The sequence below is a fragment of the Falco cherrug genome, chromosome 10 (genome assembly GCF_023634085.1).
Source record: "Falco cherrug isolate bFalChe1 chromosome 10, bFalChe1.pri, whole genome shotgun sequence".
Classification (NCBI taxonomy): domain Eukaryota; kingdom Metazoa; phylum Chordata; class Aves; order Falconiformes; family Falconidae; genus Falco; species Falco cherrug.
The window spans coordinates 4,377,747-4,666,104 of NC_073706.1; the positions used below are offsets into that span (position 1 = coordinate 4,377,747).

Consider the following 288,358-nt stretch of genomic DNA (forward strand, 5'->3'; position numbering starts at 1 on the left):
ACCCCTTGCATCTGGTACATCACCATTAACAAAGCAGGCGCTTCTGGGGCTAGGCTAATGCTCACAGCGAGGCAAAGCAAACACACAAAGGAAGCCTTGTTAATTCTGAAAGTGAAGAAGAAAAAAAAGGCAAGCCCATTTTTCTAAATAGGGAAAACGATGTATATGAGGTGCAAGGGGAGGATGTATTTTCTTCTTAGATTTTTGAATTGCATACTTCAACAAACCCATGTAGATATCAAAATTCCCAGAACCAGGGCTAGGTGACCCATTTTGGCTAAATCAGGAACTGATTCTGATTCTGAAACTAAAGTGTACTCTGACCTTAACTGTACCCTGACTTTTCATGCTACTATTCCATTACACCATCGTTTCTAAGTTTTCTGTTTTGTTTTGTTTTGTGGGTATTTTTGTGTGTTTGTTGTTTTATTATATAGTTCTATCCTTTATTGTATTTAATTGTACCTAACTACACTGTAATTTTGTTCTCCCTGGGTTCAGAAATGCTCTTGGATAATTTCTTTTTAGAACATACATTACAAAAAATCTAGCCAGGAGAATTTGCTTTGAGCATTTGAATGATGTTGTGTGTTGTTATAAGTCACAAAGAATTTTGCAAATAATTTCAGACTGTTATAATTTTGGTGGAGGCAGCCTGGCTGCATGCAGGAGAGACTTAGTGCAGGTCGTACCTTGACAGCTTGGTGCTATGGACCTCAGACCAAAATCTGCAGGAATAAAATTTGTATTTCATTGGTGATTTGTCCTGGAGCTCCCATGGAACGGGAAAATTGGGATACTATCACAGGCAGGACATGACCATGATAAATGTAGTACTATCAGGATATATCTTAGCTATGCGGAAAGCACCAGTTTGACTCCACGTTAGAAATTCCTCATTCTGTGGCTCTGAGCCAAGTGCTTATTGGATTTTTGATTAAAACACTTTCCTAGCTGGTCCTGCTTTAAATTCTTTTTCTTGGAAGTCTCCTGGATCATGTGAAGTTTTGGTTTTTTTCACCTTGGTGTGCTTTTTTCTCAGGAAGGTAACAGAAGCTGCACCAAATGACTGACGTGGGTTTGCTGGTTAGGGACAGGCGGGATTCCTCTCCCAGAGTGCTCTTATGTTGTCTCTGTCCACTAAACTTGCTACAAAAACTATTGTCACAACTCTGCAGTCTCTCCTGTTAAAGTTATTCTACTCTTTTTGGAAGTAAATGCTTGTTGGGCCACAAAACGTGACGCGATCATGTAGTGGTTAGGATTCTCATCAGATGCTTGGACCCCTACTTCAAATCACTTGCAGAGAGGTCTTGTCTCAGGCAGTTGCTGTGCTGAACTCATGGTGACTTGCAGATCTCTTACAACATTTTTCTGAAAAGTTTCTGGTTTTGCCATCATGTAAAGTGAGAAAAACCCCAGGTTTGTTATTTTTTACATTTGTTTGAAGGTTGTTTTCTTGTCCAGTTCAAATTAGCAATGCAGAAGAAGGATTTTGGACTCTTCTTTGGAAGCCACTAATATAATGTGAAGTTTTGCCTTTCATGGAAGAAGATTTTGGAGAGGACTTGTGAATCAAAGCTTGAATCAGTCTCTAGATCTGAGTCTGGTCCGTAGCAGTGGAAGGGGCATGGTACACCAGGTTTGCCTGCTGCAGGCCTTGTTCCTCCTCCAGAGCACCCTGCAGCAGCTGCTGTCATAGGCAGAACAGTAGAGTCAATGGAGCCAGGTCTGCTCCTTGCAAGCTGCGGCTTTGGTGGTTTTCAGTATGACATGTCATCCTTAATATATTTTTTTCCCCTTTTCTCTTCCTCTAGAACCCGCTTGTTTTGGCTGGGTTTCTCTAACAGAGGTGCCAACATGCTTTTTTGACAGAACTGCGTGAAACACCCGAGTTCATAGGGGCTGAAGGACAACCGTCACAGACAGGGATGTGACTGCTCTGGCTTTGCTGACTGTATGCCAGATTTGAAATCTGTGGTGAGTTACTCTTCCTTGGATTTTTCACTTTTTGTTCACCTTGTTTAGGAATCACCAAATCGTTTATGTTTTCTCCTCTGTGTTTTCTTTTGTGGTTTTTTTTTTTTTTTCTCCTATGGGGGAAAAATACACAATGGAGATGAAAGCATCTCCACTCCAGATTCTGACAGTCCCTGCCCTGCCCTGCCCAAAACCAAAGCACAGCCTGTGCCCCTTAATTGCTGTTCTCACACTGCATCGCTCTGTAGGATAATGCAGTTATGGAGACACCTGAGAAAGTATTAGAAAGGGAATTCAGCACATCCACAATTTTACCAATACGAATGGAAAGTCAGAGCCCTGCCTGTGAGCAGACCTGAATTTACTGAAAGATGGACAGAAGCAACTTTCCAATCCTGCTGCTGTGCTGCTCCTTCTCAAACCAAAATCAGTCCAGTTTTATCAGCCTTTTAGTCCCATCTCAGCTAGGCTTCTATTTGATCTGAAATGTGTAGTACAGGATATCCAAAGCAGGATAGCACAGTATATGGTAGAAATGATGCTTTTAAAAAGCCGTAGCTTGCTCTCATTGCCCTGCAGATTACCCTGCATGTTCTCCCTCTGCTTGTACCACCCAGTTTCATGAGCAGGACTCAAAGTTTGGGATTTATCCTCTTTGTCAAAGTTTTTGGCCACATGAGCAGATGCATTAAGGTGCTTTCCTGCAGATTCTCCTCTAATTGCTCCAAGTGCTGTGACCATCAAGCAGAATTCCAGTTGGTAAACTCTGCAGCTCGTGGACAACTTTTCTTGCCAACCATGCATTACAAAGGGCTAATTGTAAAAGTGGTGCACCTGCTGGCTCCCTTGGTGGCTGGAGCCAACAGGAAAAAAAATAGTAATTTATTAATGATCGAGTCACAAATAGTAATGAAAACAATAGGAGCATCTGAAGGAAGCGCTGCCGGGGGCAGAGGTGCAGGTGCTCTGTGCCCTGAACAGGCTTGTCGGCATTTTTATAAAGCTACTTTACAGCCCTTATCAATTTCCTACTGCTTTCTGTGTACCCCCTGCCCCTTTGCAAATGTTTTGCCTGCACAACAGGCTCAGCATTTCTTGTTGTAGGTGATAAAATAGCTGTCACCCTGTGGAGGGAGGAAAAAGGCAAAAAATAAAAATGTTAGGTCCAAAGAAACAAAGCAGAAGAACACATTTCAGAGCAAACAAACGAGAGCTAATGGAGCCGCTGAGTCGGCACAGGGAGAGCGATGATGTGATTGTAGCTGAGGAATGCTACAAGTTTTGGGGTGACAAATACTGGACGGCAAGAGAGGCTCATTCCTTAAACTGAGGCAGTACCTTGTGTTTCTTGGATTTCAAAGGTGACTGGCACATGCACACACCTCAGCCAACACCACCCACAAGGAATTTTGGATCTAGCGAATCTCTCTGAGAATCTCAGCCGTAATTTAAAAAACTACATTACACTGGCGACTCCAAGACCTTTTTTTCTTAAGTAGGCAGAGCAGAAAGCACTGCCAATTTTAGCAACCTCCTTGTACCGTTTGGGTGCTTAAGTCATCATAACACGTGGTCATGTGTCTCAAAATACAGTGGTTCTTGGAACACTGTGATAATACAACTGATATGCATAAATGAATGTAGAATCTTTGAGAAAAGGTATGTCGAGCTAAGGAGCTCATTTCCTTGCAGCTGGCTTTCACCGCCAGGGCAGCGCAGCACCCGCGAAACGTGGCAGCTGATGACAAGTTGCAGAAGGATCACAAAGACAGTCAGTGGGACTTGATGATCTCAAAGGTCTTTTTCAACCTGAAAGATTCTATCATTCTATGATCAGGTCATGGCAGTTTCTCCTCATGCCCAGGAATGAGGTCAGAGATAACATGCTGTGTGTAATCTTAATGTTTGCCTTTCCTCTGTTTTGACCATCACACATGGCTTTAACGTGTTACTTTCCCTGATAGAAAGCATTACCACAGACATCTGCTTGATGTGCTTCATCCTGTGCGTGGTGGCAAGTGCCTGCAGCGCTCTCCAGGGCTGCATCTGGTAATATTACAATCCAATTCATCTTGCAATGAAGGAAAGCTGCACTAAGTGGAAAATTCTTGCACTGTCATGGTTTAAGTGGGATTTGGAGACTTTTTAGGCTGGTGGGAACTTGCTTGTGTGCCTGAGCCCGTGAGCTGTTAACCAGAGTCTGTGGGTCTAGAAATTATAATTTCTCAAGATGTTGCGGGTGTAGATGTCTCAGCAGAAAGGAGTCAAACTGAGAAGGCAGCCTGGGTCTAGCCCAGTTGTGTACGGGCCCCATGTCCTGCATTTACTAATGTTACACAGTTTATAGTTTATAGTTTAGTTACAGTTTATAGTTTAGTGAGCACACCACAGCCATCATGGAGCAGCTGCCACTGCCTAACCAGTCAGCACGACAGACCAATGCTCCCCAACTTTTCACTGCCTATCCTGCATTTAAGGGAGCAAAAGAGATGCTCTGCCTTTGACTTGATTGTAGTGGAGACAGAGAAAAGACCCCAAATATCTGTAAGAAAGAAAACAATGTGTCTCCCCTCCAGTGGCCCAGATCAGTTCTTCCTATAGTTGAGTCACTCTGCCTAAGGGCTGTTAAGTCAAAGAACCAAAAGCACCATCGTGCTCTGCATCAGATGCGGAGTTGCTTTGTCTTTTTTTGTATTTATTATTGTTGCTGTTCCTTTGTCTCCTTTTATTTTTCCCTTTTTTCTTTTCTTTTCCCATTCCTTCCTTCTCCCCTCACACCCCCAAAATCCCAAACCCTCAGACAAATGCCAGCAATGTATGAGAATGACTTAAAGCGCATAGTTATTTGCCTTAGAGACAGAGCTTCACCTTTTAAAGTTGGTTTTTTGGTTTGTTTGTTGTTTTTTTTTCCTTCGGAACTAGGAATCTTTTCCTGTAAAGTTAGCTGAAATCCTTGTGAATTAACATGAATTCAGGAGGTGTATATTTTGAGAACCGTGTCTAATCCTGTGAAAGCAGCACTAAGAAGGAAGAGTTGGCAATGCTAATTATTGCCCAGCGATTTGAGGGAGGACCTGCATGAAGCGTGGCAGTGTTAACACGACTATGATGGCATGCAGCATGATACATGAGGAAAGGTGAAGGCAAGGCTCATATATCGCCATAACACTGAATCACTAATAACTTACAAACAGTCACCATTTGCTCTCTGCAAAATTAACCTCTTGTCTCCTCCAGCCTGCAAATCCGGTATATAGTATAGGATTTTAAGCTTGACTATTGAAAAATGTCCCTGCAAAGCTGTCCATCAGAACTCTTGCTGCTTTCTGGAGAGTATTATTAATAAAGTTCTCCATAGCAGAAATGGGACTCTTTTAGAGCTCAGATAAGGTATTTTCCCTGTTAAGCAGCTGGGCTGTTTGGCTGTGGACAAATGCAGTGATGAATGACGGGTCAAGGATGGAGCAGGCTGATTTCTTTCCAAGCTTGACCTTGTCTCTGGTCTGACAACTGAAATGACAGATGCATTAAAAAGTTATTTATTTAGGGGAGCTGCAGTGCATCGCACCGTTTGCAAGGTAGCACCTAGTTTTCTAAGAATGTTAGAATAAAGGCTGCCTGAGCCATCCCCTCTGTGCCTGCCGATTGGTGTACCGCTCTCTTTCTGCAAGCAGCTGCTGTGAAAGCAGGCAGGCTATCCCGTACATTTGTCAGTGATATTCTGTGAACTGAAAGGCAAAAATGGAGCAGGGTCCATGCACAGTGGCACGCTGCTGCCAAGCAAATCACCTGCATATCTGCAAATCACCCTCCTGTGGAACAGCATTAACTAACTATGAAAATGCACCTGAAGGTTTCTGGGCTGTTAAAGGCCCAATGTTCTGGATAAAATGGAACACTGAAGATTAAACAACTTCTGCTGTTCAGCTTCTTACAGCCTCAGTGCACTTAGGAGGCTTTATTTTTTGTGACTTCGGGATTGTTTCTAACTTGTGGAACTGTAGCGTGCTTCAATATTCACTATAGCTGGAACTAAAGGAACAGTTTTGCTTTTTACCTTCATATTGTGGGACATGTGGATGGAGGGGTAGCCAAGCTACATGCCACAAGCAGTCACACTTCATTTTTGGGAAACTGATTATTGCTGAAAGGCAAAAGACCTCAGCCTAAATCTACAGAAAAATGCATGCATAACCCTTCATATTCTACATGTGCCTGCCTAACCTTCTGCTGCAAGTATGAAAGCTGTTTGTGTTTTTTTGAACTAGACCATTATTTAGAAAAATAACCTTGTCTATACATGAAACTGCTGGGCATCATGTTATATCCTCCTGATGAGAGCTATTGTATGGATTAATTTGTAAAGCAAGGTTCAGGAAGGAGGCCATGTGCCGTGACTCTGCATCCTTTTGGAGTATCGGTTGAGTTTAGATTAAGGAGCACCATAGGAAAACCAAGGAATTGTCACTGAGAAATTCAGTAAGTCTGTTGACCTCAACAGAATTACAGCAGTTGATGCCAGCTCTGAATATAGCCCTTCTTCCATTGCCATGTCCCCTCTCCCAGATAAAACCCCTTTGAAACAACTGCAGCAGAAATTGTGAAATGTATGCAAAAGCCCATTTTGCTTGACAGGACTGTTGGAAGAGCTGGATATTGGTGGGCATCCAACTCACATTAACTTCAGTGGCAGACTGCAGCCATATTCGAGTGACTTTGCAAGTCCTTTCTATGACTTTCCAATTCAAATTGATATGTGCAGTAAATCTGCAGTATCTTTACAGTATTTCATATGTCTGTTACTTTCAGAGGTCTAGTGGCTGGGTCTAGTACGTGGATGAAGCTTGCCTGGAGGCAGCACCTGCAAGGTTTTTCCAGCAGAAAAATCAATGATCTGGTATAAGGAATGATTTTGTGTAATACCAAAGAAAAAGAGTATCAGCTGTGCACTCCAGATACAGTATTGACTGCAAGTACACTTGTTCATTTGTGAGATACAGAGAATTCCAGCCAAGGCTAGGAAGGCTCGGCTACGCTGCTCCATAACGTAGCTGTGACTCCTATTGCCTTCAGAGGGGTTTGGATTGGGTTGTAAATAGGCAAAATGCAAACCCGAATTACCTAGCTACGGAGGTGTGTTGTCCAAGACCCTTCTTCTTCTCCTGGTGTAATATAAGCATGGCAAACATCAGAAAAGTTGCTCAGAACTAGCAGCATCAGTATTTCTTGACTTAATGTGAGTGGCCTCAGGTGGTGAGGGCTCGCTTGCGGTTCAGCAAGGAAAAAAACTGATGTCCTGTTCCTGTTTAAAGGTTGGATCTTTACAGTTTTGGGTGTTTTGGGGGAATGCAGGGTGTACAACAGGCCTAGGCTAGCTCTTAACCTAGCACAACAAAGGCTGGGGGAGGGGCGGGAGAAGGTATGCTTTCCACAATGGCCTGTTTAAAACATTACAAGCAACCTCTCTTCCATCATGAGTCCTGGTTTAAAACTACTGCCCTGGGGCATAAAAATCAACTCCTAACAACTTCCAATGGGACCACTATTCCATCAATGTTCCCATCAAATGTTGACTCCATGATTAATATTCACCCTCTTTCTTCGTTAATCATCAGTCTTCATTCATTTTTTTGTAACTTCCCGCTGACAGGGGTAGTGTTCGTAGAGCAGCTGGTAGGGAAAACAGAAAGAGCTGAACTGCTGTACACAAGCTGCGAAGGGAAAAAGCCATCTCGGTGCAGTGTGTCAGCTCAAAATGATTCCTAAAGATGCAATTTTTTTCCTAGTCCTAGAAGCAGTGGGGCTGAATTTTTTATAGTCTTTGTTAGATGGGACCTTACGATGACCCATGATTACTATTGTAACTGGGTTTGTACTGTTTTCCTCGAGTGTCATAGCCCCCAGTAATTTAGAGCAGGAACTACAGTGATGCAGAACAAACAGTCAGGATTTGGCTCATAAAATTAAATCTGTCCATGATCCTAAAATAGAGTTTTGCAATTAACACTTGCACTGTAATTTGTGAATTGGAAATGTTACACATGAGACTGAATCTCTTCCTCACTGCCCAGCCTATGAATTGAGACCAGTTATTGCTTTTTCCCTTGTCCTGTCTCTCTGGGCAGTTGAAATTGTCCATCCCGCAGAGGGAAGGCTCCCTGACTGTTGTCCAAGACACTGTTTAAACACGTAAATTCAGTAGTAGGTATGTTTGGGGTAGATATGCACTCCTAGACTAGATGCTGGACATTAATTTACTTTCGAGAAAGCAGTATGGCACTTTCTGTTTGCTCTCAACTCTGATAACTTCATACAGAGATCTGGAGGTTGCATTCCCCAGACTTAGACTTTATCCCTTGAGAAGCTTTGTAATATGTGCTTTGATTTGTTTGATAGAAATGCTGAATAAGGTGTCCTTACCATTGTGATTGTGGTAATATAAGCAAAAAAGAAGCAAAAAAAAAAAAAGACAAATACTTGAGTTATAAAATCTAGAGCTTGGTTTGGTCCTCTCAGACATATCAGAAATTCTGTATGAATCAATATTTAGGTCAATGAGTTGGACATTAAGTCAACGAAGTCAAAACTCACAGGACAATCTTGCAAGTAAGAGGAAGATTAGTTTGTTATGGCTTTTTTTCCTAATCAGTTGATGGTACATGTGTAACCAGGTCCCTCAGTGTAGATTTGCAGCTTGCACAACTAATGGCAGTCACACATCAGTGACGGAATGGCTGACAGGACTTTGCTAGGGGTCTGTCTTCCACTTCTCCAAGAGAGAAGGACCACCTTCAATCTCAGCTTTTCTTTATCATTTCCTTTCTGGGATGATTTTATTGCACTGGCGTTTTCTGCCTCTTTCCCATATAGAGCACGCTTCTCACAAGTGTGTCGTGCTCAGGAGACGTGCTGGAGCATCCTGCCTTATTAGAGCATGTTTCCCTTCTGCTTCAGACAAGCACAGAGAGTCATTGGTTTGGGTAATATATTTATTCATCATCCACACGAAAAAAAAATCTTGCCCTGTGTAGCTGTAGCATTCATTGACTGGCATTAACAGTGAATGCATGTGTACTTCCATACATAGCAAATTTTAATGCAACTTTTCTGGGGAAAAAAGAAAAAAAGCCACACAAATGGGTTTTGTTTCCTTGTACAGAACAATATTGCCTCGAGTGCAGGGCTTGTACTTGTTTGCTTATTTTCTGTTAACTTTTTTAGGATGAATCTTTATCATTAAAGATAAAGCTAATGAGAAATAAAAAGTTGCTCAGTATAAATTGCATCTTTTGCAACACAGGTGAAGAAATAATTGAACATGGTAGAGTTCTGGTATCATTTGTGAAAGCATGATAGATTCAAGGAAGGTCAATAAATAGGTAACAAAATGACACTGTTGTAGTGCTGGGCTGGATAAGCACCCACTGTAACTTTTGCTGTTTCAGTCAATCAGAAATGAACTTTGCTGCAGAAATAATTTAAAAATGCAGATCTCAACTGATTTTGGATTTTACACATCTTAAATTAGAAAACTTTTAAGTTGCACTAAAAGTGTTTACATTTTATAAACCGAAATTATGCTAAATCTTCATTATTTTTTCCCCTTCTCTTCTAGGCAGAATTAAGTCACTGCTGTAAGTGTTTAAAAGCTTTCTCTATGTTCCTAATATTTTTTTTTTCAACAACTTAAATAATGATGCGCAGGTGTTACTTAATTTTTCTCTCTGCCTTTATTTTCCAAGTTGTTTACCAATATCTTTTCCAAACTTCCTCTACATTTTGAAACCTCATTTGCCATTAAGAGAAATGAAGCATTAAAAAGAACAGTGAAACATTTGGATATGATTCTGTATGGGGGAAAAAAGGGCAATAGCCAGGACGTAATTATAGCTTTCACTTCATAGCATTTGATGAAGTGAAAGAAAGGATACAAACTATATTCAGCTTTCACTAATAGTATTTAAAATTGGTGGCAGAAACTTTACATTATCAATTGAAAGCATTGCACAGGAAGAATTTTGGGTTTGACTTTTGTTTATGAAAATGGGGGTGGTGGTGTATCTTGTATAGTTTTTATTCTTTCTTCACCAATTCCAGCTTAAATGTCAGTATTGGAAGATTTTTCTCTCACAGCCTTTGCTTTTCTGTCAGTTTTGTGCCTTGATAGTTCCTGTTTTCAAATCTAAGGCGATTTGTCTGGTATCAGAGAGAGACGAGTCTTTTACTGGTTTTTATTTACTGATGCAGAAGCAAAAGGATATACTGTTGCTGTAAACGCATGCACAGACTGATTACACACCATCTCGACATCTAATTTATATACTCCTTCCTTACTAAATTAATGTGAACAACTGCAGAAGCCTGCTAGGAATGTGCAAGTGGCTACATTTAAATGTTCTCATTTTTGTACACAAACTGTGACCCATATTTGAAAGTGCTTTTCAAACCGTAGATTGCTAAGGGTGTGGAGGTTGAATAGCTCCACTACTCAGCATGCCCCTAACGTTTGTGTAAGAGATAAGCGAAGTTCGTCCCATTGTTTTAGAAGAAGGCGAAAATCACCGGTAAATTTGGACAATCCAGCATCAGTGTTCTCATTACCGCCTGAGTGTGGCTATTTATTCTTTAAGCGATGTTTTGGGTTAGAACGATCTTCTTTTCTCTCATTTGTATCCCGACAATTGTCAGCTGCCTGGGCACTGGCTTCCTAAATCTGCATCCATCTGCAACTTTCTTCAGGGAAGTCGCTTCTGTCCTAGCATGTCGCTATGGATCAGTGCAGGGTCCTGACAAAACCCTTTTTCTTTCTCTCATCTTTGCCTCAGCTTCCCCACTTAGAAAACCAATAGGGCTCCATCTCTGCTATGCAAAGTGATTAGGGCTTAAATGAAGAAAACCATGAAGGTGTTGATGCACCCTCATTTCAGCAATGATACACCTTTGTCCTATGGGAATAGTGTCGTTTTAAACGGCTTAAGCTCTTTTGTCTTTCAGAGCTATTAATCACGTTTTTGCATTCAGAAAGCAGTTGGAACAGCAGTAGGTAGATAACTCCACTTACTTGTGTGAGGGGTCCAATAACAGATAAAATAGCATATTATGCCTTTAATTACTACAATTGTAGATCACATTTCATGTTACTTTTTAGACAGGAAATAATAGTGGGGGCCTACAGGGAAATGTTATATGCTTGCCCTCCTCCATTACCCCAAAGATTGCTTGCTGTAGCATCAATAGCGTGAGTAGGAAAGGTCTCCAAAGGACAGTTTACCGGCTCACTCAATCCCCGGCTGCAGCAGCCGCTGCTAAAATAAAACAAACATCAGCCACGATTAGCCATGCAATGGGAAGGGTTGCCATTAGCTGAAGAGGACAGTTGTTATACCCAAGTGTCTGGACCTTGGAGACTACCCTTGGCTGGGCCTGTTCGCTGCTCTTGTCTTGGAAGAGAGCTGGGAGCGTGGCACCGGCTGCCAGGCAGGGTGGTACAGCTCTGGCGGGGCTGCTTGGCTCGCAGGGGCCGGTGAGCCCCAGCACCCTGGGTGCTTCTGAGAAGGTAAGGCACCAACTGCAGCCTTACCAGGGAGGGAACATGTTCAAGGGAATAAAGATAAGAGAATTAGTAATAATAATTTTTGTTGGGTGTTTACTTTTGAAGCGCAGGGCTAGACTCCTTAAGGAGGAGAACAAAACTACCCTGTGAATACTTCCCTATCACCAAGAACTGTGAGTACAGAAAAAAAACACATCAATGCTCATCAGCAAGGGCAAGACCTTTACGTCAATGTTCATTTGCAGAACAAATGTGCTGCGGTATCCTCCCTGGGGTTGTAAATATCCCCTTTGTGCTCGTGCAGGAAAGGCTGTTGCCCGAGGTGGATGGGTCGCCCTAATGGGCAACCTGGCTTAGTGTAAAGGGAGCCCACCAGTCCCTTCCTCCTTGCCCATCACCCTTTTTCAGAAAACTCAAATACTGTCTAAGCACCATCGTAGTAAAGGCTGATCACCGGGCTCTCTTTATGGTCCTCCTTTCCTCACGTGGGGCAGCAGGGGGAGAGGTCTCACCACCCTGGCCCGCAGATGTGTATTACTGGAGGGGAGCCGGGATGCTCAGCAATCCCCTCCCCCCGCCCCCCAGCTCACCTCTGCAATTGCAGGGCCGGAGCACAGCGGCAGTTACCCTGCAGCAAACTGGGATAGGAACCCAGAGCACACCAGCGATTGTGCTGCTGCTCGGCGGAGCTGCCTTACCCAAGGAGTGACCCACCTCTTAGTAAACGCCACCCGACCTGGAGCAAGCGTATGCAGCTTGCACTCACCGTGGCAAACTTGTGGTTCCTCTTCATCTCTCTGTGGGAGGATCGGAAGGTACCGGTTTTATTTTCCTGCTAAGCTGCTTTAACCCAGGTTGCTGTGGGAGTGCGAAGCTCTTGCATTTATCACCATTAAATAAGAAGCAGTAAGCTCTTGGCTATGCTGTGAAGAGCTTGCCTTTCCTGGGTAGTAAATCTGCAGTAACTCTCTCTTACAGTTTTATTGAGGGTTGTCAAGTGTTTATTCAAAAGGCATTTCCGTGCATTCAACAGTCTTCTAATCGGGCAGTGAGTGGTAATGTTCTCTCCGGACAAACTGTTACTGCTGTGGTAAAATTTGCTCTGTTTAGTCAATAGACTGTCCACGTTGGGAATTTGCTGGGTGGAGAGAGGAAGCAGCACTGTATTGGCATACGGTTTCTACAAAATGGAGTTTGAACTATGTCACTTAGAGAATCAGCTTTCCCAGAACGTCTGGAACGTGTCCTGTGCTGTCTCAAAAAGCACTGTAAGACAAGAAAACCTGTAGAGAGACAAACCTTCATTCAAGAATGCTTGTGTCACGCTGGTGTCCACCTTGTGTGGCATGGCTGAGCTGAGCCCAGGCAGCCACCCAGTCCTCATGACAAGCACTACGGAGGTGCCCATTGCTGAAAGTGGCTGCTGCTGCTTGCTGGCCCCATGCAGCGTGAGCATCCTCCACTGCTGTGTGCAAGGAACGTTTAAAGGTGGTCTCCACCTTTAAACATAACAGAACCTGTTAATTAGCAGCGTGGTTTAGAATGAAATCCTTTTCTAGGGCCATCTGGAAACCTGGAATGGGCACTGGGAGGAAATGTGTGTGTGGGGGGGGGGGGGGGAGGGTGAGGTTGGAGGTTGGCTTGATTTATTCAGAGAAAATAAGTAAATTTTGCATTTGCTCTGTCTCTTCTTTTAGCTACTGGTTGTTGGGATGAAGGCGTCGGAAAGGAAGTTGTCAGATGAAGGGGATTGGAAAGGATTCGGCCAAACTTGCCAGGTAACAGTGAGTTATTTCGGACACAATAAAAGCAGGCTCACATCTGGATAAGGTGTGACCTACGTGTGGCTGTGTCCCTGCCCGCATCTGCTGGGCTCTTGTGTCTCTCCTGCTGCCAAAGCCTTCTGCCTGCACGGGATGAGCTCCTGCTCCTTCCTCAGAGGGAGTCAGAGGAGGAGGAGGGGTGGTTCAGCCATGCTAATCCAATGTGCACCTGGACAGCTGGTACTTCTCGCAGTGCCTTCATTTTAAAGCTATCCATCATGCTCAGGGGATCACATCCAGGCCCTGAATTGCAGAACTGGCACCTTGGGAAGTGCTCAGCTGTGAAAACTGACTTGGCAGGACAGCTTTGCCATATGAAAAAAAAATGCTTTGACTTTCTTATTTTTAAATGGTAAGGTAAATGAAAGAGGCTGAACCAACTCGTAGGCATTTTCAGTGGCTATATGGCCCTCCTGTGTCCTGCTGTTGGATGGATACAGGCAAGTCTGACCCAGGTGAATAGATTCAGTACAGATGGGAATGGGCAGACTTGCATCTGCAGACTGTCACATCTTTAGAGTTGGCCTCAAGTGTCATGTTGAACTTCAGCCTTCTATTCACGTGTGCGTCTCCGTGGCAGAATGGATCAGTGAAAAAAAATTCAGGCTCTTAGGTCAGAGGTGCAGACTTTGGGGCTGAGGTTTGATCATCACAGGATGCTATGGTGCTCGCAGATGAGAAGTTTGGGCCGATGTGATATCAGGTGCAATGGGTCTTAACTTCTAAGTTATTTGAACGCTGTGCTTTAGGATCTGTACTGCCATTCAGGTGAGGACAGCTTTTTGAGGGACCAGCTGACCTCAACCTGATGATCTGGAAGTGAAATGAAGTTATACCAAAGAACAGCTGATGAATTTTCCCTGGTTTTATTCCTGGTACTTTAGATTGCATTGGTTTAGCAATTTGCAGGAGTGGATTGCATAAAGATAATAGGAGGCTTAATTAGTGTGCAAAGTGCTTTGAGATCTTCAATGAAAGGTGAAATAGATGCAGAAAGTTATCTTCCCTCCTCCTCAGAGGCTGTGTTTCAGTAATGCATGAAGTGACCCCTAAAATATAATATTAATTCTGCAAAGCACTTGGGAGTTCTGAATCAAAGGTGCTATGCAAATACATTCTCACTTTCCTTTACCAGTCCGTTTAAGCCAGCCAGTCCACCATTACCGGTGATTCTCATTTAATCAGAATTCAGCCTTCAAATTTTCTGCAAGTCCATAGATAAATAAAGCAGCAGCCGTAGTTGATCATTTATTTATAAATCTATTTATAATCTATGTTTTGCATATTAATCAAAACTACTCCATGTGGCAATTCCTGATTAAGAACCATTTTTTTTGTCTCGTCTCTCTTGCCCCTAGATAATATGCAAAGAATTAGATTAGAAATAGTTTTTATAAATAAATTATGATAAACTCCTGCTTTATTTATATACTCAGACAATGGTGCCACTGTTCCAAACACTGGATTTCTCTTTCCTTCTCCTCCTCTTCCCATCTCCCTGCCATGTTGTAAGCTACATTGGTTGTGGCACTCAGAGTGGTCCTTTAAATGGGAAATGTTTGATTTTTACATGGAAAAATGCCGCTTCCTGACTCAGGTGAGACAGCCCCGGGCCTGACCTAAGGCGGCATTGTCAGAAGGAGTTGAGGAGTTCAAGGTACTTCTTATGCACACAAAAACTAAAGGGGGGGGAGAGTGTATAAATTGAGAAAACATCTTGCAAATTTTGGGGCTGGAGAGTGTGACTTGACGGGCGGTCAGGAGGCAGAAGTGTTAGAAACAAGGGAACAGAGAAAAGCAGCTCTGAAAAAAGCAGGAGCTCTTTGAACCTGTCCTTGTAGATAAGGACTAAATACAAACTGTTTTTCTAAAGGTTGATTGGATGAAGATGATAACTGCAGAAAGCAGGTAGCTAAGATCTTGATGACGGGAAGCTCTGCAACTGGGCAGCATCTCCCATGTTGCACACTGAGCTCTTGGGCACCCCTGGAAAATGCTAATAGCACATACTCCCTTTAGCTTTAGCGGTAAAAGGGCTATGTCAGGACCTATGCATTTGTGAGTTGCCGTACTGCATGAAGCTTCTGATTTACTGTGAGACCTGACTGTTGAGTGCCAGCAGTACACAGGGTCTGGGGGGCTGTGCTTTGCACCCCCATTGCCCAGGCATGATGGGTCTCATCCAGGTCCAGCCCCAGCACCTGCGGGCTCCTCCTCTCCCTGATTTTCCCTGAAGCAGGCTGCAAATAGAATGTAAACCAAGCTGCCTGGATTTTGTCAGCGTGCCCAGCTCCCCGGTCCCGGTGCCATTGCCATTTTGCAGGGATGCGGCTGTTGGCAGGGTTACACCGGGCTTCAGCTGTGCGGTGTAGGGCCAGGCTGGATCTGTTTGGGCAAACTGGGATGCAACCGGTGCGCGGGGCTGCTTCCATGGGAGGGTTTTGGAAGCTGCCTTGCACCCTTCAGGAGCAAGTATCCATTGAGATCAGTGTCTAGCTATACTTCTTGTGTCTAGCTAAATGAAGCTTTGATACTGTGCAGTTAATTCTATCAGCAAAATAGTCCTCATCTATAAAGGTGTGTCTAGCAGCTCCTATGTACAGTCAGTTGAAGTGTATATATTTGAAAAACAGTGAACTAGAGTATGTTATCGTATATATTTTTATATATACAATTTAATATATATTTTATATATGAATATAATTAAACACTGATAGTATCATATGTGCTGCATGTTTGATTTGGCCATGGTGGGACTAGTCAAATGTTTAAATAGTTTTAATTTAATCTAGGGGTTTTGGTTATGTGCATATTACCTGTTGTGTAAGCATTTTAGATCATTATGGAATACAAATGTGGCATTGCAACCAGTTGGCAAGAATTGAGGGAAGTTACCAGATAGCGTTAAGTCCCGGAGTCATGTGTATTTGTGGTACAAATCATGTTTCTAGCCTTAAGGGCTGAACGGAAAAGGTTTATAATAAAACCTAAATACATTCTGAGGACAGGAAGAAAAAGAAACAAAGGGAAAAAAATCCCTGAATTTCTTAGGTCATGATGAAGGAGATCAGGAATTAGGGTATGACCAGGGCTGGGATACTTGGCTTCACTTCCTACTCCTGCCACCTACTTTCTGTGTGACTTTGAACAAGACAATTTTCTTTGTCTGTGTAAACTGGGAATTATAACAACTTCCTATGTTGTGGCAATCTAAGAAGACTAAATACTGCAGCTACAACCATATTATTTAAGAGAGAGTTTTGGATACAAACAGATAACTTTGAAGGACTCTGCCATGCACCTGAGATCTCTTCAATCAGCTATGAAATGCAGCAGCTTCTGGGGTGGGACATGGCATGCCCTGGAATAAGAGCTGTCACGTTACAGAGTAAATGTTTCTGGAGAGTTGGTGTTACTGCAGCTTGCCTGAAGACACCAACTAAAGGATTTCTATGTGCACACTTGAAGAAACTGAACTTGTAAACACAAGAGTTTGGAGTTGAGTATTTATTCCTGTTTTGTTGCTCTGTTTTGCAGAGGTAGCTGCTCAGAAGTGGAGGCAATACGGTATCAGCTAGTCAGAATTTAACAGATCTCTAACACAGAGCAACAAATGTCTGCTGAGGGCCATTCTTCCACCAATCTAGAATTCATAGGTGAAAAATACTGAGCTAGAATAATGTTGAGGAGCAACTTTAGGCTAAGAATGTTGTCTGAAATTATTTGTTCAGCTGACTGCTGAACTTTCATTTAAACAAGGGCTGATTTAGAAGAGCAGTGAGATACTGTGGTTTGGGCTTTCCACTCATTAGTGCTCTGTTCCTCTGGCTCCCGGCTTGCAGCCTTACACGTCTTACGTGTAGCACTATGGCATTAGCCCTTGAGTACCTGATGGTGTGTAGGGCACAGCGTATAGGGCCAGGAATGCATGCCCTGCTGTGCTTTATCTTGCTTAATGAATGCTGTTCCTTCAGTGACTTTATTGCCTTCTGTGTGTTCCAGGTTCCTTAATTACTTTCTGCTTGGCAGACAAGATTCTTTCATTTTTTATTTTTGTTAAGTATTACCAGATTCCCCCAACATCACTATCCGCAGGGAGAATGTCATAATAATTGAACCACAAACAAGCTATATGAAAAAGAAGACAAAAGGGACAAATTTAAGTCATCTCTTCTTTTACCATCAAAAAAGAAAAAAAAGTAGAACTGGAGGCTCAACTATGTTCTTCTACCTTTAGAAGAAGGGCATGAGGCATCTCCACACATGCCAACTGTGTACACAAAGCCTGTGGGCAGAGCCAAAAGGTCAGACCTGGAGGCTAAATCAAGGCGTGGTGCATGATTAAACTGCCTGGTTGTAATTACGGCCTTTGGCAGTGAGGTTTCTGTTGAATTATCCTCTCTTTGTGAGGATGTAGACTCTCCATTGCTTTGCCTCTGCTGTTATAAATGACTTGATGAACTCTCCTTCTGTCCTTCTGTGTTCTAAGTTCTTCCATATTTGCAGCTGCACATTAACTCAGTGACTGTGATCCCAATATCACCAACCTGTGCTTTTTTGTTTTCCTTTTAAGTAACATTAAGGCAAAGTGAATCTTGGTATTTGTTAGGCTATTTTTTTCTCCCTTTGTTTCCACTTGCACGAAAAACTTTGTGTTTAAAAAAAATAATCACTAAGCTTTCCCCCCTTTCTTAGTTACTAAGACAAGGCTGAAAACACAACTCACTCTATCCCAATAGGGTCAAAATACAAAGGCAAATTCAAGCTGTGAAATGGAGTTTGATTGTTCATTTGTAGACTTTGTCTCTCATGATCTCAGAATACTGCGTATTTGTACCGATTTTCTCCTCCTCTTCTATTGACTATCCAAAAATGCCTTTTGTATTCTCTCCTCTGAAACTCAAAATACAGTAAAAAACCAACTTTGTACTGGTTATTCAAAAGTTGGGTTTAGGTAAGTGTCAGGGCTTAAGAGATTTTACTCTAAGGGTTTCTCTTTACAAACTTTGTAGAAAAAATGAGGAGAGCAAGCTTTCCTTGAAAACTAGTTTTATTTCTTGAATTTTTATCAAACTGAGAGGTGTCATTGTCCTGGCATTTTGGACTGACTATATAGCTAATGCTTTTTCCCTCTCAAGAGAAAACATAGGTTGCCTTTACTATGTGTGTGATTGTTTGAGATGATTCTAACTTCCACAAAATAAGAATTGTATTTTTCTCAGCTGAAGACCTGTCTCTTTGTACATTGACCTAACATCCAGCCAGGATCAGTGAACTGAGGTGGGTTTTGTGGGCAGAAGGTTAAGACCTTGGGGACCAAATCAGTTTCAATACTTGCATCGTGCTAGTTAACAACCCTGGTGCTGTAGCTCCACCACTCCTGGGATTTTATCCACTGACTTGTCTGCCTTGCTAAACTATCTTTTCTATTTTTAACTTCTGTGGAGGAAGAAGAGAGTCTTGGAATTGGCATGTGGGAATTAATCTAGAAATCCTGTTTAGGTACTTCCTCAAGGGTTTTAAGGAGTGTAAAAAAAAACCCAAACAAGCAAAAACCCCCACTAGTAACTGCCTCAGATGTCATCTGAAGATACGGCAGAACAGGCAAGAACATCAAAAGTGTTGGGAAACAAAGAGAACAATATGTGCCCTCTTGTGAGCATGCAGTGATTTAACTTCGGAACATGTGCGTCTTCTATTGAATTAGGATGTTGTGTTTGCAGGGAGACTTGCCTCTGAGATGATGATGATTTATTGCTATGCTTCATTTGAAAATTGGCAAATGGAGAAAACCAGGTGCAAGGCCAGGGAGGGATGAAAATTCTTGTTCATCAGGACACTTATGACCTTCACAGTAAAACAGAAGAGACCTTATCCTGTGCAGCCTTCTGCAGAAATCATGTTCTGGCTTCAAGCAGAGGCTGTGGAGATACATGGAGAGGCAACCTTCCTTCAGTCTATCTGGGATCCCATGGTCCCTGACTTGTCCACCGGTGGAGTGACCCGTCCTGCGTGGAGGCTGTTCTCCTGGCATATAGGTCCTATACTGGGTCTGCACGGGAGCGAAATGCTGGAAACAGCTGTAGTCCTTTTGAAAGGTCTTACCTGAAATATTACAGGGTCGAAAATCTTGCCTTGGTGAAGCAACCCAACTGTCTGGGTATTCAGACAGGACTTCTCATTGTACCATGTGGGTAGAGCTTCAACGGGCAGGCAGGTTTGTGTGCTTTCTGGCAGCAACCATTTGCCTACTGGAAGCAATGCGCTCCTTGGAACACAGGAGCAGAAAGGATGCATTTCCTTTTGTATCATCTTTTGTATCATCCTTGTAGCTAAGCACACCCTTGGGTTGAATTGTAAGCGATTCTAGGCAAACGTAAGATTTGCAAATGATGACTGAAATTTCAGCTGCTTGTAGTGATCTCCAACAGTTTTTGTCATTTTGTTGTTGTGCAGTTGCACAGGACTGAGCAGCACAGAGGAAATGTCTCCAAATGCTTTTTTTGGGTGTAAAGGCATAAACGGAAAATTGGTGCCCAGTAACTTGGCTGTAGGAAATAGATGAGATGACCCCAAGTACTGAAAACTTCAGGGACCCTTGCAGAGGTGCCTGCTTTTCTGGCATATCATAACCAATTAGGATCTCAGAGCTGTCACCCAAATCAGGTCAGAATAAACCCATTTCAGATAGAAATGACGTGCCTAATTTCTAATCTACCCATAGCGCAACAGAGATCTGAGAAAATGGAAGACAGCAAGATATGTTTTGGGGAAAAAAACCTTTTTCAATTTTAAGTGTTTTCTTACAGTGTTAAAATTTCTGTATTTCTGATGGGAACACAAAAAGGAAGGACCTCTGTTTTGCCTGGAAAAACAAACGGCCTTGGCCAAATTCATGGCCACTTCTCTCTGAAGCTGAGATGGTGCTGGGGAAGTGTTGCAGAAAGCCCAAGGACCTGGATCTTTACATTGTTTATGGGAGGCTGCCCCTTGGACCCAGACAGAGGGAAACTCAGTAGAATGCTCTTACAGGTATGGGGGTTTTTAAGCTATGACCAGGGGCTCTTGCAGTGAAAAAGAAAGGCAATCCAGCAAGCTGCCTGCTGCTTACTGCCAACAGCTCCTGATTACTTCAGCTAATTTCAGGGCCTGGAAACATTGTTGACAATGTGATTTCTGAAACATAGGAAGTGTTACTTGGTGGTGCAATCTGTACCATATCTGTGTCAGGAGTTTCACTGCTGTCACTTGCAGCAACTTTCACCGCTCTATCATCATCTCCCAGAACTAATTACCTTAAACTGATGAAAACAGATTTTTAAAAGTAAAATGCTTTCAGTTATTTGCTTTTCACGTTGTTTATGCAGTTGTTTTAGCATGCTCTGTTGAGCTATATGCTTGCTTACATCAGAGAGAGGACCAGAGCTGTAGCAAGGCGCTTTGGAGGCTGGTGCAAAATGTGTGGCCCACATTGCCTTTGCCTTGCTCTGTTTCACACAGCTCTCTGCTGTCTTTGCATCTCCCTTCCATCTGCTCCCCGTGACCTGCTGACAGCCACATCCCTTCTGCTCTCTGCTCTTCCCAGCTGGCCACAACACCCCTTGCTGATCCCATTTGCCATATATATATATATATATATATATATATTGGGTTTTTTTTTCCCTCTGCCTGGAAATAATGCTGATCTGCATTTACACTTGCCTTTCATATCCAAACAGAATAATGCTACAGAGCATCTCTGTTCTTAAGGCAAAATTCATAAAATACACTCTGGTCTTACTTTAGCATCTCCTAATGCTGCATTTCCATGACTCTAAAGAGTGCTGTAGTTTATAAGCCCTGATGCAGGACTGAGAACTTAGAGTTTGCCTGTATTACTAGTGGGTGAACAAACTCCTTGAAGTTTAGAGGATCCAACATGATGAACTGCATTTTTTTGTGGAAAAATTCTATAATCTAATTTCAGAAAAAATAAATTGTAAGATAGTAATTTTGATAAAAGGCTTATTAGCAAGTATGTATGCCATTTTGCATGAGCACTTGGCATATGCTTCTTGCTGGGACAGTTTTAGGTAGATCTGACAGTTGCTCACTAAAGCAAGTCCTGTACCACTGGAGCTTCTTTGCTGCACAACTTGCATGTTTGGGTTTCTTGTGTCTCAGCTTCTGAAGGAAAGTTATGGAATATAAAGTGAAGAAGCTTGTGCCCCATGATCAAATTTGTTCCAGTGATTTATTTCTTGTTAAAATTATTCACAAGGCTTAGTATTCTTCGCTTACACTTGAATTTAAATACCAGGAAAGAAAGTGTCCTTTCTTCCTCCTCACCTAGTTGAAATTATTACATTTTAACAACCTTAAAATATTTTGATTCAATACTGAGGCATTTCAAATTTCTAATGACACTTTTATGAAAGATGAAACTAAAACATAGAGAGACTTACTGTGTTTATTACTATCTCAGTTGCCCAGTGATAATAGAACTTAAAATAAAAACTAGTTTAACTCATAAGACCTTTTCCTAAGCAGTCACTGACAAACTACTACTGTTTACTACCCATTCAGAACTGCTAGTTTAACAGTGGCCATATCACCTCTGTCTGTTTGGCATCAGGCAATATTGTCCTGCTGTCCTGGGCTTGCCTCTTGCCCCTGTGTCTTCAGTACAAATTTTCACCCTCTCCTCCCCTTTTTCACATCAGCTTCTTGCACTCTGACACCTGTGATATGCATCCATTCAGCCAGTGCTTTAAGAGCCACTCTTGGTATCAAAACAAAATTTACATGTGGAGAACAGATCTCTGAGTTATCTTATGAAAGGAATCTGCTTGCTGGCTTTTGTAATTTTTATTTTTGTGTGTGTGTGTGTGTGTTAATGGATCACTTAGAAAATAAGTGAAACTTTTGGTGTCCATTAACTCATTTAACTAATGCTAAATTGCACTTGAGCACCTGTGGACACACTTGTGAGGCATGTTAATACCAGAGGAATTCATTAGAATTGGGACTATTACTTCCAGTGTAAGATGAATTCGTAATCATGGGAAATCTGAAATAAGAGCTTACCAAAATATACTCGTTAGCATGTTAAGTATCCATTAATGCAGTGGAATGACACACAAACTTTTATAAATACAAATGAAATCCCCACAAAAGGGGGTGGCACAGAGAAGTTCTGAACAGGAGAGTATTCATAATATAAAACATGGAAATTCATCTCCTACCTATGACCCTTAGTGTGTATAGGGGGGAAGAAATTAATACAACACTTCCCTGATAACAGAGCTTTTATATATATTATAAATCACACCAGAAGTTTCCTTTGAATTTCAGGATTTCCCTTTCTCCTTTAAGAGAAAAAGGCTTATTTTTGTTTCTCCATTTTTCAAACAGTGCAATTGCAAAGAACCAAGATCTGAGCGGAACAGGGCTCAGGAATGACCGTTTGAGGCTTTGGGAGTTCCTGTCCCCTGGTGTCATCACTACCTCCCCGGGTCCTCCACTCAGTGCCGGTGCTCTGTGCTCAGCATCACTGCAGTTTTGGGTCTGGTGCTTCATGCAGCTTTGGTGCTTTGGTTTGCCAGCTCTGCTTTTCGAGAGCCACGGCCCTTGCTGCAGCTGAACTTCTCGCTGTCCTTTACAGGGCACTTGTTCCCATTATCCCAGCCTGCCACTTCCCTAAGTAAAATGTTAAAAAAACCCAGTATGGTAAAACACAACAAATGGTGTTAAAAAAGTTTTGCAGACATGGTAACTCCTGCTGGTTGCAATAGGCAGATGATTATTTTATTCTTGTTTCTATAGTGCTATTGGGTCCAGCTGAGACCTTATATGTAAATACAGAGAGTGTCCCTGCTCTGCAGGGCTTGCAAACTATCAGAAACTGGTAAAACAGATGTTGCGAGAGATGGAGAACTTGTTCCACGGTACAGGGCGCAATCAGAGCTCTCCTCATCTCCTCATGTCCTAAACGTACGGAGGCAAACCCATCCTGTGCTCTGCATTGCATCTTTTTGCTATCAGACCTTCTGCTGACCCTGAACAGCTTCTGTTCTTTGAGGGCTCTTTTTTTTTCTTTTTTCTTTTTCTGTTGTTGCTCATATTTTCCCCTCACATTAATTATACAGATGTACTGGGGGCCATGTGCTTTGCCACATCACAAAGGAAACCACAGGACTTCAGATCAGAAGAGCTGCCAGATGTACTTGCCTGGCAGAATACCACACAAGGGTCACAGCTCAGGCTGCCAGACTGGGCTGGCTCCCTCTGCAAAACAGGATGGGGACATCACCTGTTTCCAGAAAAAGGGACCACAGAAGAAATAAGCTCAGTGCAAACACACAGCAGCATTTAGGGATTGATTTTGTGTTTGGATTTTTTTTTTATTACTTTTTCTTTTTTCCTTCAGTAGATGTACTAACTACCATGATTCTTTAAGGTCAGAGCTGCCTGTCTATACTTAGGCTGAACAGTATCTTATTTCCTGAGAAGCCCTTTGCCTCTTGGTGCCTTTTTTCAAGTCCAGGACACTTCCAGGACTGTGCCTGTTTGGGAAAAAGTGTGTTGTTTGTATACAGTGCACATTGTTCTTAGGTATGTATTTCATTTTTGGTAAGTGAGTAGAAGTAATTAAAGATAAGGGTTTTGAAGTGATTGTTTTCTTTAAGTAGCAACTTAGGAACAGGTTGTACTTTGTCTCCTTTAGCAAACTTGCAGCTGCTTCTCTCCCAGCAGTCTGCCAGGGATGCTTTTTCTTTTGAGCTTGTAGACATGGCTGGTTTCATCTCTGAAACTCTGCTTATTTCTCTTTTCCTCCCTTGGAAAGGTGACTTAAAATTTACCTTTTTTTTTTTTTTCCTGGAGGTAACGGTTCCCACTGACTTCTCTCAGTGTGGAGGATACCGTGTTAATATATATTTCTTCGACTATGCCTCTAACCTATTCCATTTCTCATACATGGAAGGACAGGGAGAAGGAAGAAAGCTACTATAGTATTTCTATCCCTTAAGAGAAATTCAAAGAGGAAAGCCAGCCATTACAGATATCCTGCTGTCATCTCTGAATCCTGCTCCTAATTCTTTTATCTATTGCCTTTCATAAAATTGGGGGTTGTGATTGGGAAACACATGACATTAATACAGAGGCAAAGAGAAGTTCCCCTTCTACCACTGGCCTATGAATCAGGTTTTCTACTCTGGTAAAAAGAAAAACAATCTTCACTGAAATAACCCCTGGGGTAAAATCTTCAGCACCACATAAGTGACTCCAGAACATAAGCCCGGTGGGCTATGTTTGTTTGTTGCAAAAGTGAGCTATACATTTTTGATACCTGCACGTATTCATTGCAGAGCCTGTTCAGACCCCTGGGCTATTGCCCAGCGAGCTGGAACAGCCACACAAAATATATCAGTGGAGCACAGAGGTGTTGGCTCCCAGGAGCAGTAGAGGTGCATGGGTGTAAGGCTGTACCCCAATAGCACAGCTGTAGCTCAGTGCTGGTTTGCCTCTGGCTCCAGACCCAGCTTGTCCAGCCTTAGCTGGGCAACCCTGTATTTAAATGGCACTGTCAGATGCTGAGTGTGTAGGAAGCCTTAGACACAGAATGAAAGGCTCCATGGCACTCCTGGCATCCTTGAAAATTGTATTGTTTGTCCTCTTCAAGCTGGTGACTTCGTCTTGAACTAGTCTTGTCCGAGGTTTCCATTAAATAGGTCAGAATTCCAAATTCTCCAGTCTGAAAGTAAATGGGAGCTGCTGATGGCAAATCCATTTGCCAGTCTGATGCCTGTAAATACAGGATATCAATTTCAAATATCTGATAAATTCAATCCATCCAAAAAACTCTACAATCAAGGTAATATTTCACTAGTCAAAAAAGTGAAGAGCAAAATACATGGCTTATTTTAAAATAGTTTACAAGTCTTCCATATTTTTCAGGTAAGTGAAATATTGGCACCTGGGGACTGGGTTTGTATCTTGATTGTTCTTGGGAAAGCTCCCTGGTTTCTTTTGCTACTGGACACAGGAAAAATGAAGATCAATTCTCTATCACCTCTCACAGTCATGTAAATTGTGATCTACAGAGTTTTCCTCCCTTGAAAGAAAATAAAGGTAAGAGAGAGAATCCTCTGCAAGACAAATATAGAGAAAATTATTTCTTTTTCTTGCTGAATCTTAAAGGTCTTTTCCAACCTAAACAATTCTATGAAAATGTTGCCTTTGGGAATTCTACAGCTTGTATTACATCTTCGTGTAATTTCAATTGAGCCTTTGTATGAATCAACCATGAGGCATTTTCTCTTTCATTCAGAGCCTGTAACTTTGTGTAGTCTTAAAGAATAAACTTCTCTTCATTCTCACCTCCGTGTGTAAGTCTTAAAGGGTGCTGCAATCTCGTTGTGGACGAGCACACCTGGGAAAAGGCAGCTAGCTACCCGACAGGGCGCACAGGAACGCTGCAGACCACAGGAGCAACTCCCAGGCTGGTCCCACGTTTAAAGCAGGGGGAGTGCACGTTGAACAGCACCGTATCCCCATGCAAATCACCCAGCAAAGCAGTGAAACATGCTGCAAGGTGCAGCTGATTCTGAACCTCTCCCAGACTCAAGAGCACCAAAAGCTGCAGGGGGATGCCCCCCAGCACCCCCTTTCTCATCCCTTCCTGCCTCATTTCTGCCAGGTTTAGCTCTTGGTTCAAGGTCTTCTCCTGACAGGCTGCTTTGCAGCTTCCTCTCAGAACAAGGTAACAAGAAGCAGCTGAATCCATTTTGTAAATGACTGTTTCCTCTCCCAGCTGCCTCTTCTGGCTTGTGAGTAGGGTGCTGTGGGGCTGTTAAGGCTTTCCCTCAAATGTTGTGTTCTGGGGTAAGTGATATCTTCTTTATTGCTAGTAAAAGGAAAGAGTTCTTTACAGGCTGGTCAAGCAAAATGTTGCTGTAAATCTGCTTTGGTTTTGCTTTCTTGTTTGGGCTCTCGGGCTCCCTCCTGCCAGGGCAGATGTCTCTGTGTGCCAGCCCTGGTGAGCTTGAGAGGGGAATCTCAGTTGCTTTTCAGGACTTTGTCCTTTGATGCTGCTGGTGTGAAAGAACTGAACTAAATAACTATGACAGTGGTGTCAAAATGCTAAGTCAGCATATTTCGCTAGGGCTAAACATTGAAAACCAAGAAAGAATCCACCTTCTTGTGGATTTTTTTTTCTGTCAGTGTGCAACTAGTAGGAAGCTGTATTGTAATTCTGTCTTAATCAGTGGGATATGGGCTTGGTCCTGATTACAAGAGATGATTGTGAGCTGAATGCAACTTTTTTCAGCTATTTCTGCTTTGAAGGTTCCTGGGTGAATTTTGGTTATTTGTCAGCATAATTTGTCTGCTAAAGAGGCATTCATTTGGGAACTTAGCCTCTCCCATGGTGGGAGAAAATGCTGGGGTTATCACTCTTTTGGGGTTTCCCTTGGGAGCTTTGGTATTTAACAGATTTAATTACTTAGTTAAGAGAGTTTCTTGAGTTCACCAATGCAGGCTAGAAACTGTAAATGATAGAGAAAGTGAGACAAGGGGTGTGAGAGAGTGCATAAAGAGGAATGAAACTGTGATCTCTCCCAGATGTTGAAGAAATTTCTGTGCAGCTGAACAAAGGTGCTGTCTGTCCAATATCATTTTTATTCCAAACCTTCAATATTGCAGCTGACGGCAGAAAATGTGCAGTAAAACATGGGGAGGCCACTGGGTAATATCCACTGTAAAGTGTTAATTGCCTATTGAGGCTGTAAACTATGTCAATATGCCTGGATCTGAGTTATTGACAGACTCCCATTTATTCCAGCCTCACAAAGCTGGGCTCTTTAGAACTGGGCTCTAATCAGTCATGCTTTACTGAACCCACCAAGAAGCACCAGTCAATAAATGTGCTTGCTGTCTTAACCCTTTGAAGTTTGTAAAATTACAAGTGGGATTGATAACATTGATTTGGGGAGAACTCCTGACAGTGGAAACCCTTTGGAAATGAAAGCTGCCTGTGGTAAATGACACCTACTTTAGCCTGATGGTAGTTCTGGGTTTGTGGGGCTGAGCCTTAACCTTAGTTGTTATGTCAGCATCTCAGGTCTGAGTTGGAGGAAGGGGTTACTTCTTGGTGTTAAAGTGTTTGCAGCGATAGAGCATAGTGACAGCTAATGCTGTCTGCATTGCATTTATCACTATTAAAAATTCTGACATCAGTGGGATAACGTTTCTGATCACATAGCTGGCAAACGGCATAGGACTAAAGCCATTAAGCATCCCATAGGGTTATTTGTAAGAGACTGGGTGTTGCCCCTTATGCACCAACTAAAAACCCCCAAACCATTCTGCCTTTCCAGTGTTAAAGAGATTCTGTATTTGAACATCCTTGCCTTAAACTGTTACTAAGTGTTGATGTACAACAGCTGTGGTGGCATTTCAGGTGTGAACAAAGCACTAAATAAGGGGCCAAATCCCGCTCTCTGAGAGTTGTGGGGGAGGAGTGCTTTTGACTGCAAAGTGCAGGTTTTTAAAGTTTCTGAGACTCGGTCTGGCTTGTAGAATGCTTTGAGATGAAAGACTCACTGATGTGAGGATAAATGTTTATTGGAGGACTTGGTGGAATTCACCTTACTTGGTTACTCATGAGTATTGGCGCCAATACAGTCATATTGATTTACTGCATGTGGGTTGTTTTGGTTCTTTGTTTTTTAAACAAAGTAACTAAAGTCTGGGGATAGCTGCTTTTTGTTTGCAAGGAACAAAATCATCATAAATACAGATGAGTGTTATCTATGAAAACTGGAAGAGAAACAGCACAAAGGTGCTGCTACTGCTTGATGTAATCTGTTACCAATAAAGGTCTCAGAAACTGCAAAGAATTAGAACTGGGGCAGAAATATATTACATTATAATTATAAAAATACCTGTTTGTCCTGTAAATGTATTCTGCTGAAGTGGTTCTTCCTCAATCTTTTTCTAACCATGTATAAAGTCTCCTTTGATTCTGCCTTTTTCCAAACTGCTGAGGTTTTGTACTAAAGTATGGGATCAAAATCTGTATGTGTTTAGACTCCAGGCCTATCTGGGAAAGGAGGTGGTGTTTGCAAACTCACAACATGTAGTTCCTGGCATAGGCAAAAATAGTGTTAGCTGGTCCAGGCCTTGTGAAACATGGGGGGTTATGATGACCAGCTAACATGTTTTTTAAATACTAGCAGTCTGCCTGTACTTGGTGCAAAGTGCTATTTTAATAATAGTCATTAATATGTACTTGCTAAATTAAGTGCATCTAGGTTTCAAGCAGAGAGGTTAGATTCAGGTTAGCTATTTATTCTGTTATTTTTCATGTAGTAGTACAAGTCTTCTGCCTGTCAGAACAAAGCCAAACATCTTGCCATTTACCAAGGGAAGGGATACATGCAATTAAAATCCATACTTTGAGCCTGAAAACATACCCTCATGGGTAACTTTCGTATCTGAACTCTAAACTAGACTAACTGGCTGTTTCTTACAGCACCAGCAGCTTTATATTCTACATTCTCTCTGTGGTAAATAGGTGCACTTGCAGATGCTGATATTCATATAATCCCAAAGAATTTGTGATTTTAAGCAAATCAGAGTTGGGTACAGTTCAATGTTTGTGTGGAATGAGCAGCTGTCTTGCATACATTGCTTTTGCAGTGTACAGACTAAAACTTAAAATAACCACTCCCAAGCTGCAAAAGGAAGTAAGGAATTGCTTCATCCTCAGTTCCTTCCAGCCTCCCCCCAGCCCCGAATAAATCTATAGAGATTTCAATATTATTTAAACTTTTTCAGACTGGATGAAAATCAGGTGGATTTTGGAGGAGTTTGGCTAGATAATCCTGTTGGCACGAAGCTAATCAAGCTTGAGACTGGAAGTGCCCCAGTCCCTGGATTTGGAAGGCAGCAGGTTATTGCCATACAGCAGCTTCTGCCGATAGACCTGTTACTGGTTCTGTGGGGAAAACCAGTCTGCTCTTGCACACCCCTGGTGTAACGTACATCTGCTTTTTTGGGAATGGGTACAGGTTTTCAGGAAGTTGTGAAACAGCCGTGCTGCTCAATTGAAAGACCGCTGACTGATACAAGGCTTAACATTTCAGTGTTGCTTTGGTATATCTTGTTTACATTAAGAAGGTGGGAGCCATATTGCTGGAATACTAGGTTTCTTTATTCTGCTTGTATTGCAATTCAAAATTATGTGACTGTACTCATTGCCAAAGAGAAGGATGCAGGTTAAACTCAGTTAAATGAAAAACTTTCTATGAAACGAGCAAAATGCATAGAACCTGTCAGGCTTGCCAGCTGCAGGTCGGAGTGCTCTTGGACGGTGCCTCAGACAGAAGGTGGCCACTTGTGGCTCATGGTTATGGACAGCAGAGCGTACAGTCTGGGTGTTCGCCATCATTCAAACCTGTTCGTGCTGATTGGAGCAAAGTGTGTTTGATTTTTAAATGGCTGCAGCTCATTGCACTATCCTCTCGTGCCAAAACTGAGAGCACTGGTAAAAGTGTACAAGATTCTGGAGTGAGGGGAAGAAAGCAAGACTCTTTACAGGGAAAGAAATGCAGGAAGTTGCAGCAGCAGTGATGGAGAGGAATTCGGCTATGGTTGGTTGAAGATACCGTTTTCTGCAGGGTTTTTGTATGCTGTTTGCTGTGACCACTAGAGAGCAGACTTAACCTAGTAACAAGAGCTAATTAGTTCTTGGCCTCCTCATTTCCTCCTCTTCCCCAACCCCCTTCCACCTTTCTATCTAGGCAGAAGGGACTTGGATGGTTCTTAGCTTTGCCTCCAATGCTGTACAATCTTAGGGCTAATTAAAACACCACAGACGGCCTGAACCCCACATTAAAATTTGATGAGGAATTGATCAGCCAAGCAAACAGGAAATTTAGCTGTGTGAGTGAAGGTAATGTTTGCTCAAATGTGTAATGAGGTCCATGGGGAATATTTATGGGGACCTTAGTGACGGTTTCAGCAGTTCCTTCTCCTTGAAGTCATCTGACCTACCTGCCCTCTCCTTCATAACAGTGTAGGCATAAGGATATCCAAAGCTGCGTCAGTCAAAAGTGAGTGTGTTTTGGAAAATAGGTTATGTTTGGTTAAGATGGTGCCATGTGAAGTTTTGCATGAGGAGTTGTGGACTACACACTAACTTTTTTGCAGCTTTGCCTTTGCACTAAAAAAATAAAAATAAAATTCCTATAATCCATGGAACTGTGTAGTAGAATTGCTGGTGGTACTCCTTGTGGTATGTTAGCACACCAAATAGCTTGCTTAAAAAGGATTGGGCACTGTGTTACAGCAGTTGTTAGCCTTATCTGTATAGACTTTAAGATAAGCTATAAAAACTGTCAACACACAGGTATTTGGAGGAAAGGCAGCATGTTGTCAGAGGGCCTTCCTCAGCAGATTTTATCTATTTCTAATAATTGCTCAATATAAAGTATACACGCTTTCCATGTGCACCAAACAGATGAATTTACCTGCTTCTTATCTATCGCTACTTTGTCCAAGTTAAATCAGTACATGCAAGTCTGAAATCTTAGACCGGGCTTTTCTTGATAGATATCGCCTTCAAACCTGTATCTGCAAGCCACTTCTATTGAAAACTCCCCTCAGCCTCTGGCAGCAGTTCCCTTTGCAGAGCATGCCCACCCACACACAGGCCTCAAGCACAGCACATCTGCTGGTCCCAGCTCCCAAACATCCCATAGCTCCCTTCCAGTGCCCCTAAAGGCTGCTTCCAGTTTTGACTGCCTATAACTAGCGATAAGGCTGATACCCAGAAGGACTTTACTTTTGAGCAAAAGGAAGCAGGCTGGATGGCTGGCTCAAGCCCTGTGATATAAAACAATGAGAGATAGTCCACTTGGTGTAAATGGGGTAAGAGCAGCTCCCAGTGTGAGCTCTATGGTGAGACTGGGCATGCTGGTAACTTGTAACAGCAGTCCCTGACAGTGTGCATACCGTGGTTTTCTTCTGCTATGGGAATACAAGACCAAACCCCGCTGTTTACAGCAATGCTGTGGAGGGCTGTGACTGAATACAGCATGAGAGATTAGCAGAGCAGTAATGTTCCTTACTCGAAATAAAATCCAGGGAAGTTTAATCAGTTTAAAGTATGTATGGAACAGTGGTGATGCTAAACAATTTTATGTATTTCAAGTGTTATAGAAACAGTGGTAAAGAGATATGTGTAAAAGGAAAGCAATTAATCTTGCTTTCTAGAGGGAAATATTGAGGGGAGAAATCTGGAAATACCAAGTTATATTCTTAAATGATCACAAAAAGCCGTGGTGGCATAACTTCTGAATGGTTTTTTGTTTGGTTTTTTAATAGGCCAAAGAAACTAGATTCCTGGTCTTGTGTTCAGTGCATTGGAATAAAAAGGTGATCTTGTACATCTAGGCTACAGTTTACAAGAGTATCTCAGACCATTTTCTAGGAGGAGGAGCAGTATAAAAGCAGTGTCAGCACACTCCTAACTGAGCCGGCTGTCTTGCTGCCAGGGGCTACTGTCTGCGTGCTGCTACACAAAGCCATGGGGACATTTAACCTGGTATATCTTAAATATGGTACTCCATTAGACCATTTAAACATTCATTTATGTGTCTAAGACTCACCAGAAGAGCAGCTGTATTTAATTCCTGTCTGCATTGGATCTGGAAATGTTTAAATGAAGGACCTGGCAGGACATACCAGGCAGGACTACAACCTGCCTCCTGTGGATACTCGGTTTAGTTGCATAGGAAGTGTTGTGCAAAAAGCTAAAATGTGAACTTGAAGTGAAATCTAATTACCCATATTACAGTTGCAAGTCACTTGTTTACATCTGGCTTTATGTCTGTTACTGAACGTGCAGCTTTTAACCTTGCTGACATTTCATTCAACTTGTGAGATGTGGATTTGAACCAAATATCAGAACTTCCGGGACTGTCAATAAATCTTATTTTGCATTACTTCAATCTTGCTAATTAACAATACTAGTCAGAGACTATGGGAGGGGACACGGGATTGTAACAGCATACATTAAATAAGCCAGCAATGAATACATTAATTCCTAAAAGCAGGATAATTCATAGTTTAGGTTAGTCTGCTGGGATCCTTCCCTCAGGTTTTAACTCATTTTGCCCTTGTTTACTGGGAGCATTGCTGGAAAGTGCCAGGCAGCCCCATAAAGTGCCAACAGTTCTGCTCTGGCTGGAGGGAGACTCACAACCCAGAACCAAAAGGGATAAGATTTAATTGCAAGAATATCTGGATGCAGGAGCCTATATGAGGAGTAATAGTCTTTAGAAGTGTTTTGCCCTTAATAACTCGTACTTTGAATGATAACTGTCTTGTCACTACTGGTGCCAGCCTTCAAAGAAACAGAACTTTCTACTACTCCAGTCATTGTTGTCTTTTAACTTTTATTGACAGTAAGTTTCATTACAACTTTGATCTTTCAGAGAGCACTGAACAGGGCTGGACCAAAACCCAATCTCAGTACAATTGCTCTACTCCCTAGTAGCTCTACATTAACAGTTACAGTTTGAGGTCAGTCAGTGAACCATTTATTTAATCCATTTGGTGACTAGAATATGGGGCTTTAAGTAAGAATTTAGGTACAGTTGAGTCAGAAGTCTTGGAGAAGTCCAAGTCCACTTTATTATCACAGCTGCCTCTATCAATCAGACTTGCAATCCTGCCAAAAAAGGGTAAGTGTGGTTTGTTTAAACTGATTTTCCATGAAACATCACAACTCTAGTTCTAGTCTGCAATTCTTTGTTGATAGTTCATGAATAAATCTTTTATTATTTTGCCAATTATTAAGACTAGGCTAGCTAGTCCACAGTTCTCTGGAGTCATCCTTAACTCTTTTCAAATTGAAATTTTGTTGGCAATCCTGCAACTTTTGGCATTTACGAGGTTGTTTGCCATGATGCATTGAAAAGTTAACAGTCTGCTAGTTCCTTTAAAACTCTTTGGTCTCTGTTATCTTGACCCATTGATTTATTTTTTTTTTTTTACCTGTGGCAGACGGATGGAAATAATGCAGGCCTCTGATCAACCATAAGTCTGTTGAATTATCTAATCTAGCTATAGCTTCTAGGGGATGTCTACTTATGTTGGTGTCTTTTGTTTCAACTATTGACAAAAAATATCTGAAATATTCATGCCTTGTCAGCCTCTTCATGTATAATTTTACTGTTTGTATTTAGCATCAAATGTCTAGTTGCTTATATGGGTTTTGGTGTTGATTTTTTTTTTAATACATTGCTTTGTTATTGTTTGGTTTATTCCATTAGCCTCATCTTATCAGTTTTTTTCAACTTTTAAAATAATTTTTTAAAAGCTTTTAAACAGGAATATTTTTTGGCCAGCATATTGTCATTTAAACTACTGTTTGAGTAATTATGGGTTTTTTTTCAGCATTCCCTGAAAGTCCCTGGAACAATTTACGATTTGTAAGGATGCTTTCATTATTAAACTTTGATGCCCCTGGTCAGTTACCAGTCTGAGTCTTTTAGGAATAGAGAAGAGGTCTTTCTAAAGACTGTAGTGTGAAAGGTGTGAAAAAAATACAAACCATACTTGCATATTAACGAATGTTTGAATTCTCCTGGCTTTAATCTTGCAGTCCTCTCTGAGTTGCAGACCTCTTAACAACATGAGTAATTTCCTCTACTTGTAAAGCTCCTGTTGGTTTTAAGATACCTTTGTCTGTGCAAGTATATGTGAAAGATCTGCCTCTAACAAAGAACCTGTGTGGAAGGAAGGGTTTAACGGGAAAGTAATGTGATCAAGCACTAAGTTGTCTTCACCAACAATTAAGTGTAACAGCACCTAATGGCGGGCTGGGAAGGATCAGCCTGAGGGCAATTTCTACTACTGCTTCTCTGTGGTGTTGCTGTCTAACTTAATAAACTTTTCATGCACAAAGTTTCAATTAAATGGAATGCACTTTGTATTTAAAATCAAATCAGGCATATGTTCTCGCTAGTCATGTGGTAGCGGAGATGGCATGGTAAGAGCACTCTGCCTCTGTTACGAGGCCAATTAGGAAGGACCGCTGACATGTCGCTCTCCCCAGCAGACCCAGCGCCGCTGCCAAGGATCCTGGTGAAAACCATGGCTAATGCAGCACAAGGGCCAGGGTGGGTTTGCAGCACGCTGAGCAAGGTTGAGTGACACCTGCCTCACAGTGCTTTCCTTCAGTGCCTTAGACAGAATGTTTCTGCCTGAAACCCCAGTGTTTCTTTCAGAGTGAAGGGGAGGAGAGAGCGTGTTAATTATGTGAACGTTTTGGAAAATAAGAAAATGACAGCCCTTGGTTTCACTGGCATTCCCAGGGCTAATAGCGAGTCACATACTGTTTTTGTAAAGGTGAGGGGATTTTCGTTCCCTTGAACAGCAGAGAGCTAACTTGCTTTCTGATTGTTTTTGGTGTGTGTGTTTGCATTTTTTAAGCAGCATTCACTGCCTCCCCGACCACCCCACTGCTCCTCTGAATCCCCTGTGGCTGTTGCTCTGCTTCAACTGCTCTGAGGCACAGCAGAAATATATCCACTTGAGATGTCTCTTTGTTTTCTTATTGTAGTCTCTCACCCAAACTCTAATTGCTGTAGGAACACTAATGAGTGTGTCATCAGACCTCCCTGTGTTAGTGGCAAATGTTATATTCTTTTTATAGGCAGGGAATACATCTGAGCAGGATCACACAAATTTCATCAGTGGAACCAAGAACAACTTTAATTTTCTCTGTTTTTTAAAACAGGGCCTTTCTTACAGGGTCATCCTTTGCTTATTTTTATAATAAACTCATTTTCAAGGAAATGTGATGCTATGCAGCTTCCAACATGTTCAGCTATAGACAAATCTGGAAACGGGGATGCTGTCATGCTGACTGTGGCTAGTCACCATTTGGCTTCATGCTCAAAGTAGCTCAAGAGTGCAGCAGCTGAACCCTGCAGGGAGGTGGACCCACAGGATCTTTCCTTGTCATAATTTTAGTAATAAATAAATAAATATATATCTTTGTTGAGCATAAAAAGCCTCAAGCGCTTTTTGGAGATAGCAGGCTGAGAGATGGACAACAATTGATGGGACCAGGTAGGTTGGAGTTCCATAATCTGAGCTGAAGTGGCTCATGCTGAAGCCTCTGCAGGATAAATTCCCTGTTTTGGGGAAGGTTCTGTTGCCAAGTGCTCTGCTCCAACACCCAGACCAAAGGCAAAGAGAATGCTTTTCATACATTTTCATGCTTTTGGTTTTTTTGACTTGGTGATGTTTCTACCCATGACCATATTTCTGGTAAATTGGAATGCAGGCTCTTTTTGTGTCCTAAATTCCTAGCAGAATTCTTCTGCTGACAAGTTACAGATGCTTACTGGCTTTTTGGGGCAGTGTGGACCACCAAATACTGCCATATGGACTCCTCCTTAATTGTTTTAAAACTCCAAAATAAAAAATATACAAATGTATCAATACCTTTGTCTAAGCCAAGGCATTAGTATTGTACTCATCAGTTGCATCCCTGAATGTGTGTGAACACTAGCTTTTTAGTATTAGTATCTCTCAAGCCATAGCAGCTGCCTCCCCAGGCAGGGAGTAAAGGACTAGGCAGAAGGTTGTTGTGTAACCACAGCTGAAGACTTACAGATGACTTTGCTGTATCGAACTTTCTTTGTGTATATGTGTGTGAACAAGATCGGAGCAGATGTAGACTACACCTTGCAGACTTGTCCGTTCTCAGCAATGTTGAATGGGCAGAAGTGCCCCTCGGTAGGTAGCGGCCTCAGTTTCTCTCTATTTGCAAGTTCGCAAAAGGCTGCAAGGAGAAACTATGCCAACTGCTAACGTACTTGGTGAGTCAACCGAATCCCTCAGCAGACAAAGTATGTTTTTGACAGAGATATCATTATTAGCAAACAGTATGAAGGTGTGGGCTTTCTTGTTTTTCCTTTTCAGTGTTTCTCCCCTAACCCCAACCTGCAGACTAGCCAGTCACCTGCCCTGTGTGCTTCTCTCCTGTAACTCTGGCATATGCAAAGAGTTCAAACCCAGCAGTTCAGCTCCTTCAGTGTTTGAAGGTGCCTATCTGTGTTGCTCCCTACCAAAAACCTTCAACGTTTTTTGGAAGGACTCCTCTTGACTGAAGGTCTCAAGAGCCCAATCTTCGAGATGATTCCTTATGGAAGTCCTTCAGCATCCCAGGAAAGACTTCTTACAAATGTCCTGTCATCACTTCAGATTCAGTTCTGACAAGAAGCCACAGGGGTCTCATTCATAAAAGCCTTGCACATCATATTATATGCCCACAGTTACTGTAGACATTTCTGGGCTGTAATAAACTTGTGTGACAGAAACCATTCTTTCTTTTTACAGGTGACATCCTCAAATTGCTGGGTCCTATTCTCCATTGCTTTGCACCTTAGCTGGTCTTATTCAGTTATGCAAACTCCTACCAGATTGGAACAGTAGCATTTCATCCTCCTGCCCAGGAGAGTTAATGTCGGCAGAAGTGAAAGGCAGTGGAGAATTGAGTTATATAGCTTTCCTCTTCTCCCAAAGTGAGCATTTCAAAGTTGGTCGTTCCAGATATAAATGAAGGTGTGGGATTTGAAGATGGCTTGGATAAATGCTTTACATTGTGTGTGACCTCTAAAAATGAAGGGACAAACTTGATGCAATGTTGCAAGTTGCAGAACAGTAATTAGCAGGGGAAGGGTCAACCTGTTTGTCAAAAGTACAAAATTAGATTTGAGAAGGCATTTTGGCCATGGGGCCTTCCTTAGGCTAAAGAACAACAGGATGTTGTTTAGTTTTGCTGTGTCCTAGTTTCACCGCGCCCTGAGGAAGACCCCCAAGGCTGAAACCTTATTTCTAATTGTTTTATAAATGACTTTTTCTTCCCTTTTTGGCATTCAAGATGACACCAATTTTGAACAGGAGAGTTTCCGTTGGGCAGACACTTCCTGAGCAAAGGAAGAACTTTATTCAATATTTAAATAGCCACTGATTTGTTGACACTTTCCTAGTTGTCTTCCATATTCTCTTTCCTTGCTAGGTTGAATGTATAGCTTACCACACATCTTAAGTGGTCTGTATGGATATCTTGCCCCAAAAGAGTGAAAGTTTCAAAGAAATATAAGAAATACTAAATGTCTCTCAGAATGTGTTTTGTTCAGATATCTGCCCCCACAAACTTCCAGGGAACTGCTGAAGTCTAAATCAATGCTGTGCAGGAGGTGACTACTTCCATCCTTATTTACAGAAATAAGATGGTCAGGGAGGGCCTAATTAAGGCCAGAGTCTCAGCTTTGGATGGTCTGTCTAATACTCTAGTGGCTGGTTTGTGAGCAGTCTTTCAGTCAGAGGATACAGCACCCTTTGTGCCTGCTGGGTAAATTAGTTATTTGGAAAACTATACCTCTTACTAGCATCTATGTGACTTCTAATGCTCTTTTAAAAGATGCTTAGACAATAGGCATATGGGCCTGACTATAATAATGGGTAAGGTGAGATTTACTTTTTCTATTTATATTGAACCATGAAAAGTGTTCTTGTGTAATAAATTGTGTAGGCTGTTTTGTTAGCAGAGTCTTAGTCTCATGAGAAGCTGAATAGCTTGAGAAGCTGAAACATCCAGGATTTCTGAATCTGTGTGGCAACTTTTGAAATAACACCCACTATCTTCAAAATCTGGTGGCAGGCAAAAGATCTAGAAATTTTGAATATGGGGGACAATTCTGTCATTTCTTGTGAAGAAGTTGAGAATAAATACGGACTTGTGAATGGGGAGAGACCTAGACACAGCTGCATGGACAACTTGCTTATCAAAAACAAACTCCATTCACATTTTGAGTGACATAATAGCTATGTGTAACTTAAATTAACACTCCTAACATGCTTTGACATTTATGATTTTTTTTTTTCTTGCATAGTATTATAGGAGCACACTAACATAGACAGGAAAACTGATATTGCCTTAACATCTTTCTAAAGTAAGAGAAATAATTAATTTAGAAACATCAATGTTAATGACGAAAACAGTTGGCCTGCAGCTGTAGGGTTTTTAAGTTGTACCTAGATCTGGTTTTGCTATAATTATATAATATGTGCATAGTTGCAACTTGTATAATAAAACTATTCATCTAAAACGTGGTAAATTAATTTCTAACAAACTGTGCGATTGTAGCTTAATACTTTAGACTATTTAAAATAGGATATGCCTACAGAAGATCTAGAACTTCTGTGTGTTATTTTATTTTTTCTTTTTTTTTCCCTGAAAGGTCTTTTTCCAAATAATTAAGACCTTGGTAACTGTCATGATTTGAATTGCTAGAATGTCACCTGATTAATGGTTATTAAAATGTCTTGCTTTTTTCACCCTGCCTTTACAAACTGCTTTGTGAGTATTTGACAAGTTTATTCTTTTATTCTTAAATTTATTTCCTAAATCCTCTGTGTTGATGCTTGACCTACAGCTAGTCTTAGGTTAGGTTTTTGTGACATTGGTCACACAAGCTGTGTGAGGTAGCCCACCTATGCGACAACACCCAGGAAAGTGAAATTTTTGGGGAAAACACTTGACTACTAACTGCTTTTTTCTTCTTCAGCTATAACTGGCCATACAAAAATCTAAGAAACTCCTTTTCTTAGATTGGAACTTGTAGCATTGGAGATCTCGTGATCATAGTATCATACTGAGTCTAGAAATACACCTGGATTTTACATTTTAGTTGAAATCTTTTTAGGCAGCTACTGGCTTTAGGTGACTATTTCTGACTATCAGCTGATAAACCTTTTAAAGATTAAGGTAAGCATCTTTCCAAAAGCACAGATCACCAGTTTTTGTGTAGGCACAGCTTCAGTGGGACGTTGCCCTGATAAAAGGCAGCATGACTCCTTTTTAAGATTTATTAAGCAACATGCAAAAATTGCAGCCACAATTACAAGCTGAAATACAAAGTAAGGTGAAGTAAAAGGCAAAACCAACATGAACTGATGACACATCAAATAAAAATGTCTTGTGCATTGCCTAGAATGTCAGGCTGTCCTTTGGGAAGAATGATTTCCACAGGGGGCAAGAGACCTATGGGTGAAAGCTGGCCTGCCAGCCCTCTGTATACTTATAGCAGATATTTCTAGAATGTTTAGAACTGTGAATAGAGGGCATATGAAAATGCTGACTATAAAACATCATCAAAGATGACATGAATTCTGGTGCTTAAGAAATCTAAGCAACCAGCTTTACAACTTCTTTTAAAAGTGTATTTTATCATACGCATAGATCTCTAATAAATGGGAAGAAACTCCAAATGTTGCCTGAAGCTATTGTGGCAGGTCTGGACTCATGCAGCCGAGTAAGCACAAGAGGGTTTGGAGGTGAGGGGTTGGATTTTTCATGGGTTTTGAGTTTTATTTAGAAACATACTCAAAGGCATCACTGACTTCAAGGCTCAGAGGGGTCATTAGACTGTGTTATCTGATTCCTGTATAACTGGGACCATAAAAAACCATCCATTTCCTTCATTTTGAAGAGATGGGGAGGTCTGAAACGTAGATGTCAGGATCACCCTGGCCTTCCCCATGTTGCTCAAGGGATGGGAGTCTGACTTTGTCCCAGCATAGAAAATGTCAAGTACTATTACACAGTTTATTATTAGGTTTCTTTTCTGGCTGTAACTGGTTTGGGATGACTTTGAGAGATTTTATTCAGAGTGATAGCAGAAGGGTGATAATATAAATAATAGATTTAAATCAAAAGGGAAACCTGAACATCAGGGAAAAGCTGTTGGCACTGAGCTTTACTAGCTGGCCAAAGAGTCTCCATGAGGAAGCTATGGAGTCCCTGTTTCTTGAGATATCAATAAGTGGATGGGAGAGCGTGTGCTCAGGAACAATACTGTAGCTGTTGAACATGCCCTGAACAAGCTTGTCTGAGGCCAGAAGCCTCAAGGGCCACATGGAGGGAAGCAATCCAGGCTTATGAACTGCCAAGCTGGCTCGATGCCTGCAGAATCAGTGGGCCGACCTTAAGCAAGATGGCGCCTGCAGGTCACGGTGACTCTCTTGACTGGACTGTGGTGTCAGGGAGAAGGTATGTTTGCTTTGTAACCCTAAAGCAAGTTAGGTGACATAAATGATGCGTTGAGCATGAGTGGTGTTAAGAAAGACAAGGTGCTGCTCTCACATTGGAGTAAGGGAGCGACATGACTAATCCAGATCCTGTGGCACAGACGTTTCTTTTCCTAATGAGCTCTGGGTTGTTACGACCACCTAATGGCATAACAGGTCTGTGCTGTATGGAGTTGGCCCTTTCTTTCTCGTGCTGTGGTACAGTAGAAAGTAGATTTACCTGTTCCCTTCCTGTGTGTAAGGCATGTCCATGGGTCCTGGTTATGAAGTTGGAACCCTTCACTGGGATAAGGGGATTGTGGACACTGAGGGACGCAATGACCAAGACACTGGGGTGGGCCTGATTGCCAGGAAGCAAAGTCAGATACTGTGTGTACCGATAAAGCATAGAACACATTTTTCTGACTGCTTTCTTCTTTTCAATCTGTTATGTTTCTGGTGGCTGGAATTACAGAGCTCGAACTGCTGAAAGAACCAACTTCTTGGTGAACTGACTCAATCGTCTCAAAACTCCTAATCCTCTCCAGGTTAGAGCACAAGCTAAGGATTTATCAGCCTTAGGGGGGAAATGTTTGATCTAACAGCCTTGTTTGATGCGGGCAGCTGTTGAGTGTAGATGACATCCATCAGGGCTGAGGATGGTCCCCAGGGCCTCCAGCCATGTGCCCTCAACCTGGGGCGCAGGTGTCATTTTGGCCCTGGCACTGGGCCTGGGTGGGCTGTGGTGGTCCCTCTGCCTGCCTGGTTCCCTGCCATGCTCGAATATCCCGGGTTTCCTAGGTGGGCATCAGGGTGGATTTGCCACCTTGCTGCCGACAGGGCCGTCAGTGGGCCTGATGTCTGAACTCCCAAATTACCAAACTCTGATGTAGTGTTTAGCTATATGTAACAAATCTGTGCACAGTTTAGGCCCAGCTGACTCTCTAAAGTTGTTAAAAGTGATGAACAAAGGGACTTCTCATCCAGGGAGTCAGCCTTCGGAAGGATGGGGAGCAAAGAATGGGCGGGGAAAAGAATACTGTTATCTTCAGCTGCACAGAAAGAAGCCTCCAAGTGAGGAAGTTCAGTCATGCAAGTGTTGCAATCCACAGAAAGTTGATTGAAATTAGGACAAAGGTAATTGTGGCAGTGGGAAATTGCAACCTCTGACTCAAATAGCCCCCCGAGAGAGGGCAAACCCCACTGTGTTTGTGTGTGAGTTGGTAAAAACGTCAGCAGTGCTGTCTGAGGGTGCGCTCTGCTGTGCCATAGAAGCAAGAACCTTGCAACCAGTCCCGTAGGTGAAAGAAAATGAATATGTATTACACTATGAATGTGCAAGTGCTCTGCTGTATAGAAAGGTGTCCTCAAGTAGCTCAGTGTGCAGGCTGGGCAGAGTGATCCCCCACGCATCCAGCACTGTAAATAAAGATAATGCCTGCTGTGTAATTCTACGCTGGTGTTAAGGGATTTACTCCTGATTACAGTGACAGGCTGGCTGTTCCACCCTGCCGCCGAGGGCCCAGCCTGGCTGAGAGCCTTTGTCTGCTGCTCCTTCCTCAGGGAGCAGCCCCACTGCCCTGGGACTTGGAGCTCAGGCCTGGGGCCAGCGCCGGTGTGGAGCCCCAGGCTCAGAGAGGTGCCTGGATGGAGGCTGGGGGGGTACCCTCAGGCCTGTCGGTGCTAACCTGCCCCTGGGAGCAGGGGGGAGCTGGGGATGTGCAGACTGGGTGTACTGGGGACTTGTTTAAAAGAAAGGAGCCATCAAATTGCTGTGGCCTGGGGAACTGGCAGCTTCCTGAGAGGAAGGGTCCATCCACCTTCCAGTGCGCTTGCCTTGACTGCAGCAAGTACCACTTGCTCCCATATGCATCCCAAAATCTTTTATACATTTGAAAGTATGGTACTTGATGATTAATCTGAGCAATGTCAGCTCAGCTCTGAGGTATCCGCTGCTGCGACTGAATAGGTAGTTACTAGCACACACTGACACTGGAGTCCAGCCCTTGCTCATATGAACGGTGAAAAGTTGAGACTAAGCTCTGCCTCAAACCATCCTTTTTTTTTTTTTTTTTTTTTTTTTCTTTTTTCTGTTTGTTCACCACTTGGCCTAATACAGCCATAGCCCATGACAGGGTCTGTGTGTGCTAAAGGTGTGCAGAGGGAAATAATAACATTAACTTCTGTGATAAGATTCAGGATGGGGAAAAAATCAGTTTAGTAATAGCAGAGAGAGGGGAACAGCAGTGCACGGTGGGAAAAGTGGTTTCATCAAGGAATGCAGCCTGTAGGAAAAAGAAATGGGGATTTGGGCACCTGAACTACTGTTCTTGAGAGTGTTGTAACATTGCAGGAGGTGTAATTCAATATTGAACCGACTCCTTAGCAAGTAGCTCTGCTTCACTAGAACATACTGAAATGTTTAAACCTGCATCAAACTGACGAGGAAACAAAATGTTTCCTTCCCCCTGCCCTCTGTGCACATGGAAATCTTCAATTTGGCTGAAATTGCTATGGAGGGAGGAGGAGGACATAGAAAAATTGTTTTTTTTTAATGCAAGATATCCAAGTTGTCAAATTGTTATAGCCAAATGCCTAAACTATGGCAAAGGAAATAGAGGATAGATCTCTGTATGTGTTTGGATAAATCTCAGTAAGAAGAGTGGGGTTTGTTTTGAAGGTTGAAGGGAAGATGTTTGGGCTGCTGGCCAAAAATAATAGAAAAGTTCATATTTTTCCAGATTTGTGAAAAATGAAAAAATTTTATGCTTCTGCCTCAATTTATTTTTGTTGCTATTCATCACTAAAGGAAAATGTGCTATTTATTGCCTAAGAGTGTTTTTCCTACCAACATGGCATAATGTCTTTACCAAAAAGTTTAGCATCTGTGCATTAAAAATGCATATGAGGATTTACTTTTTGTTCCTTCCATGAATGCTGCTGCTGTTCTTATCTGAAAAACTGCTTTTTGCATTGACAGAAATGGTGAAAAATGACCCAATTTCAGATTATGTACACAAACTAGCTTTAGTTCCACACTTCACTTGCAAACATAGATCACAGTACCACAGTATTTAAGCTCAGGCTTAACTTTACACTTGTGAATAGCTTTATTGACTTCAGTGGAGCTACCCATGTAGAAAGCTTGGTATTTCGTTACATGTTTAGCAGACTGGGTTATGGAAAGGTAGAGTGGTCTTGCGTGGAAAGCCCTGGACTGGCTGTGAACTCACAGCTTGGATCTGCAACAGGCTTCCTTTATAATCTGAAATTAATTACTGTGTGATTTGGTTCCATTTCCACTTCAGTTCCCGGTTTCTTCTTGCTTGTTTCTGATCCTCTCGTTATTCTGATCGTAAATTCTTTTAAGACAGGAATTTTCTTGGTGACTAATGTCTGACACTTGAGGTGCTGAGTGTATGTAGATGCACCAGTATGAAAGGTGGTCTGTCTCTGTATGTCCCTGTTCTATACCATTTCTTTTCCATGTGGAGCATATGTGTCTCCACTTTGAAGAGCTTTGCTAGTACACATGGGCTCGTTCCCTCATTCAGGTATAAATATGATCCAGTGCCTGGTGCAATGGAACCCTGTTCCCCTCCGGAACACAGATACATTTTTAATTTCCCCTCTGTGAATGTCGTTAACGGAGCTCTGGTTTTATTTTTATTAATTACCAAATCTAGAAAACAAAAGATTTAGTAAAATCATAAATCTAGGTCAAATTGAGCTTGAAATATTGAAGTGCCTCTGTAACGCATTCATCCACGTGATCTTTTCTATTAATCCAACAAATGTCTTCCTTCGGTAAGCAATTCTGTTTCCTGTTTTTCACCCTCATCCACAATAAGCACCTACATTTGTTTCTTCTTTTTTTTCTAGCCTAAAGATAATTCATTAAAGTAGCTCTCCCTCCCTCTTTTTTTGATCCAACTCTCCACCTTCGAACACCCCCCTAAAAAACACCATCAATATTTCATAAACTTACAGTGACAAATGTATTTTAATGTGGTCCACAGAGAACCTGAGATTGATTGGCCTCTCAGAAATATGACACGTTTCAAAGCAGGATATTCATGGAGTGTTTTAGTGCCTACATTAGTCAGAGAGAAGCAGCGCCTAAATTTATCATAGTTATGGCTTTCTCGGTATCCATTTTCTTTTAGCCGCTGACAGCAAGTATCTGAATGGTCCCTATTGATTGGCTTTGTGGTTCTGTCTTTAAAATGCATTGGCTGTGGGGGGTTTCAGATCAAATTAAGTCTTGGCTTCCTGGAGTTTGTGCATATCTACAGCGCAAGTGCGGACAAAGCTGGCTTCATTCATGCTGATTTTCATTCACAAGGGCATACATGTACGGGAAGGGAAAACTGAAATCTCCACTGATATTGTGAGTGAACCAAGCCCTCTGCTTTGAAAGGAAACGTTTCATAATCCCAGAAGGAAGCAACAAGGAAGGATGGGGGACAGGAAGCACCTACTGCTGCTGCTTGGGTGCAAATGGGCTGGACACATGTTCCTGCACTGATGGTGCATGGGCTGGGGCCTGGGAGAAAGCTGAGACATCTTCCCATCTTCAGCATGGCTGGGAATCCCTAGTCACAGGGAGCATTATCTGATGGGCTATGTAAATTGTCTGTGGTGTTCTTGTCTTGCTCTAAACAGGAGACTTGTGCGTCATTTGATATCCTGTCTGCAGTGTTACAGCCCTCGTACAGACAAGGCCAGCACCATACAGAGGTGCGAGTGAACTTCCAGTTTGGTGAACAAATCTTAAAAGAATACAAAGATGGTTTTCATGTCAAAATAGGTTATTGCATTATTTTAAATGTTGAACCAAAGAAAATACTTTGCTTTTGCAGTTCTAATTCAACTGTAAATTTCAGTTTAACTCAGGTGAATTGCTTTTGTTGTGTAATGTATCTAGAAAGTTTTAAAAGTTATGGCCTACTACCACCACCTTTTCCTCCCCTCAAAAAAAAAAAAAAAGAAAAAAAGTGTTGATTGTATTTATGAAAAGCTTTGAGCAACTCAAGGATGAGTCCTATGAATCTACTTTGGTAAATACACAAATGCTTACTAATGTCCTTTTTCTTGATATGAATTGCAAGGCTGAGGCAGAACAAAAGTGCATGATGAACTGCACTTTTTAATTTACAGAATAGTCCTTCAGGCATCTTGTTGGATGAGGTACTTTGTGTGCTTTAACCATTTTAAATTCCTACTTTCTCCACTCCTATCCCTCCCTCCCTTATAGTTTTTCAGTGTCATCAATCTAATACTCCTCATGAGTGCAAACCCCATTTTTAAAAAGCAAGCAAAATAAATTAGCTTTTGTGTTGTGCCTCAGCACATGGTTCAACTTGACTTCAGCTTTTACTCTAGTCTTTTCTACATTCCTGTTGTAAAGCACAGGAGTTTCAGCAGCGACTGTGGAAAATCAGAATTATTTGATTTATTAGGAGGACAGAGAGGATTTTTTCAGAGTTCATAGATTCATAGAGTCTGGTGCCAAGAGGGACCACTAGATTGTCTCTCTGACACTGTATATCATAGACCACTGCATTTCACCTAGTTATCACAGTATTGATTCTAATAACTTTTATGCTTAACCACAGTGTAACTTGTGTCTGTCTAGAACAGGTATTTCAGACAGCAACCATTTCTTGATTTGGATATAAAAAAAGCTGGAGAATACCCATAATGTGTAAGGAAAAGAGACAGGGTGGGTGGGAAGAAAAAAACAGTTGTGCCTGGTTTTTAATTTAAATCAGTCTGGCTTAAGTTTCCAGCCATTAGTTTTTGTTATGCTTCTCTCTGATAGATTAATGAGCAGTTTAATATCCTTTGTTTTCTCCCCATGAAGGTACTTATACACTAATCAAGTTACCTCTCAATCTTTGTTGGTAGGCTAAATAGCTTGAGCTATTTCAGCTCTCATTGAGGTCTTAGTTATTCCCCCGCCTCCCCTGGCAGTTGCTCAGATCTTAGGGTGGTTTTTTTTTTAACACTCTTTTAGAAGTTGCAACACTGCAACTGAGCTTTGTATGCTTGCTTTTGGTCTCACCAACGTCATAAATAAAAGTATAATCACTTCATCAATCCTGCTTACTACTCTTCTTGTTTATACTTCTAAAACCAACATTAGCCATTTCTGTCACAACATTGTGCTGGAAGCTTATGTTGAGTTGCTTGTTCAGTAAATCTTTTCCAAAGTAATTTATTTGTGGGGTAGAGGTGCTCTGTTAGCACAGAAGGTTGGCATTTATTTCTTTTTCATTTTACGGAGTTTTCACTTCTGGGTCACATTGGGAATGTATCAGGCTCTTGCTTTCCATGAACTACAAAAGCTTCTTCATATCCATATGCAAAGTCTGCACCATCCTAGCTTGCATACCACCACCTTGGACTCTGCATAGGAGAAAGCAAAAGCATCTGGACAGGTATACAGATGTGCTCTTCCTGAACTTGACAGATATCAACACAATCCCTAGAGTTCTGAAAATTACTGCCAGCTGGTAGAGGGTGGTACTTTCACCTATTTTGTGCTGTGATGCAGCCTCTTTTGTGTAAAAACCAACCAACAAAAAACCCCCAAACCAACCAACCAAACCTCAAACCCACAACCTCCCTAACAAAACAACAAACCAAACCAGAACCAAAACAAACACCAACCAGACCCAAAAGTCAGGGGTCTGTTAGCACATAGATGGGACATGAGGGTAGAGGAGCTGTAACCAGCACCCTGTGATGGCACCATACTGACTGTCCTTTGTCCAGCTGACTTTGACTTAATGACAATGCAATGGGGAGAGCTGCGTTTTGTGCAGTCAAATTATTTATATACACTTTACTTAGTATTTAAAGAGAGAAAATGAAAGAGTAGATCTGAGTTACAGTAAAGCGGAATGTGATAATTATGCTTCCCTCCTAAAGGAATCCACGCTGAGACTAACATATGCTTTCATCCTCCAGGACAGACTATTCTGTTAGTCTCTTTTTAAATAAATGATTAGAGCTGGCTGAAAGGATCTGCAAGAAGGATTCTGCAGACAGTCTCACAGGCTCCAAGAGGCTGTGCAGTCAGACTGTGATTTGTTCCTTTGTATTTACTCTTTACAAATTAATTTTATTTGTATTGGGGATTCACCCAGAAGTCTTAACTAGGATGACAATTATTGTGTAAAGACAGATCCAACTACAGAAACCAAACTGAGACCAAACAGTCAGTTCACAAGTCATTTTTTAGCATCTAATTTCTTAGGCTTTGAGGATGGCTGAGGGTGGGGGTTTTGATGGACAGTAGGTGTGTGGTGATGTCTGACAGCTGTACTCTTGAGGAAATCTCAGGTTAGACACCCCCCAGGAAGAGAAGCACCCAAAATTGCTTACTTCAATGCTGCGGTATCTCTTCTGGAAAAGATTAAAATAGATTTTTTTTTTGATGCCAGTTCTTTGGTGTCTTCTGTATGTCTTTGAGGCATGTTTTTTGGGTGCCAGCAATGGCTATTCATGAGCAAACATGGGTGTTTTCTACCCGTCGGACACTGGCTGTAATTCTCCTTCTGACAGGGTTCCAGCTGAAGCAGGGAGGATGGAATCTGCGTGTTACGTGTAGCACTAGATAATGAAAACTGTTCCCAAACATGAAGTGACCTGCCAGCAGTTAGTCCAAATCACCTCTGAATTGTTGTAAAATAAGAGCTGAGGAACAGGGGTAGATGTCCACAGGTTACTTGTCAACAGTAGGTAGGGCCACATTTGGATTTCCCCCCCGCCCCAGCTGTTCAAGTTGGTCTACAGATTACTACAAATAATTCCCTTTCATGGAAATTACATGAAACTAATACTTTCAGATAATGCAGTGCTTGCTGCAGAATTAAAAACAGTTAAATTTCATAGGACACTGAAAAAAAACAACCCAAAAAGCCCAGGACCTCTCAGTAGCTATATAAGCAGGACAGTAATGCATAACATCTCATACAGATGGTTTTATGCAAATAACGGGAGGGGGAGAAGTCTGTGGAGGCAGCAGGCACGCTGCATTGTTGTGGTGTTTTGTTTCCTTTTTTTTTTTTTTTTTTGGCTATTGTGCTACTGTGAATGAAACTTTGGTGTATTCTGTTTCAGGGATGGTTTATTTTTTTTCCCTCTCCATTGAAAGCAATAGCCCTGGGAAGCTTTTGCTCTGTTTCGGAAGAGAAACTGTGGCAAAGAATTGGTCTGTAAAGCAAACACTTTACTTGAGCTGGCTGGGAAAAATAACACGCTCTGTCTGGTGAAGCATTCTGCATTTGTGAGCTGTGTCTAGCATTTATGAGAGGTGATATAAGATGCTTGGAGGAGAGACAGGCATCAGACCCCACTGTTTTGGTGGTGAATTCTTTTCCAAGTATTGTGTGGCATGTCTGATTGAAATCTCTTGTGTCCTTACAGGTAGAATGATGATAGTTTTCTTTTCACCCTGTATTGTAAGGTAACAAAGTAGCCTGTGCATTTTCATGTGTGAGTCATCTTCAACAGAATAGAAGAAAATGCAGTAAATGAGCTAACACAGCGCGGGTGAGGATCTAGCCTGTCACCAAACTGTTCCGTGCTGGTCCTTTGCACAAGATGGCCAGGGTACAGTTGCACAAGTAACAAATTTTAACACATACTTGACTGGCTAAAATTTGCACCAGGATGTTTACTTTTTTGTTAAATGTTTCAAGTGCATGAGTTGGTGATGTGCCTAGTTTATTCTTGGTGAGATTCATTTCTTTGCAGAAAGCCTGTACGTGACCCAATTCTCCATTTTTAAACTTCACATCACTTCTTGGTTATTGATTCAATTTACTCATAACTACTTTTTGCTTTCCAAGCTATAGAATTTGAGGTAAACAGAAAACAGTTTGTTTACACTGAGAATTTAGAATACTTTGGGTTTTCTTTCCCTTTCTGCATCCAAATGAACTGTCAGGCTGGAAACGATGTTTTTGTTTTATTTTTTTGAAAGCAGAAATTCAATCAACTGATCAGGTCAGTTTGCATTGATAAACTTGAAAGATGAAACTTTAGGTACACTTAGTTCAGAATTAAACCCCTGCTTTCATAAAGCAATATCCACTTTAAACCGTAATACAGTCTTTTGTAGTTTTGTTTGTTTTGTTTTCAGCTTTTTCTGTTATTTTTCAAGGACTCTTTAGGGGTTTGTTTACGTTTAGTTGCAACACAGTAGCTACTCTAAAATAATTGTTTTTGTAAACATGGTTGATTCTCCCAGGTGGTTTTTTTGTGATGGAAAAATTTTGAGTGAAAAATCTTGATACTTAAAAATAGATTGTTAGCTAAGAAAAACATTGATCTCTTTTGCATCTCTCTGCATTAACTGTCAAAACTTTATCTGTTAAATTTTGGGTTTAATGCTGGTCCCATAAGTATTTTTTGCATAGATTGCAAAGTGTTAAGGAGGATTAAATAGTTTTTGCTTTTTACTGGCCAGGCCAAGCTTTACTTATGCATTTGGCAGCTGCTTTGTCTCTCATTTCTATGCTCTTTACAATTTGTAGAGAACAGCAGAGTAGATTTAAAGAGATAGCTTATTAATAAACATAGGAAAACAAAAGCTTTCTGGCAGCAGTTTAAACTTGCATAAGAATGGTGGTGGATTTTTTTTTTGAAAAATAACATTTTTAACAGGGGAAAATGAACTAAGTTAAAAGAACACTTAAATGTAGTATCTTTTGGGGAGACTGGAAAGAGTTCACATAGGAATACCCAGTAATCAGACATCAAGCCCATCTTTTAAGTACAAACATGTTCTCTGTTAAACCTCTCTTGTGAACAATTAAATAGTTGCACTTATGCAATGAAAACATCACACACATACAATTCTGTTAAAATGATGGCAGACTTTTTTTCCATTTCACATTTGCAAGGCGGATGTGTTTTATTTTAGTGCCGTTTGCCATAGATAATACGGTGATAAAGTGTGTTCATGTTCAGAGATGGATTTGTTGATGATTAGGGAGAAGAAATAAGAAAGGGAAAAGGAAAATTTCTGGATGTAGAAAAAGAACAAAAACTGTTAGTATCAGTTACATTAGGGAGCTTGATTTCACAGAGTGGTGAAGCTCTTGGGAAACTGCAGTACACTAACAGTTGTGCTTGGCAAGAAAAGATTTTGGAGTGTTAGCCTTTTGATGAACTAATAGTTTTAAGACTATTAATAGTTTTACTTCTAAAAATAGCAGTCAAGGAAGCCGATATCTCCTTAAATATGTTAGCTTTACATAATATTCTGTAACCTGATTAAAAATTATTCTTGATTTGGTATATTAAGACAGTGTGTGCCATGCTGCAGAACACAAGAAGGTTTGAGCTGTAGTTCTTGCATCTTCCTTCAGGATTCTTGTGTTCTGCTTTAAATAGCTAGCGTGAAGCTCAGCCCAGTCTGTAGGAACCCCAACAGTCCCATCAGTCTCACTTAGCATGTGAGCTATATCAGTGTCAGAACTGTAAACCTGAGTTACAGGTACAAGTTGTACTTAAATAGGTCAGCATATGGGGAGCTTTCTTAGAGAAAGATAAAGGACAAGTTTTTGGTTCCTGTCTTCTTTTAATGAAAGATTCACTTTCTCTTCATTGCCTATGGGTGTGGTCTGTCTGTCCGTCATCCACCACCCCCCCCCGCCCTGGTATTTTGTGTATTTTGTACTTTGATGTTTGGTTTGGTTTTGTTTTTTGAAAGTAAGGTACAAACCCCCCTCTGCCACTAGTGAAAAGCAGGATGTTTGTTCTCTGAGGCAGAAGCACACTGCCTGACTGTTGGAGTATAAAAGTTGCAGTGGTTTGCAAGCACGTCATCTTTTCTCTTATGTCATCTTTGTTCTTAATTCTGATTCTTCTATTTCTTTGTTTCCCAGTGCAAACTTTCAAGTTTCTTTTTACAGTCTGATTAAAAGCACACATACATTAATATGTGGTTTTCCACTGTCTTTAACAGGCTCTGGGACATAATTCGTGCACTAGGATTGAAGCAGGTAGCCTGTGTGTGCACACTGGGTGTGTGGGCAAAACGTTTGACGTGAAGCTTTTTTAAGAAACTTTGTACCACTGACATGTTAGCTAGGGAGGGACTAATGTAGCGAGTAGTCTAATGTGGCCTAACTTCTTGCAAATTATTTTTTGCTGCTTGTAGCTCCTCAATATCTCAAATACTCTGAATTAGTCTCAAACTCCTGAACCTGTTAAATCACTTGCTGGAAAATATCACAGCTTGAAGTGCTGCTGTGGTGGGTTTCTTCTTCCTCTGCTCTGTGTGGTTTAGAGCAAGGCAGACTTTAACAGGGAAGGCTTTATCTTCTTACTAAAGTGTCTGATTCGGTGGGTGCTGGGGCTAAACAGCCACAGATTTGAACAGAAGGTCCCGAACTGGATTGTTTTCCCTTTTTGCTTATTTCAATTGCTCCACCTGGAAACTTGTCTAGTGTTTATGCTCAGATCACCATTGCTGTAACACCGCTGCTGGTAATGAATTAACTATCAGTTCAAAATTCTCCATATGAGAGAGTGTGATTAATTCCTGCCTAGATTTTTGTTGTTGTTGTTCCCTAGGAAAACATGAAATAGGTTCTAAATTGCAGCTGATGTAAATGTCCAGGGAATAATGGAGCAGCTAACACTGCCAGCCTGCACTCTGTGGGGATCACTTTGTGTTTGAGCTAAAGACTGCTATGTGATAGGATGCTAAAATATTTCTAGGTTGCATATCCATAAAGCTCCATTCCTAAATATAGCCCCTTACACTATCTTTTTTCTCCAGAAAAAACAGCACCATTACACCAAAACACATCCACTCACCACAGAAATGTAGATTTTTTTTCAAAAAAAAACCAAACCCCAAACAACCCTTTAATTCCTAATATGCTACTTACAAGGTGTGAAAAGGTTCTTATTCACGTAACAGATGAAGTGATGATATTGGGACACTCTTCCAGATGGCAATGTTTCTCTCTTCTCTTTGCAAGAAACTTGGTTCAAGGAACGTGGGGAGTGAGGAGAAATGAAATAGGTTGGAGCATTTGTGATCTGCATATGCTTGTGTGTATGTGTGGTTGTTCTCTCTCTTCCCATGTCAGGCATTCAGTGGGTAAGGAAGCATGACAGAGATGTGTTAAATGTCAGTCATCCCCAGAGCCTCCAACAATGAACAAGGATTAAACAAGAATCTGTGGAAGAGGAAAAGAAATCCTTGTGCAGGTTTTAATAATTCATAAACGTTGCATCTATTTTACTATTCTCTGCATTTAAAAACAAGGCCCAAACTATGCCTGCAAGCATAACTTTCCTTTTACAGTAGAAAGGATTGAATTAATTATGGCTAAATTCTGGTTTTATCATTCATTTATTTATTTCTTTTTGGACAATGGCTACCTTGCATTTATGGATGGACCAAACAGAGAATCTTATGTCCAAACCATTCTAAATGTAAAGGCTTTCATAAAATTAAAATACAGGTAGACTCTACCTTGAACCCCAAATGATGACGATTTGTGAACCTTCAGTATTCTGTAACTTTGCAAATCTTCATTTTAATATATGGAACAAACTACAATTACTTATCAGTAAACTCAGCAGTGTCCAATGTACTTCTAAGACAATGTCCAGGATGAAAATTTAGGATAAATTTTTTGAGGTAAATGGGATTACAGTGACATTGGAAGAGTATGAAAGGAGGATTTCTTCTCTCTCTTATCATACGATATAGCACAAATGTCTCTTACTTTTGGATCTGGAACACAGAGGTCTCGGTCTTGGCAGTATTTTCAGTCTTAATGGCAAACACCTTTCCAATGTTGTTGATGTTCCCCATAAGAACTTCAGGTAACTGCTGACTTGAGTAATTGGACTGAATTGAATCCTATTCATGTACTGATTCAGCAGCTGAGAGTGCAAGAAGTGTCAGTAAAGGTAATTGAGTAAAGGCAAGCCTAATAATTGTGTAGAACAGTGCCGCCTTCTCTGAGTTCCAGAGACACGACTGTATCACCTGAGTTCTGACTTTGCAGATCCACGGCAAAGCCTGTCCTTTTGCCCATTTACATCCTTTTGTCTGGTGCCCTCCTTCCCTGCAATGCAGGTAACAGCGAGGGCCAAGCCTTTTAAAGTTATGTCTGTAATTTCAATAATGTAGTAACAGAAGTGGGCCACCATCCAACCTAACAAATGGGAGTGTGTTCAGGTTACAGTGCTGGGTGCACAGCTTTGTGTTGGAGCTGCTCATTCAGGCTTGCACCATTTTCTTGGTTTTTTTAGGCTATGGATCTAGACCCTGGCTGTCTCCTTTCTGGGCATAGTGTCCTGAAATGGAAGGATGCCAGTGCTAGTTGTCTATCTAGTTGTCTATCAGGACTTTTTTATCTTGTCAGTCTTTTAAACTTAGCTCTTAATCGAGACTTTTAAAATAATGCTATTGCTCTTTGACATTTAACTGCTGCTATCGTGTGGATCATGAACTCACTTTTAACTGCTCAGCAGTGGAAACTCCTTGCAAAGTAAACCAGCTTTGATGAGCTGGGATTCATGACCAGGAATGTTCCAGTCTGTCTGTGTAGCTGACCCCTTATCAAAAGATTTCTCTGAAACCTTAAGGTAAATGTCACAGTTTGGGGTAGTGTAGCACTTTTGTATTTTAAATGTGATTGAATAAATTGCTTTAAGATGAACAATTATTTGTAGTTCCATTACTATAGGTAAGTGGGACAAACGTCTTTGGTTGTCAAGCTCATTCAGGGCCTTGAAAAACAGATCTTGCTTCAGTGTGTAAGAAGGGATTGTTACGCACAACACATCTCAAAACCTGCAGTAAAACTTTTAATTTCCACTTAGGCAAGTCTCTGACACAAGCCAAGAGGAGTCACTTGAATTACTTGCTCTGAGGATGTCTCTGCCTTGCTACTTGACTGACCTAACTGAGATCTAAAATCTGATTGTATGAAAAGTATGAAAGTAGTATTTTGTTTTCCATCTCTGTTGTAGACACTGGCTTAAAAAGCTCATTACCTGTAGTGGAATGAAGCTGGGTTAATTAGCATTAACAATATACAACTGTGGGTTGGCTTCAGGGGTGGCTGGTTGGCCGATGTAGATAAGGTGCAGCTGTGGCTGGTTAAGGGGTTGAGAACCAATGAAACAAGAGCAGCCAAGGAAGAAGCAAGAGGAGAGAGCACATGCCCTGGATAAGATGAGGAGAAGGCAGCAGAGGGACTGTATGAAGACTATGCTGGTAAGAGGTTGTAAAAGACCTTGTTGCAGCTTGATAGTTTGGAGAGTGCTGCAGCAGTTACCCAGAATAAGTACAATGAATTTTGGTGATATTCTTAAGAAAAAAGCAGACAGCTTTTCCTGGGCAGAGTTGGAAAAGTAGTAAGGAGGTGCTCTTTGGTCCTTCTTCCTTCCCCCATCTTCTGAATACCAAATAAACAAATGTTGAACAACTGAGTAGAAATGAAGATAACTCTGTATTGATACTACTGTTTCTGACAATTGACCAGCAATAGGTTAAAAAACTATGGGGGACTGTATTGTTTCAGTCTTCATGACCTCTCCCTGGAAAGTTGTCCCTTCTGCTCTGCAGCAAAAAACACTTCAATGGCTGTCAACACGCTGGGAGCTCTCATCTGACCTGTGTTGACGGTAGTGCTGGATGGTCCCTGTTCCTCCTCTGACAGGTCATTCAGCTCTTGCTCCCTTGCTTACGCTAAGTAGACACAAGGATTTAGAACTTTGTTTTTCTGTGCTTGTGTTGTGAGTAATGTTGTTTGAACCATCTTTTTTGTGACTGAATTCTGTTTTGGCCAAAGCAGCTCCCTGCAAGGTCTAGCAAATGCTTGTGTTGGCAGAACAGGCAGGGTGCTGTATGCAGAGATGACAAAGAGCTGGTGTTTTTTTGCTGGGGGAGCAAACAGATCATACTAAACCACCAAGAATTAATGCTGTGTTTTAAAATTGGTAATTAATCTGCAACAAAGATACAAGGCTACATCTGAACACCTTAATACATAATATTATATTTCAAAAAATGTTCTTCTTTTTCCAAAATGTTACACCTTTTGTTAAGGTCTGGTGGAACAAAAATCTGCTTGAGAGTTTCTACAAGATAAATTGTGCTACTACTCCTTTACATTTATATTCCCCTTAGGCAAGCAGGATGGTCTCCTCATAATGTAGCCTCGGTACTACCAGGTGAAGTTTTACAATCTCATGTCTTCAATTTATTTTCATTGCACTTGCTCATGGTAGACCTCCATGCACTGAGATCTTGTTGTTCAAGGTGCTGTACAAATAAAAATAAAGCTCAGAAACTGTCTCAAAAAAGATTCCCTGAAGGAGGATTAAGAATCCCAAAGTTTACATTTCATGCTTGAGCTCGCTTCCTCATGGTACGTAATGGTCAGGGAACAAGAAAATACAGTGCTAAAATAGCAGCTGTGGTCATAGTGAAAAAGTTGATTTTTCATTTTGTTTCCATTTGGATCCGAATTCACTTTCTGTTTTTGATTGTGTTTTGGAAATGTGAAGAAAATCTTGAAAGGAGATACTGAGGAAATGGTAACTGTTTTCCATTCTTCTAATGTTTTTTCTTTGTCTTGTGTCCACCCTGCACTCCCTGGCAAGATCCCCACTTTGTTAGCGCATTTGCAAAAATGATTCATTTTTTTTTTTTCTTCCCCATGCCCATAAAATCAAAGATTTTGGAAAGAGTACGGAATTGTATTTAGAGATGGATAATGATTCATTGATAAGTAATTGTTGTCAGGACTGTGGGGTCTGATTCAAGTCACTGTTAGTTTAATATAGTTCAAAAGGGAATGAGTATTTTTTATTCACATATATTTAATCAAACGGTCCCTGGGGAGAAACAGAGGGGAATTGAGAAGTGAGGATCATCTAAGAAGATGCAAGGTTTTGAAGTGACAGTGTTATTTTGTTACTGAGAATATTAGTCTTTTTCATAGTTTTGTTTTCCTACAAATAAAACACATCTCAGAAAGGTTGATCAAAGGCTGCTTATCCAATTAAGCTTTTTAAAGCTCATTTAGGTCCTGTTGGTGAGATATTTCCGAACATCATTGATAACTCATGATGACTTTTCAGTTGAAAACAGTTGTAGATCCTAATTTCCTGCTTTGACTTTTTTTCCGTGGCTTTTCACTCTTACTCCTTATTGTGATATTTATTCCCAGTTTGTCTTCTGCCCCTCACTGCCTGAAAGGTCTTTGGAAGAACACAAACCCCAGAATGCAAGGTGATAGATACATACTGCTAACTGCTGTCTCGTTTAGGTAAGGGCAGCTTTCCACATATTGAAGAAGTTCAACACTAGTAAGTGATGCTGTTTGGATCTCTTATGATTCTAGATGTATCACAGTACCTCCAAATATTCCAGTACCGGGAAACCATTTGCAAAAAAAGAAAAAGTGGAGAACTCTCTCTAGGAGTTTTCAATTGGCAAGAACTTCTTGATTGCTTTCCCCTGCTCTCTCTTCCCGCAGTGTATGGATCCTTTACCCCCCAGCACTGTTCACCCCCCACCCCATCAGACCCCACAAGCAGTACAGCTCTAAGCTGCTGTGACCCTTTTTGGGGAAAGGAGAGAAGAAACAATGTTGGAAGGTGGGTGTGAAGGTTCAGCAAGTTTTCAGCTCATCCTTCTCCTTCGACTGCAAGAGTAGGAGAGTTATGCAGATCAAACTGCTCAAGCTCTGGGAAGATGAACAGGACTGGGACTGGGAGGAGGAGTGGAGTGAGGCTGGGTTGGACCACCCAGGCCAGCACAGAGCAGGGCACAATAACACTATTCTGGCTGGCCGGTAGCAGGAGTGTCATTCAGAATCACGATGCTGCTGTGGTACTGGTAAGTCACCCCATTAATAATGTTTAGCACCTCATCAGATCAGCCTTATGAAATGTAACATTTCTGGTTGCACACTCATACAGGTGGTGTTCTTGTGCTGGAGAGTACATTATGGGAATTTCATAGCTCCCCAGTATGCTTCGCTGTAGAAATAGGTGTTTGGCAGGGATCACAGCATTGGGATTTATGTATATATCAAAAGGATTTAATATATTACTTTGTGAATCTGATCCTGAGAGTGAGGGATCGATCACATTGGTTACAACTAGGCCTGGTAAAAGGTTTGCTCCTCCTGTACTTCTGTAAGTCTACTTAATATCTTGCTGTAGTAGCTCCACTGCTATACCTCTGATAGAAGGGGTTTGACAGTTGTGCTGAATTGCATGACTGCCAAGTGAATGTGGCTTTGGCCAAATGTCCACTAAGCACTAGGACAAAATTGTCAAACTTGGTCTTGCTTTTATGGTCTACTCTAATTTGTGGGTCCAACTCAGAACTCAGCAGTACAAAATTGTGTAGCAGGTCACGAAGCCACTCATTTTTCTGTTTAGGAAGTGATTACTGGCAAAGAATTGTCCATGTTGAATGGCCAGCTTGAGACAGTCCCTGCACTGTCTGATACTTGGGTAAACTTCCACTGACTTGTGCTATCTGCGTGTCGATCTTGTGCTAAATTATTGCTTTTCCTTGGAACCTGTCAAATTGATTTTGCTATCTAGTATCACATACCGATCTTTATATAAAGGGAAACTATTCTCCTCCTCCTGAAATGGCAGAAGGAAATTAGGAATCAGTTTATTAGCTTAAATCTAAGAATTTTAATGGGTGTGAAACTGCAGGCAAAAAGATTTGACAAGATTACCTCCTCAATGAAGAAAGAAGATTAAGAGAGCTGTGGGTGCCTTTCTTCTGTGGATATCCAGTCTTGTGCTTTCAGATAAATTTTTCCTGGGATCTTAATGTTTAGTTCAGGGTTCAATTTTGTAACTTGCAGCATGTCTTATTAAAATATCTATTGTGCCTTTATGAATATTTAAAAACAAGCACTTAGTAAAGATTTCATAATAGCCTTTAGTAAGCTTTTATGAACCATTAACAATGGTATGATGAACTAATATGTGTGGCTTCTATGCGGAGCCAAAGAATGGAAGATGGGACGGTGCAGAATTCTTGTAGGATAAGAAAACAATTAATCGATTATTAATTGCCAACAGAATTGTAATGTCTGCTTCAGCTCAACTTGATTTAGATTACCATGTAAACTGGGAAGGGAGGACCCACCCAGTAAACTCTTGCTGCTTAGCCCATGGGAAGAAAATTGGACCTTTGGGTATTTTTAGGACAAACCTTAGCATTAGCATTATTAGTTGGCTGTGAACACAGTCCCATGAAGGTGTACTGACTCCCGTGTGGACAGACAGATCCTCCTTGCCTGGCTGAAGCCCTGCTTTTGTATAGTAAGGTGTAGAATTAGAAGGAAGGTGATAGAAAGTGGTTTCTTACACCTCCTGCAGAGGAACATGGGAATAGGAAGAAAGATTTTTAGGGTAATCTAGGACCAAAACTGGATGATGTTATTTTATTGCTTAACAAATAGATTCTCACAGATTGGGGTCAGGAAGAAATATAAATGATCTGAACCATATATCCACATTTTACAGTCTGGGTGTAATGTGTAGTCTATTTTCTGTATTAAAAGGGAAGAGTGTTTTGGCAATTACTTTAAAGCAATCTATATAGAAGTATTTGTGTTTGTACAAAGGAGCAGATCTGTTTCTAAAATTGCTGGGTCCATGGATGACAAAGGTGACACATCTTACCTGTAGAATATTTAGCAATGTGATTTGTATCTTTAAACAAGTCATTGGCCCTGATTATTGTTTCATTTGTTAACAATTCCTAAGAATGTTTCAAAAAAAATCTCTAATGCTTTTCTTTCTTCCAAAGAATTTTCTGGTAAGGCTTTTTTGGGTTAGTTTGTTTTTTCTTCCTTGAAGCAATCCAGTTAAGTTTGTATTTAGGGATCATTCTTTGTGAATATATTGTGGAAGGTGAAACTCTCCTCTGAAAAACAAATCAACTGGGATAGACTTGTAAGTCTTCCAGAAAGTCCATCTGCATCATTATTACAATGTAAGGAAAAAACCCAAGATCTGCAACACTGGATTCTTACATTAGATCATGCTTTCACAGCCAACAGGAATTTCAGACTATTTAATATATGTTCTTATACAAGCTAATGTAAGCACTTTTTTTTTTCCTTCCATCTTTGCTTTTTTTCTGACTTCTGGAACAAGATGTCTAGTATCAAAGCTGTGAAGAAGACAAGTGTGGGCAGGATTGTTCCTTGTTCTGAAAAAAATTTGCTGTGTGTGTTTATTGTCCGTTTCCATCATATTAGCCACTTCACATGGTCACAAACCAGTGACTGACAGTTGAACATAGAAAAGGTTATAGGCAACCGGCATCAGACAGTTTTTCTTCAGGTGGTTGTAACGGGGAGTTCTTAGCTCCTCACTGGCATGCAGCTGGTGGGTAGTAATGTGGAGGGAGGGAGAGTGGAAAGAGGTAATGGAGGGAAAAGAAATCTTACCTTGGCTTCACCAGTGGTAACATGAGCATATGCAATTATAAGATAGCTGGCAGATGACAGAGTTAGTTAATGTAACAAGCCCTGTAAAGCATTTAGCCACATTCTAGTGTTTAATCAGCTGTGTAAAGTGCAATATCTATCTTTCAATTTTATGCCATTAAGGGAGACAAGATTTTGATTAGGTACTTAATCTGGGCAAGAGGAAAACAGGCCCAGAGCAAGCCCACAACAGGCAGCAGAAGGGACATTCGACGAAGGATTCGATAAAGGAGAAAGACAGAAATTTAACATAAAAGAGAATTAGTGCAGCTCCTTTCAATTTAGTGCACAGATTTTTATGGACTAATCAATTAGAGGCTGTGGCTGTGCTGCTGGGAAGTGGTGCCGTGTTAGAGGCTTTGCCATATTAATTCTGTTCATTACACTGAGGTCAGATGGAGTGCTTTGGAGAAGCCCCTGCTGCTGAGCAGGTCATGTCGGGGGTGGTGTTGCTTTGTTCAAAGGGGTAAATGGGTAAAGCGAGCGTTGGAGTTGTGGGGCAGTTGTTCATATAGCAGCTTGATCTGTGTGAGCGCATGCACGTTCTTTTGCTTTCTCGTCCTCGCTTGCTTTCTCCCAGTCTTTCCTTTGAAAGCTGGTTTCTTGATATTTTCTTCTACTGAGGAAACAGTCTTCCTGGAAACAAAATGAGATCCAGTGGTAGGATGCTAGATGGAGCATTGAAAGGTATGGATGCAGTCTGGCGCTCTACTTACGACTTCTTGTTGACCTTCAATGAATTTTCCTAGCTGCTAACTTGAACGTTACCTCATGTAAAAGCAATGACATTAACTACCTTACCCTGTGGAGATAAGAAATGAAAGCACTTCTGAGTTACAGGTCACTCAGAGCTGTCTACCCATTCTTCCATCCAAATAAGATGCCTTCAGGTGTGTTAGAGGCATTGCTATATATTGCAGACTATATCTCATGCGATGTCTAGGGCTGGGCATCTGTGGAAGTTACAATATATGAGAGAGTTTGAAGTATTTGAGGCATCTGCCATGCTTGTACTTAGGTCAGGATAGTAACAGCATGGGCTGCTGTGGAAGGGGGCCTACTGTCAGAGTGGGATCTTGCATGGGAGAAGACTTGACTCCTCTCTGAGGAGGGTGCTGAACCTGTTTGGGGTAAGGATGGCAGAGATTCATTGTTCCAGGAGAGCAGCGCACAGAACTTCAGGAGTGCTGGGTCCTAAACCCTTAGTATGAAAGAGGTGAAGAGGAGCCTTCAGGAGATGAACTGAAGAGAACGGAGATCTGGCCAGGAGAGAAGACAGCTTTCAGATTCTCTGAAGTGTCAAAAGGTCTGACTGCTCTAACTGCAGTGAGGGACATCTCCAGGCACTTCAGTTGGGAAGGGTGCTTGGGCAAGCACCATAAGATGGTACAGATTCTGGGGAGATCTCTTTGGGGTCTGGAATATCTGTAGTGATTTTTGAACTGTGATAGCTTTAAACAAATCCCAAAAAAGAGTATTTATCTCCTAGAAGCATGGGAAAAGCAAAATGAGTCAATTAAAGCAATGAGGAAATCTGGCGCTGGGTCAGCTATAACTTTCTTCTAGGGGTTTCCCAGTAAAGACCTAGGGAGAACTTTACATAACGTAATATAGTGGAGAAATTGAGGAAGAGTGGTTTTGGACTGAGAATGTGTAACATTACTACTCCCACCATTTGGTAGTGCTTAAATGTTTTCTTCTCAGCCTGCCCTTTACCAGGTAAGAGTGATCAATCCATAATCCAGCCTGTATTGCTCACAGATTTTATATTTTGGTTGTGACCCATGAGCAGTTCAGCGAACAAGAAGTTCTCTTTTTTTTTTTTCTCAGCTTTATTGGATTGCAGTATTTAGGATTTTATGTACTCCACAGTATATATATGGTCCTGATGAAGCTGGAGGACAGAGAATATCTTGGGAAAAACACTTTTTTTTTTTCCCAGCTGTGTCTTGTTTGTGGAGTAGCCTCTAGGACTTGCACTACAGTGTGCTTTGTGCATTGATTTCAGACCTGGGTAAGCCTGAAAAGATGAAGCGAGAAGAGACTGCAGATGTGAAGGTTAGAAGAGAATCTTGCCTGTTCGGTTCAATGCAGATTTTAAAAGTAGTTCATTTCTTCCTCGAGTGTTTTTCTTCTTAGCGCTGTTACTTTACCTTTCAGAAAGTAATGCATGGTCTGGGGGCACTCCCTTCTCCTACAGCAGCCTCTGAGTCTGACCTACCGCATTGTGAGACTCAGTATAATGCTCCCTGTTTCAAGTGGAAATTTGTCAATCATTCTGGGTATACGTATGTAAAACAGTGGAAGTCTTGTATATATGAACTGATACATCCATGGTCTCTAAAAGCACTTAAAATAGAATTACCTCTCTAACTCACCCATCTTTGGTGTGATATGTGAGTTGGGACTGTTTTTGTCACCTTCCATCTAGTCTCTGTCTGCACTAGGTTGTGTTGGGCTTCTGATAGTTCCCTCTAATTCTATTAAACCACAGAATTACTTTTGTTGTTCTAAATACAGTGGCTCCTTCAAATCCTTGTCTCCTGAGGATGATGTGACGGAGCATATTAGTTTATGGTAAGCTGCAGAAAACTTGAACTCCCTGACTGTTCAATTCATGCAGAGTTATGACAGGTTATGCCTGCAGGCTACAAGTTAGGGAAATTATTTTCTGTTCAAACATTTCATTTCTCTGCAACTCTATAATTCTGTTTCTCTTCTTTTCTTTTTTTGTCTCCTTGCAAGGGAAGTACTATGATATAAAACACTTTGGCTCTAGCTGTTCCTTCCCCCCATCTACATATGGGACTAGGAAAATGAGATGCATTTTTTTCTTTAATCATATAGCCATCTTGTTTGCTAACCAAAATCATTTTATGGAAGTCACAGCTGAAAGCATAAAATGCAAAGGGAAAAGAGCATGTTTTTAAAATCTCATTAAGTCTGTAAAAACGTGACATTTGGAAAATACTGCTGAAGGCCAATGTGAAATGGGATAAATGAGGGTGAATTCCAGATTATCAAGAGCCCTCAGCTAAGATTTGGTCTTGTACAACTGGAGCTGATAGTTGTTTTTTCATGGAGTATGGTAGGAGTAAGGTCACGGTTTATTTATTAAAAAAAAAAAAAAAAAAGGGGGGGGGGGGGTTCCAAGGAAAAAGGCAAAAAAAGAAGAGAGCCTTTCTAGATTGTCCCTTTAAAATAAAACTGAACAGATAAGGCATATCTACCTGTTTGCACTTGTTCTTCTGTTGACAGATATTTAGCTCTTACAAAACTTTGTGCAAGGAATTTCAGTTGCATGTAAAACTCTGCTTTTGGACCAGCAGCCCAAATATTGTGCCCATGCACTGGGGTTGGTTCCCTGACAGGTGAGCTATAAGTTGGAAGGTAATGCTGTCCTGGGAATAAGGGAGAACTTGAAACAAAGGCACAATTACCTGGTATAAGGCTCTAAGCATCCCATCATGGTCATAACTTTTTTTGTCCTTGAGGAGCTGCAGGTTTCCTGGTTTATCCTCTTTGTGTCCATGAACTAAGCCAGGATCTGATTTGAACTGGGATATAAATGTACTTCAGGCAGAAAAATCCCTGTTGGCAGTTCCCATAAAACAATAAAATCATGTCAAATTTGACTAATTCTTGGGATGCATTGCCAGCAGAAAGCTGACAGTCTGAATTTGTCATCACTGGAGGGAAAAGTGTGTTTCTCTGTGTCTACGCACAGGAGTGGGGAATGGACTGGGGGAGAATAAGGCAACTATTAACAAAATGGAGATGGCATGGTGCTCCATTAATGTTATTAATAGCCCTATCAGATTTTATTGAAAAGATGCTCTCGGTATCTGAATTTGCCCCTATTTCAACCCATTTATTAAAGCTGAAATAGCTGGAGTCACTTCAGACCATATTTATTATTATTATTTGCTGAATGAATGCTGTGATTATGGGTCCCATGGGAATTAGAAGAGATAAAGTGTCATCTTTCAGTCTCTTCTCACCTTCCCCAGGGAGCAGTGGAGAGAATGTCTTCCTCTCTGTCTTTTTCTATTAGAATTCTCTCTAATTTCTATTAATAAGGTTCTGAGACCTGCTGTAACACTTGAAAATTTATCTCTTACATTTGGAATGGTGATATTTAACAATAATGTTATGCTCAGAGGAGTATTTTTCTTTTATGCTTCCTCCTGTGCCTTCATGAGTTGGCCATTGATTCCTAGAATTTTACTGACAGTCCAGGGGTCTTTCTAGACATCTCCAAATTTTCCTGTGGGTTCATTCTTGCTTAATTTTAATTGAAGATGAAAAGCTATTTCTGTTTTTAGATGTAAAACTGTGGTAGATATGGGGAAAATAAGAGTGGAGGGAAGGTCCCTGGCCAGTGTAGGTTACCCGTGAAGTCATCGGGTTGTGTGGGTCCCCTTCTGCAGTTTTAAGCTTGAGGTTATTCATGCTCAAACCTGGCTCTGACCATATGGTGTTAGGTATGGAAATTATATCACTGTGGGAAACAGTTGGATTTGGTCTGGGATGAGGTCACCCTTTGTAAGAGCAAAGGATATGTATGATGCCGAGTGAAATGACAACTCGTTGGGGTCTGTACTGTGCTGGTCCTGTAAGAACCCCAGGTGTAGCACTAATGCAACTGGGGCAGCAAGCAGTGCTGTGAAAGGAGCAAGAGAGATGATGGATGATGCCAGCTCACTTCTTGAGGGGAAACTGGGATAGGAAGGGCCTGTTGTTCTTTTCCATGAGAAAATAAGTGAGTTTCCTTGAAGGATGAGGCTTCAATCCTTTCACTGAAATTGTGGCAACCATTTGTGAGTATTAAGACCCTTCAGATCTATTTATTTTAGTCCTGTTTTCATGGACATTTAAACTTCTTTGTTCTCTTGAAAGAAAGAAAGAAGGGAGAGACTTCCCAAGCTATCAAGAAAAGACAGTATGTTCATTGACTAGCTGGCTGGAAGCCATTCTGGCCCTTTTTTGAGAAGCTGCAAATTTCCTTTATTTGTTTATATACATCACCCAAACTTGTTAGTTAGCATGCCCCTCTCCTGAGACTTTTATACCTTGGCTTATGCAAATATCTCCCAGCTTTTGCATATACAAATTATTGTGTCAACAGGTAAATAATGGAAATGCAGAAAAAAGACAGCTGAGTATATACAGATATACAAACAGCTACTTTCATGCACAGATAAGTCTACCCCTTGCAAACAGCTGCTTTCACTAATGTGCAGCTTTTTTTTTTTTTTTTAAGGGACTCCACCAGTAGTTTTGGCTCTGAGACAGTGTGTGGTAAATTACTAATTCTCTGATTCTTCTCAGAGTATCCATATGTTTGAGGTGCACATTAGAGCTAGGCTCAAGCAGCAATCACACAAAACCAACTGAAGGACTCATGAACAAAGCTGTTCTGATGGTGATTTAATGACACTGGAGTGATTGCTGTGTTCTGGGGTGGACTGACTCCTCTGAACCACATCTGTTCCCTCATTCACTAATGCAAAAATAGTATAAAAACAAGAGGCATTTGGTCTTAATCCAAAAGTGCATTTGTTACGCTTGCAACTTGTTTGGGCATCTTGAGGTCAAGGCTGACTGCAAGAAAACAGCACTGAAAATGAAGTCTGTGTTTTGCTTCATTACTCTATCTGCCTTTGTATTTTCCACTCACTGAAATCTCTCTCCTTCTATTAGAAGACAGTTTAAATTTCACCATCAAAGATGAAGAAAAACAACCACTGTGTAAACAGTGTGAACAACAATAAGGGAAAACAAACATATATTAGGAGCCTGGAAACATATTTTCCTGCCTTCCTGTGCAGGAACAATACCAAAAAGAATAAGAACCGCAACCTTATGCCAAAGCAGGGTTGAAAAACAAGTGTATAGTCAACTGGATGTCCTGAGAACATGTCAACTACTTAACCTAGCAGAGAAAACTGCGCTGAAACAAGGGACAGCATAGAGAAAACCCTAGAGCAACACCTTGTTTTCTCCTACCAAAAGAAAAAGATTGTCTTCTCCTCAATCTGAAGTTTCTTATCCTCAGCAGTTTTGCTGTTTACAGAAATGTTTCATGCCTAGAAAGCAGAGATTTTTTTTTAGAAATTCTTTTCTGAAGGTGCTAGTGATGTTGGATACTTAGCTGGTACATCTTTTTGAGGCCTGCTGTTCCCAAAGTCATTTGGTGTGATAGGGTGAGGAAAAGCTCTTTAAATGTACTGCCTTCCCCCCTGCTCCCCCCTCCCCCCCAACCTTGGTTTGATTAAGTTTTGGCATTACATTTGTTGCATGAAAGACAGGAACTCCTCTGATTATTTGGATCGTAGAGTCAGGTAAATCAAAGGAACAGATCAAAAGAAGAGGAAATATTAATGAAAATCTATATTCTTTGGTCAGCATTTTTAATAGCTCTTGTAGAAAATCAAAAAGAAGAATCAGCTGTACCTAGGAAACTTGTCTGATAAGGATGATATAATGCAGTGCATTAATGCAAACTTCAGTACTACATACAGCTGGAAACAAAACCGAAAAATGATGTTCTAAATAATAAAGCAATATTTGACTGTTTAAAAGCCTCACAGTATGAAATTTGTCAAAATTTGACTCTTATGATTGGCCTGGGGAGGCAAAGCATAGTAATAAAGCCCAAATCTGAGAGGCCGGTGCTCTTGCATCAGAAATGTAAGTGGAAGAATTAATCACTCCACTTGCATTTCCACTATGACAGCTGCTGAGTGGAATATGGGGAAAGTGGGTTTTAATTTTTGGATTCTTTTGGCTTCTTTGCTTTAAACTATGTCTGATATTGCACAGCTAAATAGAGAGCTGGGCTCAACAGTGCTGGGTAGATTAGACTGCAAAAGTTTATCTGGAAAAGGCTGTTTTGCATAAACTAAGATCCTCTATGTGATTTGACTTGGAGCTTTTTGCACCAGGTGGAGTTCCTCATCTTGAGGACTGTCACAAGCGGAGTGCACTATGCAGACAGAATCTGTAGGTGAAAACCGAGTTATTGGCAAGCTTCACATCTTGGGAGAAGTCAGCATCAGCTCTGCATCCCTCTTCCAAAAACTGTAAGTGGAACAGGTACTGTTTGTCCGTGCCAGGCTAAAGGAATCTGTTGTGTGGAAATGTAAAGCGAATATTGTGACACTGACTTAAGCGTAATATAATCTGAGCATCACTCATTTGCTTTCAGTTTGGAGGTGTCCTCTGTCTGTATGTTCATCTTCTGTGCGTAGCTGGGAACGTCTAGGACCCTTTAAAATGAACACAGTTTCTCATGCCACTGAGTTTAGATGGGGTGTGTTTTAGCCATCAATTGGAAGCATTCAGGAAAATACCCTACAGGAAAAGTTGCTGCAGTCTAAGTATTCTGATGCTAAGTACTATCCCTGCCTGTGTTACTGTGAGGAGTCAGGTGGGAATGAGAGGCTGTGAGCCCTTCTTCATGGCCTCTGAGAAGTCCTATCCTTAAACAGTTTGTAACCAAAGGTGAAGAGGCAGCAAAAACCCTGCAGAAGAGAACTGAAATGTCAGTACATGTGCTTAAACACTGCTTTGGAAAGATTCATAAGAGATATTTGGACCTGGAAGATAACCTTCAATCTTGAAGAAGAATCTCAGTTTCTTCCCATCATTTGCCTTTCTTTTTTGAGCTCTGTTTTAATGGAAGTTTTCATAGGGTAGTTTTTGGATGGTATTTCAGTTAGAGACCAAACTGTAAAATATTTTCAGCAATAATATGTGGAATCTGGATAATCTAGGACCTTGGAGCATAGGATTGTGAAAGCATGTTTCCAAAACAGTGGTTTTTGAGTGAATGGTTTAATGGAACATACTTAAAAAGAAAAAAAAAAAGCCCACCAGCTATCTTCTGGGGTCATCGTCCCATTCCAGTCTTCAAGCCTTTTTTTCTTATTTTTGTGGTTTTTTTTTTTTTCTTTCTACAACTGCAAGAACTGGAAAACTTAAAAGAAAGCTGGAGCGATGAGCTCATGTGACTGTCAGCACTGTGGTCCCAAGCACAGACCTATTTTACTTTTATGAGGACTGAAGCAACAACAACAAAAATGAAACAGAAAAATGCTTGATTTCCCCCCCAAGGCCCTGGACTGCATAGGCTGGGTTAGATGGTGGTGTTACTTGTTAACTTCTACAACAGCACTGAACTCATTGTTGAGAGCAGCTTCCAACCTGCTGGAACTGACTTATTTCTTGCAGACAAATTTGGTTGTCCACCCAAACTCCAGCTAAATCTAACTGCCCTCTAGCAGCAATGGATGGATGGGATCTAACTCCGCTCCTCAGCTGCCACTGTCTACAACGTTGCTTGTGATGCAAACAAAAGATGGCTGCGGTTCATATCAAACGCTCCATGCTGTGAAACTGTATGGGATAAGGGGCAGATAAAATCCTTGTGTTTTCCTACAAATTTGGTAACTTCTGGCTGGAGGGCAAGGTGTTTGACTGGTGGTTGCAAAAACTGCATGTGCCCCTGCTAGTGCTCTGGTTTGGGATAACAACCAGGATTACATGTGCTTTTATCCTCATAGTTGCACTTGGTTAAAAACTGCTAGTGTAGTTTTTAATGCAGCAAGGGAAAAAGATATTTGTAGCAATAGTATTTCTACTGGATCTATGCAGAGTGCTGCAGGAATAGAAAATGAGTGTGTTAAAAGATTGAACTCACTGTGGGGCTGTAGGATCCACCCTTCTGCAAGAGCCAATTTAAACACTTTTATGGGGCAGAGAGTCTTTCTCCAATTTTGGTTTAAAACAGTGATCAGACGTGGAGGTGCCAGAAATCTCAGAGTATTTCCGTGCCAGCTCTGCAGCTGTTAAAGGACACAGACTTGGGATAGGGCTCGAACAAACATCCAAGGTTTTTTTTCTCTTGAATGTTTAAATGAATGAAAGCTGAGCTCCTAACCTTCTGAGATTTTCAACTTACTTATTAAACTGAGGAAATGCAATAGAGTGCGCCACTCAATGTTTTTCAGTGTTTTGCCTCCCAAACTTCCCTGAATTATCATGTCTCCTTCCAAGCTCTGCTGTGTGATCCTGCCTTCCTATTACCATTGGAGACAAACTGGAGAAAGAAACTTACTTCATAAGCAAGCCCAATATTAAACATATAAATAATGCATCCTTCAGCATTATTTATAATGCAGTAGCATCACTGTGCTATATATCACATGCAATTTCACATTGCCTCTTTTTAACTGCTTTCCTGCCAGGCACAGCCTTCAGTAAGTTCTAAAGCAACATCAGCTGCTTGTTTGATTATTTTTTTCTGTTTTTTTCTTCTTCCCTTTCTTGTATAACTTCTAGCTATACTGAGAACTTTTCATACACAAAGCATAGCCAAGGTTTAAATTATAATGCCAGTGAGTACAATACTATTAATAATACAATATATATTACAATATCAATTAGATCTGAAAGTGAAACATTTTCTATCTAGGAAAAATGACCAGTATGGCTATAGCAGGAGGAGATAACTGGTTTAGGCTTTCTTTTCAGTGTTAATGCTGTGCTCGGAGAGTGACTTTTACGTTATTTCAGAATGATAGTAGCAGAATATACTATTTTGCTGGTCAATTGCCCCATGTAGACCAGTCTGGGATTTTTTTTTTGAGAATGCTTTTGTGTCGTTTACCACCCCCGGGGCCCCCCCCTCCCCCCAATCTGGAATAACAATACTGAGGCTTATCTTTGTAAGATCAAATGAAAGCTGTATTTGAATGTTCCATTTGTTTTTTAACGAGTAGTGTCAGGCTGTGCCCTATGCTTAACAAAAGCATATGTGCAGATATTGTTCTGTTATGATTACAGTACAATTATATCATGTCTGTAATAGATTACTGCATCTGGCCTTTTCTTGGTTTAGGAAATAGAGGAGATTAGTTGATAACTTCTGAGAATGCAAGTAAATAATTAAAAAAAAAATTAAAAAATATACTTTCTGTGTTAGTCAAATTCCCCTACAGTCAGGTTTGGGAGAACAGTTCTTTTTGGTTCTGGATGGATTTTTTTTTTGTGTGTGTGTGAAGACAACACTTTTAATTATTCTGCCGTTCATAACCCTGTTTTTATTTTAAAACAAAACAAAGAAACAAAAAGACAGTGAAATAGGAAGTTAAAAAGTTTCAGCTGGGAAGTGAAGTACTTTAATTTATATGTGCCAATGTGCTATTTGCAGTCATTTCATGTTTCACTATTACCTCTGTGTGTGGCACCTTCTTGCTCCATTTTACCCTTTCTTATTGACAGCAGTGGATGGTGTGAGATGTAATTTAATGCAGGAGCCTTCTCTTGGGAGTAAAATGGGGCATGTGAAGTAAAACAGTGGCTTTTCAGATTTAAATTTGCTTGTATTTAACACACCAAAACCTCAAAAGCTTGTGTGGGTAGGAGGAATCAGCTTTATTTGCTGATCAGCTCACTTCACAACATCATCTGTTTTATATAATTGCTGCCTGTTACATTAGGACACATCCCATTTTTCCAAGTGATGGGGTAGTAAGTGTCAAAATTATGATAAGAGTGAAGGGCTGCTCCAAGTCTGTTTTGGCGTCTGCTGGAAGAACCGAGGTTCAATGCCTGGGATTTTGGGGGACTGGCTGGTATATGAGCTGAAAATGTAGAAAGAATTTATCTGATATATTAGTTACTGATCTCCATCCAGACAGAGTCTGGGCTTTAATTTTCTGCTTCAGGTTCATTTTAATATCAGAAGCTGGTATTTGTTTATTACTGGTGTTTAACTTTGGCAGGAGATAATGATCTTGAGAGCATGCTGGGGCTGTGATTTACTGCCTTGGTGATTGTCATTGGTGAAGGTTCAGTTCTCGACACATTTGTGCCTTGGTTTCTCAGAGCAAAGGAATAGTGTTAGTATTAACTTTTAATAAAACATTTAAAGCTTGGGCCAGTTTAAGAAACATGACTAAAGAACTTTTCTAGCTATTTTTAAATTATTTTTGAATATCATAAAATCAAAGGAATGGATCTGGAAAGGATTTTCCAAGAGTCATAACTTGACTCAAACTGTACCTGACTGCTCAGTTTTGTCTCCATGGGCTCTTCTCTACAGCAGCCCTTCCTTGGGTTTGGTTTCCAATATGCTGATCACTTATTATTGACTGTCAGGGGGTGGTACCATTCCTCATTGAACCTCTCTTACAAGAATTTTCTCACCTAGGATGTGTACAGGGAATCTGATGGTAGGGGACGTGCTCTGCTGCCTCTCCTGCTGACTAAAGCTATTGCCTGGTGCTTCCCAAGCTGTGTGTATTCTTTTATTTCTATGCAGTTTTCTTGCTTTTCTTTGACCTGAATTTTGATTTTGGGCAGACTGTGTTCTGGCAGTGTTTGCTGAACGATGCCTTCATGTGTGATTAATGCCTTTAGGTGCTATGGTAATACAAATAATTAATGAAGGGCTCTTTAATTCTTCTTCATAATAAATGTTATGTGGCATGTTTGAAATACAGCTAAGATGGAGCCATGTGCACCAAAATAGGCATATCTGCTTACAGTAACTCTGGTGTATTAAAATGCACAGTTTTATTATCAGGGCACCTTCTGTGCCCTGCAGGTATTTAAAATCCTACTATCCTGAGCAGGAATGAGAAGAGAGTTGCCAAACAGGAGCTTCTTTCATGTCAAAAGGCTGAGTTGTAATATCGTGAGGGCTTCACAGTGCCTCTCTGTTCTTCTGGTCACTGGCCTTAATACGCTTGTCCTCTCAACTTCTTTGAAAGTTAAGTATGTCCTTACTATATGTTCATTTGCTGTGCTGAAACCAGCATGTGGGGATTTTGTTAATTGCTCTTGGCTTCAAGTTGTATTCAGCAGCTTTGTTACTGAAGCAGTAAAGCACCTGAGGTCATAACAATACACGGAGCAAGTAAGTTAGGGTGATATTTTCTGTGTGCTTTCAAGCTCTTATGATAAAAGCAGATGTAGGTACAGTTCCAAGACAAGACTTAGAGGGAACATTGTGGAGTGCCAAACCTAGTAAGGATACTTATTTATTTTTGTGTGTAAGACTGGGGAAGGCTTTTATAGTTACAGGTTTCCTGAGTCTCCCTCCTCCTCAGCATGTGAGCAGGTGATGTCAAATTGTTATGGTTTGCATAGATAGGAGAGATGATTTCTCTCCTCCCATTAAATAATGTTTCAATTACAGCAGTGCCAGTATGGTGTGGTGCTCTCCATTTTTCACTTTAGCTTATATGTTCAACATCAACCTCTGGCTATTTCAGTGTGTGTTAGAGCAGGGTATGTGCTGGGGTATAATCTGTGGCAATGGAGTGGGCAAGAGGAAGTAGGAAAAATCACATTGCAAGAAGCTTACTACCTTTGTGAGGAAGGTTAGACTAGGAGCGTTGACTGAAGGGTAACATCGGAGACAGGGAGAAAAAGCAGAGTTGCCCTTCACTTGTGGGGTATCTAAGGGCTCCACTTTTCATTGAATGTCCGTCCACCCTATTTTTGTTGGTTTTGACTGTTGTCTGCTCTTTTTGAGAAGTTATCTGACATGTCAGACTGTAGCTCTTGGCTTGTGACCTAAAGGATCCCACAACTGCCCTGTGCCATACTGGGGAATGGGTCTGACACATGGTTCACCTTGCTCCTGAGGAGCACAAAGGCATCGTCTTGGGTAAGGCACCTTGCCAAGAAGCAACAAGAGTTGCAGCAGGTTGTCTCTGGGCACTTAATACTGTTCTTTTCCCTTGTCCTTCGGCTCAGGTATACAGCATGCATTTATTTTTCTTTAACTCCTGGAGAAAGCAAATAGCAGACTCAAAAAAAAAAAAAACCAAAAAAACCAAAAAAAACCCCAAAAAAACAAAGAACCCCAACCAAAAAACAGGATTTTCTAATCTCCCACAAAAAGGCTATGGAAATTTTAAAGGAAAGGAAGACTATAGTATCGCCTGCACTGAGATGGCAATTATGCGTCCTGGGAGGAAGTGTATAAAGCCTTATTGAGTGGAGATAGCCGATGTGGCTGCAGGGGCCTGCATGGTGTGAGGAAAAGGCTGGAGGAAACCCTTATCAGACCTGTTATCCTGTCTCTGTCATTCCCATACAGATTAATGAGCTCCAGGATGCCCTCAGCCATGTTCAGACCGGGGTCTGTTTATCCCAAAATAGAAGGTGCTGTCTTGTGCCAGAGTGTCATATTCCCAGGCCAGCAGCACCATTGTGTTTTATTACCCCATTGTATTCAGGGGTTACATCCAAACTTTTCCTCTTAGCTTCTTAATCACTGTTTTGATGGATGAGCTCCATGAGAAAAGCTGCTGCAGCTGCTGTCGCTGTCACTGCCGAGGACTCAGCAAGGACCAAAATGGTTGCTCGGCACTTGCTGAGTCTTGGCTTCCTAATTGATCTTGCACCAGCTCTAGGCAAAGCGGGGGGGGGGGGGGGCTTTACCCTTCCCCCCACAGAGTGGGAGGAAGGAGTGGGATGGAGAGAAGGGGAGCAGCTGCGTTTGTTCTGTTCTTGCCAGCAGTGTGAGGCTGCTCTGCCCCATCAAACTGTTGCGAAGGACATATGCGAGATGGCACTGGAGAGGGTCAACGCCAAATTCATGTGTCCGGGAACATCCCCTGCCCTCTTGAACCCCTGTGTAACTGGCTCTCCTTTCCACCCTAGTGCAACGCTGCTTGGAGCCTGACAGAAGCACCATGAATCTGCAGTCATTAATGCTGCAGAACGTGCGGTTCCCTCTGAAGGCTCCTGACTGCTCTGCCATTTCCCTGGTGCAATCCTGGGGAATTATCCATATCTCTGACAAGAGAATAGGTTACTAATGCACCAACACAGCTGTTTTGACACTTTTGATGAATAACATTCAATACTATTAATTGGAACAATTGCTTTTCATTTAACTAAATCACTAGAATTGCTAAACTAAATTGAAACGGAATGTAATTTTGCCTCGCTCTCCTTTAATATGGGCCTCTAAATGTCTTCTCCCTGAAGAATTAGTAACTTAATCACCTAACAGTGATAACTGTTTCATAGCCCTCAGCTGGAAGGCTTTCCTGCTAAGCTGTATTGCATGGGAGTAGAGTGTTATAACAGGGAACAAATCCCATCTCTTTCCTTTCTCCCCCTCTCTGCTGCAGTATTAATCATATTAAAAATGATTCCCTTCCTCTTTCTCTGTTCCAGCAAGGTCTTTATAGATCATCATAATTTCACCCCCCTCCTTTTTGCATTGTATCAATCACTTGGCATGTCTAACAGGGTGCACAACAATTATATCTGTCCATTATGTTAAAGATGGATTTTTGCTGTCAGTGACTGGGAGATGGGCTCTTGTTCATTTTCCAATGAACTCATCATCCAGTGCATGCAATGCAAACACCGTAGCATAATGTGGTCACCACATTGACCAATAAACTCAAAAGGTATGACTATATGGTAAATGTTTAGCTGCCTTCATTCATTTAAAAATAAAAGAAAAAATCGTAACATAAATAAAAATAACCTAGAATGTATTTGCTTTGTTTTAAATTCATGTGGCTTTGTAACTTAGCTAAAGAGCGTTATCCTCTGGCTGGGAGTTTCTGCAATTTCAAGACAAAACTTGTTCGACAGAAAAGGGTGGGAGTTCAGAGGAGAAACCTTCTGCTGACAGGTAGCAGTTCTGTGGTTCTTATTTTATTGCATTAATAGATTGAGCCTTTTGTCCACATGAGTCCATCTTACAGCTGGGAAAATGGAAATCCAGAAATTAAATGCTTTGCCCAAGTTATGCAGAAAATTACTGGCAAAGCTTGGTTTGCTAATGAATTGCTTTGTGCTCTTACCTCTAAATTAGCATTTGCTGTTTTTTCCAGTCAGTGAATATTTTGAGTTTTGCAGACCAGCTTCTTGAGTTTATTTGGAGACAGAGAAACAGGAAAAGATATAAAACCAGATGACGTTTTTACTCAAATTTACTGAGATCTGGTTAGTAATAATGTTCCATTGGAATAGTTCTTAGTAGGTTTGTAATTGCTAAGAAAACGCCCAGAGCCTGAAGCTTCTATTATGATATGGTAGGTAGATGCCAAGATTCCTCATGCTGCCTGATGCTGGTTTCAGAAGACACCCTGTGCTTCATTTAGAGCTGAGATACTGTCCACTAGTTGCTGAGATGTGTCCACTAGAGCCAGACTATCTGTTCTCTCAACATGAGCAAGTTGATGCTGACTTTGGTTACTGCCATCTTGGGCAGCACTGCCAGTGCGAGTCCTCTGAGCCTTTTGTCACAGAGCCGCCTTCCTGGCCAGATGAGTTTGGCCTGACGCTGCATCCTTTGTAGATCCATCATTTTGCAACCCTTTTGGTTAGCTTACTATATACAGGATTCATTTGTTTTAAGCTTGCTGACCTCCTCAGGAAAACTAAGGCAAATTAAATAAAAGTCAAATAGATATAATTTGGAGCATGCTAGATCCTCAATTAGAGTTTGCTTTTTTTGGATGGGGTGGAACAAAGTGATCTTTGTTGCAGAGTAATATGCCCACCTGTTTTTTGGGTTACAGTTAATTCATTCAGATCTGCTCCTGGGGCTTTGCCAACATTTCCCTTCCACACTTCTAAACTTTTAATGACAAAAGGCCTTTCCTAAAAGGCAGAGCTGTGCAGATTCCTGCAGCATTTAAGGCTGTTGATATATAAGGATGAGATTCTCTATGTGCAATCAAACCTATACCTATATACATCCCAGTCACATTCCACTGAATCCACCAGCTGATTTTAGTTAATAAGTCTGACAAATTTATCTCTTTTTTGAATGATGCATGGAATTGTAGTGTTTCTGAAGTACTTGAATGCTTTGTTTCTCTCTCAAAAGTTCAAGGTTTTATAATCAAATGGCTTAGTATAAACAGTTGCTATTAAATCTTATTTTTCCATGTACTTATCTGGAAATCATCTGAATTTGTGGTGTTTCAGTTGTATGTTATGTAAATGGTTAATTTACTTCAGTAGGTATTGGTTCTGTTTCCAGTCTGAATGACTTTTTTAAAAATTGAGACTAACATGGATTCTGTTCACAAATTGCTGTATTATCTGTGAATAATTAAAAGAGGTGTTTCAAAGTGGATTTGGTGTAAATATTCATTGGTATTAAAGAATGAATGTTAGATTAAGTAACAGAACTGAGAAAAACATGGAGAAACAGCTACAATATCAGGTGCTTACATTAATTAAACTGCTGGAACTTCTGTTGCTGATGTTGTTTTCCTTTTAGTGGAGTTGCATGAATAGATTATCGTTGCTGTGGCATAGAGACTGTTATGCTGCTTTACTGTCTGTAGGACAGAACTGCATGTTAGTTATGCAACTGGGCATCCAATTCATCTAAAATAGTATTTCTGTCCTGGTTTTAACATTGTTTCTGATGCCTCACTCTTGTAGTCTGTTTGTACATGTGCTGAACTTTCCTACCATGCTATATAATATGCCATAGTCCTAAGCATTATTTTAGAGAGGGAATCATAGCCAGAGATGGCGTAAAGAGAAAGCTCGCTGAAGCCTGAAATTCTTCTGCATATGGCAGTGATTTACAGAGATTCATTGACTCACAGTCTGGCCACTCACAAGGTATTTCTAAACATAACTTAGTTTAGACCAGTATCTGGGAGGGGAAAGGGAAGTGTGATAAAGCAAATGATGGAAATTTGCAGCTAGAAGTGTTTTGGCAGCTGAGGCCTGGAGTGGTGCTGCTTGAAAGATGAGCACTCTGTGAATTGAGGGCATCTCAGGAGAAGTAAATCTGCCTCCTCCAACACAGACTGAGCACTGGCCCAAAGACCCCGGGTAAATAAGAATCAAACTTCACTACAGGACATTTATGTGGCCATGATTTATTGGTGCTCTCAAAGCCTTTGAACCTTTGCAGCCCTTTGGGGGAAATGGTGTGTTACAGGGGCTTAAATAAATAAATAAAAAATAAGAAGAAATACATGCCTATAGCTACAGGAAAAACCTATTGTGCCATTTGTTCCAAAAGCCTTGACATGTTCAGGGCTTTTTCCTGAATTTGATTTTTTTTTTTTTTTTATAGGATTTTGGTCAGTCAGCCAGTGCTGTAGGAAATAAAACAACTCTTTGACAGATTCTTGTTTCTCAGTCCCTTTCCCAGCAACTTCCCCCTCTGGTAAAGTGAACAGAGCTGCAGGATTCTGATGGAAAAATCAAACAAACCTGCCGAGCGTGGCTGAGAAGTAATAGAAAACTACTTGGATCTCAAGGCCCTGCCAGTATAAGTTTAACACAGTGTTGTTCCTTTACCAGATGTCAAATATCCTTTTCCATTTTCTGCGGTGTATCGTGTCCTTGGTTCATCCTCCTGTGAACAGCCTTTGGTGCTGACTGCTTGCGATGTAGCAGTTCCCTCTCTGAGGAGGCTTTCTAAGCCTTTGTACAATCCTCTTTGCTGTCCTGCATACATTTCTATAGCATAACTTATACAAATGAAACAAACATAGCCCATCCTCAAACTGTACGATTTCTCCGTTCTGATGATGGAAAATGGTAACAAAAGGCAAAGAATTATCATAGTGTCTTATGGAAACCTTGACTTTACGCTAGTTGGTTGGGAGTTGACGTTAGCTTGTTTTATTGGAAGGCAGTTGCATCTCCTTCGGAACATATTGCAGTAGTTGTACCACACAAACTGCGAGGTACCCCTGTAGCTGGGGTTTTCCCTGTGGAAAGCTATAATGCAGGGAAGAAATAAAGTAAGTTAGATGTGCCTCCAGCACGTTATTTGCTTTGTGGCTTGTTGGTGACTGGAATGGGGAACACGCACATTCTGGTGTGTGTGATTAATGTCTGGTTTGAAATGTTCACTTGTGCATCATTATTAAAGTAAAATTAACTTTTATTTTAAGAAGTGTTGGGATTCTTGATAGTGTTTTTTGGTAATGATTTCTGTACCATATAATAATGAGAAGAAGTATTGTTTTCCCTCATTCTATCCATCTCGCTTTTTACACTGAGAAACTATGGGAGCATAAGATCTGAATTTGATGGAAAGAAATTAAATGGAAAACAACGAGACCGATCCTTTGACAGTTGTTACCTGTTCCTTGGCTGTCTTCCTTTGACCCAATGGAGAGAACTTAAACTGCACCAGAACAAATCTGTAATTTCAGGAAACCACATGGGTGTAAAGCTGGTTGTATAAGGATGACTGCATGAATGGGTCTGTGTCCGCTGGGAAGCTGTGGGCAAGGTCAACTGTTCTGCATAGAAAGTTGCCCATTGCAGCTCCATCTCGCCTCTGGTACTGTTAGTCTGAGTTCTCTGAAAGCATAAACATACTTGAGAGTAGTTTTCTTCTTGAAGTCTAGAGGAAATTAAGGATGAGCCAAGGCTTGTAATATTTTATAATAGTAACTATAATTTAATTTGTCGAGGTTGTTTCCAACATCTGCAGTCCAGAAGCGGAGTGCGACAGGGTTCGGCAGGTGTGATAAGTCATTCTGATCGTCCTGTAACTCTAGAACATACTTCATCTTTCACAAGTACATCCCGTAGGACAATATACGCAGGAGATGGGGCTGGGACAGAAATGTGTCACTGCCACTTATGCCAGCATAGCTCTTTCCAGCCTTACATTTGTCAGACTTTTTGAGCAAGCAGTAACTATGGAAGATGGCTGGCTAAGGCATGGAAATGTTCATCTTAGCTTTTAGTCTGTCCACTGCTTTGCTTCATTTTCATTGCCAGCTTTGTGGGGGTTATTTCCAACTTTAATCCCTGTTAACCTTGAGAGACTCCTTTGTTTACTGTGCCCTCAACACTGCAGAGAATTCTGCTTGCTTGTGCTCCTTCAGGGTGGCACAAAGGCACTTTGCATAGAATGAAGAGCTTTAGTGTTACTCTGGATAAAATTTTAGATATATTTTTTGAGAACAGTTTAAGTTTGCAAACTTCGAAGAAAAATGGTAGAACAATTGAGGTTATGGGAGGTGACGGGGAGATGCTCCTCATGTGTAAGTGGCTCAGCATGGCTCCCATATCCACTGTGTTCTATGCTTTTGCCAGGTGTCTTCCTCACTGTGGTTTCTCAACTCTTGCTGTGTTCTGCCTTCTCTGATTCTTTAAAAAAGTTGATAGTAGATGAGAGTGGGGCTGGCTGCCTCTCCCAAGGGATGTGGAGGTGGCTGTGTGCATTATGGATGGGACATAGTTGACATGGAGGAGTGTATGTGGTGGTGAGGCTGGCTAGGCATGGTTGTAAGCTCTGTTATTAATCTTTAATTTCTGAACCTAAGAGACCCTCCCCAGTGCACTGTACTGGAGCACATCCCTCTGTCCTCAGAACAAGAGTGTGTGCCGGCAGTTAATGAGAAATGCTGGAAACTGGGTCCCAAGAGATGATTAAACCCCACGAGCCAATTAAAAGGAGTGTAATTACACAGCAGAGACAAGTTGTTAAACCAGCTAGAGGTTATTGTCCTTCAAGTCAACGTACTGGAACAGCCAAGAAAAGCCAACTGGGGAATCACTGACGGGGCAGTTTTGCTTGGCCTAAGGCTTCTTTCAGGGAAGCTCAGGAGCTGAGTGGGGAGGAGTGGTGGGCTAAAGTGGCATTTTGCCTTTTGCCTGTTTCTAGGTGTGAAGTGCTTAGAGCAGAGATCTGGAAAGCAACTGCTGCTGGACTGGTGTATGGGAAATGTAAGCTGTAGTGCTTCCCGAGGCATTCCTACCTTGTGTTGGGAGAGGGGCGTTGCAGATCATCTGGTCCGGGAAAGCCAGCGTGCGGCTTGCAGGAGCAGGGATTTGTCTGAGGGTATGGCGTTTCTCTCAGGTCTCGGCTGAGCATAACTTCATGCACAAAGCAGGTACAGGGATAATTTATAGTGAACTGATGAATTCTGTGCTCTTATCTGCTCATGGGTGTCTGAGGATTTGCAGCATGATGGTATCACTTGTTGAAAAGGCTTGATTTAACTGTGTTGGCTTGGCTTTATTATTCTGGCTTGGCTTGAGCACAGGGAGTAAGGAGTTTGGTATTACCAGTATCGGTTACTGGTCTTGGAGGAAATGAGTCCCATCCCACTTTCTGTGTGTTCCCTGTCACAGGTGTGTGCAAACCTAAATCTATCTCATTCTTAATTATTTGTTATGAATCCTGGGAAACTTCAGCACGTACCTTCAGCTAGTGGAGGAATCAGATGAAAATGTTAATGGACTGTCAGTCCCGTGTGTCCTGACCACTAGGTGACATCACACACTCAGCATATTTTGTCAGCACTTCCGATGGGAATGTTCACACCAGACCTGCAAACCTGGTTTGCTCATGCAATGCACAAGTCCAATTTTCAGCCATGTTTGTACTTGAACTCCATGTGGTAATAAAAGAGCTAAAGAATGTGGATTTTATCACAGAGCAAATGAATTTTCTGAAAATGAGGTTTGCTCTGGTAGAAATTGTTCTGTTCCATTATCAGTCAGACTGTTCATTTGGTGGAAAACCTCAGAAATGCTGCATGGATTTGGCTACGTCCTGTTCTCAGATGCTCGCCTGTGTAACCCGTGACCACCAAAATACTCTTTTTGTCAAGATGACTGTAAGCAACAGCATTTAAAATGCCCACTGGAGGGAAAGGGTGAGGCCAAGCCCTATAGCTACTCCTATGAAGTCAGAGTAGCTACAGGATTTTGAAATTCTTTTTTACTGGGCACATTTGTTTGCCTGTGTATTCAGGCTTCAGCCTGTGGATAGGGAAATGAATGCAAACTTATTTTTAAAGTAAGTGTCTCCAGAGGGCAGAAGGGTCACTCAGCTGTGAAAAGTGACAACCTGGGAACCAAATTCAGCCTGGGGAGAGCCCGTGTAACCTTACTAACATCTAGAGATGGACCTGGTCCACTGTATTATTTTTCTTTTTCTAGCATCCTGGCTGGAAAAAAATAACTCCCCTGTTGGTGTTGGAAAATCCCCATGGATCAGCTTCTCAGTCAAGGTCAAATCCCCATCTTTGGTACTTTTCTTGCCCATTATTTCAGGTGATAGATGCGCTATTGACTGGCAGCAATGACAGAGCTTGGAATGATGGGGGAACTGAGGCATATTCAACACACTGGCACACAGCTAACTCATGCTAATGTTCAATAATCCTATCCTGCTGCTACACTCTAATGGCTGTGGGCTTGATAGAGCCCCCTCATTGAACTGGTGTATTTCTTATGGGCCTGCCCGCCCATCCTTCATGAATTTTTATTAAACAAAACTGTAAGCGGATTGATTTTGTACTCCTTTATTGCATTTTTATTTAATTCCTTTCAATGGTGGAGGCTCCATCATGTTATCTCGACGTAAATCATGTGGGGGCAGCATGCCAAAAAAATAAAAAGACTACAGGATCATACTTGCATCCAGCGTAAATTTTACTCCTATAACCTTTATTAGCGTAGATTCATTGATTTTTCTCAACTCTCCCCTTCCCCTCCCCATCCCTCCTTTTGGTTAGACTTAGGTCAGAACCTGACAGCTCTCCTTTTAAATAGGGGATGACAGACTCCTATATTTTCTGTTTAATAATAATAATAAAGAAAAGTATTTTAGTGTGATTAAACAAGACTCACCACCCACCACCACCCCCCTTCCCCATAACGCACACCCAAGAAAATACTCATAATGCCAATAGCACCATGGGCGGTCATAACTGCGTTGGCAGTGGGATTGCAGTAGAAGCAGCTTTCTAGAGAGCAGCGAGCAGTGGTTTGCTCTCATGCTATCTCTTGCTGTGTGTGTGGTTGTTTGATTTTCCTTCCCTTCTCGTGGGAAATCTGCATCAGTACTGAGCAGCTTTTTCTGTCCTGAATCCCTTTCTGTTGCTTCTTGCCATCTCTGTGGGGTCTTGGTTAATGACTGAAGTCGTCTGTGATAATAATTAATCATCTTTTAAAGTTCCTGAACATGGACCTCCTGTCTTCTGAACTGACCCTTGTGCCTTCTTACTTGAGTCTATTAAAAATTAGTTTGAACACTATTCATAAATACGCCACGTATATGTTGCTTTCTATAAAATACAGTTGGTAGGTAAGCAAGGCACCAGTAGGTGGCATGCAAGAATATATAGCGTAGTTCCAGTTGTACTTTGGGTGGACTATAAATTGTTAACTTTAATTTTTTAAACTGACAACGTCTCCCATAATACCTTTTTGATTCACTGGCACTCCAGTACACCGCAGGATGGGGCTTCACTAGCCATTGATTTCATTGCGTAGTTTGGCTATGGATAACAAAGCACAGGGTTTAAAGCTGGTCCCAAAGTAGCTTGTGCTGCAAGGTGACATGTCTTGCTACCCCTCATTTCTGGTTGGTTGTTGTCATGCAACTTCCTAATCAAACACAACACCTGCTTAGTATTGGTTCTTCTTCTTTAAGCTATAGGTGCTTGACACAGTAGCACAACATAAAACATGGTAAAAACAAGAGTAAAAGGCAGTTAAAATATTTTTCTCCTGACTGATGTGTGTCCTGACCTTGCTCAGGATATGCTGTTGATATGCTAAAAGTGAAGTCTTGTCCTCTTTCAAATTGCCATTTCTGTTGATGGAAACGTGGCAGTTAGTATTGTCTTGCAGAACTGGAGTTCTTGATTTCCACAGTGGCTGCTTTGCGTGGTGAAAGGCCAGTTTCTCCGCTGAACCATGACGCTCTAATATGACTCCTGAATTTCTGGGTTTGTGTAGAGAACAAGATTATGCTTTGCTCTGGCAAACGGTAGTCTGCAAGGCAGTTACAGCCGAGCTGCAGCAATCCCTGGTGAGGGATCCTGGGCTGAGCAGACGGGTGCCAATATACTGTGGGGAGAGGGAAGGATGCTGAGGTGGTCCCTCCTCTGTGCACAACACAAGGGACAGGACAAGTGCTTTCTTGCTCAGCCCCGTTCTCCCCTGTAGTGGCTGCAGCCCCACTGACCCTGGCAATAAGCAGCCAGGGTAAGGGATGCTTCTCAGTGCTCGTGTTTTCCTTGCACCAACTCAATGTGACAGTTGGCCAAAAGTGGTCTTGTCTACCTAAGTATCAAACCTGGGTGAACTAAGCCAATAAGGAACTTTTAATTAAAGGTAGAGCGTGGCAGAGTTATGACAAAATGGAAATAACTGGATTTTTTGACTGTTTGCAGATAATATGATACACAAATTTTCTGTGCTTTCATGGAACTGGTTTTCTCCCTCTTCCCCAAGAAACTTCTTGTGCAAAAATTAATAGTGAGCTTTGTTATCAAACTACTGTAGTAACGCCATGGTAGTGAAGGTAAGACAGTGAAGAGGTGCTGCTGTGGGCTTACAGCAAGAAACGTTTTGACATGCATTTTTGATGGATAACTTCTGATGATCTCCCAAAGGGAAAACAATCAAAATGGAAGCAGAAGGTCCTTGGCTTACCTGAGCTGACATCACTTGGCTGTTTTGAGTTAAGGTTCCCTAACCTAGAGGCTTCTGGCTGAAACTATATTGTAGCAAAGAGGGTTTGTCTGTGAAAACAAGGCACAATCAGCAGAGAAGCATTTTATTGCTTAATTTCTTCCCCCTTTAGATTAAACCAAATAAGTAAAATATTTCAAAACTAGTAATTTATGTGTCTTAGTTCTTAATTAATATTTATTTTATCACTGTGCTAGTAATTGCTAGTCATGGTTCCTGTGGCTGAGCTTGTTCAGAAACAAAACAAGAAGTCTACTCCTGCCCCAAGAGCACAAAAAGTTTAGGCATAGGGTAAGAACAAGGAGGTGATTCACTGGGGAAGAAGCACTGAATAAGAACAATTTGGTCATGTTATGGCTAGACACCTGATTTTTCAGAAATCATTGAACATTCACAGGCAGCTCCTTTCAATATAGCTAAAGTAGGGTCTAAGAGTGTTTAGCCACTTTCTTAATTCAGTTATATATTAGCATCTTGTTGTTGTTTAGCTCTCGGTGCTACCAGTTTACTTCCCCATACAAACTTGATATGAGCATTCAGGTTAAAGGGGGACTTTTTAAATGGATAAGTAAGGCAGCTTACGCTGTGTTAGGGGATGCCTAAAAGAAAAATATTTAGAAGCAAGCAAGGAGCTCTTCAGTTCCTGTGAATTTGCCTTGTCCTCTTTAGTCCTTGCAACAGATACATTTCAGATCCTTGTGCAAACAGATCAATTTGTGGCAAAATTCTACAGGGAAGAGGCTATTCATTTTAAAATATAAAATGACCAATAGTTTGCAAATATTTCTGGGTCAATTTATTGATAGGGAGAAACAGAGGTAAAATGGGTGGGGTTTTTTTTCCGTTTGTGTGGTGGGGGTTTTTTGTTTGTTGGTGTGTTGGTGTTTTTTTTTGTGGTTTTTGGTGATGCGGAGAAATGGTGAAACGTATCTTTTGGCTAATAATAGGACCAGGGGCAAAACCAATCTGTCTGAGTGGGATTGATGTACTAGTTGTTTATGGGGGCTAAGAAAAGAGTGTTTCTTACAGGAACCACAGTATTAACCAGAAAACAAAAATGGCAATCTAGAAAGCTAATGACATTCCAGTTGATTTGATTATAACATAATGATTGTTTAAAACTGTCATTTCTAATTTTGTTATAAGAAATAACACGAGTTAGATCCATAGCTTAGTGATCTAGGAAGAATATTTGAAATGTCAAGGAGAAAACTCTCAGGCCATTAGAGATGCTCTGCATTTAGTGGATGTTTGGGAAAGGGAAATGGATTGCCTCCTTCATGCTAGATTAGCATAGAGGGACTCAGAGTGTCTTGACCTTTTTTTAACCTTGTATACTCAAGTTTTAGAATGAATTTGCTGTTTTTACCCTGTGAGGGGGAATAATAGCTTGCTGGCTTGTAAGGGAAAAGAGAGTATTTATAAAAATCAAAGTGGTGTCTGGAAAGAGAAGTGTGATGTGGCTGTTTGCTACTGCAGACTTGGTTCGCCTTTGGTAAGTCATGTCATGTCTTCAAGAACTTTTTTTCATTAAAAAGCTCACAAGTGAAACTGTTTTGTCTCTCAGTCTTGTGAGATTTGGGAATTTTGTAGTACTTTGTGATGTTGAAGACAATATATCATATGAAAACAAAGCTAAAGCTATCCAAAATGTTAAGGTTTAAAATGAGCTCTTTTGGTTTGAATGGCTTTTAAAATTAAATTAGGTTTTTGCTTTCCTTCTTCTGTATGCCAAGTCAGAAGTACCTACAGGGACTGCTGTTTGTCTAAGCTGAAACATCTAATTGGGATTGAAGTCTGTGATTATTTCTGGGATGCAGACCAATGTGGGCACACTGATAGAAGTCTAGAGCTTTGGAAAAGTTTATGGGCATATAAGATCCTTCCATGGGGGAACTGTCACCTTGGTGGCAGGCTCAAAAGAAGTGGAAATGTAAAGGTAGAGCTGTTTGTTGTTGCTGTAGAGGAAAAGCAGCATTTTGCAATACTCAAGGATGCACACAGCTCCCAACGTTTGTGAGTGTTTTTTCTGTGTGTGAGTTGTAGACCTCCCGGAACCCCGTCTCTCCTGTTAATGAGGAAATCTCAGTCGATTGACTTGAATTTTGAAGCTCTTTGCCTGCATCTTATCTCTCTCTGTCCTAGAGTCTTTCTTGCCATGCAATCCCAGTCTGGCAAGCTCCATAATAAGTGCAGATAGATGAGTGTGTGTACATCTCCATTAACATGACTGTGCAGGCTAATGATGGGGACCTCCTGCTGCTCTCCGCTTGTTTTCTGTTGATTGTTATGTAATGTTCGGCAGCAGGAGGTAAATTCCTCTCCAATTTTGAGACCTTGCAGCATGCAAACCCCACTGTGAGAAGTCACGGTGATTGAGATTTCGAATCAAGTCCCATGCTGATAACTATAAATCAGGCCTATTATACACTCTGACCGACAGCCGGAAACCTTCCGTACTGCATGTGGCACAGCAGAGTCTTGGAGCTGCACCGGAGTTTGTTTTGTAACTGTGAACACTTGTGTCTTTGAAAGGCTGTGATTTAAATCTGTGGGATGTTTGTGTTCATTCAGATAAAGGCCTGAGGTTGCTCTGGATGCTGAAGGTCAAGTTGATGCCCAGGGTGTGCCTTTGAAGACTTGCTCCTGCTCTGCATGCTGTGCTGAGGGATCACAGGGGTTGAAGTGAAGGAGCTGTTTTAGTGATGGAGTTTGTTCCAGCCGCTCTTCAGTCATCTTTGCCAGGCAAGATGCTCTGAATAAGATGTGTTCTGCATTTTTGTGGGACTAAAGTGACACGTAAGCGGTAATGGGGTAATTACAATAGGGTAATGTGCTCCAAGGTTGTAGGTATGGAAAAGCAGGAAGGAATGCCAGGAACCATCCCAGGCCCTTTCAGCACAGCCTGTAGAAACCCTTTGCAAGTACAGCAAATCCAGGTTTAATGTTACTGGTCCTTCCTCCAGTGCAATGAGTTGGGTTATAGCTGAGTGGATATAGGGTAATAAGACACCATTTGAAACAGCTAAGCTGGGTTGTTGCAAGAATTATTGGGTGAATTTCTGTGTGGTTTTGGTTATGCAGGGAGAGAACTTAGTTTTTTGTAGGGCTATTTTCATAGATTTCAAAACTTCCATCTTAGGCTCGTTTTCACTTGTTCCTTGTCTCGTTTTTTCATCAGTGTTTACTGAATAAGAACACACAAACCATTTCAGCACAGTGTGTGGAAAAGAGGCATTTCTGTGAGTTTCAAAACTTCTCTGTCAAGCTGCCTCCTGTAAGCACAGAAGGTAAGGGAAGCAGGAGGATTTCTGTTGACTGTGCACTGCTGTTTTAAACTCTAGGGAAAAAAACCCGACCTAAACTTAAGCATTTTATTTCTACTGTTGCAGTTATTAGCCTTAGTGGTAGACAGGATAACTCTTTGACTGTTGTCATGAATGCAAGGCAACTCAACATCTTATTTTCTTTCTGTGGCCAGATGTAAGCAGATGGATGAACTCTGTACAACTTCAGCTGCCCAGCTTGGTCTCTTAGTTCCTGTCGTAATCTCATGCATGTAGGTACAGTTTGCTAGTTCAATTCTTAATGCTACAGCCTGATGCTACAACTATTTTTAGCTTTTTGGAATTTAGAAAGGAGTTTTGTCTGAGGAAGGACAGAACGTACGTTTAAAAGGAAAAGCAGTCAGGATATTTGCCCTTCGGGAAGTAGCATTTCCTAGTGTGCTATTGGCTTGGAGTTCTTGTACTTTTCCTACTTCACTGTTGTACTGCTGAACCTTGCAAGGTTGTTATAAACCTTAATTAATTTATGGAGTACCTTGAAAATGTATGGCCAGATCCTCAGCTGGTATAATCTGGCATGACTCCATTGAACTGAGCAGACCCATGCTGATGTATATAACCTGGGAACTTGGCTTGTGAATGCTCTTGCTAAGGAGTATTGTGTGCACAGGACGAGTCCTAGATCAAGGTTATATCCAGCTCTTGCAAAAGGAGCTGGCCACAAAGTAGATCCAAATAGTTGAGTGTTGGGCCCCTAGTATAAGATCTGTGCTTTATCCCTGTTTAATAGTCAAAGATTAGCAAGCATCCAGGTAGAGATATATGGTTTAGACAGCATCTGATGGGCTAATGATGAATGGGAGCTTGAGAGAAGCTTCAGATTAGCCTCACGTGCATAAATATCACATGTGGGTGACAAGGACACTGGAGGTCACTGAATTTTATTTGTGCTCATTCATGGCCTTTATAAACTCTGTACCACTTGAGCATGTTCCCTTTGGGATAAAAAGAAGCATGGTCAGATGTTGCTGTAGTTGGAAACCTTTCCCTCATGACATTAGTTTTGCAAACCTGTGGTAATATGTGTTCATTCTGTGCAGTGCATGTTATATGTATAGGTATTTAAAATATTTATGTGCTCCCTTTTCGTGTTTCTTCCAACTCTTTCCCTACCTCACACTATTTTTAGTAAATTCTCACTTCTTGCAGTTACGTGGGAAAAAAACCCTCTCAGTTCCTTCTGACTTCCTCTTTATAAATGATAATAAACTCACTTATAGTGCATTTTCTAGTCTAATTGCAGGTTATACACCCAGGCCTTACTTGTGAAGATGTGTAAAATGAATGTTGTAGGCTTGAGTGTATATTAAGTCCCAACAGTATCAGCTAATTAAAACAACAGGCAAACAATGACAAAAACTTCAGGTATTAGAAAGCCCAAAGCTATGAAGTTAAGGCTGTCTCATTCAAGTAAGGCAGACTATCTATATATCTATCTAAAATGATTTTTTTTTTTTTAGTTTCTAACATTACAGTGTTAACTGTAAAGGCTGGGAAGATGTTAATAATTATTAATGATAATTATCATGTCATCTTTGGGGAGCTGGGAGAGAAGCTATGGGATTAGCAGATAAGCTCAGGGTGTACTTACTCCTGGCCTTGTCCTTAGATTTGGAAGTGTTGATAATTAAAACCTTTCCACTCTGACTGATCTTGAGCTTTGTTTATTTGGCTGTCATATTTTAAGCTGTTGTCAATTAGCATTGTTTTTTTCCATGCTGTTTATTTCGGAAGCATAAGAATAACAATAAAAGCAAGTGCTGGCCTGTGAAGCATTTGAAAGTGTTGGAAAGAGCCCCAGCTGTCATATTCTGTTCTTCTTTGATGTTAAAAGACATAGAGAGCATGCACATTTACTGTTGTCCCAGATAGAAAGCATACTGAGTTTGTGTTGCTTCTTCCATAGTCCCCAGAAACTGGGCATCACGTGTTTTATCTCAGGAGGTTGGGAGAATTGGCACTGAAGGTTTGCCTGATGGAGCCCATAAACCTCCATGTGAACTAAGAAAAGAGTCCAAAAGCTTCTGGAAAATTTGTCAGCCCTGTCCTCGACACCTGAGGCAATGTCAAGCCTTGGGGAAGAGCTACAGCAGGAAACCTCAGTTGAGTTGAGGGCTGGCTGCAATGGGAAGGAGACCTTCAGTTCCCTCTGTGGGAACGTGGCCTGGGAGGAGGCCAGTAAAGGAGTAAGCTGCTGCTTGTTTCCCTCTGAGCAGGAAGGCAGGGTTGGCAAAATGCAGCTGCCAAATTTGGCTGACCTCAACCAACCTAGGCTTGCCTGAGGCCATCTGTGACCAAAATATTTGCTTTCTCAGCATTTTTATGGAGCTGCAGAAGGGCGAAGGATTAGGTAAGGAGACATTGAAAACGTCGAACTTATGAAATGGTGAATTGTGTTTCTACCCAGCGGTTATTTTAAACTTCAAATAATTTGAAAGTGGCAGCAATATTGCTCAAGCTCTGGTCTAGTAAGTAAAGGGGAACTGGAGGCTGAAAGGAACCGATTCAGCACCAGGAGAGCGAGGAGGCTCTGATGTACCGCCTGCATTCCAGTGAGGGAGAGATGCTGCCATCTGCCACCCGCTCTTGCATGGCGAGCAAGGCTCGGTGCTAGTGTAGCCTGTCGCAGTTCTTGGATGGCATCATCCCTCCTCCACTCCATCTCAGGTCTGGGCTGTGCAAAAATTTCCCAGTGTAGCTGCTGTGTTTTGGTCCCTCAGGCTTGAGCAAGTCTGTCTAAATCTAATAGATTACTATAGTACAAATTATATTGTCATTGCTCCTAGTTAGCGTTGGGTGCGATGTGTGTGCTGAAAAGGCTTGTACACATTGAAATGCTCTAATAAGCCCATTGGATATTTCTATGGATATAGGAATACACTGTTGTTCTGTAAGGGGAAAAATATATGAATATTTTACTGCAATGACATCTTGTAAATATTTTTTGTTTTTTGAGCAAATTTTGCAGCAGTAGGAAGAACAATATTTGAATGAAAATACACTTTTGGAAATGGTTTAAAACATCACTGTGTATTAATATCCAGGCTTTTCTGATTTCTTGCAGGAGGTGTGGTTTTCCCTGCCTCAGTTTCTACTTTGCTATCTCTTTTGCAGCATTATCTGCAGTGTAGTGGCCCACAAGGAAGCAACACTTATTAAGTGAACAGGATTACAACATCAATGCGAAGTTTTCATGCAATAATCTTCTATTGATCTGTTTATCATCAGTAATGAAACAATCAAACATATTGCTTATTAAATGTTGATTAGTGTAAGGGGAAATAAGACCCAACTTTTTCAAGGACAGAGTGGTCTTTTCAATAGCACCTGGAAATTTTTTGTCTGTCTTTTTCCTGGCTTAGACAACTGAAGCCCTTTATGCTAAAGCATAGGAGAGCTGAAATGGAGCTGCTCTGAATAGTCACAGTTTAAATTCTGGCCATATCGGCATGGTTTTATTTCCTGACTTGGAGATTTGTATGAATCACAGACTGATTCATGTTATTAAGGAATTTATGCTTGAACCTGCCAATTCAGATTTGGGTGCCAGAGCAACCCAAAAAAAGATGAAGGGCAAATAGATTTTATTGGAGAATAATGTTAGAGATGGTACTAGGTAGTGGGCAAGGGCTTTCAGTAATAGCAGAGATACTGTTTGCTGCTTTTTATCCAAGTCATTTCCCAGTAAAACATAGGTGATCATTTTGTGTTTTCTATGTGATTATATTGTCCAGTTCTGAGATACTGTAAACATGAGATGTCCAGGCAAGATTTTTGACAGCACTGGCTTTTCCGTGCCCAGAAATGATTTTACACAGACTGCATTGCAGGACGTAACAAAATTGTTATTCTGAAAATGGGACCACTTCAAAGATATTCCTAATTCTGCCTCATAGACAGCAGCAATCAAAAAGACAAATCTTTCATCAAATGTATTAATTATTATCAAATCATATAATCCTTTAGTTTGGAAAAGACTTTTAAGATCATTGAGTCCGACCCTTAACCCAGCACTGCCAAGTCCTGATGTTCAGTTATCACAGCAGGTTGGAGGAACCTTAACCATGAGCCTTCCTTAGTTTGGAGAGGTACCTTCATGTTACGCAGATAAGCACCTTAGAAGGAGCTTAGTAGATATTTTACTTTAATTCCGTGGAGCTTAATACAGACAAGATGCTAGATTTCTGTATTTTGTGCAGAGTTCTGTATCTCCTTAACGCTGTTAATGTATTGTGAGTATATGAACAGTGCCTGTGTTTCAAATACGCACTTGAGTAAACAGCACTTGATGTAGCATCAGACCATTTTGAAGACTGGAATACTTTTTCACAACAATATACTATAAGCACTTAAAAGTTAAAAACCCCCAAGACTGGTAGCAGTTACCTAACACATGCATGCAGATTATCAGACTATCAGTATCTATAGAAATGAATATATCTGTATATAGATATCTCTGTACAAGATCAAAGTAATGGCACTTTATGGCTTTATTGCGACTTCACAGGCAAGGCAAAGGAATTATTGAGAAGATAATACAGCAAACTGGCAAGCTTTTAAAATCAGAGGCATTTTGATTGAACAGAATATGGAGATTCATGGCTTGATTCCTATCTTAACTGTAACTGAGAATAACTCCTGTGGTTTTTAGTGGTTTAAAGATGCAGAAGATGCTGTAAAGATGAAGATAAAATACAAGCTTGTTGCAAGCCTTGGTAGAGCTCTATTTGAATTCAGTTCTGTCAAATCAGAATAAATTGCTAAATTATCTTTATTCTGCTGGTATCTCAGTTTGAAAGAAAAGCACAAGGATATTTTTTGTGATTTTTTTTTTTTTGAGTGAAACATTTTTGATTTTTCTTTTGAAACTACGTTCTGATTTTACCTTCACTTTTTTCATTAAATATTAAAGTAGAATGCATTAAAATCACAATCAGTTAAGGGTGGGTGTTTTTTTTAATTTTTAAATACACAGAGAATAAATAGTAATTTTATTTATTTTTTTTTTTCTGTGCTTTAACTGGATCAAAGCCAAGACTGGGCATTTCAAAATTGATCTTCCTTTTCTTTGGCACAATTCTTGTTGGGTTGGTCAGTTCCATGATAGTTTAAATATTGGTGTAATGCATTTTATACACTATCCAAGTTAAAGAATAATGCTATTATATGATGAGCTCAAGGCTATTAAGGCTGCTGAACTTGAGGTATAGGAGTTTCCTTCAGCAGCTGAAATGAACTTGGCATCACATCAGTTCCTGCGGAAATTATAAGAATGTGCAGGACCATTCTGCTTCAGACCTGTGGAACAGAACAGAAGGTCATCACTCATTTACACTGCAGGTGAAAAGGCATTTCAGGAAGCATGAAAACTCTCAAAAGTAGCCATCTCCACCCTTATAGCTGGAAAAAACCCACGGTCTCCATGCAGAATGTTCTCTGGCCATATTTCAAATGCAGGAAAACAGTCCCATTTCTAAAGGAAAACCCTAAATAATAAAGATTTTGTCAGCAGAGTGATATAGGCCAGAGAGAAACTAAAGGTGGATCAAAAGTGAAAAATATAATGATTCATACAGGAAAAAAATGTTTTTAAAGCCATAAAATATATTATGTTTGGTATCTTAAACTATAATTAACACAGAATATAGCTTACGCTGCTAGTTGCTAGAATTAGTATCTGTGCAGAATGATTGCTAAAAACTTCTTGAATACAGAAGTTTTTGTCAGCACAAATTCTTTTCAAACACTGCACGTGTACATTGCAGGATCAGTTCCTAATTATCCACAATGGACCTCTCAGCCTAGATAAATAACAAAATTCCACATATAGTAGCAAAAATAAATAGCAGGAAGGTGCAAGTTCCATTGCCCCAGAAGGACAATGCAGTTAATATTGTGTGTGTGTGTGTACTGTCGGTTGCTGTCTGAGATGGCCGGTCCGAACCCAGTATTATCTCGAAACCTATTCAGGTATGTTAGTGGGGGTGTACCCAAGCAAAATCCTCCCTGTGGCAGCTTCAGAGCAGGACTGGTTTGCATCTAGTCTGCTTGGACAGCGTGCAGCTTGCAGCTGGCTGTGTCTGATCATTATACATATCCGAGACTAAGCCCAAGTTTGGCACTCACAACTGGACCTGTGTCTAAATCTCTGGCCCACACGCATGTACTGAATAGCTGTAGAAATGCGACCGCTCAGTTCAAAGCTGGATTTATCTTTATTGTTTTGGCAACATCGGTTTTCCCTTGCTCTAAAAAGTGATTTCCTTTTTTTCGAGTGAAACAGGCATATATAATGTTCTCATTTATCTGAATTCAAACTATGCATTATACAAGTGAAAATATGTTGCATTTCCCAAAGTTCCTCCAAACAGGAATAAAAATTATATAAAACTTCCTCTTAGCGCTAAGACGTAACACTTAAAATGCCTAAGTGGGTTGTCTTAATATCTGAAGAGGTAAGGGTTAACTGTAGTATTAAATTCTAGAAAAGCAAAACTTAACAGATTCTATATTCTTCAGAAGTATTGAAGTGATATTGGAGCTAAAACATTTTAAAAGCCAATCTGGCGCAGAGCTTCCCAAGCCTGGAGCACTGAACTGGACTCCTGACTGAAATGCTTTTTGATGCTGGCTGGAGAAATCATGAAACTGCTAAAAGAAGTTTAAAAACTAAACCAAAGAACCCCCAAACCCCCCAAACAACAAAACCAAACCACTCCCCCCCCACAAACAACACCCCCCCCCCCCCCCAAGCCCCAGAGTTTCCAGGTACGTTAGATACCTGTTTCGGTGCCTAAGGAGATGAATGGGATTTTTCTACTTGCTCTCTTGAGTCTGCAGGGGTGGGATTCATCTAAACGGACAGACTGTGCTTTGGAGCTCTTGTCTGACCCCCACAAACAGTCAGTGTGAAGCACTGTGAAACAGGCATTTCTGGAATGGGATTTACTATTACCTGTTCCCATTAGAAGAAAATAACTGTTCTCGAAACACCATTTTTCCCTACTGATCATGAAGGGAATCTCGATGATGCACCTGCAGGTACATGTCCCTATTTTGTCTAAATTAGATGAGACAAATCCTATGCTAAGCAACTGGCTAAAGACTTCAACAGCAAATGGGAATGGGACATCACAAAGAGACTAGAGATTCCTGTGGCTTGGGCACCGTGTTGTACATGTGTCTCCTGGCTTTTCACGTGTTTTATGGGTGTACTGTTTATAAGGAGTAATATGGAATAAAACCTAGTGGGATGTGCTATTGTGAGCTACTTCAGAGAGTGCCCAAATGCATCTGACTTATGACTTGTACCTAAGATGGGTCCTGTTGGCTCATTTTGAGCTGTATGCTGTATGTGCATAAATTGTGGTTTACAACTTGCTCCCAGTGCAGAAAGAGGCAGGGATCAGTATTTCAGGTGCTGAACTCTTTTGAAATCCCTACAAGAAGGATGCATACAATTAAGGGCAAGAACAACCAAGCTGAGACAGATAACAAACCTGTGCACTATCTTTGAATTACCTTTGTTTTATTCAACTCCCCTAGGCAGTGTAACCAAAGCCTTTTAAAATATCATCAGACAATTCTTTAAATAGTCTGATTTTGCCACCGCTCAACAAAAGGGAAAAAGATAACTTTGAAATGCAGAATTTCTAAATGCATGTCTCCCTATCTTATTTCAAAGGAAAGAAAAAGGAGGAGCGGTCAGGCTTTTTCTAAATTACCCCTTATTGTTCAGTCATTGCCATTTTTATAAGACCCACAAAAGTACAGTCCAACTGATTTTGCAGGTAGAGACACTGTGCTAAAAGGATTAACAGTTTAAATACAAGGGTTAATTTCTTCCTCTCTCTGGGTATGAACTAGAGATGGTGCTCAGTTACTTGGTAAGAGGGAAAAACTGCCTGAAAGGAAATAGTTATCTGACTCAAATTATCAAGCAAATATATTTCTGAGCTTCATTCTAAAACCGTTCATAGGTCTTTCATTTCTCTCATTTCACTGAGGACTGTACAAACACTCTTGTGAGCCGGTGTTGCAGGATCAAGCTGTAACAAAGCTGAAAGATGGACACCTTCTCTTGCGTGTATCACTGGCAGCGTGATTGTGGATGTAGGCACGGTTCTGGGAGTAATGCCTGCACTAGAGGAAGCTTTATTTATTGCCATTGCTGGAATTAGAACCAAGACTTTCTAAAGATGACTTATTTTTTTTTTCTTTAATACGTGATACTTCAGTTGAGCAGTTGTAATGTTAAGTGTGTGCTTTGCTGAATTGGAACCTTGGTTCTGGAGAGGGAACTATTCTTAAACTTTTGGTACATGAAGAGCATTTCCCATTAGATCATAAATTATTTACACTCAGGTTTAGTGAAATCCCTCCTGATTTAGACTGATGTATGAGAAAGTCAGACCTATAAACTTAGTTTGAATAATTCTTCTGGTAGATCTGGAAATATTTAAACTCATTCATTTTTTATAGTAGCGTAAATTTAAATAATTTCATTTTTAAAAAATTTGTTTCTTCTGCTCTGTCATAAAACTTGACTGTCACGGAATGGACCCATAAGCACCCATTGTAACATTTGTAATATATGTAGCCTTTGCACAGCATTTGTCATCATCTGAGATATATCAGTTTGGTATGGATCCTATGCCTGCATCAAGTCGTAAAGAAATCACAGGAGGATAGAGCCAAGCGATGGCTTTGAACATGGCTGAAGCGCAGCCTGGATGTGTGGCTGTGAGGACAGGACCATTTTCCATTCATTCCAGTTTTCGTCTTTGGTTGTATGCTGTTAAATGTTCTCGCTATTATGCCTTTGTCATGCCTTTGCCACCGTTTGCTGTGCAACCTGGAACAAAAACTGAGGCTCAGAGATGAAACTTTATCTCCAAGGAGAATGGGTAAGTGTACCCTTGCTCTGACCGTTACGGAGCTATGAAATGGCTAGATGGAAAATGTTATACTATAATGCATGGCATATTGCCAACGTGCCAGACCCATCAGTGTACAGATCGCTACCAGGAGGCACGTAGGGCGTTATCCAACTTTGGCATTCATTGCGAGTTCAGTTCAGTCCCTAGCAGCTGGATGTCATGCCTTTGAGAGGAAGCAGCAATGTCTCTCCCACTCTGTTGGACCCTGTGTGCCAGCAGCAGCGATGCAGTGCATCTGTTATCTGCCATCCAGCTGTGCCTGGGGCCCCGGGGCAGGCAGCAGCTCGGTGCTGCACATGGTGGAGACCCGTGCTCTGCACTCACAGATGCCTGGCTAGCAGGGACATTTGCCTCGTGGCAGCACACAGCTGTGCTTGCTCTTCTCTTGTATGAACCATCTAACAGACATACAGGATGGGAGGTGTTAGGTTGGAAGAACTTGAGAAGAAGTGGAAATGAAAGGTATTGTGGTTTCGTCTAGCATGTATATATGGATCAGTTTGGGAATCTGAGCCAGCAGTGTGCCTGAGTGGCCAAGGCGGCCAACAGCATCCTGGCTTGTATCAGAAACAGTGTGGCCAGCAGGGCCAGGGCAGTGATTGTCACCCTGTACTTGGCAACGATGAGGTTGCACCTTCAATACTGTGTGCGATTTTGGGCCACTCACTACAAGAAAGACACCGAAGGGCTGGAGTGTGTCCAGAGACAGTCAGCAAAGCCAGTGAAGGGTCTGGAGCACAAGTCTTATGCAGAGCGGCTGAGGGAACTGGGGTTGTTCAGCCTGGAGAGGATGAGGCTCAAGGGGGGACCTTATTGCTCTCCACAGCTGCCTGAAAGGGGCTGTGGGCAGGGGGTCAGTCTCTGCTGCCAGGTAACAAGTGATAGGACAAGAGGAAAGAGCCTGAGGTTGTGCCAGGGGAGATTTAGACTGGGTATTGTCAATCATTGGAACAGGCTGCCCAGGCAGGTGGTGGAGTCACCGTTTCTGGAGGTATTTAAAAGATGTGTAGCTGTGGCACTTAGGGATGTGGGTCAGCGGTGGGCTTGGCAGTGCTGAGTTAACGCTTGGACTCAATGATCTTAAAGGTCTTTCCCAACCTAAACAATTCTATGATTCTATGACCTGTAAGTGCTCTGTAGCTTTCAGTTACTAGTGGTGTAAGGGCTATGCCAAGAGTCAAAATATGCTTTACTGCTTGTAACGCATCCCAGCATAGCAATACCAACATAAGGATACAAACAATACAGTAATTCTTTACCTTGAAGGCTAAAAGGGAATTGTAAATAAAGACAGAGATAGGAATTCATATAAAGATACCAAATCCAACCCACTGGATTGTTGGTACCTCAGTTATAGAATTAGGTGATGAAGCAAAGACGTTTTTCACCCAAGATGCTTCATTATCAATGATTATTTTAACAGAAGTTAACAAATTAAAGTTAAAAAAGACCCAAAACTTTTATGAAATTTGCGCATTTATCTATTCAATTCAAAAGCATGTAGAGGAGCTAACTTGATTGTGGATCAAGGATTTTAAATGCTGGCAAGTGACCTTCTATGTGATTTAAAGTTTTGGGAAAGTGATTTAGGCTTCTAGATCTAGGTTTGAAAAAAAAACCAGGTTTGAAATCTGTTCTTTCTTTGTAGAGCTAAATGAGGCATGACTTTTTTTCTAGAGGACTTCTAAAGTTTTTAAATCTTGCATCATTTACTGTGGCATCATGAAGAAACAGAGAAGTCTCCAGGAGCCTCAAAAGAACCAGAAAATTTGCAGCCTATTTCTAAGCAGTTTTGCTATGAACTACCATCAGGTTTTGTATGGCTGATCAATAAATGGAGTTCCCCTCTTCACCTAAGGGGAAAAGAGTTGCCTTACCTAGTCGCTGGCAAACTGTTCTGTTTTGGCCCTTGTTCTTAGGGTAACAGGAAGACAAGGCAGGTGTGCTGAAATTCTTCAGTGAAGAAGCAGAGGATGCTGCAGCAGCATAAAATTTCCCCTTGACCCACCTTTCAGATGCCCAAGTTCGGACTTGTGCTACTTCATATCCTCCAAATGACACAGATGGCAGGATAGAGCCAATCGGAAGCACTTGATAACAAAATGGCAATTCATTTTGCAATTCCTTCAGCATTCATGCTAACAATACTGGTCCTGATGGGCTCCTTGGGTATGAATGTAGCTTTCAATATGCAATTCCACAGGAATTACACCACTGCTCAGCTCTCATTAAGTCTGCTTTATTGTAAAGTGTTGCTGAGAAATCCTCCTATTACTGATACAGGACAACTGCTTTGCTTCAAAGAACTGCCTGATTTCCAAAAGCTCCTGTGTGTGTATCTGCAGGGTTTTTTTAATACTCTCTTTACAGTGCATTATCTCACTTTGTTTATATTTTGGACACTAATGTGATGTGTTTAAGTATGTAAATTGCCATAATGTGAGGAAATGAGATGTTAAAAATAGCTATGGAGCGCTGAAAGAGAGCGGGGTGGGCGTAAGGTGGCCAGTGTGAGAGGAGGTGCTTTTGGATCCAGAATTTCTCTCTCCATTTTTTTAGAGAAGGTAAACCCTTCCTGAAGGCAAACCCCCCAAAAGAAATCTAGTTATAAGGCACTGCCTTCTACAGGTAAAACAGGTATTACCTACGTACTGCAGGTAAAAACCTCACATTTTTAGAAAACACCCAGTGTCTGCTGTTCTGCGACATAGGCATTCCAGGCTGAGCCCCTGCTCCCAGCAGCACGGTAATTCACTTTCTAGGGAAGCAACTGGGGAAAATTAACTCCATCTCAGCCAGACCCAGTACAGCAACCTGTCCTTACTGCTGAACGAAGTGACAGGACTCGTCATGCCTGTCCAGCTCTCATTTCCATGACCTAAAATCCTAAGTCTGTTAACTTGAATCTGTCTCATTAATCACTTTGCCTGCAGTTGCCTGCGGACGTTTGAGGAGATTTACTGTCTTTTAGTCACACGCTGAAACTCATTTTCACTCAGATGATCTCAAACACCAATGCGTGAAGCAGCCATCACCTGCACCTCCCTGGCTCCTTTTCTGGGTCATGTTAAGCCGTGGCAGTGTAACAAGAACATCGTTAAGCTGAGTCCCCCACGAGGGACTCTGTACGAGACCCCAGTTCGAACATCACCTTTGCCAGCAGGCCCAGAGACATGCTGGTGGTGGCTGTGGGGCTGGATGTCCCTTAACGCTTCTCAGCTGTGGGCCGTTGGTTGTGCTCTCTGCTGTAACCTGCCATGATTTCACAGATGAGGAGCAAAGCTGTTCCCATAAGAAAGAGCCTCCCAGTTACAGCACTCACGGGGTGACGTTGCGGTGATCGGCAGGTATTCAAGCTGCGAGGCTGCGATCGGACTGTGTGCTTGTTTGTATAGTGCTGGGAAGCATCTATACCTGGCCTCCAGCCCCAGAGGATCTGTGTGAAAGCCCTGATAATCAAAACATGTTGCTTACTGGCAGTACAGCATTAACATCAGTTCTAATGAAGGGTTCTCAGTTGTATCTTGGGGTTTGCCTGTCACACTGAACCCTCCTCCATCCAGCTGGGAGGAAGCCTGGGGATGAATGTGGCAGAGACAATGAGACCCCCATGGCCTGCTGCTGGGTTGCTGATTACCATATTAATGTGCAGCGTCCCAACTGAATGCTGGGCAAAGGACAGTACATCTTTAATTGGAAATATAAAGGGCTGCTCATGGCCCGGCTTGAACTGGGAGGATTTATGTCTCTCCCTCTAGATGGGATTGAAGGGAATGGTATGATTCACTGAGCGGCGTGCGTGTCGCCTGATTTACTGCCCATCATTTACATTCCACTAAAGTCAATCAGTGCAGAAGGTCATTCCCAACCTGAATTTTTTCACGTTAAATCTTTTCTGTCCCAGACTTACAGTCAGGCCAGGCGAGACACTTGGCAACCCAAGCTGGTTTTGATGTTGTTAATCTTAATTCTCTGATTAGAAGAAAGGAGACCATAAAAATAAAAAAAAACAACCCAGAAGATGTTTGTGCGTCCATCGATGGAGTCTGTACACATGATAAACTCAGCAGACTCAACAAATGGCTGGTTCCTTTCTATTAAATCTGTACTTGCATATTTGTCATGAGGCTGATGAATTCCTTATGCTCTGGGTCAACAAGGCTAGTTCTGCCCACCCTGCCTGAATCATGTATTTGGTAGTTTGCCTAACATTCGGGCCTGTCCCTGTCCAGATGAGCTGTGTGAAGACTTGAAAGATGAAATAGTTTAGATACTTCCTTCCCCCTGAATGGTGCTTTGAACACAGGTAACTTTAGCATACTAGTTAACACATTGAAACTATCCTAATGTTTTTATAATGAATTGTCTTCCAATAAGCCATGAATCTACTTGCAGTATACTGGCAATTTGTAATAAAAAATTAGGACCAGACTTCTCTATTAGATGTGTGATCTGATTCCCAAATCACATGTGCAGCTCAACCTGCAAGCTTGGAAACAGCTTTTAAATAGTTTGACACAGACACAACTAAACATGAAGCCTATCGATTTGCTTGTGGAATCTCGTGACGTTATGTATGACTGTGTGTTTGACAAGCTTACACTTGGCCCTGAATTCTTACTCAAATGACTTATTACAAAATTATGATAATAGAGGGTGTTTGCTTTTGCAAGGTTTTTGAGTAAATAGGAGCTGAATTCATAGAATCATTTAGGCTGGAAAAGACCTTTAAGATCATCAAGTCCAACTGTTAAGTGAGCACTGCCAAGCCCACTATTAAACCATGTTCCCAAACACCATATCGACATATCTTTAAAATACCTCCAGGGATGGTGGCTCAACCACTTCCCTGGGCAGCCTGTTCTGGTGCTTGGATTATGATCTATTGGCTCGATTTCTCTTGTAATCTGGCTCTGAACAAATGACACAAAATAGATATGAACATCAGTCTGAATAGGAAAGTGAAATTTCAATTACGTTTGAACAATATATGCTTAATAGGACTTTTGTGTCAGTAATAACTAGAGACTACTGTTTATCATAGTAGAAGAGCAAGTAATTTGAAATGTATTCTTTATAAGGTATTTTTTGATATGTAAAGAAAAAAGCTTTAGAAATTTTTTGGCTCAACTCTTTCAGCTGTTCTTTTCTGTATTCTTTTCTTCCTCTGAGTTTTGAAATTTTGAGAAATTATTGGAAAAATATTTTGTGGGTGATTTCTTTTTAAATGAAAATCAGGCTGGGCATTCCTCAGTGGTTAAACTGTCTAGTGTGGTGGTGTACAGAATGTGCTATGTTCTGCCAAATATGACTGATTCAGTCACGTAAGTAACCCACAAAATATAAGATCAATACTTTTGTGTGTAAAACGTAAAACTAAGAAACAGTTAAACATAAGCTACACCACATTTGTGTAGGTTTGTGTGTGTGCGTTTTATTTAATGAAAGCTTAAATGTTTTGACTTCCAGGGGATTACAGAAGTATGTAACTTTGAAGAGTATAATTGTCTTTCTTCATTGGGATGTACTGGTGAATAGCTTGCTGTCCTAAGTAGGAAGCCTTCTTGATTAAGAGAGCAGCTTACTGGTGACCTAAGCCACTTAAACACTTCAGGAGATTACTGCAGCTTAACTGTTTTAGGGACATGTTGAAGTATTTACTGACATCTTTAAACCCATTTAGAGCTACGGGGCTCACCTATTATAACTGTAACTGAAGCAATAAATAGTCGTTCAGTAGACAGTACAAAGTGAGCAAATCAGGTAGTGTGCTATTACCTAGGACAGCAGGTTGCTTTTAGCAGTGGCATATCCGTACTGCAACATTAATGAGAGCAGTCTCAGACATGATCCTTTATATCTCTGGCTCAAAATATATTTTGAGTCAAAGTTGTATTTTCCCAAGTTCAACCTGATGTTCACCATCTGATGTTGTTGCTGTTGCTCCACAGAAATCTCTCTGAGATTCTCCATCCTTTCTGCCTGACAGTAACACCCCTGGAAGACACTTTGTGTTGTGTTGAAAACAATTTCTTTACTTGGGAGCATGGAGCATGTTGATAATTGTTACACAGCGGGAGCTGGTTTTTGACACCTTGACTCTTCTCTGTCAAAGTGCTCCTCTTTTTATAGCAGTGTGACTAAGACAGTGTGTTAAGCTGCAGGTCAAATAATGGCTTTAATGTGAATCTCACTGTTGCACGGGTGACTCAACAGCATTTGCAAATTGCTCACAAAAAGCAGCAACAACTCAATAGTCTGTTAAACTGTGCACATGGTTGACACCAGCTTCAGCACCACGTGGGTATAACAGAACCCACTGCAGAAAGCGTGGGTTCAGTGCAAGTCTAACTCCTGGAATGACATTTGGCTATTCCAAATAGCGAAGGTCACTCAGCTTTTAGTTGCAAAAAACTCAGATGAAGCAAAAGCAGAGGTCCTGTAGCAAGTGTTCGGTTTTAGATAGTTACACAAACTATTCAAAATCAAGCCAGTAATTATACTGATCTAAACCAGCACCTGCTCTCAGTGAGAGATGTTGTAGAGTCCACAGCTTTTCTCTCTGAAGGAAAGCACACTGTGCAAGGAACAGGAGGCCATCGGGAGCTGCTAACTTTTTCACAGAAGTTATTTTTCTCCTTCTGTTAGACTGGTTATAATATCCTGACTTCATCGGCTTCTCTGGGAAGATGTGGTGGGTTTGTGGCAGGAGCTTAAATAAGGTGAAATTAATGTAAAATGGATTGTGTAGTTTCTTAAAGTGTCTATCAAATTGCTCAACTCTAATCATCTCTTAACAGCAGCAAAAAAGTGCTGTTTCTCCACAGCCCTTGACAATCTTTTTTGATAGGCATTTATGTGGGGATTTTGTTTGCTTTCCTTAAAGGGTGTCACAGCAATAGGATAAGGGCCTCCTGGATTTGTAAGGAGAAGGGGGCCGTATGGACTGCAGACCACATTTGCCCACTGGCAAGGCTGCTGAGGGTCCCCCGCCAGGCTTTGTTTTTGGTTGCCTGTTCCACCTTTATGTTGGACTCAGGATATTCTCAAAGACTTAACAGATCACTAATAATTAAATTTATCTGACCTAACTTTATGCATATAATATATATGAATTATATATAACTATATTCATTCATACAACTATATGAAACAGAACTATTTGTACTTTTTAAATGTGAGTATAATTATGTGTCTCGGTTGTGGGAATGTTGCCCTTTTTCTCTCATCTGTGCAGGGATTATTCACATTTACATAGAAAGAATCTCTTAGTGAAGAAAAAGCTAATTTATCAGCCTAGTGTTACATGCTGGACTAATGCAATTTGTCTCTTTAAGAAGGCTGAAGACAAGACTATTCTCATTGCTTGGGGTCACTAGCGATCTTGTACAGTTAGGATAAAAATCCCTTCAGAACAAAACTCAAACCTAGATTTTATTTTATTTTTTCCCCCTAGATTACCCATGACTATCTACTTTTTATTTATAGAATAAAATAAACAAATTCTACTGCTTGAGATTTAAATGATGTCTTGCTAGCTTATCTAGCATTGCAACCCATCCATACTTGTGCATTGCCTATTTTGAGAGCAATCTGGTTTTGTCAGGGACTGTGCTCTCTCATTTATTTGTACATATAAGAATACTATTGCACAGTAGTCAACTATTTGCACAGCGGTACCCTGTTTCTTCTCCATATATATTTTTTCTATTTTTTCTATATTTTCTTCATACATATTTTCCTAATACAGTTTTCTTCAGTTTCTTTGCAGAAGACATAAATATTATTTTGTAATTATATATAGCTATGATGTCAAAGCTGTTAGTCTGGATAATTACTGTAACTGGTGCCAAACTACTTTCTAGATGTTTTTCATCACCTTTGCCTGTGAAAGGTGATAGTAACATAAAATAAATATTACAGAAAATAAAAATTGGAAAGTAAAGCAGGAAAAGGAATCTCAAACTTTTATCTCAGTGAAACACTAATGTTAATTTATTTTTCAAACTATTGTAATAAGCCTATATAAAGAATCAGAAAGTAACAGTAGTTACTACGGAAGTAGCTGTCTGTAATTTACCTAAACTCATCTATGTAGAGTCTACAAATCCTTTGTCAGTTTTGAAAGCAATGACATTGTTGAAAAGTATGTTAGCCTTTCCCATCAAAAATAAGTAGTTCTGGATTGCAGTTTCTGTTTTTATTCCTGTGCTGCTCTTTGATTCTGTGTCAACGGACTTCCAAAAATCTGGAAGTGCTATAGTGATCTTTACTATTCAGTAGTTTTGGCTGTATAAATACACTTGCATCTTTCATCTATAGTAAAATTAATACAGCTGCAGGACTGAAGACAAATCAGAAAACAGATTTTTAACCAGATGAATGTCAATGTGCTGAAGGCATTTGTAAGCCAACCTCTTTGCTTTGCATAGGTATGATGTTGGAAGGGTTGCACAGCCACTTAGCTAAGGTGTTGAAGTAGGTTAAGGTGCCTGATGGTGACTAGTAGTGTCTAAACGACTGTGCCCAAACATTCTTGACTTCCTGGCTCTGAGCATGCGATGATAAGCTCCATGCATCATGAACGGCAACTGTAGCTACCCATCCACAGTACGACCCTGTGCCCGTGATTCTAAACCCAGCTCATTAATGTGATGGGATTTATCACAGATCTGTCCTAGAAACTTCTTTTGCCAATGATTTGAGTTTACAGTGCAAGTGAACTCCTGCAAGTATTTCAAGTTCTTACTACTATTTTAGGAAGAAAAGTGTAATCTTTAGGAATCTGTGTGAATTCACAATTATTAATATGTTCCCCCTTATAAGATGATTCTGGAATTAAGCAACTCCTTTTCTCCTCATCAAAAGTGCAAAGAGTGTATCAAGTGAGCTATTTTGGGGTTGGCTATGGATTAAAATTCAGAAGGGTGGTTATTAGCTTTTGATATTTTCTTGGAAGTTGATGCTGTTCTTCCTCATTCCCCTTCCCTGAAGGTTGTAGAGAATGCTGTGCTTAGCAGAATAATAAAAATAAAATAAACACCTGCCCTCAGATTGGTTCTGTGATTGGTACCACAGAAAAATAGGGGAAAAAATTCCTATCAAAATGCTTTTTAGTGTGTCAGATGTGCACATCTAAGACAAAAATCAGAAATGTGGTCTGTGTGGTCATCTTATACAAGGTTTCTGTTATGAAACTCAAGTTCTTTTGGGAAGCACTGGATGTGGCAGCTCTTCATGTGGATGCAAATTTGCCAAAGGTGCTCTGTGAGGATGTCATACATATGAAAAGACAGACCCACACCCTTGTGGACCTGTATATGTTGTCTTCATTTCTGTGAAGTGGGAACAATGACATATTCCTGGTCCACAGAATGGTACTCATGTTTTTAGACCCTTGTAAATATATAAGGACACAAAATCCTCACTAAATGTAGCAAAACAAAGTGAAAATAAACATTAATGCGACTAAATGTATTATGCTTCAAAAGTGTTGTTCAACCAAGAAAGTGCAAATATTTTGCTATGGAGAGGCGGGACCCTGGAATTACTGTGTAACAGAGTATTAGCTATGCCTTTCGTTTGTGGCTCGACCACCCAGTGAGCTACTGTTAAATGGGGAATAAGTTGCATAAGTTTCATTTCTAAAGGCTGTATTATGTCTTGCCTTGTCTCGTCTCTGTGTGGCCACCTATACTTGTGTAAACAGAGTAATGAACTGCATCCCCTTTGCAGAGAAGAAGTAAGACAGGATGCAAGCACTGAAGAATTGGTGTCTCTATGTCCTATTCCAGGCAAATCCCAGTGTCTTTCTGGACGTGTTCACTAAACAAGGACAATGTTTTTCTTGATTTGCCTCTCCTTATGTCAGTCTCTCAAATTTCTCTGTTTTCTTCACGTTGCAGTAGACCAGTATGAACAGCTGTAACCACAGGGAAAGTATAAAACCAGCTCTTACTGGTCAGCTGAAATCTCAGATCTTTCCCAGGTATGTAAAGAAATCAAGCTTAAGCTTAAACAGAGATTTAGGGTCAGCATTCTGGTACGTTCAACTAGGATATTTCTCAGGGCATGGCAGTTGCATGGGAAAGGCACGTGCTGGGTAGAATACAGTAGAGAGTGCCAAAAAAGGCAATTAGACCACCTTACTGGCACAGGAAGTAATTGCAGTTTGAGTAATGGTTTCTCTTATTGGCTTTGAAAAGACACTATTAGGGATGCATCTAATCTGGATAAAACCGAAGGCAAATTATCTCAAACCCATGTATTTATTTCTTTGGAGTCTGTTTTGTGTCTGTTTAGATACAAGATTTCTTGAGATTAGCTTAATCCTTTGATTGTGTACCACGAACCTACCAAGTTACATAGAAAAAAGAGAGCTGTTAAGAATCTCCTCTCCAGTAGGCTCGTATCCCTTGCTGCTTACAGGCTTCTGAGCAGTCTGTGTTAATGCAGGCTCCACTCTAACAGTAAATGAGTTTGCTGAGTCTGTTCTTTTTCTATTAAACAACTTTGCTTCTCTCAGTGTTACACCTATCCTCTCTGCTGTTCTGCATCCTCCTTAAACATGACTTCTTTTGTTTGGCCATGCCAAAGGGTAAGTTTAATTTGTGCTGTGCTCCTGTGTCTGCCAATTAGCCATCAAGCTCTTGAAGCAGAATTATCCTAATGATTTTTTAACTATGTGTTCAGATAAAGTCACATGCTTTTGAATAAGCAACACTGACTCTGCATTACAGGCTTTTTTCTTTTTCTTGCCCCCATATCCCCACCTTCCCAGGCTCTTAAGCAGGGACCACTTCATCAGTTAACACGGTACAGAGTTGTGATGCAAACAGGCAGAAATAGTTGGCTAATCCTCTTATTTGAGTGCTATTTTCCTGTGCTCCATTTTGATCCTTTAAATAGTTGCAGTGCAAACATGTCAGATGGAAGAGTCCTTAACACTGAAAAATCACTGTTCTGATTGGACCTGAATCATATAGATCAGCCGTCAGTATTCAATGAGGATGAGGTGTTGCAGTTCAATAAGCGGTGTAGGTACGAATGACCCCGGTATGGGATGCCTATCCATCATGGGGTGATTGATACTAGACTCAGAGGTGCCTTGTAGAGTTTACCCCCGAGTAAAAAGGTTTCAATTCTTTACTGGATGGCTTGAAATGTAAGAGTTGTCTTTGCTGTCTGCAAACAGTATTTCAAATTATGATATTGACATAATACAGAACAACAGGCCAGGAAGAAGCAATCTCTGTACAAGCTGTCTTAACAGTTTTATGCCATGTATTTCATGAGGTATATTTCAAAATTACAAATCACGTTTTGTAGATATTGTTTGAGGTTACTCTATTTGGCTCATCTTGACTTTGACTGAAGAACCTGAGAATTTAGTAAAATATGCAAAATGTGAGACTACTAAAGCAGCATGATGGTTTCTTGGTATGAAGAAAGCAGAAACTGATGGGATTGGTTATGAAGAAAGTTGCTGTAGTCCAGTAGGAATATGAGAAGTGAACAGCCTCGTAAGGAGTGCATGTCACAGTCTATAAATTCTCATCTTGACCAGAAGGAAAATCATTTTCTCTACAAAACATACAAAATAATGCATTTCTTTAAACTTCATCTCTTTCTTGATTGCAGATTTTAAAGAAATCAGATTATCTGGGGGAAAATATACATGTATCTCTGTTATCTTTCCGATGTAATATGAGTCAAAATGTGTTGTTTTGCTTTGTGTTGCATTTTTTTTCCAGTTATATCTAATTATATCTCTAAATACAATTGTGTAAATTAGTCATTGATGGATGTATGCCTTTTCTTGGTCTTGGAATTTATTGGCCAATGTAATGTTTTTACCAAATCTTCAATCTCCTGTGTTAACAAAACTGTGGGCAGCCCAAGTGGTTTACTGTGGACGTCAGAGAGGTGCGTTGCCAGAAGAGACATCATGGGAGGTTAATACATGTGGTAGTTAAGGCACATTTCAACAGTTTGGGTTAGTGGGCTGATTTCAAGGTCTTGTCTTGTTTTGTTGGCCATAATATCATGGCTTTGGGCACCCTCCTTGGAGGTAATAACTAGCAATTATAAACCTTTAAACATTGTGGGTATGAGATTTTTTTTTTCCTTCCTTCTTTTTTCCTGTCCTTTATAATTTACTTACCCAGAAAAGCTTAGCTCAAATCTCACTTACCATCTGGAAATCTGTGTGGTCCAGCTCTTCACTGCATTATTGCATCCCAGAATGCAGAAGGTAAAAGTAAATAAAAGGCAGGTCCTGCTTGATGAACCCAATCTCCTTCTATGACAAGATGACCCGCTCCATGGATGAGCGAGAGGCTGTGGATGTTGCAATAATCACAGTAATAATTGCCCTGTACTTGGCACTGGTGAGGCTGCACTTCGAATCCTGCATTCAGGGTTGGGCCCCTCACTTCAGGAGGGATGCTGAGGTGTGGAGTGTGTCCAGAGACAGGCAACAGAGCTGGGGAAGAGGCTGGGGCACCAGTCTGATGGGGAGTGGCTGGGGGAACTGGGAGAACTGGAGAGGAGGGGGCTCAGAGTGGACCTTATCGCTCCCTACAACCACCTGAAAGGAGCTGTAGGCAGGGTGGGTAACAAGCGACAGGACAAGAGGAGATGGCCTCAAGTTGCTCCAGGGGAGGCTTAGACTGGATATGAGGAAAAAATTCTTTGCTGAAAGGGTGGTCAAGTTTTGGAAAAGACTGCCTGTTCCAGGAGGTGGTGGAATGGAAGCGTTGGAAGTGTTTAAAAAGCACATAGAAGTGGTGTTCAGGGACATGGTTTAGTGATGGACTTGGCAGCCCTGGGTTAATGATTGGACTTGATCATCTTAAAGGTCTTTTCCAACCTAAACAATTCTGTGATTCTCTGATTCTATACATTCCTTGAAAATGGTGTATGTAACAGACAGGCAGGGTTATAGCTGTCTTGTACCCAGATACAATCAGTTGCAAAATCCCTTTTTTGGCTATACTTCCTCTGTGTCCCTTTCTCAAGGAAATTCACTTTTTTTCTTTTGCCAGTTCAGAGAACTTCTAAATTGTAAAATAAGTGAACAATTTTGTAAGAAGTTTGAGCCTCAGGGTTTCTAGGACTCTAGCCTGAACTTCAAGACTTCACGTGACCTATCTTTTTCTGTCTCTTGGGGACAACAAAACCTGCTGGAAACTATCACCTTTGTGCAGTCTAAGGAAAAACTTAAGTTGAATGTCCTGCTCTTATTCTAATATCTCCTTCAATCAAGCCCCTCGTGTTGCACAAAGTGGGGGTGGAAGGGAGTTGCTTTGAAACTGGCTGTATTTCTCTGTATGTGTGCCCACATGGATGAATGGCCAGATCGTTCTGGGTGTATAATTTATTCACTTGAGAGTTTGTTCAGATGTACCTTCTAAATTCTTCCAGGTTTCTTGGTAAAATCAAGGGTGAATTTGGCCTGTGCTTTACCCCTCTGTCCATCATGGCCTTGCACGTCTATGGAAGTTGAAGGAGTTAAAAAGCGTAACTTGATTTTCATAATTTTTTTTTTTTAATGTGATCAGGAAAGATGTCGTCTTCCATTTTATAAAAGTATAATAATTAGCAATCTTGACTCCTACTGAGTGTGAATGGGAAATTCACCTGTCAGTGAAGTATGAAGAGTGCTTTAGGAACCAGTATGCTTGCAGGATATAAAGGGAAAACGGAGCTCTCTATGGTGCTGCTGGGATGGAGACTGAGCTGTGCCAGTCCTTCCACTCCCTCCTCCCCTCGGTTGCTCACCCTTCACAAACACGGAGTTTATTGCTTAAACCCCCCCACCTACACAAACGCTTCTGTGCGCGTGCCGGGCGTTGAGAGTAATGCTGTGGTGACAGAGAGCTATGGAGCTGCTTCTGCACAGCTATTGGATAAAGATCCATCACCGACTGACTGATATGTGACCCACAGGTACCACATATGTTACCTAATGACCAGTCACTTAATTATAGACTAGGTGACATGTTTATAAGGGTGAACTTTAGAGTGCTATTAGGGAATGGACAGATGAACTATACCAGTGCCCTCCGGGTAGATTTCACCCAGACTCTTCTGCCTCTGTAGACCCATTACACAGTAATTAGGGTGATTTTTAAGTAGGATGCAAGGAGTTAAATGACTAACCTTATTATTGCTTCATTTGTCACTGTGGTAAGTGCCTCTTTGGGGGAGGTGGCTTGCGAAAAAGTGAGAGAGAGAAAGAAAGGAGAACATGAGGTGTAAAGTCTCTTCTTCCCTAAGTCTACATGTGGAGAGCAGGAAGATGAAGAAACATATTTTTTCAAAGCTAAGACTGAAGAAATCTTTGAACAACCTGATTGTTCACTTTAACAATTGAAATGTCCATGAAGAAATGCTAGTTGCATAATAGTGTTCCATGATAATGATGTTTTTGTACTAATAACTTCCTTTACAGTCCTAAGAAATAAGGTTTACATCTTGCAGACATACCAGTTTACTAATTTGATTCACTGAGGTCTTTTCAGAAAACATTTTGGACATCTGTTTTTATTTTTTTTTCCTATAGCAAGAGGTAGATACACACATAGCTGAGATGTGTGGCTGTCCGTCTTCTCTGGGCTGGGACATAGTCACATCTTAAAAACAAGTTGCTTGGACCGCTGTCCCCACTGTGGGACTGGCGGTGGCAGGGATTCTGGTGTTGACCCTCACTGACATCGGGACAGCTGCTGCAGTTTCCCTGCCAGAGTGCGGCAGAACCCCAGCCCTGCCCTTCCAGTGCCAACTCCAAACCTTTGATTTAGCAACAGGGTGAGCACGTGCTGATTTTCTGGCTGTTCTCATTTGTGCTCAAGTCAAGGAGTTAAACTTCCTCAATTACTGCCGGTGACACACTTCTGGGTGACTGGCGGAACTATTCACCTTCTCTGCAGTCTCTGTGTTGGGTGTTTAAGTTTTGGAAAAATGTTTTTCTAATTAGTTGTATGGGGATATTATTGCACAGGCAAAATGGTCATCTTCATTAATCTGGATTTAACAGCTAATTGTTGAAATCTTAAATGCAGCCTTGAAGCATGGAGTGGAGTCCTGCAAATCAGTTGTTGCGTGATAATGTCAGCTGTTTGTTTATTTACTGTGTACAAAATACATACATATGTATATAATATTTTGTATTTTATTCATATATATATACACACATATATAAACATTTGCAGTGTTTATACATGGGTGACTGCTTAGCTACAGATTTTTACCAATGCCCTTAGTTTTGTTTCATTCACTCAGCTGAGTCTTTCTCTTCTCAGGTAGTAATAGTTGAAGGAAAAAAAATGCAGGGCAGATTTACCTTGTTCTTTAGGAGATAATAATTGCTGTAGGGTGTCTCTAATTGAAGGGAAGGAGATAGGTTTGAACTTCTCAGCCTGTGCTTTGCATCAGCTGGCTGGGAGCCAGTTCTGATCCAGCAGCAATGTAGGTGGTTTAACCAGTGATGTGTAGGAGCTAATATATCCTGCTAAGATAAATGTAAATAATGTAAATGAGCTGGATGTAAAAATGATTTTTTGGCATTTTATATGGCCCAGTGACATTCATAAAGGGGAACGTAGTTATGACCCTACTGTACCTTGCTAAATGTACCTAATTTTCTTGAAAAGCTGATGCCTTTGAGGTGTTAAATATTTCATTAAGCTAGCCAAATATTCTTAATTTAATGCAGTGTGGCTCTTGCCTCTCCAGGATCTATTCAGGACCTTTCAGGATCAGACAGGAAAGAGAAAGAAGTGGTTAATGATATGAAAAGCCCTGGAAGTTGGTAGTATTTTTTTCTCCATTGCGGCAGGTATTGCTGTTAGTACTTAAAGGCTTGAGAAACATTTGAAGATTCTTTGCCCTTCCCTGCTTCTAACCTGTGTTTATGAAAATAGTAATGGGAAGAAGTTAAATGTTAAAAAATGTTTTAGGAATTCTTCCCTCCCTCCAAAAAAATCCCGTGCAGAAATACCTAGCTGAGACCTGGAAGATGTAAAACATGTGGAGACCTACATCAGGTTTTTGTTCACCTGGACATCAAGGTGGATGCATGGATCCACATACCCGCACACACCCCCCCACCCCCCAGCCTTTAACGTGCAGTTACTGTGTGCGGAGTATTTTTCTTTAGATTGTGGCTTTGCAATCCTTCTAAAGGGGCAGAGATGTATTTAGGAGCTCCAGCTGTTCAAAGTACTTGGAGATGACTACCAAAATGTTGTGTTATTTCAGTTTGCTTTCCTTCCTTCCCCCACTTCCCCCCCGCCTCCTCCCCAATATTTTAGGGTGGGTTTTAGACACCTAACCATATATGCCTACTGCTGTTCTTGTCAGCTCATGCCAGTCTGCCTGGCCTCTAGCTTTGAGACCCAAGCACCATGAGTGTTATCTGTTTCATTTCTACATCCCACAGCCCCCCCTTCGTCAAGTGTAAGTGGTGGATCCTTCAAATGGTAAACAGTGTTTACCACAAAAAAGTCACCGTGAAGAAGCGAGACTGTACATGCCTGGGCTGCCACAGCAACTGAATATGCAGCTGGCAGGGTGGAATTTAAACAAACATATTGGAAACAGTTTAAGGAAGAATGAAACATATCTCTCCTTCCAACATTTTTTCAGTACAGTTTTATCAACATGCTGATGGCAAAGCAGAGCTGCTGTTAGTTTCACAGTGGTACTGTGTTCAGCAGTCGGTTCTGAAATAGCAAACCTCAACAGCTCAGCTTTATGGGGAGGTGTTTTTGGAGCTGCCTTTGGCTTCTGTGCCAAATTTTTGACTGGTCTCCCCAAACATGTTTCTTTTTCATTTCAGAAAAATAGAAACCCAAGGTTTAAAATCTTAGTTCTATTAACGTTTGCTTTAAAATATTGTTGTGAAAGTTTTGCCATTAACTTTTTTGCCCTGTCGTAGACTCTGCGTGGAACATGGACCTAATTCTGAGCTGGAAGACCTGCACTTTAAATCTCCCTAACTAGAACTGGACTTTTTGTCAGCTTTAGCCAGTATGGCTTCTTTGGGTTCAGACTCTGCTTTTTACACCAGAAAATTTTCACAGATAAAAATCCTTTTAAAGCTGAGATCAAAAGGAGTACAATCTAAACGCCATTGCTGTCTGACAAAGCAAACAAACAACAAATGACCCGACATAAACAAAAAATCCTCTTATGGGAGTATAACTCAATTAAATTACTTTTTCTGTGGGGAAATTCTGTTGTTAGGTCTTTGAGTAATTTTGCCGCTCTTGGAATGTATCGTTGGACTTGGTCTCCTTCTATTACTGCTCCCTCGTCCATAATGACCATCTTGCCACTCGTTGCACAGTGTAGTCTGAGACTGGAGTTTACAGGTGCCTGCTTTAGCTGTTGTTCATCTCAAAGTGCCAGTATTTCTAACTGTGCTATGCTGGGCAGCAAGGTGTGCGCAGGGCGGGGTACTGGGAGGTAAATGACACATGTTCAAGGTCTGGTGATGAACCTCCACTTTGTGTATCTGTTGCACTCAAGATGGCAATGCTTACAAGCACACTTCAGCCTCACGGCTTCCATTGACCCATTCTGTATGGAGACCCCTTTTTTCTGGAATAAGGGAAAGAAGGTTGTGGTGTGGCGACCTGGGTGCAGTGGAACCACCTCTGTCCGCAGGGGCTGTTCAGCAGGTTGCCCTGAGACAGGAGGGATCCCCACCTCTGTGCCCTGTAGTAACCCTTGGACACTCGGAGGCAATGGAGTAAGGTGTCAGCTGAGGAAGGGTTAGCTCCTCTGCCTGGGGGTGCCTGAAGGCAAGTGGTAAAAAACCAAACCAACCCCCCAACCCCCCAAATCAGTTGATTGCCCTGAATTCCTGCCAGTGAAGTGACATCTGGGGCTTCCAGGCTCCAGGGGCTTCTCCAGGGGTGGCTATAGCAGTATGAAATGGGCTGGTCCATTTTCCACTGCCAGGTACGCATCAAACAGCATGAGATTGCTGCTAAATATCCTGTAACGTGACGTGATTGGTTTCAACTCTCATCTATGATCAGACTACTCTTGGGAATCTTTGTGTAAGAAATGTTTCAGTTTTAGATGTATAAACCCCCCTTGTTTAAGCACTATAGTGTAACAATTTTTTTAAAGTTCCAAAGTAACTTCAGGAACAGATTACAGTAATTATCTCACAGAAAATACTGAGCATGCAATAATTAAGGAGTTCATAGGAAAACTTCACTTTCTGGTTACAAACATAAAACCTGTTTTCAGTCACAAAAATATCAGGAAATAAAAATTCACATATTGGTCTAACATTGCAAAGTAATGATATTCCCTGTCCTCACTTCCAAAATAACAATGAGTTCTCCAACAAGTTATAGGTAGAATTTTTCCAAAGGCTTACAAGCTTTTGAGGGAAACTGTGTCATTAAGCTATTTTTCCGAAAAAGTAAATCACGGCATTTTTGGAAAAGTGTCCACCTTCAAATGAGAAACATGTTAAACTTAATGTCACAATTGATTTAACATGAACAAATAATTTTAAGGAAAAATAATTTTGCCTGAAAAAAAATTGACCATTGAAACAAGCCATAATCTCTCTTACACTTGAAACTTGTTTTGATATACTTAACAAAACAACAGGGAATTTCAAATATCTCCCATCAGATTGGACTCTTTACAGACATACAAAATAAAATTCAAGATTTTTTTTTTTTTTTGTAGCAGAAGGTTTTAATTTTATGTTTGGAACATTTGAAACAATTTTAATTTTGCCCACAGCCCTAATGTTAGAGGATGGTATGGGTGCCCAAAGTCCAGGTGAAGTCACCTGTGGTAACTTATACTTCTAAAACTTACGTTGCTGTACATACCGAGCAGCTAGTGACTGTTAATATACTTGGCATAACAATTAATAATAACTTTCCAGGCTGAGTTTTATGCCAAGCGCTGTGTACCCTCCAACTGTTGGAAACACTTCCACATCCCAAGACATGGGTTTGATGTTCAGAATTATATAGCCTACTTTATTACTAATGTCTACAAATTAATTAAGGTAGATTTTATTTTGCTGTTGAAAAGGTCAGTAGGAAGGTAGCAGAAGCAGGAGGGACTGCACGTCGCAGCCTCGAGGCTGGTGGGGCAGCTCTCTGGAGGTGCGGAGAAACCTGAACCACACAGCACCATCAGGAAATTCCATGGCTGAATTGGAAGCTGGTACCCAGGAACTTTGGGGCTGGGAAATTAATTTCAGATGACTCTGAAATTTGCCTCCTAGATAAATAGTCTGCGTATTCCAATACGAGCATGTAATTTAAAACAGCGTGGGGCATTCAGAGAATTAGAAGCCAAAAAAATGTTGGGGTGGGGGTGGAGAAAAAAGTAATTTGAAACTGTGATTTAATGAAGAAAATCAAGGACCAATGTGTTGACAGGAAAATTCAGGCAGTTATCAAGTCCAAGGGTGTCAATGAAATAATTAAAAGCACACAGTATGAAATGGCTCTGGCTGCTGTGATAGACATGGGGTTGCCCTACATACTCTGTGGTACTTTTATATAATAACATCAACATTAGTGTTTGAACGGAGCCAGGACTCGCAGGAACTCTATACTGGCCCTTCTTTTATTATTTTAGCTAGAGCACTTCATTAGTGAGGCTGCTTTTTATTGATGACCTGGGAAGGAAAGCAGTGTGTAGGTTTCTGCTGCTGCTACCTTCTCATCTAATGAGAGATGCCTTGAAGAAAGGAGGTGAGGGTGGGTAAGAAATTGTAACAAATTAGAAAGGGACAAGCATGTTGCTCATGGGGAGGTCTGTTACCGTCATTGGTCTGCACTGCTTCATTGGAGAAGCTGCTTTTTCAATTTGTTTTTCCTGAGACCTGTTCTTCCACTAAACTGGGTTGGCGGTACTGCATATCCCTAACTCTATGTGGGGTGGATGGCTGCTCTTTTCCTTGCTGGTTTTATGTACTTCATGGTTACTGAACATATCAGATGATCTTGCCTTTTAATAAGCTTGTCGCAAGTCCTTGGAATGAGATCTGAGGTGGGATTGCTGGTGGTTCTCAGTTCCATCTCGCCATTACTAGCATCTTGGTGGGGAGGGAGCCAGGACCAACGTGAGTGTCAGTGTGTGGTGGTGGCGGCCCAGAGCGAGTGGAATAGGACAACTTGGTGCTGTTGGTTGGGTTTGGGAGATGCAGAGTAGGTCCCAGTAAGGTCCAGCTTTGTGATTCTTGCACCTGTTGTACAGAGAGAGTTGTTTCATGTGCTAAGATAGATTGCTTGCCTGATAGTTGCTGAATCTTATCAAGCTTAATTTCTACTCTAACTATGAATTTCAAGAAAGAAAATAAATTTGTATTCAAATTTAAATGCATTAAGAAAAAAATGTTTGGAAGCATCTGGAAAACTCTTACTTTCGAAGAAATGTAGAATGCATAGCTTTAACCTTTGCTGTAAATCATCTACCCCTCTGGGGTTTGAACTTTTATCAATTTCTGAAAATGAGCTTCCAGTCTGTTCTGTATTGATCATCTACGCCATGTCAATAAGAGCTGTTGTGAAGGTGAGCCCTGCTTGAAATTCACGTTAATGGTATTCATGGAGGAAGGACTGGGGGAATGTGTGTGTGTATGTATAGTTAGAGGTTTGTCTCAAATTCTCAAATTAAAATCTTTAAAGAATAGTAGGTTGAACATTATTTATGGTGTTACAGTTCCGTAGGACTTCAATCTTCTAGATATGTTACCTAAAATTTATTTTAGTTTTTATTGTAAATCAAATATCCAGCAGAATTATTTCTTATATTGTATTCAAAATTATTATGTGCATCCTAGAAGGAAAATGGTGAAGTCACTGTTAAAGTAAAATTGAAATCTACCACAACTTTTAACGTCCTGTCACAGGGCCTTAAACATGGAGGCTAAACTGTTGATTTTTAAGATAAAGCGGGGGGTTTTTTTCACCTAAATAAGAAAGAAATACCCATTTTTGGTGGAACATTTTGGAATTCTCATTGCTGAAAAGTGAATACTTTGGTTATAAAAAGAACTCAACCATTTTTTCTTATTCCCCAAACAATTGTTTTTCAACCAAAAAAAAGAAAAGCTTAGAAAGACAATATCCACAGTATTTAATTCCTGAATTCCTCACAATTTAAGGGAAGATAAACTTTAAATAGCAACTCCCATTGAGAACGTAACATTTGTTCTTCTGAGCTACTTTCTTTGCAGCTTCAAATATTGACTAATAAACCTCAGTTACAAAGCTGTCCTGCTGCTCTGTTTTGATCCCTTGGCAAATTAAACTTTACAGAAGGGCTCCCACAAATGCGGGGAAAACTGTCTTTGTGGTAGAGTTCAATGTAAGTGAATCAACCCCCCTTTGATCAAGGGGGCCGTGATACCGGATTGAGGCTCTCGTGGTCATGGGACAAGTGAGATAAAAATCCTGTGATGCGGGACGTGTGGTGCTTCATACAGTGCACATAGAGCAAGACAGCTTGTGGTTTGTGGGTATGTATATTGTTCCTTTGAAGTGAAAGAGAATTTTGAATCCCCCCACCCCTTTTTTTTTTCCCCTTCCTGGAAATAAGCAAACAAACCCAAGTATTTTTTATTTTCATATTAATTTTATATCTCCATTACTCTTGAAGAGGAGCTCCCTTTTTTTGAACTATTAATATTTTAATGGAGAGACAAGAGTGCCAGTCTCCTTTCTGTCCCTGAGAAAACCCATTAAGGTGGTGGTGAGACAGTGGGGAGTGATGCTCCTTAACATGTAGGGTATTCATTTGTTAGTAACGTGGTTAGAAGGAGATGGGTGAGTCGGGGCGCTGGAAGTCTGTGGAGTTCTCCCACTGGAGTGCTCAGCGTGTGCTTACAGCAGTGGAATTATATGGCTACAAATACATTTGATATATTCTGTATAACGCTTTATATGTTTGCATGTGTATACATGTATGTTAAAAGGTGTAATACATATATATATATATGTATGTTCGTGTATCTATATTCATTGATCTGCATATTACTAACAAAATGAACATTATCACAAAGTGGGGTTGAGCCCAATTTAGATTCCAGATAATCTGTGAAAGCAGTTAATTAATTGTGAATCGTTTCTCCTGGAAGTCCAAGGTGGAGAGCCCTGTGGTAACAAACGTCACCCCAGCAAATCAATGTTTCATTAGCATGTCTATGGGAGATGTCTGTTCTCTTTTGCACATAAAATGAAACAAGAGCTTTCATCTCCCTTTCTGTCTCACTCTGCCTTTGAGAGGGAATAAGTGGCTTTGTTCATTAAACTCCAAACTTTCACTGGTAGTACAGCCCCCTGTGCTTTTTTTTTTTTTTTTTTTTTTGTACTCTAAAGCTCTCAATCAGTTTAAAAGGAGAGAACCTCCATTAAGGACAACTGCCAGGTAAATGTTTGTTTTCATAATGCATTTATTAAGGTGTAAAATAGAGGGAAATGTTGCTGCAAGGACTGGAATGTACTTTCAGTATTTGTGCCCATGAACTTCTGCATCGAAGTTTTTGCAGAAAAGTCAGACTATTTGCAGTACTGTTTTGCAGCATCAAGCAGACTACTGAAGGCACATTTATTTGCACCTTTTAGTCTGAAGCCTGAATTTTGGCAGTGCTGTTTCCTACACTTTCCAAGTTCAGTCAATAATTTTAGGGAGGAGGGCAGATGGCGGCAGCATTTGTACAGTTCAGGTAATGCATCTAATGAAAATATATTTGAAATATGTCAGATGTGCTCTGAACGTGAAGAAGATACTGCAAGAAGGGGATTTTGGTCTGTTGCTGTGTGGCACCAGCTTGTTTTGTAACTTCTCCAAATGTAATTTATAACATGCTCGTATATCCTCAGTTGCTAGAATTTTAACAGCCTACTTCTAACACCACCTAGATTTTGGACATGATGAAACCATAACTAGCAATAGCATTATTGATAATTATCCTACTAAACAGTTCAATAGCAGTTAGATTTATGATCTTACGACCACATCTTTTCTACCTTAACTACAGAGTATTGTTTGGGCTCCTTTTTACTTATATAGGTGCAAATTAAGGTGTATCACCAGGCATTTGCCTACTTGCCTACTTTGAGAGTACCACTTGTGACATTAGAATTAGGCCCACTCTGCCATCGCTTACGCAAACAGAATGTGACTGAGTGACTTGGTATAATTCTTTGCAGCCATGTTATAAAATAAACATTTCTTCTGATCTGTTTTTTCCATTATTGTTGCATGCTGCAGCTCATTACCCAGTAATAATTCTGGGGCCATTAGTTAGATATTGATATTGTACACACTGTTGCCAGTTGTCTTGACTTTAAATTTTTGCATTACCTATACATTTTCTTTAAAACCAAGCTCCTGGACTTATGTTATTAATGAGATCCTTAAATGTATCTTAGATAAATTCCTAGCCCACAGGCTCTCAAATGTAGAAATGTAACTTAGAAGCAACCTGGAAAATTTAAAAATAGAAAGCAAAGAGAGGGAGTCCCACATCTCCTGATTTTCAGGGCATAAATCTATTCTTGAATCCATTGGTTTGGCAATATTTTTCTTCTAACTGAACAAACATTAACTACTGGGATTTGTGTCTTTCATCTGCTTTCATTGTGCAGCACGTGTTCATTGTGATAAGGAAGTTAAGAGTGCTGAGGAAAGCTAAGAAAGAACTTTCCAACCCCCTTTTCCATATTCTGCTTTTGGGAAATAACCAAAAATCTCTGCCCTAACCAGAAATTTGGCCAATATACAGGTATTTCACAGCGGGTTTTCAGAATCAGGCCCTACAAGTTTCCAAAAACAATTGCAAAAGAGCTTTAGTTTTCCAAGTGCTTGGCTCCTTCAGCCTTTCCATACCAGTTTCATTTTAAATTCTTTCAGCTGGGCCCAGGTAAGTCTTAGAAGCAGCACGGAAAGATGCTCTTCAGGGATGCAGAGGCGCATTTGAAATCAGCTAGTTGAAATGGCTTGGCTTTGGTTCTTTGAAGTGAGGAATCTTGGACCTGCTCATGTTTAGATGTCTGATATGGTTTGAAATTTTTGCAGTGAGAACAAGGAAATGGCCCAGTTAGGATGCCTTCTTTGGAAGTGCCCTCTTCTCTTAGAGCACATCCATTTAGAGATTGTGGACCAGATACTAAATCTGGATGTCTACCTAGGTTTAAATTGAGTAATAGGGATCTCGATTCATCTGGTGGTATTTGTCTTCTTTTTACATATAGCAGTTTCATAGTCTGGTTTCTTGATTGCCTCTTCTTGCTGGTTTTACAGCAGTGTAAACCAGTTTTGAGTCGTCATTCCTGATTTTCTGTGAATGAGTTGGACTCCTTGGACTTCTTGAAGAGAGACTTCATTAAGCCTGTTTGTGATCCAGGAGAAATTTTGCCAGTGGATTTTCTGGGCTGGGGAATTATAATAAGTTTCTTCCCATCCCCAACAGGCACCAGAGACCTGATGATTAGATGAAGAACTGAAGAAGATCTTTGACAAGGCTGCTAATCAAAATCTCAGTGCTGGGTTCTACTCCGCCTAACCAAAAAAAGGACATGCTTATTGACTGAAGCGGTGCCTCAGCTTTATCGTAACAATATAAGTTCGGAAATAAGTACTATAATTAACCATGACTGTATTATTGGATGTGTGCATGTGTAATTAACAAAGCAGATATTTTTGTGTATGTGGCTCTACTTATTTGTTCATGAAAACTCCCTACCATTTTCATCAGCCTATTAAGGTTAATTAAAATTAATTCTGTTTGTATTGACTGCCTTTTCACATATGCGAAGTTTGTGCAAATCAAGTGTGTGGCCAGGGCCTTCTTCCCTATAAAATCCATAATGTTTGCTTTCAGAGCTGGGGGAAAGAGGAATCAAAATTGCAGGCTGTTTGAAATTTAAATCAGAGCAATGCTGGTCAATAGTATCAAGGTTACAGTGCCCTGGAAGAGTTTGATTGGGTGCTACCAGATGCATGCTGGGTGGCAATGACAGTAAAGGTCGTTGGAATGGAGTTTTAGGATTTCTTTTCTTCTTGGTTAATGCTGGGATTCCTGACTGAAAGAATCGTGGAAAGCCATGATTCGTTTTCATACCGTAGAGTTGTACAGGCTTGGGGATGATGTTCAGCCTGTGCAGAGGGAGAGCACGAGACCAGTGTTTGCTAATGTAAGGATTCCCCGGGTGAGATAAGAGCTTTCTTATATTAAGTCCTGAAAAAATACATAACAAGACACAAATGTTGTCCTGAAGGGTTTGCAATTTTAATGAATGGGAGTTATTTTTTTAAATGAATTTTTTTTGAAAAAATATTTATATTTAATGAATTGGAGATGCACTATGTGAGAAGGGAGGCATATGCACAGGAACGTGGTGTGACTCGCTGCGGGTCATGTTGCAGGCTACGGACACTACCACGGGCTCTTGAGAGCTGGAAGCAAACCAAATATTCCCCACATACCACTGCTACTCTGCCTGTGCTCCTTCCAGTGTCTTCCTAGCTCCTGTATTTCTACCAGATGCTTAAATGGGTTGGTTATGGACTGAATAGACTGTTCAGGCTTTCGTTAGATCAAACAGTGAGACGTTTCATGATACTTAATCTGAATTAAATAGCAATACCATAGTTACAGTTAATACTCATTACTTGCGCAGGACCCCATTCTTGCCAGAGCTTTCAGGCAGATCTGACTGTACCTCTTCCTTAAAGTAAGATCTTCAGAAAAAAAATCTAAATTGCAAAAGCTGTGTTTTATTGGACTGCAAACTAAGGCAATATGTAGATACTTTAAAACAACAAGAAGTCCAGATCAACAAATTTGAATTGGGTTAAGACAGAATAAAACAAGGAAAAAACAAACAAATCCCCCTCTCTTTCCCCTCTCGTGTGGCTAGATCTTCTTTTTCAGATTTGCTCTGATTTCAGCAGTTCATTGGTTTTCTGCGTGACAAGCTCAGTGAAGGCAGTCCTTTTTAAGTACCTAGGAAAATGGATTCTATCCATCCCCCTTAGAGGACCCTGCTGTGCGTGTCTCCCCGCTCCTCTCAGCTTTGGTGCTGTCTTTGCTTGTGCGCAGGCTCCTGCGTGCTGGTGGGTCTCGTTCTCTCCATCCGTCCCTCTCTGCACTACCAGGTCGGGGCACACTCGGTCACTGACAGGGCTGGAATGTTCTGTGCCTGTGGGCAGCTTTCCTTGGTCCGCATGGCCCAAGCTGCTGACCCCTTTGCTGGCTGCCTAGCCCCAGATGTTTCAGAGAAACATCACATACACCCAGCCATAAACAAACAAAGTATTATTGGTCACATTTGCCATTTAATTTGTCAATTTTTGAACTTTGTGATTAGCACATTGAGAGGATATGGGCCGACTGCAATTCTTGCAGCTATTGTTACAGACTGTCTGCGGGCGCAGGGATGTGCTTCTTCATGGCCTTACTCTTGATTTATGTTCCTTTGGTTTATTCCCTAGGGAGGGAAATCTCTACAGGGTGTAAATCAAATTTCCTTTTTTTTTTTTTTTCTTTTCTTCCCCCTTCTTTTTAGCAGAGACTCTGGCTCATAATTCTTTCAAATGTAAATCTGAACATAATTCTGCAACAAGAATGGATTCTATGGCTAGTCATGTGGCTTCAGGCTTTATATCTCTGTAAAGCTTTAGGCCATTTCTGTAGGAATATATAGAACATCTTCCAAAGAATAAAATAGTAATGTCCTATATCATCCAATTGCTTTTCCATAAGCCTCTGCAAAGGTGAACATATTTTGGTTTGTTTATATAACAGTTCTATCATCTAAAAAGTAGGAAAGTGAAATGTGGAGAGAATTTTTTCCCATTAAAGCTGGCTTTTAATCTGCTTCCTTGACAAATGTACTTGATGCTGATGGTATTTTTCCGTTCCTCTCTACTCCCAGTAAGACTGAACGATATGCTCCTGTCTCTCTCTTGGCTCTGATAATGTTTTTGTACTAACATAGCATAATGCCATACAATTAGAAATTATATGTTAGCTGTTAGTCATAGCCCAGTGAGTTTACATTAGACAAAAGAAATTAAATGGGAACCAGAGGAGACCTAGTAAGCACAGTTTATGGGGTTTTTTATATTCAGAAATATCACATTTCTATTGATGAGCATCATTTATGCCTGTATGGGGGAAACTAACTGTGCTACAGGCAAAAGAATTCCTGGTCATTTCTTCACATTCAAATCATGCACGGTTTGTAAATGCAAAGTTAAGATTGTCTTGGAATTGATGGTTTGCTTTGAGATTTTTATTCACTTGCTGAAAGAAAATAGAATTATTTTTAGTCTTGATTCTCTGAAACACTAAATGATGCCTTGTGTACTGTTTGGTGTTAGGGAGTGAGAATCCAGACTCTACTGAGACACTGGATTCCCTGTGTGATTGTCCCAGTAGGAGCCTCTCTGTAACAGGCATTATGCAGTCGGACCAGCAGCATTACTGGTTTGGTGCCTGTGTGTCTGGTAGTGGTCACTACCTTTTACTTCAGAGGATTTTGAGGGAATCTGTCTTCTGGAAAGTTTCCCTTTATCTACACAGACTGTCTTAGGCCCTCACAACACCAGCTAGGTACATTTGCAGTTCTTCAGGTACCTTTCTTAAACCTACCTTTAATGTTGTTGGTTTTGGTTTTTTTTTTTTAAATTCTTCATCTATCTGATGCTCTGGTGTGAAAATACTTGTAATCTACAGAGCTGCTCGTGCTACCATTTTGCCTCCTATCTCAGTAACAGTTCCAGGTTACAGCTCCTGATGCTTTCTTTCCAGCATCCCTACTGTTCCAGGCTTCACCTTTCCTATGGCTCAATTAATGCAGTCTCTTTGAAACGTGAAACACCGCCTCGAGTTATTTCAAACAAGGGCCATCTTACAGCTCTTGTATGTGTCTTAGCCACAATATGTGGCAGGAGCACTGCTACTATTTCACCGCTGAGCTGCAGGAGATAAACTGGGCCGGTTCTGATGATGTGGGAGCGAAACTGAAGCCAGCAAACTCATTTCAAAACTTGCCATGTGACGCTGAACAAATCCATGTCCTTCAAGTTCAAGGGTGAGCACTAACACTTTAGCTATCCTCTTTCATTTTGTAGCTTCTTTCTGCAGGTTTGTTCAAACCGCTCCTATTTTGATGTGCTTCTCCTTCTGTACTGCTATGGAGAACAGAGAAGTGTGACATTTTTGTTAAAAAGGGAGTGCTACAGCTTGTTGTGGGATATTATATCTTGCGGAATTCAGTTTACGACAAATGTTATTTTACTAACGTGTAGATTGGGTTGTCAGGCCTCCTGTTTTACTTTTTTTTTGAAATTTTCAGGCCAGTTTCTCCAGATGAATACACAAAACTGCAAAATCTTCCTATTATGCCTGATGTATCCATCGTGAACTGGAGTGCATTCTCACTTTTAGAGATGGCACAAGGATCTGTCTCCCTGCTATGAGAATTTTATGGCTCAGCTCCCCTCCATGGTGTGCTTCTCTGACCTGCAGTTAGTTGAATCACTGTTTTATAAATATACAAATTTCTGTCTCCCTTGTACCTGGTTGTCTTCATGATATACTTGTCTCTATGAAGCTTGGAAGATAAGATTTTATTTATCATCAAACATATTCATGATGGCTTAAAGCGAAATTAATTGTGCAAGCTTTTTGGCTGAGGTTTCCAAAGTTACCATGAAGCCTTAGATTAGATGCACCTATTAACAACAGGGGCACCAAAACAGTCTGAGTCGTTTGGAGACTCTCTGCCCATATGTTTATCTTGTTTCATACATCAGTGATATTTGCATAATACTCATTTGGTTTACCAGTAATTGCTGAGGGAGTCTTCTTAGGCTGAGATGGCAAAAGTGACTGAGAAATCTGGCTTTTCCCTTTTCTTCTTTTGACTTTACTTATTCCTGCCTTAATTTTTTTCTTGCATGCTTGTAATTGTTATTCTTGTGTGCTTGCAATTTGGATTGAGCAGAGTTCTGAACAGATTTTGTACAGGTGTACGTGGTTATTTACATTTATGACTATGTAACTGCATATATGGGCTTTTGTGCAGGAGTTACTTCCTTTGAAGAAATGGAGCAAGGAGGATGTTCTGTATCAATTAACTTGTGTTTCTGATTCTCATGTATATGCAGTAATGTGCGCCTAAGATGCAGAAAATCCTCTCAAGAACAAGGAATTATTTTTGAGAGGAGGGATGGAGGGAACCGGGAAAAACAAGTAAAAGGATTTAGGGGAAATACTGAACTTTTTTCAGATATTCTGAATGACTCCAGAAACAGAGCTAGCTACATAAACTAACATGCTTCTCCTAGGAAAGTTTCGCCTTTAGGAAGATAGCCTGAGGAAGAGTGAACAGGACAACCTCCACGCCTGGGTGTAAAGGGAAGAAGTGCTTCAGATTTAGACTTCACATATAGAAATGTGGAGTTATTTCCATTTACTTTCCTCATAATGTCTTTAACAGTTATATATTTTTGGATGTTGTAAATAAATGTTTGCAAACAGTACATGTATTTATCCAAATTTGGCTTTAGTTTTGGGTGTTTTCAAGATGGAAATAATTTGTCACTCAAAGAAAAGGCAAAACTATAAAATGGGGTGTTGGGGCCCTTTAACAAGTGCTCCAGCTGATTGAATATACTTCAAAAATATCCCAAGAGGATAAGGATGCACCTCTGTAGCAATAACATGCATTTGTTTGAGGGCTCATGTTTCAGGAGTCAGAAAAGGAGTAAAGTTTTCTCTGGGGCAGGTGATAACTGAATCTCTTCTATATGGGGCACGCCAGGACCTACAGGTCTCAGAAGAGCTGTTGTACACTGCTATTAGAAATCCTGAAAAGAATTTTCAACCTGTCTTCTGCTGAGAATCTTGATTCTGATAGAAGGAAAGAGAGTGCAGTAAATAGGTGGACTAAAAGGGCTCATACATTTCGTTAAGGGATGCCCTGAGGTCTTCTCATCAAGAAGATAAAATCAGCAGGACTTTAGAGCTAACAACAATTGCAGCTGTACTGCATGGGTTTCAGGTGGCTCTATACTCATGAATTAACAGGTGGTCCCTAGGACATCCAGCGAAAAGGTTTGAGCCAGTGGAAGGCTTCAGAACCTAATATTTGAATTCAGTAAAGAATATAGACCAAAGAGAATGAATCCTCTTGACCATGCTTGTTCTTGTTAGGCTCTGAAGTTTATAGTCTTACATTTACCAGCACTTGCTCTCTGTGTCTCAGTCCTCTGAGCTTATAACGTGAGCAAACAGCATCAGTAGGACAGTGAAGACCAATTAGCCATGAAGCAGAATCACAGAGCAGCCGTTCAGAGACATCAGACACTACAGTGGCATTACAGAGATGTAGTTTTGAAAACCACTGTCAGAGTATCAGATGTTACTTGTTCTGTAGTAATTTTGATGGGGTGTTAGGTTGCTGGTTTTACATACGTAGAACTTTTAAATTCTACCTTATTTTTTTCATATTCTAAAAAAAAAAAAAAGAGAAAAAGGGGATTAAGTGTAAATTTAGAGTCATTAATAACATTAATTTGCTTGTTGTAGAACTGCTTTTGGAAATTCTTTTAAAGGTTGCCTTGAAAACTTCCTTTTTTTTCCCTAAGAATGTAATTAACATGGTTTTAATTTTGTCCTGTAATTAAGGCCATTCACAAAATAATCTTCACCAGATCTATCTATACATGTTTTGTTATCTCTGTCTCTGATGTATTACAAAAGATCTTGCAACAGATTTGTTGCAAAATGTATACTTTGATCTTGCCGTGCAGTGTGCTTTGATATGAGGGTCACTCTTCGTGTGCCGTCCTTATTGAAGGCTGTCTGTCGGTGGCTATAAGTTAGTCATAGCAGTGATCCTTGTTCAGTGCTGGTTTGCTGCTTTCTGACTTTCTTTAACTCTAGTCACTTTGGTTCTCATATTCCATGCAGGCAGACAGAAAAGCAGGTGAATTTTGAGCGGCTTACAAGTATTAGCCACTAAGATGATGTGATCTTTTTCTTCTCTGTATTCTCAAGCAGGTGCAAAAGATCAGCTGTTTACTTTGTTAGTGCATAAGTGGAAGTTTAAGAAACAAAAAAGGAGGTGTGTGTATGTGGGTGTGTCAGAATCCTGCATTTACTACTTCAGTTTTTGGAAATTCTATTAGTATTGTAAACACTGAAGTTGTTACATGGTGGTGATGTAGACTCTACTGAGTTTAACTGAATGCAAAAAGAGTTCGGTATTGGAAAACGTTTTACCACAGGAAAAACCTTTTTTTTGGAGGCTAATGGTGTTACTACTACAGTCTGACTTAGTCTGTCACTCATTAAGGCTGCCACCTGTAACAACTGATTGCAAGAAAAAGTTGCTGTGTCTACTCTGATCTTCTCCCTGAGACGTTTTCTAATTGCAGCTTCCAGGTTGGTGGCTTAGGAAGAGAGGATACTGGTGGTGGCATCATTTTTAGGAATGTACAGATTGATTTTCGTACAGATCTTTTATCAAAAGATGTAGATTTTTCTTAGGTGTAATACTTTTATTTGAGAGCTGAGATTGCTGCAGGGATGCTGCTTACATGTTTCACTGACCCTGTAAATGGAAGGGGCAGCTGCAGCCGAAGGTACAGAAAAGTGTAGGTGCGACCTGGAGCTGCACCAGGGCAGACAGACACAACAAATGGCTCTTTCTGATGGTAACTGCAGTGGTGCTCATTGTGGCTTCCAGCTCCTGATATTCCATCTCGCATGAATTAAGCCGCTTACTTTCTTAACTTTAAACTTCATCAAAGATTGGTTCCAGGTTTGGTTTCAGCTGTGGGTGAAGGTTCAGGTTTGTTGTTTTCATCCAAAAATATGTTATAGTCTCAGACTAAATATTTCCTGTTAAATCTCAGCTCCAGTTTGACTCCTGACCTGAAGGAAATCCTTTGGGATCCATCACATCTTCCTTGCTTTTCTTGGCCACTTGTGAAAATCTTCCTCACTTTTTGCATAGATTTCAGCTTGGTTGGGTAGGAACAGGCTGTGCTTTTTCTGAACAGCACACACGTAGAATGCCAAAAAGATATATGAATTCTTCACTTGCAGAAGAATACTTAACTGAAACGTTTCTCCCATTTTTAATCCAGGAATTTTCCATGCTTAATATCTCTATCACTTTGCATCTGTGAATTTTCTAAACTCACAGGCATAACAGTACTAGCCTGTTCATCGAGATAAGGAATTATTCATATATGATTTGCAGCAAGTTTTATTTTATAGATATCTAAGAGGGATTCTAAGCCTTGAAACTTACCCTGTCTCTGCATCATAATTCTATCAGTGTTCAGGTGTGATTCTGAAGTACCTGCTGAACTGAGCTGGGTGTTCTTATAGCATTTTAAACGGTATGGCTGCACTGCTTTTTGGACACTAATTCCTGTTCTACTAGATGAAAATGTTGTGACGAGGTACTTAGGGCGTACCCTTGTTGATCTGGTTTTTGCAAGTTTGAATCTCGATCTGGACTTCGGTAAAAGGCTATGTCCACTATAACAGCTTAGAAATGCCATCCATACCGCTCTCTATTGAGGCTACCGAAGCTGTTGCTGCGGGTGAGGCTGATGTCCTCTTGATGTTGCTTGTCAATACGGCATACTTAGCAGTCTTGCAAGAAAAGATCTTGCACCAACTTTTGTAAGAATTGTAGGACAAAATCCAGTGGTCTGGATAGTCCTGCCCAGGGTAAGTGTTCTGTTCAAGTTCTCTATGATTTTTTCCCTATCTTTGTTAGATCTCTATCTCTACACGTTAGTGCCTTCCAAATGGTTGCTTTGTTTCATCCTAGCAATCAGCACGTTTCTATGTTGTTTGACAACATACTCTCCCTTTGCAATATTTATTTATTTATCACTTTTTCACCTACATCTAGGGCAAAGAACCTCCTGAACAAGATAATTTGTATTCTCATTTATATTATGTGTAGATGTGTGGCTTCCTTATTTTGCCAGGTTAGTGAGATACTAAAAATGTCAAGGTTGTAGGTTTTACACCGGATCTGCTCATATGCCAACCACAGTTTTAGTGCCCAAATTGCCTAATGACAAACCTATAGTGGGTAGTGACTGCAAATAGACTCCTTTGCCTTCATACCAAATAAATGCATGTGTTCTTTGACCCAAAGTGCTCTCTCTGGGTCCTGGTGAAGCACAGGCACGTTAGCTGCTGCTTTACAAGTTTTGTGTCTTTCACTAGAACACGAAGCTGAATCCCTAGCTGGCAAATAAAAGCACAAACAAAACAACCCCTTCCCACACTTTCACGATGAATGAAAGTCTGCTGTGGATATGCTTTTAAGAGGAGGTATGAAAACAGGCTCCTGATCGGAGTGTTAAAAAGGGCTTTATGCCTTAAGTGGCAAATGCCACTCTGACAAAGGATTAGTCAAACTTTGAAGGTCGAAGTGGGGTTGGGGAGCTCTGTCTGAAGCTTCTTTTTCCATCTGAAAAAGGGACCTTCAAAGGCAAATTTCAATACTTGACATGCAGCTTTCCCCCCTCTGTTCCAGCCTTGCAAACAACAAGGAAACAACCAATGACAACAGAGTGAAGGAAGACAAGAAAAGCATGTCAAACAGCTTGCAATCACTTTCATTCCGTGCTGAGCTGCTCCTCAGCTTTCTTCTATTTATTATTATTTTATTTCATTTGCATTTTTTTTTTTTTTGTTTTCTGCCAGTTAAATACTCTTGTTTTCTACAAAGAGCGGCTTGAAAGTAGGATTTCTGATACGGGAGCCTCTGCAAACCTGTAGATGTTAACAACTGAGAGCCAGATTTTCAGAGGTACTCTGCATTCAGGAGGCTGAATTTTCTTCCCTATACGCCCAGCTGCCACACAAAAATAACTGAACCAGTTTGGGGTAGTTTCTTTTTGCGTAAGAGGAACACGAGAAGGAACCAGTAACAGGCAGAGTGAAATTGCCAAATTATTTAGAAATCTTTTCTGGCTCTGATCTCTTCGCAGGTTGAATATTTCTAGAGACACAGCCAATGCTGCTACGCTGCTGGCCAAGAACATGTCAGATTTCACTAGCTAAGCAATGCGGGGTATGGGCCGTACTTGGTTGGGAGACCTCCAAGGAAAACTCAGGTGCTGTAGGATGTGGTAATTACTAATTCAGTAAATAGACTTCTCAGAGTCAGTGCAGCATCTGTGTCGGATCTAGGAGGATGTTGGAACACTGCTAGCAAAAAGCAAAAGGACTGGGTAAAGGCTGGCAGGATACGTTATGACCCCATAAAACATTTTGGAATTATGAAGAAATATATATTGTGTATCACAATGGCACCAAAACCTTTTAAAACTGGTTAGCCATTCTCTGCCTACCCCTGCCCCTCCCCACTCACTAACACCTCCCCCCCCCAACCCCCCCACCCCCCTCCCCCCCAAATAATAAAATTCTTCTGCAATCTGAGGTTGGATAGGCTGAGGTATTCTCCTTCTCTTTGAGAGATGCAAGTTCAAATCACCCCTCTGGCATTATTCCTTGTTCAGTGATCTGTTCTGCCTGACAAAGTGCGTGTGACTGTGGCACGGGTGTGTTTCTTTCTCACTTTGACCAGTGATTTTTATCTTGAGACAAGAATTAGCATGTAGGAATGGAAAACCCATTTTATTGACATTTTCAGCTAGAGCTAGAGCTGCAGGACATAAGTTTATTTCTGATGAAGAGAAAAAGAAGTTGGTCTTCAGAACCGCATATGACTTGATTCTGGAGCCTTGTCTGGGTTTCAATTTTTGGATTTACTTGGCTTTCAGTTTGCAAAACCTTAACATACAATCAGGTAATATTTTCTGTCCTATCTTTTACTGTGCAGGGTTTCTCTGTAAAATATCTGATTTTTGTCTGGCTCAGGCCTCTCCTACAGATAGCTGGTGAAGTAGATTAGACTTCTTGAGGATGAAAGTTCTGTCTGATGAATAGTAAATACTAAGTAGTATTTTTCTGTGCAGTGGTAAAAATTATTTATCTCCTTGTCTGGGTGGAATGTTATTGATGTGTCTGAACATCTGTTTGAACAGCTCTGTAATGGAGAGGATGTTAGTAAGAGATATATGAAATATCTTTAAACTTCAGAATAATCAACTTTACACAGATATGATGTAAAATCTAGTGGTTTCAACATGACAGGGTTTTATTTACTTAAACTGTGGGGAGGCCAAAACAATGTTCACCTTGTTAAGCTAAATCAGAATAAAACCTAGGCTTCAGGTAGACATTTTTTTTCCCCTGAGCCAACTGATACATTTGAAGTGTACCCTTTTCTGCCACGAAAGTATAGACAAAGTGATGATGTGTCCTGAAAAACACTGAGAAGTTAACATTTCTGCATCAGTTGTGGCACTTTCTTACACTATTAGTACTGCAGCTTAGCAAAAAGCCACAAACTCAAACCTAAAACCCCACAGTTTCCTAATAATTAATCTTTGCTTGATGTACTCTGAAATCACTCCCTGAATCGAAGTGATAGGCTGAAGTAGCCTCCTTTTCTGATTAGCCTTTAACAGGTTTTCACTGCTTTGTGCCTGGAATCAGCAGAGCTTTCCTCATCGTGAATGGGCAAAATACATTAATTGAACACAGAAGTTTAACTTATAACAAAAACACTGGTCTGTATAGGAGAAGGGGAAATAGTTAAGAAATATACATTTTTTCCCTGATGATTTCCAAAATTTTATATTACATCTAGAACCTATTGAGGCCAAGTAGATATGAATTGCCTTTCTTGTTGTGACCTTTTTTTTTTTTGCATCAAAGATGGTCAGGAAGTTGTGTAAATTGGAAATGGACTGCTAGGATGTGCTGAAATGAGTTTCTGGCTATGACCATTTACCTGTTTCAGCCTTGAACTGTGTGCATCCAAGGTCGGTTGTTTCTATTTTAAACTAAAAACATGTAAAGAATACAATTTCTGTGGGTACAAAAGTTCATACTCAAAATAAAGAAAAGCATGCTCTTCCTTGCTGAAATGTATTTATTGCCAAATAAGCTGAGAGAACATCTGGGTTTCTGCTGTATAAGATGGTCTTCAGTAGATTCTTGGTTTGTTGTTGTTGGTTTTGGGGTGGTTTTTGGTTGTTTTTGTTTTTGTTTTTGTTCTTTTTTTCCTTCTTTTTCCAGAATGGTATTTGCCTCTTATAGCTGCATCAGAATGAAACTGTATGTACTAAGCTCTTGAACTGTGCAATTTCTTCAGCGTTCCTCCAGACAGTTTTCTTCTGGAGTTGCATCACTTTTGACTTCCTTAACTTCTTGACTTCTGCTTTTCTTGCCTCTTTTCTGGAGTAACAAACCCTCCTATGCACACATACCTGTACAGGCTTTGCACCGGTTTTGAGGTGTACATCGTGGTGTTTATTCTGTGCTGTCTTGCTTTTTTATACATACATTCTTATATTGGAACTAATTCTTCAAGAAGAAAATAAATAGGGAAAATGATGCTTGTGGAACTGAAAATCCATATTTACGATTTCAGTTACCTCTGCAAAACTTCTTGTGTGCCCTCAGAGAACAGCAAAATGCTATGTGTCTAATTTCTAAAACAGGCCTTTCTAAAGAGCTTTCAGTCTGATACAAAACATATAAACAGAAGATGGAAAGAGGCTTAAGTATTTGGGAAGAAACCTTCCAGGCTGAACTGCTGCACTGGCTGAAACAGCTTGTTCTACCAGAGCATGTGAAAGAGCATGGAAGAGCTCTGTCCACGTTCCCTTTGCAACCCAGCGCTGCTACTGCAGATAGGTTTGGGGAGCAAACCACGGTGCTAATTGCCTCACCATCTGTGTATGTAGGCAAGGTCCCATCCCCTGCCTTTGTGCAATATTTATCTGAGGAAGGCTGACAGGGAGTTAGGTGGGAGTAAGGTGAGGAACAGAGATAAGCCCCAAGAAGGAAGAGGAATTTTTCATTAAAATCAGCAGTGGTTTCTGAATGTGAAAATTCTTTGTTCAGGATTTTTAGATTTTCTGGTTTTTGACCCAGTGTATTTTTTTTTTTTTTCCTTCAGAAATATTCTGTTCTGCTGTTTGGCTTTTCATTACATGTGGTATAGCAATGGCTGCATAAGTTGCATGTTACTGTTTCTGCTCTGCAATAAGGCATTTGAAATAAGTATTTTTCTTCCTGTCTTGAACTTCCCCATCTCTTTTATATAAATATGTGTTAGTTTGACTTCTGGGGACATTGCGTAGGTGTTGGAGGCTTTGTGCTTTGCATGACTGACACAAAGAAGAAAAAGTATTATGAATGCTAGTGGAATGTTTTGGTAAGTAGCTGAAATGAAGTTATGCTTGTAGACAAACGCCACTTGTGTTTCTTCCGAGGCCTGTTCTTGGAGATCCCTACGACTAAGATCTAAGGGTTTGAATAGCGGCACTGATTTGCACAGGGAAGTTTAGAACTCAGTCATGTATTTTATATATTCTGCTGGTGAAACGGGCAAAAAGCCTCAATCCCTAAAGCCATCCATGGTGTTCCAGCATGCTGTGCCTCCAAGATGTATTTCTGCAGTCTTCCCCCAGCCCCCTGTATCTTCTGTGCATGAATGAAATGAATGCCCTAATGGTATAGGTTGCCTTCTTGGCTCAGTTCTTTAGGAGCTTTGACTGGGCTTTCGATCCTCATAGTCACTTTATTGAATCACAGCAGGATCTTTCTGGGATGGCTTCCAAGACGATCCTTTGAAAGATGAAATGTAGTGACTAATAAGCCATTCTGTTTCTTTCTCCCTACTCTCTGTATCCCACCTTGGGCAGGAAGTTATTTGGCTTCATATTCGTACTCCTATAAAAAGCTGGAGATACCGTCTCTTCTATTAGAAATAAATTAATAAAGAAAAACATGTAATGGAAGGGACTTGACCTGTGAAAATCCTTCCTTCCTTCCCTTTTCCCTTGTCTCTGTTGGGGCATGCTTGTGTAACTTCAGGCTTTAAAAATGCTTAGCAAAACGTGGAAAAAGGAGGGTGGGGGAAGTTTTGGGTGTTTTATTTTCCCTGCCTAACACCTGGACCTCCCCAGAGGGATTTCCTGTCAGCTGCAGCCTTTGAGGCTGACCTTGGTTGGTGGGTTTTGTTTTACTCTGAATCAGGGCCGCACCATTTGGACATGTATTTCACACATCCCAGGAGCATTTTACCATCCCCCCTCCCTCCCTCAATGTCTTCGTGTCTATTAAAACAAATTTTTGTGCAGCCCAGCTGGGGAGACGTTTGAGGTGGGGAGCCGTAAGTCATCTTGTGTGAAGGGGTGGGAATGCCAGGCATTCCTATCTGGGCTTCCATGTGAGCTCTGAGCTGGCCCTAAGCAAAACCTAGAGACTCCATGCAGATGTCTCCATCTCTAGTTCAGTCTTGTCCTTGCATCGCTCCCATCTCTGCACTCCCATCACTGAGTGCATGCTGCTGCCTCTGCTGGGAGTGCAACAACAAAGCCCTTCAGAATACCCAGGCAGCCAAAAATAACAGCAATAAAAATAAAGACATTATTAAAGCCAGATACGACTGATCTGAAGTCACAGCGAGTGTAACATGACTCAGTCAAATCCCCAGGACAGTTGGAGACAGAAAGGGAAGGAGAGAGGAAAACCTCTATCTGTTTAAAGTTCTGGGCCCCAAACTCCTTACAAGTCGGCTTTGATAATTCATCAGATGACCACAAAAAAGAATGCCTCCCCCGCTCCAGATGCAACCGTGTCTTGTCCCAGCCTCTTTTTCCATAGCCTGTGAATCTCACCACATCAAGGGGGAGAGAAAATACATTTAAAAGTTCTCCTTATTTAGGTTGGGTAGGTTTGAAATATCCTCCAAAGGCAAATGTGTGTGTGTGACTGTAGGCGTGCGTGCATGAGTATATACACATGTAGAGTTGTACTTGGGAGAAGGGGAAAATTACTGGAAAAGGCAGCATTTGCAGTTCACACCCGATGCAATTAGAGAAAGAGGTGGCTGTAAGCCTCGTTGTTGTGGCACAGTTAAGCTAACTAGAGAAAAAACCCAAAAGCCTACACCAAAGGGTAGCAGACTGGCCCAATGCCTTCGTGTAGTCTGGGATGGGTAACTGCACCCTCACCCCATCGGCTGCATCGAATAAAATGGGGAATAACTCAGAGTACAGGCAGAGCTTCACAAAAAAAGTAAACTCTCTGAGATGCATTTGGCTGTTAGTGGGATGCTTCCTGGAAAAGCAGATTTAGGTACCAGGGTACAATAGGAATGGAAGAGAAACATAGGATGGAGCACTGCTTTCAATTCTCTGATGCTATCAGAGAGATTAATTTTTCAGACCTATTGTTGTATTAGAGGTCTCAAAGGGGTGCCATGAAAGAGGTACTCCCCCACATCATTTGGGGAGAGCGGCTTTGACTGATGACCTCGAAGGAAATGGTAGAAAAGGGGCCAACCAAGAAAACTTGGATCTGTTTTCAGTATCACACTGTGTGTGTGTTTTGTTCTCAGATTTTAGCTGAGGCCAACTTTGATATAAACAGATGGACTTCAAAGTAGTTGGTCTGAATAAAAGCTTACATGATACTTTAATGATTCAAGTCTTTTGGGACTGTAAAACTAGATTGAAAATCTCGGAAGGTATTTATTTTTGTTTTTTGGGCCAGGCAGAGATACAAGAAATAGAGCTGGTTCAATTTTTTTCATTGATATTTTGCTTGTTTTTCAGCACTGTATGACCCTGAGATGCTTTCTTGCGTTTTATAAGGGAAAATAACCTGCTTTTGAACATGAAATTTTTACCCAATTATTTTTAAAATTTTTGATTTTTTTTCAAAACTTGAAACTTTTTAATCTTTCAGGTTTTGTTACCCTTTTCTTTTACCTTTTCTCTCTCTGTTGTTCTACACAAAGGAATTATATCTTGCTGCTGGTTTTTATTCTTGATAGGTTTTTATTACCATTTTTTTTACTTCATTTTATCGGTTTTGAAAATAAAGATCTTTAGAAAAGGTCATGTGGCAAAAATGAAACTTAAAGAAACTTAAAGAAAGAAATAGTGTCTGCAGTGTTTTAAACAGGGAAGGTTGTTTTCCCCTTTCCTCCTACCAGCTCTTTGTCTCTATGAAATGTCTCCTTTTGCATATTTTTTTTTTTTCACAAAAGGTTAATGAGAATTTCCACAGGCCAGTTATGAGTGCAAGAAGTTAACTTGTAGTAACCCTGCAGCTCTGCCTCCACTCCTGGCTGGAATCTGGCAGTGTCAAATGTGAACGAGGCATGGAGGTTTCGTTGCTGTTTTTCAAACCTGAAAAGCATTGAATAATCTTCTGAGGGATGAGTGGATCTGGTACTGAATATTTAGACCTCAATTTTGGGTATTTCTTGTCACATTAGTCCTCTGGCTTTGCAGAAAGCCTATTCTTAATGTGCAAATCCCAAGGGATTTCAGTGGCAGTGCAGATGGACCAGTTGAACGTTGTCCTGGGTTTTTAACAGTAAACCACAAAGCCAGTAGTTGCAATCCTCCTTCTGATAAACAACAAACTGTGTGATTTGCCCAAGCTCTGTCCTCGAGACATAAGTTGGGGCATAGTCTGAAGGATTTCCTCTCCTTGTGACTCTATCCCAGCAAGACTTGACTGTGAGATGCGATACAATTTGAGCATTTTATTTGCTAGTGCTTGTTACACAAGTTCCAGACAGGCAATATGTTACTTGACTAATACCACAGACAGTATAACCACAGTCTTTCAAAACGTATTTGATGTCCCTAACAGAGTCCTGTAAGTTCTTTACTGTATGCCCAGGCTATATACAGAAGTTTTAATTTAGAAAGGCTACTAGTTGCAGTTGTGTCAATATTAATTTTAAAAGTGTTTGGGCGGAGATGGGAGAGATGAGAGAGCAATTTTGGACCAGATTTCTGGGAATTAGTATGTCAATCTATAAAGTCAAATCTTATACAAAATGGAAAAAGATTTTTTTTTGTTCAATGTTAGCTCACACAGACATACTCCCCAACTATTTTTTTACTGCCCTCATTGCTGTCAAATCTGAACACTTTCTGATAACTGACATGACTTACATCTGTCACACACATTTCATTTTCTATTTCCCCAGTGGAGCAATATGTTTTATTTAGTTTTAAATGTATACACTGGTGGTGCCTGTATTATAAAAAGTTAGGCTGAATTAGTCTGCTTATGGTGTGGAAGGCAGTAAGGCTACAATGGTCCATAGCCGTTGCATTTTCTCCCTGGCTGCTGGGAAAGCTGAGTCCAGCACGAAACAAGATACATCCTCTGACTTGACAGAAGAACAGTCACCCAGAACTGTCCCTATTTTTTAGGTAATCCCTGTCCTTATTTTCTAGGTAATCTGGGTTCAGATGGCTGTTTAAAAGGTGAATATCCTGAAATGCTTTCAGAATCCACTTCTAACTAAGGCTGCTGCTTTTTTTTTTTTTTTTTTTTTTAATGCTTTCCTTTTTGATTAGAGCTAAGATTTTCATAGGGAGTGAAAGGAGTCACATGTCCAGTTTCGATGTTACGTAGGCATACATCAATGTGCAACTGCCTTGACATTACTCTGACCATTCCTACCTATCCGTTAATTATTGCTAAAGAAATGTGTCAATTAAAGCACTTAAAGCACTTCCAAAATGTGCTAACTTGTTCCGGTGCAACTAAGCCCAGTGGGCTAATGAAATATTGCAAACTTAGAATTTGCAGAGGATCAGGTAGGCGTATGTCCATGCCTTGTCCCTGCTTGTGTCTTCAGTTGGGAAACATTCATATGCAGTCCCAGATGAGCCTGGAACTTGGGATTCATTTCCATGAGGTGTCTCATTTTTTATAAAACCTTTTATAGCTCTGGATTTAACATTGAACTGTGCTTTTGGATTTCTAAAATATGCTAATGAATCTGATAGTAATGAATGTCTAGTCCATGTGCTCTGTAATTTAAATACCTGTTTGGAACTGTATCGAAACACAGAGCCATATTTCTGACCTTGGGGCTACGTTTTGTGCTGAGGTTCTTTTCCCAAAGTCATGCTCAGCCATGATCTGTTAGGTACGACCTGTGCCTAGACATGAATGTTCACAGAATAAGCGACTCAGAACATGTGTCAGTGGCTTGCTTAGACACCTGAATTACTCTGAGAGGTGTTTGTCCTTCTATATTTTTCACGAGCAACATTCTGGCTGCGTCCTCCCTATCCCTTGAATGGCAATAGAGACTGGTGGTGAAGCCTCGTGTTTGGTTTGGTCCCAGTACTTCCAGGGCATTTTCAGAGCACTGAATTTAACCAAACAAGAGACAGATATGAGGGCAAAGAGGTGGTGTTCAACTGAGCCTACCAAAGTTTAAGATTTAATTGGAAGGATATTGTTGGATTGTTGCAACATATTGCTTTTCCATATTTCCATATGTGATCCTAGCTTGGGGTCATTTGAGAGCGGTCCAAGTGATGACTTCAGCAACTATCTTAAATAAATTAGGATCAGGCAGTGACGGAAGAATTCTAGTTGTGGTTGGTCTGTCTTTTGGAAACTAGAGCATATTAGCAGAAACCAACAACAAATTTAGTATCATGATTCTATTGGGAAAGGAGAAAAACTTCCACATTGCAGAATCTCCTACCTCAAAGTCAAGGATGTGAAATATCTCAGTTGGCCACCACATCATGAAGGACAATTTATCGCATCTGTTTAAAAACCATTCTGTGTTCTCTGTGGGCTCTGTCCTTCACTAGCAGAGTTTTGGACTCAATGATCTAATAGAACTTTTTCCATCTCTAACTTTTGTGGCTTGCCGTATGTAGAGATAAACATCTTTCTTTCCGATCAGCATTGACGGACACAGACTTTCAGGCATGGAAACATTATTGTGTGTGGGATAGGGGGAGGGGAGGTAAGGCCATTTGCTGAGTGTTATTGTCTCCAGGGCATAGGATTATTGGAAAATGATAAATAGCTGGGCAGGCAAAGGAAATATGAAAACCCTGTAGTGGAACAGAGCTGCCCAAGATTTTTCTGTTCATATTGCAATGACCAAAAGAAATTTACATTGGAAAAACCCTCTTGCCTTCAGGGCTGAATGTTATAAACCTTCAAAGTGATTCTTGAGAAGAAAAGGGGTTGGGAATGAAAGGGGTGGGAGGGATTGCCATGCTGTTTCTACGGAGCAGGGGTCACTGCAGAATAACATTCATCATCTTGTTGGTGCTGTTCTGAGAATGGGAACAAGGTGGGAGAGATAAAAGCAAAGTTGAACTGCAATCTGGCATTTGCTGCTTGTTCTCCCATCCCATGGGAGCTCCGAATGGACTAAGTCCAAACTTTTTTCTTCTGGATTTCATTCAAGGATTGTTCAGCTGGCCTGTGGACTGGGTGCCTTTACTCTAATAATTTGTTTTTCCTTCAACTTGCTTGGACTGCAGCATGCCATTCAAATGTATTAGTCACAGGCATATGTGTAATGCACAAATCTTCTGCCAGTGTAAGCCGGCATGGATCTATAAGAGTTTATAGTACTTGAAGATTGGGTCTAAGAACTAAAATACTGGCCATAATTTTTGCCTCAAGAAAGTAAGGATCGAGATCAGACCATCAGTGATGTGATTGTTTCCATTTGGGGTTGTATCTCATTCTGTAAATGTCACCAGATTCGTTCTTGTTATTTCAGTTCCTCCCCTGACTTTGTTCCCCAGCGCAAAACCAAACTCCCTGAAAAACAGCAAAATCCCTAGGACTTGGTAGTCTGAAAAGTTAGTAAGGGTAAACTGAAACAGTCTCTCTTGAAATTGGGGAAGTGGACAAACTGGCCGTGGCAGATGATTCTGTGTTCCTTGTACATGTCATGGGCAAAAAGTGTAAGTGGTGGGCCCTTTGTATGCAAAACGAACACCAAAGGAACTTGAAAAACACGGTGTTTTTCAATAACATTTGATTTAAAATAAGTATTAAGTTATTTGATTGGCAGGCTTACTTGGCAATTGAAGAATAGGACGCTGCATCTTTGATTCAGTTACTGGACAAAGTAATTCAAACTGGGAACCTAATTTTCAGAGTAACTGAGCATCTTTTCATTGCATGTTATGTTTCCAAATGGGGAATGAAAAGGCATCACACCTCGTCATCTCCTCTACATTCACTGTATTTAAAGCTGCCATGAATTGCATTGTGTTTCACATAGGAGGTGATGGAAACTGCATCAGGCCCAGCGGCATAGATTCAGCTGCTGTATTTAAGTATGCGGTGTTGGGTTGTTAATGTATATTTAGACACACATGTTGATTCAATGTTCCTGTGGCTGGCAAGTCATCACTGCCTTGCACCACTCACCAGCTTTTTGTTCCTGGCAAAACTCTTATTTAAATTATTTTATTTGGTAGATCTGCCAAGGAGAAATGAACACTCTTTTGTTATATCTTGTAATCCCTGTTTAGCTGTTTGATGTTGCTTTCTACCTGAGTGATGCTTTGGTATTACAGGCTGAATGACAGTTGTAACGAGGTTGAGTTTTTCACAAGAAGAATTCAGCACTTCACTTCTAGGCTTGTTTGCTAGTTCCCATTGGAATGGTGGAGAGATGGGAGCATCACTTGAGAGGCTGGGGCTCCGTGACTTACCGGGTTGTGCTGGGTGATCTCAAGAGCGGGTTTGAACTTCAGCGCACTCCTAAGGCCCTACATGTTGCATTCCCATTTTCTTTCTGGAGATTCAGCCTGGCTTCAGACTGTCTTTTAAATCACATTCAGCATCAGTGCCGTCTTACAAAATACCTGACCGCATTATCCACCCAGTGCTGGTTTTGTAGCAACACCCCAAAGGCTGAAGAGAGATAAATTTTGCTGCACCAGGCATGTACCTTCGCAGTGGTCCCAAGGTTGGGGGTTTGTGTGCATCTGAGTGTGCTGAAAGCACAGGCCAGGTTTGGCTGTTGAAAGAGCTGTACAGGTTGTCCCAGAACTGCACATGGGGGTAAAAGCGTGTCAAAGCATGTAGCTGGGTAGTGAATGGGGTGCAGAGCCTGGCCCTGAGGCATTCGACCCACTGCATCAACAAAACCTTGTTCCAGAAGATGCTGAAGTATTTTATAAGCTGTGGATAAGGCAATGATGTCTCTAAAATAATTATTAAAGACAACTCAAAATGGGAATGAAATGAAAGACTGATAGCTGTTGCTGCATGTACTTGATGGCCAGGCTATTGTTCTTAAAGCACAAGGGCATGCCGCATGACTTTTTGAAGCTGACTTTTAATTTTCAACATATGGTTTGCACTTGACTGGGGAAATGCTTTGCTCCAAGTAGTATCTCTGCTGGGCGCTCACCAGAGCCACGGGAATTAGTGTTACCGGATCAGGCTGTTGGTTCCTTCAGCGCAGTGTCTCATTCCAGCCAGTGGCCAGAACCAGATGCTCCTTCAGCAGGAAGTTTATGTATCCTTGGAAAGGACAGTTATCAGATAACTTGGTGTTAAGGGACGCTTCTTTCTTTCCAATGCAAACCAGCTTATGCCTTGCAGCTTTACAGCCTAATGCTGGGATTTGGGGATAATACAAAGCAGTTTTTCTAGGATCTGTAGGGAATCTGGTTTAAACTTGCTCAGATAGAGCCCTAAAGGAGATTGGGGACCTGTGGATTTTGGACTGTGGCACAGAGGACTCTTCCCTTGGGACTGTTTTCTTTCTTCAGTATTTCTCAACCAATGTTTTCCATTTGACAACTGATCTTTGCACTGGCCTCATATTCAAACAAATAAACAAACAAAACCCACAGTTTCTTCTTTCCCTATAATTTCTGACCTGAGATGACACAAGCTTTGTCTGGGTCAGGTTACACTGCATACTGCTGCACAGAATGCCATAGTTTTTCCCGAAGACGCTGTTCCACCGCCAGCAGGCTAAGCTCATTGAATCATGCTTGCTGCGGGCTCTGACAACTGGCATGCTGCGGGGTCCATCGCCCCGGCCACCCGCCCGGCAGCGCAGCAGCAGGGGAGACCTCCGCACCACCAAGCCTGGGGATGCACTACCTGCATCCAGCCTCTGCTGGAGGCTTAGGACGTGGTTTTGGTTTTGTTTTTTTGCCTAGTGCATCCTGCTTATTCTTTTGTGATAATCCTCCCAGTAATTTCATACCTCCAGACAGTGTGCTTGAACTTGAAAAGTTTGTTTCTGATGTCCTGCTAGTGAAAATCACAAAGGTTTGGTGAAAACAGTCGGGCATGTAGAAACAATGGAGGCTGGACCGGTCAGGTCAGCCTAACTGTTGCCAACTCATCTGCTTCTGATGTTGCATAAACACATGTCTCGCTTCACAAACGACTAGAATAATTTAAAGTGTTTTGCTTACCTTCATTTTTCCCCCTTGTCCGTGATCCTTTAATATGTTTACCCCCAGCTGAACTGTCTCTCTGAATCCTGGTTGTCCCAGGACATGGAGGCATGCAAGCATTTTCGTATCGGGTTAAAAATTCACTGACCACAAAAACGTGAAAACTTTACCTCCTGGTTTTCCCTTCTTTGTTAGACTATGCAGAAACTTTATCAGTGTTTCAGTTAATAATAGATTGTTTTGCTTTTCTCAATATTTAAGGCCTTGTATGACCCTACTAATAATTTACAAGGATTTTTGTATGTCTGTGTTTTAATTCCACTGGCTTCTGTGTCAGCTGATGAGCTTTGATTGGTTAGGTTTACCTAATATATAACCAAACAGAGACAGTAACTGAATGTGGTTTACTCAGATATGTAGTTTCTTTCTAGGCATATGATTCATCGTCTGTGAGAGCAACTGCAGCTGGACAGCAGAAACTTTGCAGGAATGGAGATGAAGCGATCTCTCTTTTCTTGTAGTCTCCCTGATACCTCTCCCTGTCTTCCAGCATTTTCAAAGGTCTCCAGATAATTAATAATAAGAAGCTTGACAGGATCACAAAGGAAAAACTGTAAAAACTCTAGGACCATGAGAAAAAAAAAGAAAAAAAATTTTGACCGTAAGTTGGCTGAAGAGTATTTCCTCAAGACACCTCACAGCCTATATGTAAACTTGTATATGAGCATACATTTAATTATTATAAGTGGTGGCCAGCCTTTGAATAGTTCTAATGTAAAATATGCAGCATCAACTGATGAAGTACATATGTGCATTTAACTCTGTGCCTAAAAATGTAGGTGAAAATACTCACCTTTTGCAACTTCTAATTTTCGAAGAGAAATCCAAGTGCTGACTGTCAGTTTGCTTTTGTTTAGGTGTCCCCAGCCTCAGGAAGCCTGATTTTGGGTACTGAACTTTTTTTTTTTCTTTTTCTTTTTTTTTTATTTTTTTTATTTTTTGCCATGTGACTAGATAATCCAGCAGCAGTTTTGAATTAAAATTCAAGTTCTCAGATTGAGTGATGGTACAACATTGTATGTGGAAAAAGAACCCTACTTTAGGAGTTAGAGTAACATTATTTTAAACAAATTGTGTGTGGGTGTGCACACACAAAAACACAGACATACAGACACGCATTGTGGAAAAAAACATTATGAGGCCTCCAGCATTTTTTTTTAAACTGGAAATGAGACGTGACTTAAACAGTAAGGCTAATTAACTATAGGAGCAGTTTACCAAGGGAAGTGATAAATCCATCATCACTTGGATTCTAACTTGAGATTGAGTCTTTTTAGGAAAAGGCTGTAGGTCGGCCTCAAGGTGCTGCACAAATCTTATTTACTTATGCAGAAGGGAAGCACAACCTTCCTCCATTGGAGGAGGGACTCTGTAACCTATTTTATGAGGGTGTTTGCAGTAGATGTTCACAGTGCTCCTTTGGTCTTGCAACTTATTTTTTCCCCCCAACCCCAATTTTAAAGAGCTTTCTTAGTTAGCAAAATGGCAAAAAAGAAAGAAATACTCTGTCTGTGAGGACTGATTTATGTGTATGTACTGTGCTAGGCACCTACAGGTTTGCCCCTTTAGACTCATCGCTCCATTCAGTTTTGCGTACTGATGTTAGCACTGACCAATTCTTGATGTTTCAAAGGAAAGTGAAAGTGTGCTGTAGTAGGAATTACTTCAGGGTGATTACCCATAACAGTAAATGTCGAAGGAGAGGCTCCCTCCAGTGATAACTTCATGTATAGTGAAATCCAGTCAGCTTTAGCTTCTATAGATATACATCTTATTGCCACAGAATTAGCTAGAGTTTCTGGCAGTCCAGCTGCAGTATTTAACTCTAAGTTTGTATAGACATTGATGCAAGAGCTTGGCTACACATGGTGTGAAGACAGTTTTTCCTAGTGTTTTATTTCCTTACAGTCACTTTTGATCTGAGCCATGGTGTGCCATTTCTGACACCATCTTATAAGCTTTAGCCAATATTCTGTGTAGTTTTCTCTCTCCCAGTTGAAGTAAACATAGACTTTGATGTTTCCTGTCAAATTTTGACCATTCTTGCAAAAATCCATTGCTGCTTCTGACTTTCCATATCAGGCTGCAAAACCAGATACCTCTTAAGTGTACTTGGTACCATTGCAGTGATGGTGAGGGACCATCTTAAAGAGATGTTTGAGATGCCTTAGGCAAGGTTGGGAGCTGAAATCAATTCTGTGTTCATGATTTTGGCAAAAATACTTCAGCCTGGTGGCATCTGAGTCCCTCCCTCTGTGAACCTGAACTTGTTGATCGTTGGAGAGATGGCCCCTGGGCCTGTTTGTGCTGAGGACAGCCGGGCTGTGGCCCTGACCTGGCCTCAAGGGGATGGAAAGGTGCTTCGCTTCCCTCCCCAACCACCTTTTCTGACCCTACCCTACCACAGGTTCAGGCTTTTATTTGATGGTTTCAAAGAATCAGTCAGGGATGTGGGACAGTCATATACAAGACAGGATTATATAGTCTGCTTTCTGTATTTCTGTAGTGCTCCCACCCTTGAGAAAGATCTAAAGATGGTCTTTGTCATCTTGCTGAAGATTCTCCCTTCTCCCCCTCATTGTTTTGGTAAGAATAGAGCTTAGCTTTGTTTCTTACACCCCTTTTAAGGTAAAATAATGTTAATAAGTAATTGTGCTAAGTAAAGCTTTCTGGAATGTTTTTGCTGACAAATGCAATTGTATCACAACTGAATCATTTTTGAGAAATCTGTTTCTGCAAGTCTCTGATCTTGTGAGATGGTGATTTTACAGTGTAGCATTCATGTTGTCTCTAGAAATGCAAGACACAAGAGATGCTGCAGTCAAGCCCAGCCTGAAAGATGAACAACTCTTACTTTTTTTCAGTGAGAGACATACATATATAAGGAAGAAGTTTCCTCACCTGGGAAGTGGCAGCCAGCATTTACTCTGTCTCCACTCTTTACAACAACTAATTATAGTCACATATGTCTGGTTTGTGAAGAAAGCGTGCATTTGTTTCAGAGCAAAGTTCTGTGTTTGCAAAGATAATTTTAGAACTGGATTTTTTAGCCCTTGAAAATGTGCAATATTCAGATTTTGCGTGTATCATCACCTGTAAGTTCACTTGCATATTGACTGACCATTTGTGAGTAATTTAACAGTATTGTCTAAGAAGAGATGACCTCTGAGAAGGGAATAACGATGCCTCGGATAATGGAAGTGAATGCACGTTTTAGAACTTTAACAAGGCTAACAATGTACACATCCTGACTGTATCTTCCCAGTAGTCTGGATGGGTGCTTGAAAAAGTACAAGAGATAATAATAAATAGAATCTTCCTATAGAGAAAAAAGCCAAGAGTGTATTTGAAAGATCAGACATTCTCTATTTGAAAATTGATATCACTTTCAAAGATGGACAGCTCCTTTCCTTGAGCCTGGCTGGATCCCAAGTGCATTCTCAGGTGTCCTGAGAACTGTCATTTGAGGTAGAGCTCAAAAAAAAAGATTTTGTTTTCCCTGTTCTGTTTCTGTTGGGAGGCACTGAACAGGCATATTTCATTAAAACATTCAGTTTTTTCAAAATAACAAAACAAAATTTCTCACATTTTATGAGGAAATGTCTTTCTAGCTCTCCCCGTGTGTGTAGCACCTGCTCTGCCTTCAGTACTATGAGCTAACTTTGTCCAGTTCGTTGTTCCGGGATGAAATGAGTTCTCTACAAATATTTTTCTTCTAACTGGTTCTCTTCAGGAGATCTGTACTGTAGGAGTAAAGAGCTTCCTTCAGCATGAAAGAGTAGTCATATGGCTTATCCTTCTGACCTGAGACCTTCAGAAAAGTTGCATGGTGAAGCACCTTGGTCTTTGGTTGTTCAAATTAATGCTTTAAAGTAATCTGATTTTCAGAGAGCAGGAGCCTGTGATTTCTGAGACTAGAGTTCCTTTAAGATGCCTCAAGTCAGGCCCCCCATATTACTTAGTCTTGAAAATGAGACCGTTATTTGTTTGACAGTGACATGTCTCTATATCGTGTTTTACTTAAGGGAAAAGCGTTTACTATGTGAGGAAGCTAGAGGAAGTTTTCAGTTTTGGAGGGGACAAGCATGTGGAATAATTCTGCTGGCTTCAGTGTTTCATGTTTATATTGAGGAACTTAGTCTTTTTTGCTCTTTTATTTTGCTGCATTTTCAGCTTTGCAAGTATACGATCAGGGAACACTAGTTTTTTGGCTTCCATGGAGGATGAATTAATAAAAACTTGTGTGTGGGAACGTGTTGCCCCTCTTAAAAGGCCATGGGACAAATGTTAGTGCCTTCAAGTCAACCTCTTTCCTGGGTTCAGCATCCCCTCTGGTACCTTGACACTTCTGCTCGGTTCAAGTCGGTTCCCATGCCTGGACGGCTCCTCCATTCAGGCTGAGCGCATGCCTGAAGCCCGATCGGTTACTGCAAGTCTATAATTAAGGTCTTGTATACGTTCAAATGGCTCATAGGCAACAGGGACAAGAGATGTCATCAGTCATAATTTCCATAACCTAAAGATATTTATTTTTTTGGTTATACCATAAATTCTTTTTATTATTTTGTGACTTGGCAGAAATATCCTTTTAAAAGTAGGCCACCATGTCCTGTCCTACATCCATTATAAGTGGGCTGCTAGGAAAGCCCCAGACTGTCAAGGCCTCTATTTTTGGTTTCCTTTTTGCAGTATGAGGACAAAGTTTCCTTCAGATACAGCTCTAGCCAGGGAACTCATCTGATGGACTACAGCATATAATTTTCCTTATAAAGAGAGGAAAAAAAGATCAACTGTAATCTATAGTGTCTCTTCGCTATATGCATCTCTGAAGGTCCATGTAATAGAGCAGGCGCCAGGAGCAACCGCTCTGCAGTTAAGGTTGCAAAACATCTTCCATTATGACATTGCTTCCTGTGTTTAGGGCTTTTGGAAAATATTACCTATGAGGCTGAAATTTTTGTTTCTTGTTGACTGTCAAAAATGGTAGTATCTTTAAAATATTGAGCTGAGCGGTCGATCCAGCAATTTCTTTTGCATTATGTGAGTAAAAAACCCTCTGGAAGCCCAAGCTATAGAATTAAAAAAACACACAATCCAGCACTTTCCAAGTGGCAAGAAAATACATTTCTAGCAACTACAAAGTATTTCAAACCTGGACTCTGAAATTCTGCACAACTCTTCACATTGAGCACTGCAACTTTTGCATGTGAAAAAATGGCTGGCTAAGTTTTCCTAATTTCTTTAAGGAATAAATATGTTGATGATACTTGAGATGGGATCTGTATTGAAGTTATGCCCCATTTATGCTGTTAATGATATATCATTGTGCCGTCTGTGCTGTTTAGGGGATTACTTCTTCCAAGTTGTTGCTGGAAGATATTTCAAAAGGAGTCACTAATCACAGACCTGCACTTCCCTTATTAACTCTGCTACAGCTTGCATTATTTTCTAAGTACGAAGCTTTACTCTTGGAAGGGAAAAAGTGCTTCTTTTGTGAAGGTAACATATCATGGAAATAGAAGCAGATGTGCTTTTGCATTGTCTATCCGGTTTTGCAAGATGCTGTCTCCAAGCTCACAATTGCTTCAGCAATGTGTGAATTTTATGGCCTGCAACAGTGTAAAAGGTGTAAGAGTAGGCACAGAAGTCTTTCAGAGCTGCTTCTGCTCCAGAAGGACTCAAGAAACATTAAAAGTTCTTTAGTGGTGCAAATTCTGAATCTGCTAGTAGTGAACAGGAATACACAGATGAATGACAATATTAAACTGTGTATTTTCTAAGTGCAAATGCCCAGACCCTGGATTGCTACTGTAGACTTTCATGGATGTTACACTTGTGCATCAGTACATGCAAATTAGATGAACCACTGCAAAATTCGGGGAGTCAAGCATGTTTCTGTATGTTTCTGGAGCAAGCGGCATTGGTGTACTCCATGTCAGATGTAACTACTTTGCATGCAATTTCTTTCTGCAGTTAGAAGGGAAGAAGGGTAGCTAACTAGATATTATCTAATATAATATATATTATTTTGATACATGTTAGTATAATTCTGGAAGCCCTGGCATAGTGTAACATTAATGCAGGCATGGCAGGCACGACATTCCCTAGGAGACCAGCGCTTTTTAGAGGAGCAGCTGGAGGCCAGAGCTTTCCGGCATATAAAATTCGCCCTGGAAGTTCAGAGAGAACCATACCTGGATGTCAGGGACCCTCAACTTTTCTTACTTTTGGGGACCCCAGGAGACTGTCCATCCCTAACTTTGAATTCAGGTTTGTTGCCTTTCTGCTGTAACCGAGTGCAATTTAATCATTTAACAAGCCTAAAATAACAACATCTCATGCTCTGGCAAAAGGGTTAAGTTTGCGAGTGAGATTTTGGAAATGCGGGTTTGTAAAAGTTTGTGAAGAGCAGACAAAAATACCTGGTGTTAGCTGTGATCCCTGTTGGTGTTTTGGGAATCTCTGGGCCATTCTCTGAGCTGACCTTCAACAGAGGGACAGTTTAAGAGCCTGCCTCAGACAAGCAGACACTGAGCACAGTGCAATCTCCTCTCATGCTAATTAGACTCATGGCTCCAGTCTTCAGAACAGGTGGTGGCTTTCCTTTCCCCCCCTCTTTTCCTAATTATTGTTTATGGTACCTAGGGCTAAGCAGAACTGCTAACACACCTGTAGGTTGCATAAATGGAAATGCAGCCCCGGGCTCGGTGTGCCTAGAGCTGTGATGCACGCTGACTTCACACCCTGATTCCTTGCATGAGGCTCTCTCTGCTTTCTGGAAGATTGCTGAATGGCTGTCCTTGCCTGCTTCCCAGGCAGCATGGCATATGTTGAGGCTTTCTCATGGCTTTGTTACAATTCAAATGTTTTTATACCAGCAAAAGTTATAATTATATAGCATCTTTGATAATGTCTGAAATTGAGGTAATAGCTGGGTTTCCGTAAAGACCACACACGATGCAGTAATCTGAAAGGCTGATCTGGCTCTTGAATGACATTGGTTTCCTCACTTTGTCAATCTAGCAAATGAAGAACCGAACGTAGCAGTGTCTACTGCAATGCTAGAGTGAACAGTTCCCTCCTGAACACAAGAAATGAGTCTTTCCTAGTTCCAAATATTTTTTACCAATTTGATTCTCGTTAGTGTCCCGATTAGTACATGATGAAGCAGAAAAGCTCATTATGTTATTGATTTATTAATTTTTTTTTAGTGTTTCTTGAGTAGTTCTACAACTGTAGGTGATCACTGGCATCTTGTGCTGCCATTGTTGGTTTTGTTTGCACACTTAATGTATTTATCCAGTTAACAACAGGACACTTGAAATCGTATGTTAGACTTAGATTCTGCTATAAAATTTGAATGCTATGTCTAATTGCCTGCATTTTTCTGAATCCACCAAGAAAACTATTGATGGGCATGATTTTTTAATGTGCTTCTCAGTCACTTAAAATGTTGGCCCCAACCCAAGAAAAGCACAGGAATGCTTCTGAAAAAGTGAAATGTTCAGCTGAAATCACATGTCTAAGTTTTGGGTCCTCAGTCATAACACTAACATTGTAGTAACGGAGGCGTAATTAAGTATCTTAACAGTTTGCTACTCCATCCTTACTCTGGCACCTATTGTTGCCTAGTGTTTAATGGCTCTCTTGCATTTGCACTGAACTGTCCATGTTTTTAGGTTTGTATTAATACCAACCGTAAGGAAGGCAGACAGGGAATACAGAAAGAATCAGCAGTTTGGACAGCAAAGAACAGAACTGATTTTGGGTAAACCCACCTGAATGCCTTTGGAGAGAAGCAGTCTGAACCTTGCAGTTGCTGATTAGTAGGAGTAACCTGGAAAAAAAAGTACAGAAAGTTAATAGTGATAAAGAAAAAAAAAGACCTGTGTTCTGAAAAGAAATGGTGCTTTTTAATGTGTATCCTCAAAGGCAGCAGTGGGTGTGACGTTACAACTGCTATGAGCAGAGCGGGAATGGAAGTGGCTGCTCATCTGTTGGTTTATTTTAAAGCAACTGGCTTCCTCTTAGGTCTTTGCATGGGGTGCGGAGAAGTAAATGGCTTCCAGCTCGTCTGGGTAATCAAGCTCGTGTAATACCTTGGGATGTCATATATCCATTATAGTCTTGTAACTCACACAAGTCACACTTGCCCACACTAGATGGCTAGTCTACAAGGTGTGTAAATTTGCTTACAATTACTTGCTAAAATAGTAAATTCTTTTGTTTCCATTTGAGAAAAAGAAAGCTCTTAGGAGCAGGGCTTAGTCCCTAACAGCAATCTGCCAAGCAGTCACTGCACACTGTCACATAATTCAAGCAGTGGTGACCTCAGCGTGCCACGTAATAAAGATTATCTTTTTCTACTATAATAAATAAACGGTTTGGAGGCTAATTGGAATTACACTGCATTCATTCTGAGCGAGGATGTGTGTTTGAAAAATGAAACCTAACTGGTGTACAAGTGAAGAGCGTGCAAGGGGGAGCAGAGAGGGGGATCCCGTCCCTTTTCCCCACGCAGGTTTCTCCTCCCTGTGCCTCCCTGCTTTATCAGGATGCAGGGAGGAGCTGGCCATGAGACTGGGCTCCCTCTGCACGTCAGGGACATTCCGTGGTGAGCCGGAATGCCTCTGGGGTTACTCAGCAGGGGCTGTCCCAGGCAGGACAGCGGCACTTTTCTGCTGGAGAACAGGCAGCGAGGAGGGAGAGAGGTGTCCTGAGTAGCTGAAAGGAGATCATTGACAAGTGGTCGACCAGCAATTCACTCAAAATGATCTGCCTCTTAAACATTCGGCAAACAGCAGGGCAGGGATTTGTACGGGTTCTGGCACTGCTGGTGGCTACATAAATTAATACAGGTTATAAGCGGGGCCAGCTTGTTTGCAGAGAAGCAGGAGCCAACCCACAGAAGAGCTGTTTTTGAATTTTGGACACTGAACAAAGTTTTAAACTCCAGTAGGGCCCATATTTTTTCTTTTCCCAGCCCTCCTCTAAACACCTTCCTTTATTTATTTATTTTTTCTTTTCATTTGCTTCTGTCTCCCTTTACATTCTTAGATCTTTAATAGCTCAAACATGACTGGGCTTTGGTCCAGACTCCTGGCATGCGATGCCAGCCCTCGCTGGCCCTGATGTGACTGCAGCAGGCCAGGGCTGTTCTTCAGAGCAGCCAACAGCGGGGAGAATCCAGCCTTTTTCCAAATCAGAGGGTGATGTATCCCGATACAGGAGCTGCACATAAGAGGCCAATTTGGGTTAAAAAAATGATGATTAAACAATAGTGCTTTTTTCACTAAGAAGAAGTCTGAAAACTTATTCTGTATGAATAAGTATGTTAATAAAACAGGTTTTAGTAAAAAATAATAACAAGCAGAGAAATTGAGTTGTGACTGACACTGATTTCTAAGCCTGTTTCCTGAAAATAGCATAATCAAAAATCTTTGCATTTCAATAGTGTTTTGACTGAAGATGTGCTGTCTGTGGTAGGCAGTGTGACAGTCCTAGAGAGTTTACAGTCCAATCTGTAAGATAAAAAAAAAGAAAAAAATGAGGTTTTGTAGAGGGAGATGCAGGGATGAGGAGAGAAAAGCTATTGCCATTATGCTGCTTAAAAAACTGATGGACGCATTAACTAACTGGTGTGGTGTCATCTGGGAGGTCTGTAGCAAACTGAGAATAGAAAACAAACATTCCATTTCCCAGTGAAGTCCTTCAGTCATGAAACCATCCTCCTTTTCTGTCCTGTTCCTTACATGTTCCTCACTAGTGCAGTTCCAAGCGTCTCACTGTAGTGCCTTGAGAGATATGACTAATGTGTCATGGGTTTATTAATCTTATCCTTTGTTTGGAAGGGCCTTTTGTCTGGCTGCATTCTTTACTGTTCAGAAAGCCTGCTTGGAGGCTTTTAGTTTCTTTGCTTGTTTTTAAATGTTTGTGCCACTCTATGCTTGTATTTGAGAAGGAAGGTGGAATGGTGCTCTGAATGTAGAACTGAAGGCAGTAGGGGTTGTGGTGGTCCCTAATTACTGCTGGTGTTTGTTATTTATTGCAGCCTTCATTTCAAATATTTAGAGTTTTTGGAGTCTAAGCATTGAGCAGAGGAGGGCAGAGATGTAGATTGATTAGATCTTCCACTGAAATCACTGAAGATACAGGGGATGTGTTTGACATGCTTGCGCTAGTCTGTGTTACTGATGAGGTATCCTGCAAAATTCTGCTGTGGATTTGAGGAAAGAGACTTTATTACTATGAAATTCCTGCCAGTCTCAGTATTGCAGCTCAGGTTTGGAAACTCTCACTTTCTAACCTACTACAATGCGGATTTAACAAATCACTAGTACTTGAGGTTCAAAGAAATTATCTGCTTTTTTTTTTTTCCTTTATTTTTTTCCCTCAGCACTAATCTTGCCTGAACTTTGCATAATACAGTTTTGCACTCGTAACTTTGCTTCCATGTATGTCTCTGCAGTCTGTTTTCAGAAATAACAGTAACAAGGCTTGTGACTGAGGGGTGGGTGTATAGGGTAAGACAAGGAGTTGCATGTCTCAGTGAGGAAATTGCAGATGTAAACCCGCATCCACAAAAATGTTGGCTACATGAAAATAAGCTTTAATGGTTTAGTGGGTATAGATCACCTTCAAGCTGGAGTGCAGTTGTCTGGTAGAGAAGGAACACTGCAGTGGCCCCCTCCTCTATTTTTAATTCACCCTCATTAATGATGGTATAAGTTCATCTTTTGCTTTAGTTTCCTCAAGTGATCCCTGGGGTTTCTTTCTGTTTACTTGCTACAAGTTTATTAAACAAACAGCTCAAGTACCCGTGTGAATCAGATCTGAAGTCTCTCTTAAAGGACGTCACTTTATGTCATGCTAAGCATTAAGCATGAGCTCAACTCCTGTTGATTTCAGGATGCCATTCGTGGCAGTAAATGGGATCTGGACACTTAAATACAGAGATGAGATAGCCAGACCTGTTGTCACTGTGGCTACAAAGTGTTGTAGGATGGCTATGAAACTGAAAGCCAATCCGTAGCCTGTGAGTGTCTGGGATGCTATTTTTTCAGAGGCACTGGAGCACTGCCCTTGGGTGACTCCTTGCTGAGGTTCCTGCAGTCTGATAACAGGGCAGGTACCGCTCTGAGCGTTACCAGTGCGCTCATCTCTACCTTGTCCTATATGGGCACTATGGCTGTCATGACCACCCTGAACGTCATGTAACGATTAGTTATGAATGTTTTTGCCCTAACCATAGTGCCTTCTGGCATCACCAGCCCAGTGACTTACTACTTCACATGTCTTCCTTTGCATTCGCTTTCTCCTCTTCCTATCTTCTCTCCTCCCCAGTAGCTGTGCAGGAAGATTTGAGGGTTCAGAGGAAAGGCGTTATGTGTGTGTTAACCATTGAAATGCAGCAGGGAGCCTGGCATGAGTTAATGTCAGGAGGGGAGCCAGCTGGCCTGTTTAAAATACTGGTTTTGATGCAACAGGGAGATTATATTCTATTCAACACACTTGCACTGCACAGTGAAACTTCATAAAGCTTGTGAAGGCAGTATGAATTCGCGGAGTGAGTGCTGGGTGGGGAGTAAGGAACTCCTCAGTTATAATCTCACTCCTGTCAAAGAAATTTACTAGAGGGCCTTGAAGAAGAAAATTATCTTCTGTGTCACTCTCCTCATGAACAAAGTAAAGATATTGTATTTTCTTTATCTCGAGTTTGTAGCTAATTAAATTTTATGTAATATTTGCTCTGTGTTCTAAAGATGTATTTCATAAACCCAAAATTCTTTTTTTTAAAATTTATTTAAAAGATCCCACCCCGTAGTTATGAAAAATGGCATGGAATTGTGTTATTAAGAAATGGATAAGTATAATAAGAATAATTATTTGATAATAGCATGTGAAATATATCGGCAATTAAATATTTTTTAAAACATCGGTACATTCAAATCAGAAGTTCCCAAGTCACTTTTCATAAATAACTCCTTCTGCAGACATTCAGCATAGGGAGCTGATTTGAAACAGATCTATGGTGGAGCTGCAGTCCATCCGTGGAGACTTTTAAGTCCATATGGTGAGACTGCCTAAGGAGTCAAATACTTTGTGGAAGGATCATGCAATTAATCAAAAAAAAAAAAAAAAAAAGTAGTAGTGTTTTAAGTTAATTCAAATCTATTTAGTATTTATTTAGGTGAAAAAAGAGTGTGTCCAGTTCAAAGAACAGGAAAAAAATCTTCATGATTTTCTGTTTACTCATTTTTTGATGGCTGTCACAATCCATGTATTTTTAACTATTTTGTTCAATAAAATCTGTTACTTCTTAGTGACAGAGAAAATCGCATGACTTAAAAATAACAACGTGCTGTATCTTTAATATGGCTTTCTTTTATCAGATATACAGCACCCAATAAAGACATACTGAGCAATTCAGTTTTCATTATTCTTACTAAATGGAGAGAAGTTAATTTATTTTTCCTGTAAGTCTTTTAGAAATTATTATTCTGGGTGGCTGGACATAAATCTGTAATTCTGTAGATATTCTGTAGATATCCTGGTGTTAGTATGCTTTGAATTTATTAAATAGTATCTATTATCCAGTCTATATCTGAGGCTTATTCTAATTGTAAAGGTGTTGTTTGTTGGCATAATTGGTTAAGAAGATTTTAAAAAATAGGATCTGGATGTCACATCAACACACTTATGCTAGCAGAAGTGCCCCTGCAGATGCAATTAGAGAGTCAAAGTCCTTTTTGACAGAATTTGGGGGAAGGGAGAAGAAATGGCAAATATGAACCATCCTGGCTTAACTCTTTGGTGCAAGCTGCTCTGCTGGCTGCTATGAAGACAGGTCTGTGCTCTTACGGGAATGACAGCATAGGGCATTGCGGGAGGACCTCTGAAAGATGTAGTCTAATTAGTAAAAAGCAAACAAAAATCCACTAAGAAATCTCTACCCCAGAAGGAAGTTGGGTTGCAGTGTGATGGGAGTAAAGGTTTGGGAATTGTCTCTCTGCTGGGCTGTGGAGGGTGCCTGTGGTATGACCCAGTGGGCTGGCAGAGGTTGCTCATTGATTTGCCACCATGTAATGTTTAAATGGTTCCAATAAATAGCCATAAAAGTGTTTTGGCTTGCTTTTTCACAGGTTTTCCATTAGAAACGGTTTGTTTAGCTTTCAAACTTTTTCTTTTTTAATGTTTCTTTACATTGGAAAAATGTATTTTATGTTTGTAAAACACCAGGCATACTGACCTTTTCCCAAACTCCCTCTTCTTTAAATGAAAAACGGATTTGAGAATGATGGTGATGATTGCTTTTTTTTCCTGTTACTATAGTATTTAGAAATCCCACTGAAAGAATAATATCTGGTATTAAGAAACTGAGATACAGAGATATAAGGCCACTACCTAGCTCTTGTCTCATGACCTTGCTTAATTAAATTGCTCAATTTGTCCAAGGCTGAGTTCCCTGCCTTTAGTGAAGGCATGCTTTTTTTCCTTTCCTTTAAGATTATCAGGTAGAAAGTGTCTTGTTATGTTTATATAGATCTGTTGAAGCCTTTAGCTGCCATTGTGATATGAATATAAAGAGCTGGTGCCGTAAGTACCATAGGGTGGCTGAGATTAGATTTTGGATCACTGCCTGTGATCCTGCTAATGCAAAGTATGCATTAGTGCTATCCATGCAAGTGAACAGGCAGGGTTAACACACCAGAAAGACAGACTTTCTACTGATACAGCTTTGTACACTTTCTATAACACGGCACCCTCCACTGTAGCCAATTCACCTTCTGTACGACATCTTATACAATCAGGACTTAGGCAGAACAATTAAATGGGATTTCTTAAGTGGCAGCGAAGGAATGTTAATTGATGTGTGAAATATAATTATCCTCCTGGGCTCCTTGGCTTTCTTTTGTTCGTGACTGGTTTTGATTAAACAGCTCTACTTTCTGGGCCTATTGTATCCATTCACCTACTCTTTTCGTCCTAGAAACAGGCGATGTCTAAAAAAGGCTGTCTACTTGTGCATCCCAAATATTTCCCAAGGCACGAGAAAAAGGGGAGGGGAAGTGCAGGCAAAAATCAGTCATCCTGCTTGGTATGTGGGTCCTTTGCTGAATGCTGTTTTTGGGTTGGAGCCCTGCATCTGGACTCCAGCTCATGCCAGCTGAAAAGGAAACTTCTATTTTGTTTGCTTAAAAGGCAAGAAGTCAACGTTTAAAAAGGCAACCTGAGGGGATTTTTTCAGGGACTTGACCTGATTGATCGGGAAAATAAGTTAAATGAGGTGTGGCCAAGGACTTCTTAAAGCAATCAAGCAAATACTTTCTTACCAAGATGGGCAGGAAGCAAGAGGGTGGGATACTGTATGTTCTGCTGAGCACTGCCTCTAAATCTTTTTCCTTATTTTTGTCCTGGTGGGCTATCATAATGCCCTCCATATGGGTGATTATAGCCATCAGGATATGCAATAAGTTGGATATTTGTAGAGAATGTTTCTTCTGTGTGAACGAACGGCATTGTGAGAGTGGGAAGAAACCAGAACTAAACCTCTCTGATGGTTTTCTTCATCCTGGGTCTTTTGATTATTGTGTTTTTTTAAACAAACTTGACATGGTATTAGGGTGACAGTGAAATATGTTTCCTTTTTCTTTCCCAACATCAACAAAATTGGATTTATATTAGAATCAGGGTAGACATTTTAAAGATCTATACTATTTCTGCATTCCTCAAGTGGCAAGTTCTGATTGAGATACATATATACACACATACTTAAGCTAAAAGTTTACTGTGGCACTGGTGGTTAGCAGTTTGGAGTTCTAGATACCATGTCATATATGTCCAACAAACATACAGCTCCAGCAAGTCTTAATTCTGACCAAGGGAAGGTCCTGGCATTCTCAGATAAAATGAGACGTGCAGGAGGTTACACGCTAAAACCTCCTAGGATCAGCTGAAACTCAGGTGTCCCGCAGTTGACTGACGTTCCCTGCACAGCTGAGACCTCTGCCTGTCTATGCCTGTCTTGTGTTTAGGAAGGCAGACAGGTAGTTTGGGGTATATTTGGTTACTTTTGTCCTGCAATCACACTAAGCGTTGCTGCAAAATCATGTGACACCCAAGACGGGTGTTCCCTTTCCAGCAACAAGACCATGATTGCATGTCCAGAGGTACCCCAGGCTTCCAGCAAATAGTTACTGTCCATGTGGGCCAACCTGGCTCCATGAAACTTTACAGTGTCTTCTGGTTTTGAAGTGCTCCTATTTTTTTGGACTGCAGAGCATCCATTAGCAACAAGTGCCAGTTTAAATACACATAGAATGAAAAGTTCCTTTCTTTTGTAGCTTGAAGCCCTCTGTTTCATTGGGTAATCCCTAGCTCTTGCTTCATTAGAACCAGTGAGTAAGCATTTCTTAACAGCTGTCCTCATACGGTTGATGGTCTTGTAGCTGTTACTGAACTCTGGTTTTGCAGACCTCTCTTGTAGTCCTTCTTTAGTCATCCCTCTTTTCTAGAAGTCTGTTTAGTCTGTCTGCTCCTTCCTGTACACCTCTGGTCAACCCTGTTGCTTTTTCTGTTGTAGTTCTGCTGTTACATTTCTCTGAGGCAACTGGAACTGCATGTGATGTAGATGATCTTGGAGTAAGTGGTGGTAAAATGAAGTTCCTTTTTTGGCTTTCTCAATTGATAAATTTGTTTCCTCTTCATCTATAGGTGGACTTTGGTGAGATTTTGACAGTAACACCGCGAGTTGTCTGAGATGTGGTGGTTAATACCAAGCTGATCATCTTGCAGGTCTAGTTCAGGTTGTGTTTTCTTACTGAGTGTGTTTTTCTCAGTGCAGATATCTTCCCTAATGTAGGCAACATTTTCATGATATTGGTCAGAATTCAGCAGCTATCAGACAGATTAGAGTCCCATAATGAAGTGCTTTGAAAACCAAAGGTTGAAGCTACATCTTTAGTTTCCAGAAAGAGCTTGAATCCATATTTAGTACATTAAAAATGTACAGACTGCTGGTTTACTCTAACATCCCATCTCATTTCTTTTTTCCATTAAAAAGATTTTATTTTTTGCCCCAATGAGACATGAAAACATGTTTTGAAAGGTTATGAATGTCTGGCAAACTATCTGGGTTTGGATTTTTGCCCACCTATATTCCTGCATGGCCTAGTCGCCTGTGCAGAACTTGCTCTTGGTCTTTTACAGCATGAAAATAATACAGTGGTGGCCTAAACTGTGGCTGTTAGTTAAAGATAATAAAAAATGAAAATGAATCAACTTAAAATACTGAAAGGTCAAGAGGCAGCTGGAGCATATTGAAGGAAAGATAGGATAAAAGCGGGTTCCAGGAGGGGCTGAGAATGCCAGAGGGCAGCAGCAGCTCGGTGTGTTACACTCCAGCCCGTGGGTTTAAGGTATGCTTGTACATATTTCTGCTTTTCCAAAGAACGCTGCCATGTGGCCCGTCCATCCAAAAATGCCAAGGATTTGTTAGGAAATTGCAGATGCTCTGCTTCTCTGCAAAGCAGAGGCTAACAAATTAAGAAAGAAGTCACAGAACTGCATTTTAGTGACAGGTGAGATAAATGACACCTTTCCCAGAGCCTGGAATACAGAATACAGAACCAGATACTTGGGGTGTGCATAAATCACTTGCAGGAGTTGGGGGGGTGGGGGGGTGTTTGACTCCTTTCCTGGCACAATCCTCCAAGGAAGAAACAAATGGAGAAATCCTCACTTGGGGAGCTGCTTGGTGGAGACAGTCACTAGATCCCTTGATACTGCAGCTCTTGTTCTATCTCATTTAGCACCACAACCCTCCATAAACCAAAGGGAGTACAACATGCCTAATGTAGCGTGAGGAGCAAGGTGGGGTGTGCCCGACAGCAGAGATTTACTGCTACCTGATGGGCCTCGGTGAGCATCCTCCTCCCCCCGAGAACCATCACTGCCTCCTCTCCCTCTCGCACAAACATTCACATGCACACACATACACACACACACACAAGCTCTTGAGAATGCACTTTGAGTCTTTTGTTTCCCCTCATTAAAAGTGCCAAGATGCATGTCAAATGCCTGGAGCAGTCTCCTGCTTTATAGTTTTATTATAGTACTATTATGACTTATCTAATTTATTTTTTCCTCTTTGTGTGTGTATCTTACTACTTACACTGCAAATGTTTATGTCAAGCGGAGATAATCTCTTTGTGTGTGTTTCTGTCTAGATACTTATCTTTATTTTTGGAGGGGCTCTTAAAGGGGCATGAATATTTGCCTTTCCCCTCTTTTTCAGGTATGTAAAAGAATTATTAAAAGGGCAGAATCAGTCCCCATTCTGAATATCGTGCTGTTATCTTAAAGATTACAGTTCTGTAGGTTCGCAGCAGCATTTCTGTTTGCTCCCAAATTTACATAGCTGTATGCTGTAGGTATAAATTAGTTTAATATATATTGAGGCATGTATAATGTCAGGGAAGTTGATACCATTCTTTAGAAAGGAATACTTATTGACTTACACCTTTAAGGTAGTAGAGATGATAAATTTTTGAATCATGTCTATTATTTTTTTTTCTTAGATAATTGGACTAGAATTAAAAATCCTCTGCATCAGTGTGTATATAGACCAGATTGCAGTTTGTGGAGTACTGAATCACCTTCAAGTGGTTTAGGAAACTCTTCTGTATAACATTAGCAAGCATCCACCGGACATGAACTCAGCCAGTTTGAATGCCATATTCACATCACCTACATGCCAGGCTTAAACACCAAATGTGAACACAGACATGGGAGCAGACAGGCTGATTATTTTGCTCGAAGCCTGCTTCATCCTTCCCTGTTTGAGAACGAGCCATTCTGAAACCTCAGCCTGCCTCAGAAACCTCACCTGCATGTCCCTCCCATGACAACTAGTGCTGCCTTCCCTCTGTCTGCTCAGTCACATCTGATCGCTGTCAGTGTGAGCCACCTCCTTGGCACCTTTGCCAAGCAGCATCCCCTTAGCTTTCTTCATTTTTATTTTTCCAATCAGTCTCTGCACATACAGAGATTTCTTATGTCCCATAAGAAACTTTGTCTGGTAACTCTTCTTTCACCGTGCTAACTTTTTGTATTTCGCTCTGAAATCTTGGGCTATTGCTTGCAGGAAAATTGCTCTGCATAGCAAGCTGTAATGCATTGTACTGTATTTCCTCCCGTACAGCAAAGCCAAATTGGTCTAGTAGCTTGCATTTCCTTTCAAGCGGCTCTAGCTGCTTTGGCACTAATTGTCAGTGCCAGACTGAAAACTATAGCAAGGAAATCTAGGCTGAACGTGGCTGTGGGGCCAGGACCTTGGTTTTGTGACTCATCCATTTGGAGAAACACCCACCTAAAAAGACTAATTCTGAGATGGCCCCATGTAAATGACACGAGAGAGACTCTCAGCCAAAATACAAATCCTGTTTCCACTTGTTGTAGGAACAGGGGAAGTGGCTCTGCCCCCAAACAGACTGTGAAACTGGGGCAGGACGTTGCAGTATCCTTTTTCCTCTACGTTTTGCCTTTGCTCCTACGCTTGCCCTTCCTTTAGGACCCTTCTAACCTTTCAAATGGGAAAGGCAAGTGGCTTCCTGTCCTGCATGTTTATGGAGTGAACTGGTGCAGGCTGGGTTTGAGGGAGGCTATAGATTTCCTGGCGCTCGTTCAGCCCTCACGTCCTGGCCTTCTGTGCAAACAGTTCTCCTGGCCCCACCTCTCCGAGCCTTTGCTGTGGCTGTGCCTTACCAGAGGTGTTCTGGAAGCCTGTTACAACCCACCAAATGGTGTCCATTTACTGTATGATGAGCTCATGAGTTTTCTTCAAAACTTAGAGAACCAGTTTTGTCTCTTAGCTTTTTAACAGGTGATGTCTCAGATGCTGAAACACAAAGCAAGCTATACCTGACCAAGGGTATTTGCTGTCACAAAGAATAAACTGGGACCCTCTTACCATCTCAGCCACCAGTGGTAAGTTTATGGCCTGATTTTGCTTGCTCCAGATAAGTCCGACTACTTTGCAGTGGAAACGCAGAGACTGAGACATGCCTTGCTAACACTGTTATTAACCTGACAATCTGTTGGTTCATTATGGGATTGAAATCTTGTGGGAACAACTCTGTGTTTCACAGCAGAACTGACACACAATCCGATGCAGCTGATTTGCCGTGGACAGTCTTCAAATGTTGAAATCTCAGACTTTCTAAGTACAGGGCTGCTATGCATGGGTACACTTCCTGCTAATCTTGAGGCATAAACACTCAGTGGCTCCAGACGCTTGAAGAAATAAACACACTGACTTGGTATTAATATTTCATCACAACACACTAAAGTTAAACCTCACTGATCCAGAGTGACCTGCAACCACTCAAGAAAATGTTTCTTTCTTTTTTTTTTTTTTTTTTTTTTTAAATAATTCAACTTTTTATGGGGGGAAAATAAAAGGAAATGGTCTCCTGTATGGCAGGCTTAACATGGATAAGCAGAGCCATTTCAGCTGGAGCAAAACTGCTCATGTGCAGAGATGTTGCTTTGGAAAGGTTTGTAAGTTCAAGGAGGACAATTTAACAGCTTTGTTGTCTCTGCTACATAAGGTGAACCAGACACACAGTGCCATGAAGTAACAGAGTACACAATCATTGCACGCTTAAACCAGCAGCTCCTGTAAATATTACCTGATAGTCACTGCTGGAATGCAACATAGCCTTGAAAAGACACAGGCTTCACATCGCTGCCATCAGGAAACCCTGCAATCTAATCCATGGCAGACAACCTTAGTGCTGAAATCTCCTGTGAGCAAAAGGGGGTTAGAAACACAAGAACGTTTTTTGCAACTGATGCCTAAGAAGTTTCCAAGCAGCATTATTTGAACTGGATGTTAATGATCTGATCTTAAACACACTGCATGCGGTAGGTGCTTTTCTGTTGAACGCTAATGATGATCAAATCAGAACTTAACACAAGGCCAATAGGAAATATCTTGTGAGTTCTTTCTGTAGAAGAGGTTGGCTTGCAGCCCACACGGGTGCTGCGTGCTGGGAGTACAGTGGGCTGGGTCCATAGGCAGCCAGGCAGGGTTAGGAGGTCAGTAGCTGATCTTAGACACTCACTTCAGCGTTTCTAGGCAGTTGTTAACACAGTCTCTAAAGCTTGGAACTAAAAATTGTCATCTTTTCCATGAATTAAGCTGTCCGTATTTGACCAGAAACTGCTCAAGGGGAGTCAGTGTTTTACCCTATATGCCATCTGGCTAGCAATGCCTTCATCCCCAATTTTATTATTTATTTGGTACGATAAAGAGGTTGAATTAATGTAATAGTGGATTCTCCCCTCTGTGGCACCCACCCACCCACCTCCTAATGTTGTTGAGTGTGTTTAAATCAAGTCTTAAAGAAATATTTAATTTTCCTTGCTTTGCAATTTATGTTCTCTTATTTCACTTGATTTTAATGCATGCTAAGCGCTCTGGGATATGCACATGAAGGATGTTATCTATCTATCTATCTGGGAAAGAACAAGACGAACGGTTTCTTTTAAGCTGAGTTCGAGGCAGTCAAGCCCAATGTCCACACGAGGCAGTGGAGAGCATCAGGAAAAATTGCGAAGGGAAACGCTAACAACACTTAGTAGCTATAGCTGCTCCAGCATTTTCTCAGATTTACAAGGACCCCCGTAAAATATATTAGGGGAAAATGTAAAAACTCAAGTGCAATTTAAACAGTAGCATTCTGATAAACTCAGGATCAGCTGGTTTTGATCGCAGTGCAGTTTGGTGCAGGAGCACCACTTGTGCATTATGAGTGAGGACTGGAGGAAGCTTAAAGCAGCTGTGCTTCTATATTTGCTCACTCTCTGTATTCAAACCTTGGCTTGATAGCTCAAAGGAAATGAGATGTGTTTTGCATAACCCAGTTGCAATCAGTGGAAGCACCTACTAATCTGCTGGTACTGCTTCTGACCTTTTCAGGATCTGATTCCTTAATGGAAAATTAAAACATTTGTAAAAGAGGAATGGACTTGTTTATTTTGGGGGGTTTTGTGAAAATTCAAAAGGCATTAGTGAAAAGACAGATTTATACAAAAAATTGTATGATAGCATTATTCTCCTGGCTGGAAGAACCTGAGATTATTTATAGAAGTTTCTTTTTGCAAACTGATTTCTGAAATTATTTTGTAGACTTCTTCACTTCCACTATTTTTGGGAATGCTTATCACAGTGCATATCCTGATGATGGCATTAAAAATAAAAGGCATTCCTTTATATCAATAGTGATAGATTTGTTAAAATATGGTTCTCCTCTAAGAGCTGACATGGAAAATGAGGCCAACGGTCCTGAATAACAAGGACGGGGAAGACCTTGAAATGTGAGGCTTTAGTGTTGAGAACTCTCAATAAATCAGGGTCATTCATGGAAATCACTACTAAATCCCAAACTACCCTGCCTCTTCTGATCCAAATGTTTGTTTAGTAAGCTGCAGTACAAGAAATACATCCTGAATTATAATGACTTATTCTGTGTGCTCCCACCTCCCTCCCAGTTGTGGCATCCATCTGGGAATCAGATCTTAATTTTCTCTCTCATTTTCTGCCTTCTTATTTCAGGGCTTAAATTATCAGGCAGATCTGCAGAAAATAAAGAATTCAGTATATGCAGATTAATAATTGGATGTGAAAAATGGATATCAAATGTTGAGCAAAAAATCTGCTGGGGATTTGGAAGCCTGTTCCGCGTTAGCGCAGCAGGTGCTGAATGCTTCCTGAGTTATTCTGGAAGAGCCTGCTCTTTTCCACATCATCTGAGAGCACCGAGGCATTTCGCCTTCTTTCGTCTATCAGAATGGGGAGAATTACTTTGTGCTGTTTAGATGAAAACATGCACAAAAGCAACAAAATCAGCCCAGTTAATTACCTATGAAAACTATTGTGCAGCTCTGGGTTTGAGCTGTAGTTTCCAGCAAAACCATGCTCTAGCTAAGTATTTGCGAGAGTTGCAAAGATGCATGCTGGTCTGTAACGGATCCTGCAGGTGACCAGGCAGGTTACCAGCCTTTATGTAGCGGGGACTCTCTTAAAGTTCAAGTGGTTGTGGGGAAAGCCTTTCTCTCCTCATTCTGGGCCACTCTCACTCAATCAGGGCTAAATAGCAGGTTTGCTCACATGTGCTCCCCTCTCCTTTGTAAACACAAAATCCCTTAAATAAATAGCAGCCAGACCTTTTTTTCACTCTTCTGTTTATTAGAAGGACTTAGCTAATCCCTGTGTTTACGAGTAGTAGGGTGTGTCGACCTACAAGCCAAGGGAGTTAATGAAATTCATCTGTTCTCTATTTTCCAGCAGAATTGAAGGGAGGGGGAAGGCCCAACCAACCTTCAGCGTAATGCAGAAATATGACTAACCGTGGTGTCTGCAGGCAGAGACTCAAAAGGGAGTAGCGGGTGGGAGGAGGTGAAGTGGCTGAATGGGAGAAATGAAGGGAAATATTCCCCCTTCAATTAGAGTAATTAAAAAGTAGTAAAAATAAACCACCCAAATGAGAGTCTGCCCAAAACAAAGTCTTAACGTACAGTTATGGTTTAAAGAGTCTGCCGAAGGCCACCGCCATGTGTTGCCACAGCCCTCTTGTGTCTGTCTGACACTAAGCAAATACCAGCCCAGGAATGGGGACGGGGGGGAGCTGGAGGAGCTCGCTCCAGCCAGGGCGGCCGGCGGGCTGAGCCAGGGCATGGCGTTCCTTGGAGCAGGCTGCCCAGCGCCAGGCGCTGTGGCTTTCCCGGGTCCAGCCTTCTGCATGCAGCTACAGTTCAGCACATCAAGTATTAGGAGAAGCTGCTGTAACATTGAGTTGATCCATGGAGGGAATTAAAACCCCTCCGAGAAAGTGGCAACGTCCCATTTGCGTCTGTCTGAAGGTTGCTGCCGCTGTCCATTCTGCTACCGCATGGCTTGTTTGCTCTGCCCTCATGTGTACTATTCCTGTTTGGGTTTTTCCAGTTCAGTGTTTTGTTTACCTTCTTGGTCTTTAATTCCCTAGAAGAACTGGTGGGTGAAATGACTGTTTCGTTGGTGATTCCTCCCTAGTAATTTATTTGTCAGTATAGATGTATTTTGTCACATGAGCTTCACTGCAGCACAGAAGGAGCAGCCGCGTTGAACTTGTGGTACTTTTCCTAGAAGCCTCGGTCCTGATTCCAAATGCATCTCCATTAAATGTGGACAAGTACCCCTGTCAGATTGTGTTGTGTTCTTATGACGTGGAAAGAGAAAGTGGCTGAAGAATGAGTTAGAGTCTTCAAATCTGTAACTGGAGATTTAAAATTATGTGGAAAAATATGGTAATTTAAACTTCTGGGAGATGCATCAATCTTTGTCTGCAATCCAGTCTGTGACTAACAGGCTCAGTGGCAGGAATTTTTGGCATTCCCAGTGCTAAGGTCAGTAGATGATAGTTCTTGGTTGTAATCCCCAAAACACTTCACATAATAATCAGCATGTCCTTCTAAGGAGCTTACAAAAGAGGACAAAACTTTTGACATTTGATCTTTGCAATTCTAAAGGACTAAGATATATAATTCTAAAGATATTAAGTTCTTTGCATTATAAACCATTATAATCTCTAATAAGATGAGACAAATTGGTCAAATCTTTAAGAGGTACCAAGCACCTGGAGCAGTGGTTTGCTTCTGTGCATGGATGGGTGTAGTGCTGCTTTTGCAACTAATAGCAGCCCTTTACTTTGCTTTTTGGCAATTATCTCTGAATTTTTAGTCATTTGCAATAGGAAAACTTAATATGTTGGGGGAAGAGGTGTCTTGAGGGTTGCAGTATTACACAGCTTAGTCTGTGAATTCACAGGGGCAAGAGCTGCCTGCATGTAACCCACTGCAGACAATTCGTTTTTAATGTGGCCGCATCTGCAGCCACGCAAATTCATGACAGCTGCAGTTTTGATAGCTAAACCAAAATACAAATGAGTAATGAGAAATAAATTTATTTTACGCTGGCCATGTTTGAGAATCGACTGCTTTAGACGTGTATGTTTTACAAATGATAAGATAGAGCATGCACATACTCCTCCTCGGGCCAAGTACACTTTCCTATTGAGAGTCTGAAGTGAGGGGACAGGAATGTCCCAGGAAATAAAATAACTATACATGCCACTGCTTTTGGAAAGAGTGGCCAATGCAGACCTTGAGTCTGTCTTTCCCTGGCTGGGGTTAGGCAACAAGTGAGTGTAAAAAGTCCTGATCTTCACAAAGCTCTGCTGTATCATCCGTTAATAATCTGAGCCGGTGGGGAACTGCAGTGTCAGGTTTTGTTTAAACCTAAATCTGTTCCTGTTTGCTGGATGAGCCTGTGTTGTCTCCTGCTGCAACCAGAGCTTGAAAACAGCAACTTTGATTTCTGTGATGTAAATACAAATAAAACGATTTCTGTACGACTTTACAGAAGCATCCAGGTAATCTGCAGGTAAACTAAATAATCTGGTTTTGTTGCTCTAGCTGCCAGCCGTTTCAGCAGAAAAGGCCACTATTATATTGGGCAGAACTAGCTTCTTGCACACCCATTAGGAGGGGGCTGAAGCCCTTTTGTTTGTATTCTGAGAAAATATGTCACATTTAACACTGTGGGATGGACTGCGAAGGCAATACCATGGGAGTCCACGATGCTATGTGCCGAGTCCATTGCAAAAGGTAAAATATGAGAATGACATCCATCTTCATTCTGAGAAATGCAAATTGGGGCTCACTAGGAAATTTTTTTCCAGAGCTTGTCGGTTTAATATAGTAGCAGTGATACCTTAATTGCTGGTCATTTAGGTAGTAATAGAAGTTACTACAAGATATGTGATGAGTAAGGTGACTATAGGTAAACTGATGAAACCCACAGAATAAATAAACTTTTGTTCGTTTTTTGCTTTTTATACAGAGATATCTCACAGCAGTGATGAAGTTATGCTCAGCTTATAACATTCATGTTTCTGAGCCAGCTTTCAAACCTGTGAGTAGTCTGGTAGGTTCCCTGGCATAGAACAGAGGCGAGGATCTGTTACTGGGAGGGAAGAATGGTACTAGTGTAGATGATAAGGAATCTAAATTAAACCATAAGAGAAGAGAGAAGACGACGTTATAATATTTAAAAATGGCAAACTAAATAATATATAATTTACAGAAAATGACAGGGTAATGCTGGGACTATTTTTAAATCAACAGCAAATTAGAATTCAAACCTCTGATAGGTTTAACAGATGGTCTGGATCCTAGAATCCAAAACCCACACACTTCATTTCCCAGTATGTTTAAAACAAAATAATGCTATGCAGCCTTTGCGGAATGTTTCTTGCTATTAAGCTATGTTGAAGATAACTTTTGACCAAGGGGGACTACATGGGGAGTGGAAAAATAGCATAAGCTGGTTCAGTAAGAAAACCCCACAACTCAGTCCCAGGGTGACTGTGGACATGTTACAGGTTCTAGGCAAGGGAGACAAGAGAATTTGGGAAGTCGAATGAATACGATTTCTGACCTGCCCCATGAAGTCTTAACTCATTGTACAGTGAAAACAAGTGAGTGTATCCCCTTTTCCTTAACGTGTCCAAATTTTAGAAAATGTTCTGTCACATCAACAGTAGAGAGAAGTGTTTTGATGTGCATGCATTCATCCTGGAAACATTCATGAAGGTACCCTCGCAACTTTTTGTAGACATGCGGAGAAAAAAGGTTGGGGTTTCCTGAGGAACACAACTACTTACGAAGCAGTAAGCTTCACCTGGAAACCTGTTATTTACTATCTTGTGTTAGTACAGCTACACCATTGCTTCTGCTCATCAAGCCAGTGCACCTTGTGTCTGGGATAACAAAAAAAGTCTTGTGTGGTGGGAAATGATTGGGATGTAGGCAAAAATAATGTATTTTTTCTGGCTTTGTTTTTCCGTTCAAAATACTGTTTTGATAAGACATGAAATACTTGCATATTTCTTGGAAGACATTTGTGGTGGGAGAGGCGTACTGATCAGTGCATGAGATCCATGTTTGTTTTCTTCCTCCACTTCGGGGAAAGGGATGTTGCCTCCTGGGAGAGTACTTTAACCATCACTTGCTGGAAAGTGCTGTGCCTCTCCCCTGCGGACACTGGGGTTTTATTCATAAGGGGTACAAAACTCATTGTCTAACAAAAGCTTTGGACGTCCATCTAGCAAGTGGGACACCTGGGCTGCAATTCTTGGTACACAGCATATTTATTAAGGCAAGGAAGCAAGATCCTACAAAAAAGACTGAGAAATTTCCATACTAACCACCCAGTAAAGCAGGAGATAACGTACAGTCCTGGCTGGTGAGAGTTAACAGTTAATGTTCCTTTAGGTAGACAAGCCCAGATGTCTCCCGTGTTCCTCATGAGCACCTTAACCTAGCAGGGGCTTCTTCAACAGAAATTAGTGTCACCATCTACTATTCTTCCTCTGCATTTGTGAATGTATCCCTAAAAATCTTTCATGCAAATTTGTCATGAGTTTATAAGTAGTTTCGGATCTTTTTTATTTTACCAAATGTGCCAAATGTAAAAAAAAAAAAAATATCTTACTTGTAGGTTTGACTGTAACATAACTGGGAGTCACTTTGAAAAAACAGGACTTTCCTATTATTCACTTACTAATGGTAGCAGTGGCACTAACGGGAAGAGCTGTTTTGTGTTCATCTCAACATTATTTCTTCAGCTGGGATATTCTGTGCTACAAAAGGACTCACCTCAGAACTGCTGATAAAAATGAGAGAGTGTTGTTTATGCCAAGATTTACATTATCATCTGTGACTAGGTGATAGCAGCACTGCTGAGCAAAATCCAGCTTTAAGGATGACCCTCAGTGGCTGAACACGCAATAGGAATGTTTAAAGCAAAAGTTACCACAAACTGTTTTCATCCAGACTGTCTTTGTTTATTTGAACCATTTGGTGAATAACATCTTGTAATGAGAATCTGTGATTGTTTAAGGAAGGCTCAAAACTTGAACTGGTACCTAGCAAAGTTTGATCAAAAACATGATTCAGATACACTAAGTTGCTTTTACCCTACACTGTGAGGTGCCCCTGTAACTAGAAAAATAAAAATGACTCGTGTCATTTCAGAAATGCAAATCTCAGGGTTTTGGTGGTGCTTTCACTGCCTAGGTTAATTTTGTTTTTGTTGTTGATTATGTCCTATAGCCTATAGTTTTATATATATATTCATATTCTTTATTTATTTATATATATAATTAAATATTTTCAATATTTTATATTTTTATATACATATAAATATTTATATATTTTTATTTATATATATTTGGAGAGAACACCAGTGAAAATGAACAAGCTGTTAAGCTAAACAGAAGTTGTCACACTGGATAGTTAAGGTGTTCTGACATATCTGGATTTGGTGCAGAAAAGAAAGCAAAACTGAGGGATGTTTCAGAGCTTTTGTCCTTGTTAAAGCCAGTTGCTATCTGTTTGAAGGAAAGCCTTGTGTTGAAATAAAATTCTTCACTGAATTTCAAACTTTTTCAAGGGTGTAACAGTTTTGATGACATTTTTCTCAGAAAAGATATCTTAGGAAAGGTGGGATATTTTAACTGAAAAGAAAGCATGGTTGATCAGATATTGAGTCAGGCAGAACAAAGGCATGACCCTAAATTTCTGTATCTGTGAAAAATGCTCTGACCACCAGGTTATGCACTGTTCTTGTCTGTAACTCTTGAGGAAAAAATGCAGAATGTCCTTTTTCTCCACTGCACAACTAGCTTGATATATATATTTTTTTCTTTGAATCTCAGTTTTCTGCAGGACAGGGAAACTTTGCAGCCCATTATCAGTATTTCCTTTTGGCAGCCTGACACCATTTTTGTAGAAATGAAATGGAGAACCATATACATATTTTTTTGTTGTGGAGGTGAAGGGAGGTGTGCATGTATGTGTGTAGGCTTTATGCACTCACTAGTTGAACAGCTACAAATTCTTATTTCATTTTAGTGTACACTAAAGGTGCCAGGAGCCAGAAATCTTGTGTTTGTCTGTGTGCTAGACATAGTTTGGGTAGCAGCAGCAGCACAGCACTCTTGCTCCTCAGCTTCCTCCATTAAATTACTTTTTTTTTCCCCCCCATCAAAAAAAAATGTTTTATTGTCAGGTATCTAATCTTTATTCACTGACATCTTTGCTCAAAATGCTCTTAGTACCCATTTTGGTGAGTCCCTAACTGGCAGTGCCACTGCTGAATCACTAAGTAAGAAATTAGGAATTGCCTCAGCAAATCGGATCCATAAACCTTCTAGCCCAATATCCTGCCTCCATCAGTAGCCAGCCAAGACACTTCAGAAGAAACCCTACATGATACCCTATAATGTGGAATTGCATTTTGCATGTGGGGTATTTTTATCTCAGGCAGTTAATACTTGGCATGTGCCCAACCATATTTTTATCTTTTTGTTGTAACTTATTGTTTTGATTAGCAATGCCAATGACTAATCCTTTTTGGATCTTTATAAATACTTATATCAGTGATATTTTATATGAGGCAATCAGCTCCATAACTTGGTTGTGGTCTGCATATGAAACAGAATGTCTTCTTTTTTTTTTTATTATTGGTTTTGAATTTGTTTTCATTCATCTTTACCTGATGTTCCTTTGTTTCTGTGTTATAAGGGTAAAAAAGAACACATGCGCTATGCTTTCTGCTGCTCGCTCTTCCTGATCTTCTCAGTAAATCAAGTCTTTTCACCAATATCATATGGAAGTCTTTCCCTGAATCTAAAACCTTTCCTTGTCCATTCTTTGGCTGCTTATTTCCGCTACATCTGGTTTTGAAATGGAGTGAGGAGTGAACATAGCCATCCAAGGAAGGGTGTGCCATCAATTTACTGAATGTTATTAATATCGCTATTTGCAGATTGTTCCAAAAATTGACTTATTTTCAAAATTCTACTGAAATGGGTATGTGGGGAGCACAATGCGAATTTCAAATATTATGAAATTATTTAGAGATATTTTTCAGCGTTATTTTAATAACCTTTGTTTTCATTGGCGACTCGGCTTGATATCACCAGAGAAATCATATACTCTTCCCCAGGGGTGTGCTGGATGCAGAGGTATAATGGCAGAAATTAGTCAGAAATAATTGCAGAGACAAAATAATTCCATCTCTGCCTATTAAGATGCAAAAAACTATGGACTGGATCCTTGGCTGGTATGCCATGATTGGCATGATGCCACTTTACACCAGTGAGGGAACTGGCCCGCTACCTCAGTAATCCTCATTCGGGAGATAGCCAGTCACACAAATGCTGGTGGCTTCGGTTAGTGACAGAAACCTGGCTGCTTTTCCAGCTGGAGGGAATGTGGGATTCGTGAAACTTTAGGAGGGTTGTGGCAAGAGTTGCCCTGAGATTGCTGATTCCATTCCTGCTTTTTGTTTTGTTTTAGTTGGCTTGCTAGGATTGTTTTCACTCTTTGCCAGGTGCAGAGTTGAATGGCAGGCCACACTCAAAAGCTCTTCTTTCACAAATCCACCCACGCTACAGATTTCTGTGTTCGTCACGTTCTGTGACATGTAGCTCTTGGAAATATGCAACTTGGAAATAGTATCTTTGAATTTGAGTGTGCTTGGACTAGTAAAAGATAGATTTTAAACTGTCCAGAAAGGGCAGGAAGAGAAAACTATAAGAAAATAACTGGGAAACTTAGATTCCCTTAGAGTGGAACTGAACTGGAACATTTGATCCAAATCCTACAAATTTTGAAGATTCAGACCCACATATGAGAGACCATGCTCATGTTGAAAATAAAGATGAGCCATGGTGCCAAATAAAGATACCTTCTGGGATTTCAATCAGATTTTGAATTCCCCACAACTATGTGTCTTGGTCCTGGCATTCAGTTGTGTGTGCTTGCTCTTGTCTAGCTGCCTTACCCTCCAACCTTTGAGATTTGTTATACATTTGCTTCCAGTGATGCCGTTTTGTCTGCAGGCAGCAAGCAAACCCCGCTCACTGTATCCAGCGCAGGGTGAAGTTCCCATCCGAGTTCATAAAAAATGTACACAGTGAGCTGAAGCATGAACAGTCGATTTTCTACCAAGAAATACTTTGGGGATAGAGGAAACAAAAGAAGAGCTGGATCTGTTCTATTTGGATTAATAAAAATCTGATTTAACCATCCAAATTTGGGATAGTTCTCTGGCAGGATATGATCTTCTCCTTTGTACTTACTTTACACCAGGTTGAGTCCATTGGCTTTGCAGTAACTTCCCTAGAGTTTGCATTGAAAGTATGTTAGAGTAGAAAACAAGCAATTATTTTCAATCTAACATGATGAAAATAAGAAATTAAAGACAGAATCAAGAAAATTATGGGGCAAAAAGGAAGGCTGATAGTTTGGGGGATTTCACGATGTTTGGAACAAGATTCAGTACTTCAGTGAACATAAATTGCTACCACTTAGTTGCTACTACCATTACCACTCCAGAGGGTAAGAATCAGTAGACGTTTACTGGAAACTGGATCGAATCCAGTGTGTCCTTATCAAAGAAAAAAAAAAAAAAAAAAAAAAAAAGGCAAGCAGAAACCACAATTTCAGTGAGGCCTGATCCTCTGTAGGTTGATATTTTGGCACAGATCCTGATGCTGCCTTTACTTCCAGTTTATTTTCATGGTGACTGTCTCCAAATAGCAGAAGAAGGGAGACAGACTTGGGAGGCTATACTTTATTCAGCAGCATTTATTTATAGCATTTGCTATATATCTTAAACTGTTTGAGATTGTCCTGCTTCAGCCTTTCTTCTTATAATCTAGTAGAAAATAGCCTAGTGGGAGTCTTTTAATATTACCCTTTTGCCTGTAGCTTTCTGATTTTGATTATGCATTGCATCGTGGGTGAAATTTGGGTTAAAGATAATTGTAAATATGGTATTGATATTAAATGATGTTTTCCCAACATTGCAATAATGCTTGTTTTGTTTGCTGGAGAGTTTATTACTTTTTGATCAATAGCATGTGAGATTTGTGAGGGAAATTAGCATAGTGAATAACAATTAGGAGAAAAATCAATGGCATTCAGACAAATAAGTGACTTGAAAAAGTCCCATAGGCACACATACACTCACACAGATTCTTTAAAGTGTAATACATCTCATTTCTAATTCTAGAAGAGGAGAGAGCTATTTGGACCAGAACTGAAACTGATGGCAGTATAATTGAAGTACTGTAGGGCTATTTGTTGCTATTTAGTGTTTCTAATAGCTTGAATGTATGACTGCTTCATTCACTGGCTCTACAAACTTCCTTTGACTTCTGTCATGGTTTTTTCTGTAGTCCATACCAGTTTACTTTCTTGAAGTTACCCACACCATGTATTTTTCGTGTTGCTTAATATACTTGCTTTTCCCCTTCACGCAGGAAGTTCCAGCTGCCTTACAAGAACCAGGAGGGCTTCAAATGAGATAAGACATTGAAAAACTTCAAAATGAAGCGGTACAGGTTGCTCTTCAGAAAAGATTTGAGCTATGCAATTCTTTGTCACAGCATGTCACAGATCCTAAAAAGTTCACATGGGCTCCAAAACTCCTAGATTTTTTCATGGAAGAAAAGTCTAAATAGGGCTATTAAACACAACAAAATCCTCCTGGCTAAGGATGCGCGTGTTCTGCACACAGTCGGGACCTTAGAGTACTTTGATTCTCTAGAATCAGCAACACTGCCTGCCTTCTCCTGCTTCTAGTGCTCTTCCCTGAACTCTTCCTGACAGACCCATGGCCTAACGAGTGCATTAACTTCTTTATTTTGAACCTACAGCTAGACTTTTTTTTCTTCTGCTCTAGGTCTGGTAACAGCAAGACTGATGTGAGGAGGGATTGTGCTCTATTTGGTGCTGCGAGTTAGTCTCTCTCACTCTTCTGGCTTCTTCTACCTTACGGCAACCATGCTGTTAGTTGCAGGAAGGTTTTATGGCTTGAACGTTCTCTTTAAAAGAGTTTGTTGCATAGCTGCATGAGAGAGATCTGAGTGTCCCTCCTGTAAGAAGGCAGGCTTTCCTAGTTCTCAGGTCCTTAGGACCTTTCAGAGTATAACGTGCATGCTGAATCTTGGTGAGGCTTTGCTAAAGAAGCCAATGGTGATTACAACCCGGTTTAAGTGCACTCTTTTGTGGAAAACTGGGAGATGGTGGCAGCTTCTCAGAGGTGCAGCACAACCCTAAGAGGGAAAGGTTGTTTTTCTCCTGTCTATAATGGGAAGGATGTTTGAGCCCAGGAAGAAGCAGGATGGCAGGAGACTCAAGACAGCCATCTGTGGGAAGCAGAAGTTCTTTTATGGGTTGATGTGGTCTTTTCATGCAAGAAAAGTGGCTGTGAGTTTCCTCACACTGATGCCAAGCAGGTGAAATAATGATGCTAAAAGATCAAGAGAAAGATCAAAAGCAGTTCTTCTGGCTCTGAACATAAGCTAGAAGAATGGCATTTTATCTTTGGACCTTGAATAATACAGAATTTGGGCTTCTTGACTTGAAGAGCCAACACTGTTACTTCACAGTGAAATGGAAAATCTAGTCCATGGTCACTGATGATGTGGTGGTGTGTGACTTCAAATCCTGTAGAAAGCAGCTGAGAAATAAAGCTGAAGGCAGTAGGAGGGATCTAACAGGGTGTTTGGATCACAAAAAAAGCTGGAGGAGTGGATGCAAAAGAAGAGAGGGCAAATCTGTGAATAGCAATCTTGGTGTTTAATTGGGTGCTCTCGGAGGCCAAGTGTCTTTGTGTTTGGATGATCATGTGCTGAACTGGATCAACCAAGGCTCTCGGAGAGATGCAGCTGTGCCAGCTCTGTTCGTTACTAGAAGACTCAGCCATGAGAAAATAGGTGAAGCTCCCTAATTTACTTAGCCTAAACTCCCAAACAGCTACTGCCTGCATGAAATGAATTTCAGTCTCTACTGCCTTGAACCAAATTCATAATTGTGGCAACTTTAGCACATCTTTCACATAGTCCCCTTTTATCACCCAACATGTCTCTTTTTTCCTGAAGGAAAATTGATTCTGTGTATACAGCTGGGATGGGTAGCCACTACTTTTTCTTTTTTTGGATTGAGATTTGTTTGCATGCACACTACATAGATCTGAGCACGCTCCTCTCCTGCAGTCCTATTCAGGAATCAATGTTTAGAATAATGGCTCTGCTTTCCTCTGAATTGAGCTGGTTAATAACTATTGCTGGGGAAATCAATCAGCTCTATGATATCTTATTACTTACGCTAATTTAATCACAAGGAATGGGTCATTGCTTCAGTTCAGAGTGCAAAATGAGTGTGTGTGGATATGAAAGTTTATAGAGAAAGAAGTGACACACAAGGGCTAGAAATGGCATAGACATTCCCAAGGCTGTAGGATGGAGGTTAGAGAGAAAAATCACATGCACTCTCTATAGTTCCTGGTAATCTATAGGTTATAGATCCATTTTTCATGTTGTTTTCATGTTCCAAAGAATCTGATAGGTGGAGATACATGAGAGCTTTTCCTTTTTATCCCTTCTCCATTTTCTCTGTGCCTACACAGGCTAAAAGGGAAGGATCATCAAGAGAGACAAACAGAAAAGACACAACTTCCTTCAAGGACTTCTGAGCCCGTTTCTAGTTCTTGCCACCCAAGAAAAAGGTAAATGCAAAGGAACTGTTCATGTGTTGAGTGTGTAATTAAAAAGAAGAAAACAGCGTGTGAATATGGTGTCTGAAGAGATAAGCTTAAATTACAAAATTTACAAATTCAGCCTTGCAAGGATTGTCATAACATTTTCAAGCTCTTGTCTAAATTCTGTTTCCTATATACATGGTTATGTTACGTAGAACCTTCCTTATATCCACTTGTTCCTAGTGGAGAGTACTACTTTTGTCTGTCACTACAGAAAGTAGACTAAAATAAATTTCTATGTACTGAGCTGTATCTCTACTGTAAAAAAATTTCTCAAAAGAAGTCTTTCATTCAGAGAGGTTAAAAAAAAAAAAAGAAAAAGAAAAAAGAAAAAAAATAAGTATCTGTTTTCTAATATAACCAAGTGTTGAGTTCCAGAACCTAAACAAAAGCCAAATATATTGTGTAGCTGTGTTGACAGTCATGTACCTCCCTGATTTTTGTTTAGGTACTTTTTTTAAGTAGCTCGAGTTCTTGCAGCTGTAGGTTTTACTCAGATCCTGTTGGCTTTGTATGGTTTCCCCTCCAGAATGAGAGTGCAGATAAGATTCTTTACAGACTTTCAGATGGATAGTACCTGTTCTGGAGCAAAGGCTTTCCAATGTTCCAGTATATTGTAAAAAACAGTTCATGTTGGAGGAAAGCAAGTGAATAGCATTTAGCAAAGTCTTAAATAGAACATTGTTTTGGGTAGACAAAACCAGATGTGATTTTAAAAGTACTGGCTGCTCATGCTTAATCCTTCAGGAATTACTGTCTGAAATAGTGGAATTGTTTTTAGAGTTGGTCCTTTTCTAGGGGGGGAAAAAAAGAATCAAAACCTGATCCACCACATTATAAACACGTCAGACAGTTACTGAATCTCTCCATGCAAACAGCACCACTTTTCTAACAAATAGATCTTGGGCACTGATAGAAAAATAGAAAGCACTAGAGCTAACCGCTGCACTGCTATCTAATTCACTTTATTAACTAGGTAATGGACTAAAGCCATCGTGGTCTAATTGAATAAATAAAAACATTAAAACTGTGAATTAAAGTAACTACATTTTGATGGTTTTGGGTTATTCGTATTGCTTCCAAATGTTATTTTTAATCCAAATGCTGCTGGACACATCTCCTTGTGCCCCAGGGACAGTACATAGTATGTTATTGGCCTCTATTTTTGTACCCCATTTACTTCACATTCACACTGCTTCCACTTGATCATTTCCTAGCAAGATTTAATAACGTAAAAAGAAAAAAAAAATAAAAATCAAAGAATGAGGGAAATGTCAAATGGCTTTAAAATGAATACTGAAATTTATGTTTCTAGTGTTAGGTATCTCTAGAAGTCCTGTGACTAATGTAAAAATATTTTTGGAAGTGCTTACATTTAGCCAAACTCAGCTTCTAAGGAATTTGATGGGGATTCTTCTGCAGACTTAGAAACAGTTTGGCTGATGCAGAGGTATTTTGAAATGTCTGTCCTAAGCTTATTTTTCATCAACTGCAGCATTTGTTGCAATTATACTAAATGCATTTTGGTAAAGGTTTAGTCTGATCGTACAAGACTCCTCCATAAATTGTTATCTAGTTTCGTCCATCCAACACACTGGTGGTCCTTCAGAGCTCTGTTACTATTGTGCATCTGCTGAATCCTCTTGCATCCTGTTGCTTGGGGATTCCACGTTAACACCAGGTTCGTTCTGGTCGTTGCATTGTGTTAGACAGCTGAAAAATATATTAACTTTGATCTTCCAGGGGGTCGATTTCTACAGTTGCTGCAGACATGCTTTTTCATCAGCCAGAGGGAGGTTGTAAGTGGGAGGAGAGTGCTTTCAAGACTTGCTTTGTGAAGCTGTAGCCTGAACTGTGACTTGAAACTTTCTAAGATTTCTTTTTCTCTCCCGAGAAGATTACATGGCTTTATTACACCCTTTTCTTCTTCAGTTAGTAATGAACTGGGCAGGCAGTAGTAATAACCTCTCCTCTTGATCTAAATGTGCCATTCTTTTTACAGCAAGAGGAGCAAGCGCTCATAGTCCGGGGCTTGTTTTCATTGGCAAAGGTGGAAAGCTAGAGAAACTGTAACTGTTCTAGGTTTACACCCATTTACACAGCGATATAAGTTATCCCTTTATGTAGTTATGTCTACAATGGTAAAAGCCTGTTTGCTGGCATAACCGTGGCCCATGGTTATGGTTTGTGTTGCCCTCTTGCTTCTGTGGAAGGAGCAGTTTGAGGGCACAGGTCAAGATTTCTCCAGCCCCAAGGATGCTTGACCTGTGAGGGAGTTAGTCCTCAGAATATGCAAATTGGTTAATCCTGGGTTTTAATTACTCTTTTTCTCTTTTGGGTAAACAAAGTGGGCAGCCCTGTGTTTATCAGTTTGCAAATATCACTAAAAGAACATAACCGAGTGCTTCAAAAAACCAACCAACCAGGAAAAAAAAAAAAAAAGAAGACGACAAAAACGCTGGAATAAATACATTACTTTTGTGTGAAGCAAGAACATAAAATTGTACCCAAAGGAAAGCCCTTAGTCTGTAACCTATTACACTCCTGAAATACTCCAATGCCTCTATTAAGTTTATTAATGAGGACTGTGAGATTCTTAACAGGAATGCTGGCACTGCCATTCTGGTCTGTTGCTTTACAGTTTGGGGGAAAGACTAATAATAGAGATGATTAATTGTAGGGCAGGGGTCCATGGAAGTTTTGGGGCAGGGAAATAGGTTTGTTTCTTTTTTTTTTTTTTTTAAATCTAATTAATTCTATATCACCTGTTATATAAGAGACTCCTGATATCAGCAGTGTCAGAAATCAGGGCCTGATCCTACTTCGCACTGAAATCGATGGGAGTTTTGTCATTGATGGAGCAGCTGAGCAAGTAACTTGCAAGAATTCATTTATTCAACAAATCTGGCTGCTGCTTCTGCTTATCTCTATTGATTGTACTCATGCCCAATCAGGTTCGCAGCATTAGCTGCATTACTTTACAATAACAGGGTAATTCACTTGGGGCATGTTCCTACCGAGTCCTAGAATCCACACAAAGGTAAACAAAAGGTTTATCCCATGCAAAGATGCCTTTAGTTTTTTCAGGGGTAGGTCCCTCCTTTGTTAGTCACATATCTCAAGGAACCGTGTTCCCTTTTTGGAGTTGCCAGACTGAAAACAGAACGGTGAAGCAACTTGAGGATGTTTAAGCTAGTACAATGGAAAGATCGTGCAGCAACAACTATAAACTAGGGAAACCTAGTTTCAGATTTCAGTTCTGCCGCAGGCTTCTCTGCCACCTTCTGAGGCTGTCATCTGACCAATGGGCCTCAGGTGGCCCTTCCTTACGGGGTGTGATGGGGGAGCACAGAGTCACCACAGGCAGCAACAGTGGCTTGGTCCTATGGAGAAGACTTGGACGGGCAGTGTGGGCAGGTGCGTGCTCTCCTGCACTGCTGGGCTGCTGTTGCTCTGCCCCTGGCTGCTATGGACGTCTGTAGTCAGGCAAGGGGAGCAGCAGGAGTGCCATCGAGGGTGCTGTGGGCAGTGCTGCTCCCTGTGTCTGACAGCCTAGTAGTATGCATGCTTGGAAATGGGGGAAGAACGTTGTTTTCGGTTTGCTAAGTGCTCGTCATAAACTACAAAGACTTAAAAAAAAGCAAACATTGAAATGTCTTCAGTGAAACCTTTTCAGAAAAATGGAGTTCTGACCTGGACCTGTATGTTGTTGAGTGTACTCAGTCGAGAGCCAAACACTCCTGCCTCCCTGTGGGAGCAGGCTTTGTGCCCCCCTCTTGTGTCCAGCAGGAGTGGAAGAGCAGGTTTGGAAAAGATAGAACATCCATGACTATAGCTGTGGTTGGTTTGCCAAGTTTAGCACAACACAACCTTTAGCTCCAGACTCTTGCCTGGGCTGTGGGCCTGAAATCCTTGATTACTACTGCTTGTTTTAATTTTTCCCTTTCTATTCTGCTGACACCCTAAAGTTTTTGTTCTCTGAATTCCTTCTCCACTTTCTAAGACTTATGATCACAGAAGGTGAAGCAACTTGATTATTAACCACTTGTTTACCTTGCACTGCAAATGTAATGTAAATATTTATCTCCTGGCCAATTCTTTTTTCATCATGTCGTTCAAATTTTCCTCTGTTCAGGTTTCATTATATGCCCAGGCAAGTTATATACTAGATTGTAGGGGTCATCCCTCTGGAGTTTAACAGAGGGATGGTGATGGTGGAGCAGGCTTTTGACATGCCTAAAGAAATCCAGAGTTCTTTCCAGGTGATGGAGTTCAGTTCTATAGCAGTAACTGATCTGGAGAACTCTAGGAGCCACCCAGGGTGCATTAAATATATGAGTCCTGTGATACAAATCTGCATGAAATGGCAAGCAAGCAAGTTGTATAAACTTGCAATGGATCCTGTGACAGCATCAGGTAGATATTAGGTTGCGGCTGTTTGGTTGTCTTAGTTGCTGGATTATCCACTGGGTGGTCAGCATTTAGAACAAATCTGGGTCTGGTCCACCTTAGTGCTGTGCTTCTTATGGAAGGGAGGGAGCTGTAGCTGTTCACTGCTACTGAGATAACCAGACACCTCTGGTTCTCCCTGACAGTTTTCCTTCCAGGTCAGACCTTTCCTGGATACCCTCTAAGTCTGCATTGATAAAAACTGGCTCTGTTGAACAGCAAAGCACGAGGAACAGATTCTGCTTTGTTGTTTTCCCGTGTGGTCATGAAGAGGGAATGCTGAAATTATTAAACCTTTTACTTTTAATTCAAAGATTACTTTTGCTGATATTGTTATAATTCCTTCTCTTTCAACCACGTCCCCCATTTTTTTTTTAAATTATTTGAAGAAAAGCAGAGCTAAGACATGATTTAGGACCAGTCCAACCTCTGTGGCTTCCTTTCGCGTAAAGAAGCGGAGTGCAAGATTCTGTGCAAACAGCTTTCTATTTATGTATATAAACTGCTTGATGGAGACCTTGATCCTGCAAAGAGCTCTGTGTATAACCCAGTGAAGCACAAGATTCCTGCAGAAGGCAGTGCTTATAAATACAGTTTACAGCCTTGCTTGCATTAGAAAACCATGCGACTGTAAATGCACTGTTCTAGTTTTAAGTCCTGAATCCTCTACAGGTACAGTTATATAAGGTTGCTTTCTGAAGTTGTGTTCAAATCTGTGTTCATAGTGACTTAATTACACCAGAGAAAGTGATATTTATACAACTATCTTCATTACATACATACATCTGAATCTTCATTAAAATTTTTATCAGTATAACTTAACAGGTTTAAAAGAAAATATGGAATAACACAGACCTGAATACTGTATCCTTAGTCAATGTTTTTATCAGTAAAATCTAAATATACGTAGATGAGACTGAATACCAACAGTGCATTTCACAGTTAATTCCCAAGTACGTTGCATTTCAGTGTAGTAAAAGCAGTTGGTGAATGTGCATTAGAAACAGAAGTTGATTAATTTTTGCTTTTATAAATGTTTGTTCTGTAATTTAATCAAATTTATTGTTTTGCTTTAAAAAAGTGTTCCAACAGCTCTAGGTACTTTTTGGTTTACTCAGTCACCCAGGCAGACTTTGTAGGGCATAGTCTTTGCTGTTCTTAAATAAACAGCAGTTATAATCATACTTTGCCTAACTTAGCATTCCCCAAAGTGCCTGTTCTTCTAGTGACGGGGCTGTTGGGGAGGTTACCCAAGTGATTATTGTCCCTCTGCCTGTTCGCATGCAGCATTATTAGTAGGCTTGTGAAACACCTCCTTGGAATGAAATCTGCTTTCGTATGGCATTTGCTCATAGGAAATCCAGCTCCTGAAAAACCTGCTCAGCTGAATTCAAGATTCAAAAGGCTTTGGACTCTTGATGAAGGCAAGAATTGAACATTAAAACAGAATTTGAAAGATAAGTTAAACTAAGTTTGTTTGCTTGTCAGCTGGTTCCTTGAGTCACTTCTCTGTCATCAGCAGAATAATGCATGAAAAACGTCCTGGAAATGGGAGCCGTTCATTTCTGCTGGGGATTGCTGCGTTGTGCTGCTGTGTCAAGTTTCCAGATGTCACTGACTTCACAAAGCAGCACAGATGGAAACAAATGACAGCTCCCCTTTTTTGCCTTGTGTTCTTGCAGAAGTTTATTAGATAAGAAATAGGTGACTGGAACACATTGGCAAGTGGGGAATAATCATTAATTATATATTAATTGTACTCACAAATAGCAGTTGATCGTTGGTGGAATGCATGACTATTCCTCAAGTTGTTGCTTAGTATATTTTTTGCATATTTTGCATGAATTGTGACAGAAGGTTTTTTTCGGAATTGATGTACAAATGTAGTGTGTGAACAGGAAGATGAATATGTCTCAAGAGATTTCTAGGCAAAGGGCCTTGGGTCAGGTTAATGGAAAAAGGATGGCACTGGCTTTAGCCCACAGAGCCGAAATTGTGCAAGGCAGGCTGAGGGATGTTCTGCATTTCTTTTGACTATTAGTAGAAACTGAATCTCCAGCAAATTGAGGCTACTCTTCAAAATACTCACTGAAATTAATAAGAAGGATATACACTGGGGGAAGATACACTTTCTCCTTCTTTATTTCACATATATTTTAAAAATTATTCTCTCTTTTAATTCCTCCCCCTCTTTGGTTTCATTGCATAAATTTTATTTCAGAGGAACTGGACTGATACAATAAAAGTTGTTGGGGAGGGAGTGTTAGTATTATCCTTAAATTTCATGTGCCAATTACAAGCACATCTACAATATGAAGAGAGGAGAGCGAGCTAGTAGACTGGAAGACCAGAACTGCTTTCGGATCAATAGATGAGCTGACATTGAGGCTAGAGGACTGATAGAAGTAGTGGAAAGGATAGACATATTTGGCAGATTTCTGAAGACATTCAATAGCAACACTGAGATGGAGCTGATAAATCAATAGCTCTTTGGGCAGATTAGATTGATATTTTAAATGTATATGGAACTGTCCTAGCCAGGAACACTGAACAACCACTGAAGGAATAGATAAGCAGAAAAACATTTAATTCATATTTCTGTGCCATTTTACTGTGATTTTTAAAGAAGCTTTGTGGAACGCCAAGCTGTTTTCTTTTTTGCAGCTGGGAGGCTGGATGAGATGTAAGCTTGAATTGCGCTATTACTCTGGAATTCCTCAGGCTTGTGTGGGTTAAGTTAGCAATAATGAATAAATTATTGTGGCAGTGAAAAAGCGTTTAACACAGAGGTTGTCGGTTAACAGCAGGGTAGGACTGGGACAATTGTACAGTACCACGAGGGCTGGAGTAGAAGCTGGCCCAGTCCCACCATGTGTATTATCTGTGTGTCGGTGTTTTCAGGAGCACAAGGATGTAAAGGAAGGCATTATGGCAAACCTTCAAACCATGCCATCAACAAGACTTAGAATCTAAATTATGCCTTACTAAAGACAAGGGGAGTTTTGTCAATTATTTCAATGGGAGCAAAACTGGCCCTTTGTACACAAGGCTTTGTACTACTTTTGACCAATCAGGGTGGTTCCTCATGCTACCAATTATCTCAGCTGTCATAAATTAAAGACAAAAAGTTATAAAGTGGTTTTAATCATCCTGGAATTCCTGGGGTGATTTGCAACTTTTGCTGTGTGCTGATCAGTGTTTGGCTCTCCCACGATGTCCCTCTGTCTTCCCTAAAAACCTACTAGAAGTTCAACTTGAAAGGTTTTTTTTTGCGAGTGATACTGTTGTGTTCACCAGATGTTGTGAAGCTAAATTAAAGGAGAGCTTGTACTAATGGAATTTCCTAGAAGTTTACAAGTGAATTATTATGGTTGGAAAACTTAGGCTATTTAATATATATTTCCATAGAGGCATGAGGGGAGGACTGTGCTGAATAAAGTAAATGTATAATGATGAAAAGGGAAGGATGCCCTTGGTTTGCCTTGCCTTATTTTGAACTTGATGAAAACTGGATCAGCCTAAAGATAGATCAGCCATTCATCTGTCCAGATTACGTTAGCCAAAGTGGTTTGTCTCGTACCGTTTCCCTTTCCAAAACTCACTGGCCTGGCCTGGCCTGTTCAACAAGGATCTGCTACGTGCTAAAATATTTTTAGAATAATTTTATTTAAAATAAATAAATAAACAAAAGATTGCTAAGAGGAAACCAATTCCATGACAGCTAGGTTAGAGTGATCTTGTCTTTAACTGCAAATACCACTTTATTAGATTTGCATGTAAATAGGTGCTGGATAACTGTGTCAGATGAAGAGAACATTTCAAAGTCATTTGCTTTCTGGAAAATAGAACAGCTCAGCAGGACTGGGAAGGCTCCTAACTCGAGATGTATTATGTACATTCAGTATTGGAAAAATTGGTCTTTGCAAGTTTATAACCCTTACAGGTTTCCCTGAAAGATGGCTGCCTCTCTGCAAGGCCTCTTGCCAATTGCTGCTAAATTGCAGCATGGTGCAATTAAAAGGAATGAGGAAATGAGGCCTGGCATCAGTGTAGGGCTACAAAAAGGTCTTATAGGGCTGACAATAGAGTTAATTACTTGAAAAATCAGTGCGTTAGTAAAGAAACTGGAATATCACTTTTTCCACTAGATACTTGTAGTTGGACACTTGATCTTTTTCCTCTTGACACAAATACTCCTACTTAGGTATACTGTGATTGCTCAAATAGTGATCATGTCCTACAGTGAGGCAGGGCTTAGGGCCGATGGATTCTGTGCCTAAGCTGTTCTCCAGGCACCCTCAAAAGCGGCGAGGCCAGCAAGGCTGTGCTGGCTCTGGTTTTGTTGGGATATAGACCCTCCCCGTGCAGCTGGTGGCAGAGGGTCTGAGCTTGTGCTCGTAGAGATCTGGGTGGAGGCTCAGATGGCTCTTACCTGTGAAGCAAATGACTTGCAGGACGATGCAGTGTGTGTTCTTTGGGCTCCTGAGGGCTCAAGCAATGGAGCAATCGCTGCTAGCTCACACCCAAACCAAAAAGCTCTGAAAGGAAATGTTGGATTAGACCAGAATGTTTTCAGGCCAGAATATTCATATGTGCAAGATAGCTGTTTCCCTGGGGATCTGGTCATTCCCAAGTGTGAAATATGAACTGACAACTGATTTCAGTCTTCCTGAAAACTGCAGAAACTAAAAGTTAGGGGCAAACATGAACCTAGTACATGTTTTTATTAGTAGTACAACTATTTTGGTACTATTATTTTAATTTTTAATTTTAATTATTTTAGTATTATTATTTTAATTACTCTAATTTTAAAAATTAGAATTAGTACAAAGAAGTTTGGAACCCAATCCACACAAATTAGGAAAATGTCTCTTAAAAAATGATGGTATCACTAAACATAAGCAAGCCTGGCCCCAAAACACTAAAATGCCTTAACCAAAGCAATTTGCATCACTCCAGGGCAGAGATAAAAACCAGAGGACCCTTTAAATGTATGCTGAATCATAATTTGTCTGGATTATTTTGTTTTAGATTAACCAAGCCATTGAATTTTCTTATGGTTGATTTAGAAATTATTTCAGTGTGTCAATAATTACTCAATTTTAATCCAAATCTCATTTTAATTTAACTTTTGTCTAGGAACACATGTACATATATCTAGTATATGTGTGTTCATGCTTGTGCATTTATGTGCCCATGACTGCTTGGGCTTGTGACCTCAGATTTGGAAGACTTGGGTGGTGGTCTTGATTGTCCTCCTGCTGTGTGGCTTAATGTTTGTGCTTTCTGCATCCCCTCTTGCACTTCTCTCTTGCTTATGGATGGCATAGCTTTTGGAGGAAAGCTTGCTTTGTTTTACTTTTCCTGTGCAGTTTTACAGTGGATACCAGGGCACAATGTTGATGGAGATGGTCACTTTTGGTACCACCGAAACCTGAAGGAGGGAAGAAACTTTAGGCGTGGTTTGGCTGCAGGCTTGTGCTAATGATTAGCACACATAATACTATTTGTAAACACTGGAGTTTAAAATAACATCTGTATGGTTTAAACCGATGTCTAAGCCCAGGCTGACTAAATACATGGTTTCTGTAATGTTCCCTGGGCCTTGCATTGACCATCTCTTCTGCAGTTTAAGCACCAAAAGCCAAACATTAGTTGCTGAACATGAATGGCCATACACACTATTCACCAAAGCTGCCTGCACCTTGGACATCACGCCCTCCCGTGTCCCCTTCTCCCCACCGCAGTCCTGCAGGGCAGCTAGAAGACACAGCTATCCATCACCCAGCTGAACAGTGACAGGCAACTGTCTGCCTGCTTCATACCACCTCAGCTCTACTGATGTATCAGACAATAAATGGACCCATTTGTCAAAATTCCCTGCAAATCTCTATTAATTGGAAAGCGTGCTTCTTGCCCTGCAGTCCGCATGGCTATCGATGCCGGCTCACCGTGCTGCTGTTCCCCAGGGACACCACAGCCAAGAGGAAACAAAACGGCTTCCAAAGAGCTCAGCAGCTGCACCCTGTCAGCCTGTTGAAAAGCAGTCTCCCTTAACAATGGAGTAAAACATTAGCGCTACTGTTTAGACATCACAGGCTTACCCTCACTGAGCACTATGTTTGTGTATCTCGTGGCTGCCACGTACAGGACCTTACCCATCCATCAATATCATCACTTTGAAGAGGGGGAGAAAAAAATGGCAGAGATGTTCCAAATGGTTTCACACTAAAAGGAAGCAGCAGACTTTGTGTTTGGCACCGCATGCTGGAGGTTCCCATGCTGGGCAGCACCTCTCCCCGTGCATGGGCAGGGTGAATCACCTTTGGGGCATAATGCCTTTGATTAAAACTGGCAGTTCTGAATCTCCTGCTGGCCCCAAGGCAGCTTGGTGAAATGTGACTGTTTGTGACAGCATGAGCCCAGAAGCCTGTCATTCCATTTCTAGCCTGTTTTAGTGTCGATGCAAGCCTCGCCAAAAGTAGTTCTCCCAGTTACACTTACAGTAAAATACCCTCTTGTCCTGGAACCTTTGCATTAATTAAATGAAAATAGATCAAGTAAAATCAAAGGTTTTCATTTGTTGATTAAACCATGATTTATGTAGCAAATATCCTCTTGTCTGTTTACAGAAAATGTTGGCTTCTGACTAATACCACACTACCCGGCTGCAACCACAGGCTGTGCTGGAGCCCTTCAAACCAGGCTGCATTCTCCTGGGGACAGCATCGCCCCACATGGCCGCATCCCCTCCCTTGCCTGCCTTCCTCTAGGCACGGCTGAGGTAGGTTTAGCTGCAACATCGGGTCTTATTGGAAACGTAAAATGTATGTCTAATACCGGGGCAATTTAACAGAGCAGTTCCAACAGGCTGAAAGCAGATTTGTATCAGCACATTGATTAGTTGCTGGAGACTTGCAGAATCTTGTATTTCTGATGGGCCCTGGCCAGAAGAGCTCTATTTGATGATACTATTCCTGCTGAGTTTTACACCAATTTCTCTTTATTAGCCCCATTTCCTCTCCAAGCAAATCTACAGGTATTGGGAGTTTGAGACCTGTGGCCCCGTCCCATCTGAAATCTCTAGCATCTGAGACATGTTATCTAGGAAATTCAGACTTAAGAAGGGCAAAGAAGACAGGCATGCAAACAGAGGTGAGAGAAAGAAATGGCACTTACCTATTTTGATTTTGCTTGTGGATCCCAGGCTCCATGAAGACAAAGGTAAACCTAAAAGTAAAGGGTAATTGGATATGTCAGCTAAATGAAAGGTGCAAACGTCAATGCAGACCCTCTAGAGCCCTCAAATTAATTTCTTTGTGTATGGAAATACTGGAGTGGAAACACCAGGCACAGCTAATAGTTCACTGCAAGCTATTATTTGCAAATTTCAGAGCATATTGTTGGAAAAGAGGATTTCAGAAATCAGAAGAGTAATAGGATCTGCAGTGAAAGCAGGGAAAGGCTATTGGACTTGGGCTAATTCTAGTAGAGTGAGGACTGAAAAAGCAGAAGAAAATGCAGGTCAGCTATCAGATACAGAGACTTGGTCTCCCCAGTGGATGGATTGCCTGTTTCTAGCCTACATTGATCTCAGAAGTTCGCTTCTTTGTTGGAACTGTTCAGACTGTGGATCTGGCTGAAGGTTTATAAAGTTGCTTTTGTGCAAACCAGTTGAATCCAGCCTCAGACTAAACTGAAGTTCTTACAGGCATTTTAATCCTCCAGGAGCTAATGAATCATCTGATACAAAATAGGAAAATAAACAAGGTTTCAGATGTTATCAACACTTAGTTCAGCACCTAAACCCACTTTGAAAAACAAATACCCTGCCCATCTCAAGGAGACTAGATATGTCACATGGTGCTAGAATGCAACCAAAGAAGTTGTACAAAAAACTTGAGGCATATTTTTCAAGCTCTTAAGGCTGCTTTTCAGGGTTGATGAGAGTGTAGGCACCTGAGCTTTCTGTAAGCTGACTCATGCAAGACTGTGTGCTAGGTTAAATCACAAGGCAGGAATGGCTATCTGGTTTGCTGAGCTTTGTGGTAGGTTTGGACTTCAACTCTGCATTGCAGCTGGGCAAGTACCTTCAAGTAGTGTCCTTTGAGCATCATCGCTCCTGCTGTGCAGGACTGTTGCATTTCCCCCCCTGACTCAGCTGCTCAGCAGATCATGGTTCACATGCATCTGACATGTGGGGTGATAGAGCAGGAAAAAGATTATAACGCAGCTCTGTGAATACATGAGATGGTGGTACCTCTGTGGGGAGCGATGGTCTCCAGATGTCATAGACAGCTTTGAAAATCTCAACCTCTGTGATGCTAGAATTCAGATCATAAAATGATTTTCATTCAAGTCCCTCTCTCCACCCCCCACCTCTCCCCCTTAACCCTGTTGTAGTTATTGTGCTGAAATCTTGGACCAAGCTGTACAGAGCAGATTGTAGGTTTGTGTTTGGGATGCCTAATGTAATGGGATTCTTAGTTCCCAGTGGTGTTGCTGGGGATAAGAAATAATTAAATTAAGTAACCTGCACTTTCTAATATGATGGCTTTGATTTCAGATTGCAGTTAACTTGTTCTTTGTCTTTCTCATCAATACGGTTAACGTTTCAGATTAATAATCTATCGCTCATCTGCTGGGTAAAACTTGGATAAGAAAGAAAAAAGTACTGAAAGTTCACACAATTTTTTTGCCGTGAACTTCTTCGACCTTTGAAAAAGAGATTCATAACTTTTCTAAAAAATATTTTCCATTTTTACTCAGCTCACTTCCTCGTTATGCCTGGGAACAAGAGGCAGGAAGCACCATAAATCTTGTGAAAAAGCCTGTTCTGGCAGGTTTCCTAGACCAGCTTTGCTGATCATTGAGTTTTGGATCATTTGAATAAACTTCATGTAAGTAGCCAAGCTCATGCGCTTCTCCAAGCCGTTTGCAAGCTCCAGTCCTGTGAATCCAACTCATTGCTTAGTCTAGGCAGCCTGAACTCTGCCCTTTCCTGCCCAGCTTTCCTTCACATATAAAGCACAGTTTTAGGGCTGCTCTGGTTTGTTGGATGAACTTGGTGCTAATGTGACTTTCAGCTTTACAGCCAAGTATAACATAAGTAGGCGTCGTGCAACCTTCCAGCTTTGCTTATACATCCTAATCCTGTCTGGTGATACCTTGTGCTGTTCAGAGGTTGAATTTATCTGAACCGAGTTTACCAGTTACGCTAAAACACCATTAAAATCACTTTTCCTAGGCTTAGCTTGAAGGTAACGAGTGGTTCCCCATGCAACAGAGAAAACCAGCTTTGAACCTCAAAGAGGGAAGCAGCTCATGAAAAATGACTTGGGAATAGATTTTCAGATTCATTCCCTTCTCATCCAGTGGTGGCACAAGGCTGTGTGATAAGCACGGTAAGGTAAATTAGCGTGGCAGGCAACCAGGGAAAACGGCTGTGCGTACAGGTACATGTGCAGTTGCTGTCCCCAGATGTCTGCCCAGCGATGCCAGTCGGGTGCCAGTATTCTCTCAGGCTCTAGGTCCATTTTCGTCCAGGAGAAGTATGGTATTTGATGAGGGCAGTACAGCACTCGCTGACAAAGGGGTCTACTGCCTGTCACACCTTGACTTGTTGAGCACTAACACAGCCCGGGGGATCACAAAGCTGTCATTACAAAGCATTAGCATGAGAAAAGAAGCACTCCTCATGTTTTGGCATGTCACACCCAAGTGACAGGGAGCACAAATACAGTCAGGCACAGAGAACACTGCAAGTCAATGTCGGCTTTGACAATGTTGGGCACCAAGGCTGTCACTCCTTTGACACAGCCCCTCCTTCCCCCTACCCACGCTGCCATTCGCAACAGCAGCTCGCCCACTGCTTTTATTTCTGCACAATGTGTCAATAATTACTTGTCAGGCCTCTGCTTATAGACCTGGGATGGTGAATAAACGCTTATTATGCCTGAAAAATGTTGCAAGCGTTACCATAAATCTTATGTTACAAATGCACACAATAGGGGCTATTGACATGGAGGCAAACACTCACATTAACATGTAAAGTCATGCTGCCGAGAATGGAGTTTGACAAACTAACTTGCAGCAAAGGAGTTTGTTGACCTTTTCTTTGCCTTCCTGGCAACCGGACTGGGCTTGTGTATATTAAAACCCCAGATGAATGGGAGTTGAGAAAAGATACTAAACATCTTCCTGTTAGGGCTGCTGGAGTAAGGATGCTCCACATCTGAGAGCACTTCAGAAATGGCGCTATCGGATATCATCCATCAGATATACAGGATCTAAGCAAGCGTTCAAAAGCTAAAGTTGACTGTATTTGAATTCAGCAACTTCTGCCCATGCCTGCTTACTCAGTAGAGGCCCTAACTGAAACATTTTGGACTGGCAGCTATTCCTGGCTTGCCCCTGCAAATGGCATCTCTGCTGCTGCTTAACGTCTTTGGTTTTCAGGTTGCTTCTTGCAGTGGGTTGGAGGTTTGGTTTTGATGTACTGGAATAAATTGTACAGAAGGTATTTATGTCAAAGGTACAGGCGTCATAAACTGAGCTCAGAATAAGAATGTTTTATAGAAACTTTACAGAAATAATAATTACAGCTTGCATTTGAATGCTTAACCAAAGACTTAAACCTGATCTTTTTTTAAGCACACAGGGATCTGTTCACTCCGTGCCATTACGAGGGACAGGTGAACTTTACAGGATGGTTCTATTTGTAGATAATCGGAACTACTCCCTGTAACATTTCATTGGTTTCCACTGGTTTAATTTTATTTTGTGGTTTCTGATGGCTTGCTTTCTTTATCTGGTTCATCTTTGAAATGTTCTTGTTTAGGTTATGCCTATTTGTTCCTGTATCAAGTGATTGAAGTGATCCTATACTTGTTTAACCCTTTTGTGTTTTCAATATTACTTCTCTCACAGCTGCTTTCTGTCGTTTAATATCTCCTTCTAATTACTTCTAAATTTTTTTTTGGCAGTGAAAGTTCAGTTTCATTTTTATTAGCCAATTTCCCATAAGCTTTCAGTCCTATGTAACCTATCTGGATCTAGTGATCCAGAATTTGTGTTTGCAAAGTCCAGAAAAGAATATTTTAAAAGAAATGCTGTTTACACCACAATGTTGTTAAGAAAATAGGAACACGTTTCTTTTGGCTATAGCCTTTACAAAAGACATCTCCTTTCAAAAAACCAAACATTTGTTTTGCTTATAATAAAACCTAAAGTGTGGAATGTATTTGACCTAAAGTCTTTAGGCAATCCAAAAACTCTTTGGCAAATAAAGTTTACATTGTATACATAACTAGTGATTTGCATGCATGTTGTGGTACACAGATGAAAGTGTAAAGCCGTACGTACCAAATGCGGTCAAAATTGCGTGAGAGTTTATATGTATATATGTATCCGTAAACCGGCCAGTTTACCTTGTCAGGTCAGTCTGATGTTAAGATAATCTCTGGAAGAAACACGTGGCGTGGCCTGGATTCATCCCACTTGATTTGAGCTCTGGTTCCACAGCAATTTAAACCAGTCTCGGTTTGTGCCGCTGTTGTCTTGTTTCCCATTCCTTACACACGCGTGTAAACACACACTGGTTTGTTTACACCCGTGTATGCAGCCCTGGGCATCCTCCTCCCTCACATCAGGTCAAGTGCTTGGTGAGTTGCTTCAGGGAGCTAAGCTAGCAGCAAACTATTGGCTTTTTTTTGTCTGATTAATTTTCTTTTGGCTTGGTTCCCTGAACTGGTTCACTGCAAATTCAGACAAGCAGAAGGGAAGGGTCATAAACACAGCAGGGGCAGAGAGGCAGGGAGTGAAGAGTTTTAGCTTTTGCAGAACCACACCTTTAGGCACTACATAATTCACCTGAATTCGAAGGCTAATTATCCTTGTCCTTATCCTTCTGCAGTCACTGAAGGCAAAAAGCCACCATCAGAAGGCTTTTCAGATCCCAGTTTTCCCTGAGAGCTCTCTACTGACAGTCCTTCATTCTGGTGGTATTTGACATAATGAATTTTCATCACTGTTATCTTAAACAGACCATGTCGGCTTTGTTTTAAGTTATGCTGATGTCAGTTTGGGATAAATATATTGATTGCAAATGTTTTATCACTGTAAATGAGATTACTGGATTGCCCTGTTGCTGCTTAGCAGTGAACTGGGAAACTCACCTTTTCTCGCTTGGAAAGAGGGGTTTTTGCTTATGACTCCCTGCCTTCCTCTGTCTTATGAGAGCATCTGAAAGTCTCCATAGAGTGTCCTGGGGCCATGCTGAGCTGACCTAAATTCTACCCTGAATCTAATGTTTTCTAATGGCTAGGATTCTCTTACAGCCTGGGACTAAAGCACACAGAGAGGTGTAGCAAGACCAGTATGTAGCCTTCATCAAATGACTTTTTATATAGGGAAGCACTTGAGGTGAAGCTCCTAGTGTTTCCTCTTCCGTAGCTTTTTAGTGCCGTCCTCTTCCGGGAAAAGGTCTAGAGAGCTGAATTGCCAAATAAATAAATTGGCCTTTTTCTTTCTGAGCTCTGCAGAAATTCAGAAAGATGAAGGCTGTAAAAGGAAACTGCAGCACAGAGGAGTTGCTTGTGTTTGAGAGCCCCTTTTTGCTTTAGAAAAAATAGACTTAGAAAGCCTATTCTATTTCCTAGGAAGAAAGACTTTCTAAAACACTTACAAGGAATACTGTGTACGCTTAGTATTGTAATGTTTATGACTTTTTCCTTTAATCCAGTGCACAGGAGTCACTTCAGTCTTCAAACAGTGAATGAGGTATAAAAGCTAATAAATCCAGCTGTGCTACTTCATAACCTTGTTTATAGAGCATTATGCTAAATTAAAACATGTCTCTGTTCCATGAATCCGCACAAGCGATAGGCGTCTCACCCTCCTCTCTCTGTTAGTAAATGTTTCAAACTGCTTATCTGCATTCCAGCAAGTCTCTTTGTTCTTTTTGTCCCCACTGTGCCCAGGCTCAAACTTTATGGAAAACTGAGAAAATCTTAATAGCTGAATTCTTTATTCACAGATAGATACTGCATTCTTTCCCTGCGTTGCAGAAGGAGCCCCGGAGTGGAGCCCTGAAGCAGTTTAACTGAGCATTGCTTCCAACTAAGGACAGGGAGGGAACAGGGTTAGATTTAACTGTAATTGCAGGAAGAACTCGGAGAGGCAGAACTTAATGAGGAGCACTGGCACTTGGCCTGGCAGATAAAACTAAGTTCATCTCTTAAATAAATAAATAGTCACATAGGTTTTTCTCAAATACAAGTGGGCAGGAATTTAGTCCCACAAGCAAAAGTTTCCAACTGAATGGCCTCCAATCCTTGGGCTCTGCAAATGTTATATCCCTGCCAGAGGTATCAAGATGTTGACAATTTAAACTGGGAGGCTTTCATTCTCTACCTTTTTTCCATGCGGCTACTTCCAAAGTTAATCTCATACCATTAGGGAAATTAGAAGAAACAGAGAGCTAGTCACTTTGGGTTTTGTTTTCACTTTTTTTATCCTTTAGCTTCTGACTTTTGAGTTGATTGGAGGTTTGCTTCAGGGCTGTGTTCTGTAACAGAAAACCTATGCTTATAGCTCTGCAAACAGCCCGTGTGACAGTACCAACATCTGCTAACGGAGGCATGATGGGCAGAGATGGGCTGGTTTGTGATTTTTGGCCAAGTTAGCTCTTCCAACAAGAGTCACTAGTGTAAGAGCAGTTGTACTGACAAAACTTCCAGATTGTAATTTTGTCACTGCTTATAGGACATGACCTTTCCCTCCCAAAATAACATAGTACAAAAAGCTAAATAGTTGCTTAATAGCCACTGTCTCCTATACAGACTCCTGAGATTTTCATGTGAATCTGTGGGTGGAAAACAGGCACGGGATTAGCGCTGGTAAGTCTCTGTGTATAGTGGTGTGCTTTGTTTATGACCCCATTAAAAATCTTTTGAAACTATTATACTTCTGAGTTGAATCTTGGCATTCTCTTTACATACAAGTCTCCTGAGGTCCCCTGGTATGCGGTTTGTAAGGGTCTCTCAGGAAACCTAGGGGCTAATCTTCTTTGCTTAACCTTAAAGATTAAGGAACGAGGGACAGAAGAAGGGAAAATTTGTCTCTGGAAATAATATGATCTAAGGTCTATATGGAACTCCTCAGAAAAATGTTCTGCTGTTATTGGTGTTCAAAATCTGCTTTTAAAATAGAACTTAAATATTTAGTCATTCATCTTGGCCTAGCTTCAGCATTTTAAATCTCTGAAAAGTACATTTTTTAAGAAGTGTATCATTTTTGCCTTAAAAATGACAACTACTGAAGTCAAGGTTTCCATGTTCAAACTGTTAAGAGATGCTTTTTTTTCTAGGTCATCTCAGCATAGCTATAAAATGTTACCTTATTATTAGACCTGACCTTCCAGATCGGAGGGTAATATTCCTTGACAGAAGATACTGAGATGGAGCAAAATAAAGTTTGCTAATAGAATCCCAGTAACAAATTTTTCTGTGGAGAGACCGGCACTTTGTTTTTTAAAGACTGAAATGCTTCATCAGGATACTGAATGGTGTGGAAGCAGTTTTCCTCTAAAACCTATTAGTAGCTGTCGAGGGCTCCTAGGCATCAAAAATACAAGGTGGTACTTTGGCTGAGGACAGTGATTTTGGGGTTGCCGGATTATCTAATGGTTGTCATGTGGTCTGGTTTTATTCACTCCAGAATTTTGATTTGCAGTGATTTGTTCCTCTCTTGTGCTACCCCAACCTCATGATGACAGGTTGCCCATTTTAAAATGTCAGATCTATGTCTAGAGTAGAGTTTATATGTACCACCAAGAGGAGGGTTTTGGTTGAGATACTTTGTAAGGTGCCATGGACAGTGCTAATCTCATGCCAGAGCGTGCAAGTATCTCCCCATAAATTCAGGAAACGCTTTGAGACATGAGGGTCAGGCATCCACTGTATACACAGAGGGAGCCCGGACTTGGCCTTGTACGCCTCCAGCAACTGATCGAGAGTTTCTGTATGAATTAAAGCAGATGATTGATAAAGTGCAATATGTAGAGGAAAAAAACCACCCTCTGCTTCTTTTTCATAAGCATTGCCATGAGTCAGCGGCACATGACTGTGTCCTTCAAGGTTACATCTGCAGGAGAGGACAAGTAGAGCAGTCTGTCAGGCTGAGCACCAGAGCACGCTTTCAGCGGATTCCCTGCCCTTATCTTGGGTTGTTTATGACTCCTCTGGGAGGATGATGACCTTCTATCTCCTTTCCACGGAGGGTGGATTTTGGTTTGAAAACATCCTTTTTGAGAGAAGTGTCATAGACAGTTGGAGTCAATTTTATAAATCTTAATTCTCAAAACATAGTACCAGCAGACTTTTGTGTTTTACTTATAATGGTGACAAATCCAATAACTACGGAGTGTGTTAACCTCTCTGCAGCTGCAATTTTGTATATTTTGCTGTTTGTTGTCTGAATCTGACCTAACCACTGAGAAACTGAAACCTCAAGTTTAAGTGCAGACTACTATAAACTACTGTTTTTCAGGCTCTTGTACTGACATACCATTGCTGCAGGGCAAATGTATGTGTGGTTACTCCAGATTATAGTTCTGTCCTTCTAACTGTTGAGGGCAAAATATATAGTTTTAACTGGTTTGTGCATACCAAACCCAATTCCTAGGATTTCTATTAGGAGTGGATGCTATATTCTTTTTTGAAGGAAGTTATCTGCCATTGCTTTCTCTCTGCAAAATAATCTTTCCAACAGAATGCTTTTACCTCAGCCTCATGCTGAACTAGCATGTCTCGTTCAAAAATGATCCTTAAATTTTATTACAGCCTCTTAGACATTCTGGTACTGAAATGAGACACAGAATAGCATCTCACTATAACACGGTTTCTTTCTTTCTTCCTTTTTTTGTTTTTTTTTTCTTTTCTTTTTTTAGACTGGCCTTCTGAGCCCTCTGAGCTCTGAAATGCAACTTCCATCCAAAATGCAACTTCCTTCATTTGCTTTGACAGCTGATCTGCGCATTCCACTGTTTTCCAATGGCAGGTGATTATTTTAAATGGCTCACCCTCGGCCTTTGAGTTTATAATCATTTGGCATAGACTTGAATTTTTTTGTGAGTGAAAAAGGTCTTCGGCCCATGTCTCCTAACTCATGGGCAAGTGCTTCTGCCTCTAGAGTGTTACACAAAAATATGCTAATGCTGTTACTAACGTGCACTCGCCATGTTTTTCATTGAAGAGAGCTGTAGTTGTTGCGTTATGCTAAGCACAGTGCCATTGGGACCTATTTAAGGATGCTCAGGGAGCAATTACTGTGTTGGGCTTCTGGTGGGACAGAGGTACCTATTAGCTGGTCCTGAACTACCCGGGTAAGAGTAGTAAGCTGCAAACTATAAGTGCATAGATGTAATTTGTATGGATTGCTCTTTCAGCTAAATGCCTAAATTGTACTGCAAGTGAAATTCATGACTCTCCAATCTTTCATTCTTCCTTGGATAAACCAGTTCCGAAGGTTAGGAGAAAAAACAGATGTGATATATCCCAGTTTTAGCGAGGCTTTTGACAGTGTATCTTGTAGGTGAAGGAGAGAAATGTGGTTAAGATTAAGTGACCATAAAATAGGTACGTGGTTGGTGGCAGTGGGACTGGGGGGGATATTAAATTAATGATTAAAAAAGGTGTGATGTCAGACTTCGAGGGCATATCAAAGAAGTAGTTTTGTAGCTGATTGTGCTTGGCTCACATATGGTCAACATTGTTATTGGTATCTTGGATTATGTATTTAAAAGTTGGAAGTATGAGATTTACAAAGAAGAGTGAGCTGGGAAGGGCTGCAGATGTCCTTTAGCGTGATGCTGGCATTCAAATATTTCTGATAAATAGAATAAATATTTGAGAATAAGACACTAAAAATCAGTAAAGCCAAATGCAAAGTGTCATGCTGAGAGAAGAGAAATGCAGGATTACCTGGCAAGTCAATGGAAGTGCAGAAAAGGATGTGGAATGTGTAAGTTTACAGACTAAAAATGAGTCAAGTATGGTGTGTGATTGCAAAAAAGACATCTTATTCTGGTACGTATTTGTGAGACTACCATAGCTTAGGTGGTGGTTACTTTTGCTGTATGTAAGAAGTTTTTATAAAGAAAACGCAGGCATTTTTCTCTGTATCAGATAGAATAAGTAAAAAAGTAATTGGAATAAATTACTGCAAAGTTGCAATGATGAAAGTTTTGAAGCACTGAAAGATGTATCCAAGGAGGCTTAGAATTTCCTTTACTGTACATTTTTAGCAACAAATTAGATTGAAATCAATCAGGAGTGGTCTTGAAATACTTATCCAACTGTTGTGCAAGGGGAAGAACTTGCTGACCTTTTGAGTCTTCCTTTTCTATGATAATCTGTCTCAAAAATCAATTCCTGCTATTTTGCCTACAAGAAATACAGCTTCTAAAATTTTCATGTGTGTAAAGCTGGTTTTGTGACTGTTTTCCACTTTGTTTTTTCCTCTTATATGTTTTGTTTGATTTTGCCTCACACTTGTGGATGTTTGTTGGCTTTAAGACATGCACAGAGCTGGATGGAGAATGATGTTTTCCTATATTGAAAATATTGAGATTTCTAGAACATTTTCATCTACTTATGAAGAAAGAAAACTAATTTTTTCAAACAAGCTCCATAAAATTTGGGAAAGGTCAGTGTAAAATATTAATTTTTATATGTTTGGCATGCTTTGATGCATATCAGTAATAACACATGGAGAGAGAGATGTGGAATGAAGAGGGAGGAAGAAAATACTAATGTTGTTTTTAGAAGACTAGGTTCATGTCATTGATTCTGAACAAATACAACAAAACTGCTCATTAACGCAGTACTAGTAAGTGCTTGGACGACAGACCTAAGTGTGAGAGTTGGGGTTTGAGCACGCAGCTGGCATCTAGCAGTACAGAAAACCACTTCAGGCCGTGTTGCTCTTCGTGCCAGTGCCCATGCTTTTGATGTGGCTGCCACATGTGCACGGCCTTGCCAGAGCTGAATTAGACAAACATTTCATTAGAAAGAAAATTGTCAACCACTACTTTTACATGCTTCCAAGAACAAATCCTTCCCTCTACCCCACCCCCACTCCCAGTACAGTTATTTGTGGGGAGGGAAGCTTTCTGGATAAGTACGCTAATTTCTTGATTGTGTGAATAACTGGAACTGGCCAGATACAGGATTTGCCACCTTGATGACAGCAGTGCTGATAGCAAGGCTAGGAGTTCTTTTGACTAGTGATAGTTTTGCATGCTTGTTTTCTGGGATCACAGAGAGGTGTCTTGGTGTCTTGATTAACATCATCAGACCTCAGGTTAGCTGTAGAGATGACAGCAGGAAGAGAAAATAAATCCATTAATGAAATTGTGTGAGTCATTGCTGGGTATCCATGTTAGAGTAACGCTTTCTCACCCTCCTAGCAGGATACGTGACCTCATATGCCCACAGGAGACTATCTGTTGGATTTGTTCCATTTTGTGTAATTTTGAAATTCATGAAGTTCATTGAAAGGATTAATTATGTATAAGGCATGTGCCTGCATGTTCTTTTCATCTGTGAACGTTACCCTGCACGCCGTTATTAGGGGCCTGATTGGACTGAACATTTTGACAAGAATTCAGTGACAAAAGGGGCCCATTAGTCTTTGAAGTCACGGGCCAAGGAAGAGGAATGCAAGTAACATCAGTAATGACCTCATTTAACGTGTGACAGAGTACAAGATAATCATGAAAGGTCATTGTAATATAGCTGCGTTTTACTCTATATGCTGCACTGCTCATGTTTCAGCCAGTCTGTGTTGCAGTTTTAATGAACTCTGAAATTCTCTTATGTTCAAATACAGGAAGGATGGACAGAACAAGACAACAAAAACTGGAAAGATCCTTCCCTCTCTCGTATACTTAAAAGTGAATTAGCAAAGAGATAGAAAACCTCTTTATCTACTGTGAGTTTTTCATGGGAAATTTAATTTTTCACTAAAACAATGATCTTATGAAAAGAAAAAAAGAAGTAGTTTCCATAGAAAATGTTGTCTTTTCATCATAGCTGCAAAGCAAAAAGATTTCTCTTTTCAGTCAAAACTGAAAAGCTGTAGGGACAAACAGTCTATTCAAAATTGCCAGGGGAAAAAAAAATATAGTCTGCATTAATAGAACATTTCTGTGAACCTCTAATGCAATTCTCCAGCTAGTTTTATGAGCAGCAGGCAAAGAGTATTCAGCATCCAGTTTTGGAAATCCATCTCCTTTTCTCCAAACAGTTACACCAAAAGTAACAAAACTTTTGGGAAAGAAAAGAAAAGCAGCAAAATGAAATCAACTCTGCTGCCTGTTTCATACTCTTTCCTTATATTTTGCCTTCTTATGACCCTGTACGCTTTTAGATTTTGGAACAGATTTTTATAAAAATACAAAAAGACCATAAACCAGGCAATTCCCCTAGTATTTTTGTCCTGGTGGGTGAGAGGAATTACTGGAAATCTCTTGGAAAAAAACTGGTACTCAGAGGAAGTAACTGTCCAGGCAGTCCCCAGAGATTTGAGAATTTTATAAAGGGCTAGGCTCAACATAAAACTTCTACGTTACTGGTGTGGATCAGCTCGTGCATTGACATGCTAGGTGGTTTCCATTGGATATCCATAGGCTGTCTTTTGCTCTTCTGTTTTGCTTCTTAGCTGTGTCTTTTCAACAGTTAACTTTTATGGTTTCAGCAGTTTCCACTTGAGGTTTGCAGACATCCCCAGTTAAGATGAATTGTCATCCATACGGACAGACTTCTGTTTCATCAGATTTTTGGAATAAAGAACATTTTGCCATCAGCACAAGAAAGAATGATATTTCCTTTGTTTAGCCCTTCCTGGGAATGTTTTGAACAGATGCAGCCCACAAGGGCCTGATTTCCAAAAACAGCTCTAGATTGTGCCATCAGCTTATTTCCCTCCTGTAAAAATGGGGTTTGTGTTTTAAGTAGCAAGCCATCTAACAGCTCAGGTTGCGTGCACAGTCGATTATGTGCGGACCTGTTTACACAGGATGGCAAATCTACATCTGCCTAGACCTGGGGCTCATCAGAATTGAGATACCTCCACATTGCACCTCAGAACTACAGTAACCCAGTAAGAAGTGTAAACCCTCCCATTAGGCACAAGCTATACTGCATTTAAAAGGATCAGTGAAGCAGGAGATACGTATGATGTAAGGGCTTGTTTACACTTTACACCCAGCAGACAAAGTTATTTGGAAATCTGTGTGATTTTCTGATTTCTTTATAGTGTTTGGTATTACGTAACTGCCAGTGACAGTAACCACCGTGTGCTCAGCCTCCTCCATCGATCACATCAACGCTGCGTGTGTTTCTACACGGTGTGACTAAACTTTGTGGATCCTGCTTTAGGATGCATTGATTGCAGAGTAAATTATGGTACAGATTTTTCAGGCCAATTCCTTCTGCTGGTACTTCACAGTCCTCATCAAGAGTTTTTGAAGGGTTCTTTCTCATCCCTGCTCCTAAAACATTGAGCAATGCTACAAATCTGAATTCCACAGGTCTGCTTGAATATCCAAACAGTTGACTCTTATTTCACAATAGCTGGATGTTTGAAAACATTCAAGTGTGTAGAAATACTGTTACACTAATTTAAATGTCCCACAGTCAAGCCTTGCAGTTGTTTTCTTGCAACACGTGCCTCTTACTGGAAGCAAAACAAGTGGGTCTAGTGGAAAACATGTGACTCTACCCGTTATTTACATCCCCTTTCCACCCCCGCCAGACAACACAGTTTGAACATGAAAGTCACTGGAGAACAGCAGCCTATAAATATTCAGAGAAATCCAGGCAGGGTAAAAACGTTGCAAAAACCTTTGACTAACAGTTCACAGACCCTGAGAGTTCGGACTAACCACTGCTGGCCAGGGACACAGGCTGAATTCAAACAAAGACTGATTGTAATTTTGTGGTTGGACATGAATGTTTTGCACAACACTGATTGAGGGCACTTTGAAAACTGGGCCAGGGTTGTAAAATAACCTATTTACTGCAGTGTGCATTGTATTTGAAAACACAATGAAGCCTTGTAGATTCTAACCGGGCTTGGTAGAGACCTTGCAGCTGAAAAAAGCTCTTCTGGCTATAAGAGGCCTTGTGGGGCCTTGCTTATTTTATTTGTTGTTGCCTTTGATTAGGTGAGGTAAAGTGAATTAAACACAAAGCAAGGAATTGGGTATTTTTAAGTTCTAATTCCAGTTTTCCCATTGATTTTTCTCTTTGACCTTTGGCAAGTCACTTTAACCCTTTGGCCCTTTGATTTCTTACACAAAAAAGTGGCATAAGACTGTGCTACTCAGACAGCTTGGTGTGATGACTAATGAATTAATGTTAATGAATTAATGCTTGTAAAGCCTGTAGTACAGGAAAAACCTTATGTTAGTTGTAAATGATACAGGAGTCTCACAAGTCTGTGCAGCATTGCCTGCGTGTGACAGAGTCGCCTCCCATTGATTTGCTTTGGAGCCTTAGTTGGACCCAGGCATGAGCTTGGGGATTGAACTTGTGACCATGGTCTCACAGCAGTGTGACGACCTTCTGCCTGAGGCAGAATACTAGGAACTTGTGTCTTAAAAGTAAGTAGGTGTTGAAAGATGCAAACTGGCTCTGCCTGAGCTTTGCTCAAGGGTTTAAGTACCTGAGGCCCGTTGATATTTGTGGAGCTCCCTCTGAGCCTGTCTACAAGCAGCGTGGTCAGCCAACCCGCTGCATCTGAAATGAGAGAACATGTTTGTTCTCCTGTATGGTGCAATCTGAGAAAACTCTGATGTCCTGAGAATAGTCCCTGGTGTAGCTAAGTGAGTGGGGCAGCAAAGGCTTGCTCCTCACAGGAGGAAGGTGTAACCTGCCTGCCCAGGCTCCCTCCAGGGCAGCAAGGAGTAAGTGGGTTTGCTTGACTACCTGAAGTTGTTGATCAGTCTTTTCATTAAAAAGTTTATTTTGTTACTTCCATCCTTTCTGCTATGAGTTGCTCAGCAGATCTAGTTACCTGCCTGTCCTGGAAATACGTGTAGTTTGAGGTCTGAAAGAAGTGCTGTCTGTAGAGACTGAACCTCAGCGGAGGGATGGGCCCTCCTTCTCACCCAACTAAGATATGGCTGTTTGTGGCAAGCTGAGCAATCCATGGCTTGCCGTAGTTGGCATGGGGTGGGCTCCCTTATCCCTTTTCCAGTCATGCTGGGGTCTGAGAGAGAACTTAATTAAAATAATTGCTTTGGTAAAAGATAAAAAAAAAAAGCTGGTCTTGACTAAATTCCAATAGTAAAGGCAAAAAGGGGGGAGGGCGGATAGACAGGTATTGTAGATAATTTACTATAACAAATTTACTTTCAGGTGTAACTTTGGCTTCTTTCTCACCTGTTTAGGGCCGAACTGCTACAAATCTACTCTGCATGATCTCCCTTCATATATTTATATGTCATCTGTGTGACTTCCACACAGAACAAGCCGTGATAGAAATCTTTCATTTAATTAAAATTGATTTTAAAATTCTCTTGATCAATAATGAGTTAAAATTCATCCCAGCAGTGATGGGAACAGCAAACCTTCTGAGAAAAGCTTTCAGGCCAGTGGTTTTGGCTTTAGAGACTGGGTCTTGCCTGAAATTATCCCTTTCTTGGCTCCAGGCTTCGTGGTGCTTGGCACATTATGGTTTACCCTATAGCCCAGCTTGTCAGCCACCCATATGAAAAGCTGAGACATCCAGACTACAGGTCTCTTCCTTTTTCTGCCTGGTTCAGTATAGACACTTTAAACATCAAACTCTTTATAACATCTATTGGTGTTGGGTTGGTAGTGCTTAATAGGCTTCAAAATTAAATTAGTATTTTGTGGAAAATGACCCAATATTTCTTCTTTGATTCCTCACTATCTAAAACTTTTGATGTACTCTCTGAGATGGCAAAATGGGGTAAGTTATTAGTAAAGTGATATTTAACAGTTGAGTTAAAAAGATTGCAAGAGTCCCTCTGCATTTAAGTTTTATTCCCCTGCAGAAAAAAGACCCAAAGCAAATATGTGTAATATAATAAAACACGGTATATGTAACCTTTCCTAACAAAAATTTGAGGGATTAATAAAGATCAGCTTCAAATGACAGTAATACTTCGTTGTTCACACTCCAGGGTGCTTCCTAATTAATTGTCTCAAGCCTTCACTGAGAGATTCTTTACCAAATGTGGTATGATTAAACAAAATGAAGAAGTTGGAGCACTCACTTGATGCTGCTTCTCTCCTGAGAGTTACTCGTTTGGTCTCATAGTAGCACGTGATGAGAACTTTGTTCCTAACCAGGCAACCGGATCACCCTTCTTGACTTCCTTTGAAGCTGCATTGACCTGACATAACAAATTAACACAGGAGGTCTGGTAGTAGGATTGGGGCTCTCATTAACTCTGGACTAGAATAAATGCAGAAGGTAGCACAGGAGTGTTTAAATGTAAAAAAAAAAAAAAAAAAAAAAGAAAAAAAAGAAAAAAAAGAAAAAGAAGTCAAATATGCAACTAATATGTAAATAACAGCGGTTTATGTAGTTTCCTACCAAGTAAAACTGGAATAAAAAGTGCATTGAACAGGAGTTACAGAAAATTGGTTCAAGCAGATTGGTCCAGTGTCACACAGGAAGGAAAGGAAATGTCAGCTGCAGCGGAAAGGTTTGGCATCATCTCAGATCGGATGGGTAGGTGTTACCATCTTATTCCCTACTTAGGGGAAACTGGTTTATTGAATTGCTAATTTGCATTTTTTGTTGAAAATCCTGTAAGATGTTTTGCTATCTTTTATAGAAGTATAGAAATCCAAAAGATTCCATGATGAGAAAATGTTTTTGGAAGCAGAGAAATGGGCACACACGCACCCCTAAGGATTCCCTAGCACATGTTAAGGGTATATACTGCAATAATTGCTCGGTTTAAATTAAACCTGTAACATTGCAAGTATTGTGTAAAATTAGTAAACATTGTGGTAGTGGTACTTTCTTTGCCATTTAAAAGATAATTTAGACACCTTCATGTTGGTAGGAGAGGTAATACTTTCTTAATAAATAGATTTTCAACCCTAAAAGATTGCAAATCTTCAGCACACAAAAACTCCTTGAAGAGCTATTTAACTTGTATGTCTATTCAGAGTCTGCCCTGGAATAATAATACAAATAGCACCTATTACAGCCTCTGTGCCGCTTGTATGTAACAGTCTCACAACCACACTGCTGTCAGCCGTTCAGCACCCCGGTGCTGTAGCTGGCTGTGATGATAATACCCGTGTGACAGATGAGTAACACGAGCCTTAGAGATGTTCAGGCACTTGCTCTGTGAGCTGCCATGAGCTGATGACAGCACCAGGAAAAGACCACGAGTCTTTCAGCTTCTGTGCTCTCACCTCTAGACAACACAGCTCTGCGATCAAAAATTCCTTTGGCAATTTTTTTTTTTTTCGTACCTGCACTATCACATTTTTACAGAGCCAGTAAAGTGGCCAAAGCTTACTCATTTTACTTTATGATGAGAAGTATTTTTCACAGCTCTGCTTAGTAATAGAATTAGATGTTTGATGCTTTTTCAATCATGCATGTTGTGATTAGGGACTTGTTTTATGCTTGCTACTGCCCAGTTTTCTCTGAACATCGCCGATGCATTGCAGGAAAATCCCGCTCTGTTCCCCAGATGGGACTTCAGGTTGTCTTGCACTGTGGTACCCTATATTTCAATGTACTTGTCCTGTGCTGTGAAATAAGTGGAACTCTTGCCTTCCCATTTCTCCATTCTCCCTTTTCTCTGTCTGTGTCCTCCCAAACAACTAAATAATATTGCAAGTAATGTGTTCCAGCTATTGATTTCTTTTGCCTGTCTCCCTTAGCCCTGGAAGTAGGAAGAAGATTCTCTGGAACAACCAGTAGGATGAAACACGAGTTGCTTTCTTAAATTTGCTAGTTTATATTTAAAAAAAAAAATATTCAGTAGCTGTTTGAATTTTTGTTTTTCTCAAATGGTTCCCTTCTGTCGGGGCATATTCTGATTGGACAGTATAAGCACTAGTTTGTATTTCTTGTGGGAAGAAGATTATTGTCAGAAGGATAGGAAAAAAATTTACTGTGGGTTTTGTTTTGGTTTTTTTCTTTCCTTTTTCTTTTTTTCTTTCTGCTTTCCTGATACACTGTTCCACAGTGGAGCATAAGGCTGTTAGATACTTGCTAATAATGTAGTTCCAGTGACTGTGCAAAGAAATGTCGAAATGTTAATATAGTCATCAAGAGCTCCCGTGCTGCCTCAGCTATTTGAATCGATTTCAGAAAGAGAATTCTGATCAGAGGAACAGTTCCTTGCTTGGAGTTTAAATATGCTTTATTTTCCATGAAGGCATTTTGGAGTCTCTACCTTCCTTCCTAAAGACATAGTTGGGGGAATATTTGCCAACTTAACCAAGCCCCATTTTCCCTCCTCAACCATGCACCTGCTATTTGATTCTCTGCTGCTCCATCCTTGTACTCATGCCATTACAGTTGTTCATTGCCACAAGGGAGCTGGGTGCGTAAAGGCGAGGTAATTCAAGGGAAATGGCAAGCAGACAAATGTAATCGCCTGAATTTTTGTTTTTGCTAGTATGGGTATGCTAATGCACAGATATTGAAACAAAAACTTAAATATATTTCAGGATGAAGAATGGCCAGTGCCTGGATTTCCAAATGGTGTGAAGCGCAGGACCTCTGAACAGCCTGATGCCACCTACCCCTGCCAAAATGGGAAGCTCAGTAAGCCCCACCTCAGCATAGAGAGACCAGGAGTAACCACCGCCACCTCCTGGGTGAGAAATTTTGTCCCGTTTACCTTGTTGTAATTTTATTATCTAACATAATTTCAAGTTTCCTAGGCAAGTTCATTAAAATACGTGTATTTTGCTATAATAAATGCAGGAATAAGTATCATGTTAGCTATGGAGAAATGATGGTTATTTCCTACATCTAATTGTGTTGCTTGACGATGAAAATGGACAATGTCTCCCAAAAGAAAGCTTGACTCTGCACAAGACTGTATTGGAGGCAATTTAGGGATTATAGTTTGTGTTTTTCGAAATAATTGTCTGTTATGTGGTAAATTCCATTTTCAGAAAGTCCACAAAATGGGACAGAGAGAGAGAAATTCCACTGCTTCAATCATCAGAGAGTTGGTTGAGTTGAAAGCCTTGTTGTCTTTGTCTTATGATTTCTGCCTCAGCCTTATTGCTTGTGAGTCATGTATTTATAGTCTGCAGATCTGAAAACAGCACCAAAGTCTTGGCAAATTATTTTATTTGATGTTTCTGGTGTGGTGTATTTGGTGTGTTGGAAAATGGCTTACAGAGCCTACCTGCTTCAGGGGCAGAAAGCTTAGGCAATGGTTTGGGAAAGCTGAGAGAAAGCAAACCCAGCAAAAACTGCTGCTGCTGTATCTGATTTCCAGTGCATCATTTTCAGTGGTATTATCAGGTCCCTGGGACACACCTTGAGTCCTGTTACTCTCTGGGGTTGCTTTGTGGTTGCTTTTTGTCTCTTCCTCTCAAGACCCTTTTGACCATCTGTGGCTTGTGGAGAATATGAAAGCTCCTTCCTGTGTCCAAGATCAATAGCTTTAAAAACAGAGCACAAGAAGCCAGTAATCATCTTTTCCACCAGGCATGATTAATTTCTGAAGTGCTTCAGCTAGTTCCCTTTGATGTTCCGTTTCCATATTTTTTAATTTTTTTATTTTTTCCAGCAAGTGTCCAAAACTCAGAGGCCCACACCCACATGTGTCCTGCAATAGGCTGGGGCTGGTGATGACTCCTCCAGAGCCTATGCTGTTTGGACGTGGGTGGGCTACAGCACTTTTTGGAAAGCTCTCCCAGATCCTGGAAATAAGATTTCAAAAGCCAGTTGAGATGTTTCCCAAAGCACCCTGGCTTCAGTGGAAAGCAGTGCTGCTTTCCTGTCTGAATCTTGGATTAAGAAAAGAAGGAAAAGTGAGGGGGAAGGGAAAAAAACCCCACCAACAACCAAACAGCCCCTCTACAAACTTAAATTAAATGTGGTTCAGTTTCACTCCAATTCAGTAAGAGTGACTGAGAGAAACTACATTCCCACAACCACCTCTCTTTATGTGAGTAAATAAGACATTCCAGCAGTGCTGAGGCTGGGCCAGTGGAAAGATATTTTTTGAACTCTAAAAAAAATATTATTTTTGAAGTTACTAAGTCATCCACAAATCCACCTGGTCTGTCTTCTTGCTTCTGCTGCACTCCACAGCAACACTGAGGGCTGCTAGTACTACAGCATTACTTGCAGGAGAGATTACATGTAAGGTGTGTGAACGGGTTCCCTGGAATTATGAAACTGCACAAACCACTGCCTTCTTTGCAAGTACCAAAAAAATGGTGGTACTGCAAAACAGGTGATGTAGTATTGGCTCACTCAGAAATGAACATGCCAGCATATCCGTGTGGATACATCCATGAGCCTCAGTGTTGCTTCCAGTTGTATTTGCCCAGAATTGTCTAACAGATCTTTGGCACTCAAGATGTGCACTTGCATACACAAGCTATAGACAGCTAACTTGAAGTTGATTGCTGCTCAGCTTGCAGGTACAAATAAACATATGCATCCGTTTCCTTCTTTGCACGGGCACATTTCTAATGGTCAGACTTTGCAAATGTGTTAATATTGCATGCGTGTGTCAAAACTACGCTACTGTTGTAAGATTGCCACTGAATTCTCGGTTAGGAAGGCATCCCTAATTTGTTGCCAGGAGATCTCTGTTTGAGAACAGGACCTGCCTATCATTTATTTTTAATATACTGGATTTGTTTATTTTTTGTTCATGTACATTTCAGTCATAACCACTTCTGTCCGCTACAGAGCTGCTGAGGCTCTATGAGAAGGTCTGTTCTCTTCATTTTTGTAGCAGTAGTTAGGATGCAGCTGAAACGTAATGAGGACTCTTGAGTTGGCAAGGTTTTTTACCCAAATGTATCGGCTTATGAATTTCTGGGCATCTGTGCTCAATATGAAGCACCTGCTCATGTAAGGTATGTTCTGTAAGGGTTGGATGATGGCCCAGTTGGAAGGGAAGAATTCTCACGTTTAAGAAAAAATACCTGTTGAAGGCACAGCAGTGAGCGAAGAAGCATGTGGCTCTACAATACACAGGAATAATAGGGATGGGGAAAAAGTCTCTACAGCAGGAAAAGAAAACGTACACAAGAAATTAAAATGTTCTGTAGTTACAGGGAACTGCGAAACAGAGGAAAGTGGTTCCCTCTGTGGTTCTGGAAGTGTGAAATGCATTTTATGCTGTCTCTTGAGGGTGACCCACTTATGAAGCAGTTGAATGATGACAGTAGACTTCAGTGAGGCTAAAACTAAATGGATACAGCTGTAGACATTTTCATAAAAGAGAATCTCCCAGGAAATAAGTCTGTTAGGGAATCTGGGCCTTGGTTTTAGTTAATACTGGATGCAGTTTCTCCTGATCTTACCGGAGATGTGCATTTGTCAAACTGAGTGTAAAAAATGAGGTCTGTTTAATCCATTCTCCCTTGCATCTCTCTCATCCATCACATGTAAGGAGGTTGTTTCTGTTGTACCTTCTAAGATTACTTTTCATTTCCCAGAATGGGATGAGATCTCTCTTCTCTGGGCACTGCATGTTGTGCGGGACAGTGTTAAATGCTTTGCACAAGTCCAGGTAGATGACTTCAGTTGCTCTTCCCTTAGCCACCAACGCTGTAACCCTGTTGTAGAAGGCCACCAAATCTGTCAGGCATGATTTGCTCTTAGTGAAGCCATGCTGGCTGTCACCAATCACCTCCTTACTTCCCATGTGCCTCAGCATATTTTCCAGGAGGGTCTGCTCCGTGGTCTTGCTGGGCACAGAGATGAGGTTGACCAGCCTGTAGTTCCCCCAGTCTTCCTTATTTCCCTTTTTTTAAATGGGGGTTACATTTCCCCTTTTCCAGTCAGTAGGAACTTCACCAGACTGCCACAACTTCTCAAATAGGATGGACAGTGGCTGAGCCACTTTATCCATTTATTCCTCTCCTTCTCCACGTGTGCCATACAACTATTCCTTAAGGTGTCATTTGTGCAATAGATTTTATTGTTAGCTGTCCATTTACTGCAAAGACGTTCCTTCACCTGCTGCTGCAGCTCCTGGCAAGGAGTATGGAGTGCTACAAGTGTTTGTGCTTGTGCTGAAAGTTGTAGGGTATTTTAAGGGTTCAGTCTTTTCCCTGTGATGGTCCATCATTGTACTGGTCTTTTCCCATTATTTCCCCCCCAGCTTATGTTCCTGTGCCTCAGCCCATAGAATGGAGGTCAGTTTGTCACATCAGGACTGAGGACCTAATTCACAGCAAAAGGCCACTTTTCTGACTTTTTTACATACTGTTTTGCCCCTTGTGCCAGAGGGACATGGGCACAGGGGGTGAGATTCTGCCTAATCAAAGTGGCAGCATTTCCCCAGTATGCCAAGCAATGAAAGATGCAGGTGGTAGAATATTAGGTCTAGCATTAGCTGTTTGGATGATATTTATTTAACATAACAAATATTTTTAAGCTGGTTTTTTAATGTTTTATTTTTTTCTGTCTGCTTTCCTCATCCATTACAGGATTTCCTTTCCTGTGATTAGGGGGGGGTTATGGATGAAGCTGTAGTCTCAGTGAAGCTAGTAAGAATAGAGTTTCATCACACCCACAGAAATTATGGTTGGTGGTGCACTGTGTCTGTACAAATATTTCACTGAATCTGTAGTCATTCTATTAAGCTGCATTTTCTCCCTGAATGATTTTTAAATGGTTGCAAAAAGGGATTTTGGGCCCTTCAAATCTCAGCCCACCCCCTAATAAAATGAATGTTGCTATTGAACATTTTGGATGAAAAAATAATCCTAAAAGCTTTGCTTTGAAAAACTGTGTAAGAGGTTTTGCCTTTGGTTGTTTAGTGTCGTTATTGTGTGTCTGGGAATGCTGTTTTGGATGCATGTGTGAAATGGCGGGGGCTTTCCCCGCCCACTGTAAACATCTATTTCCTTCTTGTGGAGAAAGGCTTTGCAAAAAGAAAGGAGGTAAAGAGAGGGCTACCACACCGTAAGGCATGGACGGTGGAGTGCTGATACTGGTGTATGTACGGGTCTGTCTTTTATCTGTGGCTGACTGAAGCGCACTGTGCACATGCCTCTTTAAGGCAGGGTCTGCCTTGGCACAAGAGCTCCCTAATATTCATGAAACATATAAAGCCCTCGAAGTTACATTTCTTTCTCCTCCCCTCCTTTCCCCCTTCTTTCGAAACCTTAAGGTGTTGACTGGTGGCTCACTATAGCACTTAGTATGTTACCACCCATTCACACCTCTACTTGTCTACTTTCCCCACCTCCTCTCACACTTCTCTTGCTATAATGATGTGTTGCAGAAATAAATTGTGTTGCACAATGAATGTGTAGAAAGAACAAGGGGGTATTTAAAAGCTGAGAAATAGGAGAACTAGTGTGGAAAGAGAGAGAGGGAAGTGCTTTTGGCACATTGAGCTGGTAGTGTATTATAATTCAAAGTAGATGACTGCCGCACTGGAGTGATTGTAACATTTGTTTGAATGCTGGAAGTTGAATTGAACAGGAAGGGATTGGAAAGCCAGAGGCTTGAGGTGCTACTTGAGAGTTTGGGAGATCAGAGTGTTGCTTCTCTGCTTTGCTCTAGGATCTCTATGAAAAAGGAATGTTTTTTTTTTTGTTGTTGCTGTTGTTGTTTTGGGCTGGTTTGCCCCTGCCCACACACTCACGTCTGTACTCAAAGAAGGTCTTGGACAGGTACTGCCGAAACATGGATCCTTCAGAACCTCACTCAGCACCTTGGAGATTGTACTTTATTTTCCTCGGTGTGAGGGAAGAGACTTTCTGAGAGAGAGAAATGAGTTGAAGTAAACATTTAGAGTTTCAGCCATGCAATCATAACACTTTCCTTTAATCCCACATCTCTTTGGGAGTGCTGTGTCCCTTGATCACACTTCGAACGAGCCAAGGCTGAGCTTTGCATTCACAGCATGACTGGGCACCAGGCAACTTTTGCATTCCATGTGCAGACCTCTTTTGCTCAGTCCTCAGAAGCTGGTGCTGCAAGAGACGGCACGAAAATTTATTATATTCTTTCCGATTTTGTTAAATTTCAGTAAGCTCACAATTTGAAATGATGGCTTGCCCTTAAAGAGCTGGTTGTACTTGACAAGTGTGTGGCAGTACTTCATTAATTACAAGCAGCCCTTCCCAGTGCAACCTCAGTTAGGTAGAATATTTGTTCTGCGCACATAATTATCTCTCTGTCGTTCTCTCTCTCGTATTGATTCATGTGGAAAATATGATTAAAACATGAACATCTACAAATGATTTAGAATAACAAGAGAGGAAAGGCCATTGTTTTTTTGCACTGACTATACTAGATTACTATAATTACAGCTGAATGGTTATACATTTCTCTGTCCCCCCCACAAGGCTGTATGCTCATTCACAGCCTCAATATACCACTGAAAAGTGGAGATGTTTAAACAAAATATTCTCTTAAGGATGTTTCTTTGACCCATTAAGAACCTTTACCTTGGCACTTGTACATGTAATCTCTGGCATAAGGTCATGCAAAGTGGGGGTAGGGATAGGAAAAGAAACACCAACCCTTCAGACATCTGTTGTGGTGTTTCGGCCAAGAACGGGAGGGAAGGCTGTGCCAGTTCGGCAGCCGCTCCTGCAGATTGCAGTCGGCTTGCTTTTGATGCCAGCGTTAATAATGTAGGCTTCCCGCTGAGTGGGTGGCACTGCCAGATTCCTAATTAGAATCTACTAAAAGCAGCAAAAGGTGAAGTGGACATTTTTTTTCACACCACACCACCACACCACCACCCCCCCCCATGTCTTCATCTCTTCTCCCGTTAGATTTGTTTAGCCTCATTTTTATTTTGGCCGCTTAGCCCAATGGAGAAGAGTGGGGCAGGGTCCTCTGTGCTCTTGCCTTGATCTCAAATTAAACAAATGGAAATTTTGATCTGCTGAACCCCTCAGGAAGGCCTGGTTCACCGTGGTGTGTGTGGAGATGACAGAACTAATTTCACACTTCATCCATTGTGCGCAGTGGGTTCACTTGTTGTTTGCTCTTGCAGCTGGTGCAGACTCCTAAGACAGGACATCATTTTCCTCTTCTGTTTTGATGTGGACTACATTGAAATAGCCTAGCTCAGAGGGCAAGAATGTATTCAGTATATCCCATTGGCAGTTCTTGCTTCCTATTAAGAGGCTGGGAATACTATTCTGAGGGTCTCGTTTGCTCCTGAATAACTTCAGGCTACTTTTCAGTTGCTTCCTGATCAACTGGCTGATTTGGAGATCCTGGAAAAGGTTCTGGCCACTGAGGTGGAGAAATAATTGCATTGTAGGATTGTTGGCATGAAGTGTTGCTGGTGTGGGTATATGTGCCCATGTCCTCTGGGAGAACAAGCCTGGAAGCAGGCAGGACACAGAGTACAGCTTGGAGAAACCAGACCAGAGTAGCACAAGCCAGTCTGAGTGTGCAGTGGCCACCCCTTGCAGACTGGGTGGTGGCACTTCCCTGGAGCGCTGGTGTAAAGGGAAGGATGACAACAGCAGTTTTCAGGATAAGGTTTTGGGGTTTTTCTTTTCTTCTTTTTATTTTTTTTCCCCTCCACCTCTTACACTTCTGTTTACTTTTCTTAAGAAGGGACCTTGTAGGCATTTGTTACAGATCTGTTTCTCTCTGGTTGCTTGAGGAAGGAATGGAATTAGTTGTATGAAAAAGCAGGCAAAGTGCAACCTGCACAACAGAGGCCAAAGGGTTCAGGAGGATTTGCAGAGCTGAGCCTGCAGTGACTGTCACAGGAGCCCTCTTAAGGAGTGTGTAGTACTCTTTTCTTGACATGAAACCTTGCATTCAGCTTTTTCTTGTAAGTTTTTGAGTTGCAACCTGCAACTCCGGCTGCACAAGGTTGCTTATGAATCAAAACTGAAGAAAAGAGTCTCGTGAACCCTTGCCAGCCAAAATTTCTGACTTTTCCTTGGCTTTACCTTTATTTTGCTGTTAGAAAACCTGTGATCAAGTTTCAGCCTGTAAGCCAGAAGTAGCCTACTAATCAGCAGCCTTTCTCACCACCTGATTAAATGAAATCCTTCATACTGTCCTGCCTTTTGATGACTAATGCAATGTGATGCATATTCCAGTAACTGTGAATGCAGAATAATGAGTTTTCTGCCAGAATTATTTTAAGACAACTGCACTGCCCTCTGCAAATGACACCTGATCAGCTGGCCTTCGTTGATGGAAGGGAAATTCTCTTTATTTCCATTAAATACTTACCATGAACGAGTAAATACCTTCTAGTTAGCACGTTATTTTGGTTCCTTTTTATTTACATCCTATAAAACAAAACAATGCCAACTCTTTTTTTGGCTATCTACTAACAAGGACATAATATTTATAATAAATGTTTTGCAAAATTCCAATAATATATTTATGGATATAAATGAGAGGGAGCTGAAAAGCTGAAAAATGTCCAGGTTCCAGAAAGGGTGAGAAAGAAAGAGGAAAAAATAAGGTTTTCTGAGAGGCAGCAAATATGTGTCTTTTGTCTGGTAATAGGGTATCCATGTAATGTCTCTGAAACGGCCACAGTTAAAGTTCATGCTACATTAGGAAAGCAAAGTGGTTTACATTGAAACTTAATAGTAGTCAATTGTGTTTGAAACATCTGATGCAGAAATAAAACACCTTATGTTTTATGGGAGCGAGGAGCTGCATATTTGGCACGTGTTCTTCTTTCTAAACACGTGTCCTCTCTCTATCAGTTTGAGATAATCCAGGTCTGGCTCCCGCCCAGTTGCTCCTCCTAACCAGAATTACACGAGACATGCTGCACTCCCTGCACGCGCACACATGCACACACACGCGCGCTCCCTCTTGAACCACAAATTAACATGAGTGAGAATTAGTTGGCATCTTTTACAGGTCCTCTGCCTTCCAAGAGAGCATTTTTAACAGTGGATATTTCTTCCTTCATCAATGTAATCTTTTCCTTATTTGCAAAAAGCATGGGTGTGTCGTGTTCCGCTCCCCCCGCCCCCCCCCCCCCCCCCCCCCATTTTTGCTCTTGTTTAATGGTTTCTTGGTGCAAACTTCAGACTTTTGAAGTTCATATCAGATTGCAATCATAGGACTGCTGTTGCTTTGATCCATATATCTAGACAACCAGGAAATGTAATTTCACTGACAAAGCCACTCTATTTTATAGCTAGATATGCTTAGGAATTGCTCCTCCAACTGAACCGAAGTGTTCTTGTGGACATCTTCCACCTTCTGTTGCTGCTTCCACTCAATTACATGCTCACCTTCTTATGCATCTACTTGACAGGCACAGATTTTCACATTTTTGCATTCCCTTTGAAATGTGAACCTCTGTTCTTTGCTGCATTAGATGTATGCAGGCGTTCACAGCGATGGAGCATAGGGGGATTTAAACCCAGGGGGTCAGTCTATGAGAATGCAGTCTATAATTTGCAAATGCTAATGCGTTTCTGCACCCTCTTCCTTCTGAGGATCTGAAAGTCAATTTAATTATATATTGAAATATCCCGTTTGGTAGATTAGGTAGGATTTAGGTTTTATGACAAGATTAATATTTTGTTCCTACAAGGTTATATGACAAGACTACAAGTGAACGGAAAATGATAACCAGAACTTCAAATCCGTAGTTCAGTGCTCTCACTATTGCATTATACCCGCTCCCTGTAAATTTGACAATGTCTTCACTAGGGGTAAGTAGTAAACTTTCCTAATCACATAGTATTTTAAGTTCTAACTATGTTACTCAATAACTTCAAGCAAATGACATGTTTGAGTTTTTTTCTTGTCTAAACTTAGGTAAGCTAATATGTGAAAATTTATAAGGCTCTCTGTTAACAGTCAAAAAAACAAAACCTGAGCTTGTCAGCTACATTATTAGCCAAACCTTTCACAATAATCCTTTATTTTTAATATAAAACTAACTTCTGATGGAAAGTTAATCTGAAATATTTTGTTCAATAAATTATCTTTTTGTTTACTGACAGAATGTGAACACTTTTCATTGGGAAACTCTAAGTTTTGTACAGCTAACAGTGGTGAGACCTAGCAACATTTCAAAAGCTTTCAGTATATTTTAGTTAGATATTAAGGGTAGAACTAGGGTAGGCCCTTTGAAATCCACATATTCTGCATTAATTTTGTGAGTTTCTGACTTGATTTTCCAATTAATAGTGTGTTATTGGAAACCAGGATTTGTCTAGAGTCTTGATCTGTGTAAGAAATGGAGATCAGGTTGCTGTATTTCATATACCAGTATATTAAAACATATTATCCTAACAGCTATTTCTAATAAATAGGAATTGGTCGGTTTTGTACCATTTTATACTATGCCAGTTTTATAAATAGGAGAACAGTATGTTTTGTAAAACAATCTGAAGTGTGTGGAAGACCTAATCCCAAAGGGGAATGTGATAAAGCAGTGAACTTTTTATGTCAAAATTTTTAACTCTGCTCTAGTGTTACCTTTCCCAGGGGACTAATTTCCATAGCACTGACGATGTAAGTCACCTTCTGTTACCACACTTTGTTTTTGTTGGCTGTCTTGGAGGTTTTCCTTTTTTCTTTTGCAAAACTTTGGTGAGTATGTGAAGATAATCTGGTTAGTTGTGCATGAGAATGTGAGGAAGGCGAATCTGCCTGTGAAGAGGAATGAGTATTGTTCTGCATGCTTGAGTAGTACCTTGTATAGTAAAATATTTGTCATCAGTAAGGAAACAGACTGCTCCAGAAAGAGTGAAGTGCTGAGCACAGAACTGGAAAGGGGCTTAAGTGTAGAGCTAGTGGAGTACAGAGCTGGATTTGGAAAGCTAGTCCTCTATGAGTACATCTGTAAGATTCAAAAGTCTACAGTATGAAATTTCTTCCTGGTTTTACCTACAGCAACTCCAAACTTTGAGCAATTGTTGTGGGGTGTTTTATTATCTTGGTGGTGGTTTGTTTTTTTTTTTTTGTTTTTGGTTTGTATTTAACACAAGAATGATTCAACTTAAGACTTTCATCTTTTCCACTTCTATCCTTATTTGTCCATCTCTTTCTGTCTTTTTTAAAAGAACAACTCCAAAATAAAGAAGGAAATGAAATAATAATAATGCCCCTATGTTAATGCAAATGTAAAGCCATTGGAATACACAGCATAAGGCAGGAAATGCAAGTTTTCTCACGTGAACATTAATATTGTCATGAAAACCAGACAATGGTGTGGCTAAATGTCAGTCCTGCTGGGGTTTTCTCAGCAATTTCCCTAAAACCACAGTTCTTGGCATGCTAGAATTAGGTGAATATCTGGTCCTCCCAGATGGAAGAGAAAATTTAAGAACTTGAGCAAAAACAGTGATTTAAAACTTGAAAAGAAGACATGTGACTGTTAGCTTAAATTGGAATTATTTCTATAACAGCTTTGTGACCTTTAAGTCCTGAGTCCTGATTTTTGAATGCCGGATTTGACAGTACTGGAGTAATCTGAAGTGGAGAGCCATTCCTGGTCGGGAAGACTGACCCAAGCACCCCAGTTCTGCCACGTTGTATGCTCTGTAAGTGGGACCCATGAAAAATGTGAAACTTCATGTTGCCCTGTGCCAAAAGCCTTTCACTGGACAGGCTGGGCTCCCAGTGCCGTCACCGGGACAGGAGTCCTTTCTTCCTCTACACTTCTTGGACATCTGGTCAGCTTATGTGTCAGCCCTCGCCCCATCTCCCCAGGGGCTGCTGGCTGGGGGTGAGGAGATGCGATGGCCGCACAGCTGGCTAGCATCAGTGCTGCTGTCAGCAGCGACTACTAGCCTGGAGCACACACTGCTCCTACGTGCAGAAAAAGCCAAGTCCCAGCGTGGTTCCCTGGCCCAATCTGTTGAAGATAGTAAGTGTCCCTGAGCAGGGAGCTAATTTGTCTTTGCTCCCCTTGATCATCCTGAGACAGCTGATAATTACAGATACATTTCATGTATGATGTCTGTGGCATTCTTACAGCAGTGCAGACCTTAGTGTTTCCTGGTACTTTTAAGTTCTCAGCGTTAGCTTTGCATTCCTCTAGGACAGTCTATCTCTCCCGTTCATCACTGCAGTTGCAGTAAGGCAGGAAATCCTCTTCTGAGCCCAGTCATCAGTGTCTCCTTCTTCCTTTTCTAGCCCCACACTTGAGCAGTCCTGTTCCTTGATTGCTATCTAAATTGTCCTTATCATATGCCAGACACTGGAAGAGCTGCAAGGCATCATTTCCTGCGGGGCAATGCCAGGCACATAACATATGCTAGACATCTACAGGCAGATGGGGTTGGTTAGGGCCAGCGAAGCATGAAAAAACAGGGGCTTTGGTAGGAAGAGGCTAAAGAACTCTACAAACTGGTTGAAAGCCATATCCCAAGCAACGTTAACAGCTCATTAACATTCCCTGCAGGGCTGGCAGGTCAGCACAGGAGGTCAAAAAAATTAAGAACTATTTTCTTAAGGAAACAGGAGGTAAAGAGGGTTAGATACATACAGCTGGTGTAGGACACAATGTAAGGGCTGGTCTGAGAGAAGGCAAGGGGGAATGCTTCGGCTCAGTCTCTGCCTGCTTAACTAGGACCAGCCATCTGTCTGTTTTCTACCTGGGATTCTCCCCATGCTGAGCTGAAACTTGCTTCATTATTCAAAAGCAAACTTGCCCAATGGCACAAGATGTTGGGAGGCAGCTGATTCGTGACCTAGCCAAAGACATCGGGAGGAGGGAGCGAGGTTTTCCTTTGAACCAGGCTCTGTAAGCATATGGTAGGCCTTGTACTTCAGGACGTGATCCATATGCTGCTCTTCAGTGCCCATATGCTTTCTATATTTTCCGTATTTATTTATTTTAATCAGGATTGAGTCTGTGATCTTGATTTTCCTTTTGCTGCTGGCTGTAATTACATTTGGTTGTGCTACTGGAGGTAAGGCAATGAGGTTAAAAATTAACACCAGAGTGTTCAGTTGTGTCCTTTTAATGTTGCCTTGTCCTGTGCGCTTTGTGGAGAGAATTGTATTCTGGGTTAATGATCTGTAATGCTATTAGTTTACATTTCTTCTTCTTGTTGGAGCTTGGAAATGGAGTTTCATTGACTCGGGGTCAGGGGAGAGACAAGCTCCAACAATAGACTTCTACAAACATTAACTGATATTTGCTGTTTCTTGTGGGGTTAGAGGCTATAAATCAGTGTATTCTTATTTCACTGGAAAAAGCAGTGAAATTGAGAGAGCAACTCCAGTCTCTGTCTCCAACCAACATGGCAGAACGTGACCTAAGATAGTTAAGATTTATTGGTACAAGGAAGCACTATCAGCCACTCTCTTTATCTTCCTTACTAATAGGGGGAGGTTTGGCTTCAGCAGGGCAGTATTTCCTGGTGTCTTTAGCTGAACCCTTCCTGTCACATAGACTACATGGTGGTGACAGACACGACTCCCTGGGTCCCAAACTGAGCAAGAACAGTGTCGTTGAGAGCCCACCTGCAGGGCTGGAGGGGTCACCACAGCCAGGGAGTATCAGCCTGACCCAAATCAAGAGGAGCAACACGTCCGGAGCACAACAATGGGGCTGTCCTGGTCTGCTGTAGCTGTGTACAGGGTCCAACCTCACCATTAGTGCTTGTTCCCTCCTTCCGTGCTCCGGCAGGGAAGCTCCTTGGATTTCTCATGCAGCCCCACAGCAGAGAGCAGGAGTAAAGGGCCGCTAGAGTAGTAGGACCTCTCCCAAGCATGCCCAGCCCATACCCATCTGCAGAAAATCCACCATGTGATAAGAGAAAATGTCTGTAGGCACAACAGGTATTCAGAAAAAAATGAAATTGTGGTCTGAAAAGAAGAGCTACATTTTCATGTATCTAGCTCTTCAGCCTGCAAGAAGTCTTGCTTTCACACTGCCTGCTAGAAGGCCAGAGCTGAGAACAGAAAGTAATTTCTCATGGCCCAATTATTTTAACCATGTGCTTTTTGTTTTCTTGTGAACCTGCTAAAGAATTAGTAGTGAAATCTGATTTCTTTTTAAATTCTGCATTTTTATCTTTATAGAAAAATAACTCCCAACAAAATAATTCCTCTTTGATTTTGTGATATTGGGGCAAGGAGGGTACTGGCTTTTTGGCTGTGGTTGTGGGTTTGTTTGGTTTTTTTTTTTTTCATGGGAAAGAATATACCATACTATGGGTCTAGGGTTAATGAAACCATACTCTTTTGAGAATTCACACCAGTAATTAAATGCATATTCCTCACTTTTCACCGTATACAAATAGCAAATGAGCAGATCGAGTATTTCCTGCATGAAGTGACAACATCTGCGTATTATTAGGGAATATTTAAGTCCTTTATCACTGTGTCGTAACTCACATTAAGATTATTTGGAATCAATGACAGTTTTGTATGAGCAAAAACTATGTCCTGGCTTCTCAAAGGCTTTATCATTAACGTGTTTTACCACCACAGAATTCTTAGACTCTGAGAAGATCCTATGATGTCAAGGACTCAGAACAAACAAGGACTTTCTTGCAAGAAGAACCATCTCAGAAATTAATCTAAAAGTTTTCAGGTAAGAAGAAGTTAACAATATTTATCCATAAATACTTTTTGATTTCTTATTTGGAGAATTGGAAGTGTCAAAATGCTGCATGGAATTCTGTTGTTTCTGATCTGAAAAGGAAGCAGGTGGTGTTATAAACCTTGCAGGACAGCCTGGTTTTGTGAGAATTTGGAGATCCTTTCTCAGAATGAAGCTTTAGAAAGCAAAATATTCAGGAGATTTCTGCTGAATGCCTTTTGGTAGAAAACAAAGTTTTTAAAATTAAAGATTTTTGCCATGGAGATATAACTTGAACCTTGCAGGAGAATGGGGGCCACACAGCATTGAGCTCCAGCTCTTGTGAGGCACCACAATGTTCGAAGAAGGTGCACTTCAGTGTTGAATGGAATCTAAATTCATTCTAACAGGAGATAGTTAATAAAACACTTTGTATTAACAATGACAAAGAATTTTTATACTTTCTACAGTAAAAATTGTATTGGAACATTCTGCTCTACCCTTTCCCCTTGACAAACATTTTTATTTTCATCTCAATTGGGAAGGAAAATCAAATGAAGAAATACTGGAGTTGCCATAGCACATGAATTCCAGTGTTTAAGAATTCCAGTTAGGAAAGATAGCCTTTGAACAGAAAATGTTGGAAAGGGTCCGAATTTCAGACCTTCTAAGGTTCAGTCATTTCTTTACTTTAGAACTTACGTTACCTTGTGACTATAGGGTCTCATTTATTAATTTTAACATTTTTCAGACTCACAGATTAGAAACCAAATATTTTAGATTATCACAAAATAATTCTCTGGGCAGTCTTCCTTTCTGTCACAAGCAGCTGGGGAATGTGGCAACCTCACTTGGTTTTTCCAACATGGGGATTTAGGCTCTGCTTTCTTAACCTGTACAAGCCTCAGGCTGCTGTCAAATCAATTGCTAATCATGATGGTAATCATAGCTCTACTGAGGCTTAAATGACAATCTTTCTTATAGTTCTGGAAAGAACATCGTTATCTTGCAACATATTCTGAAAAAAATCACATTTTCACTCTCCTGGAGAAGCCACGGGAAGTACCCAAGTGTTTTGTGGCAAGCCTTGGATGGGGTTTTCCAGGCATAAGTAGGCAACGGAGGGCAAAACCAGTCCTGAGTGGATTTTAAGAATCCACGTGAGGCAGGGTACGTGCTTGATGCAAAGGAGAAATAAGCAAGGTTGCTTGAATGCGTTGCTCTCACGCTGAGCAAACTGTGTTGTTGGCCAGGAGGACTTTGGCACTCCGGGCTGCAGGTAAGTGGAGAGCAGAGTAACCCCCGCGTTGTACAGCTCCAGAGACATCCATCTTCCGTGTCCATCCTGCACAGCTGGAACTGGGCAAGAACAGGGGAAGGTCTGACACCTAGTTCTTATCTCTCTGGAGGGGAAATACTATTGTTTTCTCTTTGTTCTCCTAGTGAAATGTCAACGCATCTGTCGTTATCTCTTCTTTCACCATTTAAATGATAGGAACCAAACAGATCTGAAAATGTCTCCCGCATCTTACAGCAGTGAGCTGTGATTCACACTTCCTTTAATTCACGGCTGTGAAAAATGGGCTGGCATCCTACTGTGAATTTAAATACTCCCAACCCAGGAATAAATGGATCCCATGGCTCATTTATCTTTCAGCTATTAATTAATAGTGGTTAATTGTAGTTATGAACTGCAGCATTCCAGTCTCCAGCATCCATACATTTTATTTAATATATTCTGATTAAGGTGGAGTCAGCGAGTTGGAGAATAATTAAAACAGCTCCTCGCCATCAGCTCCTTACAAAATTTCAGCTTCCTCATGAATTCCCAAGATAATTGCATCTGCCTCTTTAGAGAGAGGATTGTTTTGGGACTGAAGCATAGCAAAACCTGTGAGAAGATCCTTCTGAACACAGCACTCATTTGCCTGTCCTTGATGTCACAGACTAACCTCTCACCACCTTTCCCAGCACTGCACTAATGGAAGAACATTGCACATCTGCAATCTTGTTCTAGAATCAGAGGGTGAGGTCTCCCACCTTTACTTCTATCCCTCCTTTATGCAAAGAAATAGTTGATAATGTGAGTAGGGCAATCTGTGCCTGTGAGTCTACAGTGGGAGATATTCCATGAATGGCTTCTTCTGTATGAACTTTCTGAAACCCGCTGCTACCCCAGGAAGGATGGGTCCTAGAACAGTGCTAGGAGAGTAGTTTGCTCTAGATGGATGGTATTTTCTTAATTCACAGTTCACAGTTCCTTTTTTTTTTTTTTCCAGATATGTAAATAAAAGTTTTCCGTGCTTTATTGAGATTTCATTTATTAGTGTTGTAATAAGTAGATTTTAGGCCAATAGAAATACAAAATGTTATTTATTAGAATGTGTATTAGTGAGTTTTGGCTACAAAGCTAACCCCCCGAGTTTTATTTTGAGTGTAGACCTACATTTGAGTCACTTTATGTAGCTCTAGGCAAAGTGGGGGTCCGTGAAGACTGGCAGGTGTTAAGGCATGATCCATCGCAAGCTCTAAGGGCTGTTTCCTGAGAGGCTTCCTCCTGGAGGCAGCTATTGTTTGTTTAAGAAGAGCCCATATCCACTCTGCTCCCAGTGGCATCCTGAAATATAGTTGCAACACAGAAAAAATGATGACTCTAAAACTGATTTGATGATAAAACTTCCTCCCACCCCTCATAAATGCTTGTGGCTGAGCTCTGGCAGAGAGATGTCCTGTTGGAAATTGGACTTGGTTTGACTGTGCTCTGGTGGGAACCCCATGTTCAAGATAAACATGCTCGTGCTCTTTGAAGTTATTTGCTCGTCAAAAGCACAGTTACTTTGTTTGTATTATGCTTGATACTCCCGTGAGATGTAGTTCAATTTATGATAGAAAATCTTGGCAAGAGGAAGGCAGTTTAAAAAAAATAATAAAAACTTTCCCCCAAACAAAACAAAAAATCCTTTACACTGTTGGCAAGGTGGGAATATTGTCCTCGGAGTCCATCATATGTTTCTTTTCATAACATTAACAGATTTTACTTGTACTTCTACGTAGTTTATATGAAAGATCTTCCTCATGCTTCCAATACTTTTCAGTCTTTTGGGGTAAGTTACATGTGAACTCTCTGGAGATGTTAAACAAGAGACTGCAGTGTGTTACTAAGATGGGAGTTACTTCTTTCATGATCTTTGACAGCCATTGCTGTAGGAGAAAAAATTCCCCCTGTGGCAACAATAATTTGCTCTTCCTTTGTCTGCATCCTGTAGGATGGACGTTACTGATGTACCTTTGATGGTAGCTTTTAGATGGTTTCATTTCCCTCCGTGTTTTAAAATGTCCTTATATACAAATTCTGAGCTAGGTGAAACGTGTTGCAATTAGAGCATCAGGAGGCATTAAGGAAACACATCAAGTTGGGAGTAAGTACTGTTCCTAGTGAGGGCATCATCTATCCTCACCTGTGCTAGGGTACATGCACAAGTATTAATGACTGAAGATTTTTGAAATGTAGTTTTAAAGAGCTCATATGGTTTGTTGCAGTTTTGCACAAAAAGAGTGTGTTCTGTCCCACTGGCTCCCAGCCTTTCGGAGACGAACTTTACCTGGGTTTTGGAAGCACAGTGTGGTTTACCGGCTGTATGCTGGTTCTCACAGCTGGGAGTTCACTGCACTGGCTAATCATTTTTTGATTCTAATTTACCTGGATCCTTCTGGGAACCTTCTCTTGTGAACTGTGGCATCTGCATTGCAAGAACATCATTTTCTGGGGTTGACAATTTATCATTCACAACTTAATGGAATTTGAGTTCTAGGAAGTTTTGCTAGTGGTGAACCATGGTTTAAACCTTTTTTTCCCTCTGACCATAACTTGGAAAAACAAAAAAAAACAAAAAAAGCAAAAAAGTTTTAGAAATAAGCCATAGAAATGAACTGCTCACTCTAAAATGTACATTTACAAGTTTTGAGCAAATATAATCACATAATGTCCAAGTGTGGCAAAGCTGTAAGTACTGGCAATTTATAGGAAGAAATGTACCATATACATAAATATTTGTATTTATATATATTATTTACAAGTGGGTAAAAATTCATTCTGAACAGTCATAGCTGAACTGAGAGAAGTTTATCATGACTTGGGACATGAACAGGAAAGCAACATAACTTATTTTTCTTATGGTGTGCTTTCTTTTTCTTTAAGAGAAGTGTTATAGTCCCCGTCTGTCTTTCTAGTCTACATTAATGATAATTGATACATCTGAAGAAGTACTGGTAAATTAAATATAATTTTAAGCTTCTGCATTGCCTCCTGAGAACCTTAAAGTAATTAGCTTTTAGTAAGGAATTAAAGGCTACCACTGTTATGAAAATGGCCATCATAGTAACGACGATAATTTTTTAAAAGGCGAGACATCTAAATCATAGAAAAGCTAAGCTCAGGATTTTCAGAGCACTTTAAGTACATCATTTTTGTGGTTGCTTGCTTTGAGATTGCTTAATGCAGTCATCTAAAATTCAAGGCTCCTAAAATCACTGCATGGAATCACTCCATCACTACATGGATTTTGCCCAAGATCACAGTGGGAGTCTGTAATAATGCTGGGCCCAGAACCTTCATGCTGATTCTGACCTTGCTTAAGATAATCTTAAATCTTCTATAGTTATTAATGTCAGTAGATTTATTTTTGATACAGTGTTACTGTCACTGAGATTAAAATTCAAATTTCCCGACTTTTCATCCTCTGCTTTAGCTCAGCAGAAAGTAGTTCTTTCTCCATATGCTATTTTTTGGATGAGCCTTAAAATCAGATGCTTATCTCGGTCTCTTCTTTTGGCAAAAGTGAACTGGAAATCCCAGCTGGGGTTTTCTATGGTTGTATCAGAGATGTCTCAGGAGCAGCTTTCTTCATGGTGCTTCAGTGCTGCTCGTTCTGCTCCCATTCACAATCTCAGCAAGTACAAACCAAAATTTACAGTATGGTGTTTTAGACATGAGAAAAATATTCTACCTGATTGGTTTGGTGATGGCTGAAAACATTAATACTTTAAAAATAGTGCTAAGTAGCTGCAGACACGATCACAAATGATTTTAATATTTTCTGTATGTTTACCGTTTACACAATACCAAAGGTAGAATTGTATTCAATAATATATGATGCAGCTTGTAAGTTCACACTCAGTCATTTGGCAGTCAACATAGGGCGTTATGCATAAATCTATTTTGCCTTTCTCATTCTGTCTTTTATTTCTGTGTGCATTCACTGGTAGTGATGGTGCAAGGAAGCAAAGTTCAGTTGCACAGGCATTTTGGGTTTTACCCGCTTGTTCATAAAAATATCCCCTTTCAAACAGGTTTGACTTACTGCTTGCCAAGCCACGAGTTTCTCAGTTATTGTTACGGTCTTAACCATTATTCAAAATATCCTTTCATCTGTCAAGAACACCTCCTCTCGTCTATGTAAGAGAAGTGCTCAGATTTTTTTCTGTGCCTTGTAGCTGTGGTTCGGTATGAGGGAGCTGAGAGAATGTGCTACTTCTGCAAACAAACTTTATTGATGATTTAAGTGAAGGCAATATTTTAGGCTCTTTCAGAGGCAAGTCTTTACATCTTCAGCAAGGACCTCTTGAATCTTGTTTATCCTTAGGTGTTTATATTGACATATAATTGACTATGAGAAAAACCCCATGTATTCTGCTAATGGAGACAGCACTGGACAGCCCAGCTCCCTCCATGAAACTCTGTACGGTCGGGTTTGTGCCAGTGTCTCAGCTCGTTTCGCTTTGTGTGTTATCTTGGAGGGAGCTGGCTCTGAAAAGAAGAGTTGGTGGAAAAGCGTTCACTGAGAACAAATGGCTGTTTCCTATATTTCTGTCCATATAGAATGATTTGGACACTGCATCTGCTGAAGCCCGTACCACAGGGAAGTACTCTTTAAAGATGGTTGTTCTTTGATGCCGTGACCCAGAGAACAAATACAGTGTTCTTGAGTGGACACACTGTGCAGTTTCTCTCCCTTTTCCTTGTTCTGTAGTTCTTAATTTCTACGTTCATGCTTCAGTCCTGTGTTTTTATTTGCAAGTGCCACCAAACAGACCGTTGGTTTCTGCATTGTCAATGGAAATCAGGATTCATCAGTGAATCAGTAAACTCTGAGTTAAGTCAGGAGGCAGTAACGAAAAACCATCGCCCACAACTGAGCAGTTTATTAAATATGCAGCTATGAGAGGGGCTGGAGGCCTCTTGAGATCCTTTCATCAGGGTCTTCCCAGCCTTGGGTGGAGAGGCTCTCCCGTCTTCCTCTTCTGCCAGGGAGGGCAGGGGTGGCAGCGTACAGGCTCTTGTTCTGCCACCGCTGAGGGATCGGCATAAGAACCAGAGGGGCCCTCAGAAGCTGGATCCCAGGTTTTGGTGGGCTGACTAGGCTTCCTGCACCTTTCTGTGGCTTTGCAGGTTTCTGAACAAAAGTGGTGTCAGCAAATGGTGATTCTTGCTTCATGGCAACAATTGCTATGGCTCACAGGCTTTCAGGGTATGGGTTGAGGCTTTTTGCAAAACAGTAATGAAAAAAAAATGAATATATTTATTTTTTTTCTTAAAAAGGTTGTGATTCTGACCTATTCGCTTGATTGTGGAGATTAGAATTGTACTCTTGTTGCCAATACCATAATTTGTCATCCTGGAACTTCAGCTTTTCAAATAGCTTCCCATCTGACCAAAAAGCATCCTTGCTCGCTGTCCTCCAGCGCCTGCCACAAGGCCCATCTGCTCCGGGCTGCGGTGGGAGGCTTCAGGACTGTGGTGGGGTTTGGATGCTGCGTTCATGTAGTAAAAAGGGGGAGATAGTCACAGTCTCACATTGTTACGGGCTGCCCTGTCCTGCCTCCCTCTTCCTTGTCAGTTCATTTAGCCAATTCCTTCCCTCTTAAATTACTCCCTTCTGCTTAACAGCTTTCACAACTTGTTTGCAACCACCCGCAGTCACTGTGGTTGTGTATTCTTTTCTGGGGGATATATTAGACTGTTTATTTAGGCTGAAAGCTGCTAAGGGAAGGTTTGCAACTGTGTTTTCATGCTGTCTAGCACAAACAGAGCCTCACCATTGTTTATTTCAAAATGCACTGCAATAAAAAACAATTGATGTTGTATGCATTAATCAAAAAAAGTTATAACCCAGTTGTAACTAAATCCCTTTATTAAGTTGTTGTGCCCCAAGACGCTGTGAATGGACCAGAGAAAGGCAAATGTGGCCCACAGCAACTTCAGCACATGGCGCAGTAATTGCTGCTTTGAAGAGACCGTTTCACCTGCTCTCTCCTCCTCGCTCATTCTCATCAGTGTCTCCACTTAAAGCTTGTACTCCAGACTCCAATCAAGCGAGCACCCAAATTCCTAGAGGTACCATTTTGCAGCAATATGAGCCTAATTGTTTCTAGATTGAATATTTTCATGGGATATCAGTCTCAGTCTTCCTGGAATTAGCATGCTCACCGAAGGATTGAAGATGCTTATCGGGCCCGACAGCTTTAGTGTCAGCAGGATCATCGACAGCTCCGCGAAACTTAGCTGGGCTGGCGACAGTATTTATTTATGCGGAATGGAGACATATGGCCAGAATCATCCGCTCCCTTTCCTCAGTAATTAAAACATCTGGGAGCACAAAAGGGCTGTAAGAATAAAAAACCCCCTCTTTCTGCTAAATAAAACAGGAGCATGGTGCCTTTACATAATTGCTAAGGCTTTCTTTCGCAGTCACGGTGGGGTCTCTGGAGGACCAACCTTCTCTAATGTTTTTTGAATGTGTGACGGTCAATAGAAATGCAACTGAACTGAGCACAGCACTCAAACTTTTTATTAATACTGTATCTTACTTTATTTTCCGAAGGATGGATTTTAATGCTCCTGAGAGGAATTGGGGATTATTTAAAGAGTAGCAAAAGCATACTGAAGCCATCAGCTGTTTTACAGACCATGATTACACAGTGATAGCTTTCTCCGTCTGGAGTATTCTGTAGATATATCTTTGATAAACACTATTTCACAGAGAGCTTTGAGGTTCAAATTCAGACCAGGGCAGTATGATGACAGCTGTTATCATTTGATGGATATTCAGTACAGTGTGTAAAGTGTGTTTAATACAGTTTTACATAATTTTCAGAGATTAGGTGTCCCAAACACAAAGCCATCACAAAATGAACTAATTTTCTAACTTCTTGGCCCTTGTGAAATCCCCAGCTGAGCTGTACGCCCTCAGCCTTGCAGGGTTCGACTTTAAAGGAGAGATCTTATTTTTGATATATGACACTTTTAAATCCTAAAATTTTCATCTGCAGGGATGGGTATCCATTTTGAGAGTTACCGTTTTATTATACACAGGGCTTACACTGTGCTGCTTTGTAAAGACCTTACTTATGGCTTACTCTTATACAAACAAAACAAAAAAAAAAAAAAGAAAGAAAAAAACAAAGAAAAAGGTGGAGTAAGATCTTGATTTGAGTGGTGGTAATCACGTACCTGAATAATAACCCATCCATGTTTTTCTGGATGTGGTGAATTTACCCTCACAGTATCTCTTACCCTCACAGTATCTCTAGTGGAAAGAATGAGAAACTGAGGCAAAGAGATGGAATAGAATTTACCCACAAACACGTAAAAAGTCTGTGGCTAACCTGGAAATTGAATCGAGCTTCTCTGAGGCTCCTCCTGTGACTGCCCTTTGTGTTTTGAAACCACAGCTGAACAGTACACAGTGCTTCCAGCAAGGAACCTACTAGAGGGCCGTAATAATTTTTTACGATGTTAAAATCAGTGCAAGTAAAAAAGCCGCTGCCATTGAGGAATGGTACAGCAGCCTGTTTCTCTGAAAAGTGCTTGTCTGTCAATCCCAGCCCATGAGATCTGCACCTGTGTGTCTAGAACACATTGGGCCAGGTGAAGACTGGGCTGGCAATGAAGTGAGTAGTGCACTCACCTGTGACCGGGGCTGGGGTTCCGTCTCCTCCCTGCCTGGTTTAGAGCAGGATGCTGCCTCCTCCATAGCTGAGGTGAGAACATGAGCTCCTTATCTGTTTGCTTTTTAGTGTTTCTCTGTTTAATAACATTTGGAAGAAGTTGTGACGCTTAGGTACTTATGCCTCCAGTGCTCTGGGGAGCATCTGGCAGAGATACAGGAGCAGCTCTTGGCATCCAGAGACTCTGCTTTTTGTAACTGCTCCAAGGTAAGAACTTCTCTGCGGGCTGTTATGGGGCTGCAGTTTGTTGCTGTGTGAAGTAGCATCTCCTGCCTCTGGTCTCTCTTTTTGAACCACACGTGGCAGTGCCTGCAGTGTCTGCAGCTTGCCAGGACTTGTTCTTGTGGGGCAGGATAAGGTATGGCCCGGGGTTTGTGAAATGGCTGCCCTCTATGTTGGTGACGGACTTGATGGCTTTAATTTTAAGAAGGTTCATAAGGAAAGACATGGGATGAAATGTTAATTTGAGGAGGTGGGTAAAATGGCAGAAGAGGGGTGGTGATGAGGAGAAGAACATCAAGTTCTTTATTGGGAATTCAGGAAAAAGCAGAGAACCCCAGCAGCTGGGTGCTGCTGGTATTTCTTTTGCTCTTGACACTCACTATTGTTTCTAGCAGTACCCAAGCAAATGAGACTGGGAGCCACTGGCAGTAATATTCAGTGTAGCTTTAATATACTACTGGAAGCCTCTGCAGTGCAGCACACCTGCACTAATTTAGCTCTTTGTCAATAAAATTAGCTCTTGTGGAGTGCTGTGATGTTTCCAGTAACTGAACCGGCTTGTTGACCTGGCTGGGTCGTGCCGTGCTGCATTGCGCTTTGGGCAGTACAGCTTGACTCAGAAGTGAGGCATGTGAGGAGAACAACGTGGGGAATCTATCTGTCTTTTTGACTTGTTACTCCTTCTTGAGATACTTTATGGGTTCTTCTAGCTGCAGGTAGCTAGTCCTGCAGTGTTAGCAGCTGTTGCATTTTAGTAGAATACCCCAGATAATGACAAGAGGGTTTTTTTCCTAAAGAAAACTTATCCCAATAGAGGTCCAGTCCAATATATTTATATGACACACAATTGAAGTCTTGGAAATGTCTAGCTAGCTTAAACATTCAATTAAACCCAGCCCAGTTCTAAGTGTACTTCCTAATTAAAGTATTTGACATCCACACAGACATAAATATTTATGCTTGGTAGAACCTATCCCAAACAGCAAAACTAATTACTCTGACAACATGGAAAACATGAATGCTCTCCCTGTGAAGGCTCTATTATCTGCACTAATAGCTGAAGTTTCAGCAGGTGTCATTTCACAAACTGGAAGAAGCTGTCAGCTGTGTTTGGACGAAGGCTGATACAGTGGGGGAAGGTGCCAGTTTTAGTAGGAATGGAACAAGAATTCTGCAAGCAGCACCTTGGGCCCAATTCTGCCCTCACTTTCTTAGGCTCAAAAATCTGGGCCATGCCCTCAAAGGCACTGATGTCCTGCTCTGCCCGTGTGCTGCAAGGACCCTGGCAGCGCACGCAAGCATGGCAACAGATTGTTTTTACCTTGGGAACTGCATGAGAGTATTTGGTGGGTTACATGTTGCTGCCTCTCATGCTGTGGCCAGCACCCCCAGCCAGATGTGTGTTCTGCTTCCGTGTTTTCTGGCTTCCTAACAAATCCCAAAACCATCCAGTCCCTAATAAATTCCAGTGTTATCAACCCATAATTCCTGCAACCCCACAGTCTAGTACAGACAAGCACTTAGCAAAATATTTAATGGCTGTGTTTTGCTGCTTGCTTTGGAAGATGTAGTTGCTGGCATGAGTGGAGTTCTTAATTTATAGCATTAGTTAATTTGCCCTGGAGACTTGGGATCCTAAACTGTCCTAATTCTGTGGTTTAGGCCCTATCAAATGGCATAATGAGGGTGATCATGATTTAGCATTCTTCTGTCTGGCGTAAACAAGGAATCTTGGATTTAGAAAGACCCCAGTGTTCAAACAAAACACCAAGTCTCAGAAGAAGGATTTGGAACCAAGATGTATGCAAGATTAGGTGTTTCTGCTTTGTTTATCAGCCTTCGTTTAACCCCATGTCTTTATTTCCCCCTGGGTTTTCACTGTTAAAAATGGGATTAAGGAATAAACCCAAAGCTGGAGACATCTCATAGAACAGAAAACACTTGCATTTATTTTATTTATTTAGCAATGGACATCTATTTTTAAAAGAGTCAATAATCACTCACGTCCCCGCTTCCCAGCAGGCAGAACACCGGTCATAAATAGTGTAATAGATTTGGTGCCAGGTGAGCATCTACATATTTTTTCCATTTACCTCCCTTTGTGCTGGTGATTTTCCAGGATCCCAGGCAACCAACTCTCTTACCATCCTCCCCTTTGCTCCTGCTGCCACCCCTGTATCCCACCCACCTCGGCTGTTCCCTGCAGAAATACCCTGACCTCTCACATCAGTAGGAGAACACACGCCGTCCACAGCACCGCTGGTTCAAAGCGGGGCTGGGGCGAGGTGTGAGGCAGGGATGCTCTTCAGGGAACATTCTAGTCGTGCGTCTTTTCCCCAGGCAGACCTCCGTTTGAAAGAACACAGTGTATAGACCCCTGTGGAGATGTTTATCAGAGTGCGAGGGGTAGGATGGAGAAACCCGCGCTGGCTTACCACAGGCAGCGTTTATAGGGCTTGTTCCTCGGGAGAGGAGCCCGTATTTGCGCTCCGTGGCTGTGTCGCTGGTTAGTGTTAACATTGCTTCTGAGGGCATAGGGGGAATTGTAGTAAATCTTCCAAGAATGGAGAGCTAGTTTCATCTTGTTTGACACATTGTTTCCTGATAAGAGCTGCTGGGAAAATACTTCAGTTTTCTTGTCAGACCAAGCTGGCTGAGTTGCTGGGGAGGCTCTGAATCCACAAGGTCCTGAAAAAGAAATCTAAACAGCCAGGCTGTGCTGGGAGTAAACAGTGAACTGCAAAATGGCTGGACACCAGGGGCAGCTTTCTGAAATACAGGCAAACATAAAAAATGTATGGAAATGTCTTTCTGGCTCTGCCTGACAAAGAAAGGTGAAGCTTTTCATTTTCTCCCTGATTCTTGGTCTATGCCTGTTGCTGGTTCCCCCCAGCTGTGCCTCTGTGTGGGCTGCAGCACGCAGGTGGGGCTGGGTGATGCTGGCTGAAATGTGCAGTAGCCAAAACCTACATACGTGGGACTTGTTCACGTGGGGAAGCTTTGGAGAGTGAAGGTGACTCCAATGATGCTGAGTAGTTTAAGGCCAAAAAGAAAAAGGACACGAAACCGCTGCAGGGATGTGCTTTTCCTTTTCACTGAAAGGGGTTTTTGTTCACTGCAGCTTAGTCCTGCTGGAAATCTGTTCCTTATGTTGCAGTTGGTGTTCCCATGCATCCCAGATTATCTGATGATCCTAGTGATGTTTCTTGGAATCACAGTCTGTATTGCAAATAACATTGTTCTGAAAGTGTGCGTGCCAGCAAACATGGAGGCTTTTGTTCCGAAACCCCCAAAGTCTGGATAATTCCTGTGCTCTTTTTGTGTGCACGAAGACAAACCTCAGACTAGTTCTTGGTGGAAAACCCACACTAAAACTTTATGTCAACCTATGCTGCAAACCGCAGGCTGCGCATGGGCTGAACATGACTTGATTGCTAGTTTTTGCCTAAAGTTCTTTCAGAGGCTGAAATTCAAGGGTTGCAAGCTCAGATAAAATAAAACAGACTTCCCATGAACAACAGTGAACCAAAGCCACTTATTTTCAGCAAAACTCACACTGGGTTGTGTTCAGCCCTGAACTTCACTGACTCCAGTGGAGGTAGAACATTTGCTGTGACACTATTGTGGATGTTTATTTTTTGGCACCTCTGAAAATCCAGCCATGTGCACAGGTGTCTAATAAGGATTTTTCCACCTGAACTGAAAAGTATTTCCTGTATATCCAGCATGAAAAAAAAGTCAAGACACGAGTGCAGAGATGGGTACGTTTGTATCGTTGTATCTGTGTGTGGCAGGAAATACATCTACACGTACCTTCATACTCTGAACGTTCCTTTTCAATCTGAATTTCTTCTTGCAAGAAAGGATAAACACTTGTGAAAAAGCACACTTGACAGACACACACAGTGACAAACTTTTTAAAAATACATGTCCCTAATTTTCTGAGCAGCTGTTTAAAACTAGATACATGTCAAAAATTACTCCAGTGATGTCAGCTCAGCCTTTTGCATTTTTCACTACCTGTCCCTGGGCAAATTTTGATCCATCGCCCTGCACAATCAGAGATGCATTCCTTCTACAAATTAAAGTAGTTAAACAAAATGGGAGCTTGAATAAAAACATTTATGAATTAGCTATGAAGTTCTTTAAACATGTTTGCTGCTGTGTTGGGTTTTTTTTTTTTTTTTTTATTGCAGCTCTAAATGTTTAATTTGGAGATTTCAACAGCAGACATAGCTAAGGATTCTGATGGGGCTGCTGCAGCACAGCCTCCTGTCTGTCAAATGGACAGTGCTCCCCGAAAAAGCAACCCAGATTTCCCAAAAGACATTTATGTCAAATTGATGATGAGCTTGGTTGGCATCTTGGAACTATCTTGAGATGACAAGATTAACCCTCAAATGGCCTGGGAGGCAAAGGGCATGCCATTTGAAAAGAGGGGCACACGAATGACTTGCCAGATGGAAAAAGCTGCCAGGCTCAGCTAAATGCAAGTCTGTTATCATGAATGGTAACTTCAAAACTGGGAGAGGGGATGAAATTAATTGTGTTGGCTCTCAGTCTTTTTACTTGAGGGGTGGTGGTGTGTTTTGTTTGTTTGTTTTTTAAATATATTTGCTATGAAAATAACCACCGTGGAGTGCCTCGTGGAAGTTACGGGCTGTGTAGCATTTTTTCAGGCAGTATGTTGGGAGGTCCCAAGCATCATCTTGCTTTTCTCCCTAACTGGAAAAATCCTTCATAGCAGGCACTTGGTGCTACTGTAGTGCTATCAGATACTAATGAGCCACCTTAAAAATTCAACAGTAGGTCCTTAATGTTTCCCTGGAGGGTGAAAAAAAAAATGAACATGAAAGACAACTGCCCTGATAGTGAAGGGAGAGCTGTTGGCTGCGTCTGAATCTGTGTGCTAATTGCTGCTACCATGGTGTCAGCAATGTGACTCCTGGAGTGGAAAGAGCTGTTTCCTCCACTGGTGTGTACTGGTGGGTCTCTGCTCCTGTCGGTGGAGCAAGATTTATTTACAGTAGAGGAAGAGCTGACCTTCGTAAATCGTAAACAGTCCTTGACAGGAATATGTACCTGTGGCCTTGTCAGCTCTGGGAGGTTTGTTGGTGTTGGTCTGCTGGTAATACTGGCAAAGCTTCTCCAGCAAAGCCAGCGAAATCTTGGCCTTCCTGGCCTTGCGTTCCACCTCTCCTATCGCAGTAAGAAACCTGAAAAGCCATCTGACCAAAAGTGAATTTTACTGTTCTGATTGTGCCCGTGGCACAGGCAATGTTGGTTAGAAATTGCGTGTGGCTGTATTCCGGAGTGGCCGCGTTCCCAGCGGAGCTGTGCATCGTAGGCATGACTTGATGTGTGTAATACCACTGCCGCTGGGAGGTAACTGGCTGTCTCAGTGAATTTAGCTTTATTCCCAAGGCACACAAATGTTTCTAGAGCCATGAAAAAAACATACGTTCTGGCCCTAAATAGCTGACCCCTCTCTCTTTTAAACATATTTTTAGATCTGATAAAGATGTAGACTGAGGCGAAGATTTTGGGTTTCCTCTCGTCTTTATTTGAAAATAGCCTTTTGAACCCAAATGTAAATTGTGTGCATGGCTTATATTGCTAGTGGTGGTGTGAGAGCATTAGAGCCCCCTGTGCTTTCCTCTGCTTCTTGGGAATTAATCAAAGCCTGTTCAAAAATTCTGTAAGGGACCAAATAGATATTTAACAGTGGATAAACACTGAGAGTGTTTTATTCCTAAAAATGAGGAATAAATTGCTTAGAAATAGTCACTAAAAATATAAAAAGTATTTAATACCTATTACGCAGAAGCTGATGGACCTCAAGGCACTTTATTAACAATTAAGGAATATAGCTCCCACATACTGTTGTGATTGATAGGAGTGTCTCCGTGTACAGATGTGAAATGCTAATGGAGGCTTCAGCAGAAGAGTTAGGACTCCCCTGGGGATTTATCACGTTGCTTTGGACTGGTGAGAAGCAGAAGTTAGCAGCAAGTTGCAAAGGCCGTTGTATTTCCTTGCCTGCTGTATATTCTCATTTAGGGGACAACGGTTTTATTGAAGAGAATGAAGAGAAAGTGGACCCTGAAAATACAAGCTTTTATGAAAAAAATGCATTTAGAAAAATCTGAGGGTATCTGAAGGCCAGGCGGGAACTTCTAAAAGTAGAAACCTACTGTTTACAAGTTTTGTTTGGGGTTGCAGGCTGAGACCAGGCTTTAACAGGATTTAAAACTGGAAGGTGGGATAGTAAATGCAGCTCTACGGCTGAGAAGGGCTCTCTGAAGGCTGCGGAGAGCCAGTCTTACAGCCTGGGTGATGCCCAGGAGAATCGTGGCTGCGACTGCGATCCAGGGGATGAATACCAGCCATCGAAGATAAATGCTTCCTATCGGTCTGTTCACTAGGCTCATAAATACAGGTGACCAGCATATTAGCCTTTGCTCCAGCTCTGTGCGAGGACATCCACCATCTTTGGGTTTGTCTGTCATTAATATCTCAAAGTTCTAAACTGGCACAGACCACAGTGGTTTACAGCAAGCGAATTAGATCAATTAATTTCCAAAGCAAACCTAATGGGCATTTTAGAAGAGGATTTAATGTCTCATTTACTCTCTATAGCTATCTTGTTAAATGCCAATTAAGTATTTAAATATTTCTTACAACCTTAATGAATTACAGTGTAGTAAGTAATAAATGATCACTAGTTTTTGCTAACGTGCTGAAGTCTGCTGTTAACTTTAGAAAGCGAACATTAAATTTTTCTAGCACACTTGTTTGTGCCAGCGAAAGAATAATCTTTAATATCTGGATAATATTTAGGTAAAATAACTGGCAGAATACAGACTTTTTTGTCCAGTAGGACAATATCAACAAGGAAAATTTGAGATTACCCTTAAGGGTCATATATTTGAACAAGGTTTTTTTTAACTCGTTTTTACTCCTAAATTGTGCAAATACTTGTGTTTCTTCCAATTAGTTGCTGATATCGTTAACTCCATTTTCACATGCAATTGCATGGCTAAACTGAAAATCTGGCCCCACATTTGTTCAAACTGATGAAAGCGGTGTTGTGGAATTTAAGAGGGCAGTAGTACAGGTATCTTTTTCCAGGTGTACTTGGTGCCTTCCAAAACCGTTGGTCGTTTTTAATTTTATTTGCAGTGTGCCATGACAGAATATATATGAGCATGCAGGCACAAATAAAATACTTGCAGGTGATTTATCTCCCCCCTGCATTTATATTTGGGTTCCAACCTTTCCTTCTATTATTTGTGAACCATATGCAAACATCAAGGAGGTGATTTTTAATCATTCCTTTCCGTTACCTTCAAAAATAAAGAAACCTTACTTGCCCTGGACTAACTGGTATCTGTCAGGATAAGAAGTGCATAAACCCGCAAAATCATGCGAATGGGGTCAGGTGGGGTGAGGCAAAGGACGGGACTTTCACATGCCTGTGAATAACCCACGGAATAAACCACCAGCTGCACTGTTTCTGCAGTGACATGCTGCTGTTGTGTTTTAGACCTATTGCAACTGGGCATCTTTGCAGTGAAAGATGTTTCAGTCTTTTGCAGCCAACCCAGGACTTGGCCCCTCTGAAGTGAGCATGAATAACTCATCACAATGTGCTCCCTAAAGTTAGAAGAGACACCATGGCTGCCATCCCCAAACAGTCTCAGTTTTCCAGCAGGATGAAGCATCATGCTTGGTACCAGGTTTTTAAAGAGTGCTCCAGCACCTGAACTCGGTGGGTGAGTTTCCCTGGGTTGTGCCAAGCTGTCGGGGTGGTGGGAGCTCTGCCAGGCATGCAGCATCTTACAGGCATGCCTACGGTGTTGTGTTCCTACCTGACTGATGTTACGAAAACTGGCTTCTGGGTTTTTTTTATGCTCTGTTCCCAGACTAGGGGCTCTTCAGAGTATTCTTCTGGTATCATTGCTACGCAGTGTCTGTCTACACTGTATGAAAGAGAATGCAAAGGGATTTCATCTCCTACGCTGTATAAAGAGAATACAAAGGTATATTAAGACTTTTTTTTTTAAGCCATATCCTCCCTATTTCTGTCAGCAATTAGTTTATTCTTAAAAGAAAGGAGGAAAACAGAAAAAGCAGTGCACAAGCACTCAAACTGTGCAGCTCCCTAAGTGCTTTTTTCCAATTTATGAAACAAACAAACCAAAAAAAATACCCTCCGAAGTTAAACTAATATGAAACAGCCCCAGCATTTGAACTTGTCGCACGAAGCTGGTTTAAATTTTAATGTGAGTTCTGGAGTAGATTTGTGTAAGGCAAGGTAAAGCAAGTCCCATGAAATATTGATTCTGTACATTTTCTTATGAATTTTTATACTCCAATTTAGTAAATTTTTCATCTCGCCTGCACTTAGAGGTTGCCTATAAAGTTGTTACTACCAATTGTATTAACTGTTGTAAATAAATCATCTTGGTTTGGGCTATTTGTATGAACATGGGCCGACAGGACCTGGTTTTGTTTGAGCTGTGGCATGTTATGGCCTTAGTCTGAAAGGGCTAAAATGGGATTATCAAAATTTTAAATCTGTCATGGCACATGCAAAACCTATAAACACCTGCCAGAGACAGGCATCTTCCTTTTCTGTTTCCCGCCTGGGTCAGATAAAGCAGCATGGAGGGCTCTCCAATGGAAAGGTTCTTTTCTGTTTCATTTTTCAGAAGAAAACAGTGTGGTGGGGGGTGGTGCAGTCCTTCTACCTGTAGATCAGTCTGTCAAAGATGCCGATAAAAATGGTAAAGGTTTATACCACTTTGGGAATAGCTTGGGTTTGCAAAACAGTGTTTTCTTTCAGATGCCATCTGCAAGGGGACATTGGAACACCTAATTTGAGGAAAGCCTGTAAGTAAAGATGTTTCATCTGGCAGCTTCAAGCATGTAAATCCCAGTTCTCTCTCTACCTAGAGCTTTATCTCGAGCTCCGATGAATACCCTCCGTCACACCTAGCTTAGATGTCCACGCTGCCTCCTCGCCCGTAGCTATAACCTATTAAGTGGGTAGGTAGGCAAGACGCTGTTCTGCTACTTTGTGTGTCTATCAAACACAGTGAAGCACAGGTTTTCTGATGCCTTTCCTTTCAAAGTACTTCAACTTTGAAAATATCATGTAACATTCAGCTGAATAAGCTTGATGATTTCTATGAGGTATGCCATTGGTAAGGTTGACTGCCTAACTGTTAATAGGAACACAGCGCGAGAGGGACTCAAGGTGTTTAAATGATTTACTTTATTAATCTTGACCTAATTTCCGAGGAATGCTGATACTGTTAGTGTTTATTTGTGTTTTTAATCCCCCCCCTTTTCTGTTAAGACTGACTTGGCAAGTTTCAGCAATGTAACCTTCCAGGTTGAGGTTGGCCGAGTCTGAACTCTGTTGTGGACACAAGTGTGGGCTGTGCACTGTTACACGTTGTGTAGCTCTTTGGGTCATAATGCGCAACAATTGTTTGATGAGGTCCTGACTTGGGGAAAGTTTTTGCATGTGTTTAAACCCTGTAGTCTTGGGTGGTGCTTAAATAAGTCCTTAAAGCAAGTATATGCTTCAGTGCTCTTCTGAAGATGGATGACATGAGTGTGGCTTACTGTGGTTGATGTATAAATAAGAACAGATGTTTTTTCCAGATTCCAGTTAATAGTAATTAAACTCTAATTTATTATTTTATTCAGAATAAATCTCCATTATATTTCTGGTTTTGTAAATATTCTGAAACAATGCTTTTTGAGACAGTCATGAATATTTGGGCTACTTTGAAATGAGCCTTATGTTAATTCGAGAACAAAGCATACCAGGTGCCCTTTTCCTGAATCTCTGTTGTCTTTGTATAATTTTCCAATCATCTTTTAGTTCACCTACCTATAAATAAATATTGTAAGTTTATTTTTACTATATCCCTAAGCATAACTTGTTTCAGAAAATAATCCTGTTAATAAAACAGATTCTTTAAGTGTTTGGAGATAACACCAAGACAATGCATAACTGATGGAAATTCACTTGAAATGTCCAAATAATACCCTGACTGTCCCTCTCCCGTCCTGGCTTAGTGCTGCTCAGAAAGCAGCTACATTCCATTGTTTGTGTGCTGCTTGTAGGTTGGCTTGCTAATTGCATTTAAAGTGCTTTTTCTTTTTTGAATTCAGAATAGCAATAGTATTCAAAGAAAAAACTCAAATATTTTTCGAAAGGAGCAGTGCCTCATTAGTTAAATGGCTTTCTGTAATAATCACCTCATACTCAGTTTAATTTGCCCTATGTAGCTGGAGCTGACCTTTCAGCTGTCTGTATATTTTAAGTGTTTATATAAACAGCAAAGGATCCCGTTAATTACAGAGCCTTCCTCCCATTCAGCAAGGCGATGTCCGGCCTTCTCTGATTGCTAACACGATAGGAGAAGCTGCTGGGAGACAGGAAGGGGCTTGCAGAAAGGGAAAACAGTGGGAGGGAGGGAGGGAGGCATGTGGGAGCGAGCCCTTCCATAAGGAAAAGTGAAACGGAGCAGGGTGTGCAAGCAGTCTGGCACTGGGATCTCAGAACCTGCGAAAGGGATATGTGTAATCTCAGAGCTTCGTTCTCTCCCTCTGTTGAGGGTACCGGGGTTGGACCACCAAAAGGCTTGGGGCTAAAGTTCTCACCAGATGTCAGGATTCGGTGTTGTATGGTATTCCCCAGGCTGTACCGGGGAACCAGCAGACCAATGTGCCAAGGACTGATCCAGTTCTTTTTACCCAGACCCCCCCCCCCCCCCCCCCCCCCCTTGTGTTGCTGCTGTCCCCCATGCTGCTGCTGAGCTGGAGAGGTCCTTGTCCTCTCCTTGCAGGTCTTGGTGCTTTGAAATCTGCCATCCCTTCGCCGTGACAGAGCGTAGTTGTTTGCTCGGCTTTGTGATTTTATATCGAGAGAGCAGGGCTCAGTTTGGGGTGCCTTTTCTCAAGGGACTCAGTTTTTTTGCATAACAATAAAAGGAGTATCACTACAGAAAGAAAATGAGGTTGCCAGTAAACCTTTATGTGAGGGTCAGCATCTGCGTTTCCTTAGAGTGCAGTATCGAAGTTGGAAAGGAAAATTAATTGTAGAAGAAAAATAAAAAAAAGATGTTCAGTTTTTCCTTTGTATTTATTTTTACAACCCTGATTAGCATTAGTTGTACTAAGTTTCCATGCTAGTCAGCTTCAATGTAGATATGATGTTGGAATGACGGTGACAGTGTTTTGTTTTACTGCTTGGGATGGATGGCAGCCCTGTCTGGAGCTATAACATTTGTAGAATCTCAGATGTGACTTTTCTACTACAAACCTGTATATTACTGATTCTCTCTCTTTTAAAAATTTTTTTTATTTTCCAAATATGCAAGTAAAATCCTGTTGTTTGATTGGAACTGACAAAGTATAACTCATCAGTTACATGTGAAAGCTTTTTGAGTGCAGCTAGAAACCAGTATTACATGAGGTTCACATATTTAGACTTGAACATATATGGCAGTAACCATATATTTAAGTTTTTAAAAGCCATTTGGTCATAATGGTATTCTCAATCTAAAAATCTTTCTTTCTAATAGCTGCTAAATCTATCATTTTCAAATACTGTACATGCAAACTACTAAGATGTAGGCACAGCTAATTAATCTGTAAATAATGTATCGGAGAAGAGGGGAAGTTTAAATGCAGGAAGAAAACCTTGCACATATTGGGCTGAATTTTTGACAAGTTGGCCATAAAGGCTTGTCCTTCTGGCTGTGATGTGCCTGGTGTCATAATTCAGAATCTCTCTGGTAAATGAAGCTGAGGGGTAGCTCTGGTCACACAGGGACCTGTTGTTCGGACATCAGCTAACCAGGCATTCCGCTACTCACGTATGGTTAAATACCATTAATATAAGTACTTTTATCAACTGGGGAAGTAAAAACTCAGAAAACTATGTGTTTTGATAGAAAAACGTTGAATTTTTAAACGTGTGTTCCCTCATTTTGCATTTGTGGTACAACTGGAAGCATGGATAGTTAAGTACTGCTTTGAGTGTTTAAGTCAAATAATGAAATAGCTAAATATAAACTCCTAATGTAGGCATCGGCTTTGGCATCTATCTGCTGATTTGCTGAGTTTCCTTAACTCCTCATAACTCACTCCGAAAAGACTTGAATGTCAGGTGCTAGAAAGTTCAGCAGAGAGCAAGGTTAGACCCAAGGGCCCAGCGTTTTCCGAGAGAGGAGCAAATTAAGTTCACCCTTCAACCCTCCACTCTGGGAATCTGCTGCTTCTCTAAACCTGTTTTAGCTGTAGTCCTCACAAGTCTGCCAAACAGAAAGCAGAAACATTTCAGTATATATTTCTCCTGGAAGCAGGCGGTGTCAAGAAATGCAATTTTGTTAGATGACCACATTAGCCTTGAACTTTTCAGACAAATCTAAATGAAGAGAAGGAGTTTATTCTGGCTTCTAGAAACTGAGCCCTGTGGGGCATAGGTTCAAATTTTTAAATGTTCACATCAAATCAGATAATGGTATCCACCCCCTCAAAAGCTCGGCGGGTGGAGGGGAAAAGAACATACCAGTAAGCACATGCAATCCTTCAGAGTTCATTATACAGCAAGTGTGTTTCAAAGGACCTTGAGAGCATGTTTCCAAGGGAGGGGTGAGGTCGATGCTTGGATGGGAGAAGCCAATTGAAATCAATGGGAATTGATTTAGAGTCCGGGGGCACTGTGTTAAAATCTCCAGTCTTACGATATAGCTTCATGAATATTAACAGGAGCGGGATCAATACACAGCTGATTTTCAGATGTACAGCTGGCTCCTTTTCGTCTGTAGATTAAAGAAATGGCAATCTTTCTTTCTTTAGATAAGATTGAGAATTTAAAAAAAAAAAAAAAAAAAGACTTCTGACTTTAGATCCCGTTCTCTAGGACTGTTTGATAAGGCTTATGATATTTCCCTACTTTTATTAAGTGTGTGTTTTCCTAGTTACCTTGATCACTGGTGTCTGTTTCAAGGATTTCACCTAAATATAGCAAAGGGGGTTGCTCTTGGGGAACCGAGGTGGCTCTTTTACACAATTACAAGCCCCCAGGTTTGGGGACACGCTGCGTGCCAGCCCTGCCCACCTGCCAGCAGACGGCTGCCCCTCGCTGATGGCAGCCAGCGCCTTCCTTGCTCGCTCTACCTCCTTCGCAGAAAGTCACCAAGCGCTGCAAAATGCTCTGCTGCAGCTAATCTATAGCAGGCCTGCTACAGATTATATATCTATCCGAATGTACAACCTGCCAGTCTGGGAGCCCCAGTGCTCAACATCACCCGCTTGGAAGAGCTCCGCAAGGTTCAAAGGCAGAAACCTGTGTTGCCGCTGTGTGTGTAACACATCAGCTGAGCCATCGCGGTCTTGGATGCTGCCTGAGCTGTGAAAGTGAAATCAGGCTTGATAAAGTTCTCCCTTAACAAAGGATGCACAGTATTTGGAACATCCTGAACGTTTTTGGTTTTGTTTCGAAAATGCAGGTCAGGATTCAGATTTGGCAGCTTGTCCTGCCTTCCTTAAGGAGGTGAACAAATCCCCCAGGTCCAACCAGCCTACCTAAAATCTCTGGGAGCATTTTGGGCCCCTCTCTACAGCAGACAGATTTCTGCATGCTGGCTGCCTAATAACAAAGAATCAGATCTTGTTCTTTTTATTAATAAAAATAATTTAAGAAAACAACAACAAAAGAAAACCCAAACAAAAAAAACCTCCCATCAAACAAACAAACAAAAAACAAAACCACCAAAAAACTTCCTCTAAATGGAGAAGGATTTGATTTCGCTCTGATAAACTTGGTTTCGCTGTGTTACCGGGGTGCCAGCCCGGGGGCAGCCTGCCTTGGCTGAGCGGTGCTCGGGGGGCAGCAGCCACACCTGCTCCTCTGGCGTTGCCAGGACTGTGTAACTTCAGCAGCAGATTCGGAGGTCTTGCCATGGGGTTTCCTTTTTTGTACTCTCAGCACGAATAATTTGGGTGCTTAGAACTGTGAGATAGGAGGGGAGAGACCCTCCTGTACAGAGTAAATGGGGGCAATTCCAGTGTTTTATTGGCAGTGTCCCGTCCGGCACATCCCGTGCTTGGGCAGAGGCAGCTGCTGTTGGCTCTGGCTGCAAATATCTTGTGCAGCCTGAAGTGTTTTATAAGGATTGATCATTTGTTGTCTTGTAGCACCAGAAAACATGCTCAGGCTGTGCTTTTCCCTGTACCTGAACAACATAAACGCAAGCGATGATCTGTAGCATTTACAGAGAAAAGGAAAAAAATGGGGGGAAAAAGCCAGAATGTTCTAAATCTCCCTTTGCCAAGGGACCATGGTGGATTGGGTGGGTTTTTTGGTTTTTTTTTTTTTTTTTTTTTTTACTTGAAGCAATGATAATTAAAGTGCATATCTACTTAAGCAGTTTAGAAAATTGTTCTGTAACGTGTGGAAGGTATTTTTTATGCCTGTTGCTCAAATAGCGCTTCTGAGGCTGTCGGGTTTCAGGTGGATCTGTAAATGATGGATCTGAAGCACTGAGGGCTTCTCCCAAGCTCTCTGGAGTGAAAGGGAGGGAACAGCCAACGAGCTGTTTTAGTAGCTTAATTTTTGCCTGAACCACCTTTCTAAATACATTGCAAAATACCCATAGAAAGCTGAGTACATCTTAGGACTTACAGATTTAGTGCTATTCCCTGTGGTAACTTTAAGTAGTATCTGTCAAACTGTATATCAGAAGATCATTGAAAATGTTTGTTACGGTTTTATCACTGTGGCTAGTGATAAAGATGTACACAATGCGAGATATGCTCCTTATTTCTGGCATCAGGGACTGGAGTAAGTTGCTGGGGTTCAGCAGTTCATCATAGAGCCTGTGCATGCTACGGGTGGTGTGATGCGCTTCAGGAACATGGGGTGGCAAGGGCTGCTGTATCCTCATGCTGCCAAGCTGTTCTGGTTCCTCTAAACCAGTGTTTATTCCAAAAGTGACAAAGTTATCCCTGTGCTGAACTCTGGTGGTCGCTTGCACCTCTAAAGGCATTGGTATCTTTGCATGTTTGTTTTGCACGTAAGGGAGTGCAGGTTTTGGGACAGTTTGCTTATTTTTTCACTGAATTCTGCAAAACTGGACTGTGGAGGCTGAGCTGATGCTTGTGATGGGTGGAAAAAATAAAGCTTGAAAAATTAGGAACACTAAAAAATTATTCCTGTGATTTTTTTTTTTTTAAAGGTCTACATAACAGTGCTGCAGTGGGTTTCAGAACAGTTTTTGAACTAGAAAAATGGTGTGGAGGAAGGCAATGTGCACAATGCACTAAAAAATGGGGTAAACTTGGAGACTTTGTCTTTCTATACATTATTCATTGCGGCTAGTGAAAGGCAACTTGGCTTCTCTTGTGTTTTTAACGGCCAATTGGAAATGGTGAAAATGTTTGTAACTTCTATTGTATTTTTTTCTAATTAGACAAGGCAAATAGTTTATGAAGAGCAAGGACAGAATTAATCATGGGCTCTTGCTCATCACAGCTGTGCTCTGAATGCCTGACAGAGCTGCTTTATGGCATATAATTCAACATATAGAATAAATGTATTACAAAGGACATCATTTTGAAAGCATTTTCAGCGGCGATCGTGTTGTTTTGCAAAGTCCTGAGCACGACTGATTACAATTGAACTGAATGGGAGCTGTGAGATGCTTTGGAAAGTGAAATCCTTGCTGGCATTTTCAAAGAGGAGATCTGAATCTGGATTACAGCTTTTTATGCAATTTGGATATAATTTTAATGTCTAATTTGGTGGCTGCATAAGCACATTGAGTGTTTTCTGCAGGCAGTTGGTTACCTAAACATGCAGCTATCTCTTTGGGTTTAAAAGCATAGAAATCAGGAGTTCTGAGGGTACTTTCAGGCCTTATGATTAAATTCTTCCTTCTATGTCAATTTTAAGACTAGAAGCTGTATTCATATTATGTATGAACTAGATGTATGTTTTTCGTTTTTTTAGAATGATCTAATGCCAGTAGCACTTGTACTTAATGTTTCTTATTAATGTATATTACTTAGTATTAGCTTTTTAAAGAAATACTAACTAGTTCTACTGCTCTTCAACTTTTTCTTTCAACTCTAACCAAATCTGTAATGCTTCCACTGTACTACTTTTATTTTAAAAGCCTTTTTCCACTTTTGCTGCAGTAAGAGTGCCTGCACTGGAGAATAATGTTACCCCTTGAATTGAAAAACAGTAATTTAGGTTTATGGGGTGCAGCAGAAAGTGGCTTCTCAGTCTTTCACTTGACCCAAACTTCAAAAATGATTCAAGACCATTTTCACTTGCAAATGAATGTTTGCCTGCCTCGTAGGTCAGTTGTTCAGAGTAGATAGGTACAAGTGCAAATCCTGTCTGGATGTGTAAATCCCATTCATTTGCAAGTTTAAAGCAGTTGTGTCCACACGTTAAAGGTCTGTTTCAAATCACTCTCAGCATACTACTGACAGACATAACTGTGAATGTAAATGTTAGTTCATTAAATGTCTACATAAAAGAATGAGTATTATTCTCTATTACATCATTATTATAGTGCAGTGATGTCTGCAATATCCATGCTGATGTGAAAACTGAATTGAATAAAAATGTGGCTTGTTTGGTTCTGTTTATCTATTCTTAGAACAAAATCTTCACATATTTGCATTTTATTTTGTACTGTTTGTGTGTATAATGTGCTAAAACACCTGACTTGAACTCTTCTGCCAACTCTGGTTGAAAATACTGAAAGCTTTGCAACTACACAGATCTGAGTTTCAGAAAGATTAGATAAGTCTCATTGTAAGCGCTCAGTGAAAACAAACTTGGTCTTTTCAAATCTTTCATAGTTGTCACATGTGATGTGGCGTAAGCATATTGTGAATGTTGGATCAAATACACCTTTGGCTATTGATGTTTTTTTGTTTTCTTAGGTTTTGTTTTTTTAAGCACCAGCTTTCATGGAGTGGAATGGTTTTCTTCACTGTTTGTATTATAAATTACAACATCTAGTCTGTTATTAGCAGACAGCTTCCAAATGTGCCTGTCTCGGTGCCTGATATCGCACACATTGGTGTTCAGCAGAGTTTAGGAGAGTTAAGATCCTCATAATAATGTATCATGGAAAACAAACCCATTATGCCTTACTGGTATTTGATACTTATTTCAGTATAGCAAATCAAAGTTTTATTGGGTTCAGAAATGCCAAAGCAGCACATTTTGTACTCCTCAAAAAAAAATCATCTTCTGGAAGTGAAGAACATCTGCATCTAAAACACACCAATTAGCAAGAAGACACGAGTGATGCTAATGCTCTCAGTCTATTTTTGGTCACTGTCTACGTGATCAGGAAAATGCAGAGAATGCTATGGTTTTGATTAACTCTTCTCATTGCTTTTTTAAAACATTTCCTCTTATTTTCAGTAGTGAAATGCTGATGAACAAAGTATGCCTGTGAAGATGTATAAATATGGTTAGAAGAACTGAGCAAATACATGGTCATTGGTAATTTACTGGATACCTTTACTCAATATCCTGCAAGCTACCAAGTATGATACACTATACCCTTCCATGATACAGAAGGACAAGAAAAGGCCCATATATTTACATAAGTCATAGTTGTATAGTGTAAGTTTGAACTTTTACACCTGTAATTTGTATTTAGTTTTAACTTCTGTCGTCTGTCTTTTAAAACTGCAGTGAGAGTAAGCCAAAAGAAAATGTAAATTTCATTTTCAAAATAATTTGAAATCATCTTCAATGCAACAAATAGCTTTGAGGCTAGCTTTCTACTGCAGTTCTCTCCCTTGGGAGCAATCATATACCCATGGATTACTTGATACTTGTCTACATATATCTCAGCAACTTCCACAAGTAGTGAAAAACACTGAGCTTGTCTGTGACATACAGTGCCATCATATGTGAAATATAGAAAAGTCTTGGTGTGTGGTTATTCAGTCTAAATTGTGAAAGCGTGATCAGATCCACAGCTATTGGTGTGTGAGAGGTTAATATTCACATCCCATGGGCATTCTTTTAAGTCATACTGAGCTGTGTAAATGTTAGTTAAAGGCAGCCTCTAGACAAAGGTAAATGGTGAAACAAACTCACTGGAAAGTTTGTTTGCAGTTGCAAATATTCTTCATGTGGTTCCTTTTCATAAGTTTCCTTATTTCATAAGAAAGTGTATATTTGTTATTTGTATGCGCAATTTGTAATGTCAAATGCACTTGTCTTTGAGTGAGGGTTATTCAGAATCGTGTAGTGGTATTTTATAAACAAGATGGAGAGAGAAGGCAAAACTGTTTAAAACTACTTGGATTAGAAATTATCCAGGGGATTAAATTCAGATGTCCTTATCCCCCTGGAAAATTTCAAGGGATCTGTCATCCTCGGTAACAGGCAGGACCTCTGGCAAAAGATGAAGACCAGTCCTCTGGTGCAGTCTGGTGTAGCTGTGTTGCTCAAAGTGCTTTTAAAACTATGACCCAAAGTCTGGATGTGAAGCACCTAAAGACTTGGCCTTGAACCTTTTTGAAATTGTTGTCCTCCTTTTGTTTCCTGAAAAGTTTCAGGTTTTGTGATTTGCTAATTTATTGCCATCCTACCCTGCATTGTCTGTTATTCTAGCCCTGATCCGTTTGGAACTATGCATGATGAAATTTTAAAATTGGTAATTGGTAAAAAATACTGTTGGCAAAAGAAATCTCAGTAGTACCTGACACACTTTCCTTAACTCGATTGATTTTCAGAGAACAGAGTTAGCATGTCTACTTTTTTTGAATGTGGATTTCTTTATTTTAATAACTTTCTTGTAATTGACTGTCCAAAATCACTTGTTGAATACAGTGTTGAGAACTTTCTTCAGACTATGGGATAATACATATTTCTAATAAGTTTTAACCCTTTAGTTTTCCCAGTGTATGTGTTTAAGTGTTTCACAACCACCACAATACAGCAGAAGGTGCAGTTTTAAATTAATCAAGTAGATTTTGCCTTTTGCATAATGAGGCAGAGTGAATGTCTGAGCCTCTCTAAGGACGTAAAAGATTCAAAAACATAACAGACAATCATATTGATACTGATCATAAAAAAAAAAAAACCACCACCACAACAAAAAAAACAACCAACCCAGAAAACTTCAGTTGAAAGTCAAATCGGGTTTGCAATATGTATAACCAGTAGCAAATAATTAAGTTACTTGCTGTTTGTAAACCGTGTCGGAAGTTGTTCAAGTCTTAACTTGGGGATGTGTGTGACTTTGCAGGCATGTGCAGAATGTAAGGACCATCTCAGCCACACTTGCCCTTCTCCTCCCTTCCCGAGGTCAGGTATTGTCAGTGTGTGATACCTCGCACAGCCTTGTAAATGGACACCAATGGCCATCGGTGCAACCCCTGATGGCCTGATTCAGTCCCTTTTGAAGCAAAGGTGCAAGTTCCCATGGGTTCTGTTTGCTTTCAGATAAAGCCATTGGCATGGGTGGAGGCTCTGCACCTACTTGTTAAGTTGCAGTCTGAAGCCATACCTTAATGGCTTTTAAGCTGATTTACAATACTATTTTAGTATTGTTTTATCTCAAATATTTAGCAATTTTCTTGGTCCTGTCAAGTAAAACCAACTCAGGTGTTAATTATTTTTATTTTAAATGTTGACATGGGAAAATAAAAAAAATGTATTGCAGGTACAGCAATACAATTCTAATTAGTCATTGGGTAAAACTGACAACAAAAGAGGGCACCAGTTCTCCATAGATCCCAGGCTTAGTATGTTTGTAGGTCTCCCTCCCTGGAAGTGTGGAGCACTGATAATGGTACAATTATCTTTTTGGGGTGGAGTAAAATCTGTGTTTACTCGTATTTGCAATTTCAGTGGAATCCTTCCAAGCTATTTATGAGACCTTGAATAGACTCTGAGATAAGAGCAGGAAAGTTCATTGCAGAACAGCAGTAGCCTCTATTTTAATCCTCCAGGCCAGATGTGTTGAAGACGGCTATGGTCTTGTGGCTGCAATGGTCTAATAGATGTGACCTTTTAAAGGGACCACTTAAGTTGTGCAAGACTGCACAGGACAGGGCAACTCACACGGTCAAGCTGTTTTTCCTACACGAAGAGTAGGGCGGGTTTGTACCATGTTGGATTTGCAGACACCCCCAGTATTGCTTTCACAGGCTCTGTTCCAGAATCCACTGAAAGAAATAAGAAGATGCCTTCAGCCCTAAATCATGCCCACTTTGTTGGGTTTCAGGCCCTGTTCAGGAAGCCCATAGCATCTTTTTCTGTGCTGCTGAGCAGTGGGTCTCATACTACCTCAAAATTTTATCGTTTTGGTCAGCAACAGTTACAGATGGTGACTAGCTGCAGTCTGTGGAAGCCATAAAGAATTAGGAAAACCAAAGATGTTGCCTTTTTTCTTGCTGCTTGTTCAAGGTCTGTGGATGTTCTGGTCTTTGTATTTTGTGTATGTTGGCTGTGTATCTTTCCTCAGGAAAGCAGATGGATAAGTTTGTACAGCACTGGAATATGCGATTGCAGCATGGGTAGCTAATTTAATCCTAGTTCAACCAAAATGTAGGGAGCCATTACTTCTGGCATCGATCTCCAAAGGGCTCAGACAGACCTATTGTGGTCACACTGCTGTCTCCACCCCATGGGCAAGCTGAAGCCCTGAAATGTGCAAACTGAACATCCCAGAAACAGAGCAGTAGTGGTGTGGGTAGTGCCACTGCTCTAACGGCCATGAATGAAGCTGAGCATTTATAGATCAAGTATAATCATGTTCCAGGTATTTCCTTAGTTCCTTCATTTGAGCTTTGACTTACATGGTAGTATGTTTTCTAAAGAGAGTCTTAACAGGTAACCCAGCAATAAGAGAAAATTATCTATAATTTCAGCTGCAAATACGAATGACAGAAAAAATACTGTGATTTTATTTTTAACGTTGTTGTTTTGAAATGGTATGTGGTGGGTTGACCTTGGCTTGAAGTCAGGTGCCCACCAAGCTGCTCTATCATTCCCCTTCTCAGCAGAACAGGGAGGGAGAAGATAAGATGGGGAAAAAAACCTAACAAAAACCAAAGATAAAGGCAGTTTAATGAAGCAATAGCAAAGGTCACGTGCATGGAAGTGAAGGAAAACAAAAAATGTTATTCTTTCCTTCCCATCAGCAGGCGATGCTCAGCCCCTTCGGGGAAGCAGGGCTTCAGCACACATAGCAGTTGCTCTAGAAGACAAATAACGGGTGCTCCCCCTTCCTCCTCCATTCTCTTAATGTTTATATCTGAGGAGATGTCATATGGTGTGGGATGTCCCTTTGGTCAGTTTAGGTCACCTGTCCTGGCTGTGTTCTCTCCCAAGACCTTGCCCACCCTCAGCCTGTTGGGGAGGGGGAATGTTGGCGAGAGCCCCGACGCTGTGAGCGCTGCTCAGCAGGAGCCCAAACACTGCGGTGTTATGGCCACCCTGCCAGCTGCCAACACAAGCCCAGCACTATCAGGGATGCTATGGGGCTCAGCCAGACCCGATGTATGGTATTATTTAAATTTCCAGGCATTTTCAGTATTCCAGATTCCTTGAAATTAAGAAATGTAGTTGATGTTTATCCTATAGCTTTTCAGGTTTCTCACGTTAGCGCCTTTGAATAGTAAGTTCTGTTTGTATCAGGCTCTGCATGTCAGTGTAATTGAAGTCATGACAGTGATGCTGATGTCTTTGGGTGGGATAGAGTTCATTTTCGTCCTAGTGGCTGGTACAGTGCTGTGTTTTGGATTTAGGATGAGAGTAATGTTGATAACAGGCTGATGTTTTAGTTGTGGCTGAGTGGGGCTTACGCTAAGCCAAGGACTCTCCAGCTCCTCGTGCTGCCCTGCCAGCGAGGAGGCCAGGGGGGCACAAGGAGCTGGGAGGGGACGCAGCCAGGACAGCTGACCCCATGGCCAAGGGATGTTCCACACCATGCAGTGCCAGGCTGAACAATAAAACTGGGGGGAGCTGGTGGGAGGGGCCGATCGCTGCTGGGGGACTGGTGGGCACTGGGCAGTGAGCAGTTGCATTGTGCATCACTTGTTTTACATGCTCTATCATTATTATTTTGCCGCCTTCTTCTGTCCTACAAAACTGTCTTTGTCTTAACCAAGGAGTTTTACCTTTTTTCTGATTCGCTCCCCATCCCACTGGTGGGGAGTGGGCAAACAGCTGCGTGGTGTTTAGCTGCTTGCCGAGTTAAACCACAACAGTTGCTTAAGCTTCAATGGAAACATTGAAATCCTTTGGTTTAAACTCAGAGTTTAGGTCTGGCATAACTGGATAATGACTAGGCATCAAATGGTTCAAATACCTTTGCATTATATTTGATCTCTCTTACATACCTATCAAAATTTCTTTCAAAATTTAAAACAGCCTGAGGCTTTCCCCATGCAAAAAGTGGATCCTGCCTTTCCCAGTTTTGAACAGTTGATTCCAGAGAGGTTTGCCAGTATTTGGTTCCTCTTAAATGCTTGCTATTTCTGTACAATTCCCTGAAGTGTATGATGGTTTGTTCAATTTCATTAACATTTGGAAAGGATTTGAGGAATTGCATGGTTTGGTCACTACAGTAAAAAGATAATAACGCTCTTGGGAGAAGCTGAATGTGGAAATTGCATGTGAGAAGTTGTGTGTCCATTCTTGGAGGCTGTAACAGCCTTGCTCTATGGTGTGCTATAAAGTTTTAACTGCTCTAATCAGCAAGGACCATCACTACCACTCATGTCAGAGGAATGGCTTTCTTACATGATAACATCTGAAGGCTGTTCTTATTGATGGCCATGCCTATGTATCATTTTTCTAAGCATGAGACCATGCTTGTCCCATATTGAAATAATTTGGAGAGAAGGCCACCATGAGAGGAGGACTGGCTGGGATCTGGCATCGAGTGGGGGAAGCTTGAATTCCCCTTACCTCTCTCCACGCTGTCATACACGCCTGTAGTACAGGCTCAGTTATGAAGCCCTTTTCTTTACCTAGCTATCTCTTTTACCAGCTGCATCGTGCTGTGGTGTCATACTGCCAGAACACAGCAGACCAGTTATCTAGTTTTCTTAAAAGAAATGTCATTAGTCGGAAGGCAGGAGGGGGGCTGGAGGCAGCTGAGCTACACTAAGCCACGTGCTGGCAATGACAGCCCCCGGTGTGCTCTGGGCTGCTCTTCTACCAGTGCTTTAAGCTGCAGTCTGCGCGAACTAGCTGATGGGTGTTGATATGAGTCCTGTATTTCAGCAGCGTGGTACAAAGCTGTCTGTGGAGTCTTGCGAGTTGTTTCGGTGAATTTGGCAGGGATGTGAAAGGACTTGTGGGATGTGGCACAGTTAAAACAAACGCATGTCACTTCGGTTTTTGCACGACTTCAGATGAGGTTGCAGTGATTCCTATGTCACAACTTTCTGGCGGTGGTTTGCCCCAGAGACCTTCCAGCATTGCTTGCAGCCCTAGGAAATGACAGTTAAAAGAGGTTGTTATCGCAGCAGCCCAGGCTGACGGCAAGAATAAAATAGCGTGTGGCCTGCGGCATGTCCCTTGCTCAGTACCACTGCCTGTAAAACAGAAAAGTGTAGGAATATTGAAATAATCTTTCTTTTTTGTTTTAACTTGGACTTGATGGTCCTTATATGTTAACAGTCATGTATGTATCATCCCAAAATGCTGGGTAACAATACAGGGTTTTATCTCAAATCCTTGAAAATGTTGTGTATGATGTAGCCATTTCCTGGGAGTAGGGTTGTCCTGTTCTAAATTAAAAAGAAAAAGCCTAATTTTATCTTTCTTTTATAAACAAATTAGTTGTGAACGAGGCACAAAAACTTTTCAGCATGCTGTTGCTGTGTTCTCTTGTGTTCAGAATTGAAGCAGTGTTTTACATCCCTCTCCTCTCTCAGGCCTTCCCTCCCCACCTCCTCTCCTGGCACCATACATGTGTTTAATCTTAGACATGGATGTAAACCTGTCTATACCTTATTTTGCATCCTTCGAGTATTATTATAATCAGGCCAGTTTATTAAGAATTAATGCCCCTTTGTGAACTGAGGATAATGGAATGGCCACATTTCCTCTTGTGCTGGACTGTGATTTACTAATAGGAGCTTCTAGGGAAAGGATCATAAAAGTGAGGCCCCCACCTCTGGATTAATATTTAATCAGGTGTTAAGAGAGCCTGGTGTCGGATCCTAGAGTTGCTAGCAGACACCTGCAGGGGAAATAAGAGGGTCCTGCATCTTAAAGGGGCAATGCAATTATAATTAAGGGCTTGATCTAAAGCCCATGGACATAAATGGAAAACTCCTGTTGATTTGAAGACCTTTGGATCTGGCCCAAAGGGAACTAAAAATAATGAATGTTTTTGCATGTGAGACAGAAAGACATACTTCTTTATTATTATTATTTCAAAGGTATCAAACTAGGTTAACATGCATAGTCTAAATTTAAAATGAATGGGATGGAAATGGTCTGCTGCTGAAGACATGCATCAAGCGAGCTGGGGGCCAAACTCTTCTAAACTTTAAAATGTGTGAATGTGAATTCAGATGGTTTATTTCTTGTATTTCATGGTTAAATAACCTACATGGAGAGAAGTGTGGCAGCTGAGGTTTTCGAGGTGTCGCTATGGTTTGTGGACTATAGATCAATAATCTGGTTATAAGTAGGCACAGATCCATTCCCTTCAGTTTACAAACCAAACCTGCTCCCGGCTCAGTTAGCTGCAGCCCAACCCCCCCACCCCCACCCCCACCCCCCCTGCTGCACGGAGCAGCACAGGTGGGAGCCTCTGCAAACGCCGCAGTGGGACGCAGCCCTGCAGCCCACCAAAGCAGAAAGTGCTGATAGCCCATCTGATGCTGCATCTCGCCAAGCTAATTTCTGGAAAAGGCATGCACTTTGCAATTACCGTACTGTGTTCCCAGTTCTGTTACGGAGTTATTCAGTCATAAAACTGGGCCAATGGATTTACCAGGGCTTAAAAAACATTCTTGACTTGGAACAGGGTATTGGGTGTGTGTGTGTGGTGCATTGTTGGTCAGCATAGTTAACTACTGTCTTTTAAACATTGCCCTGTAAAGGAAAGCCTGCAGCTGCCACAAACCCCTAAGAAGCAGAAGGGAGGTAAAAATCAGGGTTGTGCTGAGGTTGTCCTCCCCAGACGAGGTGGGCTCTCCTCTTGCAGAAGCTGAAAGAGAATGAAGCTTGACTGTGACAGGTCTCTTCTTGCTGGAGAGAATATTCTGCCTTCTGGGGGGGGTGTGTGTGTTATGAGGGGCTGCCCAGCTGAGCTGATTTGTAGGATCCTTTTAAATTGGCCTTTCAAACCACTATCCTCAGTACATAGGAAAATACATTAAAATTGCATGGGAAGGTGGCACACATAGCACTCAGCGTGGCTTAACAGGCGCTGCAGGCTGCCACGTCCTAGGTCACTGTGTTTCGATTTATCTTAGTTTGCATCTGCTCTCCATCTATGCTGGTTTTGAATTTGTGCTAAATATCGCTGTCCCTTGTCTACGCTATTAGGACCACATTTGTATCGATAGATCTCTCACACTCCGTGTACATCCTCTGGATGCCTTGCACAAGTTAACTGTGCAGTATAATACTGAATGATAACATGGTGCATTCCATCTAGTTAATTTAGAAAACCTGCTGGTATTCTTTCAATTGATTTTGCCTATTTGCATTAAAAAAAAAAATCTTACACCACAAGCCTACAGTTAAAGTGCTTGTATGAGTGATAAATTCCTTGAGAGAACGAAGGTTGGGCACTTTCTGTTCTTTGTTTTGTGCTTTTGCAATTGAATTTTGAGTATGAATTCTAGTTTTCATGCAAAGTTACAGCTGTTTCTAGCTGACAGAGTTCAATAGAGAACCACAAAGTGCTGCATCTTCCAAAACAACAGCGGAACTGAATTTCTTTAGGTCACAGACAGGGTTTTGGGAGAAACTTCATTCTATAAACCATTTTTCATCTTATTTAGGTCAATCTTCCTCCACTGAGGATAGCAGCACACTTCTGTGGAAACTATATTGTGTGTTTAATGTGGAACGGTGACATAAGGGAAGTGGTGAGCGTGACTGCCGGTGTTTGCAATGAGCGGTGGCAGCTGGAAAGAGGAGAGAACCCGGCGAGAGGAACAAGGCAGTTCCTCCAGTGCCATCAGCAGATGTTTTGAGGATGGTCATCTGAGAAGCTCTTCATGTGTGTCTAGTGTACAAGATTGAATCTACAGAGGATAGGAAAAGGCAGCACTGATTGATGTACAAGCTACAGCTGCATCATTGCATGAGCAATTCCACTATGTAGTTAGGCACAGGGTAAAAAAACAGCGTCGCTTCCAAGGACTAGACTTGGGTGCTGTGGCACATGCTCCTTGTGTGGCAGCAGAGCAGAGCAACAGGGTTTTGCTGCCTAGCACTCCTGAATCTCTTCAAAGATTGAGAGTACTGCACTGTTCATTAAAAAATACAAAGCAAAGCTGAGTATTTTGTCACCCTGAGCATATGGCATCTTGGCCTTAAGCTTACTTCACTTTTTTATTTTAACTGTTCACTGAAAAGCTGGATTTAAAAACCAACCAACCAACCCAATTTTTTTTAACACTATGCAATTTTGAGGTACTGTTTGAGGAAGGAGCTGGAAGATGATTCCAGATCAAAACTAAACTCTTTTTCTTCCCCTAGCCATCGAGAAATGTAGTAATTTAGAAAGAAATGGATGGCTACTTTGGAGGTAGATATGTTTAATTCCAATAACAAAATTCTTCTGAGCTGTATCTAAACCCAAGATAGTTGTAATGAGCCTCTTCACTGCTCTTTTCTGCAGTCATCTCTTTCATTCATTTGATGCTTCTGATTTCATTGGAGAAATTGGAAAACTTTTTAGCAGAATTTTTAAACTACTTGTTTTGGGTTTCCCTGTCCTTCCACCCCAGACTTTTGGAGTCAGAAATTAGAAATGACACTTCAAGAATTGAAACCTATAACTACAGAATATTTTTTTTGCCTTGGTTTTACACTGACAAAGCTGATCTCACTGTACCCTAGCGTTTTCATGTTCTGAAGGGAAATAAAAACAGGCTGCATGTTTTTGTTGTTTGTTTTTCATCATCTTGAGGTCTTTGCAGCTACCTCAGGCTCCATAAAGTTAGGCTGCCTGATTTTTGCTATTTGAAGTATTGCAGTAAGGTCAATATCTTTGAGGATCAACAGCACGCAGGTGCAGAGCTAAAGAAGGCACATACAAAGCAAGAAAAGCAGGGAGCAAGGGAGCAGAGGTGGACGTGGAATCTGCATCTTCTAGGTCTTAGCTGCACTCCTGAACCACAAAGCTAAATAGCCATCACATAATGATCGCTCCCAGAGAAAGACTTTCCCTGAAAATCTCTTTCCAACACCATCTAATAGGCAAGGCTTACTTCAGAATTTTATTCCAGCTCATTTAAGTTTAGGGACCTTCCCCATTGCTCATTAATCTCGAGGAAAAATGCAGATGAGAGAAGTTCAGTCGGTGCACAGCCACTCTAGATGAATCTGGGCACGGTCTTTTCTTTCCTCCTGCTGGCTGAAGGTCAGGAGCCATGGCTGTATTAAACCACCTCAACAGAACAGTACCCAATTACACAGCCTCTTGTAAGGGCCGGAGATTGCGAGACCATTACTATGGGATGGGAAGAGCTGGATTTCCCCATAATTTGGTGGGAGATGAGAAATGATCAAAGAAAGCTGACTGGTGTTTGAAATGGAACAGGGAAGGGACTTTTGTTTTTAATGAAACAGTAACGGCTGCTTTGTGATTCAGCCTGCCGCCCTCTCTTGAAAACAGTACAAAATTGTCCATTAGTGGCACATAGCACTGCAATAAAACTTATGAAAATTATTTATTGCTACATCAAGCTGTATAGTTCCTCCTTATAAAGCAAGATATAGCAGAAATGGGGTGAAGGCCAAGCATATTTAGCATTTAGTTCCCAAATACTAAGGTCTTACCTAATGTGAAATGTATCCTTTGCAATTAAGACTGGAAGATAATGAAGTTTATGACAGTCCTTATTTTTTCCCAGGGGAAGTTTGGTAGTCTGGGGCTGGCCACAAAGCAAGTAATCTCCAGTTCATGCAAAGCTCAGCTTTGCTGAGAAAAAGCTTTAGTTTTTTTTCTCAGAACATACCTGTTAACCTGTTTTCCTTTTTAAATATATATATATATTTTTTTAGTGAGAAGACCTTCCTTCCAGAGGTGTGGGAGTTTGTTGTCTGTGCAATGCAGCTGTGTTTCAATCAACCGGTCCTTGTCCCCTCGATGTCGGAGAACCTCAGTAGGCAGCAGCGGGTAGTGAATCTGATTAGGGAAAAGCCTCCTTTTCCTCTGGTCAGTGGGAATTTTGCCACTGATTTATTAGAGGCAGGACTTCAGCCCTAATGTTCTCAAAGAGATATTGATTATACGTGGTGGAAAACACAAGGTATTTTATCAGAAAAACAAGCATAAATGTGCAAATAAAACCACAGAGATAATAAAGGTCAAAGCTGTTTAATGGGCCTTCATAAAGTTATGTACCACTTAAATCCTAATTAACTCCTATTTTGGGCATTTCAGTGGGATTTAATAAATAGGCTTGTGGAGAACCTCTGCACAGGGTTGAATTTCAACCTTTGCAAGGAAAATGGGAGGAGGTTATTTTACATTAGGCATCTGTGTATTTTGTTCCCAAAGCAGCATTTAGGAAAATGGCCACAAACAGCACATGCTGTGTTATAGCTAGCAATTTAATCTGCAGGCACAAACATATAAAATCCGTGATAGGATGAAGTTTGCATTGCAGTGAGTGTTGTGTGATGGAAGTACTCGCAAAAGCCAGAAGTCTAAGCAACAAGTGCCATTTCAAACCTTTAAGTTTACCACAGCATCACGTATTTTGCAAGATGGATATTTTTCTTGGGTTTCTTGTATTTCAAGTGCTTTACTTACTGTGGAAACAACGGGGCTGCGTTAGCATGGGTGGAGCCGAGTGGCGTTACTAGAATGCAGGAAAAAAAATCAATTTATTCTGTGGCTTACAATTTATTTCATGGTTGGTGAAATATCAGTTTAAGTGATGATTATGTTACCCAAGTATGTGGTATACTGTCTCTGTGTCTAATATAAACAATTACTGTATATGGGTTGCATGTGTGGTTATAATGCGGTGGTGTGGTGTGGTACTGCGATGTTATCAGGTTTGGGCTGGTCACATTACTCACCAATTCAGACTTTCCCTTTAGCCAAAGTCCTTAGTATCTATGCAGGTCATCCCAAATGAATGTGAGCAAAACCTTTAAGCCACAAGCCAATCATCATATATTCCACTGTTGGCACATAAATAGGCATATCATAGATTCAGTGAGTGCCGGTGGGATTCTGTAAAGCACTGGTGGGATTCTGCTGGGAAGGGTTGACTTCTTCACTGTCAAAAGCCCTGTAGGATAAACTCGTGGGGGGTGGGTGGGGAGGAAAGAAAAATTCTTTATAAGAACCTTGAGATATTATTTCTTTATAATGTAGTAGCTTGGTGATTCCCTGCATCATCTGGAGGTTTTTTGGTAAGGCAGGCAGAAGTGGTTTGAGCTCCTTGAACATGAACAGGGAGGTTGCCCTGTTCAGTAGTATGTTTAGGTCGCAAGACAGTGGACATTAAACCTGCCACTTTCTGGGCTGATCCTGCCATCCCTGTCATCTGTTTTCTGAATTTGTACCACAGAAAAATTAGTTTCAGAATTGCAAAATGTGAAATAGAAGTGCTTCTACTTGTTTCAGCCTCAGCCCTGGATCCTAGTGATGCCTTTGGAACTGCAGGACCAAAGGCCAGGGTGAGATGCCTCCATGCCTGGCAGGCAGAGGTGCTGTCAGACGCTGACAGGCAGCCAGGCTGACCGTGACGGAGAGCTGGGTCAAGTGTGAAAAGTGGCCCTGTCGCAAAGTCTCTGAAAACAGTCGAAGCTCTGCTTTTGGTTAGCTGGGGGAGGAAGGAAGGAGGAAGGGATCGGACAGTGTTCCCTTCCTAGCAGGCAGATAACTGTTTCTTTCTTAACATGGCATTTCAGTCTTGCTTTTACGCAAGTTCCCTCCCCCCATTCCCCCTTCAGCTTTAATATCTAGGTTTGTCTGATTTTAAATTGGGTTATTTGAATGTCAAACTTTCAATAACACTTTAATAGAGGTGTCCATTAACCCATGCTAAATTACAGCAGAACATCTCTGGAAATACATGTGACATCCACATGAATACCAAATGAATTCATTAGGATCAGCGCTATTACAATGAATACCAAATGAAACCCACAGTGATGGGGACATCATCTTTCTGTGAATAATCGACAGCGTTCCTTTGGCACTAGTCAAACACATCAGCTGTTTGTTTCCACTGATGAGAGGTGGCAGTCTAGGTTTTGGTTAGATAAACAAATGATGACACCAATAATCACTTAGTTGGTGGCTGTAATGCTTATAATCACATCCTGATATCACGCATACTCAAAGCAGTGCTGCACTTTTTATGCATAATGAATCCCAAACACTTCATAAAAGGTGATAACTTTCTTTGACCACTGAATATATTATTTATAACAGTGCTCTGTTCCCTTCCCCCTCCCACCCTTGGAGATCCTTTTAATTTTTTTTTTTTTTTTATCATGTAGAATACACTGGTAGCACATCTTAGACTATGAGGTCTCTTCTTATACATAATTTATAAAACAATTTACAAGTGATTTATTTTTAGCAATAAGATGAAACATGGTGTGAAGGGTTTTGCCAACAGAGATATAGATGGTTTGGGAGCAATACTTGTGGAGGAGCCTGGGATCAAGTGAAAATTATTTTTCTGTTTTCCCCTGAGGTGAACCTTAAGGAGACTGCTATTGCACTTGTTTGCATAGTGCACTAAATACACACACTTCGCTAAAATTGCACGAAGTTGTGTGGCACCATGTTTTAGATGGCCTTGAAAAACGTACTTTGGCTTAACGCGTTGGTAGTCAGATCTTGTTGACAGATGCAGTAACAACGTCCTTTCCAGATGCTGTCTGGTTTAACGACTGGCTGTTTCTGGCTGGTGTCCATCCACATACATGTCAAACTGGTTCGCAACACGGGACTCGCTGGCGGAAGGGGAAGGGCTGTGCTCTCCCCCTCTCCCGGGAGATGGCGGTGTTTAAGAGCATTAGCAGAGCATCTTGCGCGTCGTTAACCTCTTGTCCTCGCACCAACCCTGGGTCTCAACAGCCAGTGATTCACGAATTTCATGGTAGTAGTCTAATGGAAGATGAAACATGGGTTGATCGAAGGATGGAGAGAGGGCTGTGTTGCAGCAGAACCTTTTTACGTCAGCTTTGGTGGTCTTTGAATTAGTTACTGTTTTGGGCTTGTATGTAGCAAGATGTTCAAAGATGTTGACCTTGTAGGCTTTTTTTTTTTTGTCCCAGCCTGTAGCTGTGAGTACTAGAATAGCAAAACCCATCTAACTGGATTTCTTTTAGACTAAATCTTACTTCACATCAGCCATGGTTTTCTGCAAAAAATAAAAAACCTGTTTCTACAGGGACCTTGCCTTGGAGTGCTGGTAACCAGCATAGCACAAAGTGTTAACAAGCATCAGCGACAACATGTGCTTATCCAACAACCACTGAATGAGGTTCTAGCCTTCTCTTTCCCAGCTTATTCAAAGAGCTGTCAGGAAAAATTGCCAGTTCTCATTGTCTGTGTAGAAACACTGGTCAAAAGCGATCCCTACCTGCCGAGATCACCAACCGGTGGCTTTCAAACCTGAAGATGTAGTCTGGGCTTTACAGCGTGGCAGGTTGCACAGTCATTTTTAACTGTGTGATATGCCACCTGATCAGCATGCTAGTGCTCTGCTGGAGCGCTTAGAGAGCTTTTTAACTTCTGCTTTGTACAGGACTGTAAGAGAACAGAGAACAAGATTCCTAAAGTCTAGTCTCTGGCTTTTGTGTAACGGACTGAGCAGTTCTGACTTTTAGTATTTATGCAGAAGAGCAGGGGAAATGTGTAGCTACAGCAGGCTTCCCGTAGGAGCAGGGCAGTGGTGCTTCACCTGTGTGCCTAGAGGGAACATCCTCCTGGAAGGTCATCTGAAAGGGGAAACATATCACTACTTAACCAGAGCAGTGCCTGTAGCCATGCTATGTCCAGACACTGAAATGAGCGTGACTTCGAAGGAGAGTACAGAGATTGGGGATATTCAGCTGGTTTGGGGGGGTCGGGTTGAAAAAAAAACCTGAAGAAGCAGCTGGAAGCACGGTCTGGGCTACTCCGGGCTCTGCCTTGTTGCAGAATTCCTTTTGCTCTCTCTGCTCCTCTGTGTGTTTCCCCCTGCGCTCCGGGGCTATCACCAAGGTCTCTGTTGTGCAATCCTGGCCTTGAAACGGTTCAGCCTTCCAACTCCTAGGGAACTAATTTCCTACTAATCTATTTGTTTAAAATTAACATCTACAAAGTTAATTCCATGAACAGCCCGAACTTTGATTTGGGGAGACTGGGGACGTACGCCCTGTAAAACTGTATATGCAGGCACTGCTTTCCTTTGCATCCAGAATTCAACAGAGCTGTCAGATAACACATGAGAGATGGTTAATAATAAATTAAAAACATCGCAGCCACAGGGAAACTGCATCTTTCCCCTCCCCCCCCCCCCCAAACTCCCCCTTTCTTTTGCTTTTTTCTACCCCGTGGGCTTAATCAGCATCAAAGAGTAACAAATCCAATAAAATGTTTCCCTGAGCCAGGAACCAGCCTGAACTGGATACGCGCACGCAGCCCCTCTCCCGCTCCCCCTGACTGCCAGCCCCTTCGCAAAACAGCTGACAGTCGAGGTGAGGATAGAACAAAGGAAGAGATGGGGAATGGTAAATCACAGAGACACCCCCCATCTCTCATCTGGTGTTAGGGAGCTCTAATAGTCCTTCTGTGCTTTCAGGCTACTGGTTCGGAAAGAGCTTTTCCAGCTCCTGACTTGGTTTTTATCCCACTAAGATCAGAGATTTGGGGGAGGAAACAAAAAGAGGAAAGCATACATTCATTTCTACTTATTTCCCTTCTTTTAAAATTGAATTTAAAGAAAAGCAGTTCTCACAAATTGCAATGGGCCGTATGTACACCTTTGGTGGCTTTATGGCCATGGTGCTCCACAAACACCTGCCAGTGCCTTGCTGCAGCTGAGTGAGCGATGTCATGCCAGGAGTGCTGCCAGGACCTGGCGAGGGTCCGTGTGGTGGCCCCCTCCCCACCCTGCCTTCGCAGGCTCCTCCCGTGCAGGGACATCTCAGATCTGGGGGAGATGCTGGCCCTTCTTGAGCAGGAGAAAGTATTGGGCTGGATCTTCAGGGGTGAAAATTTATGGAGTGTATTTGAAGTCAATGGGCTGACGTTGCTTTTCCGTTGCTGAAGATTCGACCTAAGGCATCCACCTGTCTAACAGCAGTGTGCGGGTATTCCAATAGTGCTTCTGGCACCAGGAGATTAGGAAGAAAAAATAATTAAAAAGGGTTTAGCAGGAAGCACTGAGGAGAACATAGCCTCAGAAAGTCCTTCGTTGTGTGCTGTTCTTTGTGGATCACTGCTCTGGGTATGTCTCTGTCCCCCGAAGCTGTAATATCCTAAGCACTTCCTAGTTATTAATGTTGTGAGCGCATCTTCTCCATAGCCTTGGAGAGAGAGCTGCCATCATTTCTGTCCTGGAGATGAAAACTGGAGCACAGAGGAAGGAAGGTTTTGCTCATGGTCATGCAGGAAAGCCTGTAGCAGAGTTAAGAAATGAATCCACATAACTCAAACTCTGCTCTATCAGTTCATAGCCAGGAGAACATCCTTGCCTTTGGCCTGTCTGTGTGAGCTGTAACCCTTTCAGGCATCATTTGCTCTGCGCTGAGTCCAGCTTTCTAAACCTGCGGTTCCATGCTAGAGCGTAAACATGCTAAAGGTAGAGGTTTGGAGTAGCTGACAGACAGCTCCACCTGCCAGTGTAACGCACATCTGGACAATGAGCACTTTGTAACTCAAAAAGTTTGATTTAGCCTTCCAAGCGAGATCAATTGGTCTGCTTTTTACCTGTGCATACGTCTTTCAAATGAGATCCCCAAAACCTGGCTGTGTTTGGTGTACATCACAAGAATGATCCCTTGGCACTTCTTATAAAAACGAATATTCCTCTGTGTTCCCTGTTCCAGAATAATTCTTCCTGTGTGTCATTGTGCTGACACCCTACTTAATGCCTGTCTCCCAAAAGATAGCTACCCTGTGGGTGACAATGGCTTTGTTTGGGCAGGCTAGGTGTAGGGTAAGAGGAGTCTGTGGTTCCTGTGCGGACCCACTGTGTAGGGCTGGATCGCTTCTGTAGCACATGCAGTATTAGTCATGAGAGGCACTGCAGGAAGCTGAGGTGGTGCTGCTGCTGAGTAATTCTACCATAGCACTAGAAAATATTATTCTTAGAGAGTATAGTCCCTTGGATAAGATTTCTCTGTAAGGAGGCACAAGCTTTCCCCCATGAGAAGCTGTAGCATGACTGGCACTGTGAACTAGCCAGGCTTTAATGAATGAATTTGAAAACTACCGAAGAAATCCTATGGAAATACAGATGACATCCGCATTATGGCCATAATTAATTAACCAATCAATTATCATGATGCATGCTATTTTAATGATTCAGTTACAAATCATTTTCAATTCCTATGGTTTTCATTGGGCGCACATTAATCACGGCAGGCTCTTTGGGTTGCAGAGGAATGCAGGATGTAAATCCAAGACCTGAGTATGTCTTTAACAGAGGTTAGCCAAGTTCTGGGCGATCAGATCCAGGTGCAGGTATTGAAAGCTTTCCTGAAGGTCAGAGGCTCTTCAAATTTGGAAAAATATTGCTGGCACGTTATGGAGGCTGGGCCAGAGCATGCAACAAGCAGATCTGAAATGACCCAGGACTGGGATGGGATTTCAAATTGTTTATATGGATTTTCCTGCTAATTCCATTTATACTGGGAAGAAGGTAAAATAAAGCATAGCAACTGTTTGCAAAATGTTGTATCGGCCATACTGGTTTTGTTTATTTGGGTTTGTTTGGTTTGTTTTTTTCCCTGATGTTGGATTAGGATTCTTGTAGATTTGCATAAATACAGTTGACTTTGGTGATGTTGCATGGGAGGAGTGGCTGTCTGAACGGAATCATTTGGGGTACTGGGGTTAAATCTCTAAAGGCTGTTCTTGAACATCTGCTTGGACATTGCACTTATTTTTGGTTTAGTGTTCGTTTACTCCTGTGGAGAGCTTGCATGGCTCTAGCATCTCTGAATGCTTCCAAATACAGTGATCAACAGAAGCACCAACTTCAATTAATGATTAGACTTAAACCCTTGGATGTAACATCTTTATTTAATTGAGGTATTGCCAAAATTCACTGATTGCTCCTGGAATTAGCCACAAGGCATACTGACTGAGTTTGGGTATTTTGTGCAGCTATGCCTAAAGCTTTTTGGAGCTGGAGCTGCTACAGGGAAGTGCAATAGATACATCACAACTCTCAGCATTGATGTGAAACGACACAGGGAGCAGAGGCTTTTCTCATGCAGGAAACAGTGGATTTGTGATGTGGCTGGGGATTTATTTATTTATTTTTTTTAATGAAGAGATAGCTAAAACCAGAAAAAAGTCGGGAGGGTTGACATGAAGACTTGGGGTAAAAAAATCCTGAACTGTTTTGAGGACATTTCTAGGCCCTGCATTTCAGGGCATTGCAGTGAATGAAGACAGTCAAGATGGAAAAAACCTAAACCAGCTAGAAAATATTAGGTAATCCACAACATCAAGCTTGCGCATGATGTCTTATAGTACATGTAACTGTATCAGCATTAATTTAGGAACTGATCTCTGTAACGTACCTATTATAAATGGCTTGCTTCACTTGCAGCTAAGAAATACATACATATCTCCCTTGCATAGCTGAGGGAACCTGCTCATCACAGGATTGAGTTTGTATATTTGATTATGTTATTTCTACTCACCCTTTTGGTGTAGCAGGTTGAAAAGCAGTAAGAAGTATCTTTAATGAGTTTAATGGCATGAGCAGATAAAGATCGCTGGAAACTTTTTTGTAAACAAAGATACTATAGTTCAGATAATACATTTGTCTTCAGTGTTTCTTATACGTTGCAGTCTCAAAGGCACAGTTTTGGCATATGTGAGCCTAATATTCATTTCCTAAATCTATACAAAAGTATCTGATGACTTTTGGAAGCCCTTGGAAGTCCCTGCCTGCTGATGGGATGTGGGCACCCAATTCGTGTAACATACAAAAGCTTGTGAGTAGCTCTGACATGGCTATATTAAAAAATGTGGAGAAATATTTGTGGGATATTTTTTGGAGTCTTTATACTGCTTTACTGGCAATCACATGGATTTTATCTCTGTCATGAAATCTCCTGACATTTCCACCAATATGTTGCAAGGAGGTCATTAGAACAATTACTGAGATGTGGGAAAAGAAGTAGCATTCCATAACATCAATTGCCAGCACTGCCATCTCTAAGCAATTAAAACCCATGAGAACAAAAATTTGACATTTTTCTGGACTGTGTATCAATAGGGTGCACTCACGGTTGTTTTTGAGGTTTTCTGCACTGCTGTAGTACTAGACTTATCTTCTTGAAAAAGATGGAGCTGTTTTGGAAAATTGAAGTCAACTGAAAAAAAATCTCAAGGAAGCTTTTTTTTGCATCCATTAGAACTCGCTGACTTGATACTATTAAAGATTTTATAGAAACTACTAAATTTTGAGAATTTCTTGTGTGAAACAAGTTTTGTTAAAAATCAGTTTGGTTTTGGAGGTTCTATCAGCTTTTCTTTCAATTATTTGTGAACCTAAAGCAAAGAATCCGTCCAGCCCAGTAGTCACGGTTGCCTAAGTCACTAAGTAGTAGTCACAGTTGCCTAAGCTCAGGTGGGCTAAGGAGGAGCGAGTGTGTCTGGCAACATCATCCTGCTGCAGGGTGCTGGAGCTGGGGGGAGATGGTGTTTCTGGGCTCCCAGTTCCTCACCTGTCTGACATATTGCCAGCGACCCATGGGTTTCACAGGCTTTTGGATCTCAGAGGTCTTCGGTTGCCAAATGGCTGTGACAGATTTAAGAATGAATGTGACTTTTTTTTTTTTTTTTTCCAGCACGGAGTGGTAATGGCAAAATTACCGAGATGCTATTTCATGCTTGCTTGGCAGTGACGGCCAATGCTGAAGCCAACGAAAATTTTGTCAGGTTTGGGCTTGTAGCAACCAAGGCTGTCTCACTCACTGTAGTCCACTAGGAAGGTATTTAGACATGTGAGAGATTGTAATTCATTCTGGAAGTGACATATTTCAATATTAAAGTTGAATTTCACTTCCATGACATCAAGCTGATTTTTCACTCCAGATGGAAAAAATTCCCAAACTGAAATAATTGAATGGAGCTGATATCTGATTTCCTGACCGTCTCTATTTCTCATGTGGCAATAAGCTGGAGTTCTTTAGAAAACTGTCAAGTATTGAAAGAAAAGGAATGGGTGTATCGAAAGGCTCAGGCCAGTCTCCCACCATCCATAAAGCACGTAGGTTTATCTCCCTGGAGCCTGAGAGCAGAGCCCACTGGCAGTGTCGCCGCTAATACACTGAAAAAATATTAGTGAGGTTTGTCCGAGACCTGCTTTGAGTTTGTGGAAACACCTTTTAGCCTTCCTGGACCCAAAAATGTGATTTATTCCCCTTAAGTCCTAAATTTAGCAGAAAATCAACTAGACCAGGCTTTCCTCAGCCAGGTGAGGAGTTTGTTTGTTGTGTTGCCGGACCTTGGCTGTGGACTGGAGGAACTGGGAGCAGTTTATCAGCAGGGCTGCATCCTCGCTGCTGTACCTCTGCCTGAGGCCAGGTACGGCTGCTCTACACCCACCTGGGGTCTTCACTCCGGTGGGAGTGCTGGTAGTCTGGACCATCAATAAAACTGCATCTGGGCTGTGTGGGATGGGGCTGGTGTCTCCCGTTTGGCACAGCTGGGATACAGTTGGGAGGCTGATGGGGTGAGAGGGCTGTGGAAGCACCTGTTACCCCTGGGTGGGGTGAGCCCCTTCTGCCTCCAGCTGAGCAAACTGGTCCTGAGCCTCCAGGACCAAAACCCTGGAGACTTCACTACTGTTGGAGAGGTGATGGCTTGCACTTTCCCAAACAAAGCACAGCAATGTTTCCTGTAATTTGAAACAAAGAGACAACTTGCTGCTTTGTAATCTGTGGGTGGGGAGGCACTGTTGAGTCAGGAAGCCCCCAGAGGGTGCTGGCTTTACTGGTTTCAGCTGTGAAATCAAAACATATGCATGAGTCAGGCCAGTGGTTAAGTTCTGCTCACTTTGAGGCCCTGGCTTTGATTAAATTCATGTGTCATTTTCAAAGGTCCATGTTTAGCTTGGTTTTAGATCATGCTTGCATAATTAGTTTATTTAAACTATGTCTCATGTTAAATCAGATTTTGCCTGTGGACTTAAGTACAACTATGTAATAAGATATACCTATTAAACAGATGTTTAATCTTAATGACTATGTTCTTGACAATCAATTGAAATTGAACATCTAATAACTACGCTGCAACTAGGCATATCTCTTTGCATTTAATAAGATACTATAGTAATATAATTATAGTAATATAGGATATTATAAATAACATATTCATGGCAATATACCAATGTTTGTATAATACACATAATATATATATAAAATCATCTGAGAAATGAGGGGGCTTTAGCTCAGCTCATCATTACCCTGATGGGAAAGAACAAAAACAAAAAAACCAAACCCAAATATTATCCTCTTACAGAGGAAACAATTTGTATTGGCACTTTGCGCTGTGCCTCCTGTAACAGCACTGTGTCCACAGGTCGTCAGCCCAAGTCACCTCCCAAGCAGTGGTGTCGCAGGACAAACCTCAGGTTGTGGATAGCGATCGCCAGGATACTTTTGTCAGGTTCCACAGGAAAAAAAAAAAAAAAGGAACTAAGAAAAATCATGAGAAACAAATAGAAAAAGTGTAGGTGTGGAAATATTTGTTGAAAAAAACCCAAACAACCCAAACACAACAATCAGCCAGCCAACTCTATGTCAGTCCTTATTGCAATCGTGCTTCTAGTTGCATGTGAATATGGTATTTTTGCAGTTTGACGCTCGAGTCTCTGATTTGTGATTGTAACCATACCAATAAATGAGTTCTTTCATTAACAGATCCCATAGAATATCTGATTGTTCCACCGATTTGATCTGATATTCCCGGCTGCAGAGCTTTATATCTCGCTGTTAAGACATGTACAAACGGTTTGGTTTATATCCCTTTGTCATGCTTCTGTACCATAAGCATATACTGATGGACATTTAAATATAAACCCAAGTAACAGATTCATAATATTCTGTTCAGAATTAACAAGTATGTGTCAAATAGCCTATTGAAACAAGTGAATGTTCTGGTAGATGTGTAGTATTGTAGGATTTTTTTTTTAATTTTTTTTTTTCCAGCCCTAGTTTGGAGAGACATTTAAGCCCATGCTTAAGTCTACCTTTTCAGCAAATCTGTTGCACATGTGTTCAGTATGAAGTGCATGCTAACTAGAAATAAGCTGATTAACTTCTGTCTTATGGTTGGATCCAGTATTCATTGGACTCTAGAAATTTTTCCATTTAATCCAATGGGCCCTGAGCTCAACAGTTTAAAAATGTGGTGGAAAGGCAGGGAGAGAGTGTGGGAAACAGGTGGGTTAAAATTAGACTTTGGATTATTTGGTATCTTTTGGGCTATTAAATATGTATAGAATGGAGCTCTTGTTAATGCAAATTACAAACATGTTTCAGAATCTGTTTTTATAGCACATGTACAGTACAGTGATGGACTAGTAACATATGAAAGACATATTGATGATAGTAAACATTAGTTTAGTGTTCTGGTCTCCAGCATTGCTCAAAACTGGAGGGATGCCGAGGGGAGGTAGTCTTCAAACTTTTCGTGTTCCATAAAAATATTTATCAAGGTCTCTTTTTGTTCAACCTCACAGATTCCTCTTTAAAAACTAGCTTGGTTTCCCTGAGCATCTCTTTCCCAGTGCAATATATTTTCCCCATGCCTGTGTGCGTTAATTTTTGTTTAATACTGTTGTTGCCATCTTTACACTAAAAAATGCATGAAGAAGTGTGCATGTGTTTGTGTTCTCCTTTGCCCTTTTCCTCATCTAACTGAGACTCGGGGCGGGGGGGGGGAAAGACACAAGTTTTTCTTCTCTTACATGCCAGGTTTACAGTGTAAAACTAGTGAATTCGCCTGAGTGAAATCCTATTTTGGTGGCTGCCTTGTCATTGTAGCACTGGAGGGCACCTCCAGCTTGCACTGTGCTGGTTTAAATTAGGCCTAGAACTTGTCAAGAGATTATTTTTGTACTGACTTTATGTAGTCCACTTTACCGCCTCTTTAGGCTGGGATAGGACAATGCCCTGTGTTTTGTTTTGGGTCCTTTTTTCTTTTTTTTTTTTTTTTTGTTTGGATTGGTTTGGTTTGGGTTTTCCATTTTGCTTGGTAATTTTTCCACCCACCTTTATTGAAGACAGCGATTGCAAACACATTCAACTTGATATTCAACTCACGCTTTAACTTAACAAGTAGTTCAAAGATTAATTACCATGTACCTTGCAGTTCATAGATTCTATTATGATACAGCTCAAGCAAAGAACAGGGGAAAATCCAGCTGGTTAGCCTGTGCTTATGGGCTCTGTTTGGTTGGCACTGCAGGATGCAAGAACTGTACGTGGTTATGGTTTCCCAACTGTATTAATTTTAATGCGGTTGATGAGTCTCTAGGACTTAAAAAAATATTAGTGGCAATATTTGTCAGGTTAGTACAGTTAAAATTGTTAATGCTTAAATAGGCAAAATTAATCTTCTCAGCAGCCGAGTAAGGAAGGCTGTTGCTCGTGGCTTGCAGGAGCTCAGCGGTCACCAACAGCAGACTTGTGCACTGCCCCATCACCCGGGGTACAAATCCGAGCTGGATCTGCCAGCGGGTGCGCTGGTGCTTCTGGCAAGTTAACCAGGATGCGGTGTAGTAACTACACCTGTGCTTGATTTTTTCCTGCCAGTTTGCTGGCTCCAGGGGAGACCGTAAAACTTTGAACCTGCAAGATGGGACTGTGGTGCTGTCTTGCTGGGGTTTGGTGGTGAAGGCAAGTTTTAAAAAAAGCATTTTGCTCGACCCTATTTCACAAATGGATAGTTCTTCATCCTTTTGCATGCGTTCGGTGGTGTAGTTCGCAGGTCAGCCCTGCAGATGGTTGGTCTGGGGCAGAGTGGGAAGCAGGTTGCTGCAGAGCACAAGGTGAGGAGGGGCAGGACAGAGCTGCCCTGGGCTGGCCCGGCAGCTGTGCAATACAGACCCACAGCTGAGTCCCTGCTCTGGCACTTCGCGTTTGGTAGTGCTGCACCTCAAACTAGATTTAGCACCTCATCAGACTGTAGTGTCTGGTAAGAGCAGAGCTTAGCAACGTGCAGGAAGCCTCAGATGAAGAATTCATCCTGTCGTCCCTCTGTTAATAGCTGGAGTACTGCGTCCAGAGATTTGCAGAGTGAGACCTGACAGAGATGTGATTAGAATTTGCTTCTCGCTCTGTTCTCACCGCGAACAGCTCGCTATTCCCCTTATTCTAGAGTAAATTGATTGGGACTCAATAAAAAGCATGGGGAGAACCCACTTGTCACTTCTTAAATGTCTCAGCCTGTTTGGAGACTTCGCCTGAATCCCTGAGCAAGTGGAAGCTCTTTCTAGTGTGAATTCCCCGCATCTATAGTTTCCCTGGCTAACAAGGGAAGGCAATATACATAGGACAGAACAGGTTTCTATTCAGCCGTGGAGAAAGCACTTGTGAATGTTGCAGGAAATGAGATCTTAAGTCAGTGCATAAAACAATCTAATCCATCACAGCCCCTAGAATGGCCTCTCATAACTCAGGGGCTGTCATACCCCTTTGTGTGCATGAAGGCAGTTGTGGAAGAAGTGACGAACTGCGCACATATTCTGCTAAATCCGTTCTGGCAGCTGAGGTAATATATTTTCAATGCCAAGTCACATAATTTTACTTTAGCTCATTTGACTCCAGGCTACAAAGCTATTCCAGAAAACAAAGGGATGGTGTTTGAATAATGAATAATAATGAATTTAATTCTGTGGGCTTGTGCTGGGCTGAAGCCTTTAGGAGGTTAAATGCAGATAAAGTAATGGAAAGCAAAAGTTTTACTTTACAAAATAGTACTGTTTTACTCTAGTCATCTTGACTTCATTAGGCATTGGTACCTTTAGACAGATGCAGCTGGCATCTGAATTTAAAACTGAAACATCATTAAGTATGATTTACAGATTTACACCTACAAAATAGTGCACAATTACTCTCAGCATCTCTTTTTTGCCTTCTAGTTTTGTGTTTTTTCTTGCCCTGTTGTTCTCTCTTGGTTTTGATAGTTGTAGACCTTCACAGTAGTTGCAAGGATATCTGAGTGTATCCTTACACCGCAGTCCGTGCACATGCACTTTTTTGGTGCCACCCAATATCCTTTGCTGACAATTTGGCGCTTTCCAAGAAAGCGGTAAGGCGATATTCCTGTACTTCTGGGCAAAGTGATGATGCCTGCCTCTACTTGTACAGCACCTAGCACGTGCTAGTCCTGATGCTGCTTGGTACTTTTGATGTTAGTTTAATGTTAATGACAAGTGGACAGGCAAGGAGAGGAGTTTCCCTATAGAAAGATCCTGGAAGGCAGCTTCAAGAAGACTTTTAATTTGGCAGGAAATTAAACACCACAATAGCATTAAAGACCACTGGGCTTTGGGTGCTTGATTGAACCTTATCCCTTTGAAAATCCCTCTTTAGCATTTTAAGGGAATATGAATTTGTTTACAAACTGTTTAGGTTGTTCGTGGAGTTGCTTAAGTTGACTCTGAGATGCACGCAGGCAGATCCAGGCAAGCAGGAATGCGGAGAAGTGCTACAGATGGTTGTCTGGGAGGTCTCGCCCCATCTGGAGAGGAAGCTGGTGGATACATGCACAAGGCTCTCTTAACCTTTGAGTTTCTTACACAGCACGTGTACAAAGTTGTGCTCTGTCCGAGATGCTATTCCAGCTCAGCAGCTTCTTCTGCGTGTGGGTCTTTTACTGCAGATGGTGTCCTTGGAACCCCAGCGAGGGCATGCGTGAAAGGATACTGCCCAGATCCTGCTCTGAGAGGAGAAGGGTGAGGTGAAAGAGGGGAGGCAGAAGCAGAGCAGCAGTAGTCTGTGTCCGTAACTTTACAGTGTGGTGCTACAGAAATCAATGTGATGCCAAAGGTCCAGCATCATCTGTTCATTCATGACCGAAGGTGATCAAAGGAACTGGGAAGGGGAAGTCACCTTTAGAAACAATTTGATAAGTAGCAAACATTAAAAAGGAAAAAGAAGTGAGAGGCTTGATAGGCAAAGTGGGTTTATGGAGAGGCATTTTTGGGAAGGAGTGTCCTGTTTTCAGCATTTTAAACACATTTTAGAAGTGTTTTCTGAATGCTATTTAAGAACAAAACCTGATTTATACAATAGCAATGTGTGGGACGTACGTTCTTTGTCTGCAGCCTGAATTTGGCAATACTTTGTTAATTTGAGTGAATGAGAAAGTGAAGCTGATCGTAAACAGAAATGTAACAGTCATTCAGGCACCATGTGCATGGGACTTCTAGCGAGCTCCACCGGAGGTCTAGGCACTGAATATTTGCAGGATTATGTATCTTCTCATGGATCTGTTTTCATGTTCCAAGCCATCTGGCATACAGGAGTAAACAAACAGCAGAGAAGATAATAAGTAAACTGGGTTTTAACTATTTTTTCCCAGTCTTAATACTGTAAGAGCAAAGGACTTAATTCCTAAAACAAATTAATTTCAGATTGTCTATTATTAAGTGAAATAGTAAGTGTAACATTCCACCTTACAAGAAGGCAATCTCCCTTTGTTTACAAGGCTGTACACATGTTTTCTCCCAGCTTTAGCTGTGGCGAGAGAAGAGGTGAGCACACCCCTGCCCAAGGCCAAGGTCAAGTCTCTTATCTGATGCTGATGCATCTGGATAGTGGTACGTACCCAGCACTGGTACAGGCAGCTCTGGGCATGACTCTTGGTGTCACTGGGACAAGCTATGATGGGTTTACTGAAGGATATCCCTTGGTTAATGCTGCCTTATCCGACAGCAGCAATTCACAGGTGTTGCTTCGTAAGACTGAGCACAGAATTTCACCACAGGGAGGGAAATAATGACAACACAAACTTGTTTCTTTCCTGGTCTCACTGAGGAGAGTCTGGTAGAACTGGGTTACAGCGTCTACTTGCTCTTGTTCACTGTATTGGTTCAGAGAAATTCTATCTCAGACTGCCTAGAAAGGTTCTGAATTTCATCAAAAAGTCTTTGAAAAATTTCTATTATGGTTGATTAACTGCACAGTAGATTTAAAACCATAGCTCTATTAAAGTAATCCAAATGTGTGTAGTCAAGGCCCACTGATACCAATTAATACTGTTTAACTGAGTACTGTATTACTTAATGATTTTCCTTTTGGTGTAGTGTCATTTTGCAAAAAATGTCACTCAAAAAAGAAAGGGGGTTTCTAGTTTTCCCAGCAATGGAGGAAGCCCAGAGCACATCAGCATATAGGCTTCCCAAAAAAAGAAATGAACTTAAGCTCCCCTATTTTGCGGTTGGGAAAGGAACTCCATCGTGTGCATGAAATTAGACCAGACAACTATTGCTCCTTGCTGTAGTACCTTTGGGAAGCTGTAGCCTACAAATGGCTGTGCTGGGGTTATCACTTCTTCAGAGCTACTTCAAAATCAGCTGGTTAGTCTGGGCTGTAAGAGAACCAGGTGGGTTAGCTCAGGGTGCCACTTACCAGTGTCATGCTCTAACCCCCACCTCCCATCAAATGAGTCAGACCTACCATCCTTCTTGCTTCCAACTGCATGTTCCTGCCCCATTTTTGCTGTTCGTTGGCGTTTATGGGAAAATTTGAACCAAGGAGTTAAAGTGGCTGAGGAAGACCACTGCAAAAAGCCTGATTCTCTACCACTTCAGCTCCTTGGATCCAGAAAAGGAAACTTACCTGCTTTAAATAAAGTTAATTAAAATGGGATATTTTTTTGTTTGAATATGTAAGGCTTGTAGGTAGGTAGAGTGAGTAAAACCAATGGCCCTTTCTTTCTGGTTGATAACATTTCTAGGAACTTGTGTCATTCTTTTAGACACTATGTGAAGTATCCTCCCATCACAGAATGGTCAGGGTGGGAAGGGACCCTTTGAGATCACCTAGTCCACCCCTCTGCTAAAGCAGGTTCACCTGGAGCAGGTTACACAGAGTCACATTCAGGTGGATTTTGAATGTCTCCAGAAAGGAGATGCCACAGCCTCTCTGGGCAGCCTGTGCCAGGGCTCTGGCACCCTCGAGGTAAAGAAGTTCTTCCTCAGATTCAGATGGAACTTGTGTTGCAGTTTGTGCCCGTTGCCCCTTGTCCTGTCACTGGGCACCACTGAAAATAGCCTGAACTCATCCTCCTGGCACTTGACGTTAAGATATTTTTGTATGCATTGATAAGATCCCCTCTCAGTCTTCTCCAGGCTAAAGAGGCCCAGCTCTCTCAGTCTTTCCTAGTAAGGGAGATGGTCCAGTTCCCTCATCACCTCCATAGCCCTCCACTGGACCCTCTCCAGTAGCTCCCTGTCCCTCTCAAAATGACGAGCCCAGCACTGGCCACAGCACTCCAGATGTGCCTCACCAGGGCAGAGCAGAGGGGGAGGATCCTCTCCCTCAACCTGCTGGCCCTGCTCCTCCTCATGCACCCCAGGGTGCCACTGGCCCTTTGGCCCTGAGTGCACACTGATGGTCCATGGGCAACTTGCTGTGCACCATCACTCCCAGGGCCTTCTCCAAAGAGCTGCCTCCTAGCAGGTCGCCCCCAGCCCATGCTGGTGCCTGGGGCTGTCCCTCGCAAGGTGCAGGAGCCCACACTTGCCTTTGCAGAACTTTCTTAGGTTCCTCTCTGCCCAAGTGTCCAGCCTGCCCACTGTTTGTGGGCCAGGCACTCTCATTTCTGAAAGGTGTGTGACACCTTTTAACATTTTGAATGGGATCAGAAATATTAAAAAGAAGGAATAGGCTTGGGGCAGAAACTGTCTTGATACTCTTGGGTGCTCATTTACCTTGTTTGTTCCTGGTGTAGATGTAAGTCGGGGTTTGCTTATTCCTGTTTGATCTCATTTCCCAAAAGTATTTCCCAAGCTGTCCTCAGACAGGAACTATGGGAAGGAACCTTCTGGCTGAGATGGAATCCCTCATTCAAGATGAAATGGGATTTATTTTTTTTTTTTTTTTTCTAAGCTGTTTCCTGGCAAGGTTTTCCTGTGACATTTGCTGGGAGGGTAACCCATTAATTTGAATCCAAGCACCAGTGGGAGCTAATCTGGACGACACTAGATCATGCTTGGCATTTGTTTCCACACTGGTTAGGTGCCATGTGAAATATTTCCAGTGTTGACCCATGTTTCCAGCTTTGGAAGCTGTGCTGGAAAGTGCAGTTATGCTAGAAGAGCTGTCTGATGATTTTTTTAATTTTTTTTTAATGAATAGTCCAATGGAAATATTAACTAGTTCACAGAAAATTCAGGTGCAAGCACAATTTCACACCTGTGTCAGTACCAAAAGGAGGAGTTGGCACACGACTGCTGTCACTGTTATTTAATATGTTTGTTGTGGAAACGCTTAATTATCCAATATGAAGATGAGGATTTCACTCTGCTATGTCTACATACACCACTTAACCTGCTGTTGAACCTCACAGAACGCCTCACCACAGCCTGTATCTGCACGTAAAGGACTCCTCGAATGAGCTGTTGGAGTTGTGGTCCTTGGGGAATGCTGCAGAGCGATGCCTGGAAATAGTGGGTCATGTTCAGAGCTGGCATTCCACGCAGAGCTGTGTAGACTTAAGAAGTAGCCAAGATACTGAGCAGGAAAACATTTTGATCACTTTGTGTTCATGTCAGCAAATAGCTTCTGGTCTGCTTCCCACGGGCTTTGATTGAGCATAAGTGCTCTTCCCAATACAAAGTCAGGGCATGTGATGAGAGAAATCTTTCCAATTACATGGCTACATACCAGTTTCATACTTACTCTGGTACAGCTCAGACCGGTTTGTTTTGAAGGACATGATGTTAAGTATTTGTAGGTATTTTAATCTCTGTTCAAATAAATATCAAAAATTTACTGGGGTGATAAAAGAGGGACTAAGGAATAAATGGTTAAAGCAAAGAAAAAAAAAAAAAAAAGGACTGTTTAACATGTTGAGCTGCAAAGGTGGATTGTGAAGGTGCGATCTCTTTGGGAAGCAGATTTTCCACCTCTTCTCTCTATTTTGCAGTACCCAGCACATGGGGCTTCTACACGCTGCTGCATTATAAGTAACGAATGGCCATGAGATGGACAAACGGAGCAAGAATAACAAGGCAGTTATTCAAGGGCAGAAGTCGAGGTAGTTACCTGAGAGGGCTGGGTTGTTCTGGTAGCTGAGCATTGCCAAAAGACGGCTTTCTGGCTGTGCTGGAGAGCTGTATCAGGTTATGGATGGGACTGGTGAACACCATGTCTAAAGCAAAGAAATGGGTGGGACCCATTGCCAGCAGCGGGGCAGTGAAGAGAGGCAGGAGGGATGCTTTTGCATCTTGGTGGCTGATATTTTGAGATTGGTGAGTGATACTGCCTTATTTATTTGTGGAACTGATCTATCTGGGCTCATAGAAGCAGAAACAAAGTTTTCTGACATGCAATCCTTTCACTGGATCCTCTACTAAAAAAACCACACCCAAACAGAAAATACCAACTCTCCATCCCATTGCCCTTTAAAAGCAAGGAGAAGCTTCTTCACTCTGACTTTGGGCTGATGGGAGGAAGAACAAGACTGAAGAAAATTTCCTCACTGGGGTGAAGCCAGGACAGACCCAGGCCCGCTGTAGACGTTCCTAAGTGGATTTTTAGGCTGCGGTTTTCAGCCTCTGAATTTTTGTCTGTGTGATTATAAAACCTAGAGTGAAGAGTATTATTCTTGTTTCTTGAAGTGTTATAAAGGACAGATATTGGATCCCAAGCTATTCTTGCATCCCAGGATAATTTCCAGGGCAGAGTCTCAGAATTACCCTACTGCCAGTTCTGGGATTTGGGAATTCAAACCCCTTGTTCTAGATGATTAGCCCAAATCATGGACAAGATTTTGGGGTCACAAGGTGAGCTTTAAAACATGTTATATAGTTTTGAAAACCCCTGGAGTTTGGATATCAAAGGACCTGCCTTTTCCCAAATAAAGGGAGACGTGCAGACTGACTCCCCTTGGAATTGCTCCAGTTCCGAATTCATCCCCAGTTACAATCAGTTGACTCCTCTTTGAGCAACAGCATTAATTGTAAATACAAACCTTCTTCTTACCAGATTTGGTTACCTCGGGCCTGATCTAATGCCTTTTGAGATTAGTGGGACTTTTTCAGTGTACTTGAGTAGAAGGTGGGTCAGACCCGTGTGAGATGCCAGTCACATTGGAACCCAAGCAATTTGTAATTCCAATGAGACCTTAGGTTTGATCAAGGAATCTTTAACAGGATTGCTTTTGTGTTTAAACAGCCCAATTGTAAAGGCTTCTTTCTCCACAATAATAGTAATTGGATATCCTTGATATCCAGTTATTTCATTGCAAGATGTTTCGCTTGAAGAAAATAATTTCGAGCCCATGTTTCTTTTATTCTAAGTTAAAAGAGCTTATTGTCGCCTTTGTGGTCCGTGCAGTCCATTTGTAACTGCCTGGTACAGACTGAAATGTGTACATTCTTATCTCCCTCCCTTTGTTTTTTCTGTACCAAACTGTAAGCAAACCCTGATGTTTGTTCAGATTAGGGATCAAATACTGAATTTCTATTTCTTTTCTTGCAAATTCCTATGGGGGGGGGGTGGTGGTGGTGCGGAAAAAGTCAATATGCTAACATTGTTGCATCAAGCATTCAAATCTGTGCAGGCATTGATAGGCAGCTGGTCCACGCTTTTTAGCATTTTGGGCCAAGTTCCTGATTTCCAACAGATTAGTGTAAAACCAGAGGAACTTCATAGGAACTTCTCTGGATTTACACTGCTTGCTTAGACTAGGTCAAGCTGTTAAATCAATACAGGATCAAAAATTTAATTTTTGTTGACTATTAATATAGTAATTAGTATTTGAGTAGGAATGGGGTATCTGCGCCTTCATAGTTACTCCCTAGGGAAATGAAAACATTGTTTTGTGGAATTGTCTGCTGCCCAATATATATAGCTATTCTTAATTGGTAAATGTATATGAAATAGCATTGGTGTTACTTCACCAACTTAATACAAAATAAAATCCTTTCAAGTCAGAATAATGTCCTCTGCTTTCTATTGGAAAAAAACCTAATGAATCCCACGATACGCTGTGATTTGCAATAAAGTTGATCAATGCGATCTACCTCCACAAATTGCAAAACATACCATTCACATTCTTTTGAGTAATACTGTTGTTTTACCTTGAAGTACATTGCTGTTGTTCCTGGTGTTAAGTATAGCATCTTAAGACTCTTTAATAGAAAGAAACTAAATGGAAATTGATTGATAAAAACTCCATCAAGGTGTTTATTGTTTTTGCCCAAGGGTAAGGCAGAAACTTTTGAAAGCCATGTCAATTGTATTAGACACTGTTTTTCAAAGTGCACGGGCAATGGAGATGTGAAAATAAAGGTAGGAAATGGCTTTTAATCATTAATAGCTTGCACAGGGAGCTTGTAGTACAAGGTAGAGCATCCACCTTCATGCTGGATAATGATGATTTGTTGCAAAAATTGGTGAATGGAAGTGTAGTGGAAGATTGTGTATGCAGTCCTAGTACTGAAGTTGGCATCTACAGCAGCCTGAAGCATATGCATATGAAAAAGAAAATACCTGATTAACAAGGGACACTGTTATTCTCCAGCTATCAGACAGAAGTGGAGTAGGAGAGACAGGATGTCGTTCAGCATCAGTTGCCTGTAGGGCTTGTAAAGTTCTTAACCCTTTGGAGCAGGGCCTGAAACAACAGCTCTCTCCCTAGTTCGTGGACTATTCTGGTTTGATCAGTGTAGGAACAAATCCATATGAATCCAAATCGTTAAGAGAATTCTGGTGAGGCTAAGAACCGCAAACTGTCCCACTAGATAGGGAAATAACATCCACTCTGAGAGCTCAGAGCAAGTAACAGGAAAGATGATGTTAGTGGAAGGGAGTCTTAAGAGAATTGTGGGAGGACATTTGTTCTTGGCTGTTGTGAAGGGACACTGGCTTGGAAAACGCCTACTCCAGACGGTAGTTTGCTGCAGAGCTGCCTTTTTTTTAAACCCCGGCTGCCAAGGCAAACTTGAGTAACCAGCTCAGCTGTGTATGAGTGAGCAGGCTTGGGCTAAAACATGGGGTTTTTTCGCATTAATTTTATGCTGTACAGACGTTGTTTTTCCCCAAAGTATCCCAAACTGAAATGTCTCGAATTCTGAAGTGTGAATGTGTATGGTCAGAAACTTATTACCAGCTCCCCATCATGCATGGAAACAGGGAAGCCCAGGGACATGCTGCTTTGGTGACTTAAGATCATTTTGCACTCTCAGGTTGCCCTGGGCCTTTTAGCTCTTCAGGATTGTTAAATGATTTGCGCTGTGCTGGCTCGTCACATGGTAAAGGTAATTATTTGAAAAGATGAAGGGTAGAAGTGGGTCTGACCTCTCTGTGATCAGATACACGGGCAATAGCCATGTGGGCTGCTCACGCTGTCACACCCTGACCACCATCCCAAGTGCTGGGGCCGTAGTGGAGAGCTGACCCTTGTTAGCGGTAAACTTTGGGCATGCGAGTCACGACATCCAGTTCCTGACTTGAAAACCCTCCGATATAAATGGAAAATCAAACCCCAAATTGGAAAAGGTTTGGGAAAATGGCAGGTGATGTGACCTGTCCAAGACCATGAAGCATTGGTGGCAGAATCAGAACTGACTTCTGGAGTCTGGTGCAGTGGAGATTGCAAGATTGCAATGGATTAACCGGCCCTGTTCCTTACTCGCAAGGCTGTGGCTGAACTTCTTTACTAGTTCTGCTCTGCTCTCCCAGATTGAGGATGAAGAATTTTGTGAATAGGTTCCTGGTAGTTTGCAGGGGTGTGTGTGTTTTGTTTTGCTTGTGCAATATAGACACCTTAGAAATGGCATACACACCGAGACTGCTTCTTATGGCCTGTTGGGAAGGTAACCTTTAAAACTAGCTGGAAAGTGTCCCAGCTTTCCCCTCTACCAAAGACGAATTTAACTTTTTCCTCTAAGGCTGAGGAATGAAAAAGGATTTTATTTAATTTTTTAGGGAAAAATGGAAAAATTTCTATTTAACAGCATGATACTTTTTGTTTTAATATGCTGTTATTCATCAGTTAAATAATTTAGGTTAAAAAAAAAACCCAGAACAAAACCCCCAACTTTATTTCTAGAAAGGATATTTGTGGTCAGAAGCCATTTTAACAAAACTCAGTAATCTAAAAGTGGAAACATGAATTCTTTGTTTCCACACACTATATAAATCCATATAAACTAATAGATTTATTTCTTTTATACTTGGAGAAGGAAGGAAGGAACTGTTTAATTGGAGAAAGTTCAAACACTGTAGTGATAAATCCATGTTACTGTGTGCACAAGTAGTGTGTGTATTTAGTGTTAAAGTGCTATGTGTATTTAACATTACTCTTATTAGCTTTACCATTTTTTGGTTTTGGCCTTTCTTACATGTAGATAGTTTCTGTAGCCCTTACTTGATGCGCATATGTGCTTGTTTAAAAAAGAATAAAAAGGGTTTAGCAAAACATTGTAGCTGTGTTGTACAACGTATCTTTTATGATGGGTATCAGGTAAGTGTAAGTATGTGTAGAAATAGACATTTTCAGGCAATATTGCTCAGTGCATACACACACTTGTAGTGGTCATGCACAACTTAAACAGGCAGAAATGAACAGTTGAGACTAAACTCTTCCAAGGTAGGGCCCTACAAATACACTGCATATCAGCTGTGCTAAGAGTTGGTAATGGGACCTGAACTAAACATATGACAAACATATGGAAAATACATTTCTTTGCTTTGTGTGTTTAAAAAATGGATCATACTCAACGTGCTACTGCCTTTGAGGGCTATAAGATAAAACGTTGCAAGGTTCAATGACTTTGAGATGGGAATCCTGGGTACAGCCCAGATGGAGGCCTGATACTAAAAGCTGCTCTTGTCTTTGAACATTATTGGCCTCAAAGAATTGAAATTCCTTTTAGGTTTTCCTCCCCCACCCCCTTTAAAACACTATGAGTGCAAACAGTTTCCACTCGTTTTTGTCCCTGTGCCAACCTGCAGTTTAAGTACTGTTTTAGGAGAGGATTGACTTGCAAGTCCTCTTGAAGTCAATGGCATGGTCTCTGAAGCTCTGCGAAGTGTAAAAAGCCCATTTTAAACTGCTCCAGGGTTGCTTCAGTGTAGCTATTCTGGTGCTTGCAGAAAAGATGGTTTTAGAAGGTTGTTCCCCCTCCCCCCGCCCCCCCCTCCCCCCCGGCACCATTCTCAGTGCCATGCTGCTGTTTCTCCTTCCTCAGCCTGGCTGGGTTGACATAAACCACCTAACCACCTGTGGACTGATCCCCGAGTTAGATCTCTTGAGGCGATCAGGACTAATATCTGCACTTCACCTTCCTCTTTTCATTTTATGAAGTTTATTTATACGTGGCATCTTTTCATACTGATGCCTTAGAAATACTTGCATTAGCAGCTGTGGATGGAAGGGCAGGTAAGAGTGTGGACAAGAGTGGTGCTGCTACCAGAATCGACCCTCAAATGCTACCTCCCGTATTTTGTGACACATCTTCTCTTTATACTGTTTTAGAGACACAAATCAGCTGTTAACCTTGTTAACTAGGCTGGTACTTGAACACAGTGTGTGTAATCCTGTATGAAGATGAATGTCTCCAGGGATAAGGTGTGAGAGGCAGGGTATAGGAGGGAAGCACTGACCTCCGGCATCCACTGGAAGCATCATCATCCCAGAGATCAGGGTACCACTGCCACTGCAGCACAGGTGACCTAATGGCTTGTTGGCACAAAAAGGAACAGCCCTCCTCCACTCCCCCCCACCCCCACCCCCACCCCCCGTCCTTTGCACATTCCCATTTCCTTCGTTGTAATACTGAGCTGAGCTAATTTAGGCAGGAGTATGCTTTATTTTCCTATTCTTTTTGCTCCCTAGACTGCTCAGTGAAGGGGTTCTGCACTAAGTTACAGGGCAGCACATGCCTTACGGCAATGGGACTTCCCTTTTTGGTGTCAGAGTTAAAGCACACGCTGGTAGGGATAGTTCAAGCCGCTGTTCTGGTCTCAGCTAGTCTGGTGGTTTGAGCACAGAAGGTGGAAAGATGCCTTAAAACGTAGCTTTTCCTTTCCTTCTTGCAGTCTGGTGCCAAACAGGGTATGGAGAAATTGGCTCTCAAAGGCCTTTATTTCTTCCGGCTCGTTTACTGTTGTTTGTTGTTTTTCTTTTAAAGCAGACTTCCAGGCTGAATACAATTTTCCTGTGGGAGTAGATGCTGAGTTCTGTCTATGTTTTTATCTCCATAGTTGACAACAGTAAAAATCTCAAGCAGCATCCCCCGCATTCCCTGCTTTGCTGTTGTCATGCTTTCTGCTGGTTGACAAAGTCACCTCTGCGGCCTTAATATTTGAGCGCATTTATTTTGCAAAGTGCTGGGAGCTGCACGGCTTGTTGATGTTTTCAAAAGCTTTCACGAAAGCTGTTGAAACACTGCATGTTGCACAGTTAAGAATTTAGGAATTTCCACTCCCACTCCCCAACTGTTTTTCGGATTAGTATTTGTGTTTCTCTAAAGCACCCTGCAAACACCCCCTGTCACTAGGAGATGGTAGAGAGGCCGAGGAAATCAGTCATGCAGTCTCTCTTTCTGTGAAGTCTTACTCGTCTGCTGGGATCCTGTGAGAAAGTCCTTTCGTCTGTGACAACCCTTCCGATGGGAGTGAAATCACAGAATGTTTAGAAGAGTTTCTTTTATGGAGTTCAACCCATCTCTTCCCATTCCTCCCTTGCCTATTTCCTCCTTCCATCCCCGGGTATTTCAGAGTATTACTTGCCTAATCAGGAATTTTGTTTTACCTATTTGAAGATGGAAAGAAGTACCTAACAACAAAAAAGAATAGCTTGAAAGATACTGGGTTTGGGAATAGCTGAGACAACAGGATTAGGCTTAACTTTAGGCTGCAGTTATGTGTGGCTAGAAGGGGAGCAAAGGCTTTTCTGGCCAGTGGGAGGAGGGAATAACAGATGATTCTCGTGCTCTTTTACAGAGGTATTGCTGATTCTATCGAATCTGTGGCTTAGCAGCTATGTGATGCTGAAACACTTTATTGAAAGACAAAGACTTCTTGGGGCATGACCATCCCTGACAATGTTGCAGCCTTTCCCTTCCAAAAGTTCCTCCGCACTGTTAAATGGCATAGCAGTGATACAGTATCCTTTCTACTCAGTTTGCAGCTGACAAATAAACAATCTCAAATCTTACTATGATGACAGCGCACCTTATTGCTGGAAAACAAGACAAATAAAAACATAGAGTTGTACTCTAGAATTAAGGCCAGGCAAAGCTTTTATTTCTCTTCCAATTGCCACCCCTTTCCTAGGCAAAGGGAGATCCTGCAAACTCCGCTCATGATTTTGCTGTGACTGTTTGTTCTAAGTGGCGTTGCTTGGACGCCACAGTAGCAAGTTGCCTCTCAAGATGAAGGAAAATGAAGACAAACCTCTTTTTACTTTAGAATACCATCATATTTTTTAATACGGGCTTTGTTTATTCAACTGTAAACATTTGCTTTTTCACAGATAGCGATCTCCTTACACCATAGTGTTACATGTAAGCTCTTCATCTTGGTCATTTGCTGTTACATTGTGGTGTGAGATGGTTCTGATGCTGGAAGAAGACAAGCCATTCATTGGCAACCTGAGGAATCCCCAGGAGCCATATAAAACAGTTCCCTCCAAGCACTAACTTCTTCTGTGCTCCAGAATACTGATTTTAAAAGATTGCATCTTGCAGAACTGCCAGACCGTGAACCTTGGCAAGCATGAGCTTCTACACATTTCCAAAAGGACACGAAAAATAAAATTGGCTAAATTAACCACTGAACCTGCTTCCCCTTTCCTACATCTTCAAGTCATAGCAGTAAACATCACTAAGACCATTCGCTTTTTAGTCAAATATTAAGTGTGACTAAAAGATACTTTACACCAAAAAAAATTTTTGATAAATGAAATTCCAGGCTGGATGCGTATAATGTAGTAGTTCAGAAATTCACTACCCTTCATTTCAACCCCATGTTATACAAATGGAATTGCAAATGAAGCCTGCTTCTGTTGGATGGTGCCAACCATCTGATAGAGAGATCTTGGCTGGCTACTCATGTGTCTTATGAGGGGATGTAAGAAATTAATATTTGTAATTTTTATTACTTTTTGAAAACACCTTTTTTTAGTGCCTTACAAAAACCTACTTGATCAATTTTTGTCTTAAATTGATTATCACAGGGCCTTTTCTCTTTCTGCAGACTGTTGAGCTTTTGTCTCTCTGAGTTTATCTTAATAATCAAAAAACTCAATGACCCATAACAGGATTCACGTTGTTCCTTTTTATGTTTTATTCTGTGTACAATTTGGGAATGTCAGATTCTGAAGGGAGGTGTGATTGAGAGTCACCTAGGGCGGCTGGAGCACACAGAATAGAGCAGAAGGCTGGAGGTGCCTCTCTGTTTCCAAGAGGTCAGCATTTTCCTTGCATCTGGACCCAAAGCTTCAGTTCATTTTAAGTTTCCTTTAACAGTCATACTGCTTAGACTTTTGTTGTAAAAGCAAATAAATAAGTAGAAATTTGTTATTTTAAACTTGAACTGAGCCCCCTTACCTGCTGATAGTGCACCGCTGCAGGCTGTTCCTGTGGGGCAGAGGGGTGCAATGGGGGGGGAGGGGAAGGGGACAGTGGGTGCTGTGCATCCTGGCTGCACCCCAAGGGTGGAGTGCGAAACCAGAGCTTCCATGCCTCCAAATATTCTTGCCCTTCATAACTTTAGGCTCAAAAAAATTGAGTTGGAAGTCAATACCATTCATACTGCATTGATTTCTGTGCAGTATTAAAGAATGTGAATTACCACAGTGGTGAAACAGATACGTAGTTTTTTATCATGTATTTGTTAAATTTTTACTCGGCTTGTACCAGGAAGAGAGGTTGTTTGGTAAAACTCCTTTAACTTCTTAAATTTTATCATTTTAGAGTCAAATAGATCAGTTCCATAAATGGATAGTTAGACTAATTATTAAATGTTTGCTTAGCGTTAAAAGTTTTCTCAAAGTATGTGCCTGCCATATGCTGATGGCAAGCTGGCTAATATTATTTATTCCAGCCTAAATGTTTTCTAGCAATATGAATTGGTAGAAAGAATGTTGTGTGCGCGAATGGTGATGGTATTCATAGCACGTAATTTTTCACTTTCCCATCATCTGTTGGAACCTGGTTCAAAGAGCTGTGTTTGCTTATTGTGCCTGTAATCCCTGTTTACTGAGTTTATTACTCTAACTCTGCTAGCCTGGGTTATGTACTGTTTGTGGATGAAACCTTCAGTCAAACAGAGCTTCATCCTTTCGACATTTTACACTGCTCTTTCTAGCACAAGGAATCCAGGGAGAAGAGCACATAGCAAGCAAGAGTACGGAACAACAGAACTACAGGGCAGGGTGTCCTCACAGTGATTATTAGCAAAATGTAATTTATCCAATTAGCTGATTCCATTAAACAAGTTCAATTGCTTTTTCTCTTGCCACATTTCAATGTGTTTATGTCTTGAATGAGTGAAGGATGTATTGTTTGATGTGACAGCTTTCTTTGTGTGTAGCTACCTCTTTATTTCAATCCAATGACTGACAAAAGATAGGAGTGGGTCTTTTTGATGTAGCGTGGGGAATTATTTTCTGATTTGACATCCTAATTGATTGGGGATTTCTTATTTTATTAAAGAATTTCCATCCTGAATTGCTCAGGAAAGCAGTTCCTGGTACACTGCAACAGGAGGATAAAAATGAAGATGTCAGGATGATTCAAAAAAGGACAACTATTAAGCATACTTTTCAAACTGTGATTATTACACACGGTCAATAATCTTTTCCTCTCTTCTCTTATTACCTTTAACCCTATGCTTCTGTTCTCCAAAGTAACTTCAGAGCTTCTTTTGAAAGATACTGGCTCCTTTTAAAAGAATTTTCAATAGTGCAAGTTGAAAAATATGAAGTGTGTTCATGTAAAAAGTTCACAATCTGCATATTTTCACTACAAAACTAAACCCATGCTTTGAATTTTTTATTTCCTCCTCTATTTTCAATGGCAAAAGGGAAAGAAAAGTTAGGATGCTAAATGATAGGCGGCAGAAGGAAGGGAGGGAAAGGACACTGGAGAAGGTGTTCAGTAGCAAATGAAAGGTACTGGGCAAAGAAAACTTCACCGTGCTTGGTTGAGCAAAATCTGATTTAGCATCATTACTGTAGTTCTAAGCTCTTTTCTACATGATATGAAGAATCCTGAACATCAGTTTTTCCTAAAGACTGCGAGAAATCCTAGCAGCCTTCAGTCAGAGACGAAAGCATTTGGCTGATGGGATACAACGTGCTGCTGTGGTGGGCTTTCACGTACCTGTGTCTGGCATCGGTGCCCACCGGTGCCACCCCTTCTGCTGTGCCAGGCTGGCTGCTGAGACTGTCTGGGTGAGAACCAGCTTGGCTAAAGCAATTAACTATTTGTATCAGTGCTCCCTTCTTGCCCAGCCAGTCAAACAATGGTGGTGTTTAAGTTGGTATTGCCATCAGAATAAATATTTGGCAAATGATGTCCTTAACCTTGAAGTGAAGATGCAGCCAGTGTATTTTACTGTTGGGCAGAAATAGTAACATCAGTGAGCGCTAGGGCTGGTGAGATGCAGGCAGACGGGAAGCACAGGCTCAGCACAACGACATCTTAAAAAAAAAAATTGAACAAATGAAGTGAATTGCTTCTTTTTTGCAGAGATTATTGTTTAGGGAGAAAGTTGCTGTGACTTCTGGAAGGAACTGGATATTCCATCACATTCCTGTGTTTCAAGAAATGGAAAATACAGTGATGATGTTGCTGATTGTTTTTAAAATGAAACTGTCTGTAGTTATCTCTAGAGATAATAATCCCCTGCTGGTTTAGTGCTTCCTTGATTTCGTTCGTATAAATCTGGAGAATGAGGCATCGCAAGGCTGCGTCAGCTCCCCCACGCCACCTCCAAGTAAGTGTCTCATCTCAACCACATTGCAAAATGTATTTTCTAAATCGATTCTATAAGGTTTTGCTGGGATGCTTTTGCTCTCTTGTTTTTGAATACTGGATCAAAAGCTTGAATATAGCAGTTTTTTCCCCCACTGATTTTACCTTTTTATTGGAAACTAATTCACTTGGACCCCCTGGTTTCCATCGCACATAAGACCCTGTGTTGTGCCTGTATGTTGGGGTGTCTTAGCACCCGGGTATTCGATTACCATCGTGCAAAGTGGGAGTGAGTGGAAGGATAGCATGATTCCGTAGCTTTTTTTCATTTGCTTGAGTGCAGATGGTCACATGTGTAGGATAAGGTTCAGGATTTATAGACTTATGCTGGTTTTGCTTATTGGAACCCAGGTAAAAGCAGCTTT

The 288,358-nt window shown here is 41.1% G+C and overlaps 1 long non-coding RNA gene across 1 annotated transcript; it reads left to right on the forward strand.

Moving 5' to 3' along the window:
• The first annotated feature begins 11,554 nt into the window (after positions 1–11,554).
• LOC129737009 (uncharacterized) lies at positions 11,555–220,121 on the forward strand. Its single transcript, XR_008734310.1, has 7 exons — positions 11,555–12,348; positions 13,231–13,311; positions 161,096–161,199; positions 175,799–175,897; positions 187,012–187,163; positions 206,119–206,268; positions 220,019–220,121. It is a non-coding gene; the product is annotated as an uncharacterized LOC129737009 (long non-coding RNA).
• The last annotated feature ends 68,237 nt before the right edge of the window (positions 220,122–288,358 follow it).